Source organism: Tenrec ecaudatus, chromosome 17 (assembly GCF_050624435.1).
Source record: "Tenrec ecaudatus isolate mTenEca1 chromosome 17, mTenEca1.hap1, whole genome shotgun sequence".
NCBI classification, from domain to species: domain Eukaryota; kingdom Metazoa; phylum Chordata; class Mammalia; order Afrosoricida; family Tenrecidae; genus Tenrec; species Tenrec ecaudatus.
In genome coordinates, this window is record NC_134546.1 from 1,823,205 (window position 1) to 2,111,562 (window position 288,358).

The 288,358-nt window shown below is 44.3% G+C and overlaps 3 protein-coding genes across 8 annotated transcripts; 1 reads left to right on the forward strand and 2 right to left on the reverse strand.

Moving 5' to 3' along the window:
- The first annotated feature begins 33,150 nt into the window (after window positions 1–33,150).
- CFAP36 (cilia and flagella associated protein 36) lies at window positions 33,151–54,771 on the forward strand. Its single transcript, XM_075535327.1, has 10 exons — window positions 33,151–33,444; window positions 40,785–40,849; window positions 41,737–41,838; window positions 43,677–43,791; window positions 48,350–48,437; window positions 50,424–50,475; window positions 51,995–52,097; window positions 53,834–53,883; window positions 54,023–54,172; window positions 54,612–54,771. Exons 1-10 carry the CDS (start codon window positions 33,330–33,332, stop codon window positions 54,711–54,713), a joined length of 942 nt encoding a protein of 313 aa, XP_075391442.1. The 5' UTR covers window positions 33,151–33,329; the 3' UTR covers window positions 54,714–54,771.
- Window positions 54,772–55,726: 955 nt separating this feature from the next.
- On the reverse strand, window positions 55,727–126,284 carry PPP4R3B (protein phosphatase 4 regulatory subunit 3B). Of its 6 annotated transcripts, none has more exons than XM_075536097.1 (16): window positions 125,912–126,283; window positions 124,590–124,645; window positions 112,288–112,386; window positions 109,673–110,296; window positions 102,047–102,124; window positions 99,400–99,516; window positions 98,232–98,348; window positions 85,122–85,253; window positions 83,204–83,306; window positions 81,182–81,223; window positions 79,323–79,481; window positions 72,579–72,748; window positions 70,820–70,959; window positions 69,974–70,158; window positions 68,482–68,684; window positions 55,727–58,148 (listed from the first exon to the last, which is right to left on the reverse strand). In XM_075536097.1, exons 1-16 carry the CDS (start codon window positions 126,051–126,053, stop codon window positions 58,053–58,055), a joined length of 2,463 nt encoding a protein of 820 aa, XP_075392212.1. In that variant the 5' UTR covers window positions 126,054–126,283; the 3' UTR covers window positions 55,727–58,052. The 6 variants fall into 6 exon arrangements, with proteins under 6 accessions (XP_075392212.1, XP_075392213.1, XP_075392211.1 ...); XM_075536098.1 differs by having other exon boundaries at window positions 69,974–70,137; window positions 81,182–81,226; XM_075536096.1 differs by having other exon boundaries at window positions 81,182–81,226.
- A 5,598-nt stretch (window positions 126,285–131,882) lies between these two features.
- On the reverse strand, window positions 131,883–176,680 carry PNPT1 (polyribonucleotide nucleotidyltransferase 1). Its single transcript, XM_075535204.1, has 28 exons — window positions 176,515–176,680; window positions 172,518–172,578; window positions 171,852–171,926; window positions 170,502–170,607; window positions 167,343–167,392; window positions 166,096–166,159; window positions 165,955–166,002; window positions 163,886–163,999; window positions 162,017–162,203; window positions 160,532–160,583; window positions 160,148–160,205; window positions 153,649–153,745; window positions 153,065–153,167; window positions 150,100–150,170; window positions 148,597–148,633; window positions 147,721–147,787; window positions 147,549–147,638; window positions 146,601–146,654; window positions 144,217–144,323; window positions 143,752–143,823; window positions 143,598–143,661; window positions 143,178–143,261; window positions 142,676–142,759; window positions 141,436–141,542; window positions 141,299–141,354; window positions 140,165–140,243; window positions 137,720–137,767; window positions 131,883–132,288 (listed from the first exon to the last, which is right to left on the reverse strand). Exons 1-28 carry the CDS (start codon window positions 176,673–176,675, stop codon window positions 132,073–132,075), a joined length of 2,412 nt encoding a protein of 803 aa, XP_075391319.1. The 5' UTR covers window positions 176,676–176,680; the 3' UTR covers window positions 131,883–132,072.
- Window positions 176,681–288,358: the final 111,678 nt, after the last annotated feature.

The window sequence follows — 288,358 nt, forward strand, 5'->3', positions numbered from 1 at the left end:
CCTCTGCCAAGGCAAGACTGACTCTTGAGTTTTTATGCTTCCAATAAATTCAACCAATTTTATATTCTCCTATGATTGTTTTATCACAGTATCATCTCCTTCAGGGACAGCATCTTAGTCAACCTTGTATTTTCAAAGGTAAGTAATGTTCACAGATATATGACATAGCATAAGTGCTTAAAATGGTAGCTGATCGTGTGCAATTTGTAGCTATTTTATATATTTATATTTGGAGCCCTGGTGGTCCTGTTACATAAGGGTTGGGTTGCTAACTACAAGATCAGTGGTTCAAACCCACAGCTTTCTACTCTCATAAAGATTTACAACATTGGAAACTTGGTGAAGGTTGCTCAAGGCCATGAGTGGGTTTATATTCATATTGATCTTCTATGAGTGTCTGCTTGTGTGTTAGGTGGCTGGGGGGATTGTTTTTCTAAGTTTTCCATTGAAAAAATTTCGAAAAGATCTTACTCATTACAAAGACTTCTATTGATGGCAAGACTGAGTCCTTAAAGTAAATCATTTTGATGTGTACTCCAAACCAGGCACATCAAGTGAGCCTGTAGACCACCTTGCTTCATGACTGAACCACATCAGCATTTCATCAAAGCAAAGAGAACAGCACGTTTTCTGGATTCACATTAATTCAAGAGGTTAAGTAGCTTTGGGCCAGAAGCATTCAAGTTATTCCTAAATTAAATAAGAAGGAAAATTAAAGTATGGGTTCATAGTTTTTATAAAACCAGAAAGAAAAAAATAGGAAAACTTGGGTCATAACATTTCAGACTTAATGATATGACAGGTGGATCGAAAGAAAACATAAACACATGCTGTTACTTTCTGCTCTCAATACAGTAACTGCTTCTGGTCACACTGACCTAGTCTTGAGGACCCTGATGACTTGCTCCAGGCTTCCGGTGCTAATTTCATCTTCCGTTTCCTTCCCATTTTCTCTCTGGGGATTAGGCACAGAAGCCTCCTGGTTGCTCTCAAATCTGTTAAATTAATTTCATCTTGGCTGTTGACCTTACCATTCCTTCTGCCTGGAGGGCTTCACCCTTGCCCTTCACGACTCCCCTGATGAGTGAGGATGTCTCTAGCCATCCTATCAGAGAGCATCTTTGCCATCACTTCCTCTTCTCCAGAGCATCTGTTAATTCTTGGCAGTGCATTTCTATCTATTTATTGTTTCTCTGCAATGGTAGGATTTAAACTCCAAAGGGACAGGGACTTTGTCAATAAATGTCATTGAGAAAAGTGCACCCACTCTCCACTTATCAACAAGATTAGAGTCCAACGGCCAGATTCTTATGTGAAAATCAGCACTGTACCAGAGTGGAAGATTGCCCCATCAGATCACAAAATGGAGGATGAATACATCATTACAGAACTTCACGATTGCAGCCTGCCAAATTGCATCCTTTTATAACTCCCAAGCCACCGAGGATCAGACCTTAACTAAAATAGCCAGCATTACTCCCACCGTGTGCCTCGGTGTGGCTTACTGCCAGATACATGTCATTAGTGTGCAAAATAGTCAGATTTTTAAAGTTATCATTGTAAATGGGAAATATTGAATAAAAAACTGTCAGTAATTGAGGGGTAGCTGTGTTTATAGAATCCAACATTCAGATCAGAGACAATTCCTTAGTGACGTATGGAATATTACAACAAAATAGTTGAGGAGTGCGGAGGAAATGCACCTCGCTGTCAATTGAGCGGCGTCCTTGGGTGGCACAAGTGGTTAAGGGGTTGACTACTAACCCTAACGCGGTAGCGCACACTCACCTGGAGCTAGCCATGGGGGCCTTGGCAATTTGTTTACAAAAGATCAACCCTTGACACCGCTGGGTGCCACGGCTCCACTCTGCAGCATGTGGGGTCCCCAGAAGTCAGAAATGACTCAACAGTGGTTAGGGAAAAAAATCAACTGAGTAGATTATGTTGCTCTAAGAAATTCTGTGTTTGTCATTTTGTACTGTATTGTTGACCTCTTGGAGAGAGTTTACTACACTCAGAACTTTTCTCCCAGAACCATCTGCAGTCCTCAGGAGCTTACCCAGAGCAGCAGATTTCTCCCAACAGAAATACAGTGTGAGACACCTATCAAACTCACTGCTGTCGAATGCATGGTGACTCATAATGACCTCATGGGGTAGGGCAGAAGGGCCACGGTGAGACTGGCTGGTGGTTTGGAACTGGGCTGACCTTGTGGGTCTCAGCCCAACTTGTAACCATGACACACCAGGGCTTCTTGAGCCAATTCCATATCTTTAACTTTTCTAACAGGCCTAGTTTGGAAAGTAAATTGAGCAGGTGAAGCTAATTTTAGTGTTTTAGTTAATCTAACGTATCCAAAATACTATCATTTAAACATACTTGATATATTCATGAGGTATTTTCCATTCTTTTTTTGGTTTGTTTTTCTATGCAAAAACTTCAAAGTTCAAAGAGTGGTTTACACGTGTAGCATGTCTCAATTCCAGCAGCAAGTTTATGCAATTCAAGGGAACTATAGTTCTGTCTTAGGCTGGGTTCCAAGAAGGAAAACCAGGGACAGACACGTTTATATGAATTCCTCCAAAGACAATGGATCACATAGGGGTAGAGGCTAGTCCAAGGCCACGTAGGTCGCAGCGTGTGGCTCAGACGTGGAGCTGAGGTCGATGGCAGGAAGACCACCAGCCGGCGGCTCAGTGGCAGATGCACACAGCTTGCCAGATCAGATGGTAGGTCGCCATGACTCCCAGGACTGGCAGGCAATGTGACACAAGTTGGTGAGTACGCATGCGACAAGCAAGCAAGCTCTCCCCAAACATCCTCGGACAATGGGGGCAGGCCCACGGAAGGCTGGCATGGAGCTGTGGCATGCTCCCCCTGTCCGGGCTCCCCCTGTCCGGGCCGGGGCAGAGGCTTCCGTCGTGCTCCGGCAGCCCAGTGCGGTACTACACCACCGAGGAGCCTGCCCCAGCAAGTTGACACAAAGCCTCACCATCTCAGCTACCACCACGATGCCTCTCAAAAGCACTGCCCGGGGGGTCTGCTCCTGTCCACAGCGACCCTACGCAGGGTCCCCAAGCCGGCCATCCCTACAGGAGCCCCAGGCTCGCCTTTCTCCCCCCAAGCAGCTGCTGGTGCATCAGAGCTGGCAGCTAGCAATCCGATGGTTTCCCACAGCCCCCCAATCATCGGCTTGTATGCTTTATAGTTCCTGTATTTTTCATTTAAATCAATACATGAATATTTTAGTTCCTCAGGCATACTAGCTACGTGTAAACGTGAGATCTCCGTGGCCTGTGTAGACACAGCAACGGCAGTCTTCTGCCCACAGCTGAGCCAGTCGGTCTGTCTTTGGAATTTGATTTTGAACTCAGATACACAAAGACCTGGACAGTGTGGCGGGGAGTGAGGTTGGTGGCAGAATTCCAAAGGGAAGGTTTGTGAGCAGCTGCTGGTCCAGTCCCAAGAGCTTCCTCCCCGAGGCCTCAGTGGTGGTTGGAAAAGGAGCCTCTGACTCTTCCCATCTATTTCCCCCTCTCAGCCGGCTTACGCTGGTTCCTGTCACTTATACAGACTTCAGTTAAAAACTGAAAAAGAACCCTAGCAGCTAGCCTCTTTAAAAGGAGCTGTAAGCGAACATAATTATGCAGAAATGCATACATTTATGCAAAACTGCTTTCACTACCTCAGAAAATTCCTAATTGTCCCTGGTGTTATCACTTTCAACAGAATGGAGGAGAGGGTAGATAATGCAAAACAACACATGGATACACACACACACACACACAAGGCAGCTATTTGATTTTGGAATGCCTTTCTGTGAGATGGGGGTAGGGAAGAGTTGAAATAAGATAGGGCCTCCTAATTGTTTGACAGAGAATTTAATCAGTCTGAATTCTCTAAGAATGACGCTGATCACACAGCAGGTGCTTGATAAATGCATGTTGATTAATTGGTTTAGAATATACCAGCTGTCGGTGAAGGAATATGATCCACAATCAAACCGTTTGACAGAAGAATGCCAGGGTGGTGTTCAAAATTAGTAGCAACGTGGAGTTCTATATGCAAATAACTCAAAGACGGCACTGCTGGCCTCGGTTTCCTTCCTAGATGGGAATGAGCTCATCGCATTCTGCTTGGGGACAAGGTGACGAGGATGTAAGGCCTCGAGCCCAGCCAAACATGTCCCAACCACTTATTTCTTCCCAGTCCGGTGTATGGATTGGGAAGGCCCTGCACTGGAGTTGCTCTGAGCTGTCAAGTCCCTGTGTCAGCTGGAGGTGGGGAGAGGGAGCAGAAGGTGATGCCCCTTTGTGGTAGTTACATAATCGGGCGTCAACTTGCGAAGGGGTGGAGTCTAGCCTGTCAATCAGGTCGTAGCTTGATGACTTCATTTGGAGGTACCACAGAGATAAAAATAGCTCTCTAGAAGACAGACACCTCCCTGTGAGACATTCCTGTTGACAAGCCACACGGAGACACACTGATGGAGCCAGAGCCCTGGAGCTGGAGGAGCCACATGGAGACCCAGGCCAGCACTGACATGCTTCCACCACCACTGGATCCACAAGGCTTTCTACCCATTCCCTGTGATCTTCCTGCATTCGGTATTATTGCATGGTTCGGTGAGACTGAAGAGGAATTTTTGGAAAATAGTATCAGAGATACTATTAAATAGTATCAGAGATACTGGGTTAATATCGGACTTATAGACTTGATCTGGACTGGGCTGGGATGTTTCTCAATATACAATTGCTATTGTATGTAAAGTTCTCTGTAACACACACACACACACACACACACACACGCACGAGCGTCTCCCTGGATTTGTTTCTCTAGTCAATCCAGACGAACACACTCTTGATTGAAAGGAACTTCTGTGTTTCACACCTCAGAACATCACAGACCAAGATTTTAATTTCTTGTGACTGAGGAAGAACAGTTAAAAAAAGGATTTCAGGAAACCAGATTAAAATAGATGGTGGTCCTTACTTGCTCCAATTTCACCCCCAACCAACCTAAACCCACTGCCATTGGGTCTGCTCTTGCTCTCGGTGGCCCCGTGGAGGGTCCCAAGTCTCTACGGGAACAGACAGCCTCACCTTCCTCCCAAGGAGCAGTGTGTGGGGCTGAAGCACCAATCTCCTGTGTGCTTGTCCGATGCGTAGCCAGCAATGCCACCAGGGTTCCTCGGCACCAGCTTAAGGTGACCTGATATATGAGAATGGTGTGTTCCCGGCCGTGCCATACGCCCATGGGTGTGTTTTTTACCTGTTTGATCCCATTGTTGGTCAAGTATGATCTTTCCTGATCATGCAGGCCTTTCCCCATGATGTGTCCAAAGTCAGCGTGAGCAAGCCTCTCATCCAGTCTCCTGACTTTCAGTGGGAGATGCCGCGTCCTCTTCCTTGCACTTCAGCCTGGCGTCGCCAGATGCCTGCTCGTTTGTACAGAGCTCACGTTTACCAGGCTCACACACAAACTTCTGCTGACCTCCTCCTTCCATTCATCTGCACCCAGCTACTCCCACAGTCTTTAAAAATCTCAGTCCGGTATGACTCCATCCTCCCAGCTTCTCAAGCCAAACACCTGGGACTCACTCATGAGATGGACACATTTCAGACTCCATGTCCGTTCACCCATAAAACCTGCACTGTACACTCTAACTGATGAGATGTCCTCGCCGCACAAAGCAGGATGCAAATCAATTTTGATGCAACCTCACATCCAGTCTGTACTTGCAAGAGCAGCCTCAGGGCTCAGGTGTTCCCTTCGTTGACTTCCCTATGGCACAGGCAGAGGTCAGACACCCTCCATCCTCCATCCTCCATTATCCATTCTGACAGCAACGCTTTCTCCCGTGGCACTCTGCTGCTGCGCTGCATTTGAGGGACCTAATTCTGCGACCACACAGACCTCAGACAATCTCTGCAATTATGGGGCTTTATGCGGGGCATTGACAGGTCACCACAGGCCAGGTCAGAGAACATTATGGTTCCGGGCATTGATCCAAGGTCACGCTTCTCCTCAGCAAGCAGCCAGGTCTCTGGAGTCCCCGGCCTCGGCCTCCGCCGGTCAGGAGGCCAGTCTGCGGCTCAGCCTCCCAGCCTCATTCTGGGCGCTACTCTAATGCACCCTGGCCTTGGCCTCTGGTACCCCTTCAGACAGCTGTCAGACACGCTCCACTTGCGGTGGTCCTGGGAATTCTCGCTGCTCCTGCTTCATCTAGGGTGCCAACTTTTGTCCAGGGGGTGGTCACTAAAACTGACCAGTCCCTTGTCTTCTGCTACACACCCATTTTCGTAGTCTCACCCAGTCATTGGGCAGGAGTTAGAGAGACAGGGATAAAAGAACCGTGTAAGAAATTACACTTGAGCACGACACGCACATGCACCTAATTGTCCCTAAGATTTCTTTGAACAGTTGCTTTGTTCAAATGGTGAAAAAATGAGATGAGGCTGTGCACTCCCACCAAGAGTTGGTTCCGGAAACCCACAGGGGCAGCAGTTCCACCCTGTCCTCTGGGGTCGCTAGGAGTCTGGACGGGCTGGTTGGGATGGGGGTGAGGGGGTGTTATTCAAATGTGGGTTAAATAAGGAAGAACCAGTCAAACAAATAAATATAAAATCCGTCAAGTAGTAATCAATACTAGAGAGCAGAGGGGTGAAAGGGGCCATGGGACTATATATTTCAGTCGGAATGTTCAGGAAAGTCTTGTTCAATTAAGGGATCTGAATAAAAGCCTTCTTTCCAGGAGGCGTAACCAACTGCATCGAACCTAAAGTGAGGGCTGAGGCTTGAACTCTGGCTATGGCAGCATAAGCTCATTTGTTACCTTGTCTTTGTGGGGTGGGTGGATTAGTCCAGTTGGTGTGGCAGGGAAAGCTCTCAGACACTCACCATGCGGGTGGCAGTTTGAACCCACCAGAGGCTTTGTAGGAGAAAAGACCGATCTGTTCCCATAAGGAATCCCACTGCAGTCCAGCTGATTCCAATAATAGTCTAAGAAATCTGCTAGGTAGTGAGAACGGGGACCAGGGAGTCAGTCCATGGGGCATGCTCAGAGATTCAGACCTGAGACAGGAAGGGGTGGTGCACCTAGGTGGGCGGTACACCTGGATTGACCCCATCTAGGCCAGGTGAGCATCATTCAGCCAATGGGATCGACCAGTATCTTTGACCATTCCTCCCAACGGCAGATGGCGGGGGGGGGGGGGGGGGGAAAGGGAGGGGCTGAAAAACCAGAAAGTTTGAGAGCAGTTTCTCTCCCAGCGGCTTGCTGAGCTAGCTCTCTCTCTCTCTCTCTCTCTCTCTCTCTCTCTCTCTCTCTCTCTCTCTCTATCCTTACTGTAACACCTGAAACAGCTTCTATTCTTTGTAAGAAATCACAAACCAGCTCGGGGGTGAATTCTTTCTCGCACGCAGCCACGGACCCAGGTTTTCCCACGCGCGGAAACCTCATGAGCCCGTGGGGCAGGTCTACCCTGCTTGGCGAGATCTGTGTGGTCGGAGTCTAGGAGTGCGGCATACAACAACATAGACAAAAGCTGCATATGGGTTCAGGAGAACAGAAGCAGAAGTGGACACACGATCCTTTGGAAGAGACATAGAGCACTGAATCAGACTTTTCCCCACGTGGGTGCTTTTCCAGAACACTCTCTAGGATGGGACTAGTTTCATGGGGAGGAAATGCTGAGGGTGCAGGAGAAGGAATGATTCCTGGAGGGAGGTGAGATGGAAGGACACAGAGCACAACTGTGGGGATTGGCTGCAGCTACGAGCACGGAGCAAGGACAGGAGGAAGGGCAGAATATGTAGGTTCACCTGCTAAGCCAAAAGCAACATAATGATTGTTCATTGGCTTAGCAGGCTGAAACATAGAAAAGACAGAAGCTGTCAAAGATTTGATTGTCTTAGAATCCACAGTCTAGTCTACACTCTTGGAAGCAGCAGTCAAGAAATCAAGAGATGTATTACACAGGGCAGATCTGCTGTGTGAGACCTCTTTTATTTGTTTGTTTGTTTATTTGTTGTGTGTGTGTGTGACCTCTTTAAAGTGTTAAAGAGTAAAGATGTCTCTTGGAAGATTTAGGTGCACCCGACCCAGGTATGGGGTCTTTAAAAGCCTTGGGTGCGTTTTCCAACTGGACGTTGCATAGGAACTGCAGAAGAAGGGATGCAGTTGAGTTCTGGGGTTGGTGAAGAATGTGGAAAATGCCATGGCCTGCCGGGAGAAGGAGCCATTCAGCTCGGAATCAGGACAGCCTGGGAGAGAGCACAATGAGCCTTCATCTTCGGCATGAAGTGCGGATGAGGAGACTCACACCCGGGGCATCTTTATCAGCAGACTAGTCCCTAGATGGACATCATGCTTAGTCAATAAAGGGGCAGCCATCAAAAGGATTTATTTCAGACTTCATTATTAAATTAAATGTAATCATTTTTAGAAACCATTTTATTAGGACACAATCCAAGCATCATATGATTCAATAGTTCAGTCTTTCAAGAAGTCTTGTACAATCGCTACCACTATCAGTTTTAGGACATTTCCTTCTTGTACTCCTTGTTATTAACTCCCCATTTCCCCCAACCTCCCTTACTGTACCTACCAGGAACCCTGGATCCAATTAAAATCTCTATAGATTATCTCATCTAGGTTTCATGGATCAAAAAACATAGGAAAACATATAATGAAGAGTCAAGAAGTTTACCAAAAATAACAAAATACAACAGAGATAACCCCTAGTTCAAAAGAAAACAAATTATTAAAAACTAGAGCAAGCTTAAAATGCCTCCAAAAGGAGATAAAATGATAAGTTATAGGATTTTAACCTGATTACATCTGTCATAATCCACTTTCCAATGTGTTCTGTATAACAGCACGGCATTCACATCTCTGGTCTATAGTCCCCTTCACTTTATTTATTTTGAAAAGCTTTTAGTCCTTTTAGATGTGTCAAAAGGGGAGCAAATCAAATGTTACATTCCAAGCAGGTGTTTGATTTTAGTCTATTATAATTGTCTCTACAATAATCCCTGTCTGCCAACCGTGCTATTCCCATTCCTCGATTGTGGTCAGAGGGAAATCACTGGAGGGTTATTTCATGTGTACATCTTGCAAATGTATTTTGGGTTTCCATTGTCATCCAGAATTTCACAATTTAAGCTGTGACACTATTCTCTTCTTTGGATTTGGATTATATTATTAAGAATCCTTGAATCCCACAAGATGGTGCGCTTCTTCCATGTGGGCTTAGTTGACATCTCACTTTAATGGCTGCTGGTTTGAAAACAAACCTTTAACACTCCAGATGCTGTTCTTTCTGAGAGCCAGGCACCATCTAGTTTCTTCACCACACATTGCTGTAGGACTCATATCTTCTGTGTTCTTCTCATGAGGGTGCATATCGAGCAGGGCCATGTTGTAAGAACTAATTGTCATTAGATTGAGGCTAGGATTAAGTACAAGCCCAAAATCCATTCCTATATCGGTTTCATATATACCTCTGGTTCACCTCTGAGACATCTTTGTTATTTTGTTAGAGAACATTATCAATCATCTCCTTGGAGCATAAGGTCCTTCTGTTTATAGTATCATTGATTTAGCCCACGGGAATGTGTTTAAAACACAATTGAGACAAATTAAGCAAGTGTAGGCTGCTACACATCACAATATATGGATTATTGACTTTTACAGAGTAAATCCTCAAGAGGCTATTTAAGACACTAGACAAACAATGGGAGTTAGTGGTCAGTAAAAACTTACAATAATATTCAACGACAGTGGCAGACCCAGATCCACCAGATTGATACATATAGAAATGAAGCATGTACGGTATTAAAGTAGTAAGATCTATGGTAGTCTGCCTACCAGCAGTTCGATAATCTTGGTAGAGTTTGTTTTCTGCTTCTTCACATGCCGTGCAGTTTAAGCCTTAGTCCTCAGGCTACAGCTGTCTTTGAGGTAGAACCAGTTCATCTAGTGGGGTTTCCACATCAGGTCCCTCTGGTATGGCCTTTGAAGTATGATGTGCACCTTGAAAACACAAGGTCCAGTGTCCCTGTACCCTGTGGTACATGATCTGGCGCCCAGGGGCTGCACAGAAAGTGGGTCCGATGTGCCCTATTAGGGACATAGTCCCAGCATATCCTCCCCTTGGGGTCTGTCTAAGTATTGTTAGTCATGTTTGCCCCACTGGGAGGTTGGTCCTCCCATTTTTCTACCAACAGAAATGCATTTGTCTTCGCCAAGATGCATGTGGTCCCTGTGGAATACAGAAGGTCTTCCCTCCAGGTTGTTCCCCATTTAGCATGCCCAACCTAGGACACTGCTTGCCAGTGCATGGGAGGTCAGCTGCTTAGAAGTTAGCTACCTGAGAATATCAGCCATCTCGGGCAATCAGACCCTATTTCCTGCTCCACCATAGGTGGGGACCACTCCCTGCTGCTAAGGATAGTGATTGTTTCCATGAGGGAAAGCCCAGAGACAAGGTCAAGCCAACTCAAGAACCACCAAAGTTAGGCTGCCATGCTGAATCTAGGATCTGCCCATCTTGTCACATGTGTTCCCCTGGTCCCTCCCCTTCCGATTGCATGTACACCCCTAGCTCATCCCCTTCCTGGCTCGAGTATGCCTATTGGACAGCCCCTTCCTGTTATGGATGTGGGTACCTGTAATCAGGGGGGCTTGCGCACCCTGTGTATATATATATAAGCCTTGATTAGAAATAGACTCACTTTCTCTTCTCCCACCTCCACGTGGACCACCAAGAGGGGTTGAGTTGAGCATGCTATTATGAAATGTGTCGGACACCTTTTTTTATTTTAAAAATCATTTTACTGGGGGCTTGTACAACTCTTATCACAATCCATGCATTCGTCCATTGTGTCAAGCACATGACTCCTTTATTTTATTTTCTCCTATCTCTCCCCTCTCCTATGGCTTTACTATCACCTTTATGTATAATCACCCTGCAATTGTGCCTATGGGCCTGCAGTTGTCAGAGGCTAGTTCACTTTGACAGGTCCCCTTCCCAAATCTTGGCTTGATTTTCCCATAGGCATCATTTTTCACTCTGGTAGGAATGTCTGTTGGTTTGGGGACCATTTAGCACAGTTTTATACGGTAGCAACTGAATAGTCATCTTTCTTTCCTCGGCTCTGGAAAATCTGATCCCAGTTGTAGTGCGATCGGCTCCGTCAAAGGTTTCGAGATGTGCATGCAGAGAGGATGCTAGATGCCTGGTGGGCGCCAGCCAGGCTCTCGGTGGACTTTCTGGGCAGACTGCATCAGCAGATTGGAGGACCTGGAAGCACGAGTCTGCCTTTATCTCGGTGTTTAGCCCTATAGTAGTGGACTCATACAGTCTTAGTCCTGCTGTGATTGACCAGCGTCACTCAGCAGAACGAGTTCTACATCCCTCCATGCCGTGAGGTGTTTCAGGGTTTCATCCCTGTTTGTTAGGCAGGCATAGTGTTCCACTGTGTGCAGACACCAAACTTATTGTACGCCCTCTTCTACGGATGAGAATTTGGGCTGTTTCCAGCTTCTTGCTATTGTGAACTGTGCTGTAAGACACAAAACCACAATATTTTATTGGATACTTTGATAGCATAGATGTCATGATCTTGGCCAGTGTTTCTTTTTTAACATTTATTTAAATTTATTTACCATATTTAAATTTCTATCTTATCTTTTTTTTTAACGTTTTATTAGGGGCTCATACAACTCTTATCACAGTCCATACATATACATACATCAATTGTATAAAGCACATCTGTACATTCTTTGCCCTAATCATTTTCTTTTCTTTCTTTCTTTTTTCCCCCCCTTTTCTTTTTTTACATTTTATTAGGGACTCATACAACTCTTATCACAATCCATACATATACATACATCAATTGTATAAAGCACACCTGTACATTCTTTGCCCTAATCATTTTCTTTTCTTTCTTTCTTTTTTTTTCCTTTTCTTTTTTTTACATTTTATTAGGGACTCATACAACTCTCATCACAATCCATACATATACATACATCAATTGTATAAAGCACATCCATACATTCCCTGCCCCAATCATTCTCAAGGCATTTGCTCTCCACTTAAGCCCCTTGCATCAGGTCCTCTTTTTTTTTCCCCTCCCTACCCTTTCCCCCCTCCTTCATGTGCCCTTGGTAATTTATAAATCGTTATTTTGTCCTATCTTGCCCTATCCGGAGTCTCCCTTCCCCCCTTCTCTGCTGTCCCTCTCCCAGGGAAGAGGTCACATGTGGATCCTTGTAATCAGTTCCCCCTTTCCAACCCACTCACCCTCCACTCTCCCAGCATCGTCCCTCACACCCTTGGTCCTGAAGGTATCATCCACCCTGGATTCCCTGTACCTCCAGCCCTCATATGTACCAGTGTACAGCTTCTGTCCTATCCAGCCCTGCAAGGTAGAATTCGGATCATGGTAGTTGGGGGGAGGAAGCATCCAAGATCTGGGGGAAAGCTGTGTTCTTCATCGGTACTACCTCGCACCCTAATTAACCCATCTCCTCTCCTAAACCCCTCTATGAGGGGATCTCCATTGGCTGACACTTGGGCCTTGGGTCTCCACTCTGCACTTCCCCCTTCATTTAATATGGTATATGTATATACATATACACATATATACACATACATACACACACTTATATCTTTTTTTTTTTTTTTGCATGATGCCTTATACCTGGTACCTTGGCACCTCGTGATCGCACTGGCCGGTGTGCTTCTTCCATGTGGGCTTATTTGCTTCTGAGCTAGATGGCCGCTTGTTCACCTTCAAGCCTTTAAGACCCCAGACACTATCTCTTTTGATAGCCGGGCACCATCAGCTTTCTTCAATTGGGTGTCATTTTTAATGAGAAAAAAAAACCCAGAATAGAACAGAAAGGAAAAGAGCAATGTATGTAGTAAAGATAAGTAACATGTTATAAAACATAAATTTCAGGTGTACATGGGAGCTTCCAAAAGTTCATGCAAAATTTTAAATAAAAGATCATGGAATTTGCCCATGAACTTTTTCAAGCTCCCTCATATAGTGTGTGTGTGTATGTGTAAGCACATGCCTGTGTGTGTTCTGTGTTGAGATGAAAATGCTTATTTGATTGTGAATTAGAATAAAAAATGTTTGAAAATCACCAACCAAGGTTCAAAAATCAAAGGGGATAATTAAAAACACTGCACATCTGGTAAGGGCTGCGCATGACCCAGTCAGAACGAAAGCTGGCTGTACTGTTGGAGCCGGGACTGCACCCATGCCCAGGTTTCTCTCTTGTTGCAACGGAACGGTCAAGTTGGCCAGGGAAACAGAAATACTTGTTTAAAATCCAGATGTTTTCTGTATTTAACTTGTAGTCGTTCTTATTAAATACTATTATTTATTAATGTGCCAATCATTGAGACAATAGTTTTATAGGTTTATTAGATTTTTTTCTGACTGACATTACAGATTTCCACAAACTTAAGTGACTTAAAATAACACAAATAGATTAGCCTCTAGTTCTGTAGGCAAGACGTTGGATATGGATTTGTGGAGCCTTTCTGGCGACTAAGAATCTTCCCCACTGTACCCATACCTAGCAACCACTCGGGATCTTGTTAAAATGTAGATTCCGATGCTGTCTGTCTGAGATGGAAATGCAAATCCTCCCCAGAAGGTGGAATCTGAACACATGGGTTCAAAGCCCTGTGTCATACACCACTTGGACCTATGTCAAGGGAGAGAGGCCTAACAAATCATCACAGGTCCGGCAGGTTCAGTTGTATGGTTAAGAGATATATAAAGATTATAATAAAGTCATAGAGAGGAAGGAGAGATAGAAGAGAGATTGAAATCATGGTCAGACACATTTCATGGTAGTATGCTCGCCTCTGCCTCGCCTGGTGGTCCATCCACGTGGGGATGGGAGAGAAAGAGCCGGAGAGAGAGCTGTTGATTGTTAACCAAGGCTCATATCTACTGAGGGTCCTGGTTACAGGTGACCACACTCGGCACAGGAAGGGGCTGCACCGGAGGCAATACAAGCCATAGGAGGGGGATATACCACGGCATCAGCGTAACAGGGAGGGGATGAGCTAGGGTGTACACATGATAGGAAGGGGAGGGGCTATACGGGTATACATGTGACAAGAAGGGCAGACCCTAGATTCATGATGGCGGCCTAACCTTGGTCGCCCTTGAGTGGGCCTTGACCTGGGTTCTCCTTCAGGGAAACAATTTATTACTATCCTTATCAGAAGGGAAATGGGCCCTTCTAATTGTGGGATAAACAGTGGTGTCTGCTGGCTCTGGATTGCTGATAGCCCTTAGGGAGAATAACCCCTGACCTACTTCTGTTGACCTCCAAGTGGACAGTCATTCACCATGTGTAGCAAGCAGCTAGGGTTGGCATATATTTCAAGGAGACATCTTGGGAGAAATCTTTCTGTTTCCCAGAGAAGTACAGTCAATGCTCATGGAAGTAGCAGTCAAGAAATCAAACAATGTGTTGCCTTTGGGTAAATCTGCTGTCGAAGACCTTTTTAAAGAGTGGAAGAGCAAGGATGTCACTTTGAAGAGTAAGCTGCACCTCACCCAGGCCATGGCATCTCAGCCGACTCCTGTGCAGGTGAAGATTAGACACTTGTTGAGGCTTCCCAGTCCACACGGGCCCTGGTGGTGCAGCGAGTGAAGTGTCTGGCTGTTAACTGAAAGACAGCAGTACAATCCATCAGTCCCTCCTTGAGATCTATTTCCATGAAGACCACAGCCTTGGAAACCTACGGGTAGTCCTGCTACAAGTTGACTTGATCATAATGAACTTGATATTTTTCCGGTTTAGACACATAAGCATATTCCCTGGCAAGAGGCAGGTAGAGTTCATTTTAAAAGCTACTGTTTTAAGTGCATGAGATTTCTTCCCATTAACTGTGCTTGGCTGTGCAATTAAATTTTGAAAACAATGTTTGAGAGGCGTTGTGTCTGTCTGCTCACTGAGTCATCATCTTGCTCAGGATTATTGATCGAGTGCTTTGTATGCCGGCTGGCACACTAGTCATTCGCTCGTCTTTGAGTCAGATCATTCCACCCACAAAACCGCAGTGAACGCCACCAGAGCACATTTTGAACCAGACGGAAGGTACAGGACATGTAAGGAAGGCTAGAAAGAAAGAAAGAATGAAAGAAAACCCACAGAGGATATCGAGTGACAGTAAGAGGAGCTTTTTAACAAATGCCTGTGGCATATGCAGGAAGCCGATCTGGAGGCATGGCTGCAGGGTGCTGTTTCACTCATGTGTCTGATGACTTCGCAGGATGGGTATTTATGTAGCTTTTGTACATGTTGGTGACTCATTCTTCTAGCATTATTGTAAGAAGCGTTTCTATGTAATTAGTGAGCTAAAATGCTTTCTTCTTCCCAGTCTCTTGCTTCTTCCTCCCCAAGCAGACCTGAAGGGCTTTGTTGTGACTCCCCTACCACCAGTTTTTGGAGAAAGGATAATAATTAAGTGGAAAGATGGGGACTTATGGAAATGTATGCTAGCCTTTCTTCAAGTTATCCCCCAATGCCTGCTCCTGGCCCTGCTCCCCTGCACAGTCGGTCTTCCCCCTCCCCCCCTCTCCCCCGCACCCCCTCTCAGCATTGCGCTGCTACAATGTGACATTTCCTGACACTGTGAAAAAGAAAGTGCTTGCCCTTATCTAAGCATCCCAGCCGTTCAGGAAACAATCTAGGAGCAAGCGCGATTAGAACGTATGCAGCCTCCCCTGGCCGATCCACACTTCTGCTTCGGCACTCTCTTCTCGACTGCAGGGGTTGGCAGTCTGCACAGCACCGGTCTTCAGTGAAATGTGGGAGCTGCTGGCAGGAGAAAAGCCGGCCTTCGGGTCGAAGCCCGATGGTGGAGGTGTCTGGAGGGCCGTTTCCGTGCTAGCAGCAGCCGTTTCATACCTGGGCCGCGGCTCTTCCATTATCCCCCTTCCTCCCCTCGTCTTCCCAGCGTCTGTGTCCTTCCTGTAGGAACTGGAGAGCGGGCCGTTGTAGTGGAGCAAGTGATTCCACACGGCTACCTGAGCTCTGCAAAATCGGAACTATGGGAATGCACGCACGAGCAACGGAGTGTCACGCACCTGTGATTGCCACATCCTAGGCCGCATGACAGGAGACCCGAGGCAAAGCGGTCGGGTGCTGGACTGACTGCGAGCACTCCTGGTGGCTCCCACCCAACAGCAGCTCTGGGGATCCGCCCCGCAAAAGATGACGCGGAGCCCACTCTGCCCTGTGGGCCGCCAGGAGGGGACTCCCGGACAGCAGTAGGTTTGTGTTGTTCTGATTCTCTTAGTGAGTGCGAAGTGGTGTCAAAACAACTCATGTCCCTGAAGAGTAAGAATGAGTTGAACATTTTCAAGTGCTTCTAAGCCTTTGTGTATCATTGCCTTTGAGTGACGTTTAAGTGAGAGTGACGCGCGGGGACAGCAGAGAACACCCCGAAGGCTTTCAAGACGGCCACCGTCACCCATGGAAGAAGACGGAAGTTGTCAAGGACTTCGTTTTCCCTGTGTTCATCATCAGTGGCCACCTTATGTTAGGCAGATCTCCTGCCCAAGACGGCATCAGCTGCTCACGAGCAGAGGGCCTCCCTCTCTGAGGACACTTGAGCCTGCCGCGCGGTTCAGCATTCCCTGGGCGCGTGCCTGCTGTACCGCGAGGAGGTGCACTGGAGGGACGGTGCTCACAGGACTACTGACAGAGAGCGAGCAGCGAGCGCTAGGACGCACTTCAGCTGGAGGCCCCCCCCCCCCCCCGCTGGGGTGGTAGTACCTGCTGAGCCAAACCAACCAGCAGCTCCTCCGTAGGAGAACCATGAGGCTACTCCCATCAGTGACGCCGCGGCCTGGGCAGTGGGTGTGGGCTGCCAGGAGCACATCTCGGATGCTCCCTTGGAGTGAGGATGAAGAGGCGTAGTCTCACTTACTTTGGACATGTTATCAGAAGGGGCCAGTCCCTGGGAAGGAGATCATGCTTAAGTGGGGGGTCAGGGAGAAAGAGGAAGACGCTGGTAAGATAGATCGAGATGGGGCTCAACAATGGGCTCCGACAGGGGAGAGTGTGGCCGGGGCCCAGGACCGGCAGATTGGGTTCTGTTGGCCGTCAGGTCGCCATTAGCTAAGCGGACTCATCAGCAAACTGCCACAGAGCCCGCCCTCCCATGGGCGGTCGGTGGGTTTGGACAGCAGACTAGGTGAGTGTTTGACCTTTGTGAACCAGAGCTCTTTGGCCTCTGTGTGTCTGCTTTAAATAATTTTTTTTCTTTCTTCAAATCCTTGGTCCAGTTTTTACTTTTTAAAGAAAACTGAGTCATAGGTCTTTATGTCGTCTGTAGATTCGTATGTTTGCAAAAATGTTCTCCCACTTTGTGGACTGCCCTTTCGCTTTGCTGCTGCGGCCTTCTTACTTTTGGTCTAGAGAATTGGAGAAACCCTCCTGGGGGTCAACAGCACTCCGTTCAAAAGACATCATTACAAAGAGATCTTTTGAATCCCGTGACCATGCACCCACCAGCCTCACAGTTTCCCTGCTTCCTTGGCTGGCAGCCGTTTGAGTCGACAGGAACCTCCAACTAGCATCTGACCCAAGGACCCGAGTTCTTCTGGGTGAGACCGATTCCTTAATCTAAATTTATTTCTTAATATAAAGTTATTTCTCATACATAAAAAATAAACTCAGTGTAAATAGCAGCAAACATGAATGCATGTTATTGACCTGGAATGGAAAACAGAGCACCCCTGTGAAGAAAATTAGATTTCCTTGAAAGATTAATTAAACACAAGAAAACCCAAACCCAACCCACCGCAGTGGAGTTGACTCAGCCGTACAGCGACCCCTGCAGGACGTGTGAGGCTCAATGTTACAGGAGCACACAGCCTCCTCTGGGTCCTCGCCTCTCTGGAGATGTGGTGCCCGATGGAGGAGAGCGGCACTGTTTTCCTGGAAGACTGATGTTTTAGTAACACCCAGTCTCATGAATTAATTTATACCCTTAAAGACATTTGGCAACATCTCAATCAAAAATAATTTGACAGACTGTGTCAAAAATCACTCTGAAATTTATCTTTCAGAAACTTAAAATAATAAACAGATAAGAAAAGCTAAAAGAAAAAAATTCACAATGTGCTTGAGACATGTATATATGGATTGTGATAAGGGATGAAAGAGCCCCAATAAAATGATTTTAAAGAGAAGAAAGAACAATTTAAAGACCAACACCTAACAACCTTAGTCATTAAATTCTAACTAAAAAAACCCAACAAACTTAAAGCAAACTAGTTGCTATCGGGTCGACTGTGGGTCATGGCGAGCCCCTGTGTCCGTGTGAAAGGTTCTCCGCAGGGTTTCCAGTGACTGATTTGGGGGAAGTAGATCACCAGACATGGCTTCCGAGTTCCCTCTGGGTTGGTCTGAACCTGTAACCTTTCCATGAGTGAATCATTTGTACTCCCTGGGACTCCTGAAAACTAAGGCACCAGCCCATTAATATTAAGAGTGAGGCAATCTTACCAAAAAGGGACAAATAAAAACGACAACCACACGTCTTATGTTAGTTTGTCTTTATGTCATTGTTTTGTTAGAAAAAAATGTTTTTCTAGAAAACCGTCCAAATTTACAATTCATATTGTATTTTGTGAATCAGTGGGAATGAAATAAGACTGTACTTTATAGTAGTGTCGGACTAACCCTCTCAGTCACTGAGTTGAGGAGTGACTTTTCTTGCTTGCTCATTCCCGAAGAGCTTTGGTGCCACCCACTCTGGAAGACCCGCCCATCCCGGGGGCAAAGATAGGCAGCTTCTTCCTGCAAGGGGCCCTGGCTACACAAGAAATCCAACACCCAGCGAAGTCCTTGTCTGCTAACCTAAGGTCAAAGCTTGGAACCCATCAGCCATCCACTCTTCCACGGAAAAGGCGTAGCAGTGAGCTTTTGGAAAGACTTGGAAACCTTCTGGAAGAGTTGTCCTAGAAGGTCCCAGTCTGTGGGAGTCCACTCAGCGGTGATGGGTCTCCTCTTGTGGTCCACCATCTGGTGGCCTAAGTCAGCAACTTTCTTCTTGCTGCTCCAAGCCGGGGGCCACCTCTGCTGCTTCTTTGGGCTGGCTGGTCTTGCTAATTCTTTTGTTTGCAACTCTTGCTAGTTGGTCAAGAAGCCAGAGGGTGCTTGAGCCAAAGGGCAGGAAGTAGCATTTTCCAATCTTACTTCAACGTGCTCCTGTATATTTATGTTCATGGTGGCGGGATGATTTGGGAAAGGATATCAATAATGTTGCATAGCTCAACAAGTATAATCAAGGGCGCTGACTTATACATGTAGACGTTGTGGAATTGCAGAATGCCTTGTTGTGTCTATTTTGGCCACAAATTATAAAATAATTACACTAACACCAATAAGTATAAGAAAGAAGAAAATGTTCTACAATTGATATGGTGATGATTGTACAACTCTTCTTGATATGACTGAACTACTGAATTGTGTGTTATATGGATGAAGTGCCAGTAAAACTGTTTGCTTCGAGTGCGCCTATATAAGTAGTATCATGTCTGGGATGGGAAAGAATAGTCATTGTTGATGCACATGATACTTCTACTTTATGTATATTTCAGATTTCCATCATAAAAGGTTAAAAACAGAACCAAAACAAACTCATTGCTCTCACAAATACAAATGGCCAATTGACATATAAAAGAAACGGCCAGATCAGTAATTAAACAGAAGTGAATTAAAACAAGTGACTACTTTATCTTTCACACTGAAAAGTCACTGTGGTGGCAGAGTGGTTGAGTCTTGTGCTGGTAACCACAAGGTCAGCACGAGTCTCTCCACAGGAGAGAGCTGAGGCTCTCTGCTCCTGTCAGGGTTTAGAACCTTGGAAATCCTGCTCTATAGGGCTCGCTATGAGTCAGAATTTATTTGATGGCAGTGAGCTTAATTTTTGAATTTGGTTCAGATTTTTAAAAGCAACCGTTTTTAGTTCGGAAGCAGATGTGAGGAAAACAAACAAACACCCTAGTATTGTGGTAAGAGTATCAGTTAATGCATTCCTTGGGGGGCAACCCGGTAATGCCAACAAACATTGTACAGTTCCTGAAATGTTTCATATCCTAAACCCAGAGTCTGATCTAAATCTTGTGAGACTACTCAGGCAAAAATGCAAAATATACATGTTCCTGGATATTTACTGTAACATTATTTATAAGAGCAAATAGCTGAAATAAGCATGAGCAAGATGTTCATTAAATAGATTGAGCTGTATCTATGTAAGAGGGCTACTATGAGATGGCGTCTACTCGACGGCAGCGAGTTTGGTTTGGAGATCATGGAATACCACTATGTGCTGTTCACAAAACCTCTTTAGATCACACGCAGGGATACGTGTCCCCTTGTGGGTGTGGTCTCCTCATAAGGAGGACCTGGGAACCCCCCCCCACCCCCCATCTGCCTTCCCCTTCCTGCTGGCTGACTGTGTTGTGGCCCGAGCCCTGGGATGTTACCAGTGCCCTTGGAGCCACATGACTGTGCACCCATCAGCCCGTGACCTTCCTGCATTGGGCATCATTGCATGTGGCTGTGTGAGTCTGAAGAGGGACTGATGGACTAGCATCGGACTTATGGACTGGAGTTGGACGAGGCTGGGAGGCTTTGTTGATATATATAATGACTTCTTGATATAAAGCTCTTTATGAGCACCTCTGGATCTGTTTCTCCAGTCAACCTGGCCTAACACACAGGGCCCTGTGAGTTGGAATCAACTCAGTGGCAGTGAATTTGTGGTTGAGTTTTGAATATGTTCATGTAGGCATTTTTAAAAACATGGAAACTGAGTGTTTAGAAACTATTTGAAAAGTCAGTGTATTTACTTTATATTCCACTTTTAATTAAATGGCTGAATATTTTATCAATTATGAGGATTTAATAAATGATTATATTGGGGGCTTTTACAGCTTTAATAAAAATCCATACTTCAATCGTATCAAGCATATTTGTACACATGTTGCCCTGATCATTTTTAAACAGTTTCTTTCTGCTTGAGCACTTGGTATGAGGACTTTTTATAAAAGAAAAAATCGAAACGAGAATGAAAATTCTGTGGTGCTGGATTTGCAAAGGACCATTTGTAGATCTTAGGCAGGATCGGAGCATTTGAATATATGGCAGGTAATTATTTATTTGGGTATGTGCTCCACCCCCTTGTTGGTATAAAAACCAAACAGTCATGTGGGAATATTTGCAAAGAACCTCTAATTTAGAACTTTTAAAGTGTCTTTCTTTAGCTAGAATAAAGGCTATGACCTCCCCCTATCCTTTACTGAAAAGCTGAATTTATGTCACTTGAAGTAGCAATTACGCGGTTCATGGGTAAACTCTATGTTCTATAAATTACATTTGAAGATGACACTTCTTTTGCACTGAGTTCTTAAGCCTGTTGCTAATAATAACTTTTAACCATCTGATCTAGAATGTAAACATGTTTTCTCAGCGTTGAAAAAAGCAAAAGTCGGCTCAGCGTGTCATCACGCCTTTCCCATTGCCCTGGCAGGGCGGGTGGAAGACCCTCGGGAAAAATACCACGCCCTCATAGCAGCCCTGCTGGCACTGCCATCTCAGAATTGGGCTACTAAGGTCAAGTTTGGCAGTTCAGTCCACCAGCCCCTCCTCCAGAGAAGAATAGAGGCCTTCGACTCCCACAAAGATTTCCAGCCTAGAAAACCTGTGCGATCAATGTGTCAGAAACGGTTGGATGGTATTGGGTTTATATACTCAGAGCGTCATTTTTTATAGTTCCCAATCATTTATTGAGGGTCTCGTTCGGTGTGTTTACTGCCATCGAGTTGGTGCCACGTCACAGTGACCCTCTCCGGCAGGGTAGAACTGCTTCTTTAAGCTTACCAGACTGAAACTGTTTACAGGAGTAGAAAGCCCAGTCTTTCTCCCATGGAGAAAGCTGCTGGTGGTTTTGAACGGCTGACCAAGGGGGTTGAAACCCAATGCATAATCACTATGCCTGCAGGGCTCCTTCCTCTTGATTAGGCACCTAAATAAGCGAGAAACCCGGGTCTCTGTAGATCTCAGAGGAGGTCGGGTGGTGTCCTGGTCACGCACTGAGAGCTCACTGCAAAGGTGGCATCTGAGGGAGGGAAATGGGGCTTTGTACTCCTGTGAAGAGGTGCAGCCCGGGCACTCTCAGGGACAGTCCTATAGGGCGGCTGCGAGTCAGCGCAGACTAAGGCAGCGGAAGTGCCTTTTGTTGGGTGCCTGAGGTGAGGTGTCGTACCCCTTACAGAGTTACAGTCTCGGGCACGCACAGCAGTTGGTCCACCCGTCTGAGTCAGAACTGACTTGACGCCCCTGAGTTTGGGTTCTGTGCCTAGGTTCTAAGCCTGGTGCTCGAGTTGGGGAGTCATTAATGTGTCTACCTCATGGGACAGTCAAAATAATTTCTCTAGCTTTGCCCTGATTAAAATGACAATCTCCAAATAATCTGAGATATATTTGTTCCCGGGCATGGATGTGTATATTCATGGATATAAAACAATCTAAGAATAATTTATCGTTTAATTAGGATCATTTCAGGAAGCATAATGCAACTCTTTAAAAAAAGGCTCCAAATACAAGCATCCTTTAAAATCATGTTCCGTATGACTCAGCAACTTTACAGAAAGTTATCTTTGTGAAAATAATAAAGATTCGGTGTAAAGATTTCGTTTACACGCTAACTGTAAGAGTTTTGTTTAAAGACTGTAAGCAACATCGTAGATCAGCATGGAATTGCTGAAATAAATCGTGTTCGTCCTGGTAGCACAGTGGTTAAAGCGCTTCACTGGGTTCTGGGAGAAGGATGTGCAGTGTCCGCCCTTCAGACTCACAAGCTCGGGAAGCAAGGAGATTGTCTTTCCTAAGCCTAAAGGGTCGTTATCAGTCAGAATCGTCTCCACTGCTACTGGGTTTTGTTAACACAATGGAAAACCAGGTGACATTACGGAGACTCCTGTGTAGGAGTTGCCATGGAAAAACGTCCATGATATATTATAAAGTGAGACTTGGATGCTGCTTGGCTGTTTAAGTATCAGTTACAGGAAGTGGGGCTGGTCAAGAGACCCATGATAAGCCCCGACTTTGCTCAGGCCTTGGGCAAGCCCTGACCGCATAGAGCAGTGGTTCTCGACCTTCCTAATGCCGCTACCTTTTAATACAGTTCCTCGTGGTGTGGTGAGCCATAAAATTATTTTTGTTGCTACTTCATAAAATTATTTTTGGTGCTACTTCATCACTGTAATTTCGCCACTGTTGTGAATCAGGCGACTCCTGTGAAAGGATTCATTCGCCCCCCCCAAAGGGGTCGAGACCTACAGGTTGAGAACCGCTGCCATAGAGCCACGGTCCTCCCAATATATAATATGAAGGGAATGGTAATGCCTTCCTTCCTTATCTCAGGAGCTTGCATGAACATCCCTTTGTAAACCGTGAAGCATTGGACCCAGGTGAGTGGTCGCTCTTCAGGTGTTCTTTGCAGCAGTCACCTCGCTGAGACGGGACTTCATAACCTTTGAGGAAGGCAGAGGCCCCGTCGCAGGGAGCCAAGGCTGGACAGGAGGGGAGGAGTAGGAAATCCCAATGAGCCCTGCCACCATCGTGTCAGTTCTGACCATAGTGACCTTATCTTGCAAGGGTGGGGAGCCTTTTCCCGGCCCAGGGCCCGTTGGATATTTAAAGCTTCATTCACAGGCCACACAAAATCATCATCTTAAAAATTGGCCTGCTGTGTTTGGTCAAACATCTAAGGAACTCAGCCCGATCGAGATGGCCGGTGCTGCTTCCCTTGGGTGAGGCGGTGATGCTCGCTGGAATAGATGACTTCATGGGCCTCATATCGGAAGGAAGTGTGACTAGGTGGCACAGGGGAGGCTGAATAGGAAGTGGATTGTGGGTGCCAGGCTGCCCCCTGCCCTGCGGATGCTACCTCCTGATTGTGTGTATTCCTTCCTACAAGCCAGCGAGTGCCCCTGCTGGTGCAGCAGTACCCAGGGCAGAAGTGGAAGTGCCCTGGCAGGGGCTGCCTGTGGCTAGGGTGAAAGGTGAAGAGCCACTCTAGAGCAGGCAGGTTAGGGGGGAGGAGAAACAAACAGAGAGCTCTTTCCATGAAAACACAAACAAACAGCCAACCACAGAGATATATGCAGTCTGGCATGTGTTAGTCTGGGTAGGTTAGAGAAACAAATTCATGGGCAAGTAAATGTATATAGGAAAGAGCTTTATACACAAGAGCAATTGAATATTGAAAAAAGATCCCAGTCCAGATCAAGTCCATAAGTCCAATATCAGCCCATATGTCTGATACCAATCTATGCAATCCTCTTCAGACTCACAAAACACATGCAATGATGCCAAATGCAGGAAGATGACAGGCCAGTGGGTGGGAAGTCTTGTGGATCCAGTGGCACTGTAAGCATCTCAACACGTGGCTCCTCCAGCTTCCAGAGCACGGGCTCTATCAACGTAGCGTCATGTGTCTTGTCAGTAGAGGGACTCTCAGGTCGTGAGCGTGTATCCTGCCTCCAGTGAACTATCTGTCTCCTTCGTGCCTCCAAATGATGTCATCAAGCTACGGCCTGATGGTCAGGCTGGACTCCACCTTCACTCTGAATCCTCAAATTGACACCGATTATGAAATACCACAAGGCATTTCCCCAGTGAATGCTTTGTCACATGATGCACAGCAAGTTTATCATTAGGCCTTGGGTCCCCAGTGTGGATCAACAGAGTCAGCAAAGAAAGAGAAAGACTCTCCAGACTGGGTTGGCACAGTGGCCTGATTGTACGGATGGCACAGGGTGGGGCAGTGTTCTCTTCCTTGTACATGAACCAACTCCAAGGTGCCGAATGACAACTCCAGAACGACAGAACTCTATACCTGTGTGTGCACATGCACACACACAGTAGCTAGGGGCTGTCGAGTTGGTTCTGAAGCAGTCCGATATGTATGTGTCTTTAACATGCGAACCTGCTCATGGATGCTGGATGAAGAGGAGCCACACGAGGTCATGAGTTGTAAAGAGATGGTTCTGCTCTCTGGATGACGGAGAATCATGAAAACTGTCGGAAGACCGCGTGAAATGACCTGTGGTGAAAAGCGCACTCCCTCCCCTCCCTCCCGTGGTCTCAACCCAACACCCACAAGATTCCTCTCGGGAGTTCGTGTCAGTCTCAGGATGAAGGTGTTGCATGTACTTGCCCAAATACATGCAAGCATCCTGGGTGCAGAACCCCAAGTCGCAAATTTAAAAAAAGCCTTGCATTTGGAGACGACCGAAACCATAAAATGCGTTGGAAGGAACGAGGAAGCGTGCCCTCCAGAGATGCTGCATGGCTCATTAGCGGGAAGAGGGTCGAGGAAACAACAGAAAGAGGCTTCAGTGGAATGGGAAAGGTACCTGCAAGAGACTTAAAGACCAAGACTAATGCTCAGCAATGCCAAGTGCAGGCGGCTCGCACTTTGTAGCCTCTGTCTCGTCAGGAACAATGCGAGCAGCCTCCTGAAGGAGGAAAGTGTCAGGAAACTGAAATTGAATTTCTATTTTCAGCCTGCTTAGAAGACAGAACAACAGAACGAAAGCCACCGCAGTCACCCTCCTCTGCTGTCACAACATCTCAGCCTAGGAAGGATGACACCTTTTGTTCACTCCTACCTCTGCTCAGGATTAAAGAGGGCACGCACATCCATTTCCAGAAACGACCTGCCTATCCTCCAGCGCATTGCATCTGATATCTCCCTGTCTCAAGTTGATATGGCAAATATTAAAACCATATGGCGAAAGACATAGTGAATGGCATTGAAAACAAATGACAAACCTGTCACGCAACATGTGACAAAGGGTTAAAGTTCTGAGGATGTATAGGAAGCTTCCACCGATCAAGAGAGAGAAAACCAGAAACGAACATCCCAATAAAAACATGATCAGAGGTCTGAAGCAAACGGATGCTTTTCCTGAGCAAGAAACAATGTGACCGATATTGTCCCTGTAATGTATTGTTTCTTTCTTTCACTTGATCTTAGCCAAAAGGCCGAAAAGCGATGTTTCTTTCTTAGAAGGGGAAAGGAAAGGAGGAAATAAATAGAGGAGGACAGGTAGTAAAACAACAAAAATGTTCATAAATGTGAAAAGAAAATGCAGGAGGAAATCCCAGGGCTGATAAACACGAGGCAATGTTCCATTTCATTAATAAAGAATGCAAATGCAAATAATTGTATTGTGGGCTGTCAAGTTGAAGTGCCCGGTGATGGCTTCCCGGGTGCAGCTGTCACCAGAGCAGCGGGCCAGGGTTCTTATCCCCTGAGCCACTGCTGGGCCTAATCAGCAAGCACTTGACGACTGTACAAACCAACCCTCTGTGGCTGACCCGTGGAAGAAGCCCCGTGGAGGGGCTGGGGGGCTGGAGCCCTAGGTCCCTGAGCCAGCAGCCACTCGCTCTGACGCCAACACCACTGGGGCGCCCAGTGCACCGCCAGGGCCCTGCACATGCACACTGGCTATGATTTTTAACATAGATTAGCAAACACTTTTTTAAAGCTTACCCCAAAACTGGTCCAGTAATTTTTCCTTCAAGAGTGTATTTAAGGGACTTAATGGGAACTGGGTTCAAAAACTGTAACATTATGCTTATTACAAAGTTGCTTATGGACATAAAGCCTAGCAATGGAAGGTCTGCCGAATCAGACACGCATTCCTTCACTTAGCAACGTCACTCGTGTCTGTTAGTAAACACAGCCAGCGATTCCCAAAGACAAAAGGTGTTTATTTCAGCAGCTTGTAGAAGCAACAACAACAAAAGTTTGAATTATTTATGATATACCCACATGAGCGTATAGAGGGAATAAAGAAAAAAAGACTGTTCACCCAAACTTGTATCATACAATCACATGTTAAATACTATGTGCAGAAGTGTATGCCCACCTGTCTGTTGTACTGTGGTGGATTGCAGGCTGTTGTGACACTGGAAGCGATGTCACTGGTATTTCAAATATCAGCAGGGTCACCCACCGTGATCAGAGTTCAGTGGAGCTTCTGTGTTGGACCGGTTGACTAGAGAAACAAATCCAGGGCACTCATATCTGTATAAGAAAGAGCTTTAAATCAAAAGATGGAGTCTTAAAGGCTTGAAGATTAAAAAGCTGCCATCTAGCTGAGAAGCAACAAAGCCCACATGGAAGAAGCACACCAGCCTGTGTGATCATGAGGTGTTGATGGGATCAGGTTTCAGGCATCAAAGACTCCAAACAAAACCAAAAAAACCATATCGATGTGAATGAGTGGGAGGGCAGAGTGGAGACCCAGAGCCCATCTGTAGTCAATTGGACATCCCCTTACAGAAGGGTCACAAGGAAGAGATGAGCCAGTCAGGGTGCAGTGTAGCACCGACCAAACACACAACTTTCCTCTAGTTCTTTAATGCTTCCTCTACCCCCAAAATCATGACCCCAACTCTACCGTACAAATCTGGCTAGACCAGGGCATGTACACTGGTAGATAAGAGCTCACAACACAGGGAATCCCGGACAGATAAACCCCTCAGGACTAATAATGAGAGTAACAATACAAGGAGGGTAGCAATACAAGGAGAGAGGGGGAACCAATCACCATGACTGACATATAACCCCCTCCCTGGGGGATGGGCAACAGAAAAGTGGGTGAAGGGAGACAGTGGTCAGTGTAAGACATGAAAACAAAATTTATAATTATCAAGGGTTCATGAGGGAGAGAGGGTGGTGGAGGGAGGGGGAAAATGAGGAGCTGATACCAAGGGTTCAAGTAGAAAAAATGTTTTGAAAATGATGATGGCAACCTATGTACAAATGTGCTTGACACAACAGATGTATGTATGGATTGTGATAAGAGCTATACAAGCCCCCAATAAAATGACAAAAAAACAACAACAACAAAGAATGTGCATAAAAATTAAGAGCTTTATATCAAAAGAGCAATTGTATCTTAATAAACATTCCAGCCCTAAGTCTGATACTAGTCAGTAAATCCCTCTCAGACTCACACAGTTCCGTGCAATGGTGCCGAGTGCGGGAGAGCACAGGCCAGTGGGCGCAAGGCACAGGCCAGTGGCCACATCTCAGGGCTCTCCCAGGCCTCGGTGTGGCTCCAGCAGCTCTCGACTCACCCACAGGAAGGTGAAGTAGATGGAGAGGCTTTCACAGGCCTTAGCAAGCCTTCAGGTGGCTTGTGAACAGGAAGACAAAAGCAGGGCGAGAGGAAGTTCCCAGAATCCTCATGAGAAGGCCACGCCCACAAGGAGGCATCATCAGGCTGTGACCTGATTGACAGGCTAGACCCCACCCCTGCACTTATTTACCAAGTTGACATGAAATAGGTAACTACCACCACTTTGAAGCTAAGACCAAACTCCAAAGAGGGAATGAGCCGTTTCCTTCTGAGGGACCAGCCACTGAAGCCACATGGAAACGGTGGAACATCAGCAGATGCAGCGCAGGGGGATGAGCCCTCAGGCTGGAGGCAGAGCTGCCGCTTCAAGGTAGAGTGGTGTGGATAAAGTAACGCGTTTGGGACCTTTGTTTGCTGATGGGGCCGACTCAAACGAGGAGCAGTAGCTACAAACACCCATTAATAACTGGGAAGTGAAATGCCTGAGTCTAGGCAAATTGGAAGTAGTGAAAAAAGAAATGGAACACATAAATATCATAAATGATACTGGCCATTTGGAGTCGGAAATCATGTGGTTTACTATGCTGGAATTGACAAGCTCCAGAAGAAGGCACCCTATTCATTGTCGAACAGGAAACCAGAGCATTTCAAGGCCTATTTAAAATACAATGGCACTTGTGATAGGATAATAGATATATGCCCACAAGGAAAACGTTAATTCTACCTTTCTTCCCATTTGTGCACTGTGAAGAAGAAATGATCCTACCGACTCTCCGTCTGAGACTGACCAAACATGCAGTCATGATATGTCATTGGAGACTGGAGCACGAAAGTCGGGACAAAGAGGAAGGGACAGCAGATGGGAAGCATGCGCTGCTGATGGAAACAGAGCTAGAGGTCACATGACAGCATTTTGTAACATCAATGACTTCCTTATTGCAAATATCTGTTTTCAATAACATAAATGCCAATTATACGTGTGGACCTAACCAAATGGAATGCACAGGAATAAAAGTGACTCTACCTGTGGGAAGAGATCATGGAGAAACTAAATATCAGCAGTCAAGACAAGGCCAGGACTGTCAGTGGAACGGACCATAAATTGTTCATATGTAAGATCAGGTTGAAGGTGCGGAAAATGAAAACAAGTCCTCAAAAACCAAAATACAGTCTTGAGTATATACTACTTGAATTCAGAGAACATCTCAGGAACGGATTTGATACACTGCACACTGATAACAGAACTGTAAGACGGCATTAAGAACTTCACACATGAAGAAAGCAACAATCGTTAAAAACACAGGATGGAAAGGCCAAAGCCAATGTCATGAGACTGAGACTTGCTAAGGAACAGAGCATGGCTAAGGTAAGTGGAACACAAGGAAGTAAAGAAGCCTTTGAGAAGACAAAGCAGGGTCTTATGATCACGTGCACAGACACCTCGAGTTAGAAAACCAAGCCAGAAGGACATGCTCAACATATCACAACCTGAGTTTTAAAAATCAGGTCTCCGATTGCAATACTGAAAGATTACATGGGGAAAATATTGAATATGCAAATGTATGAAAAGATGGTGGAAAGACGACACAGAATCACTCCTCCAGGAAGAATTGGTCTCCCGGAAAGAAAGGCCACTTGTACAGGTAGACTTCACCAGGTGGGATACTTCCTTTGGTATCATTGGCTCTTTACCACATGCCACCTCTTCCACTGTTTCCAGAGGAAGCATGTGCTCAGGAGACAACGGTGCTGAAGGAAGAGGTCCACGCTGTGCTGAAGGCAGTGTTGAATAAGTCTCCGTTTGACATGTCTGTGCAGGCAGAGGAAGCCCTGGAAACACTCGGCTACGTCAGGACCTTTGGAAGACAGCTACCTGACCAACCAATTGGAAAAGATCAATATTTGTAGCCATTCCAAGGAAAGGTGGCCCAAGGGTATGCTCAAATGATCAAGCAATCTCATTAAGAATGGTGACCCTTTTGAATATGGTAGAAGTGTCCTTGTGGGTTTTTTAGGAGCAGCTGACGGTTTTGAACTGCTGACCTTGTGAATCGCAGCCCACCTCATTACCAATATGCCACCAGGGTCAATAAGAGTCAGTGTTGACTTGATGGCAGTAAGTTTGGTTTGGGTTATCATCAATATCACATGGAAGAAAAATATTGCTGAAGATCATTCAGTAGTAGTTGCAGCAATTCATTGACAGGGAGCTGCCAAAGGTTCAGGCTGGACTCCGAGGAGGATGCAGAACAAGAGACATCATTGCTGACGTTAGGTGGATCTGACTGAAGGCAGGGGATACCAGGAAGAACATGTCTACTTGTGCTTCACTGATTTACGCAAAAGCATTTGACTCTGTGGATCATTTGCCGTCGATAAGAATGGGCATTCCAGAAAGAACACTTCCCTGGGTGCATGTAGATCAAGAGGCAGTCGTTCAAGCAGAATAAGAGAATGCTGCATGGTTTAAAATGAGGGAAAGCGTGCGTCAGGAAGGCGTATCCTTTCACCATCCTTTCCCAATCTGTATGCTTAGCAAATAATACAAGCAGCTGGTCAAATGCAGGAGAAAATGGCATCAGGGTTGGAAAAGGGCTTACTTGCAACCTGTACTATGCAATGACACCAGCTTGTTGGCTCAAAAGCAAGGGGGGCTTGACATGCATGATGATTAAAATCAAGAACTTCCGCACGCGTTACAACTCAATGTGAAGAAAACCAAACCCTCACAACCGGCTCACATCAGGATAAATGGAGAAAAGATCCAAGTAGTCAAGGCTTCGTCAATGCTCATGGAAGCAGCAATCAGGAAATCAAATGATGTATCTTATCGGGCAAATCTGCTGCACAAGGCCTCTTTACAGTGCTCACGGGCAAGGAAGTCACTCGGAGGACTAAGGTGTGCCTGACCCACGTGATGGCATTTTCCATGGCCTCATATGCATGGGAAAGTTGGACCATGAATAAGGAAGACTGAAGATTAGCTGATCCATTTTAATTATAGTATTGGTAAAGAATATTTAAAGTACTATAACTACCAGAAGAACAAACGTTTTGGAAAAAGCCCGGCCAAGGCTTCATCTCTCATAATTTGGACACCTTGTCAAGAAAGAGGACTCCTTGGAGAAGGATTTGAGAGGGCGGAGGGGCCAAAAAAGAGGACGATCCTTGGTGAGATGGATCGGCCCGGTGCTGCAATGCTGGGCACGCCCGCTGGAATTACTGAGGTGCCGCAGGACCAGGCAGCATGCATTCTGTCTGAGTCTGTTGCAGATGGGGTTGCTATTAGTTGGAACCAGCTCAATGGCACCAGACCACGTGTGTGTCTGTATGTGTGTAAACATGCCATAGACACACACCTGAAGCAAAAATGGACTACATGCTGGCTTATGGAATACAAACATGTTATAAAGAAGCGATAGAGATGCCTTGATATGAAAAGATAATGTTAAATATTTTAAATTAGTTTTTTTTCTTACGTGTGTGCATTATATTTATGTGCACAGTTATCTGAAGATCTTTGGGACTCCAAGCACCTTCATTCCCGGAGATCTTATTTCACAGCTGATGGAACGTATTGTTACAAAGGGCTACAATCTAAAGGTTACGGTGGCATTATTTACTATGGAAGATTTGGTAATATTATTTATTTAAATGCATGTAAATACTCCCCCCTCAATTCAGTGTTTAATTAGTAGGTATACACAATCTTTACAAAGTTATACAAACTTGTAAGCAAAAGCCATCAAGCTAGAGCGATGTGACATAATTGCCAATAGGTTCACCATCAATCACCAAGTTCTCTGGATGGTACGTAGAATTTTTTTTAAAAGTTTTATTGGTGGTTTATTTTTAATAGTTTTCATTAAAAACGGTTTTATTGGGATGTAACATATACAATTCATTAGTTGAATGATTATCAAGAAGGGTTGTACAGTCATCGCCACAATCAACTCTAGGACTTCCCCTCCCTCCTTGGATCCATGTCCCCCTGACCCCGCCCTACATCAGTGCGCCCGGGTAATCGGTCACCCAGCTACTCTCTAAGTGAACCCACCCACGCCAGCTCCCCGGTACAGAAAAACACAAAGGACAAAACAAAAGCAAAAAGGACCTATAAATACAGAGAATACAAAACAGACCATATAAAAACAGACAAAGACCCCTATCTACGAGAAATCAGAAAATATTAAAATTTTAGAATAAATTCACAACGGGTCCCAAGGGAGCGCTAACGACAAGGTGTTGCCTCGGAGCCGACGAGCCCGTGCTAAGCCCACTTGACAGGCCTCTTTGTCTGCTATCAGGGCTGTTCCCGTTCCTAGGGGCAGTGGCGTCCCCGGGACTGGATGCACCCAGGGGTCTTGCAACGGTATTTCGGACGTCCACTATCCGCCATTGCGCCCCGCCGCATGGGACGTTCCCTCCGTCGGGTTTGGATCTTCCTCTCTACGGTCTTTGGATCACACAGGACATGAAGACTCATTTTTATGTGGTCCGTGTAAAGTCCCCAATCCCAGCGGTCTCCGTCTGTGCTTGGATGCGCTCTGTCCTTCCCAACAGCACGCTCCAGAAACGCTTCTGGGCCGGCAGGCCAGCGCGGGAGGCCCGGGGATTCGGAACCGTTCGAGCCCGAGCCCGAGCTCGGGTCTGCTGCGGCGGCCGCTTCCGCGAGCCCGGTCTCCACCGCCTCCCCGGAGAGGGGGCGCCGGGATGCACGGCCCGTGGCCGCCGGCCCGCGCAAACCACCCTCCCGGGCCCCGCGGGCCGAGGCCCCCCGGCGTCCGCGGCCGCTCCTCCCCAGCCAATCGGAAGCCCGGTTTCAACGCCCCCTCGGGGAGGCGCGCGCACTCCGGGGAACCTCCGCGGCTTCCGGGGCGGTGGGGGCGGGGGCGCGAAGGCTCCGCCCCGGGCGGCGACGCGGGTTGCCATAGCGACCGTTTTACGTTAACTGGCTGGCGGCGGCGGCCCGGGTCGGGGCGACCTCCCGGGTAGCGCTTCGCCCAGAGCCCCAGGCTCCTTCCCCGCTCGAGCGCCCGCGGCCCAGAGGCCTTGGCCGGCGCGGAGAGCCGGGCCCGTGCGCCCGTGGGCCCGGCCGCCGGAGCAGCATGGCCGCGGAGGACCCGGAGGAGGTGGAGTGGGTGGTGGAGAGCATCGCGGGCTTCCTGCGCTGCCCGGACTGGTGCGTCCCCATCCTGGACTTCGTGGAGCAGAAGTGTGAAGGTGAGACGGTGCCCCGCCTCCTGTGTGCCGCGACAGACCGCGCTGGGGACCCGGCGCCGGTCCTGCGCCATCCGGGCGCAGACGCGCTCCCGGGACGCACGGGGCGCGGCCTCTCCCGGGGCCCAGCTCCTTCCCGAGGGACTGGGAGCATCCGTGCGCCGCCCTGGTCCCTTCAGGACAGACGTGATCTGCCCCCAGGCCAGCAGCTGGTTGAGAAGCGGGACCTAGGATCTCCCCGAGCCGCAAGCCCAAAGTCGTGATCTTCCTTTTGCCGAGACCTTTGACAGTTGGCTATTAAAAATAAAAAGGCGAGTCCCTGCCATCAAAGAATTTGGAGTGGGGCGGAAAGAGCATCCCTGCGTGGTGTTCGCGGCCCGCTTTGACTTCGACATTGAGTTCCATGAGTCAGGCTGGACCATTCAAGGAGTGTTTAACCCCGCAGGACTTTGAGGGTCGTGATATGCACCTGCGTCTCCTTTTGTAAAGATCAGGCTTGTTTTGTAAGGTTCCTAGGATCAGAGGGCGTGTAAGCGGCGGGGAAACATTTCCATGGACGCATGCGTCATAACGGAACTCTTCGAAGGTGGAGTGGGCCGCCCCTCCCCCGGAGGGTCGTGAGTTCCGCAGGCCCTGGCTATGTCTGGGTGGATCTGACAGCCACCCGGAGGGATGCTATGGAGATGCGGCTTTCACACGGGGCGTTGTTCTGGATGCCCTTTCAACTGCACCATCCCATGAGTCTGGTCAAGATAAGATTTAGATCGACACAGTCGTTCTTCTTTTCTTTAAAAAATAAATCATCTTATTGGGGGCGCTCTTACAAATCTTATAACAATCCATCATTCAGTGGTATTAAGCACACGTGTACATATGCTGCCATCAACATTTCCAAAATAGTCTCTTTCTGCTTGAGCCCTTGGTAGCAGCTCCCCCACCACATGCACATGGGGACACGCCCTTCTTTGCAATCTCAGGGCCACATCAGCATTCCAGGAGTACTTAATAAGTCTTGTAAGTATTTGAACGGTAGACATGTCCGTTCGCTCTTGGAGTTGTCATGGAGCAGGTGCTTGTGAATGCATACAGTTTCTCATTCCCTCGCCCCTGCTTAGATTTGGAGGGGAAATGCAGCCCTACCCTCCAGTAGCTCACTGCTAGTGGAAGGGATGGCACCAGAGGAAGAGTCCCTGCCATCAAGTTCATTCCACCTCAGGGACATGGGACAGAGTAGAAGGGCCCCCTTGGGCTTCCTGGGCCTCTAAATCTTTAGGGAGCAGACTGTGGCATCTTGCCCCTGCAAAGTGACTGGTGGACCCCATCCCCATCGATTTTGGGATGAGTAGCTCAGTTTGCCACTCACTTTGACCCCAAGGATCCTTGATACAATGTTACCAGAATCTTAGTAATAACCAGATACTCAAGAAACCCTGCATTCAAGGTGAAAAGAGGATCTCCCTAAAATTTATGAGTTAAAAACATTAAAAAAATCATTTCGTTGGGGGCTCTTACAACTCTTATCACAATCCATACATCAATTTTATCAAGCACCTTTGTACATATGCTGCCATCATTTCCGAAACATTTTCTTTCTACTTGACCCCTTGGTATCAGCTCCTCCTTTTACCCTCCCTCCCCTATCTTCCCACCCTCACAGACCCTTGATACATTATCAATTGTTTTCATATCTTACATTGTCCGCTAGCTCCCTTCACCCTTGTTTCTGTTGTTTGTCCCCTGGGGAAGGGGGTGTTATACATCCATCATTGTGAACGGTTCCCCCGTTCGACCCCCACCTTCCTTCTACCCTTGTGATATTGCTACTCTCTTTATTGGTCCTGAGGAAGAGAGCTGTCCTGGATCCCGTGTGTCAAGAGCTCTTATTTGAACCAATATATATTCTCTGGTCCAGCTGGATTTGTAAGATAGAAATGGGGTCATGATAGTGGGGGGGAAGCATTACAGAACTAGAGCGGTGGCTCTCCACCTTCCTAATGCCGTGGCCCTTTAACACAGTTCCTCATTATGTGGTGACCCCCCAGCCATAAAATTATTTTTGTTGCTACTTCATCACTGTAATTTTGCTACTGTTATGAATTGGGCGACCCCTGTGAAAGGGTCATTCTACCCCCAAAGGGGTTGAGACCCACAAGTTGGGAAACGCTGAACTAGAGGAATGTTGTGTGTTTCGTTGGGGCTATACTTCACCCTGGCTGGCTTGTCCCTTCCTTGTGATCCTTCTGTGAGGGGACGGGGTTGGGTCTCCATTCTGACCCTTCTCGTTCGCTTTGAAATGGTTGTTTGCATGTAAGTATCTTTATAAAGTAATTTCCCTTTCCAAGTATGTATTTTTACTTATGGTGATTTTCCTTTCTTTTTAAAAAGATCTTATTAGGGGCTCATGCAACTCCTATCACCATGCATACATACATCAATTGTATAAAGCACATCTGTACATCCATTGTACATCATTCTCAAAACATTTGCTCTCCTCTTAAGCCCCTGGCATTAGGTCCTCATTTTTCCCGTCCCTCCCCACCTTCGCCCTCCCTCATGAACCCTTGATAATTTATAAATTATTATTTGGTCATCTCTTGCCCTGTCCGACGTCTCCCTTCACCCACTTTTCTGTTGTCCGTCCCCCAGGGAGGAGGTCACATGTAGATCCTTGTAATCGGTTCCCCCTTTCCAACCCACCCTCCCTCAACCCTCCCAGTATTGCCACTCACACCACTGGTCCTGAAGGTATCATCCGCTCTGGATTCCCTGTGTTTCCAGTTCCTATCTGTACCAGTGTACATCCTCTGGTCTAGTCAGACTTGCAAGGTAGAATTGGGATCATGATAGTGTGTGTGTGGGGTGTCGGGGGAGAGTAGGAAGCATTTAGGAACTAGAGGAAAGTTGTATTTTTCATCGTTACTACATTGCACCCTGACTGGCTCATTTCCTCCCCGGGACCCTTCTGTAAGGGGATCTCCAGTGGCCGACAAATGGGCTTTGGGTCTCTGCTCCGCACTCCCCCACTCATTTACTATGGTAAGAATTTTTATTCTGATGATGCCTGATACCTGATCCCTTTGACACCTCGTGATCGCACTGGCTGGTGTGTTTCTTCCATGTGGGCTTTGTTGCTTCTGAGCTAGATGGCCGCTTGTTTACCTTCAAGCCTTTAAGACCCCAGATGCTATATCTTTTGATAGCTGGGCACCATCAGCTTTCTTCACATTTGCTTATGCATTCATTTGTCTTTAGCGATCATATCATGGAGGTGAGCACACAATGATATGATTTTTTTCTTTGATGCCTGATAACGGATCCCTTCGGCACCTTGTGATCACACAGGCTGGTGTGCTTCTTCCATGTGGGCTTTGTTGCTTCTGAGCTAGATGGCCGCTTGTTTACCATCAACCCTTTAAGAACCCAGACGCTATCTCTTTTGATAGCCGGGCACCATCAGCTTTCTTCACCACATTTGCTTATGCACTCGCTTTGTCCTCAGCGGTTGTGTCGGGAAGGTGAGCATCATAGAATACCAATTTAATAGAAGAAAGTATTCTTGCATTGAGGGAGTACTTGAGTGGAGGCCCAATGTCCTGCTACCGTAATACTAAACCTTTAAATATATGCACATAGATCTATTTCCTCATCCTCATATATAAATATATTTGCATATATACATGCCTTTATCTAGACCTTTATAAATGCCCTTTGCCTCCTAGCTCTTTCCTCTATTTCCCTTGACTTTCCTCCTGTCCCATTATCATGCTCAGTCCTCTTTGTTACATTACCCTTGATCATGCCCTACCAGGCCCCCCACACCCTCCTCACCACCAATTTGGATCACTTGTTATTCCCTTGTCCCTGGGTTTGTTAACACCACTTTCTTTCACCCACCCTCCCCCTCTCCCATGTCCCCCCCAGAACTGTTGGTCCCGTTGTTTTTTCCTCCAGATTATTCCTCCAGCTTAAATGTCTCACCTGAATCTTGCCAGGATGAAGTAATTAAATGGTGCCCAGTTGGGTGGTCTCTTAAAAAATGTTGATGTCGAGCCAGTCAGGGTGCGATGTAGCAACGATGAAAAATACAACTTTCCTCTAGTTTCTAAATGCCCTCCCCCTCCCCCCCCGCCACTCTCATGATCCCAATTCTACCTTGCAAGTCTGGCTAGACCAGAGGATGGACACTGGTACAGATAGGAACTGGACACAGGGAATCCAGAGCAGATGATACTTCCTTCCAAGGACCAGTGCTGTGAGTGGCAATACTGGGAGGGTAGAGGGAGGGTGGGGGGACCCGATTACAAGGATCTACATGTGATCTCCTCCCTGGGGGACAGACAGCAGAAAAGTGGGTGAAGGGAGATGTCGGACAGTGTAAGATATGACAAAATAAGAATTTATGAATTATCAAGGGTTCATGAGGGAGCGGGAGTAGGGAGGGAGGGGAAAAATGAGGAGCTGATGCCAGGGGCTTAAGTGGAGAGCAAATGTTTTGAGACTGATGAGGGCAATGAATGTACAGATGTACTTTATACAATTGATGCATGTGTGGATTGTGTTAAAGAGTTGTATGAGCCCCTAATAAAAGCATTGAAAACATTAATATTATTAAATTGTATGCAGGCACCGTTCTCTCTTCGTTTCCTGTCGCACAGTGTAATCATTCAGTCATATTAAGAAGCGTTGCACAGCCACCATGGCATTCTATTTTAATTTAGAATGCTTCTTCTGTTCTCGTTGTTCTGAGCTCCCCATCTCCCCCAGCACCTCCCCGTGCCATGCCTCTAGGTAATTATTAACCCAGTTGCTTTCTCTATAGATTTACTTATCCTGGATTTTATAAACACAAAATCATACAAAACACCAACAGGAATGTCGGGGTACACTAACAGGTCCTCAGGGGCAACTTTGCGGTTGTGGAAACTAAGAGACAGGCAGACAAAGTGGGGCCCAGGGGCTCCTTGTCCCTATGCCAGGACTAGATGAGTGAGTGTATTTTCCAGTGGGTATATATAATGGACTTATAGCTCTTTAAAAAGGCATATCCGTCACACAGCTAATGCAGTACCTAATTAATGGGCAATATCATACACGGTAACAAAGTAAACAGACAATAGAATAACTCAATGTCGACCTAGTGCTAGCCTCTGAGTGCTCTCCAGGGGTTTGCTGCATTTTACAGAGGGCTCGCCTATAGCATCTGACTGCTCTTATCTACAGGTAACCTCCAGGCACAGGGAGCAGGCAGACCTGTGAAACATGAATGCTTCATCTCATTTGGTAGCTCCTTTCTGACAGGTCCTTGATGGGGGAGGCGTTCTTGGAGGGACTGTGTTGAGTCATGAGAATATATATTAAGATTTATTTGTATCTCACCATCATGAGAGCTTTCCCCGCCCAGAGTCGGCTTTCCAGACCCGTAATTATGAGCAAAGAGGATTTAGCGGCATGACATCCTCATCCAGTTCCTCAGTTTACCACTCGGGAAGTGAATTAAACACACACACACACACACACACACACACGACAAAATATAGAAAAAACCTCAATAGAAAGAAACCAGAAAACATTAAAAACGGAAACAATTTTGAAGTGGGTCAAAAGGGAGACCAAAGGACAAGAGATTACATCTAAACCTCACTTCATCCGCCATAGGGAACTGTACAGTTCTCTGTCTGATCGTGAGACTCTCCACTTCCCTGGGATACGGTCAGAAGGATCACCAGAGGTCTAATCCAGGGGACCCTGAAAATGGACTTTGGATTTCCACTGCCATCGCTAGCCTTCTGCAAAACAAGTCCTTAGAATTTAAGCTCGGATACCGTTCCCTCCTTTGTATTTGGATTACATTATTTACCGTCCTTGGATCACACAGGCTGGTTGCTTCTTCCATGTGGACTTAGTTAACACCTCACTTACATGGCTCCAAGCACCAAATCCATTCATGTATTGATGGTTTATATGTCTCTCTGCTTCACTTTTGGGACATCACAATTGTATGATAGAAAACACTATAAAGCCTCCTCCTGGGGGATAAGGTAATTCTGTTTGTTGTGTCATTAAGTTAGCCATTGGTATAGACTTTAAATCATTATTGAGAAAAGGAAATGATATAACTATAGACTGACCTCAGACTGTGATCATTTCCTCATGTGTTTGTTCGCATTCGAGTGTCGTCCCTTATGAATTGTCTATTCATGTCCTTTGCATATCTTTTAATTGGATTGTTTTTCCTAATTGAGGTATTGCAGAATTCTGTAGATCTCAGTAATTAGTTCTTTGTCTATTGTATAATCGCTAAAGATTTTTCCCCCAACCCCTGGGCTTTTGTTTTAAATTTTGACGAAGTTTTCATTTTTAATAGGTGCTATGTTTTGTCATTGACGGTGTGCTTCCTGTGTCACATTGGTAGTCTGTATGTCCTGAAGGATGTCCCGATTTCCTTATTGATGGCCCTTATAGATAACTCTGGGGTTAATATTTAGGTTTTTAATCTATCTTGAGTTTTTTTATGTATGTGGTGAGATATGAGTTCTGGTTCATTCTACTGCAGGTGGAGATTCAGTATTTCCAGCACGATTTGAGCCTTTCCCATTTAATGTATTTGGTCATTTGCCTGAAAGTCAGTTGCCTGGAAGTGGATGCTTTCGTTTCTGAGCTTTCTGCCCTGTTCTCTTGTTCTCTGTATCTCTCATTGTACCAGCCCCCCAGGATGCTTTGACTACTGTGGCTCTGGGATGGGATTTGATGTCCAATAGTGCAAGGCCTCCTACTTCTTTTTGAGAAGTTCTTTGTTTATCTTGGGCCTCTTCTTTCTCCGTGTTTGGTAGTTATTTTTCCATTTCTCTAAAGAATGAAGTTGGGATTGAGATTAGAATTGCATTCTATTTGGAGATCACTTTAGGTAGAATTGACGTCTTCACAATATTAAGTCTTCCTAAAAAGAAAAGTCTTCCTATTCATGCACATGTGTGTATGTATATATTATATATGTAATCTTTGATCTGTGTCAGGGTCTCTTGATTTCTTGTAATAATGTTCAGTTTTCTTTGTATAGGTCTTTTCTTTCTGTGCTTAGGTTTATGCCCACGTATTTCATCTTTCATCCTAAGCCCAAAGAGGCAATTTACTCTTTCCACAGGGTCACTATGAGTTGAAATCCACCTGATGGTGGTGTCATAGTTTCAGATGTCCTATTTAAGGGTATTAGGGGGAAAAACCCAATAGAACTCAAAGATCAAGAATTAAGCTATAAGAATATTAGTTCTATCTGTAGACTTTCATATTTGCATTGGTAAAATGATTGTTTTTAACATAGTGCACTATTTTTCTTTTAAATTTAGTTTTTGATGATGAAGAAGAAAGCAAATTGACTTATACAGAGATTCATCAGGAATACAAAGAACTGGTAAGTTTTTTTCCCCATTGATTAGAGTAACACTACTTTTAGCTTTTTTAAATAAAAAGGGACTTTTCCATGGAAAGTATTTAACTTTACAAAAATGAAATATACCATAATAATGTCCCCAGGTACCATATGCTTCTGATGGTATTCAGTGCATCCAAGTCTTATACCCTCTTTCTTCCACTCTAGAATTTAAGGACTTCATTTTAAAAAATTATTTATTGTCATTGTTGAGAATATACGCAGCAAACAGACATCACTTCAGTAAGAAAATTTTTTTGACAATGATTTTAAAGGATCTTGTACTTAATCTTTGCATTTTATTCTTAAATTTTTGTGGATGTATCCAGGGAATCAAGGTTAAATGGTATTCATTTAGCCTTGGTTGTGTTGTGCTTTTTAAAAGTGCTTGAGGATAGCTAACTAGACTTGTCATATTGACCTTTAAAATTCTCACTCATGTTTCCAGAAAAGGAAATAAAACTGTATGAAATTATTTTTAATTATCTGTATAGTATTTTAACTTTTACTTGCTTTTCTGTGAAACAGTGTCATCGCTGTGTACCATGTTGATTAGAAATCGCAAACAAGCATTTGATTGCACTTTCCTAAGCGAGATCCACACAGCCTTGGTGGCACAGAGGTTAAAGCACACAGCTGTTCACAGAAAAGGTTCAAAGGCTCATTGACACCAAAGGATGCAGTCGTTGCCGTCTGCTTCCCGGAAGACTTGTAGGACAGGACAGTTCTACTCTGCCCTGGAGGGCTGACGGAGAGTCAGAATGGACTCAATGATAATGGGTTTTGGGGTTGAAACTGATCAGTAATGTGAAAGCTGACATCTGCAATTTTTGTGTATTGATTATAAAAGGTAAACTCTCTCTTTGTAGGTTGAGAAACTGTTGGAAAGTTACCTCAAAGAGATTGGAATTAGTGAGGACCAGTTTCAGGAAGCATGCTCCTCTCCTCTGGCAAAGACGCGGACGTCTCAGGTAACTGCTAACATGCTGTAGTTTTGACAGTCACTCAACTGTGTATGTTTTCATCCACATGCTTAGCACTCGGGTATGTGGACAGTCCAAGCAGTGTGGGAGGTGAAGGAGCCATTCACCCCATGCGGATTCATTTTGGAACCATGGTGAGGAATGATAATGTGATGCATTGGCGGACTGGTGTGTAGTGTGTGTGCGTTGTCAGCTGTAGCTCATGACAGCACTCTGCAGAAGAGACGGACACTCCGCAGCCCTGTGCCGCCCTCGCAGTTGCTGCTGTAAGCCGCTGTATGTGCCCAGCGCTCAGTCGTCCTCCTTTTGCTGATCCTCTACCTTACCCGGCCCGATGCCCTTGCCACGACTCGGTTCCTCTGGTAACATGCCTCAGGTGCATCGAGTTGAAATCTCGCCTCCCAAGCAGATTTGTTTGCTCTTCTGGCAGGCCATGCACTTTCAGTATTGAAAATAAAGTCTCGTGGTGGGCGGGGGTGTAGAAAGGGGGAACCGATCACAAGGATCTACATATAACCTCCTCCCTGGGGGATGGGCAACAAACGTGGGTGAAGGGAGACGCCGGGCAGTGTAAGATAAGATAAAATAATAGTTTATAAATTATAAAGGGTTCATGAGGGCGGGGGAGGGAAAAAAGGAAAATGAGCTGATTCCAGGAACCCAAGCCGAAAGCGAGTTTTGAGAATGATGAGTGCAACGAATGTATAAGGGTGCTTTACACAATTGATGTATGTGTGGATTGTGATAAGAGTTGTATGAGCCCCAATGAAATGATTTAAAAAAAAAAGAAAGAAAAGATAGTCTCTGAACTCAAAATGACAGTGCGAGTACAGGGCTTATTCAGACTGCCATTCTCTTTTGCATAGGTCCCTGAGCACAGCCTCTAGCTACCCTGGAGTCTCTTTAGTGATGAGGGGCAGAAACACACAGCTTGCACTCCAAACCCGAGCAGTGACACACATACTTCTTTACTTACACGTTTATTAGGTGTTGAAAGCCTTATTTTTATTTGGATGGAGATTTGTGCTCACACGAATCTATTTCTTCTCAAACATGGACTAGCTATCATCTTTGCTTCAGGGCGCAGCAATGCTGGGTCAGTAGTGAACACAGACAGGAGTCGACCGTCCCGGGCTTTATTTCAGGGGTCCATAGGGCCTGTAGAGTTCCCTGTCAGAGTTCTTTGTGTCCTCACACGAAGCCGTCAGGTAAGTATGTCATTGCCGTCGTCCTATAAAGAGGCACCGAGCGTGGAGGCTTTAGGCAACTTGTTCTTTAGCATTGTTGGAAGCCGACCCTGGCTTTGTGGCTTGAGTCCTCATTCTGAAGCACGTCTGATCATTGTGCTACCTGGATTAGGTCCATCAGCGGATTCACTGGGCTCAGCATCAAATCAGTTTTCCCCTGTCGGTGACGTGAATAAATAGAGAACACTCTTAGGTCATATGTCTTATGAGCATGTGTGTATACATTCCACGAATCACGCGTGATTTTACTTCACTATTTCCAACTTCCTGGGGCTTCTGATCATCGCTATCCAGGGAAGACTCTGCATCTACAAAAAGTCCACCTGTCCACGTGATGGACAGCGTGTCATGGAGATTCCTCTTAGTCTCCTCCTCGAGTGAGCTGAGGGCCCTCAAGAATGGTCAGCCTAGGAGAGAGCCAGCTAGCCTATATGCCCCTTTGCTCGAGCAACAGATAGCAAATGCTCTGAGTCAATTGATCATACGTAATAAGCAGCAGCCCTGCACCGCACACGATCTTCCTGGCGGCAGTTTGTTTGTAGAATCGACTTCATCTGACCAACGGCTTTCATTCCCCAGGCCATCCTGCAGCCCGTGCTGGCCGCGGAGGATTTCACCATCTTTAAAGCAATGATGGTCCAGAAAAACATTGAAATGCAGCTGCAAGCCATCCGGATCATTCAAGAGAGAAACGGTAAAATGTTCCAGTTAGGAAATCAAGTGCTAACTGCGTGTTTTGCATATTTTGGTCTCTGCTCATCTGAATCTAGTCTTACTTGTGGCTGCCTGGGGTCATTTTATTTTGAGGTTGAAAGTCTCCGGCTGGCTCAGGAGGGGAGAGTACCAGCTGGGGATCAGCGGGTATCTGACACGGGCGGGAACGCAGACCCGAACAGGAGTGGGCAGTGCTGTAGGCTTGGGAGAACCTGAGCTCCTGACCGCTCCCGTGGGTGAAATGCAGCACTTTTGAGGGGCCCCGGCCCCACTCACAGTTCCTGTGGAGAGGGAGGGCTTCCCTTCTCCGGGGTGCTTACCGGGGTGGGAGCCTTGCTGGAGCACCCGTGGCCCGTGGAAGCACCCACTGCCCCGCCCATTCTCCATGCAGTGGACCTGCGCTGAGACCTTGCTAATTTGCATTCTGGACAAACTCCCAGGTGGTCCTGAGAGGCAGGTCTTGGTGCCCTCGTGACAAAGCACTGTTAGAAGGCAGTGACCTGATGCAGCAGTTGGGGGGAAAGCAGAACCCACGCTCCCAGTCACCTCCCTCCCGATCCCTTCCTGGGCTCCGATGCCTCGCAGTGTGTTCCGGCTCTCCTTCCACTGTGCCTGCCTCTAACCACGCCGCTGCCGATGGGACCACCGCCCTTCAACCAGGAGTCTCCTCTCGGTTTGAGTCCTGGCTCTGCGGACTCGACTGCAGTTCCTCCCTGCGTTTCTTAGCTCTGGAGATTGCCACTGCTGCTGCTTGCTAGGAGGGAACAGGTCTAACGGTGGGCAGCAAGACCTTCCCTTCAGTTGGCTTGTGCAGCTCCGGGAGCTATAATGCAGTGGTGCTATGTGCTCGTCAAGGTCTGGCACATGCGACAGCAGGGTGACAGGGCAAACGTTAGGGTGCTGTGGGGGGTGGGGGGTGCTTGCTGTAGACGGCGCTCCCATATTTCTGATGCTATCAATAACTCCACCCCTTCGCACCAAGCAATGGCATAGCAGCCCTCCAAAATATAAAAACTGCAGATGAAAGGGCACTGGTTGTGGGGAGAGCCAGCACTAGCCCCAAGAACGCGCCACACGCTGCTGCTGTGTTGTGCTGGTGTAGCGAGCCGTGCGTCGGTTTCTTCCTGGGCACAGCAGCCCTGCACACCACAGGGGCCCCGCCCCGCCCCAGCCACGCAATTGTCGCCTCACTCGAGCCCCCTGTTGCAGCTGCTGTGTCAGTCCATCTCTGAGGGCCGCCCTCTTTTTCGCTGTCGCTCCATTTTACCAAATACCACGTCCTTCCCCAGGGACTGGTCTCTCCTGACAACGTGTCCAACGCACATGGCACGAAGTCTCTCCCTCTACTTCCCAGGGGCACTCTGGCTGCACTTTCCCCAAAACGGATCTGTTTGCTTTTCTGACATTCTTTTGCATCAATTTGTCTCCCCTTCTCCCTGCTCCGGGCTCAGTCTTTAAATGTGCTTTGTTCTTGTGCGGCACTGCCAAGCGTTCCACCTCAGGCAGCCTTGTGAACGCCGCCACCCGCACAGCTGTTCTCATGGTGGGGCTCCGTGCTGCAGCCGCTGTGTCCCTGCCTCTTGTCCAGCGTATTCCCCCGTCCGCTGCCCCTCTACTGTACCAAGCACGATGTCCATCTCCAGGGACTGGTCCAAAGTACAAGAAAGTCTCACCATCTCTGCCTCTCAGGAGCATCCTGGCTGTACTTCTTCCAAGAAAGGGGATGCTGCTACTTTAAGGACTAAGGTGCACCTGACCACACCTCATATAAAGTGAAAGACTGGAGCAGCATGGATGCACTTGACCTAGGTGCCGGTGAAGAATATCGAAGGCACCACAGACACATGTATCTGAGGCCCGGGAGAATACCATGACCCGAGACAGCCTCCCCTGCTCCTCAATCCTTTACGGAGGTCTCGTGTAGCAGAGTTCTCCCATGCAACACATCGTGTCATTTCTTGACTGCTCCTTCTGTGACCATCCCAGCGACATGAACCGCTGCTAGTCCTTCTGTCATTCGTCTGTCTGTCCATGGCTTGCACTCTAAGACCCTTTCTTCTGAAACCACACTTTAGTCTTTCCCTTGAGATAGAGTTTGATTGAATTTCTTTTCAACAGTCTGACTTTGATGACACAGCGACGGTGCCATCGACACTTTGGACTTTAGCTGGAACACTCGTTTAGATTGACAAATGCAGACAGCCTGTCCCAGCTTCAAGCTGCCAATAACAGAGCTCCAGTAAGAATTGTATAAGCATTAGCTTATCACACAGAGCGGGAAGTCCCGAGAGGGTGAGAAGGAAGTAATTGTTATATCACGAAGGCTTGGCTTGCCAGGTCCAGGCTTGATTGCGCCAGAGGCTGGGTGATGGGATGAAGGACTCTGACACTCCCTGCCTCTCTGCTCCGTGGTTCGCAGCATCTTCTCACATGGCTGCATCTCAGCAGTGGCGCATGAAGAAAAGGGGTGTGGCCTCTTGTACATCTCTTATGGTTTGCAAGGGAACACTTTCATAGAGGCTCCCTGAGAGGTTTCCCTTCAGCTCTCCGTGGCCTTAGATTTTATGTCAACTTGCGTCCGTGGGAACGTGTCGTGTGGAGTCCAACCTGTCAATCAGGCCACAGCCTGCCTGCCTCCTTGGGGCTGTGGCCTGTTGAAAAGAGAGACTGGGGACTTCCCCTCGCTGACTGGGAGGAGTCACTGACTGCGCCCACCAACCTGTGAGCTTCCTGCTTCCAGAGGCGCCCGTCTGTGTGTCATCTGCCTTCAGCTCCCTGAGTCTGAAGAGGGCTGTGCCAAGCATCGGGCCCCTGGGCTGGAGTTGACCAGACTGGAATGCCATCTTGATGGAAAATTACCCCCCCCCACTATTGTATTGGGAGCGAATACAGATATCATATTGCTCCATAGTTCAGTCACAGCCAGCGGCATTGTACAGTTGCTATCAGTCAGTTTCAAAATATTCTCTCCCTTCTTGAATTCCTTGATATCAAGCCCTTTCTTATAAGTGTCGCTGATTTTGCTTCTCTAGACAACCCAAGCCAGCCCAGGCCCTACTGGCCAGGGTCAGGATGAGGGCCGCACATCGCCCTAAGCTACCTGGCAGGGGGTGGGCCTGCTATGCTTACTTTAAACCAATCTTGGGTCACTCCAGGGTTCAGGAATGCATCTCGTAAGCAATAGGCTACCTGCTAACTGCACAGAACCTGGCTTATATTGGCAAGGGAATCATGGGTAATGGCTGCTGTCAGACCACAGAGAGGGACAGGTTATGTACATTACAATGTAAGCTAACGATTAATTTTGGCCTCAGTTATTAATGTTTATATTTAAGAATGCGCCTGTTAGATTCAGGGAGAGTACCATTAGCGCTGCTGACTTCACTGATTCCCAATTAGCTTGGTGCTAAGAAAGAAAGCTCAGAGTTGCTTTGGAATCTTGAACTTCGAGTCTTACCAAAGAATTGTGGGCAGAGGCTTTGAGGCAGAGGCTTTGAAAGATTTCATCGTGTTTGGGTGGCTTTCATGCCAGTGAGATGAAATCCTTGATATACATTTTATAATTTAAATGAGTACCTTTAATTTCCCTAGAAAGGCTAGGAGGAGGATAGTAATTTTATAACTCTTGGACTGAGCAAGAACGCATTTAAGACGAGTGGATTGTAATAATATTTCCTGGCCGTTATGGTGTGCTGGCGTTCTGCAGGGTGTTACCATTGGGGGGACCTGGATGAGGGGTTTACAGGAGCTCGCAATTATTTTTTTACAGCCCCATCTGAATCTGTTACCTCGGAGAGAATAATTACAAAATGCATTGAGGTACCCAGGGGATGACCAGAGTAAAGCTACTTTAATTTGGAGCATATGTAAAACCCCAAAGCCATACAGTGGAGGGAGAAATGGAAGGCAAAAATTGACCGACTTGCTGCTAGTGTGGTGGCAATGTAATAGGGACAGATATGAGCAGAACATGTATTACTGGTCCATCTGCTTATCAGGAAGATCAAGTCAATTAAACTGGAACTTTAAATTCCTTGCCTCGGTCTGAGGGTTGTTACTGCCGTCGCTTGTCATTAGTAAGCTGATAACTGAACAGACCCTAGAGGAGCAGGGATTTTACTTACGGTTCTGCCTCCCAGAAGCCCCGAACCCCATGCTCTCTGCAGGCCGTCAGCCCTCTTGGGGAGCAGCTGCAGCACTGGTTCTCCGTCCAGGGTCCCTTGAGAGCCTCGTTTCACGTCAGCTCAGTTGCATTTCTGGGCAGCGGCAGCAGCTCTGTGGTTATGAGGAGCAGTAGTTTGTCTTACCTAATTTGTCACGCCACAGGTGATCCTGGCTACTTTATATAGGACAGTTGGGTACTAGAGACATGTCAGCTAGAATGGATGGTTTTGTTGTGGGAATGAGTCTTAAGACAAAAATAGGTTTAAGGACTGGAGCCAACAAGCGAATGGCAGTTCTCAGTGCTGTCTCCTTCTGGCTGACCAGAATGTCTGCTTGGATTGATGTTCTTCTGTGGGATCTTTGGGTTTGAACAGGTGTCCTGCCTGACTGTCTAACTGATGGCTCCGATGTTGTTAGTGACCTTGAACAGGAAGAAATGAAGATCCTGAGAGAAGTTCTGAGGTATCCTCCTATATATTTTATGGAGAAGCATTAAGAATATTTTAATATGATCTGTATATGCTTTTTAGCCCCAAAGTATTTTGAACTAGTGAGATAGCTAAGTAAGTGATTCACTGAAGACCAGACCGTGACTTGGGAATTTCATGGATATGTGCCTGTGTCTGTATTAGGCGCCCCTGGGGGGCTCAAATGGCCAAGTGCTAGGCTGAGAAGGAGACTCGAGTCTCCCCAGAAGCAAGGCCTGGGAGTGTTCCTGGATGGCCAGCCTACCGCAAACCCCTAGGGCACAGGCCTGCCCTGGAGGTGTGGGGCTGCCATGCATTGGAATCAACTCAGTGTGGTGGGTTTTATATAGAAGATTACTTAACAGAAGAAATCCTTTTCTGTTGGCTCATACAAATCAGCCCTCTTCCTCTCCCAGGGTGGAGAGCCAAAAACAACAACAAACAAAAAAACCACCTGGGCAGGGAGGGGGGATTAGATGAGAGTGGGAGGGCGAGTTGCAGCTGCAGCTGAGCCACCAGGATCCTGGGAAGGGCTGAATAGCAACCTGGGGCGAGCAGGGCACTCTGGTCCAGTACTTACTGGGAGGCTCATTCCGGGTGTCTCCCAGGTGAGCCGAGGGGTGGCAGGTAACCCACAGAGTAAGCAAGAGAGATTCCAGAGGGCTGTCTTGCGACTTTCTCACTCGTGACATGTCTCAGCCTTATCCAGAGCATGTAGCTGACGAGCTCTCAGAGCCGAGGATGGATGGTCAGTAGACATGTCCTTTTCCCTTGGGCCTGTTATTCCCAACCCTTGTAGGGGTCTTGGCAAGGAGTGGGAACCATAGCGCCCACTTTATCAATCTCCAGGTGACACTGGTTTTAAGACAAAGGGGTTTAGGCAGCTGCTGTCACAGACCCTTCATTTCCAATGTCTAGTGCACACGCCCCACAGGCTCCCTGCTCCCCCACCTGTTCTCCAGAAGAGAGGGGTGGGCCTAGTTGGGAATTTAGGAAGGATTTTGAGTGGTTGTGGGAGGCAGGCAGATGTGTGTTACACCCAGACCAGCCCATTCCTGTCAGAGCCAGGGAAGGTGGGGGCAGGCTGGAGCCAGAGCCAACACAGAATGTGTTGAGAGCACAGGCTGGCCGGGACAAACGTCTCTGAAAGTAAATTTCCAGTCCTGATAAAGTTTCGAATTAGATCGGTTGCATCTGGTGACTGACGTGGTGTTCGGAATATGGGATTTTTCGATTTTGGTTTCCAAGCGTTGTTGACGGGGTGCCGTCCTGTAGGGAAGGAAGTCCCCTGGTGGCAGGTGGTGCACACGATGAAGTGCTGGGCCCTCTCAGCCCACGCACAGACACTTCTGCAAACCCCTGCTGCTGTGTGCTGGCATAGGCTCCAAGCGCCAGCCAACCCTCAGCTGCGAACTCGTGTGAGAGCTGGTGGACAACTGTCCTACATCAGATTGTCCCGCCGAGCAGTTGTTAAAAGCGTGGTAGAGCGTCAGGGGCTTTGGGATGGCGCATAGGCCAGTGGCGAGGGGTGTAGAGAGCGGGGAGGGGAGCAGCGGCCGGATCCAGAGAGGTACAGCTGCTTTCTGTATGCAGGGAGCTCCAAGGGTGCCTTAATGGCGCTCCCCCCATTCACGTGTAAGACTGCAAATGTGTCGCTCTCTTCAGCCAAGGGTCAGTCACATTGCTGGAAGAAATGCTTCGATACGCCTGGGTTTTTTGTTACCAACTACACTGTGGTGTGTGGGGAGGCTTCAAAAAGCTCATGGCGAAATGGAATGGAAAGATAATGGAATTCTTGCCACAAAATAGTGACGCCTTCTCACGGGTGCCTTTAGTCCGCTTCCCCAGGGACGGAGAACAGTGGGCTTTGCTCTCTTCTCCTTGGCTGCAGCTGTGTCCCTTGCAGGTGGACCGGTGAATAGCTGTTCTTTGACTGAGAAAGGAAACCTACTTGTCTACTGTATTTTTTTGTATATTTCAGAAAATCCAAAGAGGAATATGACCAAGAGGAAGAAAGGAAGAGGAAAAAGCAGGTGCCTGCAGCGCATATTAATGCATCTCACTGTTGGGGCCTCTTTCTGAGCATGTGCCTCATTGTAGCTGTTCATGTTTACGTTGCCCTAGGAATATGTAGTTCCTCATTTGCATGTTTTCCGGGCAAGTCTAAACGTTTGCTTCATTTCCACTTAGGAAGGGTTTCCTGGTAGCTGGAGCAGACCTTGGAAGGACTAGCTCACTCAGCAGCCTGCTGCTTCAATTATGAGGACATTTTTAATTCTAAATGCTAATCCCACTCATATTTTGGGGAAAGTAGCTTTTATAAAAATTCCTTCACTTTATGAGCAAAAGAATAGGAAGAAAAATATTTCACTCCCCCACTCTCCTGGGCTTCCGTCCTGTTCTGAAACAGCGGAAGAGGTGCCCTGTGGGCAGCGCTGCACCGTACCTACCGCCACGTCAGGGCCCGCACGCTTGCTGCTGTTCTGTTGTAAGCGCCCGCTCCGGAACGAGCCTTACAGTTCCTGAGGGATCATTAAACTGAGGGTTGGGAAGCTAGTATTTATTTCTTCCTTTCTGCCTTGCTAACTACCCCTCTCCCCACATTTCCTCAGGCTCCCAGTGGGAAGGGAAACCTAATGGCACTGCTTTCTCAGTCACTGGAAAGTAATTTCCCTCATTACCACCTCACTCATTATAGTGTAATTTTTACACCATCAGCTTCTTTGAAAAACTTATTTTACTCCAAGGTACCTAGTGCAGAGCCGGAGAGAGACATTTTAGGACTAAGAGTGACTCTCTTTAGCAAGTAGAGACAAGGTTCTTAGCTGTTATTGAGGATTTTTCAATATTAGAACAGAAACCTGCTTAAGACTGCTCTGAGAAGACAGCAGGGATGTCTGAGCTATAAGAAACTACTGCAGCAGGTACAGCTGCAGGCTTCCTGCATAAGAAGAGCATATGATTGTTTCTTAGGCGCTTTCCCCCCCTTGACATTGTGTTATATTTTTCACACGTCAATAACAACTTAAATGCTTTAAGATACCCATAAATTACCCAGGAAACTGTGTGAACACGGGGTTTCTATTTCCTTCACTCCCTCCGACGTGAGTGATTTCTGTGGTTTCACCAAAGCAGAGACACCAGTTGTGCCAGCTGCAGGCATTTCAGAGCAGTGTTTTCTAGAGTAAGTGGAAAGCACCGGCTCATCCAGCAACTGCCTTTCCCCCAGCGTCAAGGGCAAGGTTACATGCCCAATATGGATGAAGCCTGGGTGTGAAGCCAGCTCCAGCCAGGTCTAGAGAGCTCACTGTAACAGTGAGCCCTAGCACTACGAGACTTGAAATACATGTTCACCTGCCTCGTAAAACAGGAGACGTATTCGGCCGGCAGCATCTTAAGAACTGGAAAAATTGAACCTTTTGCTTATTATGTTTTCATTAGGTAGGTGGGTTTGTTGTTGATTTCTAAACTAATGTCTCTGGTTCATTTAAGTAGTGAATTAGTTGAAAATAATCTAAATTTAAAACATGTTTTTATTCTGGATTTCTGAAGTTATCAGAGGCCAAGACAGAAGAGCTGCCGGTGCATGCTAGCGATGTTACCAAGTTGAATAATCCGCAAGGGGATGGTGAGCACTTTGCGCCGCCCCCCGCAGGTAAGGGTGCTGTGTGCCCAACCTTCCCAAGCAGTCCCTGACTTAGGCCGGGACGGGCATGATTGTTGCCTTTGGCAATTAGTATTCTTATAAATCTTTCTTTGCGTGTAATAATCTTTCTTTGTTGGAAATATTACACGCAAACGTCAGTAAATTATGTGCTGGAACCCTGTGCGTGGTAATGTCCAACTAGTGATAAGATGTACAAACCCCCAGCAGGTTCTGCGTGCAGTTAGGTCGCGGTCTACCTGAACATGCACACTGGTGTGACTTGCACAGACAGACTCTTTCAACCTTCCAAACTCCTGAGAGGGCTGCAGTGCTGCAGATGGGCACCATCTCTCCCGTCGGGGTCCTCGAGTCCTCTGTGAACTTAGCCACAGGGGGTGCAGTTGAGGGAGAGGATGTAGTCCCCTTTTCCCAGGGCAATGATTTGTTATTGTGCATTAGGTGATTACATTCTGCAGTTGAGACATTTTAGTTCCCCTCCCCCACCCCGATCCCCTCGATGCTGCCGGGCACCCCTTTCTTTCCCATCACAGGCTTCAAGCAGCTTCACCCTTTCTAGAAATTAGCGTGGCAAGTGCTTTGGCTTCAGGTACTTTTCTCTCTAGGTCTGCGATTGAGTACTATCTCTCAAACAAACTAAGGATGAGGACTATGCAGAGCCCCCGCCCCTTCTCCACCTCGAGGCTACCTATCGGGGCTCAGCCCCCACTTTGTGGTCTGGCACACCGGGAACTGGGGGTTTTCGTTCCATCAGGATGACCGACTTGGTCAAGCTGGCCTTTCTACGTAAGGGAGTTCTGCAGTGCCTGCCCCATCTTTTCCTTTGGGCTCCTTGCACGGCGCCGGCCCGAGGCTGGGCACGTGTTCAGGTGCTGGCCTCCTGGTGCTGCAGGTCTTTGCTGTCTCAGTCAGCTGTCTTCTGTAGCTCATGGCCTTGGAATGAAAACGGAACCACTTTATCTAATAACGAAAAGCGTGGCTCAGAGAAGTAACTCAGATCGTAATCCGCACTGCTCCTCCTCTCTTGCACAGCGGGAGAAAGACGAGGCTTTCTGGGTCTGTCAGGTTACGTCTGGGAAACCCACGGGCAATCCTGCCCTGGTCCTGTTGGCTGGCGGAGTGGGGGACTCGGCTGTTGCCGGGCAGTACTGAGCTCAGGGAGGGAGGGCATCCCATGCCTGCAGCATATAACCACGTACACAGATGGCAAAGCACTTCGTATTTCAGCACAGAACACGGTAGCTTCTACATGTTTTTGCAAATATAGGGTCACTTACTGTTTTCACAGAGAAGCAAGTGTTTTGGAACCAATCCCATTGGAGCGAGGATTCCGGTATTACTTGGTTTGGGTGGCACCGCATTACACCCGGGGTGGTTCTCGTCTCGCCTGCGGATAGTACCTTCTGAGTAGCAGGAGCTCAGTATTTGCTGACTTATCAGGAGTCATAAGAAACAAAACCACTCAGAAGTGTCTGGGGTCTTCGAGTTCCTTGAGGACAGGGCCCAGTGAGGCGAGTGCACTGGCTGGGATGATGTCCACCATTCCGAGGGGAACATCAGCTCAGCCTGGTGAGCCTAGCGGAGCATTTAACATTGCTTGTACTGTCCAATTGGTCTCAGTGTCTCATTGCTGCCAGAAGTTAAAGTACATTTTGCTAATCAGTCTGTACAACCCCTGACAAGAAAGCTGGAAATACTGCCTGAAACATCCTTCCTCCCACCCAAAGGTCTGAAGACAGCTGGCTCAGAACACCCGAGCATGGAAGGGCCCATAGCAGTAAGTAAGACCCCAGGGTCAGGTTCTGGGGAGGGGGCAGCGTGAACATCAGGCTGTACACAGAGCCGATTTACTGACCTCAGGTGCTAGCTCTTTACATAGACTTGAATGTCGACCTCTCCTCCTCTTCCTGATCCAGAATTTATCAGCACTGGGGACAGAAGAGCTGCGGCAACGAGAACACTATCTTAAGCAGAAGAGAGACAAGTTAATGTCCATGAAAAAGGACCTGAGGACTAAGCAGACACAAAGTCCTGAGCCAACAGGAAAACCTGCTGGGGAAGTCGAGGTATGCTCGCCCTGCAGCGTGTCAGACTTACAAAGCTCACCATCTCCACGTTTTGCTGACCTCATCCTGCTGGTACCGACAGCTGCCGAGTCTTTTCTGGGCAGTTAGGACACTGTGGTCAGGAGTCTGAGGCAGAAATGACCGCAGTTTCATGATACATCTTTGTTTCGTTCCTCGCCCTGCTCCGAGTGCTGCAAGGTCAGCAGTCTCCCTGGGCCTTGTGAAGGGCGAGAGAGGTCTTCAACATCAGACAGGGTCAGTACCCCAGCCACTTCCCCCGTAAGAGGCTTCCTCAGAACATGCCCAGAACTATGGAGAACCTGCTCTACACCTGGCTTATCTTCTGAAAGAAAATACCATCTTTATTAATTTGAGACAAGATACTGGGGATTTTCACAGGTGAGTTCATTTTATCCTAAAGCTATTTTTTTCGTTTAAGGAAATGACAGAGAAGCCAGAAATGACGGCAGAGGAGAAGCAAACATTACTTAAGAGGAGACTGCTTGCAGAGAAGCTTAAAGAAGAAGTTATTAATAAATAATTTTGTCAATTTAGCAAAATCAATCGATTTTCTTAAAAATAAATTATTTACTCCTTAAGCTGAGGCTGTTCCAAATCCTTGAGATTTTAAATGCCAGTTTACACATGGGAGATGCCGGGTGGCAGCGGGGCCAAGAAAACAAACCACCTGTGCCTGTCAAGTTGACTGACTTACAGAAACCTCCAAGGACCAAGGAGAGTTCCCCGCAGCTTCCAGTCTTTCCGGAAACGGTCTGCCCCATCTCTTTCCTGCCGAACAGCTGGTGGCTTCACACATCCAACCTTTTAACTCTCAGCCAAGTCCCTAACCACTGTGCTCCTTATCGCCAAGTCTAACACAAACCCGGGTGCGTTGTCTCCTGGAGAGGATGCACTAACTAGCTGACAGCACATTCAGTCATCCATGCTTGCTTACAACTTACTGCACCATGCTTCGTGTTCAGTACCGACCTCCTTGAAAAAGTGCAGGGAGGAAAGGGCATGGCTCAGGCCCTGTCACAGGAACAGGCAATGCCCACACTAAGGCTGGTGCATCTGCAGAGTGAGAGGTCAGAGGCAAGAGACAAAACAAGCCAGACAGGGTGCTGGTTATGCAGGGCCTTGCAGGGAGTGTAAGGATGTGAGATTTTTTTTTTTTTTTTAATAAAGGGAGGACACAATACTGTCAGTGAAAAGGGAAATCACAAGTTTCCCTTTAAAGCAAACAATGGAGATGGCACTCGGGTGCCCATGGTCTTGCATGCTAATAGGGCTCGAGACAGTTTTCCGTAGTTTACCTGCACAGAGAATTCATGGCCAGGAGACCTTTCCTTCCCAGACTTCCCAGTGCTGTGTCTGACCACCCACATGCAGTTTCCACCCCATTTTCTCTCCTGAAATCTACAATGACACTCAAATTATTCTCAACAGTTGGTCACATCATCTACCAACCTTCAACCTGCAGAAAAATCGGTACAAATTTGTTACTTTGAAATCACTGGACAGTGAAAATGCTAGTGATTAGCACACAAATGGTTCACGTGACTTATGTCTTTATTGGATACAATTTACAGATCTACTTTAAAAGGCCTCCGGCAATCGAGTGTCGCCTCAGTGAGGATGGAAAGATGGAAAACCCAGAGCAGCCTGCGGGTTGTCATCTGAAAGCAGCGAATGTGAGGGATCTCTGCGGAGATGGTCTGTCAAGGGCAATGTTAAGTCATATGATGGGCAAGCACGCTCGTGTACCACGTGCATGGTTCTCCCGCAATCTAAGCAGCACATTTCAGCCCCAAGAAATGGTTCCTATGATGCGATTGAACCGCTTCAGATTTACGGCAGTTCTTCAAAGGAAACTGAAGCACTTGAAAGACATAAACACTTCCCATTGAAACAGGAAGTTAGGAAAAGTCTAGAGTACTGAAGGACAGAAACATTTTAGACCTGGGTTTCTGAAATGACAAGAGAAGAGAGGGCTTGAGAGAAACAGTATCCACGCAATGACTAACCTCGGGTCCTTATGAAGTGGAAGGCCCTTTTCCTGGCAGGCACCTTCCCTCCCAGCTGTGAGGAACACAGGTGCCGTCTGTGACACGCGCAGGCCCACCTGCCACAAGCAGCCTGTGAGGTCGCATGTGCCAGGTGGGGGTGGGGTGGGGATTCACTGGGAACCCTTCCTCAGTTTGGTGTGTGAGCCAGTGGTTCATAATCATCATCTACAGATATGTTTGTGGGCTGTCAAAAGATCACGTGGAACGGGCAGATCTCAAAATGTAGTTCTTATATTTATAATAAACAAAAGCAACGATCATGGAATTACAGGGTCACATTTTAATTCCTGAATTTTACAGTTCAGCATTAATATCACCACATGTATACAAATGGTGTAAAACAAGTACAGTGGTATTTTTAATACAAAATAAACATCTGTTTTATGGAAAAACTATACTTCATATCTACACAGACAGCCCATCTTTTCCAAACAATAGCAACGTTACAATTAACTACAGAGTCTCCAGAAGAGAGGACGCTGCTTTAGGTCCAGCTCGTCCAGGAACAATGGAACCCTAACACATCACGAGGGTGAGCTAACGACTGGCTGGACTCGCTATTGGTAGCTCCTTTTTTTCTCTTCCCAATGCATTAAATTGTAGTTCGGGGACATTTTTCTCTCTCACTTCAGCATGATCTCAGATCATAGGTGAGCAAACTAACATTTAAAATATTTACAGTTAACTTGCTGTTCTAAAAATAAAACCTCTTAACTGTTTGCCTCCGTTTTAGCATTTGAAATTCACTTACGTATGGAATGTGCTTTCCCGCATTATAAACGCAGCTTTCCCATCACACCTGCTTGTGTTTATGGCAAACTCCACGCGACACATGCCGACTTGAGACTTCAGCAACTTCTTGGTCCAAAATGGCTTCTAGATCTTTAATGCCACTTTACCCAGTACTAATCTTTGCATGTTAGTCTTGATAAATTACACTTGAAAATTTGCCCGGCAGCTCAAGAGAGAGCTTTACTCACAAAGCAGAAGATGGCTTCAAGGTCTCCCAGAGTCCGGTACTGGTAGTCACAGTCAGAAACATACTGCCTGACCCACTACCTGGGATTCTAGGGGAATTCCTTTCGGAACACTACGGTTTCTTGGCATCTGTTCTCTCTGACAGTGCGGATTTGAAGCTTACAGAACAGAACACAGTCTGTTTTGAATCCAGCTTGCTTGTTTTCACCAAAAAGCACACTGAGCCTTTGTGGTGCACAAAACAACATGCACTGTCATCGAGCGTGGGCTTCTCTCCGAATACCTCTACGGTTGAAATTCGGTCAAATCTGTGACGTAATGGTCCCAATCGCTTCATGTCATTTTTTGATGATCGTTGAACTTGTTTTCCATAAATATTTCTTTTAAAAAGAGGAAACTGACTTGAAAGAACATGGCCAGCACCATTATACAAGTAATGTTATTGGGTTTGCAACTGAAGTTTTACAATGGTTTCTGGGTTGGATGCCCCTAGAGCAACCCCGCAGTAATAATGCTCTATCAACCTGTCCCCTCCCCCAAACCCGGGACATTCCTGCTTAGAAGCTCTCTCAGGTTCTGGTTACTACCTTTCCCCCCGTCTTCTGGTAGCCTGAAAGGCAAACCCCTCTTAATTACTAGCAAGCAATCAAGTTCCTGGAAAGCCTGGTTTGATACAGAACTAAACTCTCCTAGCTGATACAGGGAGTGTCGTTTGCTACTCCTTGTAGGTTTATAAGTTCCAGTGAGAAAGCTTTCTGATTCAGAGTCTCAGCTCAGTGAACAGCTGCAGCATTTCAGTAAGACCACATGTTGAGGGTCCCCAAGCCGAGATTTTATGAGCCAAGACGAGGTCTTTTCCTGGGAGATGTTTCTTCTTCTTCATCTTCCTCTTCATCATCTGGATAATCCACTAAGCCAACCAAACTTCCCTAATAAATAAACCAAAAGAGTTGTTAACGTATGTAACTTAAATAAGAAATAGTTAGTACCAACAGTTGCTTTAAAAGATAGTACAAATCACCCGAAATTAGAAGGTATATTTAAATTTGATAAAGGAAGCACTTAAAATTGCGAACATTTATTGAATACTAATAGTGGTACTCTTAGCTACCCTCAACTTTTCTGTTTGGCTGTTATATTTGTAATAACACCTCACAATTTGTTATCACTGGGGGAAATGACAATTACATTTCTTCAAACACTAAGACTCACAAGGAGAAAACGGCCTTGGAAATTAACAAGTTGACTTCTTTTATATAGTACAGGAGATAATAGCCAGTCAGTGGCAAAAAATTCCCTTGTTTAGCATACATATATATTTTTCATCATATGTACATTTTGCTTTTGAAAAAGAGTTTATATGCTTAAAGATAATAAACTCATCAAATGGTTTCTGAAAACGAGTACCTAAAGAACAAATTCAGGTTCATTCTTGGTCTCTTCCGAGTAATCGGAGCGCCCTGGTGGCTTAGTGGGGAAGTACTTGATTGCTCACAGGCGGGCACCTGACAGGCTGCTTCCAGGAAGCCGAGCACCTTGCAGACCCTGAGAGAGTTTTACTCTGTCTGACAGGGTCCCGGCGAGTTCACTCAATCCATGCCTATGGGTTTGGGCTTTATGAGTAAATAGAACCTTTAAAAATATCCTATTAAATGCTTTAGCACCTCTCCCCAGAAAATTATGTGTGTCCTCAAAACGTTTACAGATTTTGAACCAATTCTATAAAACCTATCCACATATCCTAGGGGGTACACTGTGAACAGTGTTCAGTAGGAACCTTTTAGACCTCGAGGGAATAAACAAGTGAAATGGAAGCAATGCATTATTTCATACCTAAGGAGCTTCTGGAAGACCAGGCATCTGGAGTGAACACTTTACTGGACTACCAATGCAACACTAAAAACAAGCAACTACAAACAGGAACCCAGAAAGCGTTCAAACTACACCGCACACACCGTGTGAAAATCTTTCTGCTCTTTTCTCAGCTTAGCACATGCATTTTATTAGGTCTAGCTGGGCATGGGTAACTTTGAAAGATTACACTGAAGTGCTTGCCTTCAAATGATAATGCCACTACAATGGAGTGGTGGTGATGTAACTTCCTGTGCCTCAGCCTGCGCGCTGTGAAATCCCAATAGGAACGGCGCCTCACTGAATGAGACTGGAGGGAATATATGCTTCACACTTGGTACAGAACTTACTAAACTAAGGTTCAAGGATTGCTGTTAGCTGCTATTGCTATCATTTTTAATGATCTGATTTATTTCTAAAGCAACTTGGAGAAACTAGATTGAAGAAAGAATTATAAAGAGGCACTAGGTTTGATGTTCACAAAGACAAGTTACACATCATACTGCATACAGATGTACACAAATGCTCAAGTAAAATGTTACCTTACTTATTTATGATGAAAAAATACACTAGCGATCTGGAAATTCCAATTACTGTATATACTCGAGTATAAGCCAGCCCGAATATCAGCTGAGGCACCTAATTTTACCATAAAAACTGCACTAAAAATGTGAAATGATGAAACACACAACCTTCCTGTAGTTCTTAAATGCCTCCTACCCACCCCACCTCCCACCTATCATGATCCCAATTCTACCTTACAAATCTGGCTAGACCAGAGCATGTACACGGGTACAGACAGGAACCGGAAACACAGGGAATCCAGGACAGATGATCCTTTCAGGACCAGTGGTGAGAGTGACGTACCGGGAGGGTGGGGGGGAGAAGGGGAACCAATTACAGGAACTACATATAACTTCCTCTCTGGGGGATGGACAACAGAAAAGTGGGTGAAGGGAGACATTGGACAGTGTAAGATATGACAAATAATAATAATTTACAAATTATGAACAAGGGTTCATGAGGGAGGGGGGAGTTGGGAGGGAGGGGAAAAATGAGGAGCTGATACTAAAGGCTCAAGTAGAAAGCAAATGTTTTGAGAATGATGATGGTAACAAATGTGCTGGACACAATAGATGTATGTATGGATTGTGATAAGAGCTGTATGAGCCCCTAATAAAATGATAAATTAAAAAAAGGGGGTGTGTGCTGACAAACTTGGCTTATATGCGGGTAGATACGGTACACAGTTTAATTTTGAACTTTATGTTATCTATCTACAACAAATGTGAGAGGGCTTCACAAAGTGTGTGCAATGGCGCTGGCACCAGAAGAACCGGGTGACACCCCACCAGCTCTGAAAGGGATAACATTAGAGAGTCGGAAAAAACAAAGCCACGAGAAAGACCCCAAAGACCGGCCAAAGAGAGAGTTGGGGCACCTCTGAGACCATGGCCCTGCAGGTCTAGAATTGAATCACTTCTATGGCTCATTTTTCAGGCAAACAACGGGCCTCAAAGGGGAATGAGAAAACCAGTGTGATATGCATTTCTTAGAATAAACAACCATTTGAGGTGAAGGGGGCAGCTTGTATCCAAGTACAAAGTCCAGAAAGGTTAGAAGTGGGAGTGGTGGTGGGAAACAGGAGGAGATGGGAGATGAGTGGTGTTACATTTATGCCACTGCAATGAATGAGATGGACCACAGTGTGTGTGAATCGCTGAATGTACTGATGGCTTGCTCTCCAAACCTTTACCAAATTCACAGCAAAATTATTTATTTTGTGGAAAAAATGGAATTAAAAGATAACGGAATTTCCCCACAACTTTAGGAAACCCTTTTGTACATACACCTATAAGCAAATTCACACACATTTAAGAAAGCATGCTAACTACAGAGACGATGCTCCCTGTCATTTTGATAAATTTTAGGGTAAATAGAAAAGTATTGCTACAAAATTATAGAAATCTTTATTATCAAAATGTGTACTATTGTTTCTCCACACAGCCTGGAGGCAGTATTTCTATGTCTCTACCCCTTCCGTGAAGAATGCTTTTGATTGACACCACGTGAAAACGATACCCTTTAAAAATTCTGAGATTGGGAACAAAAAGAAGTCTGGAGGGTGAAGAGCTGGGCTGGAGGTAGACGGGCGGGTTAGCACATATTTAAACCTCCAATTACGGATCCCCTGGCAGCCCTTGCGACTCTCGGACAAGGAGTGCACAGGTGTGTCATCAGATGGAAGAAAAGGCCGTGGTGAAGTTTTCAATTTTCTTAAAATTTCTTCATAGTAAGTCCCATGGTCACCCTGTGTCCTTCAAGGAAATGCAGCAAAATGACCCCTGTGGAGTCCCAGCCAGTTGCCACAGCTTCGGGAGCTGACTGCTCTGCCCTGCACAGAACTAGCCAGGTCCATCACCTGGGACAGCACAGTTCTCATCGGAGATTTGTCTTGAAGGCATCATGAAGAAACTATGACAAGAGTCTTACTGAGAGGACTTTACAGTCGCCCACTGATCACCAACACGATCAATCACTTTGTTTGGATAAACCTGTGCCATGTGTGAAGTCCCAGTAACAAGACTTTTTTTACTTACTCAGGTACATATGTAAATGTATTACTTTTTAATTGCAATTATAACCACCTTTGCACAACTATAGTCACTTAAAAATACATCAGAGAAAGCTTTCCATAAAAAGTACAAATTGGGAAGAGAGAGTGGAGCACAGCCTGGGCTCACCAGGCCATGAGGATGATGTTCCTGATTAGAGCAGCCAGTCCACAGAGAGGACAACATGGCTGGGCCCACTATGAGACATGATGCCCCTCAGTGACCAAGAGCGCTACAGGGGACAGCACTGGAGACATAGTGTGCGAATTGCACCTGACCTGATCCCACCACACCGAGGCAAAGCACTGAGGTAGTGCAGCAGAACAGCAAGGGAATGGAGTGGAAAGGTCCCCAGGGAATGCTGAAAGTGGACTTTGGTGCCAGGGCGTGGTGCCCCAACAGACTGGACTGGAAAACGCTCCTAAGGGTGAGCAAACGATCCTTGAATTAACTACAAGCTTTTCTTTTGTGAAGTGTTTTGTTTTGTTCTTTGTCAGTGGTTTGTTGTTGTTTTGTTGTGTGGTTGTATACTGTTGCTTTGTTTTCCTCTGTCTTGTTTTCATGCAATGTTATTGTCTCCACAGGTCTGTCTAAATAAGACAGGCTGGATGAACTATCTGGAGGAAACACAACGGGAACGACAGTTCCGGGGGGTCTTGGGATAGGGGGGAGGTAGGGGGGGTAAGGAAGTGGTGTTAACAAACACAGGGACAAGGGAACAACATGGGACCCAAATGGTAGTGAGGGGGGGGGAGTGGCAGGCCTGGTAGGGAATGATCAAGGGTAAGGTTACATAAAGAAGAGGTATAGCTGTAACCCAGGTGGGGACGGAGCATGGTAGTAGGGCAGGAGGAAAGTCAAGGGAGATGGAAGAAAGAGCTAGGAGTCAAAGGGCATTTATAGAGGTCTAGACAAAGACATGTACATGCAAATATATATATGAGGATGGGGAAATAGATCTATGTGTCTATATTTATAGGTTTAGTATTAAGGTGGCAGAAGAACCTTGGGCCTCTCTCTACTCAAGCACTCCCTCAATGCATGAATACTTTCTTTTATTAAATTGGCACTCTACGATGCTCACCCTCCCGACACAACTGCTGAAGCCAAAGTGGGTGAACAAGTAAATGTGGTGAAGAAAGCTGATGGTGCCTGGCTGTCAAAAGAGATAGTGACTGGGTCTTAAAGGCTTGAAGATAAACAAGCTGCCATCTATCTCAGAAGCAACAAAGCCCACATGGAAGAACACACCAGCCTGTGTAATCAAGTGGTCCCGAAGGGATCAGTTATCAGGCATCAAAGAACAAAAAATCATATCATTGGCTGCACACCTCCATGAAACGATCACCGAAGACAAACGGGTGCATAAGCAAATGTGGCGAAGAAAGCTGATGGTGCCTGGCTATCGAAAGAGATAGTGTCTGGGGTCTTAAAGGCTTGAAGGTGAACAAGCGGCCATCTAGCTCAGAAGCAGTAAAATCCACATGGAAGAAGCACACCAGCCTGTGCGATCCCGAGGTGCCAAAGGGACCAGGTGTAAGGCATCATGCAACACACACACACACACACACACACACACACACACACACACACTCACACACCCCATAGTGAATGAAGGGGGAAGTGCAGAGTGGAGACCCAAAGCCCATTTGTCGGCCACTGGAGATCCCCTCACAGAGGGGTTTAGGAGAGGAGATGGGTCAGTTAGGGTGCGAGGTAGTACTGATGAAGAACACAGCTTTCCCCCAGATCCTGGATGCTTCCTTCCCCCAACTACCATGATCCGAATTCTACCTTGTAGGACTGGATAAGGCAGAGGTTGTACACTGGTACATATGGGAGCTGGAGGCACAGGGAACCCAGGGTGGATGATACATTCAGGACCAGGGGTGTGAGGGGCGATACTGGGAGAGTAGAGGATGAGTGGGTTGGAAATGGGGAACCGATTACAAGGATCTCCATGTGACCTCCTCCCTGGGAGGCAGAGAAGGGGGGGAAGGGAGACTCCGGATAGGGCAAGATATGAAAAGTAACAATCTATAAATTATCAAGGGCTCATGAGGGAGGGGGCAGCGGGGAGGGAGAGGAAAAAAAAAAGAGGACCTGATGCAAAGGGCTTAAGTGGAGAGCAAATGCTTTGAAAATGATTAGGGCAAAGAATGTACGGATGTGCTTTATACAATTGATGTATGTATATGTATGGAGTGTGATAAGAGTTGTATGAGCCCCTAATAAAATGTAAAAAAAAAACACACACATTGATATATTTCAATGTTTTAAACTGTGGTATTGTATTCCATGGTATGACTATACTATCATCTACATAAAGAATTCTGTCTGTGCTGTTTCTTCCAGGTTTCATATATTGTCCTTTTATTTAAAATTATTTTTTTAAATTAATCATTGTATTGGCGGGCTCTTACAAATCTTATGAACAATCCATCATTCACTTTTATTAAGCACACTTATATATATATATGTTGCCATCAACTTTTAAAATTAATAAATCATTTTATTGGGGGCTCTTACAGCTCTTATAACAATTAATACATTAATTGAATCAAACAGATTTGTGCATGTTGCCATCATCATTTTGAAAACATTTTCTTTCTGCTTGAGCCCTTGGTATAAGCAATTTTTCCCCTTCCCTCCTAAACCCTTGATAATTAACACATTAATTTTATTTTTTTTTATCTTACACTGTCTCGCTTTACCCAAGTTTCTATTGTTCATTCCCCTGGAGGGTGGGGGGATGGTTATAGTTAATCACTGTGATCCATTCCCCCTTTCTTCCCGTACCTTCTCCCCTACCCTCATGGTATCACTACTCCCTTTACTGTTGCCGAGGGGTGTATCTGTCCTGGATTCCATGTGTGGAGAGCTCTTCTCTGTACCAGTGTACATGCTCTGGTCTAGCCTTATTTGTAAGGCAGAACCGGGGTCACGATAGTGAAGGGGAGGAAGCAGTACAGAACTAGAGGAATGGTGTGTATTTTGTCGGTGTTATATCGTACCCTGGCTGGTTTATCCCTTCCTTGTGATCCTTCTGTGAGGAGATGTCCAACTGGTTACAGATGGGCTTTGGGTCTCCACTCCCCATCAGCGTCCACATCAACATGGTTGTTTGTTTTGAGTCTTCTGATGCCTGATCACACTGGTTGGCGCGCTTCTTCCCTGTGGGCTTTGTTGCTTCCCTGCTAGATAGCCGCTAGTCTAACTTCAATTCTTTAAGACCTAAGACGCTTTATCTTTTATTCTTTCTACACCACATTGGCTTATGCACCCATCTTGTCTTCAGCAATTGCGTCAGGAAGGTGAGCATCACAGAATGCCAGTTTATTAAAACAAAGTGATCTTGCATCGAGGGAGGACTTGAGTAGAAGGCTCAGTGTCCGTCGGCTACCTTAATACAACATATAAATATGTGTGCTTAGATCTTTATTTCTATTGTTATATATTAATATATTTACATATGTACATGCCTATGTTTATACCTCTATAAATGTCCTTTGCCTCCTAGTTCTTAGCTCTATTTCCTTTTATTTTCTTCCTGTCCCACTATCGTATTTGACCTTCATTCTGTTTTCGGTCAATTCCTCTCTGCTACATTGTACATAATCAAAGCAGGCATTCTATGCCCTCCTTGCCAGTGAGTTGTCATCCCCCGTCCCTGGTTGAGAACTACTGCCAACCGCTCATGACCCTCATGACACCCCCTCACAGAAGGGCTGCAAGGAGAGGATGAGTCAAGCAGGGGAAGTTGAGGCTTCCTCATTCTCCACTCTCATGACCCCCGATCCTGCCTTTCACTGAGTAGCGATACCAGGAGGGGGAGAGGAAGAAACCCCAGAGGAAGGGAGACCGTGGTTGGTGTAAGACAGGAAATTGATAATAATTTATAATTTATCAAGGGGTTACATGGGTGGGATGGGAGAGGGTAAAAAGAGGAGCTGGCACTAAGGGTCCAGATAGAATGTCAACGGCTAGAAAATGATGATGGCACAGGATGTACAAGTGTGCTCGATACAATTGATGTGTGGATTGTTGTAAGAGCTCTAAGAGCCCCCAATGAAATGATCTTAAAAAAACATCCTCAAAGCAAAGAGAATACCCAAAGCATATCATCACAAAATTTCAAAACAGAGGAAAAAGAACCCCAAGAAATGTCAGGAAAAACTACTGCTACTTCTTAACAGTAATGATTTCAAATTTTTGAGATTTCCAATCTGATTGTACATTCAGTTCAACTGTCAATCGAGCCTGAGGATAAAATTAAATAGTCGTACAAGCAAGGTTTCAAATCTGACCTCTTCACCAGAAGATAATCTCAGCAGATATGTTTAATCTCAGCAGATATGTTCCACCAAAAGGTGAGCAAACATAAAGAAGGAGACAGAAGCATGGGACCCTAACACAGCACAACCTAAGGCAGTGGTTCTCAACCTGTGGGTCTCTACCCCTTTGGAGGTCTAAGGACCCTTCACAGGGGTCGCCTATGCCCATTGGAAAACACCTCTTTCTGATGGTCTTTGGAGACACCGCTCCTCTATCTGTCTCCAGGCAGGTCCACCCACATGCAGCTAAGCCACCTACGAGTACCTGGTGTGAAGACTGTTACCCATGCTCCAAGACAAAATTTCACTGATTTGTCATTAGAAATAACTATTTCACAATGTACAATTACATAGTGTTTTGTGATTAATCACTATGCTCAATTTTGAAACAATGAAAATACATCCTACATATCAGATATTTACATGATGATTGATAACAGTAGCAAAATTACAATTATGAAGTTGCAACGAAAATAACTTTATGGTTGGGGGGGGGTGTCAATACACATGGGGAAGTGTATTAAAGGGTCACGGCATTAGGAAGGTTGAGAACCACCGACCTAAGACAAGGAGAGAGATGAGTCAAGTCTGAGCACCCAGGCGAGGAGGCTGCTAGGGAAGAGCCGGGCAGGTCTAGAGCACAGCAGCCTAGGCCGAAGGTAGGTGGCAGACTGCTCCGAGATCAGAGGAAGAGTGCTCCAAAGGGAGACTGCAGAACTCACTGAAGAGGTTCTGCGAGAGGTTGCAGGAAGTACTTAACTATTGCAGTAAATGAGAAAACACAGGTATTTATCTTACAAAAAGCACAAAGGTATGGTGAGGAGAGCCTAGCTATAAAACGATAAACTAGTAACCAGAAAGCGTGCTGTGGGAAAGGCGAGGTGAAGGTGAGGATGTGCTATGCGCACACTGGGTGAAGCAGTGTCCGCAGGCGGCTAACCAAGAGGAACAGCTGCTTAAAGAGTTCGAAGCAGGCTCAGTGAAAAGCAGAGGACGACCTACCTACCGGTAACTATTTCCCTTCAATGTAGACTTCCAATACGATTTGATTTTGAAAGGGAAAATACTGTTCTTTAACATTTTAAAGAGGTGCTAAGCCGTTTTCTAAACTTCTTATATTTATTAAGCAATTTAATCTTCACAAGTCTAAAAATAAGTGTTATTTCATGCTCATTTAAAATGAGAAAACTAAGGCCCCGATAGATTCAATAACTTACTCAAGGTCAAACAGCTGGAAAGAGGCAGAGCCAAGATTTGACCCCAAACAATATAACTCCACAGCACACATTCGTAATACAGTGTCACGAATTACACTACATTGCCCTATCAAAAAATGAAAATTAATTTTAAAATTTGCTAGTTAAAAACATGTGTCAAACAACTGTACAGAAAATCCCCCTTAAAAATACTGTTTGTGATTTTTATTCAAGAGCCTTCCTAACTACATTATTGAATAAAGCTTTTACAGTCTGTGGAATACCAAGAGCAGACGGGTGTTTTGTGTTTACCACAAGCAGCTCTTCTGTGACTCAGCTTCCCACTACTACGGCATCTCCATACTCTTGCTCTTCTGCCCTGATTCTAAGAGTTGTTTTAGGTTTGGATCTTTTTATTTTTATTTCCCTCTTTTTGGGGGCAAAGGATGATTATATATAACCACAAAAAAAAAACAAAAACAACTGGAAACGAACAAGCAAAAACGCCCGCTTAAAATTTATACTTGTTTACGGGAAAAAAGTAACCAACGAGAAATATATATGATTTTAAAATGACAGAAAAGTCAATACTTTAACCAATATTTCTTTCACATTAAGAAAAACTTAAGGAGCAAACTTTAAAAAAGGCAAGACTGAACAGACAACTCACAGAAGAGCATATTCAAAAGACTAATAATCTTATTATTCAGGAAAAACCCACTATTGGGAATGAGATATTACACACTACGTCTTCTATCTAACTGGCATAAAACTTTAAATAATTTTAGTGACACTGGTAGAGCTGCCATGAGCCAAGCCCAGGCACCGGAGCGGGCAGAGGCTTCCTGGAGGGGATAGCAACATGTGTGAGGGCATTCCTCCACTGGCCTAAGACATGGACACAAATGCAGAACCATCATCATCATTCCCATCCATGAAAAACCAAGCAGATGGGGGTCACAGGGAATCTTTACAGATAGTGTCACTAAATAAAAAAAAGGGACATCTGAGGTCATCAGCGACGTTACAACACGACAGAACATTTTAAACAGTAAATAAATGCATGGTATAAAAGATTCTCTCACTCAATTATGAACCAGAGCAACAAACCCAAAGAGCTGAAGAAAATTCTTCAGAATGACGGTAGCAATGTGCAGGTTTTTTCATTTTTAAATACAGTTTTTCTTGACTCTCCCCACCCCCAATAAACAGTAATATTACAGGTTAAAAAACATCAAAGCTTGTTTGTAGTGCTATTTCACATACCTTGGTGGCGGTTACTGACGTGGCCAAGTTTGCCGTTTTGGAGGGAGAGCCATTGGAACTTGCTGGTGATGTCGGAGCCACCCCAGATTTACTGTTTGCACTGTTTGTTCCGTTAGCAGCACTGGCTGAGTGGGAGAACGTAAATTTGAAGCTACCAGAGGATGTCCTTTTGGGAAGGTTTTCTTTGTCTTCACTTTCCTTTGCTAAAGTGAAAGTAAAATTTTGCTAAGTGAACTCATCTAGAAAGGGCAATAACATTCAAATTTATTAAACAATGCTTTTGCTTTCTACCATCTAAAAATAGTGATCAATCTTCATGACTTGAAACCTTAGACATCATCTCAGGACTAGGAAGGACTGAAGGAATCACACAGCAAAATCAGGGGATACTTCCAGACTCACCAGTTGCCTGGCCTTTCCTCACAATGTCTTCCGACAGCTTCCACCATGCAGGCCCTAACTCTAGCACCCTCCCTGTAAGCGACCCTCCCTGCAGATGCCAACAGCGAAGGCCGCGGAGCATGCTTGGGCTACCCATCTCTCACTCCCCACACAGTGCAGGCTCCTTTCAGAGCACGTCTTTGGTGTCCAGTGCCCTTTATAAACGGATCATTGCAGCTTTTAACATTATCCTTTAAAAAGTGCGGCACCCAGCACTGCATGCAGTACTTCAAGGGGGACCCGGCTGCCGCCGGGCAGTGACTGTGAGGACTAAAATAAGGTCAGAGGCACCTTGTTCCTTAGACGATTACAAAAGACTTATTGCCCCCTTAGGCTCCGAGCACTTACAACTTACGGCATTAGTGACTGAAAAAAATGAATGAGGGGGGAAAACCAGTTCAGGGATAATGTAATAAATAAATGAAATGCTATTACTGAGATCTGCCTTTAGAAAATTACACACTCAAAATCATACTTATGTGTACTCCAGGAAATACTTTCATCTCTTCAAAACACATAAATTCAAAAATCTTTCATATGATATATACAGAGGAATATTCCAATGATGATAGTCAATCCACAGAATTAGACTAGTTCTTTTGAAAAATAACAGTAAGGTCTTAGTTTTACAGAACAAGTAAAGGCATGTTTGAAAGCCTAGAGGAGAAAATTTACTTTTACTTCCCTCTTCGTAATTTATCTTTCCGCAACTGTTCCAACACTCCGAATATTCAAAGTGCAGTTACTTCTCTGACATCTGTTTCCTCAGCTATAAAAGGCAGCAGCTCTCTGGCAGGTTTTTATGGACTAACAGGGTCTCTATTCTGACTGGCGATGTCAGTATAGAAAGCAAGCTTAGACTATTCATGGGAAATAAACTCTACGAAGACAGTGGGAATTTCTAAATTGCCAATAGCATCCCAAATTGCAGCACCTAGAAAACACATGGAAAACACGCAAAGAATTTCTAAGGAGATATGAAAAAATTCATAATTTCCCAAAGGCTGTAAGTCTAAGATTCATGGCTTTCATGTTTTACAAAAATTAATACCTTTTTTATTCTCCATAAATTTTTCGTAACTATCTGGAAAATCATCTTCTGGCTTAGACTTTTCCACTGGTGCCACGACTGCTTTTCCTTCCTCCTCTTCCTCTTCATTAAACCACATTTCTTCATCTTCTTCCAAGGCTTTGGCATCTCTGCGGAATCTGTTACTACGTAATATAGATGGTACACTGTAAGAAACATACCATAAATACTGAGTATTGCTTTACATACAGTTCGTGACCAGAGTAACCCGAGGGAAAACGATGCAACCAGACGCACTGGAGTCACTGTGATGGAGTCTCATTTATGTCGGAATCTTCTCAGTCAGGGTACTAAGGATGACCACCCAGGGCTCCAACGACTGGGGGGCAATACATTTTAATACCCGAGGGTGGTGGTGGTTTCTGCATGCAACTGTAAGGGCAAGGTGAGGTAGATGCTACATATGATCGCCTCTGCCATTTCTGTGAGCAAACATCATCACTGGTGAGGCTATGACGACAACTCCATTGGCCATCAGCCTCCTGGGTGTGGAGAGGCTGCAGCTATGCAGCCTCAAAGGCGTCGGAAGGTTTCCAGGGCATTCTGAATCTTTACAGGAGCAGATGACCTCATCTTTCGGCGTGTGGTGTGACTGGTGGGTGTGACTCTGATCCCCCACTCCCCTCCCCGCAGGTAGTAATTCATCACAGAAAGATGCAGGTGGCGGAGTGCACACGCACACACACCCCTCACCCGCCGCTCTTACACAATCCTCTGTTACCTAGTGATGAAAAAATGCCTGTAAGATCCAAATATAGCTCATTTGGAAAAACATTTTATAGTCAATAATTACAACATACTTAATACCTGTTGAGTTTCTGATTTTGTCTGTCTTTTTCTTGCTCATATTTGGTCTTCAATCCTTTGAATGTCTGAACATATTCAATCGATTCAAGGGCCTTGTAAAAGTTTTCCACTATATGTGCAGTAAGAGACTTGATGTCTTCCTGTGTAAGCACAAAATGTACACTTCAAATATAAGAAATTGCTTGTTAGGAGGAAAAAAGCAAAACAACTGTCTAATTCTAATACCAAAAGGGCCTCAAAGTACCTGTAAAAAAATCTTAGTTTCTTTATACATAGCCACGAATCCACAGAAACAGGAAGAATGGAGAATCAACTCAATGGAGCACTTTTGAGGAAATTAAAAAATTTGAAAAGTAAATGGGTTTTATCTTTTGTCTTCTATTTTTTGTACTTGTACTTTATAATCTAAAAAGCACTTTGAGGTGCATATTCACAGGATTTCCACACTAATTCTGTGAGAAAGGTTTCCTAACTCCCTTTTGTGGGGGAAGGGAGATTGAGGCTCCCTAACAAGCTGGACTCAGCCGGTCAGGCAGCAGGCCGGTGTGGCTCTACTTCAGCAATGTGTGGTGTTACAGGGCAAGCCTCCTTGGCACAAGCACAGGTGTCAGATAACCTGACACAAAGTCCGATAAACGATATGGTATTTTAGCGATAGGACCTAACTTCTCAACTCTTTAAACACTCTATGTGAACCAGTCTAGTCAATGCAAATCTATGAGTACAAAGCAGGCTCATTAAAAAAAAATTAAAACTGTAATGAAAGATTTTATAGATACTGTTAGTAACAAATACACAGAATACGTCTCTAAAAGATAGACATAGTCTGGTGAGATTTTAAAACTTTTTTTCTCACCCCCCACCAAACCTAACCCTTAGATTTTAAAATTTAGTAAATTTCCTTAGGCATCTCAAAAAAACAACAACAAAAGAAAGCAAAACATATGCAAAGATCATAGAAGCAGGTAAAGGGTTACGTTTACAAATTCAGTGTTCACTTATCAGTCAAGCAAGCTTATTTTAAGGAAAACAAACAGCCACGCAATAGGAACGGGGCTGTGACTGACAATCCACCCAGCTCATCAGTGTCTGACGAGCATTTTTAAAGGGAAAAGTTCACCTCTATTCACTGCATGGTACCCTGTGAGCCTAGGTTCAGATACTTGTGAGACAGTTAGCCATGTCCCCTTCTCTCACCTACGCATTTCAATCTTCTCTCCATCCTTTAAAGAGAAGCATGTCTTCAGTAGAAACCTAACCTGTAAGGACCCAAGCCTACAGAACAGGTTTCTAACTGACACTGCTTTTCACGCTTTCCGTCTTTGGCCCTTTCTCTTGAGGTTTGATTTTGGTGTCATGTGAAGAGGGTAATCGCTCTAAACCTATTAATATATCTTATCTGTATTCACAGTCTCTTCAGATCTTTTATGATTCATCTTTCGTTGCCTCAAGCTGAGTTATAACATACCTTCTAGCTCTATGCTACTAAATGGACCCTCTTGATGAAGTCACTTGATTTAATACTTGACTAAAATGTCCAACATAGTCCTGCAGTGTTTGGCCAATAAAAGCGGAACTAAAAATATAGAATATGGACTAAAAACCTAAAGTTTTTCACAATCTAATATGTTAATAACCACTTAAGCAGATAGTAAATAATTTTTTTAAACATTTCAGTTCACTGGTCATAGATTACAAAACATCAGAAATTATTTCAAAAGAAAAAGAGAAATTAAGAAACCATTTAATATAAACTTACCACTCTTATAAATTCAAACAATTCAACAACTGCTGAATTCAACAGATTGTACCGGGTTCCATTATCCAGGAGAGCATTTATAACTGGTTCAAAGAGATTCCCCTTGGTGATGTAACGGTTATAAAATTCATCTTTAAGGCCAATTATGCGCCTCATAAAGCGAAGAGCACCTAATTAACAAAAAAAGGCGGGGGGAGATAAAAACTCACATTCTTACTACATATTATTTATTATATAGTAAGTGTTTTGCCATAGGACAATAGGTAAGTATTAAGGTGGCGGAAGGACCTTGGGCCTCTACTCAAACACTCCCTTAATGCATGAATACTTTCTTTTTTTAAGTTGGAACTCTATGATGCTCACTCTCCCGACACAATTGCTGAAGCCAAAGTGGGTGAACAAGTAAATGTGGTGAAGAAAGCTGATGGTGCCCGGCTGTCAAAAGAGATAGTGACTGGGTCTTAAAGGCTTGAAGATAAACAAGCTGCCATCTATCTCAGAAGCAACAAAGCCCACATGGAAGAACACACCAGCCTGTGTAATCAAGTGGTCCCGAAGGGATCAGTTATCAGGCATCAAAGAACAAAAAATCGTATCATTGGCTGCACACCTCCATGATGGGATTGCTGAAGACAAATGGGTGCATAAGCAAATGTGGCGAAGAAAGCTGATGGTGCCCGGCTATCAAAAGAGATAGTGTCTGGGGTCTTAAAGGCTTGAAGGTGAACAAGCAGCCTTCTAGCTCAGAAGCAAAAAAGTCCACATGGAAGAAGCACACCAGCCTGTGCGATCACGAGGTGCCAAAGGGACCATGTATAAGGCATCATGCAAAAAAAAAAAAAAAAGATATATGTATGTGTATATATATGTGTGTATGTATACACACACACACACACACACACACACACACCATATTGAATGAAGTGCAGAGTGGAGACCCGAGGCCCAAGTGTCGACCACTGGAGATCCCCTCACAGAGGGGTTTAGGAGAGGAGACGGGTCAGTCAGGGTGCGAGGTAGTAACGATGAAGAACACAGCTTTCCCCCAGATCCTGGATGCTTCCTCCTTCCCAACTACCATGATGCGAATTCTACCTTGCAGGACTGGATAGGGCAGAGGTTGTACACTGGTACATATGGGAGCCGGAGGCACAGGGTATCCAGGGTGGACGATACCTTCAGGACCAAGGGTGTGAGGGGCGATGCTGGGAGAGTGGAGGGTGAGTGGGTTGCAAAGGGGGAACTGATTACAAGGCTCCACATGTGACCTCCTCCCTGGGAGATGGATGGCAGAGAAGGGGGGGGGGAAGGGAGACTCCAGATAGGGCAAGATATGACAAAATGACGATGTATAAATTACCAAGGGCACATGAGGGAGGGGGGAGTGGGGAGGGACGGGAAAATAAAAAGAGGGCCTGATGCAAAGGGCTTAAGTGGAGAGCAAATGCTTTGAGAATGATTGGGGCAGAGAATGTACGGATATGCTTTATACAATTGATATATGTATATGTATGGATTGTGATAAGAGTTGTATGAGCCCCTAATAAAATGTAAAAAAAGAAAAAAAAGAACAATAGATAAGCTCTTCTAAAATATAAAAAGAAAAACTTCAATACAAATAACTGGGCTTTGAGAAGAATAGTGTTTCCAGTAGTCTACTCAAAACCTGTGTCAACTTTGTAACCACAACTATGAACAAATAAATGACATCTGGGCCACAAAGACCCAGCAGACCACTTATGAAATTAAGTCAAACCACACACAAGAAATTCTGGCAGTGCTAAGGGGGGGCGGTGCTAGCACGTGCTGAGAAAGCCCAGGCAGGTGGCGCTCCCAGTCGGTGGGGCGGTCACGGATGTGAGCACGGGAGCGGCGCAACCTGCCCACACGGCCTGAGAGGCCCAGGGCAGAGACCTAGGAGCGTCTGTCTGCCTTTCTTACAGCTGAAGTACGCCCACTGCCAGTTAACAGGAAGATGAAGAGCTTACTTCTTTGATAGAAGTCCCAGTTCCACTACCACAAGCATGACAGTCCCACTGGTTTGGAACACGCATTTGTGAAGTAACACTACATTCAAAATACACTGACTTCATTCCACTGTTTACCAAGTGCATGTGAGCGATTTTGTCTTAGATCTGACTTTGTAAAAGAATGATAGGTGACCAATATACTTTGACTTTTCACAATTCGAAACACTCTAAAAAGCCTTTTAAAGCCTCTTGCCAAATAAAATAATATTTTTATAGAACACAAAACACTGTGATTTTAATGATTTATTTCTATGTTTCGAAATCCCTTACTTGGAGCCCCGGTGGTGTAGTGGTTACATGGTTGGGCTACTAACCACAAGGTCAGCAGTACCAAATCACCGACTCCTTTGGAGAAAGAAGAGGCTTTTTACTCCTGTAGAGAGTTAAAATCTCAGAAACCCACAGGGCAGTTCTGTCCTGTCCTATGTGCCATTATGAGTCATAATCAACTCAATGGCAGGGAGTGAGAGAGATCCCTTATTATAACCTTTCTCTTAAATTAGTGCATTTATTCTATAGGTAGCACTAGTCAAATAAAGTTTATAAACATAGGCTTCTGATTTTATACATCAGTCCCTCATTGCAACCCTGTTGACTGGAAAAGGAAACTATTAAATAAAGAAGCTTCAACCACACCAACAGTTCTGAAACCACATCTGAGACTAAAAAAGGCCACATAAGACGTAAATTAATGTTAACACTAAAGACATGTGTGGAGAAGTACTAGATTGATAGTATCATGGCTTTTGGAGGACATAAAGAAGTGTCAACAAAAGGCATCTAACATAATGCTGGTGAATAAACTGACATGTACACAAAGTTACAGACAGCATCTTCACACACAATCATGACTATCCTACAATACAAAATAGATGTTTAATAAGAGAGAGCTAGGTCAATTACGATATGCCGACATTAATGACAGTACTACTTTGTAGTCATCAAAATGGACAATGACAGAAAAGCCTAACATGGAACATCAATTCTTCCAATATTAATATAAAAAATTAACACCAGCCTGTATGATTGAGAAGGGTCAACAGGATCAGCTATCAGAAGAGCCAAACCAAGCAATGTTATCGATGCAAACAAGGAGGGTTGCAATTCTACCTCACAAATCCCGCTAGACCAGAGCATGTACACGGGTATAGATAGGACCTGGAAACACAGGGGATCCAGGATAGATGAACCCCTCAGGACCAGTGGTGAGAATGGCGATAGCAGGAGGGTAGAGGGAGGGTAGGGTAGAAAGAGGGAACCTATTATAAGGATCTACATATAACCCCCTTCATGGGGGATGGACAACAGAAAAGTGGGTGAAGGGAGATGTTGGACAGTGTAAGATACGACAAAATAATAAGTTATAAATTATCAAGGGGTCCTGAAGTAGGGTGAGGCGGGGAGGGAGTTGATACCAAGGGCTCAAGTAGAAAGAAAATGTTTTGAGAATGATGATGGCAACAAATGTACAAATGTGCTTGACACAATGGATGTATGTATGATTGTGATAAGAGTTGTACGAGCCCCCAATAAAATGATTAAACAAAAAAAATCACACACACAAAAAAACAAGGAGGGTTGGAGTGGAGACCCACAGCCATATGTAGACAACTGGACATCCTCTTATAGAAGGGATGAGTCAGCCAGTATAGCATTGGTGAAACACACAACATTCCTCTAGTTCTTTAATGCTCCCCCCACTCAATCCCCATCCTGACCCCAGTTAAACTTCACAAATCCTGCTAGACATTGGTATAGATAAGAGTTATCGACATGGAGTCCAGGACATATAAATTCCTCAGATTCAATAATGGGAGTAGAGATACCATGATAGTAGGGGGACTGTGGGGGAGAAAAGGGGAACCGGTAACAATGATGGATGTATAACCTTCCCAAAGGGGGACGAATAACAAACATGGATGAAGTGAGACAGCAGATGATGTAAAATATGAAAATACAAATAATTTGTAAATGATCAAGGGTCCCCAAAGGTGGGAGAGTGGGGGTTGGGGTGGAGAAGAGGAGCCAATACCAAGGGTTCAAATAGAAAGATGTTTTGAAAATGGCGATGGCAACATATATACACGTTTGCTTGATGTAACTGATGTATGGATTGTTGGAATATCTATAAGAGTCCCCAATAAGATTATTAAAAAATATTAACTTTATTGTGGTCAGAAAGAACTAGAGGAAATTATTTTGAGGTTATTGCTCAACAACTAAGGGAAAGGGAACTTGATAGATACAATAGCTTACAGTAAAGATACTAAAATGGCCTAAGATAATCCTTCTCATTTATTTCATCTAGTGAACAGACAGCCCAGAAGTAAACATACTACATAGGAACAAGCTAATTTCCATTAAAGATGGAAAATGTCATCTCATCCATACTGCTACTGGCACATAGGGTTAGTCACCCATAAGAGAACACAGCCCTCATGTCATAGCACATGCAAGAACCATCTCCACATGTATTACATATGGAAGAGTTAAGGGGGGAAATCAACAGTAAAAAACTACATGGAAGTTTAAAGGACATGGAATAGTAGGATATTCACCACTTGGCCGTCAGTTTGTCGTACTGTGTTGGCTTGTGATGCTGGAAGCTATGTCATTGCTATTTCAAGTAACAGTAAGGTCACTCACAGCCAATAGGTTTCAGCAGGGCTTCCAGACTAGGAAGAGACTATGAAGAAGAACTAAGCTTCCCACTACAGAGGAGTCAGCCACTGACAACCCTATGAACATGGAAATATTAGCAGAGACAATGGCAGAAGATGAGCCCCTCAGGCCAGAGGGACCCAAAACACGACTGAGGAAGAAGTGCTTTCTCAAAGTCGAGTCGACCATAATGCGCGGATTTGATGGAGTCAAGTCTGCAGTAGTAGAGCCTTTGGGACGTTCATTTGCTGATTGGGCACTAATCATAATGAGAACAGCAGCAAACAGCAATAATTAATCAGTGGAAGTTGGAGTGTTTGAAGTTTTGAACCTAGGATAATTGACGTTGTTAAAAATGAATTGGAGTGCATAACAAACGACAGTCTAGGTATTAATGAACTGTAAATGGACTGCCATTGGCCATTTTGAATCAGAGAATCATATGGTTTACTTTTCCAGAAAAGATACAATTCAAGAGGAATTGCTTTGCACAAGGCCTCTTTAAAGCATTGAACAGAAACTATCTAACTTTGAAGACTAAGGTGTAACAGTCCCAGGACACGGTCTTTTCAATGGTCTCACGTACATGAGAAAGTTGGATGTTAAATAAGGAAGACTGATGCACAACTATGGACTTGGTGAAGAATATTAAAAGTACTCTGTCCTGCCAAAGAACAAGCAGGTCTGTCTTGGAGGATGTTGTCTGTCAGTCAACATGCTCTGTAGTGGCATGGACGGCAAGACTTAAGTCTGAAAAATCCTGAACATGCGGAATGGAGTGGCAGCGGAAGGCCTTCGAAGAGATGGATTGACACAGTGGCTCAACGATGGGCTGCAGCATAAGAGCAATTGGGAGGATGGTGCAAGACTTGTGGGCATTTTGTCCTGTTGTGCAGGGGTTGCTATGACTCAGACCAGCACATTTCAACAGCACACGAGGATATGGAAGATTTTCCTAAGACAAAAAGCTCAAAAGCCATAAAAGAGAGAGACGTATTTGTTAGCGTAGAGAATTTTACTGTGCTATTAAGTTGAAACTTCTAAAGGTATATTGAAAGTGCATAAACATTTAGTCCTGGCAATCCCAAGATTGGTAATCCATCCTTTAGAAATAAACAAACCAGTACTTAAAGATTCATGTATTAGGTTATTAGTGTCATTTATAGTGGCAAAACACAGCAAACAATCTTGTAATTTATTCACTGGCCAATTGAAGAACAAATTATAGGAGAGCCATGTTAAGGAACATCACTTGTCTACGTTTATGAAAAACTACAGTGCATACCATACTGAGTGATCTACAACAACAAAAAGAGGCTGGGAGATGAGGTAGCATGATCTTATTTTGAAAAACAAAAGAATCCTATACCTGCTGTGGAAAAGGAGTGGCTATAAAGACATTAAAAAACCAAAGTAGAAAGGAGGTAATCTTTTGTCTACACATTAAATTATACATATGAACTTCAACTATCATCTTTGTGACCAGAAAAAATCTACAGGCCCCTTTCATCTGGAGGAAGGTTTCTTTTATCTTCTCTTGGAAGAAAGACTATGAAGACTAAGGAAAGTTTGTAGCTGGTCAAAAATCCACACTAGAACCAACAAGCACAGGGCTTAAGTTTAATTATTACTGGTCAAGTGGTTTCAGAGACTCCCCAGGGTATTTCGCTAGTTCAGTGACTAGCCTGAATTACAAAGAAAGATTTCAAGGCCCATACATGTAAGACATTTTAAGAGTAACTGCTAAATAAGAGTTTGATAAAGCAGCTTTAGAAGGCTTTCCTGATGGAATTATGTCACTGCACATGGTGTTATATGACAAATAAAATTATGACAATGGAATGTAAATGGGAACAAAATGTGGAATTGGAAACCCTAAATCCTAATACTTTTGAGTTTTAAATACAACAGAAAATTTTAGTACTTTCTCATAAGCCTTTTAAATAGCATACACATTGCTTAAAAAATACCCCGAGTAACTTTGGCTTTTATCTGAATTAAAAACATTGTTCTATAAACATTTTATAAGACAGTTCAATATATTGTTACTTACACAATGCCAGGAAAGTGTGCTTTGAATTCATCAAGACCAAGACTCTTCTCAGTAAATCTTTGTTCATAATATAGTTTTTTATGTGATATGTGTGATGTTCCACACAAAATGTGAGTAACTCTAAAATTAAGGCAAGTAGCTGTGCTGTTTGGTAATTATCTATAAGAGAAAGTTATCACATACAAATAAATATGATAATCCAGCTAAGTAGGCATGTGTATAAACAAAGGTTATATCCAACATTTTAGGCTAAAAGTACAACTTTTTTTTCCAGTTTCCCTATTCATTAGGAATACTATGCACTTCAAACTTTTCATTAGGTAGCCTTCTCTAAAAGAATGACAAATTATAATAAAAATAATATTCAAGACTCGTGTTTGTGTGAAATATTTAATAATTTTAAGTTAGAAAAATTCAATTGAAGTTTAATGACATGAAATAAAACCTAGTTGTATCGATCACATCAAGGTATTTTCTTTTTTTTTTTTCCTTTCATTTTTTAAATCATTTTATTGGGGGCCGGTACAACTCTCATCACAATCCATATATCCATCCATTGTGTCAAGCACATTTGTTGCCATCATCATTCTCAAAAACATTTTCTTTCTACTTGAACCCTTGGTATCAGCTCCTCATTTTCCCTTTCCCTTCCCACTCCCCTCCCTCAGGAACCCTTGATAATTTATAAATTATTATTATTTTGTCAGTATCACTGTCTGACGTCTCCCTTCACCCACTTTTCTGGTGTCCGTCCCCCAGGGAGGGGAGTTCTATTTAGATTCTTGTCATCGGCTCCTCTTCTACCCCACATCATGTTATTTTCAACGTCAGATTAGTATCATCCACAAGAAAAGCATACTGAACTCGATCTATGAACATCAGCCTTAAAGAATAGAAATAGTAACTGACACCACAGAGTTCCCTTCACTGTATTAAATCAACAGGAACACACATGGTGTAGATATTTTGTGGAATATGATGTTAGTGGGATTAAATTGGGCATTCTTTTAAATAACAGAATGATTACAGAATATATATGGTACAATTCTGATAATTTCAAAAATTTCAACTTTAAATACAAGTAGAGTTTTACTTGCTCTGGACCAGTTTGTAAAAAGTCAACAACATAGCCAATATTCGAACTAGGCTCTCACAATTGAGAACAATTTCTCTTATCAGCCCACAAATTTCATCTATAATTTTTTGTTTTACCTATTTATAAAACAATGATCTACAATGTTAATTAAATATATTGTTTTCACTGCCCAAAATTAATATACAACACTTGCCATTCTATCATTAACCAGCTCCATCTCTACATAGCCTCCTTGCTGTACAGCTGGTTGGCTGGGAGAAACGAGCTGTCTTAGATTTACGAAGGGCTCACAGAAACAGGATGCTAACTGAGCACAACACACACATTGTCAATATGTCCAGGACCACAATTGGTACGTATGCTCCAAAAAGAAACAAGAGTGTTTAGATCAGACTCTAAAACCTTATCTAAATTTAATATTGTCATTAGATTGGTTCCTAATGATCTTCGTCTTAGTTTACTATCGCTATCAATAAGAACAAGCTGTATCTGCAACTTTCAAATGTTTTTCCAACAGAGCATTAAGAAAACAGGGTAGAGATTTACAGAAAAACCAAAACCAAAATTCCAACTGGAATTTTTTTCTTTCCTATTAGAGAAAATGGAAAAATTTAAACAATAAAAATATAAATCTACTCTTGAATTTTGTTTTTATGTTGAAATTATGCTTTTCTTCGTCGTGTAAAAATGCACTATGCATTATACCGAGTAGTAAAAAAACTCATCATGTACTTTAATTCATAAGATATGAGCTGATACTTACCTGGACAAATTGTGTTGTTTCTGTTAGATCCCACTATATTATCTACTGGGAAAAAAAAAGTTTCATTAATAGTAGCTCACATTTCCCTGACATTTTACAATATAGAAAGCATATCTTCAATTACCCTCATAATGACCACGGAGAGTTAGTTGCTTCAATCATATATTTATCTGGAAACTGTTACCAAACTGAGTGTACATGTAGAATAATTGACAAGAATACAGCATAAAGATGCTAATATAAGTGAGACCACATCCAAAGATAAGGGCTGGAAGGAGAGAACGGTATCAGAGCTTAAAAGGGGAGCGCTCAATTTGCAGAAGAGAAGGCTGTGGATGACTGTGGAAGCCCCAGATCTAGTTGCAGGGTCCACAGAGGGCTGAATGCCTCCTGACTTCCTTCTGCAGAGTCCAGGGCTGCGAACAGCCTTGCTTCCGATGGAGAACACTGTCCAGTCGCTTACGGCAGATGTAGCGAGGTTAAAATGGAACACCTTATCAACTGATCTCCCTTTGACCCACTTTACAGCTGATTCAGTTTTGAATATCTTCTGCTTCTTTTTCAATTGGGCTTTATATATGTTTTGTCTGGTCATTGTTGTTTCTTTTGGTTTTGTTTGTGCTTTGTATGATTTTGTGTACATGAAATTCTGGATAAATAAATCTAGAGACAGGAACTGGATTAATAATTACCTAAGAGTACAGCATGGCTGGCAAGGTTGGGGAGAAAAGGGGCGGTAACAGCAATGACTACAAGAAGAACACGGTCTGAAACGGACTGTGATGGTGACGGCACAGCCTTTTTTAATATGGTTAACAATAAACTTGTATGGTATGTGAATTAAACACCAATCAACTTTAAAAAGAGATAAGGCTAATATATATTTGTGTTCTTATTTTCAAATAAAATACACGTAAGTTCTGATATCAAGGCACACGCCCACGAGCAAGTATAGGTATACTGGCACAGGAAAACAGTTCAAGAATATATATTGGAACATTGCTGGTAACAGTAAAACTCTACAAACAACTTAGATGTGCAATACAAAATAGCTAAACTCCAACAGACACAGACAAGAAAATATCATTCCGGAGTTAAAGTGACTAAAAATATAGGCAAAAGTATAAACAGTACCTCAAAAAACAGCTCTGCTCAAAATTACAACCAAGTACGGAGATGCCAGTGTGCCCCACCCACACATCTTTGACTTGACTAGTTTACTGACTGCTTCTCAGAGTCCTCTGTTTATACGAGTGAGCGTGGTAGCATGATCATGTGATTTACATAGCATAGACTAATGGAATTTAAGAGATCAGAAACATCTATGGTTAAGTTAAATATCACAGAATTCAAAACTGCCTAATTATACACATAACTCTGAAAACCTGAGGGGAATACTTAAAACCCTGATAGGATTCTTTATTCAGATTGTTTCAAAAATATTTTTTCAAAAAAATAAAACAGTATTTTTTCCAAAGTAATGCCAGAAAGTATAGCTGCACATTATAGGTTTAATGTGCACAGGAAAAATTACACAAAATGTAATCAACAAACATTAAAAAACAACAATTTTCCTGTGTATACAATATTGGCATAATGATTGTACATTTAGAATGGTTGAAAGAATTAAAAAAAAAACATTGTCTATTTTAACTTTAGCTAAACCAATCAACTTCAGAACCTGATGTGATGTGAAACAGTTTTTACTATATTGACAAATTATCCCATTACATGTTGGCTCCCTCCAAGATTCTAACGCAGTCAGATGCTGACAGTTTTGCCTCACCTCTACCCATTCTACTAATTTTGGAAGTCTCTTTCTTTCACCTTTTTGTCACACTTTCTGTATCATTTTTTTCAAAGGACACACACACACAGGCGGAAATCATGATTTTATATTGCAGCTGAAATTTTCAGTAGTAATTTCTCTGTCATAAAGGTAACAAACAGTCAGTTAAGTATATTGATATTTCACCCTTCTTTTAAAAGGAAAATCCTAAGGAGATAAAGATGAGACCTTACCTTTTTCACATTTGTCCTCTGAAGTGTTGGCCAAAAGTGGTGCTGTGAGGACATGCATACAATGGTTGTAGAAGAAGTTCAGAAATTCACTTTTTTCAGTTTTCTGCAATATACAGAATTGTAAAAATACTATTACCTTTGTAATTAACAATTTCAAAAACTAGCAGTATAGATCATACACAAACAACAGATGATTTAAGATACTGCCCAAGAATTTAAAAATTGGTTATATGCACCTCAATTTTATTTCTGTAGAATTGAAATATTTCAGGTTATAGATTAAACAAAAATTGAACAAGAAAAAGATCAAATTGTATTATAAAATATTTTCAAATAGTCGAAATAGTTTTCACATTTGTGATCTGAAATGCAACGAAGCAATCAAATAACAGAAAAAAACCACCACGCTACACAATGGCAATTTAAGTGCTCGAAATGTTTGCTCCAGGTTGCTGCTGTTGGCAGTGCCCTCAGGCCACTTCCGAACCACAGCAACGTATGCACAGCGAGCCGAGCGCTGGCTGCCCTGAGCCATTTCCACAACTGTCCCTGAGCTCGAGCCCACTGGTGCAGCCTTGACGGCCTTGCCTCTTCGGCTGTCCCTCTGCATCACCAAACATGACGTGCTTCTCAAGCAACTGGCCTCTTGACAACGTGTTCAAAGTATGTCAGAACCAGTCTCACCACCGCAGCCTCTGGGGGGACCCTGGCTGTCACTCTAAGACAGAGCCGCTAGTCGTTCTGGTAGTCCATGATACTTTCAATGTTTTTTTGGCAGCACAATTCAAATGTATTAATTCTTCTTCTGTTTTCTTTGTTCAGTTTCCAATTTTCCCATGCTTACAAGGCAGTTTAAAATACCATGGTATCGGTCAGGGGCACCTTAGTCCAGAAAGCACACTTCCTTGTTTCTCAACACTCCCAAAGAGCTCTTATGGAGATTGACCCGTAAAGAATACAAATAGGGATCTCTTCCAGTCAGTTGGACGGGTACCTGTCTTCCAAATTTCCAGGCGCAGACGAGCAAGTGCTGCCAGTGCTCCTTCAGCTGTCTGAAACATTTCGATGGGGATTTCATCACTTCCTGGAGTCTTGTTTTTGGTTAACGCTTTCAGGCTCTTGATTAGATGCTACCTCCTAAACGATGGAATCTTGACTAGTTCTTTTTGGTCCAGTGACCCTGTGTTTTCCTACATTCTTCGCTGAATACTTCCTGCATCACTCAAACGTTTACCCATAGAATTTTTCACTATTGGAAACTGAAGCTCATTTTTTCCTGGAGTTCGTTCAGTTTAAGATGTGGGAAAATGTTTCTCCCCTTTTGGTTTTTCATGCACAGGTCTTTGCATATTTCATTATAATATTTAGTTTGGTCTTCTCCAGCTGCCCTTTGAAATTTTCTATTCAGCTCTTTAATCATTTCTTCCATTTTCTTTAGCTACTCTACCATTAAGAGCAAGTTTTAGGGTCCCTTCTGACATCTACTTTAACCTTTTTTAGTCTCCTGTCTTTTTAATGACCTTTTGCTTTCTTGATGAATGGTGTTCTTCATGTCCTCCCACAGCTCATCAGGTCTTCTGTCGTTAGTGTTCAATGCATCCAATGTGTTCTTCAGATGTTCTTGAAATGCAGGTGGGGCAGACTCAAGGTCAAATTGGCTCTTGTGGACTTATTTTAATTTTCTTCAGCTTTAACCTGACGTTACGTATGAGCAATTGATGGTCTCTTCCAGCTTCTCCTTTGTTTACTCCCACAGGAGTAGGCATTTTGATTTCTGTGTGTTCCATCTGGAGGAAGTCCCTAAGTATAGTTGCTTTTTATGTTGTTGAAAAAAAGTATTCACTGTTTTTAAAAGTTCTACTACAAAATTATCTAAAACTGACTAAATAAAAATGTTTATCTCAGAGTAATTTCTTACATTATTAGTAGCCAGCATGTTCTCTGGATCAATTAGAGTTCGTAGAAGTCCCATTAATTGAACAGCACCTCCTAGCTCAGGATCAGTATCACAGATCATTTGTTCAATTATTACATTAATGAGGAGAATATCCTGAAAGAAAACATATGCCCGTTAGCTCTACTTCAGTTAACAGAATTCCCCCCGCCCGTCACAGTTTTTCAAAGTTCTATGAACACTAGAGTGGAAATCACCACCCTGCTAAAATGAGCCAAACAAAAAAAGCAGCGCACGAACAAGCTTACAATGCCATCCACACAGCAAAGCGGGAGACTTACCAGCAAGTCTTATTCTCGGGATGCCTGACAGATTTTGATTCTAAGCTTAAGCCTTAGGCACAAATCTAGAAGTTCACTAACAAGCCAGATCACACCCAAGTGCAGATTATCCTAGGCCCTAACTAGAAAATACTTCACAGCAAAAAACGAGAAAAATTACCTAGTATACAACTCTCCACAGGAGGTGAGTGGGAAAACACTGTGAAATATAATGATCTAATGTCAAATAAGGAGGCCTGGTGGTGCAGTGGTTGTGTGCCAGGCTATGATCCGCATGGTCGGCAGTTCGAAACGACCAGCAGCTCCTCGCGATAAAGACTGGGGTTCTACTCTTTTAAAGTTAGTCTCGGAAGCCCACAGGGTCTCGCTACGTGTCAGCACTGACTCCATGGCAGTGGGAGGTGGTGCTGTTGGGAAAGTGTTGGAAGTGCAAGGTTGGTGTTTCAAATCCACCAGCAACTCCAAGGGAAAAGGCGAGGCTATCTGCTTCCATAAAGATTTGAGTCCTGGGAAGCCTACATTGGTTCAGAACGACCTGAATTTGATTGGATGATAGTGAGTTTGGTTTTGGGTTGCGAAATGTCAAAGTATTACTTTAGTAAATGGTCTTGGATCTTGAAATAAAGTCCCACAGATAAAGAATTTGCCTACTACTTATATTGTTTAAATAGGAAAACTAAGCTTAAAATGTTAGAAAGTGACTGTCCACAAAGGAAAAAAAAAAACATTGACACCAACTCTGGATCTGAAAATGATTATTTTTGGCGACAGAAAAATGGCAGTGAAATGGAAATGAAATAAGGCACCGACTGCATGGCACGTTGGGAGAATGTCTTACGTTGGGAGAATTCTGCAGGAATAAAAAGCCTCTTTAGAAGGCGCTTTTGCAAATGTGTTGAAGAAAGCTGATGGTGCCCGGCTATCAAAAGAGATAGTGTCTGGGGTCTTAAAGGCTTGAAGGTGAACAAGCGGCCATCTAGCTCAGAAGCAAATAAGCCCACATGGAAGAAGCACACCGGCCAGTGCGATCACGAGGTGCCCAAGGGACCAGGTATAAGGCATCATGCAAAAAAAAAAAGATATAAGTGTGTGTATGTATGTGTATATATGTGTATATGTATATATGTAGGTGTATATATGTATATATATATCATATTAAATGAAGGGGGAAGTGCAGAGTGGAGACCCAAGGCCCAAGTGTCGGCCAATGGAGATCCCCTCATAGAGGGGTTTAGGAGAGGAGATGGGTTAATTAGGGTGTGAGGCAGTATCGATGAAGAACACAGCTTTCCCCCAGATCCTGGATGCTTCCTCCCCCCAACTACCATGATCCGAATTCTACCTTGCAGGGCTGGATAGGACAGAGGCTGTACACTGGTACATATGAGGGTTGGAGGTACAGGGAATCCAGGGTGGATGATACCTTCAGGACCAAGGGTGTGAGGGACGATGCTGGGAGAGTGGAGGGTGAGTGGGTTGGAAAGGGGGAACTGATTACAAGGATCCACATGTGACCTCTTCCCTGGGAGAGGGACAGCAGAGAAGGGGGGAAGGGAGACTCCAGATAGGGCAAGATATGACAAAATAACGATGTATAAATTACCAAGGGCATATGAGGGAGGGGGGAATGGGGAGGGAGGGGGGGAAAAAAAAGAGGACCTGATGCAAGGGGCTTAAGTGGAGAGCAAATGCCTTGAGAATGATTGGGGCAGGGAATGTATGGATGTGCTTTATACAATTGATGTATGTATATGTATGAACTGTGAAAAGAATTGTATCAGCCCCAATAAATTGTTAAAAAAAAAGAAGGCGCTTTTGTTACAGTTTATGTTGATCACTCCTAAACTTAATGTACTTCTTTCTCCACACACACCAATCTCCTGAGAAGCTTATTTAGGATCTGAAATGTAGTCACAGTTAACAATGCTGAGAGAAGGAACTGAGGCTTTTGAAGACAATGGATAATATTTGAACCAGTTAGGCTAATTAGGGCTATATGCCTTATGACGCTTTGGTGGCAGAGTGCAATACATATTGAATTGCTGGCTTCAAAATCAGTGGCTTGAACCCACCAGTCACTCCGAGGGATAAAAACGAGGCTATCTGCTTCCACAGAGATTTAAAGTCTCAGAAACCCAAAGGAGCAGTTCTACAGTCCTATCGGGCCGCTAGGAGTCTGAACTGCTTAGACGGCAGTGGGTTTGCTTTTGTGTGTCTGTCCCTATGCTCCTTCGAAACGAGTATGGAAAGACTTCGTCTCATACATGTTGGACATGTCCCTGGAGAAGTCTAGCTCTCATGCTTGGTGTACAGGAGCGGATCAGTGAAAAAGAGGTAGACTCTTGACTAGACAGACTGACAGACCCGCTACAACAACGGCTTGAATACACAGAGATTGTGAGCACAGCATAGGACGGGTAGCTTTTCATTCTGTTGCACATCCACAAGATGACTTGACTGTGCTAGAACCAATGACACGGCACCTGACGACACTTGGCAAGGAAGGAGTCCTGATGACACTGGTTAAGGCCGTTGGCTGCTAACCAAAAGGACAGCAGTTCAAACAGAGCAGGCCTTCCACATGAACAGACGGAGCAGACAGGTCAATAGAGATGACAACAGACCAGGCCTTCCACATGAACAGACGGGGCAGACAGGTCAATAAAGATGACAGCATTGTAAACTCTAGGGGAAGTTCCACTTTACGGAACAAGAGTTATAAGCTGGAATCTACTCGATGGCAATGTTTTGATATTTTTTGGCATCTTACTTGGTGAAACTACTGAGCTGGGCTTTCTGATGTATGCAGCCAAACCTCTCTTAAACAATACAGTCACTTCTATTTCCCTTTATTCCTTTCTTGTTTCTTACCAGGACACACTTCTCTTTCTCCATGCAGCACTTCTATTTTCCTAAAATAGAGACCTGATCAAGATATATTTTGCTACAAGGGTGAACAGGTATGAGATAGAAGGTCCAATCCTCAGATGGGTAATGTAAGTGTTCAATCCTCGAGGCCTGTGCTGCCTAATATGATAGCTGTTCATCACAGATGTTCAATTCAGGCAAATTGCCCACATTTTAAAGTGTTTAACTGCTGAAAGAAGCAACGAATGATTACCATCTTGGGCAAGAGGAAAAGAGTATTTGTTAAAATTCATAGAGAAGATGAAGTCTACCGAATGGCGCTGCTCTAGCTTATTATCATAGCTTCACTGTAGCAGAAAGGTACGGGAAAAGGAGTCATACAAACAAGAAAGGAACAAAACAGAAAAGGACAGTGATGAAAATGCACAATAATCGGCATGCCACCTGCCCCACGCACGATACACAGATGTCGGAGTATGTGGCTTCCAACCTCCACTTCTGTCTACTGACTTATAATGTTCTGAGTCTTTTGCTAATAAGACAGGAATAATGATGAAATATGTAAAATACATGAGTCCACAAAGTATCCACTCCCAAATCAGGACCTGTCACTGTCACAGTAAGATTTCCTTTAAAAATATATAGCAGGGGCAAGGAATGTATGGATGTGCTTTATACAATTGATGTATGTATATGTATGGATTGTGATAAGAGTTGTATGAGTCCCTAATAAAATGTAAAAAAAGAAAAGAGGAGAAAAAAATGATTAGGGCAAAGAATGTACAGATGTGCTTTATACAATTGATGGATGTATATGCATGGACTGTGATAAGAGTTGTATGAGCCCCTAATAAATTGTTTTAAAAAAATATAGCAAAGCTTCTTATGTACAACCAAGTATCTCATAAGATTTGGTTCCACAGATTGGAGTTTTAAAGGGCATGGTTTCATGGGACACTCCAGTTAACTGGCCTAATAAAAGTGCTTTGTGCATTTCTATGTCCTTGTTTGTTGTGTAGTGCTGGAGGTAAAAACAAACAAGCAAACAAACCACAAAACAACACCCCCAACACTTGTTTAGACCAGAGGAAAGAACTGAACTCAGGCCTAAACCCTAAGCGTCGTTTGCAGGTTATGTAGGACAGTGAAAGCCCATTGTCTATTTGCAAATGGCCCCCTGGGGTTTAGGCCTGCACAGGATTCCCTGGGACCTTTGACCATGGGTGCGGAAAGCCTTCTGCAAAGCCTTCTGCGTTATCAGAAAGTGAATGAACTAATCCAGATAGTTAGGTTAAATCTCAACACATGATCATTTCCCCCCCTTTTGGCCCACTTCTAACAATCTAGTTTTTATTTTCTGCTTTTGATGTTTTTCTGTGTTTTAGCTTGCTATCGATGCTGGGGTTTTGATCTGATTTTCTTTAATGAGTACAAAAATAAAGAAAACGTTCTAAAATTGATTGTGGTGTTGACTGCCCATCCCTTAATATATTCAAACCACTGAACTGCATCGTATGTGAACTACATGCCAATAAAACTGCTGAAAGCAAAACACAACACTTGGATGTGGCCACCCCAGGCACAACGACTGGTTTCTAGTCAGCACGAGCAACAGAGAGCAGAGGAGAGTGGGGAAGAGCAGGAAGCTGAACAGGGTGGGTCTCCTGGATCAAGTCGAAGCCACTCCTTTGCCAGGATGAGCAAAGACAATTGGATGATGCTTGGTTACCAGTACTGAACATTTTGATTAAAGATTTTATAAAGAATCAGATCCAATGTGGAAAATACATAATAGAATTTTAAATACTCATGGACCTATACTTTCTGGAGTCATAGAGGCTTGATGAAAACCCAAATCTATTGCCCTGAGATAATCTTTAAGCCCTAAAGCAAAAATCCTCCTGAAGCTCTAAAACCAAACAATAGTCCATAGATTAGTAAAGATTGTCTGCCTTGCCTGCTGTGCTCTTTTAAAAACTACAGGTGATCAACTCGATGAGGGCAACAGGCAGATCAGCGAGGAAACATAAACGCGTAGTGAGTTATAGCAATAAAGGGCTCACCAAGAGGGGTGGGGGCTGTACTGGGATATACAATTAACGCCGCTGAATCTCTACATGCGGAAAACTTTCATTTGTCTATGTTCTGCTGCGTATGTTCTCAACAACAAAAAATACATTAAAAAGACATAACCCATCAAGCCAGACTTCTAATTTTGGAAAGATGTTGTGACCAGAACTGGATTTACCCTTTTATCTGAAACAATCCCCAAATGAACAAAATATATGAGACTATGGCTGTCCAGGCACTGTACATCAGCCAAGTCAAGAAACAAAGAAGTCTCTGATGCATGCTAATTTCCACTCTTAAAGCAGCATGGAGCAGCAAGATAGTCTTACCTTGGAGGCACTCAGCTCAACACACAATTAAACATGGGTCTACTCAACGCATCATCAAATCTACTCAAAAGTAATGAGAACATGCTTTCAGAACAATGACCAAATAATTCCTAAGTAATATAATTGATAGTTGAGCATCATAACCAAGAAGTCAGCTGTTTACAAGACCTGCCGCGTCGAGGACTAACAAAACCAAAAGACCCAAGGGCTCCAATCACAGTTTTGCCAACAGCTAAGTGACCTTACGGATCTTCCACACCTACCCCGAGTTCTCCACAAGATCAGTAAGATGCAGACATTCTCCCAAATGTCAACCTACCTTACGGAAGTGTCCGCTGGTTTTCTTTTTTACTGGCACTGAACAAATGCACTCTAAGTACAAATCCACTCTTTCTTTCAACTTGCTTTTCTGACTTCACCCAGGCTACAAAACCCACGTGCAGTTTTAGCAGAACGACGAAGATCTACAGCTGAGTGTACTGGAAAGCACCTAGGCTGTTAAACATGGCTTGTTTGTAACCTTGGTTTATTTAGAACAAGGCTGAACATCACTGCTTTATAGAACGGCCACGTAAATTAATACTCTTAACAGGTCTTAATAACCTCCTTCTTTAACGTCTGTTTATTCCTGTGGTGTCCTATTTTGCTTTTTAAAATTGCCGCTGTAGGTTCTTTCAATTATCACCTTTGATTCAGAACTCGTTTTTAAATGTCACTGTTTACCTGCTCTGTGAACGAGTCTAAACCAGGGGTCAACAAACTACAAAACCACCTAGCTGACTGCTTACTATTATAAATAATGCTTTACAGTGAGTTTTATTGGACCACAGTCACATCATTCATTTCCAAACTATTTACGGCCAGCTCATGGTGCAATGGTTAAGAAGCTGTCTCCACAAAGCCATACTTATTATCTGTCCCAGTAAGAAATGCTGGTGTACCTTTCATCTAACTAGCGTCACTCAAGTGACTGCAGTCACAGAACTTGGGAGATGGTTGATGTAGTCTGAGTAGTCCTGATCCAAAGTTTTAGAGAAAATGATGCTCCTGTTTGGCTTCATCACACCCTAACCTCGTACCTTTAAGAAAAAATGCATGCATTTTTATTCTTATGGTACATTTAGGTAGATTGAAGAACTTTCTAATATTGCCCAAAATAATGCTACTTACTTGCATACTGTTTAAGAAGTTTTATGCACTTATAAATGAAACTCAGTATCAGCAAGTTCCATGAAACCAGACCAGGGGTTGACTGTGGAAAAGACCATCAATAGCTCATATTTAAGTTCAGGATGAAGCAGAAGAAAATTAAAACAAGTCCACAAAAGCTAAAATACAACCTTGATTTTCTCCCATCGGAATTTTGAGAACATGTCAGGTACAGACCTAATAAACTGGACACTAAGGACAGAAGCCCTGATGAGCTGTGGGAGGACAGCAAGACCATCACTCACAGGGAAAGCAAAAGGTCAGTAACGAGACGGGAAGGAAAGGCACTATCAAAGTGGATGTCCGAAGAGAACCTGAAACTCGTGGAAGAACTGATGAAGCCAAGGAGCTGAATAGACCATTTCAAAGGGCAGCTGGAGAAGACAAAGCCAAATATTATAATGAAATGTTCAAAAAAGAAATTAAAAAAAAGAAATGTTCAACGACCTACAACTAGAGAACCAAAAGGGAAGAAGATGCGGAGCACATCTGAAAGTCTAAGGACTCAATAAAAAAAATGCAAACATCTGGAATCCAGGATAGATAAACCCCTCAGGATCAATAATGGGAGTAGCAATACCATGAGGGTAGGGGCACTGGGGGGAGGAAGAGGCACCGAGCGCAATGACCAGCATATAACCACCACCACCACCACCACCCCCCCCCGACCCAAGGGAGATGAACAACAGAACATGGGTGAAAGCAAACAGTAGAAAGTATGATATGAAAATAATAATAATAATAATGTATCCAGGGGGTCACAAGAGTGGGAGGGTGGGGGGGGGGTAGGGAAAAAGAGAAGCTGATACTAAGGGTTCAAATAGAAAGAAAATGTTTGGAAATGATGATGGCAACATTTGTACAAATATGCTTGATACAATTGATAATGGATTATTATAAGAGGTGTAAGAGCCCCCCAATTAAAAAAAACAACAAAAAAAACCTCAAGCCACAAGTTGCAATCCTGAAAGATTCTGTAGGCAAAATACTGAAGGGATGGAGGACACATCAAGAGGATATGGAAGGAATACATAGAATCACTGTGCCAAGACGCTACCATTTCAGAAGGTAGTACATGAGCAAGAACCAATAGTGCTGAAGGAAGAAGTCTGAGCTGCACGAATGCATTAGCTGAAAACAGGCTCCAGGAATTGATGGACTACCCACTGATTGTTTCAAAAAGCTGAAGCAGCACTGGCAACACTCATTCATCTGTATCAGTACATCCGGAAGACAGCTGCTTGGCCAACCGACTCAACGAGATCCATATTTGTGTGCACTCCAGAGAAAGGTGATCCTACCGAATGCCCAAATCACAGGAGACCACTGATAGTGCACTCAAGTAAAATTGCAGTAGTATACTGACAGGGAACTGCCAGAGGTTAAGGCTGGATTCAGAAGAGGACATTGACCAAGGGATATCATTGCTGATGTCAGATGGATCTTGGTTCAAAGCAGAGACTACCAGAAAGATGTTTACTTGTGTTTCACTGACGATGCCAAGGCATTCAACCGTGTGGACCATCATCAACCGTGTGGACCATCATCAACCGTGTGGGCCATCATCAACCGTGTGGACCATCATCAACCATGGATGACCTTGGGAAGAATGAAAATTCCACAACACTTCATTGTGCTCATGTGGAACCTGTACATGGATCAAGGGACGATTGTGTAAAGAGAACAAGGAAATACTTCCTACGTGGTTTAAAATCAGGGAAAGTGTGTGTCAGGGTGGTATCTTCTCACCAGACTTGCTCAATCTGTATGCTGCGCAAAGCAGCAGGGAAGCTGGATTATATGAAGAGGATTGTAGCATCAGGATTGGAGGAGAGTTTATGCGTATGAAGATGATACCACTTTGCTTGTGGAAAGTGAGGAGGAACTGAAGCACTTGCTGATGAAGATCAAGGACTGTAGAATTAGGGGGGAAAGTTGATGTTTATGAAATTTGTTTTGCAGCAACATTAATGCTCACTACAAATTGACAATAGCAATACTTCCTTCAGCCCATTATGTTAGAGAAGAGCAATAATCGTTCCTTAAATCCATCGAAGAATTTAATGTAAAATGGCAGTGCAGTTGGAACATAGAAGGCTTGCGTTTATCTTTAAAAGCAGGGAGACTTTTAGACACATTAAAGTTAGGGAAACAAAAAGAGCCACTGTTGAGGTGACTCAGACTCCTGGTGATGCTCTGTGTAAAAGCAGAACTGGGCCCCCAGGGTTTCAATGGTTGAATTCTCACAAGGTGATGTACTGACGACAGTACAGTCATTCCCAGGCACCCATCACTTAACTTCATTAGGTATTTGCTTGTAGTCAATATTATTTAATCTCTTATTTCCAAACAAGCATTCCTAGCCTCTAAATAAACCAAATGCTATGATCATATATAAAAATTTAACATATCTATTTAAGTGAAAAATATCAACTAACATATGAACTTAGTAATAGCTGTAGTACTTATCTCCTTTCTAAAGTTTTAATGAATGTTTCAAAGGCCATTAAAACAAAAAATGCATATTGAATGTGGAATTAAGAAAATGAGCGGCCCTCTAGCTCAGAAGCAATAAAGCCCACATGGAAGAAGCACACCAGCCGGTGCGATCATGAGGTGCCAGAGGGATCAGGTATAAGGCACCATGTAAAAAAAATAAAATAAAAAAGGATATATGTATATGTGTGTGTGTGTGTGTGTATACCATAGTGAATGAAGGGGGAGGTGCAGTGTGGAGACCCGAGGCCCAAATGTCGACCACTGGAGATCCCCTCATAGAGGGGTTTAGGAGAGGAGATGGGTCAGTCAGGGTGCGGTGTAGTACCGATGAAGAACACAGCTTTACCCCAGATCCTGGATGCTTCCTCCCCCCAACTACCATGATCCGAATTCTACCTTGCAGGACTGGATAGGACAGAGGTTGTACACTGGTGCATATGGGAGCTGGAGGCACAGGGAACCCAGGGTGGATGACACCTTCAGGACCAAGGGTGTGAGGGGCGATGCTGGGAGAGTGGAGGGTGAGTGGGCTGGAAAGGGGGAACTGATTACAAGGATCCACATGTGACCTCCTCCCAGGGAGATGGATGACAGAGAAGGGGGGAAGGGAGACTCCGGATAGGGCAAGATATGACAAAATAACAATCTGTGGATTATCAAGGGCTCATGAAGGAGGGGGGAGCGGGGAGGGAGGGGAAAAAAAAGAGGACTTGATGCGGAGGGCTTAAGTGGAGAGCAAATGCTTTGAGAGTGATTAGGGCAAAGAATGTATGGATGTGCTTTATACAACTGATGTATGTATATGTGTGGATTGTGATAAGAGTTGTATGAGCCCCTAATAAAATGTTTAGAAAAGGAAAAAAAAAGAAAATGATACCAGTTACTGCTAAATCTACCCTTCTTACTTAGAGAGAACCAATGACTATAATTAAAAATGTCAATTATTTCCTTGTGCCTCAGTATACTTTGAATATTATAGTTGACACCCCCCAAATCAACTCTGCTCCATGATACTAGAAAGAAACTTTGAATGCCATGCATTCATTTCGACAGGACATTATATATTACCTACAAATGTGATGCTTATTTCCCTTTTGTCCTCTTAAAAGTACCACCACCAACTAAATATAGGAGAACTGAGCACGCAGATTCTCATTTATAAAAATGAATTTGTAACTTATTCGATGGCAGTGAATTTGGGCTAGGGGTTTATGGGAAAATTCTGGAGAAAGTAGTCTACTCATGTTAGTCTGATGTGTTAATATGACAGGCAAGGTTCGGCCCTTTGTGAATGAATGTTATTAGAAATTTTCCCCTCAATGTAGAGTACTCAGTAATTTCAGAATCTGAACAATTCAACAACTCATGGATTGTGGCTTGAAACTGGTCTATAGGTGTATAAATTCCATTTTCACAAGTTATGTTAAATTCTATACCACTTGGACAAATTAACGCTATCATCAATAGAATTACCTTTTATCCCAGGGAGAAAATTGACGAGGTTCTCTATCATGAAATGATAATTAGGGCTCTAAAGTGAACCAGAAAGGTACATACACCACAGACAAATGAATGGATTATGGGCTGGCACCTAACTCTAGCCCCAACCCATTAACAATTAGTTCTTATGACACGACCCTATTCAATGCCTGCCCTCATGAAGAAATCACTGAACTCATGGGTGTTGCAGTACCTATGGGTACTACAGCAAAGTGTGGTACAGAAAGAAGATGGTGCCTGTCTATCAAAAAGAATAGTGTCTAGGGTCTCAGAGGCATGTAGTCAAATAAGCAAACATCTAAGTGAGGCGTCAACTAAATCTACATAGAAGAAGAAACCGATTATGGCTTATCTTAATTAAACAATAATTGCTTCCCTAGGTCTTATCCATCAATTAAATAAAAACCAAAAAATGTGTTAATTTCAAAGTTACTTTTTTTGTCAAAGATGGCGCTAAGATAAAGCAATCAGTTGTGGGAGTATAAAATGATTAACAAAGTAGGTTGCTCATTTCTTTCTTTCAAACCATATTTAGCATCACTTGGGTTTTAAAATATCACTCAAAAATACAGTTTATATTTTATTATGTTAAAATACAATAAAGCATACTTCCTAAACTGTTGCATTGGACCCAATAATTCTAAAATAAAACTGCTTTAAAAATACTGGGAATACTTAAAGATAGAAAATGAAAATCTAAGAAAACATTACCAGATTAAATACAAAAACATAAATAACTGCACTTTAAAATTCAATAGGAACTCATGCATGGATCAAATTAAAACCAGGAAGGTGCATAATTGTAACTCCTTAAAGAAGAAACATTAGACTCATACTTAAATCTTCATTTCCAGACACATACACACAAAAATGAAAATTTGAACAACTTCTTAAATTATACAGTACTAGGTGAAGGACGAAGAGCCCTGGGGGGTAGTGGGTTACATGTTGGGCTGCTAATCACAAGGTCAGAAGCTCAAAACCACCAGCTGCTAATGCATGAAAAAGATGATGTTTTCTACTCCCATAAAGTTACAGCCTGCGATGAAACATACAACTTTCCTCTAAGTTTCTAAATGCTTCCTCCCACGCCACTATCACGATCCTAATTCTACTTTACAAATCTGACTAGACCAGAGGATGTACACTGGTACAGATAGGAACTGGAAACACAGGGAATCCAGGACGGATGATCCCTTCAGGACCAGTGCTGAGAGGGATGATTCCAGGAGGGTGGAGGGTGGGGTGCAAAGGGGGAACCGATTACAAGGCTCTACATATAACCTCCTCTCTGGAGGATGGATAACAAAAAAGTGGGTGAAGAGAGACGTCCAACAGTGTAAGATATGACAAAATAATAATAATTTATAAATTATCAAGGATTCATGAGGGAGGGGGAAAAATGAGGAGCTGATACCAAGAGCTCAAAGTACAAAGCAAATGTTTTGAGATGATGGCAACAAATGTACAAATGTGCTTGACCCAATGGATATATGCATGGATTGTGATACGAGTTGTACGAGCCCCCAATAAAATGATTAAAGAAAAACAAAGTTACAGCCTGGGACACTCATGGGGCTTGGGAGGCGACGGTATGACTGTTCTACCATGTCTAACAGGGATGAGTCAGAACTGACTAATGTCAGTGAGAGGTAAAAATCTCCTATGGGCTTGAAATTAATTTTATTGGTACTTTTAAAAAATTAAATCATTGTTATTAGGGGCTTATACAACTCTTATCACAATCCATACATATATCAATTGTGTCAAACACATTTGTACATTCTTTGCCTTCATCATTCTCAAAACATTTGCTCTCTACTAAGCCCCTGGCACCAGATCCTCATTTTCCCCCCTCCCCTCATGAACCCTTGATAATTTATAAATTATTATTTTGTCATATCTTACACTGTCTAACATCTCCCTTCACCCACTTTTCTGTTGTCCATCCCCCATGCAGGAGGTTATATGTAGATCTTTGTAATTGGTTCCCCCTTTCCATCCCACCCTCCCTCCAGCCTCCTGGTATTGCCACTCTCACCACTGCTTCTGAAGTTATTGATACTTTAAATCTGTTTTAAAATCCAAATATAAAAATCTGATCCAGTGATAATTTTTACTTCAACACTAGTGAAAATCAAAAACAATAATAATTAAAGTTAATTGGCAGATAATATAAACCTTTCAAAATTACATCCAACATGAAACCTATTTCTTTTTTTTAAGGAATAAAGTAGTTATTAATGCCTTTTCTTCCCATTAGTTTGCAAGCACTCTGCCAAAGGTAGCGCATAAATAGCTGCGGCCTGAAAACTTACGTCCTCACTCTGCGGGGCTTCTTGCATCACAAACTCTCGAACCATGGATGGACTAAATTCTACTAGATAAGAAAAGATATCTGTAGCTGCTGATCTGACTTGCAAATCATCCATACCCTAAGGAATGAAAAGGAACGATTAGGGTTCTTAGAGAATGGTCAAACAACACATAAAAAGAGCAAGTTACTCTTGTATTCCCACTTCCTTGCTCGAATCGACAGCCTTTTAAAGCTTCCCTTTCAGGAAGTACATGAAATTCAAATTATTTTCATAAAAACACTGAGCTGTATTTACCTTTTCCACCCCTCATTTTATCAATAGTACAGTGGGGATACTAACAGGGTAAATGACGCGTGACATGATAACCAGCTCAAAGTAAAAGTTGCTACAAGAATCTGGATACCATCTACTAAAGCAAATGTGAAAGAGAGATGGAAATGTAAACTTAAAAAAATTTAAATAGTTTTCATCAAATTTGTTTTGTAAAATTAGTTTTTCATAGAAGTGATCTTCTTTATGTTAACATATAATAGGTTTATTCTTAAAATTTTTCAATGAAGTTTTCGGTTTCAATTTTACATACAGTCAGTATCTATGGATAAAATTCATTTAAGTTTGAAAAGCACTCCCCTACCACTGCTTTGAACCTTGGTTAATCTGTTCTATGTATCTCTGGTCTCAGAAGTACAGACACTTCACTGGTTTCTGGTGGAGCACATTAACGCTCTACTGCTCCAGAAGAGGCAATCGTTTTGCAGAGACATGTAGTTTTTATTCACTTGAAGCTGTATTACATGCAGAATCCACTGCTGACACATCAAATCTGGCTCACAGCAACCTTTACACAAGAGAACTGCCCTACAGGGTTTCCAAGACCGTATGTCAACTTTTACTGAAGCGGAATGTGGCTGATCTTTGTTCCTCAGTGCAATTGGTAGGACCGAACCACTGCTCTTTTGGTTAGCAGCTGCACACTTCACCATCTGCACCACCAAAATTATAAATTGAAGCTAATGACTATGTAGAAACTAAAAACATTCTTATAGTAACTCACTATTAGATGAATAACCTGTATTTAAAATTTTAATACACGATACTAAAACATTGTCCTACCACCAAAATCTAAGTTTCACAAGTTCAAAAATGAGGAAAAAAAAAGTATAGTTACCATTACAATTTCAAGAGCTGGAAGAATTCCCAATTTTGCCAATGTTTTAAAAAATGCATCCCTGTTTTGAGGTTGTAATGTCTGAGAAAATGCACAGAATTCCTTGAAAAAATTTACCTGTAATGTTAGAATTTAGAGTGAGAAGTTGACAAGCAGAACATAAATAACCTCGGAGCACACTGTGGCATGAGATGTTCCACAGTGTGGAAATATGGTGAACGTAAGCAATGGTCAGCAAACTTTTGAGACAGAAGAGCCAATTCTGTCCCTCACAACAATTTAAAACTTGAAAGCCATAAACATATTGTTACAAACAAATGAAATCCCCATCATGTGAATAATTTCCTTTTAATTAAAGAACACACTAAAAGCCAGTGCCCCATTAAAGGTAAACTTCAGATTGTTCCTTAATCAATGACCAATTAACACACTATAGAAATTACACAGGGTAAAATAGGAAGAATTAAAATGTATTGCTACACAGGTGGGTGTATTCCTAAGAGAATCCACTTAAGCATGTCTTGTCTCAGTCTCTATGGTGCCTTCAAAAGTAAAAGGTGCAATAAAAACAGCAGCTTCAAAGGGTTTCTACTGAGTCTCTTAAATGTAAGGTAGAAAGGTTGGTTCAGGATGTTTTAGGATTCCAAAGGGGTAGCCATCATAGATGACCTCAAAGAACAATGGACTATGAAGGGAGCTTGCTAGGAACAAGTCTGAAGAAAATGGAACACTGTCTTGTTAAGAAAATGGCCAGGAAAGTTAAGTCAAGGAATTCTTTCCCAACACAACAATGTACCTGGCTCCTTCTTCAGGAGCAGCAAGGGGGCCCTAGGAGTTCGTCACTGGCAACCTTATCCCCATCTATCCTCCTGCCCTAAGCCTGGCCCTGCAAACTTGTTTCCCAAAACTTCAAGAAATTAAAAAAAGAGCACAATTTAAGTCCATTGAGGATGCCAAAATTGCCATTTTAAGGTGATGTATATCGAAGGGCAAAGAATTCTTTGGAGAAGGGTTGAAGACATGGAAGTAGAGGTGCCAACAGCTGGTGAAACAGTCTATAAAATTCATGTTCTACATCCTAGTATGGTAAGCAGCAACTGGGATCTTCAAAGTTGGTGTGTGGCCATCTTAGATACAAGTATTGATCTCTACTAGTCTGCATCAAAAGAGAAAGGAGGAACCAACCCAAAGATTCAAACCAGATAGTAGTCTAGAGGACAAGTGGCACATGGTCTTATGTATCCTGAGATTGGTAGAGCCAAATGGTGTCTGGCTACCACAGCTGCTCTAATTGGGGATCTGAGGATGTGGATCCTGACAGAAGGGCAGGAAATTGCAGAATATTATCTGCCCCCCCACCCCACATACACACAAAAAAAGAAAGCCTTATAGGGGCTGGTAGAAACTAGAGAACCCATGAGACTGACACCCTATTATCCTTTATATGTTGAACAGAAACTATTCCCAGAGGTCACTTTTCAGAAAATTAACCGATTGGCTCATAAAATATACATTATCATCTGTGAGTGCTATGCTCCTTAAAAATAAATAAAAGTATAAAGACTCAAGATGGAGGGTAGCTGAAGAAACCATAGTTTCACCATCTTATATTTTTGTTTAATAAGATTCTGACTGACTCTTGCCATGTTCATATGCATAGAGCATGTAATAAAACCACACATGGGACAGTTATGGAAACTTCCTATACATGCCCGACACCTGGAGAGTGGCGCTAAGGGTTTAAAAGCTTAACGCAGTCCTGCAATATAACTCAGTAAAATGACAGAACAGAGCTCGTGAAGTGAGTCTTTACAGCTTGTGAGTGGTCATCTACGAACCATTTATGTTCTCTACTCGTCCGATCTCAATGAGAAAGCTGAAAACCTAAGACTGAAAGAAGGCCGTCTACAGAAATAAAAGTCTACATGAACCACAGGCCCATCTACCCTGAGAGGGGAAGAATTTGATGATGCTCAGGCAATACCACCATTCATTCTGATGAGGCCTATGACTGGTGGATCCTGATAGCATGAGAGAAAATTGTAAACAGAACTCAAAATTATTAAAAAACAAACAAACATCTTGACTGGCTAAAACTAGAGGACTTCTCAAGGCGATTTTCTGACACATTCTTTAAACTCTTGATCAAAATCATTCCTGGAGGTCATCTTTTCACTAAATAACAGACTGGCTCATTAACAATACCACCTGTGGGTAATGAATTCCTTAAAAATCATCGACATAAAACCAATAGTTAAACATCACTTTAAGCATGTCCCCAAACTTATTTGGCCTCCCACTCCCTTTCCAGAAAATACACGTGCGTACGCGGGCACAAACACATCAGGGCCTTCCTGACAATTAACAATGTTTGTGCAATACCCTTTTATCTAGGATAAAGAGTAGGTATCGACTTTTGCAGCCCCACCTGAATTATTCCAGAACCCCAGGCAGTGTTTTCACACACTCTGGGAAGTACTTAGATGAAGAGGGAGAAGGACAAGGAAATTATAGTATCAGAACTATAGAAAGTGCTAAATAACCTAACTTGCTGTGTAAACTTTTACCACACACACACACACACACACACACACACGCACAGCTGTGCAGGTCAAAACTTTATTCTTAGCTTTCAAGAGTAACTTACCAATTCACGCCGTTTATCATCATCTGTAGCCTCATCTGTTAATTGTGCAAAAATTTCAGACAAAAACTTTTCATCTTCCTGCATGAAAAGAATATGAAACATTCATGAAAGCATAGATTGTGTTCCTTTACTAAATATACTGTACAAATTATGACATGCTAATTGTACAATTAATTAAACTCAATAGAATTTTAATTATTACAGCTAAGATTTCAGGGTATTTTTATCCCACTTAAATAAATCTCAACTATAAAATACTCTTTGAAAAGCAAGAACAGGCTAGAGGTCATGCATAAAAAGTAATTTACCGTAAGTCTGTGACATGACTACACTCTAGAGTTAAACAAAACGGAAACAAATTTGAATAACTCCTTGTTATTCAATTAGACAAACAGAAGAGTCACCAGAGGTGGTACAGTTCAGAATTAAAGGAAGCCAAACTCTAGCAACAGATTGCTCACAAAATGCAAGAACTCATGAATTAACCATATCTAGGGCCATTTGGAGCAGCATCTTACATGTTCCGTGGGACCCCCTGCACTTAAGTAAATGATCAGATATCCCAGTAACTGCTCTTCACGTATATGACTGAAGTATTGAGAGATCAAAAAAGCCTGTGAACTAGTTGCAGTTACGTGGACCCAGACTCCAGAGGGGAACCACAGGGTTTCCAAGACTTTATAGATGCAGATGCCACATCTTCCTCACACAGCGTCACAAGGCGACTCAAACAGCCGAACTTTTGGATAGCAGCTAAGTGTTTAATAAGTGTTAATTACCCAAAGCATTGTTTAAAAGAGACAGAAAATGCACACATATTCTTTTAATTTTTTAATGTAAATGGTGTGTGTCTAAAACCAGAGGGATCGACATTAAAATGTTAATTGTGGTTATCTCTGGGTAATGAATTAAGATTTTCATTGTTGCTTACCAAGTTTCTTAGTTTCTACAAAGAGCCTGGACTAGAAAAAGGATAAAACTGACAAAAATATTAAAATTCACTTTAAAATTTCCCTCAAAACCTATCAAAATTGTTAAGTGCATTAAAGCTTCATTACCATCAAAATTCACTTTTATCAACGACAATTTCCAATTCCAATTAAGGAAGCACAATCTATAAAGGCTTGTCTAGTAACATCTGTATGTTTGATAATAAAATCAACCCATAACATGTAATCACTTCCCAGTACCTATTCTTTTCCTCACTAGGCATCATCCATGAAGTGGTTCCAGTGCTTTAATTCCTTTTGGAAGTAAGAAAAAGACGAAGTGTCCATGAAAAAAGGCAGCTCTGGTGACGTCGTGGGTTTGTACTGGATTGCTAACCACCAGCCGCTCCAAGGCAGGCAAGGTTTTCTACTCCTGTCAAGATTACAGTCTAGGAAACCCACGGGCTGTTCTCTCCTGAACTCTAGGGTCGCCATGAGCCAGAACCAACTTGAAGGCAGCGAGTTTGGTTTTTCTGGTTTATACATCAGAAAGCAAATGGAGAGTGTAACATTCTCTTCCACTAAATAAAAAGTAATGGCAGTCAAAGAGAAAATACAGAGACAAGCCCTTTCTTTATGGATTGCAACTCAATGTAAAAACAAAACAAAACATCCCTTACCACTGTACCAGTAAAAAATTATCACGAAAAAAAGGAAGAAAAAAGACTAAGGTTGTGAAGGATTTCATTTTACTTGGAACCACAATCAATGTCCACGGAAGCAACAATCCAGAAATCAGATGATGTTTTGCACTGTGCAAATCTGCTGCACAAGATCTCAAGATTTGAAAAATTAAAAAAAGGGTGTCATTTTGAGAATAAAGTATACTTGGCCCACATCATGGTACGTTTCATCACCTCAAATGCATACGGCAATGTGGAAGTCTGATGAATTTATGTATGTGAATTATGATGTTGGCAAAGATATTGAAAGTAACAAACAGATATGTCTTGGAAGATGTACAGCCAGAATACTCCCTAGAAGTGAAAAAGTGAGACCTTATCTCATAAACTTTAGACATGTTATAAGGAGAGACCAGTCCCTGGAAAAGGGCATCATGCTTGGTAAGAGGATCAGCGAAAATGAGGAAGATCCTCAAGGAGAGGGCTTGGTTCCACAGCGGCGCACACAATGGGCTCAAACAAACACACTTGAGGATGGTGTGTGACAGACAGGCCAACACTCACCCTGCTGCACACGGGGTCGCCATGGGTCGGAAGTTAGCAGCCCCTAACAATCACAAAATCTTACGCAGGCTGGTGTTTGTTTTACTCATTTCATTACTTTCTTTGGGACCTTCTACCCGGCAGTCTGCAACATGCATCTTCTCGGGGACATCAAGGGCATATGTCATCTTTCACTTTACCCCTCCAATGAGCTTTTCCCAAATATGATTAGTATCTGTACTTTAGACCTTGGTAAGTCCACATGTACCTCCATTCCATTCACACCATTTACAACTGCTTCTTTCTCCCAATCACCACTTGTCTGTTTGTTGTACTGTGGTGGCTTGTGTGTTACTGTGATTCTGGAAGTTAAGTCACTGGTATTTCAAATATGTATAAGCAGGATCACCCCAAGTGAACAAGTTTCAGCAGAACTTTAAGACAGAGAACAGTCTACAAAGACAAAATACGCTGTCTACTTTTGAGGAATTAGCCACTGAAAACCCAAGCCATGATGTTTTCAATCTCCTCATATGTATGAGAAAGTTGGTCACTGAATAAAGGAAGCCTGAAGGAAAAGTGATGCATTTGAACAATGGTGCTGGCCAAGAGCAATGAAAGCACCACTGACAGCCAAAAGAATACATCTGGCTCAGAAGGAACACAACTACAATGGCTCCTTAGACGTAAGGATGGTAAGACTTTGTCTTACACACTGCGCGTGTGTTGTCAGGAGAGACCAATTCCTGGAGAAGGACATCCCGTTTGATGCGGAGGGCAGCGAAAGAGCAAAAGACCCTTAACGAGATGGACTGACACAGTGGAGTTGAGCAACAATGAGCTCAAACGTCAGTCACTGTGAGAATGGTGCAAGGACTGGCAGTGTGTCAATAGGGCCACTCGGAGTCCCATCAAACTATCTTCTTTTTTGCCTGGAGAGTTTAAACTTTATCAAAATACTTTTATGAGAAAAAAATTCCCATTGCTTGATAAATGTAATTTCTCATTTAAATTCTTCTATCGAATGTTAGTATCTGTAAATTGACAGACAGAACAGCATACAAATACTACTATTTGAGTTAATCTGTCAGGGAAATGCTTTGATTTGTTGTAGCTTTTTCTTAAAAATCTGATTTCTAACATTCTGTATCATATCTTTCAAGCTAAAAAGCAATTTGTTTTCTTCGACATATTGAGAAAAACCTGATTGACAACATGAAATCCATTATAAAAGTAATTGGAATGCTTCCTTCTTCATTCTCCAATAATTGAACTGATCTTTTTATATTATTTTAGTTTTTTCTTTTCCAGTTGGTTTTAGGCATTTTTAATTTTTTAAAAATGAGATATATGAAGTTGTGTATGGCTGCTTTTTGGGATACTACATAAAAAACTCCATAGAAAATGAACAGATTCTTCTAAAAACTAAATCATATTACTTTCTCTGCAATAATATAAAAACAAGACCAACCAACCAACCTGAGATGCCATGCATTTAAAAAAAACCATATAGACAGAAATTTCTATTTGATCAATATCAGATGTCAGGAAACTGTAACTCACAGACTTAACAGAGGTTACAGAGCTAGTTAGCAACAGAGATGGATTGACTAAGTTTCCAACATAAAAAACACTGGACCTCCCAACAAATTAACTACAGGATGGGTTTCTAAGTAGTTCAAACTCATGAACCAGACCATAGCAACACAGACGCAAATTAAAATGGACTAAATTTAATTATGCTAAAATGTAAATCTACATTTGAATCTACAGCAAAGGTCACCTATCACTGCAAAAAGGTGTTTTGTAATTTTTAAAGCACCTGAAATTTTCATGTACTTAGTAGGCCAGAAATTTCAATGCTAAAAACAATTCCAAAGGGAACTAAATCACGGACCTTACGGGACTTGTTTTAATCACAATTATCTATGGAACAGTGGGAAAAAAGTTAACGTGTTAGAGTGGTTATCATGTCCTCCATACTTTTAAGCAAACAGGAAAATAAACTTTCCATTCTGAAAAATATTTTGTAGCTGTTTACAGGAAAAACCTCATTTTATTAGCTTTCAGGGATGAAATGTAAAAAACATTTTTAGTGTATTTCTCAATTCTCAGCAAAAGCATTTCCCTGTTTTTAGAAAGAAAACTTATATGAACTAAAACCCCAAGACCCCGTCTGTTCCATTAGGTAAATTTTTATGTTTTCACTTGCCTTCTATAACTCAGGCTGTAGAAGGTTAATTTTAAGAAACCACTTACATGAATACGAGAGAATCTGAAGTATATCTGGCAATCGTATCTATTTAATCTGGTACCTATTTTAAAGATGTCACCTGGCAAACTCAGAAGTGGGCTTTACGTGGAAAAAAGCACTGAGAGGCCGCCTGCCATGGTTTAACCCTTACTTTCCCTCACACAGCTGAAAATATCATTCAGAATCACTGTTGGCACATTACGTGTTAAGGTCTAGAGGGAAAGTATATTTCTATATGATTTAAATAATGTAGTTCAACTTATCAGGATACTTCATAAAATGTACCTCACAGACCAGAATGAATCGGACTTTGTTTTTGCAAAGTCTGTAACTTCCACATATAATTAAATTATAATATTAATAATAACACTGAATCACAAAATATATAAAATGAAACACGATGTACAAATATTTATAGATACCCTTGTATAATTTAGGCGTCCTTGTAGCACAGTGGTTATGCTTTGGGATGTGATCCATAAGGTCTACAGTTTGAAACTACCAGCTGCTCCTCAGAAGAAAGATGGGGGTTTTTATTCCTGTAAACAGTTTCGAAACTCACAGGGCAGTTCTACCCTATCCTAGAGGGTCATAACTAGATGGCAGTAAGGTTGTTTTCTTTTTGAGCATAATTTATTTTCTAAATGTTAAAAACAGCAGTTGTGATTTAATATTACAGGCTTGAAAACCCCTTGAAGTCAAAAAAATCATCTGAAAACTCCACTATCGAGTGCAACCTCAGGTTCAAGCCCCAGCAATAAAACTTGCTTTTCTCTCAACAAGATGATACCCTGGCTGAATAGTGTAACTTTGAAAAAGATTCCACATTAAAAGAACTCTAATGTGTTGGTAAAACTTCTCTTAATTACAGGATGAGAAAAACGGCTAAGTTAAAAAATGATCTGAAGGGTCCATCCTACACAAGAAGTGCAATGATAGAAATAGGAAGGCAAACAGCAGTTGAGCTGTTATAAAATCAGGTCTCTTGCTAAGTACTCAGGCAGAGTTAATGTTTTGTGGGTCTCAGGATCCATTTAATTTCTCGTAAAATTACTGAAGATCCTTCAAAGGGTTTTATTATGTGAGTTATGTTTACTGAACTCTGTAATGAATGAAACAAAAACTGACATTTAAAAATACTCACTCTTTCGAAGAAGCACAGAGCCTAAGCGAATACAAGGTGTTGAACGGACCAGGTAGCAGACACCAAAGAACAAAAACCATCATTGCGTGAGCACCTTCCTCACATAAATGCTGAAGACGAATGTGTGCATAAGCAAGTGTGGTGAAGAAGGCTGATGGTGCCCGGCTATTGAGAGATACAGCGTCCGGGGACTTAAAGGTTTGAAAGTAAATAAGCGGCCATCTAGCCCAGAAGCAACAAAGCCCACACGGAAGCAGCACACCAACATGTGTGATCGTGAAGGGCAGAGGGGACCAGGTTTCAAACAACAAAGGCAGGGGGGGGAAAAATCACATCACCGTGAATGGGGAGGTACGTGATGGGGACCTAATGCCCATCTGTAGACAGCTGGACATCCCTTGCAGAGGGGTAGTGGGGAGATGAGTCACTCAGGGTTCAGTGTAGCAACAATGAAACTCAAAACCTTCCTCTAGTTCTTGAACGCTTCCCCCCCTCCCAATTATCATAACCCCAATTCTACCTTGCGGACCTGGTTAGGCCAGAGGATGCACAGCGGTGCAGTAGGGATCTGGAAACACAGGGAATCTAGGACGGATGAACCCTTCGGGACCAGCGGTGAGAGTGGCGAAACCGGGAGGGAAGGGGGTGTAGAAAGGGTGAACCGATCTTGGGGATATATGTGTAACCTCCTCTCTGGGGGATGGGCAATGGGAAGGTGGGTGAGGGGAGATGCCGGGCAGTGTAAGATAAGATAAAATAATAATTTATAAACTATTAAGGGTCCAAGGGGGAGGGGGAGCGGGGAGGGAGGTGGAGGGGGAAAAAAAAGGAAACCGAGCTGATTCCAGGAACCCAAGTGGAAGGCGAATTTTGAGAATGACAAGGGCAACGAATGTATAAGGGTGCTTTACTCAATGGATGTATGTGTGGATTGTGATAAGAGTTGCATGAGCCACCCCCAAAAGATTTATTAAATTAAAAAAAACCTTCACTCTTTCATTAAAGAAACCATTATACATTTATGAAAATAACTTTTTAAAAAAAGAAACACAACTGTGTTATCCAAAGTTAAGGGATTCATAAGAAAAGTGCAAGCCTCTTGCACGGCTGGCTTCACAGACCGCCAGATTCTTCCATCTTCCTCAGCATGTATGTCGTGGGCTGCAGCATGTTGTTTTAAGTGTATTCAGAAGTACATGACAGGCATGAGAGAAGTCTCACAAAGTCATGAAGCTGGATAGAGAATTCCAGACCCTCTGGCAGGACCTGGTGGTACAAGGGTCCCTGCTACAGTTTAGAATCACTATTGTAAGCCAACAGTGGCTGCTCAATTAACTGAATGATGATATGAAAATAACAAACACAGTTTGACAGGAAACTGGAAATACAGCATATCTCAAATACAGCTTCAAAATTATGCTCATTTTTGTCAGTGTAAAGGATTAACATAATCAACATGGTATATATCTCCTATTTCAAAGCTCAAGGAGACAGAATAAAGTCTACTTCACATAGCAAATAACCTAATTATCATTCCCTACAAATCATTGAGTATTTTTCATCCTGATTGCATATTTGAATTATTTGGGAACATTTAAACTCTGGCATGTACACACATGCATAAGTATACAACAAAACACTCCTAATACCCAGGTCTCACATGACAGAATAAAAGATACTTTTTAAAGCTGCATCATAGAAGTATTGTCAGAAAAGTCATAAAACTAAAACATAACACTTTGTTTCGATGGCTGCTGCAAACCAGACTCAATGATATCAAGCCGTTTCTGATGTAGAGAGACCCAACAGGACAGTCAAGAGCCACCTCGGAGGGCTTCCCAGGCTGTACAGCTTTCTGGAAGCATGCTGCCTCAATCACCAACCTTCTGGTTGGCAGACCAGCACTTATCCCAGTGCCCCACCAGGGCTCGTCCAATGCTTGTTGGTATATTTAAAGCAAACAAAACAAATCTTACACAAGGGAAAGGGGGAGGGGATTAATAGCAACTGGAACTATGAGAGCAATTAAATATCTCAAAACAGACGTTTAAGGAATACCTTCCATTTACTTACCTGTAACATGCTGACTATCTCAACTTTATTGAAGAAAATAAAGGAAGTAAGAGTAGAAAGAAAATTCTCTTCAAAAACAGATGGTGTAGGCAAAATGATGTCCTGAATATACTGTACCCTGTAAGTCTGATGTATTTTTTGCCTTAGTTCAGAATCGGTGATTGGTATAACTTCTTTGAACTTCGCAGTTTTGGTTAAGAATTCTCTGTGCCTTTTTGGCTGAGCCAAAGCAGGGTCGTACTCAAGGCACCCCACGACATCCATAATACACTCGTCAGAAAACATCACTTCAAACAGAGTTGCCTTATTTAGGAATAAGATTCCTCTAATAATCTCATACAAATGGTGCAAGCCTTCAGTGTTTTCCAGGTTCTCACAAGCTTGGAAAAGCTGCAGTAGTTTTTTAATGTAGCCTTCATTTTCCAAGGCCAGAGCCAACTTTTCTCTACGAATCGGTGAGGAGAGAACGGAGGTAACTAAGTCAGCAATCTCTTCAAGTTTATTGAGTTCACATGTGGGCAGGTCAATCAGGTGACTGGTTTCAGGCATTTCTTCAAATCGCTCTTCTTCTGATTCATCAATAAGGTCCTGTGTGACTTCCACTGATGGGTCCTTACCTTGAACCTAAAATTACAAAAGTGTTGCTGATGAGCCTAAAACACAGAAGAATGTTTGGAAATAAAACCAATGACTATTCAGTCACTGAATAGAAATAATATCTTGTAAAGAAACAATATTAGGAATATCAAAATACAAACGGAAGGAAACAAACAAACCCATGCCGACTGACTCATAGCAACCCTGGAGGGCAGAGTGGAGCTGCCTGCAACAGGGTTTCTCAGGTTGTCCATCTTCATGAGCGCACGCTGCCCCGTCTGCCGGGACGCATCCGACGGGCTTGCACTGCCAATCCTGTACTGAAAAGTAGAGCACTTAAACCCGGTGGGACCAGGGTTCCTATTAGGAATATAATCTGTGGCAATTACACGGGAAGTCTGGAGGAGGAAATACACCAAGTTCAGAGTCCCTTATTTGAGTCTGCGCTGTTGACTGCTGACCATCTCATCCACAAATTCCTCAATTTATCAGATGCAATGATGAAATGTGCAAGGAGCAAGTGCAGGTGTTTAACAGCGACAATCTACCTAGTAATTTTGACTCTTGCTCAAGATGACTCTTAAGAATCACCTGGGAGTGTTGTTAAACTAGATTCTCACTCAATATCTCTGAAGTGGAAATGCACATTCTCAGCAGGGAGGTCAAGCCAGAATGAATCATTTCAAAGTCCTACTTTTGTAGCTGGACAAGATTATGATAAGGGGTAAAGGTATTAAAAACTAAAGGGCAAGAAATGCAGAACAGAGAAAAGCAACAAAAGATGACTTTTGATCTTTAGTACTTGACCAAAAATACTCATAAGCACTAGGCAAATCACAAACTATACTGCCATCGAGTCAATTCAAACTTACAATGAACACCACAGATCAGAGTGAAACCGCCTCAGGGTTTCCAAGGCTGTAAACCTTCAAGGACGCAGGTTGAGTTAGAATTACCAACACTTTCATTTAACCACCGTGCCACTAAGGGTCTCCAACAGTAGCCATGTACAAGACACATGGTGTTAGACAGACAGGCAGACGGTTTTGCTGTTGTTAGCTGCTGTGAAGTAGGAGGCTCCTGCAGAACAAGATGGTGCCTCATCCTGTGTCGCTCCCATAATTAGCTGTTGTGCTAAATATCTTCACTGGCTCATCTTCAGAATGTGATTACCAGGCCTTTTTCTCTAGCCTGTCTTAATCTGGATGCTCCAGGAAAACCTCTTCAGCCTAGCAACATGCAAACCTCCACTGACAGACAGGTGATGACTGTATGAGACCTGGCCAGGATTCAAATCTGGTTCTTCTGCATGGAAGGCAAGAATGCTACCATTGGGCTTAAAGATCTTCCCATTTGGTACAGATAAGAGCTGGAAACACAGAGAATACAGGACAGGTGAACTCCTTGGGACCAATATTAAGAGCAGTCATACCAGGAGGGGAACGGAAGGTGTGGGGCCAAAGGGTGAACCGATTCACAATGACCCTACCTATACCCCCCTCCTGGAGGGATGGACAACAGACAAGGGGTTAAAGGGAGACATTGGACAGGGCAAGGCATGAAAAAATAGTAATTTATAAATCATCTAGGGTTCATGAGGGAAGGAGGGAGGTGAAATAAATGAGGAGCTGATACCAAGGGCTCAAGTAGAAAGAAAATGCTTTGACAACGATGATGGCAACATATGTACAAATGTGATCGACACAATGGATGGATGTATGGATTGTGATAAGAGTTGTATGAGCCCCCAATAAAATTATTAAAAAAAAATCTTCCCATTTTATAGGGTACTCATTATGAAGAGGTGCTATCAAAATCTAGAGTGGTAAAAAAAAATTAAGAGAAAGCCTTTTCTTCTTAAATTTTAAGAATGTGCAGTGGAATATACAAGGAATTTCCATGTTAGGTTACCAAAGTTCACAATAAAACATTCTCTCATGTTCTAATACTCACCCATTTTTGATATAAAAGAAATTGAAGAATGCATACAAATGTGCTGCACATTAAAAGAATCTCACCTGACAGATTTTCTCCCAAATCTCATCACAGCCAGCTTTTTCCTGAAAGCTCAGCGCCAGATCATAGTTCTCAGCTTCTGACCAAACAATTAATGTATCCTGTTTAAAAAATAACAAGTTCTATATCATCACAGAACAAAGAAATATGTACAAAGAATAATTATTGAGAGAACAGGAAACTAATTGTAAATTTCCTTTAACAGTCACAATCAATGGCAAAATCATATTACCTGTTCCAACGCTGGCAATATATTGGCAATTACACAGTAGTTTTAGTACTAAAAATGACACTCTAAGGTCCCAAAAGCTAAGACAAAAACTAGTAGCCTCTGGCTTAGATTATAAGATATTAACTAGAAGCTCCTTATTCTTGGCCCAAACCATAATGTAGATGCTTCAACCCTCTATCTTCTTGCTTCCAGAAGCCAGCTGTGACATTCTACTTCTACATACAGGCTGATACTTCCCTTCTCTGGCAGCTGGCTGTCAACAAGTTTTATGTAAAATAATAGCTGAAAATATCTTAAAGTTTAACCCTTTCTATTTTTACTTCCACTTTTTTTTAGTTGAAGAGCCTTCAGAATGTTCAAGAACGCAAAGCAATGGTGAAATAAAATGACCTGTTCTACCAACAAGTACTTCCAGCTTGAGCTATTCAGATAACTTCTCTTAGGATGTCTTCAATGATATCCCTACCAAAAGGTTAGCTATGATTTTAGAAAATACGTACCAACCATTGTATTAAAAACTTAGTTGTGAATTTAAATTAAAGCACACACATTCGCAAATGTTTTAGCACTGAATATGCACTGAAAATGCAACACTCATGAAATGGGCAAACTTTCCTCCCAGAACACTTAACCAAGCTTTGATATGACTAAAGTTATGGGTTTTCAAAAAAAAAAAAAAAATCTAACTTTACACTTTAATTAATGCTAAATTTTTTTTTAAAAAGCTATTCTATAAAACAGCTTGTATTTAACAGTTGTTCACCTAATACTTATGTTGAGACCTAATGCTAACAGAAAAGTGAGCCCGATTAAAGTCTTTAAACATTTCAACACTCCTTAATTCTAAGCAATAAATGAAAAATATCATTTATTAACATAGGTCTCAGATGAAAACTTTTTATTTGCTGTGTAATCAGGTAGGAAGAGTTCACTATATTTTTTTTGGAAAGGATATATGCCACAGGGTTATCATTCCAAAATTTTATCAGGTGACTTGGCTTAAAAATCTGTATAGTGGTTTTCCATGTCTATAAATGAGATTTAAAAATATATCTAGTTTTTCAATATCACTGAAGTTGGTTTTCCATGTCTATAAATGAGATTTAAAAAAATATCTAGTTTTTCAATATCACTGAAGTTCTATTTACAAACAAAATGGCAGAAACCTCCGTGTATACATAAAAAAGATGAAAACAGAGCTGTTCTATTTGTGCCTTGTTAAAGCTCTAGGGCACTCAAGCAGGTTCCCTCATCTACGGCAAGCCCCTCATCAAAAATGGTCTCTACAACTTAAAAAACAACAACATTTTGTTGTTGAGCATACAGCAGGATCTAAATCTTAATTTTTTTTGCTATGTACTTCAATTTACTTTTATACAGGAATACGCATTAGTATAGCAAGAGTATACATGAAAGTATAAAATAAAAAGATTATATTACAGATAAAGTAAGTACTACTTTTATGTTTGTACTGATATGGCTCCCTATGATTATAAACTGGCATCACAGGGCCCAACATACACGTACAAAACCCAAACCCACTGCCATTGAATAGATTCAACGCACAGCAACTCTGGAAGACACTGAAGACCTGGCCCATGAGCTTTCCAAGGTTGTATCCCACAGCAGAAAACTGTTCCCTGACCTTCTGGGCAACTACCAAGTGTCACTCAGGGCATAATATACTAAGTAAGATAGTATAAAAATCATATCTGAAGGATAGGATAAAAATCTAGCTCAGAAGCAACAAAGCCCACATGGAAGGAACACAGCAACCTGTGTGACCATGAACTGTCGAAGGGATCAGGTATCAAGCATCAAGGAACAAAAATTCATTTAATTGTAAATGTGGGTGAGTGCAGAGTGGAGAAGAGTCAAAGCCCATCGGCAGCCACCAGACACCCCCTTACTGAAGGGTTGTGTGGAGGAGATGAGCCAGTCAGGGTGCAGGGTAGCAACGATGAAACATATAATTTTGCTCTAGTTCTTAAATGCTTCCTCTTCCCCCCTCGCCTCCCCCCCACTATCATGATCCCAATTCTACCTTACAAATCTGGCTAGACCAGAGGATGTACACTGGTACAGAAAGCAACTGGAAACACAGGGAATCCTGGACAGATGACTTCTTCAGGACCAGTGGTGAGAGTGGTGATGCCTGGAGGGTGGAGGGAATGTGGGGTAGAAAGGGCGAACTGATTACAAGAATCTACGTATAGCCTTCTCCCTGGGGGATGGACAGCAGAGAAGAGGGCGGGGAGAAATGTCAGTGTAACATATTACAAAATAATAATTTATGAATTATGAAGGATTTATGAGGTAGGGGGGAGTGGGGAGGGAAGGGGAAAATGAGCAGCCGATATTAAGGGCTCAAGTAGAAGGCAAATGTTTTGAGAATGATGATGGCAACAAATGTACATATGTGCTTGACACAATGGATGTACGTATGGATTGTGATAAGAATTGTATGAGCTCCCAATAAAATGATTAAAAAAATTCTTATCTAAAACTACCTTTTTTAATTAGTTTTTTCCTGATGGGTCAATTTCTTGTCAAATCTATTACCATTGCTTCTGTTTTGTCAAAAGGTCATCAGAGCTTATACTAGGAGTACATGTCGGTTTGACCGTTTTTTGCTACTCGTTACTGTTAAGGAGCACTGGTAGCGTAATGGTAATGGGTAAGGAGCTGGGCTGCTCACTTCAAGGTGAGCATTTCAAAACCACCAACTGTTGTGAGAAAACGGAGGATGGGTAGTTCTACCCTGTCGCACAGGGCTGCCGTGAGTCAGAAGTGTTATGTTAACGGCCATCCAGTTGGGCCTGACACATGGTGGTGATCTTCTGTAGAAGAATAAAATGTTGCCTGGCCCAGCAGCATCTTCCTAACCTTTGAGCTGTTTGACTCCATTATGGTGGCTATCGTGTCACTAGATGTTCGAGGGCTTCCTTCCGCTTGGTTGTTCTCTATCTACCAAACACACTATCTTTTCCTACTGACTAATCCTTTCTGGTGATGCGCCATAAGTAAGCAAGCTGAAGTCTGACTTCTGCTAGCAACTGGAACAGGCAATGTACAAGGTTGTTCATTTGCACTTACATGACTGTTTTCAAACTTTTTAAAGCACTTGTCTATTTTGCTATGGGTTTGGTTTAAATTAGAATATACGAATGAAAATTTGCACACATGGGCTTCAATAGTACAAAATGGTTTTCCCCCCACAAAAATTCCTCTCTTCCCTCAGAAGACCATGCATACTTTAACTCTTGATTGTGCAATTGTATGTAAATATTAACAAAACTCATTAAAAAGTTTACACAACAGGCTTCTTCTCAAATCCCAATGCGTCACACCACACACTTCATTGTGGATATCACTGGCCCAACAGAACGAAATCCAAAACCCTTAGTCAGGCTCCAAAGTCCTTTGCATTTTGGCCACAATTCACTTTCTAAGAAGATCCTGTTAACACTAAAGTGTCAATGAAGGGAACTCCTCTTGACTCTCCTCCACATTCTCCCTGGTTCCTTCCTTCCCATCCTTGACCTATACGTTCCCCTAATCTAGTAAAAAGCCCCGAAAATAAGACCTATATTTAGAATCTTTGTCCATTGTAAAGGAGAGAAGCCACTAAGAGATGGCTTACAAATAACATATTTCTATGCTTCTTGCCCGGGGATGGGTGAAACCCAAGAATCCTTAAAGGTTCCGAGTAATTCAAATTTAAGAAATCCACCCAAGTGTGTTCCTCTTAAGTTCAGAGGTTTAGGGTGTTTTCATGGGAGTTCAGCCCTTGAAGCTCACTATTCCAAATGGATGACAATTCCCAGCCCACCTCTCATCTACAGAACATGGTCTCAGTGCAAAGAAAAAAAGAAGTACCCACAAGAGGCGCTGTTCAGGGTAAAGACTCTTCCGGACAGAGAGCAGGCACAAGCACTGCAGGATCTCCTGGGTAGCCCAGAAGCATCGCTGGAGCAAAGCGGCGTTTTCCATAGAAAGTGTGTCTCTCATCAATGTACCTTATGATATCATTATTTTTTGCTCATTTGTATGTGGTCAATGTTTTTACCTCTTTGGGACATCATTAATGCCTCTGTTAAAACCAGAGAAGTCTACGATTTTCCTCTACTAACCAAAACATTAAATTTTCCATGTCATTATAGAACCAAGATTTAAAATAAGCTTACAGGAAGAAGAAAAAAATTCAGGCTGTTTGACTTGGTTCTTCAAAACAGTAAGGTGTGGCAATGAATGTACAAATGTGCTTTACACAATTGATGTATGTATGGATTGTGATAAGAATTGTATGAGCCCCTAATAAAACCATTTTACAAAAATAGTTTAAAAAAAGGGTTTCTAGCCAATGAAGATAAACTCAGATGGAGCCCAGTCTAAAACTGATACTCTTTATGTTAAAATGCCAAAGCAGTTTAAAAACATTTCTCATGACAGGCCAAAAAAAACAAACAAAAAACAAAAAAAAACCCCAACCCAGTAATGTGACTATAACTCAAGCCCAGGATGAGAGCAAACATGGCCTGCGGAAGCTTGAGAATAATCTTTATTATACGAAGTTTTCATAGTGTGGTTTTACTATAATTCTTATTTTCAAACATTGTTTGAAAACGGTATTCCCAGAACCAAGTACTATTTAAATCAGTTAATTCAGAGTCTAAATGAGACCTTGAAATTGTATTTAAAGTAGGTATATATAACACCTGCTGGGGGAAATCGTCTGGTTGCTTTTTTTTCTTCCAGAGAGCTAACTGTAACACATTAGAAAAACCAGTTTATTCTGACTGATTATTCCCCTATATAAGGTTTCTGAGACTATATACCTCATGGGAGGAGACAGTCTCATTTTTCTTCCATAGAGTAAACTAGCAGGTTTGAACTGCAACCCTTGAAGTTAGCAACGCTAGCAGTCCAACACCTAACACTTAGTGCCATGAGGGCATCTTAATATATTACGAGGCTCATAAATGTGGTGCCATTTGTCCCCACTGTACTGCTCTCTACCTCATGAACATGAACAGTCATGAAATAATTGACATTCTACTGCTTGTCAGACTGTCTCTGCCTCATAACTAAATTCAGTATTTAAAAAATTTAAAATTATTTAATCCAAACCAAAGGTCAAATAAGAACAGACTCCTATGGACAAAGAACAAACGCAAGATTAAAACAGAACTAAGTGTCAAACAGAAGGCTTTCCTGTATATCCCCAAAGCCCAAATACAGCAAAGTTGAATTTTTTTTTTAAGTTGAATTTTTAAAAATAAAATAAAAATAAAGTGTTCCCCCCTTGTTACTGATGTAACACTTAGGTAACAAATGGGTAGGGGAACAAAGTGTAATAAATATTTGACATGCTGACAGAATTCGTAGACTCAACATCAATTTAAAATGGAAAAATTACTGAGAATTACCAGAAAAACAATGCAGCATCCAATCCTCTATTGGTTCTTTTCCTTGACCTCAACTGTTTCTGAGGTATATTGTAAAGACCATACACTCTAACTTAGTTACATACATGCAACATACATACAACCCTCACTTAGGAGTTCCTAGGTTGTATAGTGACTAATGAGCTTGGCTATTGAAAGTCCACAAAAAGGCATGTCGGAAGAAAGTCTTGCTGATTTACTTCTAAAAATCCTGCCACAGAAACCACTTAGGGGCATGGTTTTCTCTCTCTCTCTCTCACACACACACACACACACACACACAATCCTGCCACAGAAGCCACTTAGGGGCATGGTTTACACACACACACACACACACACACACACACACACACACACACACACGGGCAGCATGAATCGTACCACGGAAGAAAGTCTTGCTGATTTACTTCTAAAAATCCTGCCACAGAAACCACTTAGGGGCATGGTTTTCTCTCTCTCTCTCTCTCTCTCTCACACACACACACACACACACACACACACACACACACACAATCCTGCCACAGAAGCCACTTAGGGGCATGGTTTACACACACACACACACACACACACACACACACACACGGGCAGCATGAATCGTACCACGTGATGGCAATTGGTGCTGTTTCTACCGTCTAACTTGGAGAAGCCCTGGAGACAGGGTGGTTATGCACTGGACTGTTGACCACACAGAGCTCACCCCGCCATTGCACAAGAGCACCCTGGGCTTTCGCCTCCTGTAAACAAGGACTGTCTTGGAAACCCACAGGGCAGTTTCCCATTCTTCCCAACAGGGTTGCTATGAGCTGGAACTGACTCTATGGCCGGAAATAATAGCTTAAGTGTCCAAGGGAGTTTTAGGGTACCAATCCTCACAAAGAGCAGTATCCTCCCTAAGATACTGTATGTACGTACTCATGTCTAAGCCGAGTTTCCCAGCACATTTTTTAGTGCCGTTTTTGTGGTAAAATTAGGTGCCTCAGCTGATATTCGGGCCGGCTTATACTCGAGTGTCTGGGCATATGATAGTAAGATTAACCCTGGGTTAAAATTAAGTCCTTAATATTTCAGTGTTCCAGTGCTCTATGACCTTGAGCATATTATTCTATTTAACCTCTGACCATCTTTCCTCATTGAAAAGTGAGACGCTCTTGCCTCCAGTAGTTTTCTTGTAGGTTATGACTCTAATAGAGTTTTCATTGCAGTTACTATATGCCAGGTACTGTGCTCAGCACCTCCGACAGTAACTCAATTACCTGATGAAGACAGGTCAAGTCCTCACTAAAAAGGTAAGAGTCAGAGAAAATTTGCTCACTATCACATACCTAAAAGTAACGGAATTAAAAAAAATAAGAATGCTAACTTGAAAACTCACTCCTGATACTATGTGCCTCATTTGAAATAATAGTGTGAATAACTTTGAGAGGCAAGCAAGTTTTAGCAACCAGTTTCTCAAGCTAGGGCATTGTATTTCTCAAAGCAAAGATTCTTAAGAACGAGCGATTCCCATGCAATAATCCAAGATTCCCCCTTGGTACCCGCTCTAACCCCTCCCCCCACCCAAGAATGTTTGTCTATCATCCAACTTGCCTGGTTTTACACCTAATCATTCACTTTTCATGCACCTGAGGGTACAGTTCAAAGTTCAGAGCAGAATGTACTCTACAAATTGATGCCGTCACCTCAACACTAAAATTACAAAACTCTCCCGTACACACTCATTAGTCCACTCCCCACAATGGTCCTCAGGCTGTTTTCCCATCAAGTTCTCTAGCTGAATCCCAACACCCTCCTTTTTACTGTTCTCTTGTGGGTTGGAAACATTTTCCCAATTCTGTTTTTTTCAGTGGTTTCTTCTTTAACAGAGGCTGTAAGTAGGAACCAACATGATGGTAGAGTTTGGTTGTGAGTGTATAAGGAGCCCTGGTAGTGTAACGGTTATGAGTTCAGCTGCGATTGCACGGTTGCCAGTTCAAAACCACCAACCGCTCCCCAGGAGAAAGGTTCTACTCTTGGGAACAGTTACCGTCTCAGGAAATCACAGGGAGGTTTCTGAGTCAGCACTGACTCCATGCAGTGAGTTTACTTTTTGGTTTTTCTTCTTCCTGATTACTAACACGTGCATCAAACAGCATGCCTCAAAAACTCTATATTAAAAAAAAAACAATAAAAAAACAAAAAACTCTGTATTCAACATGTACCCACCTTCTTCCCATCTCCACAGCCACCATCCCTTTCCGTCACAACAATCCAACATTTGTCCAGACTATGCAGCCACCTCTACTTCCTTCATTGACTTTTTCAACTCTACACGTTAGTAAGTATACTGAGTGATGCAAACCTTTAGCTGAAAAAGCCACAAAGCTTTCAAATAAAGAATCCAAACTAAATAGCAGCACTCAAAACCAAACCATTGTATGAATAAAAATAATTATATCTAACCTCAATAAAGGAATTTCCTTGATGCAGGTAAAAAGACATTTGATGATCCTCAGACTCTCCTGCCCCAAACACCCGCCCCCGCCCCCGCCCCCAGCTCTAGGTCCAGATGTTCATTATAGGATGTTTTACTCTCACCTCAAAATCGCAATTAATCAGCACAAAACTGTAGTGTGTAGTATTCTCATGTATGCCAGGAGTACAGATGGTATAGTGTGTTAAGTTGGGTTGGTAACCACAAGGTCAGCAGTTCAAAACCACCAACTGCTCTACAAGAGAAGACAAAGCTTTCTATTCCAGTAGAGTTATCTCAGAAACCCAAAGGGGCAGTTTACCCTGTCATTGAAGGCCACTGAGTCGGAATCAGCTTGATGCTTGTGAGTATGAGAGGCCATGTATGCCAATAAAACTGAGTATGTGTAATTGTGTGCATTTATCTATAAAACTTTTGAGAAGATATACTTGAAACTGATAGCATGAGTGGCCTCAAGTGAATACAACTATAGTATATGCGTGGAATAGGGAGGAGATTGGACTAAATACCTTTCGATTTTTCATGATAGATAAGACAAACCGTTGCCTTAGCTAAGCGAGTCATTGTTTTCCTTTCACAACTTCCAAGGTTTTAGGGAACCATAATTTTTCTGGCCCCTAGACTACAAAACACTACCAATAAGCCATTTCTCTTCTATATTTAATCATTCACCAAATACTGTAGAACATTCTGAAACTATACAAGAACTCCATCTTCTTTCCAATTCTATTACGTATTTTCTTGTATCTGAATTATTGCAAAAGTTCCAAAGCACTTCAGCTCCACACCCTAACCCTCAATCCATACCAATCTATTATTATCAAAATGATTATCACCTTCATCATTAGGAGGCTACCTTAGAACCTCTAAGAGCTCCTTTGTTTAGCAAATCAGCTCTTGAATAAGAAAGCTCTGCTGCTAACAGGCTTCAGATCTTTTAAAATTTTAGTCAGGTGCTGAGGACAGAGGCCTGGATTCATAGTAAAACAACAAGCCACCGCCAGATCCTGTGGCCATCCTCGCATGTTGTTTGCTCCCATTGTTGCAGCCACTTTGTCCAGCCATCAGATCAAGAGATCCTTTTCCCACTGCCTGCTAGCCTTTGATAGGTGTACTATTTCCTTTCCTATCACATTCCTTCAACAAATCCCAGCCCAAACAACATTCTTTTAAAAATTTCTACAAGCCAATCTGTGACTTCAAGCTTGTTTAAATTTTGTGTTGGCATAACTACTATAAACTGTAGATTAAGAGATTTAATGTTTCTATGCTTAGTTGCCTGAACTGTGAAATGCTTTCCATAGGCTTTTGAGGACGAAGCTAAAACACAACTTTCCCAGCTACTTAATAATTCTGTCACTGTTTTGATTAGTTTGTCTTGTCTCTAAACAGAATCGAAGATTACCTTCCTTATCCTCTCATAATCTCAACAGCACAAAATTCTGTCAAACATAAAAGGCACACATCCTATGATTCTGCTTTTGACTTACTCAAGATCACTTGAACTGGTTTGAAGTAGCTTCAAATGTCAACATGTATCAGGATTTTTATGTCATGTTGCACTGCATATAATGAGCTTATTTAAATACTTAACAGTTTAGTGTCTCCTTTGGGGTAAGTACACATCTTCATATATATATATAAATTTTGTGCAAAATTAGCAAGAAAAGTGAATCAGTGATGACCTATTCAGTTTCCAGAAATTTGAAATCCCACTTAACTTAATCCGACTAACTTATTTGGGGCCCATGGCTCAGCAGTTTGGCGTTTCAAAAAAAAGATGTACCAGTATTTGTAATCCACAATTCAATATTCATTTTAAAACTGTTGAAGACATGTATGGTTAAATATTTTCCTAAATTCTACAAACATTTCACCCTAATTAAAAACTCGCTAACAATACATTCCATGTAGATTTGAAAGTGAATAGTTTTCTAGACCATTACATAATTTAAATGACAGAATAATAATGTGTCTGGATACCCTAATTTGTGTAATTAGATTATACCAAATCTAACATAACCCATAAATGACTATGGAATATCTATTAGAAAAGCACATTCAATTTGAGAAAAATAAAGGTTTTTCCATATGCTTCTCAATACCAAAGAGTTCTCATATATGGTACTTTAATATTAGTAAAACATTTAAATTAAAAACAAACAAAAACCAAAGAACAAAAGCCTTTTACTGGTGTACTATTTAAATTTGGTTAATACAGAAAACATTTTTGCCAAAAAACTATTTTTAAAATAAAGTATGCTTTTCTGTTGTTGTATTTAGTGTATTCAAATTGTCATGTATCTAAAACTGACTGAGTAGCATTACAACATAAAAGTATGCCCTATAATTAAAGTTTTCATTGCTTTGAGAGACTATTTTAACTGCAAATTTCCAGTTATGAGACTTTTCTGATGCTAACAAAAGCTAGAGGGCATTTATTCATTTAGAATGAATTTATATTGCAACTCACTTGTAAGTGATTTTTAAAATCATTTTATTAGGGGCGTTGTAGGTGATTTCTACCATTAAGTTCCATCTATGAATAGAATTCCTGAGACCTCATATTTATGCAAATTTTGGGGAAAGAAAATCTGCAGCAATACAAAACATTAGTATTTAACTTAAAAAAAGCCAAATAAACAGCTATGTGAGAAAATTCAGTGCAAAGCATTTGCTTGGTTACTTTAAACATCTACCTGAAAATGAACGATTAATAGGAAACATCTTCAGAGGTTCAGTTCTAGACAAATGTTTAATATGATTCTCCATAAAAAAACATTTTATAAGCAGAAAAAATTGATTTAAGAAATGATTAAGTATTGAAAATTATAAAATATTTCAAAGAACTAATTTAGAATGTTTTGCATGCACGAAACAACTGTGAAACAGCAATCACTTTACTATTAATGAACTGTGCAATAGACATAATTTTATTCCTCTAACTATGAAGTATTTGTTCTTGGGCATCCACATTTTCTTGAATATAGACCTTGAAGACAGTAGCACTTACAATGCAAATATAACTCTAAGATAATTTCCTTCCTTCAAAAATCTCTGCCATATTCACGTGATACATGACACACAAAAATACTAAAAATATTCTAGGTGTATATCACACATTAGAAACTACACAGCGGCTAAAGTGAAAAACAAAACAAAAGCAACCAGATCTATATCATTAACATGAATAAATCTACAAAATAAGGTTGAGTGGAAAATGCAAGGTGCAGAATACAGAAGTATATGATACCAATTATGTAAAGTTTTAAAACACAGAAACACTACATATTGTTCATGGATACATACATATGCAGAAAAGGTATAAAAGCACGTACAAAAATAATATACATCAATTTCATAATAGTGGTTACCTTTTGTGAGTGTGGAGAATGAATAGGATGAATACATAAGGGGCTTTGACTAAGCATAATGTTCAATATTACAAACTAATTTCAAACAAATGAAATATAATGTTAACACTTGTTAAATCCAGTGGTGGTCTTCTTAATTTAAATCTATTTCATAATAAAGATGAAAACAATCAGAGATTAAAGAAAAGGTTGAAGGCACCAATTTTCAGATTAAACATGTAAGCATACTAAAACATAACCAACACAAGTTTTCTTTTCCCAAAAGACAGTAAATATTGACAGAGAATGTTACATCAGCAATGTAAACTCTTTTAAAATATCCATTGGTTTTTATATTTAAAATATACAATAATTAAAGAACAGGATTTTAAATGTTTCTACTTCAAAAAGTCTGAGTCAAAGAATCTAATTTCATACCAGACAGGCTTTCTTTGCTTTAGAGTGTGCCTCTTTGAATTTTCTTTTATGCCATTTCCTTTAAATGTGATTCAGAATAAAAGGGTTCCTGTACAGGGTATAGGAGAAACCTGACTAACTGTAGATAAAGAAAACTAATGAATACATTGTAGCCCAATACAGACCAACAATAGTTTCATTCAAACATGATAATAAATTTCAGCTAGTATAAAAGCTTCCACTTTTCTGAAACTTAACACAAGCTGTGTAGCTTTGTTGACCAAACATGTTTTTTGTCTTGTCAGGAAAGCTTTCCCATCTTTGTCTGATTAATATTTCCTTGATCACAGATGAAGTCTTTCAAATAAGATAAATAACTACTTGCCTGCTGTTTCTGATATGCAGTATTTGGATTTATCTTTGATTCCAAGAGTAGGGATCCTGAAAGATAAAATATAAATTTCAGTAATGAAAAAGCTTGAAATAAAAAATAAGCACACATTAAAAATGCACACAAATTTTCCTGCTTCTCTACCCAGCTAGTTTAAATAATGAATTTAGTAGATACTTAAAATGCATTCTAATTCACATTTCTCTCTAGGTTTCGTTTTTAACTCAGAATATAGTAATCCTTCTCCCCCTCATTAAAAATAAATCAATAAAAAAGTTAAACTCAGAGAAACATCCATCAAAGAAAGCGAGGAATCTAGATGACTACTAAAGTTTTATTGAAATGAAAATATTACGAGCCCAATGACCACTTGGAGCCAAACTTTTAAAAACACGTTATTTTATTGCATTTCCAGTTTAACAAATAAATTACAAAGCACCCCGCAGGGATCTTAGACTTTGATTCACAAATTACAGCAGTCCGTTTATCCTTTCCTCTTTGAGAACAAAAACTAAGGGCAACTTCGGAAACAAATATCCACGGCTATTGAACATAAAAGGGGAGCGTGCACGGGTACAAAAAACATCCCACGAACAAATCTGGGGCGGTGGTGTTCCTATTGTCTGCACGTACCAATTGCTACACAGGCGTTCAGATTACCCCGTGGACGGTGCCTTCCCTTAGGGCTCTTCACACGGGACCACTTTAAAGGACGCCAGCCACACTGGACGCGGTCCGTCGGGAGGCCGCCCTGACAAGGCACCGCTGGTACCCTAGCTGGCTTCGGGCGCGCTTTCCACTTTCTCGCAGCACCCAGGCACGCAAGGTGTCCGTGGTTGTGCGTGCCCGTATCTTGGCAACAGCCCGCAGGAGCCCCAGGAAAGATGTCCTTTGGTTTCCCCAGTCCCTGCCGACTGTGGCAACTGGGGGGCCCTTAGCAACGTGCGCTTAACACCGAGGAGGGCAGGGGTGGGGGTCTCCGGGAGGGAAAGTTTCGCTACAGTGTTTGTGCGTGACACAGGGCCAACAGTAAAACCCACGGAGCCTCCGCTCCTCCGGGGACGCGGAGATCGATCCCGGTCCAGGAAACTTCCTTCCCGAGACCCGCGCTCCTTAAAGAAGGCGCGAGGAAGGGGGCCACAGCCCCCCGCGGGGGGCGCGGCATCCCACGGAGGGGAAACTCGGACAAAGCTGTCTCACGGGCAGAATCGCGCCGCGTCCCGGGAGCTGACAGCGGCGGGACCCGGACCGGACCCCGAGGCCTGGCCCGGGAGTGCCCACACCGGAGGCGCCGTCCCCAGTTCCAATAACCTTACCGTCCGACTCGGCCCGGACCAGCAGCGACATCCCCTTGAGCTCCTCCACGTACGTGGAGGAGACGTGCCCGGTGCCTCGGTCGTCCCATTGCCGGTCTTCGTTCAGAGTGTACACCTTCACTCGCCGCCGCGTATCCGACATCGTGGCCGCCGTCCCCACCGCGCCGGCCGCCGCCTCCCGACTCGCCTCGTCCGCACCCCTCACTCCAGGGACACGGAGACGGTGGCGGCGGCGGCTCCGGAGAGGCCCGAGTTCACCATGGCTCCAAGGGGGTTCAGCCGCGGGAAGGGGTGACGAGGGCCACCGAGATCCTTCGGCCTAGAATCTCCGCTACCACTCACTTCGCTCCGGCACACACCCACCCTCCCCACCGTTGCCCCTCCCCCCCTCCCCCGAGCTCGCTAGCTCTCCCGCCGCCGCCGCCGCCGCCGCGGTAACCACTACAGATCCGCCATCTTGTAACCCGATTCTCTCAGCCTTTCTCTTCCTCCTCCAGCGGTCCCGTACGGGCTGTACTAGCAGGGGCTACGGCGTCCGACAAGCCAGGGGGGCCGGATTTCCGCTCCTGCACGCGCTAGCGGAGCCAGTAATATCGAATGGGACTCTCGCGAGGCGAGATTTGGGAGCGAGGTGGGAAGGCCCAGGCGGGACTTCCTCCTCGCGGGGCCGGTCTGCAGGCGTTGATCTCGGCTTTGCGCGAGCTTCTCGCGATATCTCGTCCTTAGCGGTGCCGTACCGCTGCCCTAGCTGGAAGACCATGGGAACCCTGGGCCATTGGCTGGGGCGACTGTGCCCGCACCTTGCAATTCCACTCCTCGGCGAGCTATTAACTGTATTTGCGGGGCATGCAGTCTTGGACGAGACTAATTGGGCCCAAAAAAGATGGAAATTTGCTTGATGAAAATTAAGCAAATGAAAGCGCATCCTTTGGGATGAGTACGAGTAAACACACGTAAAGCTTTCTGTGAATACAAAATAACTGGACCCTTTATTTAAGCCGAACCGATAGCCAGTAAAGTTCGTTATGGAATCTTGTTATGATTGAGCGTCCGCTTAGAAACTCCTGGGATCCCCAGGCGACTTTAATATCTTCCTAAAGTTTGTTGACAATGTCTTACTTCCCACCAAAGCGTTTCTCGGTGGAGCTTTTAGGTCTGGCCATTGGAAAGGCTACTGTCCGTTTCAGAATGCAGGGCTAGTCCGGTGTGTGCCCGTGGGAAATACGTCGAGGTGAACCCGGGGAAGTGGCTGTGGCTTTGGATGTGGATGAGTTTCTCTTGTGGCGTTTGTTGTATTTTCTATGGACAAGTCATGGGTTACTGAAAAAGGCAGGATGTCACACGATGCTTGGTGGATACGAGTCGCGCACCGCGCAGTGATGCCATGGTTTTCATTTCCATGTTTATTAGCAGGATTCTTTTACTCGTTCATTAATGCCGTCCTTCAGCTGGTTCCGTTGCCTGAAGCCTGAATGGTAAAACCAGGTGAAGTACACAAGTTGATCTTGCAGTGCCTCTTGGGAGTTGTAGTCACGGCTTGTCAACACGTGCTTCTGTTTGAAGCAGACTACTTCTGTGTGGCACCATGCAGCAGTGCCCCGAGATTTGGGTGTAGTGCTTTACACAAACAAGCACTCGGCAGACCCTACCGACCCACTGCCACCAAGCCATTCTGACTCCAAGCTCCGGGGTCAGAGGACCTCGGAGCTCAGAAGACTCATCACCTGCCTAGTAGAAAGCTGTATGACTGAGAAGCAGACATGGGACTTAAGATGGGCAGAGCTCTAAAGTCATCTGAATCTTCAGCCTGCGGAGGTTGGTTACATGGATTTTGGATAAAGAGCTTGCAGAAATGCCTGCTTCCACACTTGTCTTTTTTGCCTATGGGGATCCTGTTTCTCCCCATGTCATCTATATAGTAAATGGCAGTGGGTTCAACATTGGGCTAACTGCAAGGCCAGCAGCTAGAATCTCCCAGTTACTCCATGGAGGCATTTTGCTCCTGTAAAGGTTTAGTCTGGGAAAGTCAACCCACAAGGGTGGTTCCATTGCGTGGCTAAGCATTGGAATTGTCTAGATGGTAAAGGGACTTTTTGACTCACCCTTGCATTCAAGTGCTAATTTACATTTTTCTTTCATAAATGTTGGTTTATATATTTTTGTTTTGTAGACATAATCTCTTCTAATTTATGAATTATTGGGGGCATACTAGATTTCATAACCACAATATAAAAATGAGCCAATTATTTGATTTTGATTAAATACTGGGTTTTCTTCAGTGCTTTTTAACACACCCAGAAAAGAACCAGTTTGAAAGCCTAAAGGTCTGTGCCAGGTTTGTATCCTCTCTCAATACTTGATTGCTGGGCCAATCATCTGAGAAACCAGACTGTATGAAGAACGAAGTATTAGGGTTGGAGAGTTATTCACAACTTTGGATATACAGATGACACAATCTTAAGCAAGGCAGGCTTGAATGCTCAGGATACATCACAACTAACGTCAACAAAACTAGAACCCTCATAACCCGACCAAAAGGCAGCTTGATAAACAGAGCAACAATTAAAGTTGTCAGTTTTCATCTTGCTTGGATCCACAATCCACACTCATGGAAGCAGCGTCACAAAAAAACTTCTTGTATTGGAAGCACACCGAATGAGACCGCTTTAAAGTACAAAGATCAAAGATGTCACTTGGAGGACTTAACGTTTTTATAAGCTAAGCAGTGGTATTTTTCAAATACCTCATATATATAAGAAAGCTGGACAATAAAAGACTTAAGAGAAAAATAGATACCTTTGAATTATAGTGTTGGTTAAGAATACTGAAGGTACCGAGTGCCAGAAAAGCAAACAAATCTCTGTGGGAAGTAGCCAGCTTGCTCCTTGGAAGCAAGGATATTTTGCTCCCCTCCTTTGGGCATCTGGCAAGAGACCAGGCCCTGGGGAAAGGACATCATGCCGGTAGAGGGTCAGTGAACAAAGGAAAGCCCTCAACTCGATGGGCTGGCAGCTGCAAAATGCCCTGACAATTGTGAGGGTGGCCCAGGATTGAGCAGCATTTCACTCTGTTGGGCACAGCGCTGCTACCAATTGGAACCAACTTGAAAGCATGGAATAACAGAAGGAAAAATGCCTTAGTTTCAGATGACATGAAAATCCTGGTTCTATACACAGCAGGGAGTGTGACTTGGTTTCTGTGATAACTGACACACGACACATGTGGAAGTGCACAACAGCAGTGGTGGTGGCAGTCAGCGTTGGCTGGTACCATACCACCTGATGTCTAACTAAAACTGCTGTTCTCATTGCCTACCATCCTGGTTTCAACTCTCATGAGCCTGGGATTTTACAGAAGAGCCTACTAACTTCCCGGGGATTCCAGTGTCTTTTTCTTTCCTGGAAAATAACTAAGCATCATGTTGCTTGATTAAATGTTTTCAAAATCTTATCTTGGACTGGCCACCTCCCACTGGGTACATTTGAAAATAAAAAGCTGCTCCCTAAGGTTGGTGAAGAACAGATACAATGTGATAGAGCAAAGGGCTAAGGGAGTTCTATACAATGGTACTGCGGTTCTCTATTGGAAACACACTAAGTAAAAATGAAGGTCTTAGTCCCTCTATCTGACACTTTCTCAGTATCTGTGTGCTTCCTCCCTCAGTTTGGCTAAAGTCTGCCCGAGGTGCTATCTGTACAGAGGATGATTATTTTATTTATCGATTTTTTAATCTAAAAAAGTAACTCTTCTTTGCTACTTTGCCTCCTTAGCTAACTTCCTGATCTGTGGACACTTGTTTGCCATCAGCTCCGCTCCACTGGAACGTAGGTTACGGATGGATTCTGTCTACAGAGCAGTGCCTCGCACACAATAAATACTGCATAGCTATCAATGGCTGAACTGAACTAATACAGATACTGATATTCATGCTTAGATCCGGAAACATGATACTCTAGAAATAAGGAAGTGACTATATAAAAGGCAAAATAATAATTTATGAGGCAGTTTGTCAGTAACAAAGCATTGGACGGAAAAAGTCTTGTAAGTTCCTGCACTGAATTAACCACCGTAGATAGGTGTTTAATTAGAGTTACCATTATTTAAATTTGAGCTTTTAACAGAGAACAGCATTCAGAGAAAATCTTCATTGGAGAGCAGGAAGGAAGACAAGCATAGTACAGTTCAGACTACATGTTGGACCTGAGTTTCAGAGGACCAGGGCAAAAGCAGCCTCTCGGTGACACAAAAGGCTCACAGGCTTGGCTGCTGTCTCAGAAGGTGACTACAAGGAGCCTGAAGATTTGGTGATGTAATCAGCTATGGGGCAAAATTCTAGTCTGACACGTGGGGTGCACAAGTCAGAGCTGACTCAACAGTAAATGGTGTTTGTTGGCTTGGTGGCCAATGAACTGTACTTTCCCTGGCAGCTCTGCCAGTCTCTACCAAAGTCCCTGTGTGGCCCCACTGATTAAGTGCTGGATTATTAATGGAAGCTTGGCGGTTCAGAGCTACCCAGAGACATCGTAGCTGTCAGCCCTGGTGATCTGCTTCGGAAAGGCCAGCGCCTTGAACACCCAAGAGCAGTCCTCACACTGCACACTTGGTGGCCATGAGTTGGGATGCCTTCCTGGCAATCACAACACGGGTCCCCACAGGCTGTGTCAGGACTGGCTTCATGTGCCATGAAGACTAGTAGCTGCGACTCTTTGAAACAGAAAGACTTGGGAGATGTATAAAGCACACCGTTTCAGTGAAACTACCTTTACAGAGATATCTTGAAAAGAAACCTAGAGTGAGATTTTTTCTTTCAGTGACTGTTATTAAATAGAACAACAATCTCTCACGTTCAAATTAGATGCAATTAAATATAATTACCTTCTATATTTCACAGTGTATTCAGGTTGCCTAATATGCTATCTAACTCCTAAGAGATAATCAATTCATGTTGTTATTAGATACAGGTGGTGGGGGGCAACCTTCAAACGGTTCATGGAAAACAGGAGAAAGGAATTTTTCTGAAGCTTTCTTGGACATATATTTTTAAATCTTGGGTCAGATTCCTGGTGATCTAGTGGATTTCACATGGGGCTGCTAATTCAAGGTCAACGGTTCAAACAGCAGCTTTGTGGGAGGAAGATGAGGTTTCGACCCCTTCAAGACCGACAATCTCAGAAATCCACAGGAGCCGTTCTACCCTGTCCTGCAGGGTCACTAGGAGCTGAAATTTAATTCATAGCAGTGAGTTTGGTTTTGGTTTGCTCAGACCAATATTTACCATCATGAATTAGTAAACTCCAAGTCTTGAATGTACAAACATAAGATTTGTAAGCAGGTTACACATTTTTAAATTATTGGCTTTTAGGTGCCATTTACTTTTCTGAACTTAATATATTTTAGATGGGAATAAGCATCATATAGATATTACTACTAGTTACAACAACAACTTTTGTGACTATTTTCAAAGATCTGTTAACTGAAAATCATAATTGCTCTCTCCTTTTGTAATATATATTTTACCTTTTGTAATATTTATACTCAGAAAATAACCCAGTTTTCGTCTGATGAATCAATTATTCACATATTTAGGCAAATTAAAAAATGTTTGCTACATCATTTTTACATAGGTTCTATTTTTAATATTTACTCCACTATGTTTATGCCTTTGCGATTAATTTGAAAGGTTTCATATTATTAAAAATGTGGTCAAACTAGCTCCCTCAATTCCTAATTATATATACTTCTTAAAAAATAAGTACTACCTTTGAAAATGGCAAGTTCCAGTTTGTAAGATATTTGTATGTAAGGAAAGTAGGTGGGCAAAGAAGTGAGCTACCAGACGCCAACAGGAAAGCTGCCATTGCTCCTGCAATGAGAGAGATCCCCTCCAGTAGCAAATGCAATCTATTGTTTGAAGTTTATCGGGTAGCTACTTAGTACTAAAGGGTATTCTTCCTTAAGATGTATTTAAATGTTTGACTTTTAATAATAAATATTTATTGATTTACCATGTATATGAAGATAATGAATTACTCTTTGAAGTAAGCAAAATGGCACACACGAATGAGTTTTTAGTACAAAGGAATTGGAGTAGTTATACTACATGTATCAGTATACTACATATAGTAAGTACAGATTACTATATATAGTATCTGTTTTGCACTCTATCCATCCACATTAGCAGATACTCCTGAACGTTTGCCGTCTAGGATTCCATCCGAGATCTCTCTGCAGGGGTCACGGAGAGGAGTTGGAGGCTCGCCCATGACAACGCTGCTTCTGTCATTCAGAGTTCTAACGACAGACGTAGCTGGAGACTGAAGCACTTTACGAGAAAGCCTCATTCTTCCGTCAGCCGGGTCACGCCCGAAGTACTTCACCTGTGCGACAGAAATAGAGTCACTTGTACAGTTACAGCACAGTGGTTAACACCTAAATCGAAAGGTGGCAATCTGCAAGAGAAAGATCCACGGCTCTTGAGCTGCTTCCGAATTCTTAGCGAGCAGTTCTACTGCACCCACAAGTTCCATGTGTCAGAACTGACTGACAATTGGTGTCTTGTTATATAAGGCAATGGTTTAGGTTTCTACTTGGTCACGGAAAATATAGCTCCATGGAATTATATGCTTAGTAACTATAATTTGGTCAAGTTAATAATTATGGGGAAAAAAAAGAACCGCCCGAGTGCCATTTCAGTCACCCCATTCTAATCTTGTGTGGACTCATCTTCACCACTTGGGGTGCTCCTCAGGCCTTGTGGCGCACAACCACCAACTGGAAACCTATCAAAGGTTACCTAAATGTGACCAGGAAACCCGTAAAGTTCTTAGAAGCAAATACAGGGTGAGGTCGTGGGGCCTAGTGTCCTTGTACTGGGAAAGCAAAGCCAGGGTGAGTGGTCTCAGACAAGGACTATCTAACTGTGCTTCAGCGACAACAGGATTGTGCTGTAGCTCACTCAGCGCTTCACTAACGCCTCAAAGCACCACGCTACCAGAGTTTATTTACCTTGACCTTGAAGAAAGAGAGAGGGAAAATGCAGGTATTATGTCCCTTCTGATATTGAAAACAAACTAACCTAACTAAAACAACCTTCCCCAGAGAGGTCTTACTTCCACCATTCCCCAAAGGCTACGTGAGTAAGAGGACTGTAGACTGGAAGTAAACTCGAGGTCCTAATTACTCAGGTCCTGGGGATTAGGTATAAAAATTACTCAGGTCCTGGGGATTAGGTATAAAAATTACTCAGGTCCTGGGGATTAGGTATAATCATTACTCAGGTCCTGGGGATTAGGTATAAAAATTACTCGGGTCCTGGGGATTAGGTATAATCATTACTCGGGTCCTGGGGATTAGGTATAATCATTACTCAGGTCCTGGGGATTAGGTATAAAAATTACTCGGGTCCTGGGGATTAGGTATAATCATTACTCAGGTCCTGGGGATTAGGTATAAAAATTACTCGGGTCCTGGGGATTAGGTATAATCATTACTCAGGTCCTGGGGATTAGGTATAATAATTACTCAGGTCCTGGGGATTAGGTATAAAAATTACTCAGGTCCTGGGGATTAGGTATAATCATTACTCAGGTCCTGGGGATTAGGTATAAAAATTACTCGGGTCCTGGGGATTAGGTATAATCATTACTCAGGTCCTGGGGATTAGGTATAATAATTACTCGGGTCCTGGGGATTAGGTATAATCATTACTCAGGTCCTGGGGATTAGGTATAATCATTACTCAGGTCCTGGGGATTAGGTATAATCATTACTCGGGTCCTGGGGATTAGGTATAATCATTACTCAGGTCCTGGGGATTAGGTATATTATTACTCAGGTCCTGGGGATTAGGTATAATCATTACTCAGGTCCTGGGGATTAGGTATAATATTACTCAGGTCCTGGGGATTAGGTATAATAATTACTCAGGTCCTGGGGATTAGGTATATTATTACTCAGTCCTGGGGATTAGGTATAATCATTACTCAGGTCCTGGGGATTAGGTATAATCATTACTCAGGTCCTGGGGATTAGGTATAATCATTACTCAGGTCCTGGGGATTAGGTATATTATTACTCAGGTCCTGGGGATTAGGTATAATCATTACTCAGGTCCTGGGGATTAGGTATAATATTACTCAGGTCCTGGGGATTAGGTATAATAATTACTCAGGTCCTGGGGATTAGGTATAATCATTACTCAGGTCCTGGGGATTAGGTATAATCATTACTCAGGTCCTGGGGATTAGGTATAATAATTACTCAGGTCCTGGGGATTAGGTATAATCATTACTCAGGTCCTGGGGATTAGGTATAAAAATTACTCGGGTCCTGGGGATTAGGTATAATCATTACTCAGGTCCTGGGGATTAGGTATAATCATTACTCGGGTCCTGGGGATTAGGTAATAATAATTACTCGGGTCCTGGGGATTAGGTATAAAAATTACTCGGGTCCTGGGGATTAGGTATAATCATTACTCAGGTCCTGGGGATTAGGTATAATAATTACTCGGGTCCTGGGGATTAGGTATACTCATTACTCAGGTCCTGGGGATTAGGTATAATAATTACTCGGGTCCTGGGGATTAGGTATACTCATTACTCAGGTCCTGGGGATTAGGTATAATATTACTCAGGTCCTGGGGATTAGGTATAATATTACTCAGGTCCTGAGGATTAGGTATAATAATTACTCAGGTCCTGGGGATTAGGTATAATATTACTCAGGTCCTGGGGATTAGGTATAATCATTACTCAGGTCCTGGGGATTAGGTATAATATTACTCAGGTCCTGGGGATTAGGTATAATCATTACTCAGGTCCTGGGGATTAGGTATAATCATTACTCAGGTCCTGGGGATTAGGTATAATAATTACTTGGGTCCTGGGGATTAGGTATAATCATTACTCGGGTCCTGGGGATTAGGTATAATCATTACTCAGGTCCTGGGGATTAGGTATAATCATTACTCAGGTCCTGGGGATTAGGTATAATATTACTCAGGTCCTGGGGATTAGGTATAATCATTACTTGGGTCCTGGGGATTAGGTATAATCATTACTCGGGTCCTGGGGATTAGGTATAATAATTACTCGGGTCCTGGGGATTAGGTATAATGGGAACAGAGTGATACAGCAACAAAACAAAGTGAAACAACAAAGCCCAGACTGGCAATGCCTTCTTTCATCCACGCAGAAGAAGATCAAATACTACCAGAATTCTAGACCCGAACAACATGGCTTTTATCAAGCTCAAAAACTTTGAGCGTCAAGTAGTGGAAAACAGTTAAGGCTCAACTCAAATATGACACTCAGGGTCTTCAACAAAGTTGGAAAAGAAGTTGAGGTTTCAAAAACAGAACAACTGACAGGCTTGTCCTCATGCAGAGCTCGCTGAACTTTTGGGTGCTATAGCAAAGTGTACTGAAGAAAGCAGATTGTCTTCGGCTATCACAAAGAATAGTGTCTGCGGTCTTAAAAGCTTGCCTTAAAACAAGCAGCATGTAATGAGTCAACTAAGTCCACATGAAGAAGCACATCAGTCTGCGTGACCCAAGGACTGTAAAGAATAAAATCCAAATCTGAAGGAAGGAATGGTAGCAGAGCTTAAATTCTGAACAACCAGTTTGCAGGAGGCTGTGGGTGACGGTGGAAATCCAAAATCTATTGGCAGGGAGCCACACAGATTAAACCTCTGGTGAATCCCCCCTGACCATAGGCTAGGATTGCGAATGTCTTTGCTACCAGAAAGCGTTGTGAAATCGATTAGAGCAGATGTACCTTATCATTTGATCTCCCTACTGGCCCATTAAAAAAATCGTTTTATTAGGGGCTCATTCACAATCCACACATACATCAATTGTGTAAAGCACATTTGTACATTCATTGCCCTCATCATTCTCAAAACCTTTGCTCTCCACCTAAGCCCCTGGCATCAGTTCAATTTTTCCCCTCTCTCCCCGCTCCCCCACGAACCCTTTATAATTTATAAATTATTATTTTGTCATATCTTGCCCTGTCGATGTCTCTCTTCACCCCCTTTTCTGCTGTCTGTCCCCCAGGGCGGTCACATGCAGATCCTTGTAGTCGGTTCCCCCTTTCCAACCCACTCTCTCTCCACCCTCCCAGTATGGCCACTCACACCACTGGTCCCGAAGTATCATCCACCCTGGATTCCCTGTTTCCAGTTCCTATCTGTACCAATGTACATCCTCTGGTCTAGCCAGACTTGCAAAGTAGAATTGGGATCATGATAGTGGGGGTGGGGGGTGGGGGTAGAGGAAGCATTTAGGAACTAGAGGAAAGTTGTATTTTTCATCGTTGCTACATCGCACCCTGACTAGCTCATAAAGTTGATTCAGTGTTTAATATTTTCATCTTGTGTAGTCATTGTTTTTATCTTTTCTTCCTGTGTATGTTTGCATGCTTTTTGTATATGACAAACAGGACTGGTACATCTGCAGAGACAGTACTAGACTGATAATTGTCTAGGGGAGTGGCAGAGGAGGATGGGGTACTGAGGCACTGACAACAAGTAGTACAAGAGGTTCTGAAATTGCACAAATCTTAATATGATTGAATGACTAAATTGTTTGACATGTGAAGTATGTAAAACAAAACTTTAAAAAAAGCAAATAACTGTATCACCATTCTTATGTATTATCTCCAATCACCGTCTCTATGTAACTATCACTGGCCTGTATATATTACTGATTTATTTTAATAGTTCTATTGGCATTATCATTCACATATCATACAACTTAATAGTTCAATTGTATTAAAAATAGCTGTACAGTCATCACCAAAATCAATCTCACATTTTCTTCTTTCTTGTGGCAGTTACATAATTTCCTGTCAACTTGAAATGTAGGGGTAGGTTTAGCCTATCAATCAGGTGGCAGGTTGATGACCTCATTTGGAAGTACCACTGAAGTAAATGGCTCTCTGGAGGTGGGCCACTGTCTTTGCCTTCACCTGCATGTCTACAGCCACTGAGACCTGCACAAGCCCTGTGATGTGTCCACCACCATTGGATCCAGAAGACTTAGCACCCATCGCCTGCATTCTGCACCACTGCATGTGGCTGCGTGAGTCTGAAGAGGGACTTACGGACTAATATTGGGTGTATCGATTTGATCTGGACTGGGCTGGGCTGCTTACCTGATACATAATTACTTCTTGATATAAAGCATTTCCTTCCACATGTATGAGTGTCTCTGAGTTTGTTTCTTTCACCACCCTGGCCTAACACACTCAGACTCATTGTTGTTAGCTCTCCATTTCCCCTCAACCTCCCCTCCCATGCGCCTAGGGAATTAATTATTCATCCTGTTACTGTCTCCTTGCTTTACCTAACCTGGCTTTTATATCTAGAAACTCATACAAAACAAAAACAATAAAAAACCCCAACAATGATAAAACAGAGAAAAACCTCTCAATCACAAAGAAAGCAGAAAATAGTAAAAATACATGCGTATTTTTAAGAGTTCTAAAGTTAATTACTGGTTCTAACTAACCTGCAAGCTCCCTGAGGAAAATAATTGTCTTAACTCACAAATGAGTCTGCATAAGCCACCTTAGGCCCTATGGCTTAGGGCGAAACAAACACGCAAACAACCAAATGCCTCAAACTCACTGCCACTGAGGCAATGCTGCTGAGAGGGGCCTGTAGGGGAGAATGCCTGGTGGTCCGTCCCACTGCTGACCATGTAGCCTGCTCGAAGGCTAACGGAAGCACCGCATGTGAACACCACTCTGTTCCTGCAGGTCAGCGTTTACGACACTCAGGTGACAGGGTAAGCACAGGTACCTGAATCTCCTGGCCAACTTCTAGTCCCAGAGCAGTGGGATGTCGAATCTGAAAGAGAACGTGCCCTGCATTAGTAATGGCAAGGACACAGCAAATACTCACGACAGCCTTGACTTTTCTGATGAGGACATCTGTTCGTTGTGAAGATGTAAACAATACAGAAGTATTTACAAGTAAATATAATCTATACCCACTACATTTTTAGAAAACTGCTCACCACCCCAGTGAGCAACCCTTGCAGAGTGTCTCGTGTGTGTTCCATTGAAGAAGGCAGACCTCATTGTGCCTGCTCTTTTGTAATGTGCGGATCTGTCACTCACTATTCTGTTCCAGAGGCCCCCTGGGGGCACTGGGGCATAAGGGGTGAACAATCAACAGCAAGGTTGGAGGTTCAAACCTACCAGCTATTCTGGGGGAAAGCCGAGGCGCTCAGTTCCCTTGAAGATGCACACACAGCTTCAGAAACCTGATCGAAAGAAGCTGGGACGTACTGCTGGGCAAATGGTGGACCGCTGACAGCCAGGCTGAAGGCTGAAACCCACGACCCCCTCCTTGGGAGCAAGGTGAGGGTATCAGCCTCCATTGAGCCTTGAGAACCAAGAGGAGGGCACGTGGGGCTTCCAGACGTCAGCACTGCCTGAGGCAGTGGGTTTGGTTTCATGGCTTATTAAATTGCAGTCATGTTTTAATCTAAAATAATGAAGCACTATAGGTGATATTCAAATTGGGTAATTTGTTTAGCCAGCACCCCAGGTGGTCATTTCATTAGTTCTACAAACATTAATGAGTGGTGAGTCTGCAAGAAACTTTATGGCTGCTCACGACAGTATTTACACCAGGGTTGTGGTAGGGGCACTGGTCTTCCCAAGAAAAAGCTGAGAAAAATGAATTGCAATGTTCTTCTGTCCATTCTAATTAATTCTAATTCTTCTCTTACAGCACAGCCTGCTGGATGGCATTTCTAGGTCTAAATATAATCAAATAAATGTCCTCCAAAAACTTTATTCTAACTTATACTCCCCTCAACTGTGATGAGAATATCTAACGCCACTCCCACCTATTTCTTAACCACACTGGGAATTTTTGAGGATCTGAAAGTTGAGGGGAAAAAAAAGTATTTTGTTTTATTTGCTTTTATATAAACGGTTGGTGATAGTGCGTATTATTGTTTCTTGGTTGGCTTTTTTTAAAAAAAGGGCTTGCGAACTCATGTTCTTTGCTGATCCTCTTTCTTCATATTGCTTTATAGGAGGGTAAGCAAAATAGCATGGCTACTAGGATGCCCGTCCGTACATGTGCAACTTCATCCCCAACAGACCACATGGACACGTGTCTCTGCGCAGCGCATGGCGGCACTTAATTCTCTCAGCAAAACACGTCGCAGTCTTCTTAGGGCGCCTTCCAGAACCATGTCCAACCGAGAGTGGCTTCCAAGGAGCTCTCTCTGCTGTCAGGGCAGCCGGAAGGTACTGGTGACTGCTTTTTTGATCTCAAAGGGATTAACCATGACAGACTTTTCTCAAAAGGGCAAGCATGATCACGGGGCTCATTGTGAAGGCGCCTGTAGAAAACTGCGAGCCACCTCGGGGAGCAAAGGCAGGGGCGTCGCCCCCAGGACTCCTTGGTGAAGGTAGCCGGGCTGTCCTTGGGGAACCCGGGCCCACCACCTGATCCTGCCTTGCTGATGCCAGAGTGTCATGTGCACACGGCACAAATGCGCGGCAGGCAAAAGAGGGGAGCACACACAGCTCGATGCAGGGAATGGCAGGAAAGCACAGCCACACCGACATTTTGGTTTCACAAGGGCTTCTGTGATTGTGCAGCAGCCCCTTATAACTCTCCCTAGTTCATGTAATAAACCCAGTGCCTCACTGTGAGTTACTGAGTGCTCGTCTCTTACGGCTCAACTTACTGCATGTGTCAATCTCCATGTAAAGAACCCGTCCGTTTCTAGTTCCTTCCGGCCCTGCGTGGCATGCACTGCTTTACTCCTGGGCCAGAAAGTACTACTGATCTATTCTGTAAGGCTTTCTACTGCATTCTCAGAGATGGTGTAGACTCCGTCTCATACAATTTTCTTACATAGTCTTATGTGCTTCGTCTTTGAAATGTATAAACTGCAACAAAGAGTAAAAACACCCAAAACATTCTGAGAATTATCTGGCGAATGACTGAAGGAAATTGGGAGAGGGCTAGAGCAGGACACTTACCAACGCTATGTAGTTCCCGCTGAAAACACTTATTTCTTTTTAGTCCACAACTGCCGCGGTGAAAACGTAGCTGCTTCTGCTGGCAGCGTCCCTGACACTTGCGACTTTCTGTGTAGCCCCACTACCCTAGGTGATGTCAGTGTGGTGACTTTAAAGCAGTTACAAACAGAATTCAATGTGCCCTTTTCTTTCTTTTGCTTCCTTTCCTCCCTTCCCCTCGAATGTTTCTTTTTACCTTTCGCTGATCAAGTTGTGTGTTATGGAGTAAAACGGCAGTCATATTTGGATACAGTTTTACCATCACCCCAGAATCTCTACAAAGAGGAAATAAAGAAGCCTGGTTAAAACATTAAGCAGTTGCACCTGCACTGAAAATCAAACACGTTTTCTGAGAAGAAAAAAACCCCTTCTTATCAGTATGTTTTTAACTATAAACTCTATGATCTACCCCCACCACGTGAATACTTGTGGATCAAAGAACAAAGGAACGGAAAAGGCTTTCAGGATAACATTCCTCCACTGTGATCTCACCCTCACATTTCCCCAAGTGATGGAGATTTTCCTGTTTTCTAATTAACACCACCCCCCCTTACAGGTGGCCTCGCAGGGCGGCCTGTCACTCAGCTGCAGGATCTGGTAACCCGCGGTGTTGGGCCAGATCACAGCAGCCTTTTCTCCAACGGGACCCGCTCGCATCATGTCTGTGACACGTGTTAGTTAAGCCTCACAAGATTTCTGGCTTTGTCATGATGCTGAATTCCCTGGAATGGCCCCCAGCCCTGACGTGATAAAGCCTCGTCCTGGATGCCACGTGCTTGCGGCCACAGGCCCATTTTGGAGGGCGGTCTCTGCTAAAGCACAGGTAAGAGCGTGAGACTGACTTCGGACCCTGGGGGAGGGGTGACTCAGGCACGCTCGGTTGAATGGTTACCTTGGTTACTGTCACTTGTAAGGAATTATATGCTCCATATGGGAAACCTGTTTCTGGGGAGACCTGGAGAAAGCTGGCCGAGGAACATTAGCAGGAGGCAGTATGCATACAAATCGGACACAGCCGGGGTGGAGAAAGGATGATATCCTTGGGCGTTGTTAAAAGGTGAAGGGTCACATGTCAACGTGATTGCTTGGCTGATACCGAAGGACCGTCGTTCTGGGGATGGGTCTGGTAAGCAGGTGGGGGAAGGCACCGAGAGGGCTCACCTGTGAGCCACTGGGAACAGAATTCCCTGCCATGCCACCCTGCTTTCTACAAAAAGAGGCCCCTGAGAAGCAGGGGTGTGAGCTCGTTACTGGAAAGAGCGAGGAGTGGCGCAGTCTTCGAGCCCCGGCATCTGCCTGACCAACAAAACAAGTGATTATGCCTGATTACCTGATTTCCGTTATTGTGGCCGTATACACCGCTCCAAATTCTAACTGCTGCTCCTGCTGCAGGCGGAAAACACAGCATAAGATTCACAAAGAAAAGAGCCGCCGGAGGAAGGTAGGGGCCCTGAGCTCGGTACTTACGTCATCCTTGCAGATTTCCGTGATGTAGTCTCTTGCTTCATGCATGGCACCAGGTGTTGGTGCAAATACAGAAAACGTTTCTTCATCCACCTGACTAATAGTTACTCCTTGAACAAACATAAATGCAGCACTTTAAAGTTAAACGACCACTCCTTTGGAGATGAATCTGAAGCGCGGAGGTGGGAGCGGGGCGGACCTGAGAGCAGCAGGCACAGTCGTGCTGCGTCCCGTCAGTGTTGGCAGCAGGGACAGAGGATTCTGTTAAGCAGCAAGTGCACTCTGTATGTGACCTTGCTCTAGGCCCTCCCGGGGATGCACCAGGGAACCAATGTTCCCGAGGCCCACAGTCAACACTAATGCCGGAGCGTCTGGAATGATGGCTGAAGTATGAGCAAAACCTGGTCTAGAACCTCCTGCCCCTCCCCTTCGCCCTCTCATGCATTAGCCTGGCAAACAGACGGCAGGGAAGGGGATCCCGTGGGCTTCCTTCCCCATCCTGTCTTAGGAACTGTCCAGAGCCACCCTGCTTCTCACCGTAACTCCATGACAGTGCCAGGTAACTCACCGATCGCTTCCAGAAAAGACAAACATATCCTTTCTAATATACTCTAAAGAAAAGTCTAAATAGACCTAACTCAAAGTAGCAAAGGAAACTAAAAGATAATTAAGCATAATCCTTCCAAACTGAAAATTACTCTAGATAATTTCAGTTTGGCTAAAAAAAAGCAAGAAAGATGAATTCTTGAGCACCCTGCTTGAATATGGCTAAAGGTAACCATCTGCTGATTTATTAAAAGGAGACCTGGAGGTGCAACGGCTAACCCCGAGGGTGCAGGTCCACGCCCACTCTGGCAGCCCCACGCGCCTGCTCCGTGAAGACTACAGCGTGGGGCAGCCTGCGGGCAGCACTTGAGGCAGGCAGACAAGGTGCCGGAAAGCCATGTCCCATCCCCTTCATTTCTCAGATACAGTTTTGAAGCAATACAAGAAACTCAGTGCCATAGAGCTGATCCCAACTAATAGACGAGGCCCCGCAGGACAGAAGAGATCAGTCCCTATGAGGTCCTGAGCCTGGAGAAGCCTCCTCTTTCTGCCACAGAGCAACTAACGGGTGCTTTCAAACTGCTGGCCCTGTGGTTACCAGCCCAATGTGGAACCACGGTGCCACCAGCACGCTTGCATGGAACAGCTTTAACAATCAAACACAAAAGTCGACACCTAAAATTCATGTAACTTTTACCTGTTTCTGCCTGAAGTTTTTTTAAATGATAGCCACCTGGTCCAACAAACTTTGATCGTTTGGATAAGGGAACTTGAACAGTTTCTGAAACATAGCGCAGACAAAGCATCAATAATCCAGATACGTTTATGACTCTAAACATGTGCTCCAGATTGTTTCATTTCAGCAGACATAAGCATAAATATTTCAATATGAAAAACAAAAACCAACCAAACAGGTGGTTTAAAATCTCTAAAATCCAATAATAACCTCTCAAATGTAAAGTTTTTATTGATATAATATTCAAAATATTTTCACGTGCAATCTGGAATAAAACTTTTTTTAATACAGTATTTTAAAACCAGTCGGTTTTCCTGTATTCATATTTATAGCATCACAACATTAGTAATGCTTTTAGAAAGCAGTTTTATTGATATACAATTCTGCACGCTGTAACTCAGCGGTCTGAAAGCATACGAGCTGTGGTCATCCCACCATCCCTCTTAGACACAATCCGTATTACCTACAACAGGTCCGTTTTCTTTTCTAGATGCCCGGGGTTTGGAAATAGTTTTGTTCATTATCTGCAGGATTTCCTTCTTTGCAACTAGAACAGATAAAAAACAACACATATAACCACAGAAATTAAGTGACCTGCATTCCTCGTTTTCATGGAATAAACTGAACCCGTGAGCCAAGGCAAGCTCTACAAACACCAGTGACCGTGACAGCTTGCCGCACTTGTCCTGTACAAGTTTGTTTGTTGAGGTCAGCTTTGCACTGATCTCCCGTCATGGTGGTCAGTCAGTGTGCATTAACTTAAGTTCTCTGACCGACGGGAAGGTCCATGAGATCCCGTGTCCACAGCACTGCTTCACAGTCACCCTCACGTGCAACAGGCCGCGGCTAGCAAACACACGCAGAGCTGCGCACACGGCCTTACCTGATGCTAGCTGAATGGCCTCCATGACAATTTTTATCGGTATTCCAGGCAATTTAATATCAGCCTAATTGGAAAAGGCAAAGGAAGATATAAATAGTTGTGTGTGACATGACTTAAAGGTTGCAAAACAAAATAAAACAGGCTTTAAACGTACCTGCAGCGCGGTTATCCCCTTGTTTGTGCCGGCTATTTTGAAATCCATGTCACCATTGTAATCTTCGATTCCCTTCAGGAATTTAAAAGATTAAGATACAGTTTTGAGCAAAAACAGAATTACTCATAGTCACTCTAAAGGAAAACCAAGTGACATCTACACAACTCTCCCAGATCTCGGATGTCTTCCAGTCCGAGACTTTCTAAGCTGCAGCTCTCACCAGAAACAGTAATACTAGATGACGGTTCCGCTCAAGAATGCATAACCACTAACGTAGGATCATCGGAGAGTGAGCCACGTTGCATCTTTACAGTGTAAGATCATAAAAAACACGGCAAACATGCAGGGAGGACGGGATAAGGACCTGTGTCCCCGGAGTGACACTAGCGTTCTTTGACACATAGGATGCGTGTAACGGACGTCTAAGCTTCAGCACGGAATGTCTGGTAAAACGACTGCACTTGCCAGGATATCTGTCAGCAAGCGATAATCTTCTATTTCACTCTTCTCAGCAGTGGTCTTGGTGACCAATCCCACGGCTACCCCCGCAACAGCAGATGAAATTGGAACCCCTGTAATTAAGAACAACTCTGCATGTAATGTGCACATTCACCCAACACACATGAACACCCTTCTTTTGACCATCTGTGCTCTCTAGATCGACAACCAGTGGTGGAGTCAGAAAAGCCTTAGGAGATGATCTGACTAGTTAATTTCTTTTTTAATGTGGATGCATTGGGAAGTACTGCAAACAATCCATGAAGCGGCCCGCGGGACGGAGCTCTCACAGGAAGCGGTGTTCCTGCTGGTGAGCATGGTACAACTAGCTCTGCCAGCCTATGCCCTGTGACTTGACCCCAAACTCATGAGCAAGGCTGGACATTCATAAGGTTCATGCACCATCAGTCCACCATTCAATTTCGTCTGTCAGCGTGCTGTACGACGGCAGCGTGCAGGCTGCTGGGATACTGGGAGCTGGGATTGGAAGGTCTGCAGTTCGAAACCCCAGTCACCACTCGGGAATAAATACACCCAGCTTACACTTACTCTAGAAGAAAACTGTTATTTTATAAAGTTTGTTAACACTTCATCCACATGCCACACAATTCAGTACGTCAGTCACATCCAGAAGATCTGTACAACTGTCCCCACACTCAATTCCAGAACATTTTCTTCTTCCTTGTAGTCATGGCTATTCATGTAATTATTATCTTAAAAAATTTGAATTGGGGCAAAATATACACAACAGAACATCCTCCAATTCCACAATGTCTCCTTGTATAATTCAGCGTCACTGTGGTCTTCTTGGCATTGTACAACCATGATTGATATCCTTTTCCAAAGTATTCCACCACCACTGACATAAACTCCAACCCCCGTAAGCAACAACTTGTTCACCCAGGCTAACGATTGGTCAAATACGGTTTCTCTTCTTTTTCTCTCTCGTGGTTTTCTTGGTACAGTTAGTATTCACATGTCCTATTCGTTAGATCGCTTTTAAAATGTGCTGTCTGTACATAACACAATCAGCTCTAGTGCTCCCTCCCCACTCCTGCACTCGTTCTTTGCTCCCCAAGCCCCTCCCCTTCTCTACCCCCCCCCCCCAATAAGCCATCGCACCAGCCATTACTTCTTTGCACCACAAACTGGGAGTTGACTCAGACGTTGTAGCCCTATGTGCGTGCGTCTTCTGGCTTCCTTTGTGGTGGACAGCCTCGTCTTTCACCTGGGGAGCAGCTGGTGGGTCAGAACCTTAGAACTGGTAGTTGACACCCTGCATAACTTAAGGAAGGCAGACTACAAATGCCTGGGTCTAAAACAGCAAAGGGCGCACCAGCATGTCGGCTTACCCCACAGTGCCACCAGGGCTCCTTAGCATTCTACCACCCCCAGACACCAGGCGCACTGCCAACAAGGTGATGCCGGGTCCCAGGCACCCTACAGCACGGGGCAGAACTGCTCCTGTGAGTATCAGGACCGGAACTCTTTCCAGGAGTAGAAAGCCCCGTCTTTCTCCGTGGGTGGTTTCCAATGGCTGACCTGGCAGTTAGCAAGCTCAAGATGTAACCCTACACCACCAGGTACCTTAACCATAAGACGACATTTTCCTTCCATTGAACGCAACAGAAAAATACCCTTAGCTTCTTTTGCTTTCACCTGTTCCAAGTGTTAGTCGCTGCTGAGAGCATATGTTGACCTCATTCTCTCTCGGCATTCCTGGCTATGCCCCCTCTCCATCTTTCATACCAGTATTTTTAATGGATGAGCTTATTGGAGAACTTCCAGGGTGACTTCTTCAGTGTATTAGGCTTCTTAGCTTTCGTTCACTAGTAGCTGATGACTGCTTGGTAGAGACTGGTTTGGAGGCCCTCCTACGGTGCTGGCTCTCCCATTTGCTGTTGCGGTCCCTGGCATTGCCCCCAACCACTTGTAGCCAAGTCTTCCGTGAGTTCTGAAGTCTACCCCCTTGGGTTAGCAGAATTATTCAGCTCATGGTTCACCATCAGTTGGTTGCTTTCACTAGGGTTCTTAATATTCTGGTTACCAACAAAACCTCCCTGGTGAGTGGAATCCAACCCAGAGCTCTTCATCTTTTGAAAGGCAAGGCAGTTCATTGGGTCACTGAGGCGAGAAAATAATTTTCAAATGTATATTGACTTTGGCAAAAGCGAAGAATTCCAGAGGTAAGGGAATGGGTGAAGGTCCTTCACAACCATTTGTGATGCTGCTCAGGTTAGGTAATCTAGCCTCTCTAAGCCCACTAAAATCCAACTTAAAAAATCTCATCTTTACACCTCACAAGTTCATATAAAGCGCTCGCCAGTAGACGGGAGACATGATTCTTTTACCTGCATCCATCAGTGCTAAGCTTCCACCACATGCGGATGCCATCGAGGACGACCCTGTGACAAAGAGATAGTGACTTTAAAGGGCACCCGCTTGTTTGATGGAGAGCATCTTTAATGCTGACCACTCAACTTTCTTTCCCTCCGCTTGTTTGATGGAGAGCACCTTTAATGCTGACCACTCAACTTTCTTTCCCTTCGTGTAAAAGCACACGAGGCCCAAGTAAACCAAACACAGAGCTGCAGGGTCCAACACACTTGGCTACTTGCCTGGAAATGAATGAAAACTTCTAAGCTTGAGTCCCTCCGCTGCGCTAGTCACAACAGCTACTGAACTGGACACAGGCAGAGCCTGCCTATCACCACAGTGCGCTATTAAACAGGGCTGTGACGAGATTGTGGCCCTAAGGGACCTCTGAGAGGGACAAACACACCTCTCCTGTCAACTTAACCGTATGAAAAAGGACATAGGGCACTGGCTCTCTCAGGTGGCCCAGATCACATTAGCCCGCTCACACCCAGTTGAGAATGTAGGTTTTCGTTTACATCAGGAGCTTCTCCAGTGTTTCTTCTTTAAAACCTGTGGCTCTTGGGCTTTCTGTATCTGCTGGACCTTTGGGAACACATGCCCTTCCTGCTTCGGTGACTCTATTCTGTTTCGATTCATGGGCCGACTTTGAGTTAGGTCAGATGTTTCCGCCCCACATCCCCCGTGGTGGTGTCCCACTCCTTCGTTACACCTCTCTGCAGTCGGGACAGCCTTGCTCTGAGATTCGTTTGTAAAAACGAACCAAACAATCAACCTCAGATTATATTAGTGATACTTGAAGAGAAATAGCTGTTATATACTGCTTTTAGAACAACTTATTCATTCAGGCCAGAGAATGTGACATGCTTCTGATGGTAACACAGAATGGGTTTTTTACACCAAGGATGAAAAGCCGCCGGTACCGTTTGACTCGAGTACTTCCGAGGTGACTCTAATCGTGAACGGGAAATCCTTGGGGATGACAGGAAACAGAGCTTTCTCCGCCAGGGCACCTGGAGGCAGAGAGACAGCCGTGAGCGCACACGCCTGCTGCCGTGCTTGGCGCAGCACGTCAGGTGGCACGTCTCCACTCACCGTGCCCGAGCTCTCTCCTGTTGACACCAGTCACTTTGCCAGTCTCATTCGTTGCATAAGGAGGAAACTGAACAAAACAAACCACAACTCAGCACAAAGAACAACACGCTACACAATGGGACAAGCCCATTTTTGTTTAAAAAAAATATACACACTAACACCTATGCAAAAAATGGTTGATCATCAAAAATATATACTGAAATTGGCCCCAAATAGCCATTCCTGGTGCCGATGACTCAGGAGGAGGGGAGAGGATTACGAGGAGTTACACCACACATTCCCCCAATGTCTGTGGTGGTGAGAACAAGTGTGCTTTCAGACAAAAAACGCATACTGAGAAAATGTAGACCTTTCCGATACAGGTGTGCATCTTTTCTGTTCTTAGCAAAGAAATTATTTAACGTAGAAAAAGATCTATTTCAGCCAGAGCATGCGACCAATGCATTGTTAAAAGGAAATAAGACCAACATGATTCAGGTGCAACCATTTAAAAATTGGAAGGTGCCCCAGAAAGATCCGCTATTCTGGTTTCTGAACCCCAAGACGATCACAGGAGAAACGGAAATAGCTGCCAGTGTGCAGGCAGGAGGCTGGGACTGCTGCAGGTCAGGTTGCGCATCCCTGGGGTGAAGCACATACAACACAGACTCTGAAATGGGCCGGCTGAAGGAGAGTATCTAAGGATGTGCTGAGACATGCAAGGAGGTGATCACTGCCAAAGCTTGTGATGAGCACGGCAGTGCTGGGACCCAGCAGAGGCGCCCGGGCATTCACGAAGGAGCACATGGACCTTACAAGCTAGTCATGAACACGGCAGTGCTGGGGCCCAGCAGAGGCGCCCGGGCATTCACTGTGGAAGGAGCACACGGGCCTTACCTCATAGTGAAGCATGAAATTTTTATCTTTCACTCCGCTACAAAGGAAAGCATGCATAGTAAGATATCAGATAAATGCAAACAAATTGATTTCAACAAACAAACAAACAAAAGCTATAAGGAATTTAAACAGTACAATTGGTTATTACTGGAGTTGGTTTAAAAAGATAATCAGAGATATTATAAAATGAATGCCATAGTTTTTTTAAAAGTTAAATGATTTCACTGGGGACTCTTACAGCTCTTACAACATTCTGCACATCAATTGCACCAAGCGTATTTGTACATGCGTTGGCATCATCATTTTGTACACATTCACTTTCTATTTGAGCCCTTGGAATCTGCTCCTTTTGTTTCCTTCCTCCCCCTAGAGTAGTTTAAAAAAAGCTTATGCATGAATTCTATATTGATTCAGAAGGAAAAAAAAGCTTCAAAGTCAAACCCTTAAATATCTAGATTTGGGTAGCAGGACGGTAGGCAGTCCACTGCAGGAATCCTGAGTGTTGTACCACACTAATCAAGCCTTCCTTTCGACAGCGAGACCAGTAACTGAGATGACACTGGGGAGGATAATCAGAAAATCTGAGAGGCAGACATCTTTGGGGATTGAAAAGAGAACAGCTGTGAATCTATCTAGAACAATGGGGAAGAATAAGGATGAGAAAGACCTAATTCTTGGAAGCAGGACAACAGATTTACTCACAATGGGGGAAAGCAGGGACCCGGTACAAGTGGAAATCAGAGCCCTGGGGGTAGGCTGCTGCAAGGCTGGAAGTTCAAAAGCACCAGCCGCTCTGTGGGAGAAAGACAGGACTTTCCACTCAGGCCAAGACTCGCAGACACTCAACTGAGCAGTCCCACCCTGTCTTGTAGGGTCACTACGAGTCAGGTTCGAATAGGAAGCCCAGTCTTCCTCCCTCAGAGATTATGGAAAAAGGGCAGCTGAGAAAGCAGATGCCCACACTTTATCCTGGATCACAAGATAGAGTACAAAAGCTTTTCATGGTTAGGGGGGGGCACTGTATAAATTTTTTTCTGGAAAGGGGGTGACAGGTCGAATAGGTTTGGGAGCTTAGGTGCAGCAGGATCAGAGAAGTCCCCAGTCAGGTCACAATCTGCAGGCCTGAGGAAGAAACCTGAAACCCACACTCCTTCAGATTAAAGGGCTTAGAGAGGACCGGCAGTCAAGTGTCGGCATCTTATAAGAAAAGGACACCAAAGGCTTCAGAGAGAAAGGCCCTGGAAGAGCCCCTTCCGGGCTCTGCGCTGTGATTAGTCCCCGCCGTCCTCCCCCCCCCCCCCACCCACGGTTTACAGGTTCGGGTCTGTTCCAATTTCACTGTGCTGCCCATGACTGGCCGGGGAGGTATCAGCTCAAAGTCTGGCTTAAAATCTCCATGATGCAAACAGCAGGGTGCAGCACGGAGATGAATGTCGCTGCGAGATGCAGCACTATGCAAATGTAAGTGACTGAGCACGCCGTCATCTAAAATCGCAAGCTTACTTTATAGCTGTTATAATTCTGTCGGATTTAAGACTGGATTCCAGCGAATCAAACGTAACAGTACAAAGCACCTGGAAAGGAAGAGAAGAAAAAGTCCTCAGAGTCTTTACTGTACTTATAGTAAAGATAAAGACCCCAAGTAGCTCCTGAAAAGCAGGGCGTGAGCACCTCCTCTACAGGCATGGCCCGGCGAGCGCTCCGGCTACGGACAGGGGCATTACGTGCACACCTCACTGTTCGCCAGGTGGTGTGCGGGCAGAGCTGGGGAGGGCGATCCAAAGATAGCGGAACAGGGCAAAGGACATGAACTTGAAATTTCTCCAGGATCACTTCACTTTTATTAGGAACTGAAGAATAGGCTGTTCCAACTTGTTGCCTTAAAAAGGGGCCAGAAATAGGACAACTGTACAGTGACACAGGAGCCCTGCTGGCGGGGGCGTGGGTCCGTTCCACTGCTACCCACCATGGAAGCTCTTTGAGCCCCCACTGCTCTGCAGGAGAACGAGACTTCTCTCACAAAGAGCCACGGCCCCTGCAGACACAGGACAAGCCACGCTTTCCTACGAGGTTGCTGTGAGCCAACATCACCAGACTGGTAGTGAGTTTGGCACAATAGAGATTCAAATGTTCCGAAGCCCAGATAGGTCTTCAGACTTCAGACTCCTTTATCGAAACGAAAATGTTCCAGGCTTGTTAGAAAACGACACAACTTCGCCACTCGTTCACAGAAAGTCTTAAAAGAAGTTACATTTTTATCTTATACAGAAGCTTGGAGTCAACTTCACCTATGAAATATTTAACATGAATTATCTATTGACTTCTATATATTAAAATGTATTCTGCAATGTTTACTGCCCAATTTGAAGAGGAAAATTTAGATCTTCAAAATATTCACAAGAACACCACGAAAGTCCGGCGGCGTCGACACCCTAAATCGCCCTCACGCTTCCCACCTACATGCTTTTCAGTTGATCTTTATTTCTTTTATTTTCTACTCGAAACTTTCGCGTGGTCATACTGGCCCAGGAAACACAAAAAGATGGCAGAGAACTGAGTTCAGAAACACGTTTATAAACTTTGCACGTGACAGAGATGGCCCCCAAGTCAAGGCGCACAAGCAGATTACTGGCACATGTCAGCGTGGACTTGGCCTGCTGCGGAGGCTTTCCCTCAGGCCGGGCAGAGGAGTGGACTCCGGGTCACCAAGGACTTAGTAGGACAGCGAAGCCTGGGAGCTGAGGAAGGGAAGTGAGTGCACAGGGCTTTGACCTGAGGGCAGCAGGGTTTCTTAAGCAGCTCTCTACACATACACACCACAGCCGAGGAGAGGGACAGAGGACTACACTGACGCTAGGAGCTCAGCTGTACTCTGGACAGACAGCAGGCCATCCTAGACAAAGCTAAAAACGAAGGAAACTGCAAATCTGGGTTCCTTCAAACAAAGAATGAATAATTAAACATTAAAAAAATTACCACCAAGACACACACAGTAAATGTCAAGGTTCGAAAACCAACCAAGAGGGCTCGGGGATGTGACAGGCAAGGGGGCCCAGAGGAAAGCCGCAGCAGGGTGGCACTGCTGTCTAAGGGGCGGCATCTCTGCAGAGGCCTCCCCGGAGGGTGCAGCACCCCAGGGTGACAGGGAAAGGTGTTTGGCCAGGTCCCCAAGGGGAACAGCAACACCTGTGAAGTGTGCAGACATCATCAGCTGTGTGAGACCCAGGGGGTGTTCTTTACTTACAGGCAAAGCTCAGAAAGGGGGACTGGAAACAGGGAGCACCGACCGGGAGGAGGCAGGATAAGTGGCTACAGCGAGGGGATCGCAATGAATGAGATGAAGCAAAACGGGTGTCAGTCTTTAGATGTGAAACTAATGATGCGCTCTGTCACCTTTCAACCAGTACACAGTGACAATTTAATGAAAAAGCAACAACGACAAAGTTTAGCCTTGCTGGTAATCAGGGAAATAGAAATTCTCTCCCCATTTTGTATCCATCTGATTGGCAAAATTGGCAAGAGCAGCGGCAACGAGTGGATAAACCCACACAGAACAGAGGCTGTGCCTGAAGGTGAAGATCCAGAGGGGTGCCTGTGCCAGGGAAGGCGACTCAGACTACAGAGGCGACCAACGACCACATACGCGGCGGCACCCTGAGGAGCGTGGGCGATTCCATTCTGTGTGGTTGAGGTTAAAAAGAAAGTTCTAGGGAGACTCCGGATAGGGCAAGATATGACAAAATAACGATGTATAAATTACAAAGGGCACATGAGGGAGGGGGTAGCGGGGAGGGAGGGGAAAAAAAAGAGAGGACCTGATGCAAAGGGCTTAAGTGGAGAGCAAATGCTTTGAGAATGATTGGGGCAGGGAATGTACAGATGTGCTTTATACAATTGATGTATGTATATGTGTGGATTGTGATAAGAGTTGTATGAGTCCCTAATAAAATGTAAAAAAAGAGGAGAAAAAAAAAAGAAAATGATTAGGGCAAAGAATGTACAGATGTGCTTTATACAATTGATGTATGTATATGTACGGACTGTGATAAGAGTTGTATGAGCCCCTAATAAATTGTTTAAAAAAAAAAAAAGAAAGTTCTACCAGCTCATTCTCTGAAATGCAAACTAATCTACACTGACAAGGGCAGGTCAGGGGTTGCCTGAGGACGAGCGAGAGAAGCCAGGGGAGGCATTTCAAGTGGGAGCGTGAGAGGTTCACAATCATGATGACTGCAAGTCTCCAGTTTGTGGTTATCAAGCACATACTTCATAGATGCAGAGAGCTACACCGCAACTATACCTCAGTGAAGTAGGTGAAAGCATTTGTCAGGTGTCTAGGTATAAGATGAGCAGATATTCCATTTCCTGTGAGACAAAACTAGAGCAACTATATTATGTAATTCTGCTTTACAACTAATTACAGCATTCTAAATTGGTAAATAATTGTAGTTTTTTTAAACATAATTACCTGTGTTTGCCCCCTCTGAAATAATGCTGATCCATGAAGAGTTTTAAACACATCTACCTCACAACTTATATCCCTGAGTGTAGTCAAATCACGACCATCACACCTATAGGAAGAGGAAATGAAGTATATGAAGCAGTGCTGGAAATCAAGGGGGGGGGGGCACAAACCAAATATCACACCCTGTCTCTTTATTGCCACCAGGAAGTTCTCCTCTCCAACTGGGTAGCATAATCACCCGTGGGGCTTCTTAAAAACACTAGATGCCTGAGCCTGACCCTAAAACCCGTGAAGGAGACTCTCAGTGCTTAGGACCCCGCCACCTGCAGTAAGAAAAACGAGCGATGAATCACTCCAGTGCCCAGCTGAGGCTGTGCACACACCTGACACACGGTCCGGTGCATCCACGCCGCCTGCACAAGCCCTGTCACGGGTGCAATTTGAGAAACAAATATCACCATCCTTCACTGTTCACTTGTTAAGCAACAACAACTCCAAAGTGCAAGCTTCGTGCTGCAGCACTTGGGCTACAATCAGCTTGCAGAGCAAGCACATATGCTTCAAACCCGTCAGCAAAGCGCATGTACCTTTTGTATTCGTTCAAAACAATACTCCGAAAGACCTCCTTTGCAACCACATTGAAGGAGTCGATGATGTCATATGCATCAGCCTCTGGAAACTTTTCTATAGAAAGAAGACAAAGTAAAGGGTTTTCTCTTTTTGGAAAACAAGCATCCAGGGAATGAGAATCCCTAAGGAAATCGGCCGAGCACTGTCTTCAGGCACACAGCAGGGATGAGCCACACGCAGGCACCGTTAGCATCAGTACGGGAACCCACAGCTCCTGAGCACGCGCCTGCTGTGGCAGGAGCACCCACTGATGCCCACAGCAGGCCCGGGCAGCGTGGGGGAAAAGGCCCGGCAGGTTGAAGGAGTCACCCTTGTTCCTGTTTCGGGAACTTTCACCTTTGCCTGTCAACTCTTTTACTTTAAGATCGTATCTCGGTGAGTATTTGCTGAAATTGGACACAGCAAACTAGGTTTCTACTTGACAATCTCCACACGAACTGTCAGGTGAGGTGCCGCTGGTTGTGTTTTCACAGCGTGTCAACAGTCTTAGTTGTTGTTTGCTCTCTTTGGGCTCCCTTCTTAGTACCCAGGTTCTCTTGTCCCCGTATCATTTCACTCTGCTCCCTTTGCTTTGAGGAATTGACTTTTTGGTCTTACCCTGATTGTTTTAGAGCACTGTTTATACAGACATACAAACACACACATTTTTATTTATTATTATTATTTTTGCTACACATTTTTAAAAGAACTTGAGTTCTCCCTATTTTTCTCCCATTCAATCTGGGACTAACTATCGCGACCCCCAGGCAGTAACGACTTTGTCTGCTCTCTGGGTGGATGAGGTTGTATCTCGGGCGGACGCCCTTTTCCTCTGCACTTTGTTGTCCTCTGCTTGTTCCCGGAGAGCAGACGCCCGCTTGTGTCTTGGGTAGCTGCTCACAAGCGTGCAGGACTCCAGACCCTACTCACTCTACCGTATCGCGGAAGATGATGTTCGCGACTGCTACTGAGACCAAGGCTCTGGGTCTTCAAACACAGAACACCAGGGTTAGAAGGTGTTTGGCTATCTAGAGTACCAATAGATTTCAGTAAATATATACGCTTGCCCACTCGTGTGCTGTTGTTAATAACAAAACGAAAGAAGACAAACATCCAAGGACCTGTTGGCGCAGTCAGGTAAGCATTGTCCTGCGAACCACGAGGTCGCTGGCTGAAATCTATCGGCAGTCCTTGGACAAAGATACTGCTGCTCTCTGCTCTGGTGAAGGTTCACAGCCCCGTCAACATTAGACTGGGGGGGGGGGGACTGAGTAGGAATTGGCCCCGTGGTAGTGGCTTTGTTTTTTAAAAGTTTAATGTATATACTCGTGTATAAGCCGTTTTCCAGCACATCTTTAATGCAGTTTTTGTGGGAACTGGCTACCCCGGGTGATATTCGGGTTGGCTTATACTCGAGTATATACGGTATGTTGTTAAAGGAGCCACAGGCTGGGCATCGAGACCCACCGGCCAGGCAGGGGGGAAGATACTGCTGCTTGCTCCAGGGAGTGAGCCTCCGAAACGCAGTACAGCTCACAGGGCTGCCAGGAGCCCGAGACCTTGTTAGGTGCAGCTCACTCGTCTAGGCAACAATGGAAGGAGAAAGGAGACACCGTGAGGTCCTGCAACACCCTCGCCAGTGACATTATGTCTGAAGCCACCTGGCCACTCCGTCCCCATGAGGGTGCTCCTCCTTACTCTGACTCTTTACCACGCATGGTGTCCTTTTCCAGGGACTGGGCCCTCCTGGTAACTTATCCAAGTGCGACGAAGCCTCACCCATGGTCACGGCTAAGGAGCGTCTGGCTACAGTTCTTCCAGAGACCGGCTCTTTGGCAGTGGGTATAACAACCAACACTGCACGTGTACCTACCATTACTTTTGTTACCTGTGCATGCACCTGTTCCTACCGATATACCAGTTTGTCTATGTGAAACCCACACCACGTTTTCACTGCGGCTGTGCTGTCGTGACGGCACGCAGTAATTGACTTCCCACGCCCCTCTTTAATTAGTCTACCTCCCTAATTTTCCTATTTCTTTATTCAGTGGTTTGCTACTTTCTTGTGATGAGACTTTTTGCTGTTTTTTTTTAATGCTCCTCTATGGTGGTTGCCATATTTCATTACACAATTTACAACTGGAACAACAGCTGACACACAACGTTCCCATAGGGAGTCTATTTCAGATATGCCCTCCTCCTCCCCCCATTTCTGGCGGCCCGTCTGTATTCACAGGAGCCATCGAGTCAACGCTGACCCTGCACCATCCTCACATGGTTCCTTGCCTGAGCCCAGAGATGCAGCCCCCGTGTCAATCCTTCCTCTTCGAGGCTGCCCCTCCACTTTACCAAGCAAACTGTCCTCCTGCAGCCCGTCTCCTGACAATATGACCATCCTTCCCTCGAAGGAGCACTCTGGACGTACTGCCTCTAATACATATCGGTTTGTCCATTCGGCACTCCATGGTCCTTTCAGGATTCTTCCCCAGCAGCACAATTCACATGCATGTCTTCTTCCACCGTCTTCTGTATTCCGTAGACAAATCCCATGGGATGGGTCAGGTGCACTGTAGTCCTCAAGAGTAACATTCTTGCTCTTCAGTACTCTAAAGAGGTCTTGTACAACAGGTTTACCTACTGCAACACGGCTTCTTATCTCCTGACTGTTGCTTCCATGAACATTACTTATAGATCCAAGCAAGACAAAATCCTGCACAACCATTTCTCCATTTATCACGATGTTACCTATTTTGTCCAGTTATGAGGATTGTGGTTGAAATTCACACTGAAGGCTACAATCCTCGATTTTCACCAGCAAGTGCTTCAAGTCTTCCTCAGTGCCAGCAAGCAGGGTGCCATCACCTGCATACTGCAGGGGGCTAATAGGCCTTCCTCCGATCTTGATGCGTGTTCTGCATCACATAACCCAGCTTCTCGGAGGAATTCTCGGCATATAGAGGGAACAAATATGGTGAGAGGCTACAACTTCGACACACACTCTTTGCCTGAGTTTAAACCATGCAGCCAGTATTCCTTGTTTGGTTTGCACCCCTGCCTTTTGAGTTATGTACAAGTTCCTCATGAACACAATGAAGTACTCCGGATTGCCCATTCTTCTCAAGGTTATCCAGTTTATTAAGGTCCACATAGCCAAATGCTTTTGCACAGTCAGCGAAACACACGTAAACATCTTTCTGGTGTCCCTGCTTTGAGCCAAGACCCATCTGACGCCAGCAGTCATATTCTCAGTTACACGTCCTCTTCTGAATCCAGCCTTAACGCCTGGCATTTTTGTCAGTGTGCTGCTGCAACAGTTGTTGGATGATCTTCAGTCACATTTTACTAGGGTGCGAGATCAATGGTATTGTTGTATAATTTGAACATTCCGTGGGGTCACTCTTCTTTGGAATGGGCACAAATATGGATCTCTTCCAGTCGGGTGGCCAAGTAGCTGTCTTCTGGATTTCCTGGCACGGACAAGTGAGTGCTTCATGTTTCTTCAGCTTTTGGAAACATTTCCGCTTTACACAACTGTCATTTCATGTTAGCTTTGTAATTCTTTCTTAAAAACGTGATGTTTGTTGTATAGTTGGAAGGACTTAATTATTGAGCCTATTTCTTCAAACTCTACGCTTAGTCCTTTAAAAATAAATTTTATTGGGGGCTTGTACAACTCTTATCACAATCCATACATCCATCGTGTCAAGCATATTTGTTACCATCATTTTCAAAACATTTTCTTTCTACTTGAGCCCTTGGTATCAGCTCATTATTCCCCTCCCTTCCCCATCCTCACAAACCCTTGATAACTTACAAATTATTATGCTGTCATGTCCTCCACTGTCTGATGTCTCCCTTCACCCACTTTTCTGTTGTCTGTCCCCCAGGCCAGGGGTTATATATAGATCATTATGATCAGTTCCCCTTTTCCCTGCCACCTTCTCCTTACCCTCCTGGTATCGCTACTCTCAATATTGGTCCCGAGGGGTTTATCTGTCCTGGATTCCCTGTTTCCAGCTCTTATCCGTACCAGTGTACCCACTCTGGTCTAGCTGGAGCTTAGTCCTTCTAATTGCTAGCGTTTTTGGGACACCCTTCTTTTTTCCGATGTAAAGAAATGAGTATTTACTTAATGTTACTGCCACTCCCTTTGGAGTGATCCCTTGAACCACACTTGCAGAGTTGGTTGGGCTGTGGCGAATTCTCAGAGCTTGTTTACGGGGTGTGACAGTTAGGGCTTATTGTGCCAACCTGGCCGATGAACACACGTGGGATTCATTGAAAGGTAGTTTAACTGAAAGGCGAGAGATAAATGGCTCAGTGTGCAGCTGCCTTAGCTAGTTCTGTGCCTCAGTTGGCAAGGTTCACTTCCTGCGAGACTCCCTGAGAAGTCCCATGGCCCTACCCTGATGCAGCCCTGGGTGCTGGAGCAGCCACGTGGAGACCCCTGCCAGTGCTGAGAAGCCCCCATGCTGATTCAGCTTTCCTTCTGCATTTGGCATCATTGCATGTGTTTTGTGAGATTGAGGACTTTATAGACTGGTGTCAGACATATGGGCTAATGTCGGACTTATGGGCTTGGACTGGACTAGGTTGGGATGCTTTCTTAATGCACGCTTACCCTTTATATAAAACTCTCTTATAAAATATGTGTCTATGAATTTTGTTTCTCTAGTGTACCCATACTAACACACTGGGGAATATCTAAGTTTCCCTCATTTTTGAATAACAACTTTCTTGGAAAAATAACTCCTGGTTGCGATTGTTGTCGTTCAGTTTTTTAGTACCTATCACTCCAATATCTTCTGGCTTCCAGAGCTGCTGGGGAGAAATGGATGATGGCATGCCTCCTGGCACGAGACCTGTGGGACTGTGCTTTATCTTGCACCTTTCAGAACTCCACCCTTGTCTTTGGTTTCAAGAATTCTATTAGGTTCTGACCTTTTAGTGTATCTTTGAATCGAGGTCCATGTCGCGTCCTGTATTTACTAGACAATGCTGAATACCTTTGGGAAAATCCTTTCTATGCCTTTGTTGCTGTTATGCTGCTCTGGGATTCCAATAATTGTTAAGATTCCATAACAAAATTTCATATTTTCTTTTGGGTGTGCTGTCTTTTTGTTGCTCTTTCTTGTGAGACTTGATGGTATTGTCTTCTAGTTCAACCATCCTGCTGTTCAATCAATCTCTGCTCTGTTGCTGCTGAGCATTTCTCTTGCTCTTTCTACTTCTTTTGTCTTACTAGTTCTGAAATTTTTTTGGTTTTATTTAATTCTGACATTGAGACTCTGGTTTTGTCCCTGCATTTGTCTCCTGATCTCTGCTAAGTTGTTGGTGATACTTGTCTAAAAATGATAAATTTGTGACTCTGGACTCTATAAGAAATTTTACCCCATGTTTTATTTTTGACCATTCTGTCTCTTGATTGTGACCATCCATCTGATTGAGTTTCTCTTGTTTTTGCTGAGCCCTTATTTTATGAAATAGAATATCCTTTCTCAGCAATTGGTCTTTCCTAAGTCGCAAGACAAAATCTTCCCATCCTTTCTTATAAGGAATGTTCTGCTTATATTTCTTCTAAGAGTGACTTGTGTGTTCATCTGTCAGTGCATGATATATTCAATGTATCAAATCTTTTTCATTGACCTACAGGGCCCAGCTTTCATGGGTATGCAGTGACCTAAAAGATTCTAGTCAGTTACACCTTACTCATTGAAGTGACAGGTTTGCTCTTTAAAAGGCTCTGGCAGCAGAATTACCCAATGCCATTCATCCTTTACTTTCTTAACTCCTTGTAGATTTTTGAAATGGTTGCCAAGTTAAATTTTCTTACCGGTATCACATGATAGTCAGTTGTGAGAATTTTCATTTCCCTTTGTTCAGTTGTAATTCACACTGTATTCTTTAATCTTCATCAGTAAATACTTCAACTCACCTTCATTAAGAGCAAGCAAGCTTGTGCTATCTGACATCAGTCTGTCGGAGTCTTCCTGAGTTCTTCAGCTAGTCAGCATCTCGGACATTTACTCTGCTCACAAATAACACCCTTTCCAATGCTGAACCATGAACAAGCACTTCTTGTTCCGTGTATAGGGTCTGCATGGGCACAGCGACGTGTCTGAGAATCCCACCAGCTGCCAGTCTGTTGTTGTACGGTGCTTGCTGGCTTACATGTTGCAAGCTATACCCAAAGTAAGAGTCTGATTCAGAGACGCTCATGTATACTTCACATTCACATGCGTGGTGCTCAGTGCATGCATGTTCAGTACAGTGTTAGGCATGTTCTTATACGTTAACAGTAATCCTGTTAGAGATCATGACTGTAAGCTTACTAAAGACCAGACTGAGGAGCGATGGAGAAAGTGTAGCAGTGAAAAGAAAAAGGTTTTGATAAGGTCTGAGAGTCAATATAAAAAACTCTCTACTTCCTTTAAATAGGTTTTTAACTTTAAAAACTATTTATTTATTTATTTTTACCTTTTAGTTGTTCCTCAGTTTCTAAGCGTATCTTGTTCACAGCTTCGTCCCTGGAAATCTAGAAGAAAGCTCGAGTTCAGCTGTTATGGCATGGCAACATTCAATCACAGGTTCTAAGTTGGTGGCATTCTTTGAAAAATTAGAACTGGTTGTTGATTCAGAAGCAATTTTGCTCGTATAATTCACTGATATATATTTACATATTTCCCTAAAACTTCTATTAATAAACATAGGGAGAATGGAGACACAACTGTTTTTTACCCCATAAGCTTGGTTTAGAGATGTTTCAAAAAACAGCCTAATGTTTACAAGCAAAATAAGGTGAGATATGACAAAATGAGACTCTCAGAGTAATTATGAAGACAAAAATCCAGTTATACCTACTTTGTCATGTTCATAATCTGTAAAAACAGCATAAAGTCGTTCCGTGGCAAGTCTATTTTAAACATAAAACAAATGTTAGTACAACAATGTTTGGGAACATGAAGCAGTTCCTGTCGCAAACAAAACTGGAATTAAAAAAAAAGAGTTAATATATTCCATAAATAATTAACATATACTCTATTTGCAAATCTGTTTGTTACATATTATATGATGGAGATCAGAAATTTTAATAAACAGAATAGCAAATTCAAATAGTTACAGGAATAAGCATATTCCCTCAAAAGCAACAGCCACCTGGATAAGTAGACCATTTCCACATTTTAATCACGTTAGTGAGGGGAAACAACATCTTAGGAACCAGTGCTATGGGTAAATGCTTAGTCATTTGGAGGGAAAATTAAAAAGCATAGCAACACAAAACCATGAAGAACTGAAACCTTATTCTTACTTCTTAGATAGAACACAAAAAATGTAAATGTATAAAATGAAAATAAAGAAGTTCCGTAATAAAACATGTATGGCTATCTTTATAATCTTAGAGAAGGTACAGATATATCTTTAAAGCCCGGACCCCCAGATACATCACCTGACACATTGTATATACTAATATATAACATGAAAATAAAACATTTGTAAAGCAGAGAAAAAACAGATTTTTAAAACTTTACAACAAATCCACCAACAAGATTAGAAGTATTAAAAAAACATCTCCCCAACACTTTTAAATCTCTTGCTTTTCTCAGTTCGATCCATTTTTGCTCAGTTATTGTAGGAAGCTTTTTTTTTTGGGGGGGTGGGGTGTCAACTTGAATAAATCTGACTGCTGGCCAAGAAGACTGATCCAAACTGCACTCACTGGCATCGCGTTGATTCGGATTCATCGCGATCCCACAGGACAGGGAAACCCCTGTGGGTTTCCAAGGTCTCGAGGGGGTAGAAAGCCTCATGTGTCGCCTGAGGAGCGGTTGGTGTTTTTGAACTGCTGACCTTGGAGTTAGCGGTCAACATAGAACCCACTAAGCCACCATGGCTTCTTAAGGGACTGATGCGAAGGGCACACACAGGAACTTTTCACATTATTTCAAGGAATAGGAAAGAATGTTCTGGTGATGCACGTGTACTTACTGAGCGCTTGTCCATGTGCTGGGCAGGTATGTAAGACTTCTTCTGAAAAGTTCACCAGACAGTCAAGCACCCTATGCTGTGTTCTCTTCTCCCTGACGACACCTCCACCAGGACTGTCTGTATCTTAAATAGCCAGCGTATTCTTCCCGTTTTTTGAGAGTCAATCTTAGGGTCAGGCGGGGAAGAGGCACGTGAGCTCATCCTTGCTTGAGCGGCAGAGCTGGCACGTATGGCAATGACTCATAAATAGTACAGTGCTACTTACGAAGCAACACACGGGCAGAGATTCTATGGGCATTTTTTCCTAGGAGGGCGGGTGGTGACAATTTCAATGTGTACGGAATAAGGAGAGGTTCTTACTTTTGGACGTGTCTCACAATCTCTGGTGAGGGAGTAAATAGCTTCTGAGGTGTCCGCTTGGTAACTCCACTTTCTCGGACCAGCTGCTGGATGCCCTGGATGATCTGTTGGGTATGCTTCACGCCCACTTTGATAGCATGGCAAAAGTCCTGCTGCAAGACGTTCTCCGCAGAGGCTTCCAACATGACTGTGACGGGAGAACAGACGGGCATTGCTGTTGGGCCTGTCTCAGCACAGCATCTTTACACACCACGCTGGCACATCAACACGACGAGTTCAAACTACTCTTTCGGTATCTTTCCTCGGAATCAACAAACTTCCGAAATACAAAATAGCAGTAACTGAAGAGGCGGGTCCTGCTAGCTGCATCTCTTGTATTTAACGAGGCATTTCTCATAAAATAATGAAAGATACTATGCATATACTTACATTTTCATAACAGCTTTATTAAGAAATAATTCACATATCACGAGATTCACCCTTTAAAGGTGTACAATCGCATGTACTAATTTAAGGATTTTTTGGTTGTGATTTAAGTGAGGGTTTACACCTTATTTTAACACAAGGGGGCTTTAAATGGTTTGTGAAGAAGTTGAATGAAAAGACAGTGGAATTTTCCCACAAACTTTGTGAAGCCCCTTTGTATTTTAAGTGAACTTTAGAAATATCCAACACAGCAAGGGTATCACAAATGTTTTCTTTTTTGATAACTAATTTGACTCCCACTTAATTCGGACCCATTGCCACTTTGTCTAATTCTGGCGCAGATGGTGGGGATTCCTGGCAGGGACTCTTTCTCGCAGACCCTGCCAGGGTTTGCTTACGCTTTTACAAAGCTCAACTCCTGTGCAAAGTTAACTGGGGAAGCCCTGTAGTGGCTTTTTGTGGGAAACAGAAAGATTTCTCCCAAGTTGTCCCCCCAAATAGATCCCAACCTAGGTGCTTGCTACATGTGGCGAATGACTACACTTGGAGGTCAACATAAGTAGGTCAGGGGTTCTTCTCCCCGAGTTATCAGCCATGCAGAGCAAGCAGACATCCGTTTCTCCCACAGTAAGTAGGGCCCACTCCCTTCTCACAAGGATAGTAGATTGTTTCCCTGAGAGTGCAGAGAGGTCAAGCCCTTTCAAGGGTGACCAAGGTTAGGCCGCCATCATGAATCTAGGGTCTGCCCTTCTTGTTTTATGTACATCCCTCGCCCCTCCCCTTCCTATCATGTGCACACCCTAGCTCATCCCCTCCCTGTTATGCTGATGCCGTGGTATATCCCCCTCCTATGGCTTGTATTGCCTCCTGTGCAGCCCCTTCCTGTGCCGAGTGTGGTCACCTGTAATCATGCCCCATAAGCAGTTATAAGCCTCGGTTAGCAATAAACCGGGGGACCCCAGCTCTCCCTGGCTGGTAAGGTCATGGCCGCCAGGAGGTGAGCGTGCTGCCATGTGTCTGACTTTCCATTTTACTCTCTCTCCTCCCTCTCATGCTCTATGCCTTTATTGTAATCTTTACATATCTCAACTGTACAATTGCGCTTACTGAGCCCGTGATTGGTTGGGGGGCTGGCCCTTCCTTTCTTGCCTGCCCCCTCAGCTTTTCTCAGGGTATTTTGCCCAAATTTGCTCTCCAGCTTCTGGAAGACGAGAAAGCCATTTGACTAAGTGTTATCTAAGTATATAAAGGAAGCAAAGTACACAGAGGAAAGGCAGCATGATACGGCGAAACAAAAATCTTTCAGGCTATCGACCCACACACACACCCACCCACATGCCCCTGCGCGAGCATGAGAATTCGAATGTGTTTTTAAGAAGTCACAACTTGTGAGTGGATTCCAGAGAGAAAGACTAGAACACAGCTAGCCCCGACACAACTTACCAATCTGACTTCTGGGCGCCCCAGCAACCACTAAGTTTAGATCACTGGAAGACATTTCTTTCCGTGTGGGGTTAACAACACACTCGCCATCGATTATTCCCACTCGCACAGCCCCTAAAGCAGAGCAAAATGTTGGTGATTATTTAATAAAACTCGTTTCCAAGACATCTCTCGAGTGATGGCTTCAATCCTTCGTCTTTGATGATGACCAGGAGTAAGGTCCATGCTTCCACCAGTTACTGAAGGACTCACCTCTGGCCTCTGTGGAGCACTCCGGCTCGCTCCGCTTCCTGTGGTTGCTCTTCTGCACATGCCCTGGGCTTCCTCCAAGGACGTGCACAGCTCGGGGTCCTCCTGCAATACCTCCTCGACGACTTCACAAAACTAAACACGCTCCTCTCATTTGTCCTAGTACCTTGTATCTTCCAATTACACTGCTTATACATAATTATTTGAGTTTCTGATTTACTCTTTTAAAAAAAGTTGCTGAAAATACACACAGCTGATCATACACCCAAACCATCCGTCGTTTCCGTATATACAGATCAGTGGCATTGGACACATTAATTGCGGCATCACTTCCGCTCCTTGTCCCATATTATCCACGAATCCCGTGCTATTGTGCCTTCCCCAGAAGCTACTCATCTGTGCTCTCCAGTTACTGATGTCAATTTGATCCAGAACAGGTTATCTTTCAAGAGCACAATATTCACGGCAAACATACTTTACTGATTCAGCTACACTGTTGTTTAGTTCGAAGACAAGTTCAAGGTTCCTTAAGGTTGAAAGGTTTTTTCTGGGCTCTAGCCTAGCTAGGTCTGGCAAGCCTGGATACTATAGGAAACCTGAGATTCAGTTTCCTACTTTCCCTCCTTTTAATCAGGACTCATCTACTGAATCCTGGACCTAAATACTCAGCCAAGAGTGACAGTGAATGTGGTAGTTAGTCTGTTGTGAATTTGAGACTATTAAGAATGAAGGGGCGGAGTTTAGCCTGTCACAGCTTGAGGACCTCATTTGGAGGCGCTATGGAGATCAGTAGCTCGCTGGAGGCAGGACACACACTCACTCCCTGCGAGACATTCCTGTTGACAAACCACATGGAGCTATGCTAGTACCCTGGAGGTGGAGGAGCCACATGGAGACCCTGCCAGCGCTGAGATGCTCACAACGCCATGGGATCCACAAGATTTTCTACCCACTGGCCTGTGATCTATCTTCCTGCATTTGGTGTCACTGCATGTGTTTCATGAGTCTGAAGAGGACTTTATAGATTGGTATCAGACATATGGGCTAATATCGGACTTATGGACTTGATCTGGCCTGGGCTGTTTTCTCAATATTCAATTGCTCTTGTCTATAAGCTCTTTCTCAAACACACTCAAGTCTATGAATTTGTTTTTCCAGTCCACGCAGGCACCATTTCCCTTACGGAGCCCTGAAAGCACAGCCTCCTTCCTGCTTGTAGAGCCAGTGCTCGGCTTGCTGCGGCCTCCAGGGCATAGCGCGTACTGAGGACACGCGATACGGGCTCACTAGAGGAATCGTTTCTATATCGTGTGATGACAACGTAAATGAACTCGAAGCTACCGGCATACTGGGTTTGTATCCTGAGAAGAGTGTTTACTCATTTTTGCAGTTAATAAGTCCTGTTGGGGGAGTGGGGAGGGAGGGGGAAAACGAGCAGTCAATATTAAGGGTTCAAGTAGAAGGCAAATGTTTTGAGAATGATGATGGCAACAAATGTACATATGCGCTTGACACAATGGATGTATGTATGGATAGTGATAAGAATTGTACGAGCCCCCAATAAAATGATTAAAAAAGAAAATAAGTCCAGTCAACAGAAAGACAGAAGAAGTCCAAGTACCTGGTGACCTGGTAACATTGTAACATACTGTTATCAGAAATAAAACCTAAGGCAAAGAGCAAGTGTCTAAAGGAGCTGAAAAGAGTCTCAGAATGCCATCTTGGTCAATCCTGTAAGCGATAATTGGAGTCAAGGCACAAATATGCACTGGAAAGTGAAAATCACTAATAATGTCTTTTTTCCTCAAATTCCAACTTACCAATAGGTCCATTCCAAGGAATGTCTGATAAGGAGAGGGCTACCGATGCTTAAAAAAAAGAAAAAATAAGAGACGAAATTAAAGGACTTCATTGCTTCCTGCATTCACAATGCTAATTTTATCCTAAAATTTTATACTTACCGCCATTAATTGCTAGGACATCAGGCTCATTAATACCATCCACTGCTAACAGGTTACAGAGGATCTAGTATATGGAAAAAGATTTGAAACATTAAGTATTATCTACCTTGGTTCAAGAAGGACATTGAAGTATCACATGGGTGTACGAGCCCCTAGGGGCGTAACTGGTTAATGGGCTGGGATGCTGACTGAAAGGTTAGATGTTACGAATCTAGTCCAAGGCACCTTGGAACAAAGGCCTGGCAATCCCTTTCCAAAAATAAGTATGCCCTGAAAAGGCCCAGGTGCACAGTTCTGCTCTGACCCACCAGGGTTCCCATAGCCTCAGCCGACCCGAGAGCAGCAGGTGCCCAACGGTCACAGCGTGGGCACTGCAGTCAAGCCCATCATGACTGGATTTAACCAAGTGTGTGACCTTGAGTGAAGTATTTATATTTTAAAGGGAAAAGTAATAGCATCTTCCTTAAACGGTTCCTGGAAGGATTATAAAACACACTGAGAACAAGTGCAAATACTTAGTAAGTGTTACCCATTTCTATTAGCAAGAATAACGTTGTCTCCTGTTTAAAACCCCAAGTGAAACACACCAGTATATCACGTGATACTGTACCAAGGCGCCTAGGTTGGGTCCTGAGGAAAACTACCTTCCTTGGGGGCTGTGGTATCCTTGCACAGACGGTACTAGGCGGGGAGCTGTCGCAGGGACACGTGCGTGCAGCAAATACATCACGTGGTACTTGAATAAGACATACGGGTGGCTATGAGATTTAGAAGAGCCAACCACAAAGACCAGTGTGCTGACCGCTGTAGTCCCTGAGGCTAACATGAGCTAGAAGGTGCGTGGGCAGGGGCCTCCCCGTCACATTTCACCAGCTCGGTCTCCAGGCTTTCCCGCTGGCCATCTCATTGGCCTGGAACGTGTCCCCTCCTCGGTTTGTTTAATACCGAGTCATAATTCTAGGGTCAGATTCCAGTGACACAGAATTAATTTTAGCTTTTTAAAAAATCGTTTTATTAGGGGGCTCATACAACTCTTATCACAATCCATCCATACATCAATTGTGTAAGGCACATTAATTTTAGCGTTTTAACCCTCTCATCATTCTTTAACAAGCTTTAACGTAAAATGCAACAGTGTCATCAAGAATTTTCATGTATTCTTTGTGTTTCACCTGGGGTGTCTTAAAGAGAACTACTAAGCAATATTTTATTGAGTTGGTACCAAATAAACCTAAATTAGAACCTACCTGGGTATCATAAAAGTAACCAGCTGGAAAGAGAGGCCTAATTGAACGATCTGCCAAAACAAAACAAAACAATTAGATCAGTGGTTCTCAACCTTCCAATGCCACGGCCCTGTATACACTTCATGTTGTGCTGACCCCAGGCATAAAACTATTCTCGTTGCTACTTCATCTCTGTCATTTGCTACTGTTACACTGGGTGAGCCCTGTGAAAGGGTCGTTGGACCCACAGGTTGAGAACCGCTGGATTAGCTACTACTGGCAGGAACTGCCTTTCCTTTCAAAGCTTCCCCATTACATAAACACTTGTCTACAAAATACAGTCCAATATGTCCTAAGAACCAACCAACCAATGGACACGAATAACTATCAGTGCTTCAATTAATACATACCAATTAACATATACCATGCCCCGAACCACAAAACACTAGCCAGGCAGAGTCCACTGGGCTAGAGATGGGGGTAAGAGTTTTTCAGTTCTACAAGCATCAGTTGCAGATACAAGGACAAGTCAAACAGGATGCTAGGAGGCTGTCGGTTCATACGTTTCAGCTCAAGTTCATTCAAAACACGTGTCTTTGATCAGTAAATGGCTACAGACACATTCAGTAACACACGTGTCTGAGGCTCATTAGTGTGATTAAAAAAAAAAAAAAAAGAACAGGTCCCATGAAAGCAGCGGCTGCAGGTCAACAAGCAGCCATCTAGCTCAGAAGCAACAAAGTCCACGTGGAAGAAGCACACCAGCCTATGTGACCACGAGATGCCGAAGGGATAAGGTACTAGGCATCATCAGAATAAAAACTCAGATCATTGTCAATGAGGGGGAGTGCAGATTGGGGACCCAAAGCCCATCTTTAGGCAATTGGACATCACCTTATAAAAAGGGCTATGGGGAGGAGACGAGCCAGTCAGGGTGCAGTATAGCAACAATGAAACATACAACTTTCCTCTAGTTCCTAAATGCTTCCTCCCTCCCACTATCATGATTCCAGTTCTACCTTACAAATCTGGTTAGACCAGAGGATGTACACTGGTACAGATAGGAACTGGAAACACAGGGAATCCAGGACGGATGATCCCTTCAGAACCAGAGGTGACAGTGGCGATACTGGGAGGGTGGGGTAGAGAGGGGGAACTGATTATAAGGATCTACATATAACCTCCTCCCTGGGGGACGAACAACAGAAAAGTGGGTGAAGGGAGACATCGGACAGTAATAAAATATGATAAAATAATAAATTTTAAATTATCAAGGGTTCATGAGGGAGTGGGAAGTCAGGAGGGAGGGGGAAAATGAGGAGCTGATGCCAGGGGCTTACGCTGAGAGCAAATGTTTTGAGAATGATGAGGGCAATGAATGTACAAATGTGCTTTACACAATGGATGTATGTATGGATTTTGATAAGAGTTATAAGAGCCCCCAATAAAATGATTAGAAAAAAAGAGAAAACAGTGGCTCCAGAGGGGTCCTGGAGAGCAGTTAAAGAAAATAGTGGCCAGGGGTCAGCTGGGAAAGATGGTGACTGGCTGTGGGAGCAGGAGGGGTCGTCTTGACAGATGCTCTCCGAGGGCACAGGATGATCCAGGGGCTTATTGGGAAGAAATTTTATGAAAACAGAAAACTGCACAGGTCAGAAAAGGGCCAGGAAAGTGCAGCTGAGCCATCTTCCCACCTGGACAGAGCGCCGCTCGTCCCGAGAGGAGCAGGGCCGCATCCTGCAGGCCTGTCACTGAGCAGCCTGACTCCATGACAGCCTGGCTGACCCTGTCTCCCAAGGCTTCAACAAACACATTTCAGAGGAACGAAGTCTGAGCCCCTCAGGGTGGCCCAACCTGGTGTAAATGGCAGAGCACAGAATTCTTTGGAGAAGAGTTAGAATGATAGAACCCCGTTCCCCCCCCCCCCCCAGTGGTTGGTACGCTGAGAAACAAAGCATCGTAGTTTGTGTAATAAAGGTTTCTATGTGTTCTAGTGATGCTTCTGACTTTCATACAAACAGGAAAGAGAGTCAAGACCAACAGCACACCAACGGGATAATCTTCTATGGTATTTTGTGTCTGAGAAATGTGTACACAACAATTTTTGAGGCTATACTACCAGAGTCCAAGTCAATATTCTGCCCAAAGAAGATCATCTCACAAACTTAGGTTACAAATAATTGAACTCCAAATAAGTACAAACTCCATAGTGTTTGGAGATGTCAAAGATTCGAGCAATTACAAACCTCTTTTGTAGCTGATGAATAGAATGCTTTTAGGAATGACTTATGTTGAACGCAGAGATGCCCTGCTGGCCTAGTGGTTGTGCTTTGGACAGCGATACACAAGGCCAGCAGTTTCAAAACCACCAGCTGCTCCACAACAGAAAGACTGTTAACAGTGAGTCTTGGAAACTCACAGGGCAGTGCTACCCTTCCCTACAGGGTCACTGTGCATCGCATCGAACCAAAGGCAGTGAGCGTGAGCGTTTCTGATGTTGAACGCAGGGAGCCTTGGAGACAGTGGTCACGCATTGGGCTGCTAACCAACAAGGTCAGCGGTTCGAAGTCAAGCCATTTCGTGGGAGAAGCACGAAGTTTTCTATTCCCGTAAAGGGTTACAGTCTCGGACCCCCACAGGGGCAGCCCCCCCGTGCCATATATAGTCACTGTGAGTCAGAGTGGACTCCCTGGTGGAGAGTTTGTTCATTTGTTTGAAAGTAGAACATAAAAAAGAAAAAGCACAGAGGGCAGAGTCAACAGACTCGGATCGCTCACGAAGTCACTAGATACTTACTAAATGCCTACTCTGTGTCAGGCAGCATGCAAGATGTAGGGTCAGTAGTGAACAGAGTTGGGGCTATGGTAATGATGCCGTGAAGGCCAACTTAGGAACTAATGTGGGTCACCCCAGGAGCCCTGGTGGTGCAGTGAGGTAAGCACTGGGCAGCCAACCACGAGGACATCAGTGCAAACCTACCCCTGCCTCCGTGGGAGAGAGACGGAAGCATCTTCTCCCGTAAAGATCTGTCGTCTATGAAAGTGCAGTCGTTGTGCTCTGTGTTTCATGGGTACTATGAGCTGTCGCCTATCCAGGGCCAGTAGGTGAGGAAGCCATGGTGGAAGAGAAGAGATGTGAACACAGGGCTAGCCGAGAGGGTTAATGCTTTTCTTATCTTACCTATTATTCGACTTGTAAGAATTTCTTTATCAGAAGAACCAATTTCTCTTCTAAGATAGTTTGTGGGAATTCTACCAGCTGCAGCAGCTTTCTGTTTATAGTCAACCTAAAGTAGCAATGAGAAAACATCAAGCTCATGGGATTCATTTTTAAAACAGCCTTTTATTGTGAGCGAGCTGTGAGTTTATACATCAGATCATCGCCCTGCATTCAACAACCTAAGCGACCCGGCAGCCCTCGCTGGGGCTTGTCCTCTGCCACCCCACCTTCCTCCCCGCCCCGCTCTTTCAGGACACATCCTTCCTTCACATTACCCCCACTACTCTCTAGCTGGTTACTGTCCCTTCCCACTTCCCCGATACCTGTGGGAGCCATCCATGCTTGTCGCTACGGCATTAAACTGTTTCTTAAATGTTCTGTGTGTCAACGGTCTCATACAACCCTTGTCCTTCTGTGCCTGACTGACTTCACTTAGCCTAAGGCCCTCCAAATTCACATGACTCCTTGTTACAGTAACAAGCTATACTTCAGGAACTACTGTACAAACACAACCTACTAACAACACGGGGCAGCTCAAGAATCGAGAACATTTCATTTACTTTAGCTCTTCTGTATTTCTTGGGGGAGAGCTAATAAAAAGGTTTCAGAAAGTCAATAATAAAAAAAAATCTGTAGGATTAATTATCAACCTCATAAACCCCACAACTGATGGCTAGATGTCATTTGGCAACCATGGTGGCTCGTTCTCCTCCATCAAAGGTTGCCATCTGTGCGAGACTCTGACTAACATCATGACATCCTTTTTAATAAAGGAAGATAGCCATGAAACCCCACGGAGCTGACTCTTCCCAACTGTGGAGGTACCTGTGGACGCATGACGAGGCCCAGGGCCGTGGGAGCCCAACAAGAGGCTCCTAAGAGGGCAGACCTGGAGACCTGACCATGAGAGGCCACAGACGTGAAAACCCCGCAGCAGAGCCCACCTCCACCACGGTCAGTGGCAATGAACAAAGAAGAACAGACTCCAGTCAGAGAGTGAAAACGCTGTAGCCCAGCCCACCCTTTCCCATGGGTCTCTAAGCCAGCATCCACTCGATGAGAACATTGAGAGCAATGTTCTGATTAACTTAGACATCTGGGCACGCCAAAGTTTACTTATTAGAAGTACTCCAATCAGTGGGAGCAATCAGTCTATATTTGTTTAATGGCACAAACTTTTCTACCGAGTCAAACTACTAAAAAACTTGTGTTGTGCCAAGTTCCTACTTTACGCTCCCTACATACTGGACAAAGACACTCCGAGCTCCACACCGAAGCTCCACTGTGGTGAGGGGCATCCTCAGTACTCACCACCAAGGGCATGAACTGGGAGGGCGAGGGCTTCACCTTACTCACTGCTGTGACCATCACCGCGGTGTCACCTGACTTGGGAGACAAACAACAACGTTAGCAAGTCCCCTCAAGATCGTCTATGGACACTTAAGTAGCCACCGAAGGAGCCCTTACTCCAATAAACTGGAGGAGCCATTAGTCCTCTGTGATTGGATAATTATCCACGAATGGCCAATCTCAAGCCCTTCTCTAGGGCCCCGGTCAGTATCAGGCAGCCACGAGGCTTCTCTGGAGCAATGGGACCGGAAGGCTCACCAACGGCTCAGCCACACCTACTCTATCGATTCACCCCTACTTCTTAGGAAGAAATTTAGGCTGTGATTAAGGAACAATTTCCCAAGTATCACTACTGAAGAAAATAGTCAAAATTATTGTCCCCAGACAATCATAGAACACCTAATAACGCCAACAGGATAAATCAGAGCCCCAAATTTGTAAGCAATCTTCAAGGCCATTTAATATACCCAGCCTTCTGCCATCTGGACTGTTTGACCCGGACATGACCTTACTTACATCTAAATCATTTTCCAGTACTACAATGTTATGAAGTTCTATGATATTAAAAAAAATCTCCAGTTTCTGTAACCATTTAGTGATGAGATTTATAAAAGCTCAACTGTTTACCTGCACTACAGCAGAGCCATCTGCAAATCTCGCCAGTTTTCCAGAGGATATCTCTAGTTTTCTGTTTAAAAAAAAAAAAGCAACACAAAAGGACTTAGGTCATCAATACAATTCCAGCTTAGTACTGACTAAGAAAAAGAATGAGATTCTAACGGAACTAAAGGTGCCACACATACAGCCCTGCATCCAAGGGGTGAGATTCTAACGGAACTAAAGGTGCCACACATACAGCCCTGCATCCAAGGGGTGAGATTCTAACGGAACTAAAGGTGCCACACATACAGCCCTGCATCCAAGGGGTGAGATTCTAACGGAACTAAAGGTGCCACACATACAGCCCTGCATCCAAGGGGTGAGATTCTAACGGAACTAAAGGTGCCACACATACAGCCCTGCATCCAAGGGGTGAGATTCTAACGGAACTAAAGGTGCCACACATACAGCCCTGCATCCAAGGGGTGAGATTCTAACGGAACTAAAGGTGCCACACATACAGCCCTGCATCCAAGGGGTGAGATTCTAACGGAACTAAAGGTGCCACACATACAGCCCTGCATCCAAGGGGTGAGATTCTAACGGAACTAAAGGTGCCACACATACAGCCCTGCATCCAGGGGGTGAGATTCTAACGGAACTAAAGGTGCCACACATACAGCCCTGCATCCAGGGGGTGAGATTCTAACGGAACTAAAGGGTGCCACACATACAGCCCTGCATCCAAGGGGGAAGGGATAGCGTTTAAATTCATCAACAAAAATCCAAGGGGCGAAAGAGATGACGGGGAGGCAATATAGAATGAGGACCCCAGTAAACAATGATGTGCAAAAATCCACAGGAATGGTGTCTGAGATGCTTAAGGAAGAACCTCAAAGCCAATGGCACAGGATAGACTCTAAGTAAGAGAGAGGCATTTCAGGGAGTGCAGAGCATTCAGGATAGGTCTTAAAGCAGTTACCTATGAGATAGAACAGATTAGGAATCCAGGCAAAGAGGCCTGGGGCGGGCAGGCAGACCCCACATAACACACAGGTCAGGGCTGCCCCACCCCTCAGAGCCAGTGCACCTCTTGAACACTGAGAAAACCAACTTCTGAACAGTCGTTCAGAAGCTCACAGGATTCCTCTGACAGCAGCACTGAGATACTGGAGAGCCCATAAAGAGAGGCTCCGCAAGGCTAGTCATGCAAGAAAAGCAACTCCAAACCACAAGGAGATATGACTCTGCATCTGTTTTAGAAAACACTTGCAGAATGAAGTGAAGTATATTTGTAGTTACATAGTTTCATGTCAACTTGATAGTATTAAGAGCGAAGGGATGGAGTTCAGCCTGTCAATCAGGTCACAGACTGATGATGCTTCCTTGTGGGTGTGGCCTTCTCATGAGGATTTTGGGAATGTCCCCTCTTTGTCTTCTTGTTGACAAGCCACTTGCAGACTTGCTGAGACCTGTTAGGAGCCGCTCTGTTTTCACCTCGGGTTGGGGCGAGCCACTCTGAGACATGCGAGAGCCTGGGAGATGCATCCTCCACCACTGAATCCACGGGACATTACACCTGTGAGCTTCATGCGTTCTGCATCATTGCATGTGACTGCCTGAGTCTGAACAAAGATTTTTGGGCTTGTATTGGGCCTATGGGCTTGATCTGGACTGGGCCGGCTGCTTTCCTAATACATAATTACTCTTTGCTATAAAGCTCTCTCACACACATGAGTGTCTCTGCATTTGTTTCTCTAGTCAACCCAGACTAACAGATAATCCAACAACTTTCACCAAGAAGTATTTTTTTAAAACCCTAGACTATCATGATTTGGCATCTGCAGACATCACTAAACTCACAGCTCACCTTTTGCTTCATCCTAGCGAGCTTCTCACAGCTACCTTTTGCTTCATCCTAGCGAGCTTCTCACAGCTACCTTTTGCTTCATCCGAGCGAGCTTCTCACAGCTCACCTTTTGCTTCATCCTAGCGAGCTTCTCACAGTTCACCTTTTGCTTCATCCGAGCGAGCTTCTCACAGCTCACCTTTTGCTTCATCCGAGCGAGCTTCTCCCAGCTCACCTTTTGCTTCATCCGAGCGAGCTTCTCACAGCTACCTTTTGCTTCATCCTAGCGAGCTTCTCACAGCTACCTTTTGCTTCATCCGAGCGAGCTTCTCCCAGCTACCTTTTGCTTCATCCGAGCGAGCTTCTCAGAGCTCACCTTTTGCTTCATCCGAGCGAGCTTCTCAGAGCTCACCTTTTGCTTCATCCGAGCGAGCTTCTCCCAGCTACCCTTTCCATGTTCCTTTCTTCCTGCTTTCTTTTTGCTCATTCCTCCTCTTCCTTCAAAGCCTCATCCCAGGGAGTGACAAGCTTCCCCAAAATAAAACAAACACCCCTCCTTTTTTTAACTTTCTGCTCTGAGTCAATGTCAACCTCTAGGGGCCTTGGAAGGTGGAGCAGAACTCCCTTCCGCCCCCTCCCACAGGGTTTCCAAGGCCAGGATCCTCACAAAAGCTGAAGGCCATGCTGTCTCCCATGGATCCGCTGGTGGGCTTATCTCACGGACCCTTTAGCTCGCAGACAAGCACTTTATCTACTGCGCCACCACTGCTTCTAATTGCAAGCTTCAGGTGTGAAAAACGTTGTTGTGCTGCCTGAGTGCCCTGTGCATACTTCTCTTATCATGATTCCCCCACCCCAAACCTGAGTTTACCTGGATCCCTATCAAACATTGCCTCTCCAAAGCCCTGTTCAGAGATGCTGAAAAATGCTTATTGAAGTGATAAAGAAACCCTGGCTTGAAAAGTTCAGGTGAACATTAAGTACCCACATGAAAAACACCAACCAGAGCAGGCTTCTTCCTTTCTTTCTCCAGCTACCCTTTGCCCTCTGTCAACCCAAACCAAGGCCAAATGCTCCGCCATCGAGGCCAGTCCGGCTCAGAGACTTTACTTAGGGTTCCAGGTCTCGATGAATCTCTGCGGGTGCAGCCGGCCTCGTCGATCTCTCACAGAGCAGCTCGTGATTTGAACCAATGACCTTCCGGGTTGCAGGTCCAAAGTCCAAACCTACCTGGAGGGTGTTGGTAAGAACACACAGAACAAATATAACTTGCTTGGATCCTAGCTGCTACTCACTCAGTATGTGCGAAAAAGGACAAAGACCACCATAAACGGCTGTATCCAGTACTTACGGCAAGTATTTCAACACATGACACAGCTACAGAAAAGGTACAGGTAGATTACTAATGAACAATTCTGAAACCATTATGTCGGGCAACTCTGGAGGAAGCTGGGGCCATCATCCTGTTGCTTTGGGTCGCCGGTGCCTAGCACATACTCATCTGCGGAATCCAATGCTCTGGGTGATTGCTTCAAGACGCCCCGGTGCCATGTTGGACTGCTAACCGCAAGGCCAGCAGTTTGAACCCACAGGCCACTCAGAGGGAGAAAGTTGAGGCGTTCTCCTTGCATAAAGATTTAGAGCTTTGGGAACCCACGGGGGCAGTTCTACTCTGTCCTACAGGGTCGATATGAGTCGGCAAGGACTCAATGGCAGTGGGTTCGTTTTCTTCGGGGGAAGGACTTCGTCGAACCGGGCTCAGCAGGCTTTCCAAGGGTTGACGTTTTGCAAGTCGATCACCACACCTTTCTTCTGAGAGTCCTCAGGGTGGTCCCGAACGTTCCACCTCGGGGCCTGGAGCAGCCAAGTGCACCACCCAAGAGCTTCCTCGGAAAATCTAGGGGACGGGAGACGACTGTGGAGGAGAAGGGATGCCCGGGCCGGGGCAAAAGCAAGCAGCAGCAACCCACAGGGCACGCGGCTAGACGCACGGAAAGGCGAGGAGAGGTTCGAGGAGGGAGACTGCAGATCCGGGAAGGGGGTGGCGGGCTGCCGGTCTGGGCCAGGAGGCGGGCAGAGCAGCGGCCTGCGCGGTGCCTCCACCGGGAGATGGAGCCGCCCGGACTGGCCGGCCGGGCCGCCTCGTGGAAGGGCAGGGAGGCACGTCGGGCTTACCTGCTGCCCAAGTCCACGGTCACAGCTCGGGACCCCGAGCCACTCCATCGCGCCCGCGCTTGCAGCGGGGTGACCGCCCGAGGCCGCCCAGGCAGGCCGAGGGGACCCCAGCCCGGCGGCCCGAGCCGGACGCACCCGCAACAGCGCCTGCACGCCGCCATGACACCGGACACGCGCCCAGCCCGGGCTGCGCCGCGATTGGCTCACCCGCGGGCCGCGGGGCGGGGCCTGGCCCGTTTCGTTTCCGTGGTGCCGGGGAGGACGCAGGGAATCGGAAACCTTGGACAAACGTCTTACGGGGACCCCGGAGGGCCAAACTTCTCCGAGCGCGATTGCTATGGGCCCTAGCTTGCCCTTTCCTAATAAAGACACCCAGAAAAAGAAGGGCTTGTGTGTTTGCTTTTGCTGCCTTGCTCGAAAGAATGGCCCACGATGACGTAAACCCACAGAGGCAGTTAATGTAAGTGCATAATACTTAACCTCAAGTCGATTCCAGCTCCTGGCGACTCAGGAGGGCAGCTTAGAACTGCCCCTCCGGTTTACATTAGGGTTACATTAGAGCCCGGGAATCCTCCCACGTGCAAGAAGCCTCCCCTTCCCCTCAAAGTGGCTGGTGGCTCCACCGGCGACCTTGCATAGCCCACTAGACCCCAGACCCCTCAGTGTCAAATACACGTGGGTCAGCTATAGTAAAAATAGGAGTCATCGGACAGCACACCCTTATTACTTGTCTTCTGTGAGCGGAGTCTTTCTGTGGAGGACCTCAAAAACCAAGGCCACCTCCCAGGAGCCCATTCTGACTCCGCGGAGCTAGGAGAGGGTAGGATGCCCGTCCGAGAGGCGGAGGCGGTGGCTCTTTGCGGCTGTGTGCTCACGGATACATTCCCTTTTCACGGGCAGAGCTCACCCGCGCATCTCTGCAGGGTCTCCTCCGGTCGCCCGCCTTCTGCCTGACTGACGAGCATCACGATCTTTTCCAGGGACCATTCCAGCTGCGATTCTTTCAAAACAATGTGTTCTCAACAAAAACTAATGGACAGTCAGCCATTTAAGAGGTAGCATGTGATCAAGAACCAAGGGTCCTGAAGAAAGCAGACCAAGCTACACGGGTAGCATTAGCCAAAAGCAAGGGTCCAGGAATTGATGGAATACCAGTTTGTGACAGTTACATCATCTCCTGTCAACTTGGGCGAAGGGGTGGAGTCTAGCCTGTCAATCAGATCGCAGCTTGATGACCTCATTTGGAGGCATGGATGGAGATAAATAGCTCACTGGAGGCAGACCCAGTTTCTCTGCCTTTCCTTTCCAGCTGATGAGACACTGAGAGCTGCAGGAAACCCGTGGAGACCTGTGCCAGTGTTGAGATGCTTCCACTGCCACTGGATCCACAAGACCTTCTACCCACTGGCCTGTGATCTTCCTGCCTTCAGCATCATTGCGTGTACTATGTTAAGTCAAAAGAGGAATTTATGGACTAGTATTGGACATATATGCTAATATGGGATTTATGGACTTGATCTGGGCTGGGCTGAGATGTTTTCTCATATACAATTGCTCTTTTATATAAAGCTCTTTCTTACACACATGCGTCTGTGAATTTGTTTCTTTAGTCAACCCGGACTAACACACAGTTGAAATGTTTCAACAAGCAGATAAAGGACTAGAGGCACCCATTTGTCTATGCCAAGAAATTTGGAAGACAACTACTTGGCCGACTGGAAGAGATCCACATTACTATCCATTCCAAAGAGAAATTCAAACTCATTGCCATCTAATCAATGCTGACTCGCAGTGATTCTAGAGGTCAGGGCAGAATTGTCACTGTGGATTTCTGAGACTCTAACTCGTTGCAGGAGAAGAAAACCCCGTCTTTCTCCCATGGAGTGACTAGTGGTTTTGAGAACTTTGGGCCTTGTAGTTAATTCTAAAGAAAGGTAACCCAATAGAACATGCAAATTATAGAAGTCTATCATTAATATCACATGCAAATAAAATTTTACTGATGATGATCCTACCGTGGTTGCAGCAGAACACTGACAGGGAACTGCCAGAAATCCATAGCTCTGGCTCAATGCCATCCTGGAAGGACAGCAAGGAGTTTGTCCTTGGAATTCCCGAGTAGTGTGAATGGTCAGCACACTGAAGTCCAAGACTGAATGAAGCTTTACAGAAACCAAAGGCTGGATTTGTGAGGAAGATGTAGCTGGGGATGTCCTGCTGTCATGTTGTGGGAACATTTCCTCCATCCAGCCTGCGTCCCTGGCCGCCTCCTTGCACAGTGCTCTGTGGTCTCCAATTACGTTGGAAAGGAACGTGATTTGGGTCCCTTGAATGCCAAAACAGACATGGCACCATTTCAAAATATGTGGGAATCTTCAGGGAAGGGTGAAAGAGATGGAGACACGGCCTTCTGAGGAGTTCGGATCTCGATGGAGGGTAGACGGAGAAACGAACGCTGTACTTGCCCATGCATTGACTTATCCAGTGTTTCCAGCGTTTTGTGGTACTGCTTCTTGACTTCCTCTCTAGCATTAGATGTGGGCCGTGCCTCCATGGCAACTCCTTTCAGCAGATGGCCTGCTCATATCGTATAAGAAAGCAGAGGATGGTTACATGGTATCTGCTGCACCACTGAGAATGGTGGCCTAGCCAAGTTGACACAGAGCCTTCACCATCACCTCCTCCCTTTCCTCTTCATCATTGCATTTCTTCTTTAGCATTTCTTTTCTCTTCAAAACCCATGAAGTCCTGACCTGTCAATTACAACCTCTTTATGATCTCTGAGCTGTTTCGCACCGGCAATCTCAACTTGTAAATTCAGAATCTGTCATGTCATGACGCAGTCACCGTAACTCTGCAGGTCACATGTGAGGGTGTCAGCTTGTGGCTGACCTATGAAGTGTAGAGCCATGATCTGTTGTGTCTTCAAGAGCTAGTACATGTTGCGGTGGTTGAGTTCCACTGTGGGTCCTGACTCATGGTCACCCTGGAGGACAGGGTAGACCTGCCTCATGGCGTTCCCAGCAGCTGTAATCTTTACGGAGCAGATTGTCTGCTCTTTTAGCTTAAGGAAAGGCTGGTGGGTTTGAAATGCATCCCAACCAAACCAAACCAAACCCTGCCGTTCACTGTCCTCAAGCCGATTCTCATTCACAGCGACATAGAAGGTGCTATGTTTAAAAGAAGATGCAGTAGATGAATGAATAAAACATTAAAAAGTTCTGATCACAGAAAAGAAGCACCAATATGGATGGCATCTATGGTTTCATAAGTGGGGCATTACTGAATTTGGGGCAGAACAATTCTGTTTTCAGGACGGTTTGACACACCGCAGTCTGCTTAGCATCCTGGGTTCAAGCCTGCTAAAGCCAGGAGCACCTCCACCCCTCCACCACCGTCTCAGCTATCCTGCCTTGGTTGTTTTGACAAGGCGAAGGTGATTTGCATGTTTCCAAACCATCTTCTACTCCCTGAGACCTGAGTGACACATGGAAAAACCAGGGCCCGCTGGCTCTCGGAAGGTGTTTAAAATTTTGGATATGGGACGGATGTGAAGGCCTGACCCATCGAGGAGAAATTGTGAAAGGCGGCTGAGTGTCCAGAGTCAGTAGCCGGGGCACGAGAGATGGTCACGCTGGTGCTGGCTGTTGCTTCTGTGGACGTGACTGAGGGAGAATGGATTTGACAGTATTTCTTCCCGTCTGCGAGGTTCGTTGATATTTTTATAGCATTTGTCTGCTCGTGGGGTCTGTTTATTCTCCTCTGCTTGAATTGTTGGGGCCAGGGAATCAATGTGAGCCTTCAGGGCCCCCACATGGCTGCGTAGCACTGCCTCACAGGCAGTCATCTTCATGGGAGTAGAGAGCCCGTCTTTCCTCCTCGGAGCTCCGGGGCGGTGCGGAATCCCAACGTGGAGGCTGCCTTACCTGTTGTGCCATCGGCACTTCTTGCTGCTGATCCGCTAAAACCTGACGGTGGGAGGGCTCTGTAGGGGCACAGGGACAGCATGTCGTCGTGGTTCGGCGTGGTCCGGTTGGCTCTGACCCAGGAGACCCTGTGCACAACAGAGAGAAACACTGCACAGCCCCGCACCGTCCTCACCGTTGCTCCTGTGCCCAGCCCGTTGTTGCAGCCAGTGTGTCAGGCCACTTCCTTGACGCCTTCTTCTCCTTGGCCGCCCTTCCACGCTACCCAGCATGCCACGCTTCTCCAGATACGGGCACTCCTGCCAACATGCCCAACGTATGTCAGACGAAGTGCCGTCATCCAGGGACACTCTGATCATACCTCTTCCAGTACAGGTCGGTTTGTCCTTTTAGCAGACCCTGGCACTTTCAGTAGTTTTCTCCGGCACCACCGTTCGTATGCATCGATTCTTCTTTGGTCTCCCTTATTCAGTGTCCAACTTCCACATTGGATGAGGCAATGGGAAGTACCATGGCTCGAGGCAGGCACACCTTAGTCCTCAAAGTAACGTCCCCGATCCTCGACCCTCGAAGAAGGGCCTGTGCAGAAGGTTTACCTAATGCAGCGTGTCTTTTGATCTCTTGACTGCTGTTTCCATCAGCACTGATTGTGGGTCGCAGCAAGAAAGCGTTCTTGACAAATACAACCTTTTCTCCAACATGGATGGGTTTGGTGATGGAGTTGTGGAAGTATGGCTGTCTGCAGAGCGGTCCCTGGCTGGGATGCAGAGATGAGGGTTGATTGGGTAAAGGGAGACCAAAGAGTAGAGCGTGAAAAAAATAACATTGAAGTAACTTGGACAAAACCTTATCTGCCCATGGTTTATAAAATAATGAATATCCAGTAAATGCTTGGGCGAGTACTGTGGGTTCTCATGTGGTGAGCTGCATTGGAATCATCGGTGAGCTTTCAATTAATTAATTTATATATTGTTACACATTATATATTTATCTGTAATGAAAATGTTTCATTGTGCTTTTGGTGAAGGTTTACACAGCAAACGAGACTCCCATTTAAGAACCCCTCCACCAATTATTCGGAGACCAGGTTACATTTCCCACAATGTGTCAGTCCAACGTCTCATTATTTCTTCTGTGTTAGTCCGCATTGAAGACTCTAACGCGCCTGGGCCCCGTCACCTACTCGTTTTTGTTTTAAGGTGAATGTTGACTGGTGCCATTCAAAAGATTTTCAGAGGGGGCACAACACTCATGGGCTAGATGGTGTATTTTATGAGCCAGTCCGTTAGCTAGCTGAGGCATGACCTCGCAGTGTGGCTTCAAGTTTATACAGTGTGAAGATTTCAGACACAGGTGTCTCTACCGGTCCAGTAACTCTGGTCTTTCAAATAGCATGGTTTGTTGTACGCTGGTTCCTGCCTTTCTGTCTGGGACCAGCGATGGCCTCTCTGGCCAGAGTGGTTGGCAGTGGTCGTTTGGTGCCATTTAGTGCTTGCGGTGTCGGGGTAGCTGAGGCCATGGGGCATGTTGGCTGCCAGACCAGTTTCTTCTTGCTTTCCTGTGAGCGCCTGATGAGTAGTAGAGCCCAGCAGCTGTGTCTTATGTGGCTTCTTACTGTAAGTTTTTAAGGTTTCCAACACTGCTTGTCAAACAACAATGTGGAACATGAAGTTTATGAGCTATCTTATGCCACTTAACCAACTTATCCCATCAGGTTATGGCCCTAAAACTTCAAATCCAGTAAGCCATTCCCACACTTTTTTGGGTAATCTCTAGATGTATCTGTAATTGCTCCTTATACATGTAATCAGTGCACACCCCCCCCCACACACACCTCAATATGCCTGTACATGTACCTGTATGTGCACACATATCACAACTGGACCAAAATTCACAATTTTGTTGTGAATCCACAGATGCATGTACAGGCATATCTGAGTGTGTGTGCATGTTAATACTCATACCATCATATTAATGAAAATGCATATCTGGCATACTGATTTTAAGTGCTAGCTAACCCCCTGCCCATGGAGGAAAGACGGAAGTGGGTGAGGCTTTCTTCTTGCTTGGGCCCACAGTCAATGCTCATGGAAGAAGTGGCTCGTTTTGTCTTTGGTAAATCTGCCGCCCCAGACCTCTGTACAGTGTTGGAGAGCGAGGGTGAGGCTCTGAGGACTAAGGTGCACCTGACGCAAGCCAAGGTGTTTTCAATGTCCCCCTAGGCATGTAGAAGTGGGGCATGGAATAAGGACAACCGAAGAACATGGATGCATTTGTGCGATGGCGTTGGAAGCACATTGAAAGCACCATGGCTGGTAAAAGAACAAACTGGAGGAAGGACAGCCAGACTGCGCCGCGGAGGCAGAGATGACGGGACTTCCTCTCCAGTACTGTGGACATATTGTTGGGAGAGACCCTGGGGAGGGACATCATGCTTGGTGAAGGGGAGGGCAGCGGGCTCAGGGAGGTGGCCGGACACAGTGGCTGTGACAGTGAGTTCAAACAGCAATCAATCATTTGGAGGTGGCAGTCCCAGGACTGGATGGCGCTGCGTTCTGTTGTACATAGGGTCACAGTGAGTGGACATCGACTCGATGCCCCCTAGCAACTACAGCCGTGTACACACGTGTAAAGTCCAGTGCCTACAGATGCTTACATATCTACGCACGGAACCTCACACGTCTCTGGTTGTGAGAGTGGCGGCTGCAGAATTGTGCATGTCACCAAAAAGCACCTCCTATTCTGTGTACTTCGCAGGGCCTTCATGATCTCGGTCAAATTTTGCCTTCCTCCCACACATTTCGATTACCCATCACCCCACGGGCAGATGTCCTCTCGCTAGAGAGTGATTTCTCTACCCTGCTAGCGTCATCCCTGCTAACCACCAATGAATGTTGACTTCTGTCTACCTTTTGTGATCAAAACACAGTCACACGATATTTTCTCTTTTGTGATCGACTTATTTTACTCAGTATACATCCTCTAGATCCATCCATATTATAATTTTATCGTTGTAATTTTGAGAATTCATCATTGTTCTGTGTAGCTGTGTGGTACATCATTGCAAACCTAGGTTCCACATTCTGTTCATCCATGCCATCCACGAGGGTGGCGGTTCTCAACCTGTGGGGCGCGACCCCTTTGGGGGGCCTCAGGGGTTGCCCGATTCATAACAGTAGCAAAATTACAGTTATGAAGTAGCAACAGAGATCAGGGAGGTTGAGAACCACTGCACTAGGGGGATGTCTCCATTTTCTGATATTATAAATGCTATCGCTCTTAGAAATACATGTAGGAGAGGAATTGTTCATCAAATACATTGGTCTCCAGGGAGTCGCCCTTGATTTAGATAATTCTTTGGTGGATTCAATTCTAGCAGGCTCTTCCAGTGAGTTGTTTGTTTCTGATATTTCATTATCAAACTTCTGAGATTTAGTATTGTTCCTATTTCTCTATTGAGTTTGTCATTTTGTCTTTATACTGCTTCCTGAATGCCTCTGTGAGTGCCTGTGCGTCTCTCTGTGTGTGTCTGTGTGTCCCTGTGTGTGTGTGTGTGTGTGTAATCTCCCCGAGGGCTTCTCACCGTTAGCCTGTGACGTCCTCCGCGACTCCTCAGAAAGGCCTTCAGTCCCTTTGGCTCGAGCCGTCTGTGCCTGCGTCCCAGTACGATGGAAAACTGTTGGCTTTGAGACATTAAGGCGCGTTGCTGCTCATATATTTCTTTGATAGCACATTTGTTTGCTTTTCTCTCATCTTACGTTGCTTGGGGTTGGTTTAGAGTTTCCCTTCCTCTGCCCTTCCTTTGCCTGCTGCCCGGATGTGACTCTGCAGCCTTGACCTGTGAACAGCCATGAATGAGGTGCTGGCTGCTTGGGAGCACTCATGAGTCACCCCTCCATCTCACACAGGGGTTTTGATAATAAAACTTTAAAAGTAACAGAAATGTACGCCAATTTGATACAGTGCATTGAAACTGGACAAAGTAAACTTAACTGCTCCACTTTCGTCAGGATTCACTCACTTGCGAATCCCAGTCTCCGCTTTAGCCCGGGGCTCACAAGGTGACGCGAAGGGCAAACGGAGGCCCAGCATAAGCAGGGAGCGGCAGCCATCTCAGCACAGCAGCCTCTTTCCACCTGCGTCACCTGTGTCTCCTCTCCTCATTCAGCATCAGCCCCCACCCGAATGATCGGATTACTAGTTACATTGTGTCATGTGTCTTTTAGGACAATGATCGCTTTTTATTCTATTGTTAAAGAATCATTTTATCGGGGGGCTCTTACAGCTCTCATAACATTCTATACACCAACTGTATCAGGCATGTTTGTACATATTTCTTCCTCATCATTTTCTAAAGAAAAACAATTCTATCCATTTCCCCCAGTGATATGAAGTGCCACCTTTGTTATATATTAAACTCCAGGAAAACTGCATGATCTCTCTGAGATTCTGATGTCCAGCTGGCTTTGTGTACCATGGTGACGGACAATGTAACGTTGTATCCCATAAGCCCAGATCCCCCTCTCAGCAAAATACAGTCTTGAAAGCAGGTTGGCATGAATATAATACTTCAATATGATACAGAGTTACCGAGTGCACAGACTTTGACTTTCAATGTCATACAAAGTTACTGACTCTACAGGCTTTGACTTTCAATGTGATGCGGAGTTACTGACTGTATGAGGTTCTGAATTTCAATGTGTTACAAAGTTACTGACTGTTTGGGCCTGCGAGCTAAGAGTAGCACTTGGACTTTGCTGCCCTCAGGTCTATTAATGGGAGAGAGAAATACGTGGGCAGCTCCTTTTTAAGTTAACTTTTATGTCACTCATTCTGTGGTGGCGGGTGTATTGCTATGGTGCCAGAAGCGAGACCACTGGCACTTCAAATCCCACAGGGTTTCAGTAGGGCTTCCAGACTAAGACAGACTGGGACAGATGGTCTTGAAAATCTGCTTCTGAACAGAACGTTCTCCAATACGGAGCTGGGAGCTGTAAGCATTCTAAGGAGCATGCAGACGGTGCTGAGTCCCAGGCAAGGCTTCTTTCCTTTACACAGAAGGTTGTGCTCAGTGATATGAAGCTTCTGGGGAGAAGCTTCTAGGGGAAAAAACAAAACGCCGAGTAATGTGTATGCCTTTGCCAGTTGGAAGCACCAGTCTGAGGGTCTCAGGGACACCTGTGGACACAGCTGATCCTGGGTGAGTGATACTCAGAGGGAATGAATACAACAGAGGGAGCCTGGTGTGTGTGTGTGTGTGTGTGTGTGTGTGTGTGTGTGTGAAACAGGGAACCCAGGTGGAGGGGGCCTCAAGAGCAGCATGTGTTCAGGGAACATTAAATGGTGAAATGAAGGTGAAGGGTGGTTGGGTGCAAGTCTAGATGCGGCGGTGGACACTTTGCCAGGACCTTGGTCTGTGCCCTTTGTAGGGGGAGCTCTAATTGGGATTAAGCAGGGGAGTGGGAGGGAGACTTGAACTTCAACAAGTCCTTCCTATGAGAGTGTGGAGGATGAACTTGAGAGGGTAACGTCAGGGGACAAGGGTTCCGAGACGAATGGCCATCACTAGTGATTGGAATGATAGAGTGGTTTTGGGGGAGTGGGTGCTAGAGATGTCGGAGCACAGGGTTAGGTTCCTCATTGTAGAGAGGCCCTAGAGTGCTGCAGGAGGAGTTTTGGGTGATGCTCAGGTCCCTGGGAGGTTTGGAGAGTGCGAGAAAATGGAGTCAGCTTTGATCTACAGACTTTGGGGGGAGGGACGGGTCCTAGAGGATGTGGTTCATCCTGTTGCAGAGTTGAAAGCTGTTTGCTCTGTAACGCAAGGCTGACAACAACGAGGGAGCAGCCCAAAGGAAGTCAACGGGCGCGCAGGGGAGCAGCACTCACGCAGCGGGCAGTTAGGACAGCGAGAAGGCCTGTTTGGTCTTGGCTTAGGAGAAGGAATATGATGCAAATGCAGGAGAGAAATGTCCAATCAAGGCCGACTCGCTCAGGCTTATCCCATGATGCTGTGCCACGCTGTCGTTAGGTGCCATCGAGGCGGCTATAGCCCGTAGCGCCCCTACGTACAGGGAAAGACACCTGCCAGCCATGCCACTGACGCAGCCCTCTGCCAGTCCATCTTGTCGAAGATCTTCCTCATTCCTGCTGCCCTGTTACTTTACCGACCATGATGCCCTTCTCCAGGGACTGGTCTCCCTGATAGAAGTCCGATGTCCATGAGACGAGGACTCCCCATCCTTGCTTCTAAGGAGAATTCGGGCTGCACCTCTTCCAAGGCAGAGCTTGTCTATCCTTGCAGTCCTCTTCGTGAGCTCCAGCCTTCAGATGCACGCCCCGGTGTTTCAGATGCCGGCAGAGTCGTCTGCAGTGACCGGGTTTTATCATAGCTTCCAGACTAGAGGCAGATGAGGACGATGGAATAGGCTGTCCACATGGGAGGCATTAATCACCAGAAATTTTATGGAAACACTGTGCTCCAGGTGTGGAAAGGTGTTCAGATCTGTGCAGGCCTGAGATGCCTTGTGTGTGAAGTGGGGACCATGGCATCTACTTTGTGGTCTTTTGTGAACTAGCTGTCCCTGTAGATAGATCTCTCAGCAAGATCCCTGACACCTGGTCGCCCAGTGGATGCTTGCTAAGGTTGTTCACTGTATACCCAGCTTCCATGGAGCTGATTCGGGTTCGTGGGAGCCCAGAATGCGTTAGAAGACCTGGTCTCATAGCGTGTCCAGTGGATGGCTTTTCTGGAAGTAGACCAGCAGGCCTCTCCCTCCCTGTGCCTCCAGGGGACTCACACCCCTAGCCTGCGGTTAGGAGCCACACCTGTCCACTGCTTGCACCACTGCGGGCGCCGCCCTGTAACCGCGCTTCCTTTGATTGTCATAAGAACCTTGGGCAGAAGCCCTGGCCTCCTGTCATTTCACTGTGCAGCACATCCTGAGAGCTCAAGCCTGTGCCAGGCAGGACCCTGGCAGAGAAAGAAAATGCAAATCGCTTCCCTCGGAGAGAGTGGCAGAGAAGGGGCAGCTGCATCCTGTCCACGGCTCCCCTGACGCCTGCGTTTGCCGCCAGGTGCTTGCCAACTTCAGAAGGTTCTCCAAGGATGGAAATCGTCCTTCCAGCCTGTGGACAATGGAGCCCTCAGCGTCCACCAGAGGGCGCTCGGCTGCCACTTAATTTAAAAGGAGGTTGGAATCTAAAAAACCAGAGGAGAGTGAGGGTGGGGGTGGGGGGGTGTGGTGTGTGCGTGTGTATTACACCCTCCTCTAGTGTATGAATATAACATATCTATTAGATAAAAATCAGAAGTTTTTGGGTGCTAGATCTCTAAAAATTTAAGGTTTGGGTGTATCTTACGGTTTTCTTTCCCAATTAAAAATAGTTACCAAGTTACTTAATAATCAACACCCCTTCCAACCTCCTCCCACTCCCAATAACAACCCCAACCATTCAGATGTCAATCACTCCAGACTTTCTCTCTTTTTAATTTCTAAAATTCCCATCCTGGTTCGTGGCAGGTGTGAGAGGTGAGAGTCCACGGCCGACTTCAGCACCGAATGGGAGGGCCCGAGGGTGAGAGGTTTTGGTCATCCAGTCACCAAGTGGGGTGGGGCCTGGGTGAGAGCAACTTCCATTTCAGGGTTTTAGCCCACCTGGTTGACATTCTCACAAGTCCTGCTTCCCAGGGTCTTGACTTTGACTGGACAAGGCCAATGGCTCCTGAAGTGTAACACACACACACACACACACACACACACACACACACACCGCCCCTCCCCCCTAACCCCCCCGCTCCACCCAGGGACATGTTATTGTGGATATTCTTGGGTTCCACTCTGGATCTGCTCGATCAGAGCCTTTGGGGTTAGATAAAACTGGATTCTAACAAGGCTTCCAGGTGAGTCTGATGCAGGTGAACGTTTGAGAGCCACCAGGCGAGGTAACTGGTTCTCACACGTCAAATTGCTTTGGGTCCTCAGAGCCCCAGTATTATTGGTTAGGCTAACCTCTAAGCATCTGCACCTGGGCTGGGCCTAGCTGAGCAAAAGCAGGGCTCCTTTTGGGAGAGGTCAGCCGCAGCTGTTCAGGCCAACAGCAGAGTGAAGGTGACTTTCACTAGCTTTAACTTCTGAAGGAGCCCTGGAAGCACTGCGGGCCAGGTGCGGGGCTGCTATCAGAGAGCAGTTTACAGGTCTGGGAAACCCTGTATTGGCCGCTATGAGTGAGAATTGACTCCAAAAGGAAGGTTGTCTTCCACCATCCCGAGCAGGGACTTCAGCACACAGAACGGTGTCTTGGCATGAGCTCTCTCTTGTGCAGAGAGGAGGAAGAACATCCATTAACCATTGGGGGAAGCATGGTTTGGTGGTCGGGCACATTGATTTTGCAGATCACATTGCTGCGTGATGCTGGGCAAGTTCCTTAACCTCTCTCTAATTCTGTTTTCTGCTCTGCAAACTAGGGGTAGGTCCACCTGTTTCACAGGGTTGTGAACCCAAACCCACATCACCCCATTGATCCGGACTCCTAGCCACCCTTTAGGGCCGAGCAGAATGGCTCCGTGGAGCAGCCAGCCTCGTCTGTCTCTGTGGGAGCAGCTGGTGGGCTTGAACTTCCAACCTGGTGGTTAGTTGTCCAATCCCTAACCCACAGCGTTGCCAGGTCTCCTTCGTAGGGTTCATAAGAGGATCAAATTCAACAAAGCGACTCTGGACTAGAAATGTCCCTGGCTTTACGTATGTGTTCACATAAAACTCCACCCAGCCCCATTTCTGGACTTTTCTCCAGCCTGTGATCTTCCTGCATTCGGCATCATTGCCAGTGGCTATGCGAGTCTGAAGGGGATCTATGGACGAGTCTGGAACTTAAAGGCTAAATATTGGACTTGTGGACTTGATCTGGACTGGGCTGGAATGTCTGCTTAATATACACTTACTCTGATATAAAGCTCTTTCTTACACATATATGAGTATCACTGGATTTGTTCTCTAGTCAATTTGGCTGGACGCATACATAGATAATCCATTTTTTCTCATATCTTGTCCTTCAAGTTTTTTTTGGTAAACTATAACAGCATTTACTAATTTTTTCCATCTTAAGGTGTACAATTCAGTGATGTTCACTACACTGTAACACCGCTACTTTTATGTATTTTTATCAGCGTCTCTGCAAGTTGGCTTAGTTACATGCCTGGAAGTGTGTCCCAGGCTTACAAGTTCTGTGTGCCTGCCTGTTGACATGTTGCTCCACGTGGTCACACTAATGCTCACCGCCACATGTCTTGTGAGAGAGAATCCAGGCGTACTTTATTAGTATTATTTTTTATGTTCTGTCCCTGGCAGCCTTTCTTATTCTGTCTGGATGCTAATTGTCATTGAGTCATCGCTCTGACTCCTGGTGAGTATGTATACATGCATGTATATGACATGTGTGTGTGTGTATACATATATGATGAGGCTCTCTGCTCCTGTAAAGAGCTACAGTCCTGGAAACACTATCGGGATGCTAAGAGTCGGCATGAATTAAATGCAGGTGAATTAAATGCAGTGTGTGTCAGGAGAACTGGCTCCACCAGGGTTTCCCTGGTCGGATTTTCACCAGTGTTTCTGGGCGGACTTGAACTCCCAACCTTTGGCTAGCAGTGTGTGCATTAACCATTTGCAACTCCTTCAAACTGTAGAGACTTCATTGCTATCATTTCAACTCAGTGTTCTTTATCTGTCAAGAATATGTGGTGTGTAACTTTGAAAAGATAATTCCCTTGGCTGATGGGTAGAGTCACCTACAACTTTGTCCCATCTTGGGTTTTCAGATCTGAGTTTGATTCTCTTCCCAAGATGGTTTCCTCTTTCTAGGTTGAAGGATTTGAAATAATTGTGAATTGGGAATTAGGCGAAAGTACATGAATGACTGTTTTATTCTTTAAAGGTGGGTCTAGGCTGCTTTGTTTAAGAAATCTGTACTTAAAAGTGTAATAGATAGTTCTGACTGCAGTGACAATAGACACTGAGGTTTGAGTTTTTTCAAATGTCAATTAGCAGAGACATGCACGATATGCCCAACAGACTTCCCAGTGAGTGTAAATTAAATAAAGTCTTTTTAAAAATCACCTTTTAAATATACTTTCTATCTTATTCAACACTCCAGGAATATGGAAAGACTTGGAACTTTTGAAATGGAGCTAATATTTCTGTGATCCCATTAGTGTTCATGTTGAAAGGCAGGATGGGAGATACAAACTTCCCACCCATATGTTAGATGTCAGGAACTGGAAGAAGTAACTCCCATACGCACCTTTATTGGCTGCTTTTGGGGTACATTTCCCGTGCAGTGTAAGTCATTTCCTTTCCGTTTTAAGTTATGTGAAGATGATGGAAATGTGCATGTTGAGGAGACAGACACATTCTGAGAACAGATAAGAAGTGAGAGCTTGATAGGAGGAAAGAACAGTCTTCTCCAATCTGTGGAAATTGTGAGTTCATGGATAGGATGAGGTAGTGCTTACTGATTTTATTTATTAATGACTCCAACACACCCTGCTGAAAGTGGAACACATTTCATTTCTTTTTGGAAATAATACCAGCTAGTAAATGCATAGCTTTTGGGAAGAGGAACACACTTTAAAGACTCAGTTTCTTTGGTGAACAGGTAACAATATCTAACATTTACAAAGCAATTTAATTTCAATTCCAGATAACATGGTTTCATAAATTTTCAGAGCTCTTAATATTCTTCTTCCCAGGGAGGAAATGGAGCCTCAGAAGTGGGCGGCTAGGGCCCCACGGCAGGTAACCGGACACGAAGGTTCCCCTCAAAAGATTGGGGCAGGGGAGAACCAGAGAGAGCAAGCCCATGGAGTGGAACAGAGACCCCTTCCCCCGAGGACGGGGACACTTAGTCCCCCAGAAGTTCTGGGAGGCCCCAAGGCAGAGGTCGGCCAGGGCCACAACTCAGGAGAAGGCGTGGCTTCTCCTGCCCCTTCTCACGCGCTCCAACGACGACAGCAAAGGGAGCCCTAGGAAAGGACCCTTCTCCACTGCCGGCGCAGGAAGGGAGCAGCCCAGGGAAAGGTTTAAATCAGACCGACCGACTAATTGTTCAGTGGTCTCAGCGCTTCGCCCGCTGCCCCCAGAGATGGGAAGGAAGGGGGCAAGGCGGTTTCAGAAGAGTAGGGGGGAGGTCACGACTCCCGTGCATAAGGACGCTTTCTGTCTATGCCCCTTGGAACGGAGGGGATAGAAATGTGCTGAAATGCAGCGCCAGCCCTACACGGGTGACCCCAGCGAGCCTCCAGATAGTAATGTTGTATGGAGGTGCCATGAAGTCGGTCCTGACCTGCCGTGACCCGAGGCACTGCAGAAGGAAACACAGCCGTCCGGCAGCATCCTCAGAATTGTTGCTAAGCTGGAGCCCATCGCTGCAGCATCTAAGACAGTCCGTCTTGTTGAAGGCCTTCGTCTCCTTCGCTGCCCTTCACTGTACCAAGCATGATGCTTTCCTACCCGGACGGGGTCCATGTATCACATGTATGCATCTCTCCATTGTACCACAAGATTGATATTTATAGATATACACGGTGCAGTGAGTTACTTGATAGTCTTTCTACTTCTTATCAAAGGACTGGGTGAGACCACATAAATAGGTACATGGGACTGTGATGACGGGATCAGTCAGTGTTGTGACTGATTAAAACGAGCCATTTCAGAAGCTGGCATGGGGATCTCATGACCGCCAAGAAAGAAGAACCAAGAGTGGAGCATGCCCTGTGAAGCCCGAGATCCTTTTAAGGGAGCCTCCTCCATCCCACTTACAGAAAGCTGTGCCAGGACACAAGGCAGAGTGGTGGCCTTCCTAACCCACAGAACAAGGAAAGTTGAATGTCTTTGGGTAGAGATTCGCTTATGAAATGGGGAGTGCCTAGGCAGCATCACAGGGGAGCTACACTTGCTGACCCCCAGAGCTGGAGCTGAGCACCTTTGGGCGGAGGCTTCTGTGAGAGTAGTGTGTCCTTTGGACTGCTATTGGCAGCACTGAAAGAGCTCTGTGATATTGCTCCTCCAGGCAAAGACCATAGATAGGGCCACGGGGCTGGGAGAAAGATGTACACCTGTGGGCATAACCGAGAAGACCTACTCTGGACGGGAAGGGCGAGCATTGCTGATCCCGCACTGAACCTGCTGACCCCCTACTGTGCACCGTAATTGTGCGTCCTGTCTGTGGTTCTGTGTGGCTCTGGCAATGAGTGACCAGAGCCAGCAGAGAAGCAGAGAGTGCGGTGGGGAGAAGCCGGGGTCACAGGTGACAAAGCAGTGGAGGGTGGTGGAGGCAGGTCTGGGCTCATCCTCAGGGAATCAGACGGGGCGGAGGAGCTCGACTCTCCTTCCTCCTGGTGAAGTCAGGTGCTGCTTCCGCCAAATTCTGGCAGAGGGGCTGCTTTGAAAAGGTGGCCGAACATTTTCTTTTTTTTTTTTTTTATCATTTTTTAAAAAAAAAACGTTTTATTAGGGGCTCATACAACTCTTATCACAGTCCATACATATACATACATCAATTGTATAAAGCACATCCATACATTCCCCGCCCCAATCATTCTCAAAGCATTTGCTCTCCACTTAAGCCCTTTGCATCAGGTCCTCTTTTTTTCCCCTCCCTCCCCGCTCCCCCCTCCCTCATGTTCCCCTTGTAATTTATACATCGTTATTTTGTCATATCTTGCTCTATCCGGAGTCTCCCTTCCCCTCCTTCTCCGCCGTCCCTCTCCCAGGGAGGAGGTCACACGCGGATCCCCGTAATCAGTTCCCCCTTTCCAACCCACTCACCCTACACTCTCCCAGCATCGCCCCTCACACCCTTGGTCCTGAAGGTATCATCCACCCTGGATTCCTTGTGCCTCCAGCCCTCATATGTACCAGTGTACAACCTCTGCCCTATCCAGCCCTGCAAGGTAGAATTCGGATCATGGTAGCTGGGGGGAGGAAGCATCCAGGATCTGGGGGAAAGCTGTGCTCTTCGTCGGTACTACCTTGCACCCTGACTGACCCATCTCCTCTCCTAAACCCCTCTATGAGGGGATCTCCAGTGGCCGACACTTGGGCCTTGGGTCTCCACTCTGCACCTCCCCCTTCATTCAATGTGGTATATATATATATATATATATATATATACATATACACACATATTCTTTTTTTTTTTTTTGCATGATGCCTTATACCTGGTCCCTTTGGCACCTTGTGATCGCACTGGCTGGTGTGCTTCTTCCATGTGGACTTTTTTGCTTCTGAGCTAGATGGCAGCTTGTTTATCTTCAAGCCTTTAAGACCCCAGACACTATCTCTTTTGATAGCCGGGCACCATCAGCTTTCTTCGGCACATTTGCTTATGCACCCGTTTGTCTTCAGCGATCCCATCATGGAGGTGTGGTGGCCGAACATTTTCATTCTCTTTTTGTTGTGGTCTCTAAGACGGGTTTTAACCCCCATCTCCTATACATGAATGTATAAATAGGTAAAGTAGCTCATCTGGATAGTTCATGTATGATGCAAAGATCCTGTCTCTCGCGGGTCTGATGGCTGAGATTTGGAGGGCTGTGCCAATGTTGCGAGTCTGAGTGACGGACAGAGAACACACGGGGTGGCTCCCCACGCGGCCCCTCTTTGTCCGCTGTCCTCTCTTTGCCACAGCATGGGCCTTGGCAGGAGGCTCGGTGATTTCACATCAGGTTGTTTAGGACACAAACGAAGTCCTGGCGGACAGAACGGAACAGTCCACGTGGGATGAGTGCCCTCCGTGTAAATACCATAGGCTCACAAAGCATGGGAACCCTGTGAAACCAGGGCTTCAAACAGACTCATTCTCCTTTGAACACCTGCTGAGAGGAGAATTCGCATATATGGAATGAGACTCTACATTTTAACTGGATTACAAGATCTTTTAGAATCCCCGGGTGATCTACAAGAATCACCTGGGGGATCTTGTTAGAGTCTGGCTGAGGTGTAAATAGAAGTTCTCAGCATGGGGTCATTCTGGCAGGAACCGCTCCAAGTCCTGGGGAGCAGGGAGGCTCCTTAGAATGAGGGACCCCCTCAGGGAGATGGCTGGGTGGATGTGATAACTGCAGCCGTAAGCTCACACAGACAACAAACGGATGAGGCCACCTGAGCTGACTTGACAGCAACTTGTGAGGAGCTCATCATCCAGGTAAATACATTGTCATCAAAGAGAGGGCAGCATGTGGCAAGTGCCAGGTGAATGGAAGTGGCAGTACAAGTATTGGATGGATGCACTAGCGATTGGGATGCACTTGAACCGAACCTCTTGCCCTAGTCACCAAGGCCAGAGAAAGCGAGCAGTGCCCAGAGACGGAGGGAGGGGTGGGAGTTAAATGGGCAGAGAGGGGAAGGCCATTGGGTGTGCAGAAAGGACGAGCTGAGGGTACTTTGGAAGTCTCACTTGGGGGCAATCAATCTTCCAAGACAAATTTTGCATCAGATTATGTTTCCTTTTTAATCAGTTTTATTCAGATATAGTTCACATCTCATACTACTCATTGGTTTAATCATATTCTTAAGGTTGTGCAATCACCCCCATGATCAATTTTAAGCATTTTCTTCTACCATTTAAAAATGATTTTATTGGCATACAATTCACAATGATACAATTTAATCATCTAATCTTATGAAGAAGTGTAGTATAATCATCACCATAGTAATTTCAGAACATTTCTTCTTTCTTGTTCTCATAGTTGTTAACTCCCCATTTCCTCCTAACCTCCCCTGCCATGACCCTAGGTTATTATTAATCTAGCTACTGTCTCTATTAAATTACCTATCTGGATTTAATATACAGAAAGCCATACAAAAACAGAAACAAGAAACAAATAAAAGAATCTCAAACAAACACAAAAACACCGACACAAACAAAAATCCCAAATAAATAAATAAAACTGACAAAATAAAACAGCAAAACTGCAAAAGAAAAGAAATCAGAAACTACTTAAAACTGAGACAACTTTAAAATGGGTCAAAAGGGTGATCAAAGAATAAGATATTACATTAAAATCTAAGAACATCTGCTACCATCAAATTAAAATGTCTGTTGAATAGCAAGGCTGTTCACACCCCTGGATAATCTGTGTGGGGATCCTGCAAATGGATTTTGGGTTTTCACTGTCATTCATAGGCTTCTGCAAACTCACAATTTGGCAAACTCTGATTCCATTCCCTCCTTCGGATTTGGGTTTTATTATTTACAATCCTCGGATCATACAGGCTGGTTTGCTTCCTCCATGTGGAAGCTGACACCTCATTTAGGTGGCTGCTTGTTTTAAGATAAGCCTTTCAAACCCCAGAAACAATTCTTTCTGATATCTGGGCACTATCTGGGTTCTTCACCACACTTTGCTATAACATCTATATATTCAGTGATTTCTTCATGTTGGTGAGTATCAAGCAGGGCCATGCCATAAGAAACAATTGTTCTTGGATGGGGCTGGAATTAAGTATGAGGCCCAAATTCATCATTATCTATCTATCTATCTATCTATCTATCTATCTATCTATCTATCTATCTATCTATCTATCTATCATCTAATCCAACTTTAGCGACATCATTATCATTTTATAACAGGGAGTATTATAAATCATCTTCTTGGGACATAAGATAATTCTGTTGATCATATAATTAATTTAGCCAGTGGTGCGGAATTTTAAACATTGTTGAGAAAAGAATATTATACATACACAGGCCTGCTAGACTACACCATCCGTTTCTTTGCCAGCACTAGAAACCTAATTCAGACTGGCTTAAAACTAGGGCACTTTTGGTGGGGCTCATCGAGTTGAAGGCAGTAGAGGTGAGTTGACCTGCGTGGTTGTTCCATTTCCCTGTGACCCCACAGCTCTATTGGATCTGCAGCCTGGGGTTGCTTTTGATTGCAAGTTGGTTCTCATGTTGTGTAAGTAATTTACTGCTATGTAATAAATCACCCCAAAATTTTGCAATAAATTTTAAACAATAAAATTGAATCAGGAATTTAGGTTTCACTGAATGGCTCCGAACCTGAGGATGCAATAAAGATGCTAACCTGGCTGCGGTCATCTCAGGCTTGATTGAGGCTGGATCCACGGCCACACTCACTCATGTGGTTGTTGCCTGAAAGCTTCAATTCCTTGTCCTCTGGTTCCCCATACAGTTTCCCATGGTATGGCAATTGGTTTCCTCCACAGCAAGTGGTGTGCGTGTGTGTGCGTGTGTGTGTGTGTGTGAGTAGAGAGAGAGAACCCTTTATGTTATAACAATCTCACAAGTGACATTCCATTAGTTCAGCCCTATTGGTCGTTCCTACCATGCTGGCACACTGTTCTTTCTCTCATGGCCATCAAGTCAAATCTGGCTCGCAGTGACCCAATAAAATAAGTAGAACTGCTCCTGTGGGTTTCTGAGCAGTACATCCTGATGGGATCCTCATTTTATTTTCCTTTGAGGGGTGACTTGTGGTTTTGAACCAATGACCTTGTGGTTAGCAGCCCAATGTGCAATCCACTACACCACCAGGGCTCTTTGGCACATTGTGAGGAGGGAGTACTGCAAAGTGGTGAATATGAGGAGGCCGGACTCCTTGGGGGCTACCTTGGAATGAATCCTACACCTGGCCTACATGATTCCTTACACACATATTCAGAAGACAGTCCTTTCGTTTCGTCATTGAGCCAAGTACTCAGCTATTGCTCTTCGTGGACCATGCTTATGGAAGAATAACAGGTACTGATGGGTTATGTCTACGTGACTGAGCTAATGTGTGCCTTAAGTGGGGCAGGATGATAAGGATCGACTTAAACAAGTGAAGGTCTAGCTGGAGTTGGAGATGGTCGTGGCTGCACTTCAACAGTATGCATCCCCATAGAAACTAACAGATCATATGTTGCTAGGTAACAACAGAGTCCTCTGAAGTCTTTCTCTGGTTACTTAGCATTTGTAATACTTTCCTTTCTCCTCATACATTAACACGCATTTATAGTCACTCTCAAAAGGGAGGCAATTCAAAATCGAATTCATACTCTGAGAGCAGGGCTCCTTTCTTTTCCATCAAGCCTGGGTACAGCTCTTCACAGTCCAACAGTGGTAGGGGTCCACTCTCAACACAACCAATATGAAACTGCAGAGAAAGAACAGCATGAACTTGAATAAAAGGTCCACTGAAGCAAGGCATGCTAGGATGCACCCAATACCAACCCCTGCTGTGGAGTGAATCGTGGCACAGAGGCCTCCCGGGGCAGAGTGAAACTGCCCACAGAGTTTCCAAGGTGATGCATTTTATGGAGTATCTCCCAAGGTAGGTGCAAATCACCACGGGCAAGCGCTTTAACCACTGCACCACCAGGGTGTCTCCTAATCCACAGTCCATGTCATACCCTAATGAACAGAAGTTTGAGATCCTACCTGCCCTTGTTGGAAAAGAAGATCTTGGTGGAGAGCATTAGAAAGTAAGGCGGCAGACAGGCGTGGCTTCCATCTCGAGGAAGACCTGGGGCTTTGACCTGTAGGCAATGGAGAATGACAGAGCATCACTGAAGGTTTGAGTAGGGCGGTGGCAAGATAGAAATTGGTTTGGTGAAATTAATTTGGGGGCAGTATGCAGTATAAATCCACCAATCTACATAAAATAATGCCCTGGGCACACGTTTCTTCACGAGAACTTAGGGTGATGCTTGGAAAGGAAACGCTGACAGATTCCACGGGACAAACCCAAGTGCAATCCAGGTTTGTCTCCTTCCACATAGAAATTAGACACTGTTTCCAGGCACCAAACAGACAAGGAGCATACTTTGTGTTATGTTACTCTCCTGGCATGGAGAAAGAATGAGGTCCTCAGACTTGTGTGAAAAGATTTGTAATAACAGGTAGACTTAGTAGGTAGAGGGGACTAAGTTTACCTTGAAAAGGTTACGAAAAAGTCTATAGAGAAAGCTTTTGTTTCTTTTTTTACATTTTATAAGGGGCTCATACAACTCTTATCACACTCCACACATATACATACATCAATTGTATAAAGCACATCTGTACATTCTTTGCCCTAATCACTCTCAAAGCATTTGCTCTCCACTTAAGCCCTCCGCATCAGGTCCTCTTTTTTCCCCCTCCCTCCCTGCTCTCCCCTCCCTCATGAGCCCTTGATAATCCACAGATTGTTATTTTGTCATATCTTTCCCTATCTGGAGTCTCCCTCCCCCCCCTTCTCTGCCGTCCATCTCCCAGGGAGGAGGTCACATGTGGATCCTTGTAATCAGTTCCCCCTTTCCAACCCACTCACCCTCCACTCTCCCAGGATCGCCCCTCACACCCCTGGCCCTGAAGGTATCATCCACCCTGGATTCCCTGTGCCTCCAGCTCCCATATGCAGCAGTGTACAACCTCTGCCCTATCCAGTCCTGCAAGGTAGAATTCAGATCATGGTAGTTGGTGGGAGGAAGCATCCAGGATCTGGGGGAAAGCTGTGTTCTTCATCGGTACTACCTCGCACCCTGACTGACCCATCTCCTCTCCTAAACCCCTCTATGAGGGGATCTCCAGTGGTCGACACTTGGGCCTTGCGTCTCCACTCTGCACTTCCCCCTTCATTCACTATGGTATATACATGTATACACACACACACACACACTTTTTTTTTTGCATGATGCCTTATACCTGGTCCCTTTGGCACCTTGTGATCGCACCGGCTGGTGTGCTTTTTCCATGTGGGCTTTATTGCTTCTGAGCTAGATGGCCGCTTGTTCACCTTCAAGCCTTTAAGACCCCAGACACTATCTCTTTCGATAGCCAGGCACCATCAGCTTTCTTCGCCACATTTGCTTATGTACCCGTTTGTCTTCGGCGATCGTATCATGGAGGTGTGCAGCCAATGATATGATTTTTTGTTCTTTGATGCCTGATAACTGATCCCTTCGGAACCACGCGATCACACAGGTTGGTGTGTTCTTCCATGTGGGCTTTGTTGCTTCTGAGCTAGATGGTCGCTTGTTTATCTTCAAGCCTTTAAGACCCCGGACGCTATAACTTTTGATAGCCGGGCACCATCAGCTGAGAAAGCTTTTAAAAGTAACAGTAGCCCGCTACTTACCTGTGGACGGTGAAGGAAAAATAAAAAATGGCTTTAACATTGTTCGAAAGCTGTACCTTCTGTACACGTCAGCTGATGAAGAATCTATGTGGGCGGAGCCACTGCCCTTTAGAAAGAACCGTGCTGGGGATTCAGTGAAGCCGTGAGCCTGTCGTGACACCTGCGATCGTGGGGGCTGGTCTGCTGGTTCAGGAGATGAAGGCGGTGACTCGCCAGAGTGGTCAGGCCTCCGGGAGTTCTCTGCAGATGGCCTGGAAGAAATACAAGATGGAAAATGATAGAAGAGATTGATTATTCCCAGTATTAGGACTGAATTCACACTGGATTTATTTCGGAGAGATGTAGGACTCAAACACCACCCCACCTTCACCTCAATAAAACCGTCTTATTTTTTTCAGGTCAGTAAATATGTGTGAGTGAAATGTGTGTTTTATTATTTTTTTAAACAAACCAAAAAACTTTTTCTTTCTTTCTTTTTTTTTTTTTGAGGTAGGAATAGATTCATCATTGAGTTTCCCTGCCAAATTCAGAATTAGATAGTGGAAAAATTCTATTTATTTTGACTTTGTGAATTTGCCAGCAAACTGTTGGGAAAAATAAAGACAAGCCAGATGGGGACTTGGGTTATGGAAGGAACCATAAATGACATATAAGTGAACTTTTAAAGAGAAGAATATATTTTTTCCTTCTTTTATGTTCCATATTTAGTTAAGAGTCCACAGTAACTGTGACTTGCAGCATGCGTTCCTATTTTGCTAAACTATAGCAGCTGAATGGAAAACGCAGCACGTTGCCCCATATAAATCAACCTCTGAGTCATGAAATGAAAAATATCAAGCTTCTCCAGTAACACTAATTTAGTCAGATCACACACGTTGCATCTAGTCATTTGTTTACTTTTATGATGCTAAGAGAATGTAATATTTACTCTGTATGGTAGCTGAGTTATTGTTACAATGCAAAGCAATGTCATATTTTACTCATGTGCACTTTAAAATCTTTTGTTATGGTAGGATTGACATTTAACTGTTTGTACAATTTTGGGACAAATGAAAATGTTGCAAAAATCTTTAAACAGTCTCTGAGGACAATTAAACAGGAAATCACGAACATGTCACAACTTAACAAAATTATAAGATGAAGATGAACTGGCTTTTGTGAGAATCTTTGCACCAGAATCAGACTGGCTTCCTGAAAAAGCATTTGGTTTCTCAAATGTGTGTAGCTTTGATGTAATCTACTTTCCCCCAAGGTTATCACATTCTGTCTAGTATACCTGTAGTATCCACAAGGGATTCATCCTAATTCATTTCTGAATACCCCAATTTATGAATATTATTCTGCCTCTGGTTTTTGACTGATGTTTTATACGTACTTTTCTTCTTTCTTAAAGAAGCTCCCCACTCCATCAACCTCACATGCATGATGACAGAGGGGGGGCCAACTGAAAGGGAGCCTGGTTCCCTGTGGGTCCTCTCCTGTGCGCACGGAAGCACACTCACTCCCCAGTCTCACGTGGTGTGTGTGGGCTTTCGATGGATTCCGTGATAAAACAAAGAGCTACATGGTCATATTTTTAAAAATTAACAGTTTTATGGACATATAATTTATATGTCATACATTCCAGTAGCCCAATCATACTCAAAAGAGTGCTTTAATCATCACCACACTCGATTTGAGGACATTTCTTCTTCCTTGTGCTCACTGCTGTTAGTTCTACATTTCCCACAAACCTCCATTGCCAACCCCCTAGGAAACTATTAATCCACTTCCGATATCTATAGATTTTCCTACCCTGCATATCATATACAGAAAAGCATACAAAATCAAACAAACAAACAAACAAACAAAAAAACAACAACCTGAAAACAATGACAGAATAAAATGGAAAAATCTTAGCAGAAAATACTAAAAACTGGAACAGACATACATTGGATCAAAAGGGAAACACAATGTCACATTTTAAGATAACTACAACTGCAATAATCCACCCTACAAGACACTCTGTTTTATAACAAGGCCACGACCACTACTGGACCATGGTCAGAGGGGAGTCACCAGAAGCTTAACCATTTGGGGGCCCTTCAAAAGGGCTTTGGGCTTTCACTGTCAGCCTTCTTTAAACTGAGTGTTCCGAACTTCAGCTCTAATATGGTTCCCTCCTTTGGATTTGTATTTTATTATTTACAGACCTTAGCTCACAGAGGTCGGTGCACATAACCGATACTTCACTTCGACAGCTTCTTGTTTTAAGACAAGTTTGAAACCCCCGATGCTATTCTTTCTCTTTGCCGGGCACCATCTGATGTCCTCACCTCACTTTGTTCACAGCATCCCTAGCTGCAGGGGTCTCTTCAGGAGGGTGTGCACAGAGCGGGCCCATGTCGTAAGAAGCAATTGTTCTTATAGTGTGGCTAGAATTAAGTGTGAGTCCCAAATCCATTCATAAATCTATGTTTTATATATGTTGACATCAACATTATTTAATTGGAGAATGCTATCAATCATCTTCAAGCAGCATATGATAGTTTATTATAAACTGAACGAATGGCATAGAATTTGAAATATTGTTGAGAAAAGGAGAGTGTACATCTATAGGACAGTTTTTTAGACTAAAATACATGGATTGCTGATATGTACAGATTTAGGTGTACAGATTTTGGGTGGACAATCCGTTTTTTTAAGTTTAATATGATCTCATTTATTGTATTTAAACCCTGTTTATTCCTTAGTCCAGAAAATAAATATATCCATCCCTGTGACAACTTAAAGTGAATATACCCCAGTATTTTTGCTTACTTATTTAGAAAATATGTTGGAGAAAAGCACAATTTATATATGAACGCTTTGTTTACCTGGATTGCTCTTTAATATAAAAGCTCAGTTAGGTAACCAAATCTTCATTGTCTAATTACTCCATCTCCCTATTCTCTTGATCCTGTGTCAACATGATTCTCTGGATTCCTTGGAGCGGGTTAAATTCCCACCTTGCTTTCATTATTAAGTGCCTTCAGTTTTCACATTACACAGGAAGGCATGGGAGAAGATCAATAAAAACAGTGATAGTAGAAGACTATGTGATAGTAGAAGACTATACTTTGGTTGAATGCTAGAAGGCAGCGATGGATCCAGGAAGTACCAACTGATGTGTATGGGCCTGGGGATTGTAGTGCCAAGTGAAGTTAGTCAATCACAAGAGGACAAATACTGTACGAGCCCACTGCTATAAGAATGAAAAACAAGACAAGATGAAGATGATCATACCGAAGGGAGCAGACTCGCGGTTACCAAGGGGGAAGAGCGCAAGGGATGGAAGATGAATCCACGGATTACAGGGTTGAACTGAGCAGTGGACCAACAAGCGGAGGATGGAGAGCCACACGAAAGAGAAGGGAAATCCTGTGAGGGAGGCTGGGATAGATTACGAGGATGGGGTGGGGGCTGATGACGTGGTTTGAACGGTTGAATGCAGGTTTGATGGGCTGAGAGTTGATGGTCTGAAACTTCCCCACCCAATTCATGATAGAAATGAATGAATGAAGATAGGAAGAAAAGATTAAAACACGCAGGGTAAAGTTTAACATATTTTAGACACATCTTTTGTGTAGAAATAGCTTTTCCGTGGTTAAAAAAAAAGCTATGATATTCTGGGGAGAGATGGCAGAACTCTAGATACTGAGACAGGGGGAGAGAAGTGTCACTAGACTGAGGCACGTGAAAATGACAAAGTTAAGGTGGGCCGGCTACTGTCCTTTCACTGAGAGCCATCTCCAGACTTAAATGGGCTCAGGGAAGGTGGTCAATGACTTTTAAAAAAAATCAACTTGCTTTTTCCAAGCAAGGAATCATTCAATATTTCCTTTCTTTTTCCGATCCAATGACTTGTACAGAAAGGCTTCTAACAATAGATAAGGGAACTGGGCTCAATTTTCTTCTGAAGTAAAATAAATACCAATGTAAATAAAATCTTTTGTGTGTGTGTGTGTGTGATAGACACTCAATGTGGAAAGCTCAGTGAAAGATGGCTGAATACTTAAAAGCCAGGCAATTTTTTTTAAAGGAAAAAAGTATCTTAAAGAAAGAAAGGCCAGCACAAACCAAGTATGACACAAGACTGATACCCACCCAGTGGCCAGATATGTTTTCCTGAGGGATTTCCTTGTGTTTATTCCTCAGCATTTTTTCATTCCTGACTTTTGGGGTGGCCCTTCCGTGAAGAGTTTCCTCATCCCAGCTGTTAGGATGTTTAATCTAGAGCTGCCAACTTCTGATCTGGCGAGTTCAGGACACAGGGTGAGGAAAACAAAGTCTTCCAGTATTTCTGAATCCATTCCCCCACCCGCTGGAGAAGGCGTGCTTTCATCTGTGTTCAGCGTTGAATCCTTTTCAACCCTCGCTCCATCTAGCCTCTCCCCCGGGATAGCAGAGCAATTACTGATGGTGAAGACCCATGCCCATGCCCAGAGTTCACATCCCGGAGGTGCCACACAAACTCCGTGTGTCTCTCTCTCTTCTTTCTATTCTTCCCTTTCTCTGCACCCAAGTACAGCATGATTGTTTCTTTCTCTTTTGGTGTGTGTGTGAAATGCTGTAGAGTTGTTTATTTTTCAATATAAAAGATAGGTTTGTAAGCTAACTGGCGTGATTCCATTCTTTCTTTTTCATGAGGAAAAACAGAGTAATCTTTAAACAGTATTTTCATCTGGTTTTGATCCTAATGTTAGTTCATGGGATGATTGGACATTTCCAATAAAGGAAGTTATGCATTTATTTCTCTTTAGAAATATACCTGGATAACAAGGAGAGCTACTTTCCCGTTCACTGCTTCCAGACTGACATGCTGAGTGTTGAGGTGGCCTGATTTTGACTGTCTGTGGTTTGGACCTGGCCTGTTGCAGAATTAGGCAGATAGGAATCAGGGGTGACCAGAATTCACACTCACAGTGAGAAAGCAAGGCACAGACTTATGGGAAGAAATGGCCCCCTTTTTCAAGTGTGGGAAGGTGTAAGTCTTACAACACTGGAGTGCACTGCTTTCTTCTGGCATGTTTGACAGAAGGATTACACTGTGAGTGAGTCTTCCTTACCCAGAAGTGGAAACTGTTCAGGAGGTCCCATGGTGAAGTAAAAAAAAAATAAAATAAAAAATGTGGTTCTTTGATCCCTGCCCTCTCAGTGTTGGATCCCACACGACTTCATTAAAAAACCCCACCCTCAGACCTCCATAGTTTTATCTTTAGGCAATAGCCCATGCTGCGGATTTTTTCTGGACCCTTCTTATCTGTGGGAAAGGTGACTAGCCAGAGGTTTCAAATAATTAGTGTCTTCTTCCCTTGTGTATCTGTTCTCTGCCAGGCACAGCTAGCATGCTTATTCAGAAAGTATTTAGTATTAATGTAACATTTTGCATTTTAACAATAGGAACCTTTTAGATACATTAAAGAAATATACATCAAATATATATATATCCTATTTATATTTAATTTTACAGTATATTCACCTTTCTGATTTTTTTCTCTATCAAAACAGAAGTTTAAGTAATAGAATGATTCAGAAAGAGGTAAAAACAGAGGACACATGAGAATTAGCTGTCAAACATTCAAAAGACCTAGAGTAATATAGTATAAACACTACCATCCTTATCGTCAAAGAAACTCTGCCAATATAAGAAATGAGGGTCACTTCAGGTGATGTCAGAGTCATCAGAGAGGTGTCTTGGGACGCAGGCCTTCTGATGTTCAATGGGGTTGTTTGATGGGATCAGAAGCCCAAGGTCAAAGCTGCCTTTAAAGTCTCACTTCTTTCCTGTTGAGAAAAATTCCCATTACTTTGGTGAAAGTGTCAAAGAAAAACAAAGACTTGCATGTGGAAGCATGAATCACTTCTTAAAAGACATTTTAGCCAAAATATATAACAAAGTTACCTACTATCTCCAATACAACATTCCACAGCAGTCCAGATGAGAAAATTCCACATTCCTGTAATGTTTATGCCATATTTTTCTAGGTCTTTTGATTGTTCGACTGCTAATCCTCTTGTTTATGCTTTCTCGACCTTTTCTTCTCTCTGTATCATTTAAACTTTTGTTCTGATAAAGGAAAAAACCATCATAAACTAAATCACCTATAAATTAAAACTATTTATGAAATGTTTATTTATTTATTTACAGAATAGGGTGGTAGGCTACTTTGGGCATAACGGGAAGTACTGAGATCTGAGTTTCATTTTAGCAATATTGGTTTGGGCTTGTCCTATTTTGCCTCATGCTCTGGAGAGCAGCTATGGAGGACCTTGTTTATGGAGAATGTAGATCCTAATAGTTTGCTTCCATCGTAGACATGACCTCTTTGGATTCTGTGTGTGTGTCTTTTAATGTTTGAAATGAACTTGTATGTCATTAAAGATTCCAAGTGCACTTCAATTATACTTTTCCTCCTTTTCAGACCAATATTTACATCTGAGGGGTAAGGACTCTGTAAGGTTTTTTCCCCCCTCTCCATGAAGCAATTAATATTTATTTATTTATTTTTATTTCAAATCCCCCCCTCTTTGGTTCCCCACTCCATTCCTCAGCTCTTCCTGTACCCACCCCCATCCCTCGCCTCTTTGTAGTCTTGTCGATTGGTATATAAACCCCATTTCTGATGCTTTGTTTTTCCTTATAAATATGGTTTGATAATGTTCTCTAGTTTTGTCTATGTCTTGCATCTTTAAGGGAGTGATTGTTTTTTTATTGATGTATGAATATGTATAGTATGTGTGTGTCTTCATATTGAAGAACATATATTTTGTATACTATTTATATAAATTTCTGTACCAACAGGCTTCTGTAAGTCTACAAAGACATTTCTTTCTATTTAAGCATTAAAATTTGCTTCTTAAATTTTACACCTATATAGGGCTTAATTACCCTGTCAAATATTGTGGAGTTACATTGGTCAAAACATTAAACTATTTTTGCTTTGTTTGCTCATTTTAGTTGTCAAAATAAGTTTAATTGGAAACAGCTGTCTTCAGTGTTTTTTTTTTTTTTTTTTACAACTTTTAACATTCAAATTAAAACCGGATAACTCTGAGGAAATGGGCCTTATGTATGTATGATTTTTCCCGGAGTATGTATTCAGGTTGCTGTTATGTGCATCAGAAGGGAATGAAAAGCAGGCTGACCATTTTAAAATTGGTACCAAAGTTCATACAAAGCCACTTCTCATGGCCTCCTGATTTTGTATCTGTGGGTTTGTTTAGTTTGGCCATTTGATACATATTAACCGATTGACCGTTCTTTGGGATGGTTACAGTGGAGTAGAGGCAAAATGGATGTTTCTCTCTCCTATTATGCTTGTCTTTTAAGCTTTCTTTAATTTTTAAAGAGAGTTTAATAGGGTGATTTGGTGTTAGCTAGATATTTTAGAACATGTCCATACTTTAATAACTTTGTGATCAGACAAATACAGTTATTTTAAAAAATTGATAGGATTCATATTCCAAATGAGCTCTCGATTAACTTTAGAAAATGGGAAACTGTTGGAAACATATTTTTAAATCATTTTATTGGAGGCTCGTACAATTCTTATCACTATAAAATGCAAGTTTAATATGAACTTATATATATACTTCGGGGTACACTTTTATTCCAGATTCATCCTTCCTTGGTTTCAATCTTTTATAAGAGTTGTAGAAAGAAACACTCTGCGCCTTCAGCTTCTCTCCCCCACCCCCTACCCCGTGCCCGGAGCAGGGAATCCGGTCAGGACCGGACTAAAGAAAATGAAAATATACCTACCAGAAATCGGAAAGCCGGGAGCTGTTTATTTTACTCCTCCTGCTCGGGTCTCGTTCCCGTTCCCGCACTGCACAACGCCCAGAGAAAGAAAGCATTCGGCTCCAGAGGGTTTCGACTTTTCTCGCACAGCAAGAAGAGCTCTAGATGACCGGTCGGTAGCCCTGTCTTCCAGGTTGGCCGGCTCCTCAGCCACTTCTCCCAGCCTCCTTGCCCCTCACCTGCACGGTGACGAGCTTGGGCTGGGCTGCCGCTCTCTTGGCCTCTCTGAGTTTGGGGCCCCAGCAGGAGTTGAGTCCGCAGCTGACCCCTCTCACACTTGCTGCACCGGCCCCTCCCGCCCTGCGCATCTTCCTCGAAGGTGTGCTCAGTGGGGACGCACGTGTCCCGAGGGGGTCAGCCAGCGCAGCCAGCCAACACTTGTTTGATTCGAGACGCTGGGAAACCTGACTTGTGCAAGTTTCCCAGATCCTTGCGGATCCACGACCTTGGGAGGAGAGGGCAGTGTTTGCCCGCCAGACACAAATCCACCATCACCTTAGGAATGGTCGGGAGTCTTCCCTTTGAAGTACCCGCTGTCTGCCTTCTCCAGGCGGCGATTGTTTTAAAGACGAGCCTCTACTACAAGGGAGGAGGGGGCGAAGGAGAACTTTTCTTGTCTTAACGCTTTTAATAAAAGCAGAATTTTAATTTTACACCACACACTTTCACACCCACCAATTTCCCTCCGGGCTGGCTCGTCAAGAGCGGGCACTCCCTGCCTTCAAAGACCTGCGGCGGCATCTGTGTTCTGGCTCACAAGGTCATCTGGCATTTATTATTATTATTACTTAAAATTCATTATCTATACCTTTTCATTCCATAGCTCAGTCTCGTCATGCAGAATTGCACCATTGCGACCATCATCGGTTTCCAACCGTTATTTTCCACCTGGACTCCTTGACAGGAGACGTCTCCCCTTCGCCCCGCCCGCTCCACCGCTGTATGTTCACTGTTTCTTCATGGGACCCCCTATCTGCCCGGAGCCGGCGCAGCCCCAGCCCTCTGAGAACACACGGCGCCTTGCTTTCCATTTTCGGACGTCGCTAGCGTGTTGCTACCCTGCGAACAGCGCAGGTGGGCTTGTTGCAGCCCCAGGAAGCCTCAGCTGTCAAGTTCACCACCAGGTGCAGCGGGACTCCAGCCCACAGTGTTCTCCTGAACGCACTCTTTGGAGATGACAGATTTTACTCCGTCCCCGAGCGTACCTGCTTTCTCTCAGACCTCTGCTTTACTGTTGGCTAAATGCTGAAACCCTTTCCTTTCTTCTCCTGCGGCTTCTTTATGTTTTATTCTCCTGCCTTTCGGTACCTCACCTGCCATTCTTTCTGTTTCTCCGTCTCCTTCCATAACTTTAGTAGTTCCTCAAGGAGATGACCTTAGACCCTTCCCACTAACTTTCATCCCACTTACATGTTGACCCAGGCTCCACCTGTATGCGGCTGGGGTCTGGATCGAGACACACAGCCCTCTCTGCTGAGTGAGCGTCTCTCTCCTCGCTCACTCCGTTCTGGATTTATTGAGGACATAACGGGCCCACAGTTTCAATGACCAGCTGAATATCAGCCATGGGAGCCCTTCTGGTCTTGCAGCGTCACATCCACAGGAGGAAATGGTCACCTGGATGCTCAAATCTGACTCGGCCTGGAGAGCTGATGATGGAACCATGTGTAAAGTTAGCTGGAACAAGATCTCAGAGCCACATTGGACTTTCTCCCTGCCTTAGTGTTCGCTCTGCTAACTTCTCCCTCCCTGCGATGCGCTCTCACACTCGCCTTCCTCATTCTGTTCCATCAGATGCAATTCCAGGGTGAACGGTCACGTGTTCCCCGCATTCTTTGGACTTCAGACTGCTTTCCACGCTGCTGGCATTGAACACGAAGCACATGGCCGACTGTGCCCTCTCCCACTCAGCAGTGTCCAGGGCCGTGCCTGCTGAGTGCGCCCAGGACCACGGGGCTCTTCACAGCCATCCACTCGCTGCTCGCCCGTGGACTGATCTCGCCCGTGGACTGATCCCCAATCCCTACACCTATTTCTTCTTCTTCTTCCAACTATGTGGACTTCCGAAACAATGATGGACAGCCTTCAGGAAAGGGTATGAGACACACAGGAGGGTTAAGTAAAAAGTATTTTTACAGAATCATGAAGATCTTTCCTGAACAGAGATATAAAAAGTGCAGGCACTGTTTGATGACTTACTTCCATCTAGGCCTGTGCACGTCCAAAGGGGCGTTCCCGTCTCTTAACCCTTCACGGAGCTTTCCCTCCGTTCAGGCCACAGAAGCTGGCAGCTTTGGCATCCTTGAGGGACTAAAACCAGGCTCCTTTTGAATGCTCTTTTGAGGTTTGGGAACAAATGGAAAGTGGAAAGGTACAAAATTGGCACTGCAGGTGAATGGTGTAAGGTTTCTTAGTTAAATTCTGACAGGACATCCCTTGCTACTCACTTTTAAAACTTTTTAAAAAAATTTGCTTTCTACTCTCAAAGACCTGATTGGAAACAAACAATCCTTGGTGCAAATTTCCTGGTGTTTCTCTCACCGATGAGCAGTTTTCAGGGTTTTTTTAAAGTTCTTCTGAACAAATTTTGTGCAGAAAAAAAAATATATGATACTATAATTAGGGTTCCTGGTGTGTGTAGAGCCAGGGAGTTGGGGGTGGGGGGGGAATCAAGAAGAGCTGATATCAAGGAGTTCAAGAAGAAAGGAAATGTTATGAAACTGATGGTGGCAGCAATTGTACAATTATGCTAATCTTATTGAAGTATGAATTGTTGCGATATCTGTAAGAGCTCCCATTAAAATGATTAATTAAAAAAATCTCCCTTCTATCTTTTGAGAAAAACTGATCAAGGTGACTATTTGGAACCCCCCCTACCCCCCACCGAAATACTCATCATAACCTCTGAGCTGACCTCTGCTGCCTCGCATTGAAAGTAGGTCCTTTCAGAAGCCCCTGTATAGGTCTCCTGGGCCAGCTGGAAAATGTTCCCAAAGATGACATCACCAGGTGATAATCCCTAGGACCGATACATGCTATGGAAAATAGACTGTTGATGTGATTAGGTTAAGCGCTTAAACACGAAGATATTGTCCTGGAATAACTGAGTGGCACCTCAATGTAATGACACGTGTCTTTTTAAGGACACAAACAACAGGATATTTCAAACAGAAGAGGAGAAGGCAGTGAACCTTAGAGGCAGATGCTGGAGGGATACAGACACAAGTCAAGAACACCACGAGCCATAGAAACTGAAAGAGGCATACACAGACTTGTCTCTAGAGTCTCTCTCTCTCTCTCTTTTTCTGTAGGTCCCTGCAGTTACATTGATTTGGCTCGGTGAAGCTGATTGTGGATGTCTGGCTTTCAGAACTGCGAGGTCATTATTTTCTGTTGTTCTAGACACCAGACGTAGGCAATTTGTACAGTCGCCACAGGAAACTACCGTTGTTCTTATTCGATGACATGGAGTCAGTGCCAACCCACAGTGACCCAATACGCCACAGGAAGAGACGCAGCCTGGGCGGTGCCGCCCTCAAACTCGCTGCTTGAGTCCGCTGTTGCAGCCACTGTCTCAGTTCATCTCCTTGACAGTCTTCCTCTTTTACTTCAGGCCGACCCTCTCTTGTGCCAAGCATGATGTCATTTTCCAGGGCCTGGCTTCTACTGATTACCTGTGCAGAGCACGTGACAGGAAGTCCTGCCACCCTTGCTTCCAAGGAGCATTTTAGTTGGACTTTTCTAACCAGATTTGCTAGTTCTTCTGGAAATCTCTGGTAGTTTTCAGAGATTTTTGCCAACGTCATAATTTAAATGGATTGATTCTTTTTAGGTTTTCTTCTTCATCTTCCAACTTCCACATGCAGATAAGGCAACTGAAAATACAACGGCTTGGGTCAGGTGCACCCTAGTCCTCAAAGTGACCGCCTCACTCTTCACTACTTTAGAGGCCTTGTGCAGCAGATTTGCCCATTTTGACCTGCCATTTGATTTCTTGACGGTTATGTTGCGAAGGTTGGTATTTGACTCAAATACAATGAAATCCCTGATAACTTCAATCTTTCTTCCATTTATCATGATGTTGGCTATTGGTGTGATCAGGATTTTGGTTTTGTTTATAGTGAACTGTAACTTATACACTGATGTCTGCAGTCTTTGATTTTTATCAGTCCATACTGCAAGTCCTCTTCACTTTCATCAGCAAAATTGTATTATCTGCATATCAAATTTTGCTAGTGAGTCTTCTACCTGTCCTGAAGCCGTGATCTTCTTTATATAGTTCAGCTTCTCAAATTATTTACTCAGCATGCCGATTGTATAAATATGGCGAAAGGCTAGAAGCGTCCCACACACTCTTCCTGATTTTCAACCGTACACTCAGTATCCCTGTGCTCTGATTGAACAACTGCCTCTCGGTCCATGTACAAGTTCCATCTGAGCACAATGAACTGTTTTGGAAGTCCTTTTTTTCCATTGTTACCCAGAGTTGGTTATGATCCATGTAGTTGAATGCGTTTGCATAGTCCATAAAACCCAAGTAAACATCTTTTTGGTAGTCTCTGCTTTCATCAAGATCCCTATGATATCAGCAATGATATCTTTTGTTCCATACCATCTTCTGCATCTCTGGCAGCGTCGTGTCAATGTACTGTTGTGACTCTTTCTGGAGGATCCTTATCACAATTGGACTTGCAGGTGATATCAATGATCCCATTGTCTAGATTGAGCGTTCTGTGGAGTCGCCTTTCTTTGGAATGGCACAACTATGGATCTCTTTCAGTCAGCTGGCCAGATAGCTGTTTTCAGATTTCTTGGAAAAGACTTGAGTGTTTCATCAGCTGTTGAAACATTTCGAGCGACATTTTGCAGATTCCCGGAGCACTGTATTTTTGCTAATGCCTCTAGTGCTTGTTGGATTCTTCCTTGAGTACCACTGATTTTTGGTCATATGCTACTGTTTGAAATGGCTGAACATTGGCCAGTTCTTTGGGGACAGTAACTCGGTGCAGTCCTCCCATGTTCTTTGGATGCTTCCTGCATCATTCAACCCCGTGCTTACCGAGTCCTTCAGCGCTGGACCTTGGGATACGCTGACCATGGTTTTCCTTTTGGACTTTCTAATCCCAGGTCTTTGCACACGTCATTGCAATACTCTCCCTTGTGGGGCTGCCCTTTGAAAATCTCTGTTCAGTTGTTTTAGTTTATTTCTTCCATTTGCTTCATACACTATGTTCACGAGCAAGTTTCAGAGCCTCTTCTTATATCTACTTTCATCTTTCTTTTTGTCTTTTTTTTTTAGTAACTGTTAGCTTTCTTCATGCATATTGTTCTTGATGTCATCTCACGACCCCTTATGTACCCTGTCATTCAATGTGTCCCATCTGTTCTTGAGATGTTCTCTAAATTTAAGCATCTCTAAAATTAAGCATCATAGGTGGTATTTTGATATTCATGACTTTGTTTTAAATTCCTTCAATTTCAGTCTTTATTTACCTATGAGAAATTAATGATTTGTTCCACAGTCATCCCCTAGACTTTTTTGGTTGGTAATATTAATATTGAGCTTCTCCATCATATTGTCCCAGAGATGTATCAACATGATTTTTGTGTATTCTATTGGCAAACACCACATGGACAGTCACCATTTTTGGTAAAAGTATATTTGCAATGCAGAAGTCTTTGATATCTCAAAATTCTATCAACTTTATTTTGAGCACCAAGGCTATATTTTCCAAACACTGTTCCTTCTTCTTTGTTTCCAACTTTTGTGTCCTGATCTCCAATGGTTATCAATGCATCTCAATTGCATGTTTGATCAATTTTAGGGTGAAGAAGTTGGTAGAATTTTTCAACTTCTTCATCACTAACTTCAGTGGCTGATGTGTAAGCTTGAATAATGATTGTATCAACTGGACTGACTTGTAGGATTATAAATCGTGGCTTCCCTATACAGAAAAACATGTGAAACAAGAACAGGAGAAAAAAAAAGAGACCCAGCAATGATGATCATATAAAACAGTGAAAACCTCAACCTAAGAAAAGCAAACGATATTATAAATTTAGGATAAATTGAGTGGGCCCAAAGGGAGATTAATGGCAAGGTGTTACACTCCAGGGTAAGTACAGTTGTTAAGAACTTCTTTACAATGCTCTGTGTCTGATAGCAGAGTGTTGGCATGCCTTGTTGTGGGCAGTGGGGATTCACCAGGGCCTCAGTCTACACAGGGACCCTGCAAATGGATTTTGAACTTCACCGTCATCCACAGTGATCTCCAAACCAGTGTTTAGAATTTAGACACTGGTGCCACTTCCTTTTCCAGGTCTGGATCTTATTGTTTACAATCCTTGGATCACACAGGCTGCTGTGCTTCTTCTGTGTGTACTTAGCTGACTCCGCCTATAGATGGCTGCTTGCTTTGAGACAAGCCTGTAAGACCCCAGATGATATTTTTCCCGGTAGCTGGGTACCAGTTGAGTTCTTTGTCACGCTTAGCTATGACATCCGTATCTTCAGTGATCTCGTGAGGGCAAGTACCAGGTAGGGCTATGTCACTAGAACTATTTGTTACTTATATTAAGGGCATGCCCAGGTGAGAACTCCAAATCCGTTCACCTCGCTCTGGTTTCTAAATGTTCCTGGTTCGCTTTTGGAGACATCTTGATCACTTTGCTGTAGTAAGTCATAGGCCATCCCCATGCAGCTTGACCCAATTCTCTTGATGGTTACATTATTAAAGTCAATGGTGAAGCGCTGTCGTGCAAAGGATTTGGTACATGTGCAGCACAGCTTGCTTGTTCCTAACACATGAATTATTAACTTGCACATCTGGATAACTTTGGTGATTGGACCCTAATCACACAAGCTGTGAGAGCTGGAGATAGGGTGATCTTTTCAGTTACCGCCTAGAGTTCAAGGGACTGTTTTAGTGCCTTAATTCGGTTACAAGTGAGTTCAAGGCAGAGTCCAGTGTTCCCAGTGGGATTTCTAGTTTGGATCCTTGTAGTGTGAATTTACTTTGTCTTGTTGTTTCTCCCTTGTAGATGACTTTTTAAAATCCCCAAGCTGTCCTCAAGATCTTTTCCTTGTCTTTAGTTCTGGAAAGGAGACCTGGAGGTGTAGTGGTTACGTGTTGGGCTGCTAACTGCAAGGACAACGGTTGGAAACCACCAGTATCTTTTCAGGAGAAAGATGAGGTTTTCTACTCCTGTCAAGAGTCACCGTCTTGGAAACCCAATCGGGCAGTTCTACCCTATTCTGTAGGGTCGTGATGAGTTGTGCGATCCATTGTGTGTCTATACCAAAGGTTGTTTATTTTAAAATTCATTTTTCTACTGATTGGCATTTAAGCTGTTTCCAACTTGTTGCTATTGTGAGCTGTGCTCAACGAGCATGAAAAGCATGTCTGTTCGTGACCTGTTTCTCTTTACTTTGGGGTGTATGCCCAGCAATGGTATTGCTAGGTCATATGGTATTTCTCTTGCCATCTGGTTTAGCAATCATCACTTTCCACAGTGGGTGTACGTATTACACGCCTCCCCCCTCCCCCCCTAGCAGTGAACAGGAGCTCCAACCTCTCCATTCCTCTCCAGCATTTGTTGTTCTTTTTTTAAAAAAAAATTTTTAATTCGGCTACAGTTGTGAGTCTTAGATGGTATCTAATTGTTGTGCTGGTTTGCAGTTCCCGGATGGATAGTGAACAAGAGCATTTTCTCATGTGCTTGTTGGCCATTCAGGTGTCATCCTTTGTAAATGGTCTATTCAAGTCTTTGCCCACGTCTGAGAGGGTTATTTCTTTTCCTCCTTGTTGTAGGATTGTGGTAATCTGTAGATTTTAGTATTAGTTCTTTATCTGTTATTGCTAACTATCTGTTCCCCATCTGTGGGCTCTCATTTTGCTCTTTTGATGAACTCTTTTGATGTCCACAGGGTTTTATTTTTAATAGGCCCCCTTCATCTATCTTGGCTTCCACGGTGTGTGCTTCCTTTGTTCTATCTGTAGCCTGTGCATGCCCTGCACCAGGGCTCTCCGATTTCCCCACTTTTCTCATTGATGATCCTGATAACTTTGGGTTTTACATGTGGGTCTTTGTTTTTGCACCTGGGATGAGGTATAAGTCTTGTTTCACTCTTCTGTACATGATGTCCAGCTTTTCCAGCACCATTTCTTGGGGGGCATTCCCTTCCCAGTTAATGCTTATTGGGCCTTTATCAAAATCAGTTGTCTGTATGAGGATGTTTTATTTCTTGGTTTTCTGTCCCGAGACATTGGTGTATGTATCCATCATTATACCAGTGCCAGGTTGTTTTGACAACTAACTCACAGTGACCACTTGTAGGGTTTCTGAGGCTATCAATCTTTGCAGGAGTGGGTAAGCTCTTCTCTCAGCAGTGAGTTAGTATCGGTGACCTGGTCAGCAATCCAATGCGTATTCCAGTTAACATGTGATTGTTGTTGGTGCCATCTAGTCGGCTCCATCCCCTAGCAACTTGATGCACAACAGAACGAAGCACTGCCTGGCCCTGCAGCATGCTCCCAATTGTTCTTGTGCCCGAGCCCACTGTTGCAGCCAGTGCCAGTCCAGCTCCTTGAGAGCCCTCCTTTACCCACTGCCCCTCTACTTTACCAAACAGGATTGGTTTCTCCTGACAACATTTCCAAAGTACGTGCGACAAAATCTGACCATGTAGGTGCTAAATAAAATCTTGTTAAATGAATGAATAAATAAATGCCTTGTTTCTGATCCACAGAGATATTTATGTCTTATAAAATAGGTCAAATATCTTCAAAATGTCCACGTTTTATCTTTCACTGCTATGGGCTTATGTGGGAGTGAGGCGTGGCTCAAAGCATACGTTGAAAACACAATATGATCTCCAGTTGTGGGCAAATGTGTCTGAGTGAAGTTAGCGATTTACATGACAGCAATGCTTTGGTACTTCTTATACCTCATGCAACCTTAACACATTTTCGTTCCATAAACTCATTCTACTTTCTCAAGCACACCTTGACTTAGTTTTCCTCCATGCTCTAATGGTAGATAACATCAGACATTTCACATTACATTTAGCTTGGTAGAAAACTCTTTAAAATAGTCACCCAAGCTAAACCAATCTAATTAGCATTTTCTGTGTGATTATAATTGTGAAGGTTCTTCAGAGTATCCTATGTTCAGAGAATTACCTAGAAACACGTCACTAACGACCATTTGCATGTGTATTTGTTTCCTATTGTCGCTGTAACTAGTTGCTACTTTGGCGGCTGAGATAATAGAGAAGACTGGCACGGAGTGTCTGGCTGGCTCCTCTGCGCGGTGCCTCCCAGAGGTATCGCAGGGCCCCCTCTCTTTTTGGAGGTGCTGGGAAAGAATCTGTTTGGAGCTTATTCAGGTTGCAGACTGAGTCCTGTTCTTTCTTCTACCTCCACGGGTCCTTTCATCTTTAAGCCAACACTGGCACACGGAGCCCTCCGCAGCCTGGAATGCCCTTGACCTTCACTGTTGCACCTTTCTGTCTCCGTCTTCTGCTCTTAAGGGCTCATGCGATCTCACTGGGCCCACTTAGATCATCCAGAAGTCTCCCCATTTTAAACTCAGCTGAGTAGTAACCCTCACTGCATCTCTAGCATCTCTTTTGCCGTGAAATGTAAGAGAGCTATGTGAATGACATCAGGGTACGCAGATCACAGGGGCCCCTACGCTGTCTTCCAAAGAATCTGAAAAGTTAAACAAGCAAAGAAAGATCGGCTTCACAAGGTGCCCTGGGAAAACATCAGGCGAAGTTGTCATAGCTTCTTATCTGTTCAAATTGCTGACTGCAGTCTCAGAGGTTTTCTCTGCGAGTTTCCCCAGCTAAGACAGGCTTAGATCATAGTATGACGGAGAGGACTGCTCTGTAAGGAGTGGCCAGGTTAGGTCTGAGTTTCATTTCTAGTTCTCTTCCTTTCCTACATCAGAGCAAGATATTAAGCGTGGTTGGTACTTATAAGGGCTGTGATCCTTCTCTGTTAAAATTCTGTATTTTCTTTCTCAAAAAGATCTTAGATGCCCATGACTTGGTCCATAACACCCATCCTATTTGTCCATTATAATATGTTTAGATGAGTTTATCTATACAACACACACACTCACACACATACACACTTGCTGGGAAAAGTAATAAAGAAGTAAAATTTATGGTGATAATTGGCAACGTAGGCCGGCAATTAGATGTAAGGCTCCACTCACTCACAAGAATTAATTCCGTTTTTTGAAGTCATATCGTTAGGTTTCTAACTCCAGAATATTACAGATTAGAAATGACATGATGAGAACAGATAGCCACCCAAATAGTATGTGTTTTTCGACGCTTGCCAAAACAGGAGGGCACGGCAGCTTTATGAGGCAGCTCACCTTCACAGGCCTGCTTCCGGTGCCTTCCTAAAAGAAGCTGAGCGGCGCTCCCGCGCTGACATCTCACCTGCCAAGAGGTCTGCCTTGACCCCTGTAGGGTGCACTGTGGTTCCAACAGTGTGTGCTCAATGAGTTACTGTTTGGGGATAAAGCTTGGCTCTGAACTCTTTCAACTCTGAACTCTCATCAGATCCCCCCTGTAGGTAAGATCCACCATCACCTTGCCATTGTGTGGTGTCTGCTGCTGCTGATGCTGTTGCTTTAATTCCTAAAAGATGGCTGAAGGAATTTCAACACGATCAAATGTGAGAGATTTGCAAGGTCATTTTGCTTTTAAGAAACCAGGCTTGGGCTCTGAAAATGATTAGGATCCTTTTCTGTCTTTTAGAAAAGTGTTTTGTGAGAATCATGTCTAGTTTTGTTTTTAACTTGCAACCATCACGGGAGACAGGCAAATGAATCAAGTCCCCGTGTTTCCAAAACCATAGCAGTGCCATTCACCAGGCAGCTGGGCAGCCTTTTGTCTTTTACCATCCTCTCATCACCTTTTTCCTGCTCCACACATTTGAAAAAGGAGAAAGTGTTTCTGAACATGACAAATTATTTGGGTTGCCTCTCTTTGTTGCTCTGTTATTCCGAGTCTAATCTCTTTGCTGAGGTCGAAATGGGCTGCTCCCTGTTGATCCATGATAGTTAGTTGGGATAATGGTACAATGCGCCAAACCCAAACCCAACCCACCTCTTTCACATTGATTTAGACTCACAGTGACCCTGAAAGACAAGAGTAGACCTCCCTAGAGGCTCTCAAAGATTGCAATCTGTAAGGAATCAAATGGCCACATCTGCTTCCAGTGTGGGTCCTAACTTCCCAGTCAGAAGCTGAGCGCTTTAACTGCTGTGTCACCAGGGCTGCAGATGATACAGGGTGTCTTCCCGTAAGTGGGGGATTTGAGAGACACTTTTCTGTTACATATATAGTTACACAGTAACCACATTGTCTGCACGAGGAAAACGAGCAGCACCTGTAGCAGGATGTAGGATCTAGTAGCACTTCCTCCTTTCCCAGTCTAAAAGGTATGGTATTTTTTAGGTGCTGATGGTTACCTCTGTATGCTCACTGGCTTTGAGTTGATTCTGACTAGCAGCGACTCTATAGGGCAAAGTCGAATTGTCCTATAGGGTCACTTAGGCTTAAATCTTTGTCTGTTTGAGATGAACTTGTTTGTCATAAAGACCCCAAGTCCATTTTAATTTTACTTTCTTCCTCTTTTTTTTAAAGCCACTCAAACCATTATTTAGGTAAATCTTTGTGGAAGAATCTTTGTGCCTCACCTTTCTTTTGCAGAACAGGTGGTAGGTTCAAACCACCAACCTTGTGATTAGCAGTTTATATATGAAAACCAAAAACCCATATGTGCTGCTGTTGAGTTGGTCTAGTTTATGGTGACCCTATGTGCTGCAGAGTAGAACTGAGCTTCACAGGGTTTCTTTTGCTATGATCTTTACGGCAGTGGATCAGAATCTTTGTTGAATGTGTTTGAACAGCTGACCTTTTGGTTAGCAGATGAATACAAATCGTTGTGTAACCCAGAGACGTTACTTAAAGATTTCCATATCTAAATATCTCTTTAGCCCCCTTTATCTATCTATCTATCTATCTATCTATCTATCTATCTATCTATCTATCTATCTATCTATCTATCTATCTATCTTCCCTCCATAGTGAGAGAATAGATAAAAAGTAGCAGGTAAGATTTAAGGTAAAAATAACAAAAAATTCTTGAATACTGATGTTGTTCAGGGATTTAGCACTCATTGAGAGTCTGCTCTATGCATGTGCACATATATGTAGATTGTCCAGTTTAATTTTTCTAACTAGCATGTGAAGGAGATATTGTACTCTTCATGAAAAAGCTTTTATAAATCATTTTATTGGGGACTCTTACAGCTCTTATAACTATATAAATATCAATTGTATTAAGCACATTTGTACATATGGGCCATCATTTTATACTATTCATTTTATAGATACAAACAAACTAGAGGAGCTGACGTACGTGTCCTGACTCTAGCTGTTGCAGGGGCTGATGAACCCAAGCTTATCGGACAATAGGCTCTGGCTGCACAGGTGAAGGAATGCCAGGCCTATAGGCACATTGGCAGCTTGCTGAGGACTCCCAGGATCAGCAAGCATAATGGCAGGCTGCTGGATTAAGCCTAAAGAATGACGTCAACGAGACAGATGCAGGATTGAGAGCCAGCTAAAAGAGTCAGCAGGCTTTTCTATAGCAGTCACTTACACTGGAGCAGGTCATACCCTAGTGGAGCTCCCATCGTGGGGAATTACGAGGTCTTAGCAGCTAACCCACTGAGAATCATTGCCTGGACCAGCACCATCCTCACAATGGTTACATTTGAACCCATCGTTGCAGACACGGTATCAATCCATCTCACTGAAGGTCTTCCTCTTTGTGGCTACCTTTTCCCGTTACTAGGCATGATGTCCCTTTCCAGGCACTGGTCTCTCTTACACATATGTCCAAAGTATGTAAGAAGAAATCTTGCCCTTTTAAGGGGCATTCTGGATGTATTTTCTTCAAGACAGGTTTGTTTGTTCTTCTGACAGTCCACAGTACTTTAAATATTCTTGGCCAATACTGTAATTTAAATGCATTAGTTTTTCTTGGACTTCTATATTCATGGAATAACTTTCACATGCCTATGAGGCCACTGAAGATCTCCTGGCTGGGGCTAGGCAGTTCTCCATCCTCAAAGTGGTGTCCTAGCTCTTCAGCCTTTGAAAGGGATCCTTCTGCAGCAGAAGCCTACAACAATAAGCTATTGTTCATTCACCTATGCAGCCAGAAGCCTATAACAATATCCTGTCCCAAACAAGAAGGAAAACACAAATTCCAAAAGCAATGCTCAGAGGAAAATTTACAGCAATAAACAAATATTTAAATCAAGAGGGAGACCCCAAATCAATATTTTAAACCAACATTTCAAAAAATTAGAAAAAGAACAGCAAAAATGTTTTAAGTTAGCTGAAGATAGGAAATAAAGATTTGAGAAGAAATGAAACAGAAAAAATCAGAAAGAATCAATAAGACTAGAAGTTGGTTCTTTGAAAGGATTAATAAAACTGAAAAATATTAATAAAGGAAAAGAGAATATTAAAAAAGTACCCAATAGGTCATATCACAACAGACCATACTAAAGTAAAAATGGTCATAACAGAATATGAAGCACTATATTCCTAAATATTATAAAACATAGAAGAAATGTACACACACTTAGAGACATGATACCTATGTAATTGAACACAACCTGAGGGAGAGAATCTGAACAACACATTCCAACAGATGAAAAAACAAAACAAAACAAAGCAAAATTTACCCCAGTAAAAAATCCTGACCTGGATGGCTTCCTCTAAATTCTATGAAACATTCTGAGAAGAACTGACACTGAATTTGATAAAGAGCTGGAACCCATTACGTGGGGGAAGAGGTAGTCTTTTTAACAAATAGTGTGGGAAAAACTGAATACACATTTGCAGAAAAATGAAACACGACCCCTATTTCTCAACCTACACCCAAACTAACATTATATGAATCAAAGGCCTAAGTGCAAAACCTAAATCCATAAAGACAATCAAAGAAAAGGTAGGGATAGATTGTTGGGTCCTAATCCATGCCAAGATATACTATCAAACACAACTAAATATTCACAAACAGCAGAACACAAACTAGACAACTGGGACCTCCTAAAAATTCAACACTTGTGCAGATCAAATGATTTTGCCAGAAAAAGTAGATAAAAGAGAACCCACAGACTGGGAAAAAGTTTTGGCAGTGGCATATCAGACATATGGTAATCTATAAAATTTATAGACAACTTCAGCACATCAACAACAAAAAGACAAAAATCCAATTTAGAAATTGCAGACAACATTGTCAGACATTTCACAAAGGATAATATCCAGGCAGCTAATAAACACATGAAGAAATTCTATTATTAGCCATTAGAAATGCCAATAAAAATAACAATGAAATATCACCACATCCCAGCTTATTTAACCATGAAGGGAATAGAATGTGCAGGAGGCAAAGTTATGAAACCTTTTTACCCATAGCCAACACCTTGAAGCCAGGAGTCACTGGGCCTGAGGGCTTAGGACCATGGTCTGGACGGACACCCAGCACGACTGGCATAACATGGCTCACAAGAACAATGTTCTAGATTCTACTTCGGGGAATAGCCACGGGGTCTAACAAGCTCCATCTAAGTCAGATGCAACTGTTTTGCTCTTCCTTTTTGCAGCAAAGAATGATGAAAAGCCAAGATAAAAGGATGAAAGGGCCACACGAACTGCAAGGTCTAGCAGCCTGAGACCAGAGCTAGAAGGTGCTCAGTGTGATGGTTAGGTTTATTGTGCCAACATGACTAATAAGAACATGTGGGATTAATCAGGTCACAGTTTGATTGGAGGGAAAAGAGATAAATGGCTCTGCAAGACCCGCCCCTTTTTCTCTTGCTTTCTGGTGATTGGACCATCCTGCTGCTGCTTTAACTAGTTCTATGTGAGCTAAAGCACCTGTGGGCCAAGGCACAAGCTTGAGGCTCCCTTGAGACCTGCTTTGCCACGTTGCTGGTGCATACATTGATTGAGCTTGCTGCTGGTGGATCCTGTCATCTTGCATTGCGTGAGTTCGATATCCCATCCCAGCCTGGTTCTCTAAGCTTCTGAGCTACTGACTGTTGCTGACCCAACCTGCTGTTTGCTGCCTGTGGGCAGACTCTGCCTGCCTTGCCTGAGGGAAGACTCAGCTGTTTGCTTCCTTGACCTTAGACCCAGCAGCTCACATGAGTTGAAGGACTTACAGTATCTTAACTGTTCCAGGAAAGTGAGTTGAACCTGGCCCTCTGTACTGCTGTGTAGACAAATTAGCTATTGTATTCCTTCATGCTGTATAAATCTATCTATCTATCTATCTATCTATCTATCTATCTATCTATCTATCTATCTATCTATCTATCTATCTGTCTAATCTATCCATCTGTCTAATCTATCTAGTCATAATGTCCTGGTTTTGTTTCTCTAGAGAACCCTGCCTAACACACCCAGCTATTAATACTTACAGACCCATCACCAAGGAAGATATTCAGGCAGCCAATAAATGCACAAAGAAACGCTTGCTATGAAGTCTTGGGTAGAGTGGGGGGGAAATGTGAAATAAACTCAAAATCACAAAACCCCAAGCTTAAGAGCTTGACAGAGCGTGGTAGAACCCCAGAGATTATAACTATTAGACCCCTTCAAATGTGAACTGAATTCACATTGTAGCTCAACTTTCAGCCAAGTGATATGCCTAACAGACGAACGACATCCCCGTGAAGTTTGTAGTCTTTAGAACAAACAATCCTATCCGATCAAAAGAGCAGCATTTGCACGGCGAAAAGCACAGAAGGAAGGGATAGAAAAGAGGATGAAGGAAAACAGGAAACACGTGGACGATGGGGGAGGAATACGATTACAATGGAACAATCAAAACAAATTGTATATGAGCTGTTGAAACAGAAATCATTTCCTTCTGTGAATTTTTACCAAAATCGTTATACATAGGTGGTATATATGTATTTCTCAACCAAAACAGAAATAAATTTAGAAAGCACAAAGAGAAGTGGTTTCAGGTGAGTGAAAGTGAGGAAACCTGGATTGGGTCCCTCTTTCTCCATTGATGCTGTTTTCAGTCCCACGGAGGCCGAGTTGTTTTTGAGATTCCCTCCTGCAAAGGTTCTTAAGTTCTTATTCGTGGTCGTTCAAACAACAGCAACGAACCCAGATTCACGGCCAAACTCTCTGACGGTGCAACAGAACGACCTCTTGGGGACTCTGCGCTTTGAAGGGGCCTCCCCTTCCTCTTGTGGAAGGGCTCCTGGGTTTGACCCTCTGACCTTGTGGTTAGCAGCTGCCACCGTGTCTCCAGGGCTCCTCTCGCTGCCTCTCGCGAGTTTTCGTTGAAGTGCGAGTTTAACGTAGGGAACGAGAGCTCCACTAGCTGTGAGAGGGGTCTGGGTTTCAGAGCTGGTTGTCTCATTCCTCATTTCATCACGGAAGAGAAGAGACATTGTTGCCGACTTTGTCCATTGTGAAGCACCATTTATAGGTAAAGTCTTAAAGAATTATTTGTATTTATTTACTTTTAATCATTTTATTGGGGGCTTATACAACTTCTTCCTTTCTTTTAAAAATTACTTTATTGGGGGTTCATACAACTCTTACCATAATCCATACATACATTCATTGTGTCAAGCACATTTGTACATTTGCTGCCCTCATCATTCTCAAACCATTTGCTTTCTACTTGAGCCCCTGACATCAGCTCCTCATTTTCCCCCTCCCTCCCTGCTTCCCACTCCCTCATGAACCCCTGATAATTGATAAATTATTATTATTTTGTCATATCTTACCCTGTCCTACATCTCCCTTCACCCACTTTTCTGTTGTCCGTCCCCTAGGGAGGAGGTTATATGTAGATCCTTGTAATCGATTCCCCCTCTCTACCCCACCCTCCCTCCACCCTCCCACTCTTACCACTGGTCCTGAAGGGTTCATCTGTTCTGGATTCCCTGTGTTTCCGGTTCCTATCGATACCAGTGTACATCCTCTGGTCTAGCTGGATTTATGAGGTAGAATTGGGACCATGATAGTGGGGGGTGAGGGGTGGGGAGGAAGCATTTAATAACTAGAGGAAAGTTGTATGTTTCATCGTTGCTACACTGCACCCTGACTGGCTCATCTCCTCCGTAACTCTTTTTGTAAGGTGATGTCCGGTTGCCTACAGATGGGCTTTGGGTCCCCAATCTGCACTCCCCCTCATTCACAATGATATGATTTTTTTTGTTCTTTGATGCCTGGTACGTCATCCCTTTGTGGTCACACAGGCTGGTGTGCTTCTTCCATGTGGGCTTTGTTGCTTCTGAACTAGATGGCCGCTTGTTTACCTTCAAGCTTTTAAGACCCCAGGCACTATATCTTTTGATAGCTGGGCACCATTAGTTTTCTTCACCACATTTGCTTATGCACCCATTTGTCTTCAGTGATCTGTAGGGAAGCTGAGTATCATGGAATGCTAGTTTAATAGAACAAAGTGTTCTTGCATTGAGGGAGTATTTGACCAGAGGTCCAATGTCCATCTGCTATATAGGTAAAATCTTATTGTTGAATATGAAAATGTCACCTTCGCTTTCTTGTGAGGTAAACAGACACAAGTTAGTTTTTTTTTTTTACCCCCAGTACCATTCACTTTACTCCATCTCTTCCTAGTCATGGAGTGGTTACTATGAAAACTCCCAAATTCATGAAGCAGAAGTCATGAATTGTCAGCTTGACTCCTACCTCCTGCCCTGCGTCGGGTTTTAGTTAGCTAGTAGAGCAAGGAAAGAAAATACATGGCTCCTGAGTTGTGATGAAAAGCAAGCAAGTCTTAACTTTTGGTTTCAACTCAGAATCATGGCCTTTATTGGCAGGCTGGGTCTGTTAGTCCCAGTTTTGGGGGGAGGTAAGGCTTCATCCCTACTTTGCAGATAAAACAACAGATATCTGAGAGGTTGTATGACTTGCCCAATTTTTTAGAGTGGTCTCATGGAGAAGGACTAGCAAGTACAATTATTTTCAAGCTCTTCCTGCTACAAAATGTTCTTTCTACCGGAAACATCCAAGCAAGTCCCTGCCTTGAAGATGCCTCTTTGTCCATGTTGCCTTTCAATTGTGCTCTCCAGCCTGGGGATGACCTCTTTCTTCCCTTCCCAGGTCAAGCATATTTAACCCACAAATAATAAAGAAGACTTTCTGAAGGAGAAGGGCTAGTATCATTTCAACCCTAAGACAGTTGCATTGCTTCAGCTGCCCCTCCGTCACCGCATCCACAGCGCTTGGATGAGTCCTCTGGTTTCAGAACCGGATCACACGTCACTTCTCTCTGAAGCGGGCAGCCACGGCTTTCACGGCAGGGTGTCCTGTTTGGATTCTGCAAGAGTCATACAAGAGACTGCATGAGCAGCTCTGCAAGTCTCCAATCATACCTGGTTAGATCCATGCACCGTTAAACACCTACTGATGTGGTCTTTATCCACGCAAACTCTTGACAGTCTCTTGTTAGGGAAGGTGTTAAAAAAGGGTCCATGCATCAGATCAAGAATCACACTCGATGAATTCCTGTACTATCTCAATTCTATCAGACTATGATTTTGTGCACTTGAACTATGGTGTAGGCAAGGAGTATTCAAAGTACCCCAGCCAGCCAGAAGAACAAAGAGATCTGCCTTGGAAAAAGAGCGCCCAGAATGTTCCTTAGAGGCAAGGATGGTGGGACTTTGTCTCATGGACTTGGACATGTTATCTTGAGAGAGCAGAACCTGGAGCAGAGCATCGTGCTTGGTAGCGTGGGGCAGCAGCAATAGAGAGGAAGGCCCTTGACAGCATAGATCGACCCAGTGGCTGCGACGATGAGCTCACACCCAAGAATAATGGTGAGGGTGGTGCAGGCCTGGGTGGGGTCTAGTGCTGTGGAGCCTGGGGTTGCTACGAACTGGACCTGACTCACCGGCACCTCACAGCAACAACAACATCATGATTTTGTGATACCAACATTACTCAAATGAGATCATTAGAAAACCACTCCCCCCTAATTGTGACCAGTCTAGACAACCACCCTTAAGGTGTGTGTGTTTTAAACAGGACTTATGAGAAATTCTCAAAACATTTGCTTTCCACCTAAGCCCCTGGCATCAGCTCCTCATTTTTCCCCTCCCTCCCTACTCTCCCCTCCCTCATGAACTCTTGATAATTTATAAATTATTATTTTGTCATATCTTGCCCTGTGTGACATCTCCCTTCACCCACTTTTCTGTTGTCCATCCAGATCCTTGTAATCGGTTCCACCTTTCCAACCCAGCCTTCCTCTACCCTCCCAGTATGGCCACTCACACCATTGGTCCTGAAGAGGTCATCCATCCTGGATTCCCTGTGTTTCCAGTTCTTATCTGTACCAGTGTACATCCTCTGGTCTAGTCAGATTTGTAAGGTAGAATTGGGATCATGATAGTGGGGGAGGAGGAAGCATTTAGAATCTAGAAGAAAGTTGTATGTTTTATCATTGGTACATCGCACCCTGACTGGCTCATCTCCTCCCTGTGACCCTTCTGTAAAGGGATGTCCAGTGGCCTACAAATGGGCTTTGGGTCTCCACTCTACACTCCTGCCCCTCATTCACTATGGTAAGATTTTTTGTTCTGATGATGCCCGATACCTGATCCCTTCGACAACTTGTGATCACACAGGCTGGTGTGCTTCTTCCATGTGGGCTTTGTTGCTTCTGAGCTAGATGGCCGCTTGTTTACCTTCAAGTCTTTAAACCCCAAGACGCTATATCTTTTGATAGCCTGGCACCATCAGTCTTCTTCATCACACTTGCTTATGCATCCATTTGTCTTCAGTGGTTGCGTCGGGAAGGTGAGCATCATAGAATACCAATTTAATAGAAGAAAGTATTCTTGCATTCAGGGAGTACTTGAGTGGAGGCCCAGTGTTATGGACATAATTTTCATATAGGTATTGTTACTGGGAGGTGACTCAAGGTTTTGAACTTCTCTTTTGGTTCTTGTTCTGCTCACAAGAAAGAATCTAGTTGAGGGACAGCATTCAGACCAGAATCAGAGAAAAGGTTTGAATGTCCTGAGCACATTGACTGAGGAACTACTTTGGCGTAGAACTCCAAATGCCTCTCGTACTTCAAGGGCCACACTTTTTATCTTGCTAATGGTAGATCTTCTACCATTGGCTAGATTTCTAGCAGATCTTTGCCTATTGGCTAGCTTTCTGCAACGTACCTCCCCTTTCCAGTTCCCTGTAGCCCCATTCATGCTGTGTCCTTGTCACCAGGCACCCCAAACAGAAGGTCGTGTCAGGCATGGTCGGGGTGATGAGAACACACTGTCTTTTATCGCCCACATGCTGTCACTGTCTGTGTCTCTTTCACTGATGAAAGGAATATGTCACATCTGCTCTTCCCCTGTCTCCCTGCCCGGCAGGAAGGGGGGAGTGTGCCTCCACCTTCCTCTTTGTGTAGGATTCTCTTTTCCCTGGTAGCCAGGTTCTGCGTGGCTAACATTGTCATGGCATCTCTTGAACTTTAAAATCAATTAGTTTAAAATTTTTTATTTTAGAATGAATATTATAAACATATCTCGTGTTGCTGTACATCTTGATTTTAATGGATTTTAATCATTTATAGAGTTACTGAATCAATTTAATTTCGTATATCAAGTGGTTAGATTGTATGTTAATCAGACTCATGTAAAGATCAGAAATCTGCTCAAACGAGTTTAAATCATAGAAGAGGATATTGAGTGTAGACACTGGCTGACCAGACACCCCCCTTAGTCTTTCTTCACTTGGTTTACATTAAAATATAATTTATAAGGTAGACGCATATTACATTATTACAGTAATAACCACTATTTCCTGACCTAAGGTTATAGGATTTATAAAATCCAGGTCTTTGATTTGAACTTTATTATTCTGTTTGTAAGAAAGAAAAAAATAGTTTAGCTATAACTTGTGAGGCAACAAGAAAAATACTTGTTTGGGGTTATGCCTTAGGCTTGAAAACATGCCGTGCATGGTTGTAAAAACGGAAACTCATAATCACATGAAGAGCAGGCAGACTTGGAAAGCAAAGTTGTCTCCAAGTCAGCCATCTGGGAAAGGTTTGATCTCTGTCCTCCTCTTTCTTTTCTAACGCTGCCTTCTCCAGAACCATTGACATAAATTACACATGGATACATTTTTATGTACATTTCTATTTATGACAATATAAGCCCTTTGTGTCCCTTCTGCCCCACCATCCTCAAGTAACCACTAATCTGTGTCACTGTAGATCCAGGTGCATTTTCTAGAGCTTCAGATAAGTAGGATTATACGCTATGAGCTCTTTTTTGGTTTGGCCTCTTCCGGCATAATTATTTTGAGAGTTGTCAATGGAATTACATTACCCCCAGTTCAGTTCAGTGTTCAGTTTCATTGTACAGCTACACCACGATTTGTAAACCCATTCAGCTCTTCACAAACACCTCTTTTTCTTTGAGATATACACATTTCTGGGTTAAAGTTAATTTTCAAAGCAGATGTGAGTGCATGGTGGAGGGGCTGGGAGGTCACCAGTCTGATTCTGGAGTAGTCCAGATTACGTGTAGATCACTGACTACCCAAGAAAACCTTGGCGAGGAGTGCTGCTTCAAGTGGTGTTTTGAAGAAGCTGTGTAAGTATACTGTGCATGTGGGCACACACCCACACACGTCTTCTCAGGATGCTGTTTTCTGAACTATTCCCTTGAGAGGCTTTAGGCTTAATCTTTAAGATTAATAATGAGTGCAGACGAAGGGCACAGTTGTCCAAGACATAGCTCTTCTATGGTGATTTGTGAAAATATATTTTTGAAGTTTGTGGTCTTTCCCTCACCCCCACCCACTGTTCGTGCTGGGACTCTCCATGAAGAAATGACAAAACTCTCGTAATTAAAATGTTCGATCTACATTTCCCACCATCTCCAAGTGTTAGGTTTTATTTGTGATGTCTCAATTATCTCCAGCTTGAGCAGAGGATGGACCTTCAACAAGTCTCTGTTTCTACTTTCACAGAGCATGCATTCTTCCTCCTTGATGTAGCTCAAACAAGGAAGCATATTAAAATTTTTCAAAGGTATCTCATTTTTACCATATAGTCTTTCAAATAACTGTTAGGTCTTTACATTTAACCTCCTGTAAATTTCCTGGTCATTTGCCTTTTTCTTTTAGTTATCAATTAGTAGGAGGTCATAATATTTCTTTCTGTTTTGCATTTGTAAATATCTCCAATCTGTCACGTCTTTGTTTACCCTGCCTGGAGTTTTGTGTTTTTGCTTTAGGTAAGCCTCAGGGGTGAGCTCACCATGAGTTGAAATCAACTCTATGAAAAGAGACTTGGTTTATTAATTCAGTGACATTTTTATCTGTTGTCTCTGGGAACTTTTGCGTTGGGGGCCCCTGTGATCTCGGGATTGTAAGGCTACGCTTTTCAATAGTAGATTTTGGCTAATTTCAATCAGAAATCAATGTAAGGAAAATCTTGGTTTCTGTCTAGAGCAACTTCTTTGCTTTTACTGGGAAACTCATTTGAATCCCTGGTTCTAATGTCCTCTTTCAGGTAATGCAGGGGTGTGAAGTCACCAATAGCTATGGCAGATATAAACAGGGATGCACTGTGGGGTACCAGTCCCCACAATCGAATGGGTCCAAGTGGGCAGTTGTGTCATTGAGGGGTAAAATTCAGGAGACATCAGACAAGATAAAGCATGCGGTGGCTTGCCTCTGGGATCATCATGACGTCAGCAACCAGATCCGTGCAGAGAGAGAGAATATATTTCTAACCAAGGCTTCTATACACACTCAGGGCGCATGCCAACCCTCTAACTACAGGTAACCATATGCGTGCTTAACCCTAAAGGGCCCGGAGTATATTGGAGGAGTAACCTAACACCAGTGTCTGGGGTGCGGCTGTCCTCTCAGCCTAGAGAGCAATAGCACGCGTCTGCTCCTGTTGATAAACCCGCCAGCGGCCCAACCATTAGCATGCGCTTGTAAGATGCATCTGGAAGGTAGCACCATTACGGGAGGATATAGTGGGGAGCAATCTTAATTATGAGAATGTGATTGGGACTCAAGGGCGAAGGCCTCCCTCCACCCCAGAAACCCAGCCTGCTGAGCTCCTTAATATGTGAGACAAAGGATTCATCCACATACACTCACTTCCTGTTCTGTAGCCCCACAATGCACAGGCGGGGCCTAAGCTGTGTAAGTGTGAACACCCAGCCCCTGAAAATCAATCCACAGCAGAAAAACAGGTCTGTGTGAGACTTCAAGTATGAATGGGACTCAGCTCCGAGGCTCAGCCTGCAAGAGGGCTGACAGGAACCCCAGTCTGGGAATCGGGATGGAGGCCTGTGCTCGGGGGAGTCTGTAGCACACTCCCAGGACCCACAAGTGCACAACCCTTTGTCCTCAGTTCTGAAACCCCCAACGTTGTAAAGACCAAGACTTTAAAAGAAAGATGGCAAAATCTGGTCCAACTGCATGCGTGACTGGGTAAAGTTTCTGTTCCACTTGACTTGCTTCCTAGATCAGCAGGTGGTTGATTCAAACTGCTGTTCTACCCCCAGCAAGTGGTTGTGTCATGGAGGCTCCTCTCCGTCTTTCTAAAATCCAAAAGAATCCCAAGTTCTGAAATATGTCTAGTCCCAAGGTTTTCTGTTACGAGACAGCGAACTTATAATACACATCTTTCCCCCAAGTCCAGACAGAATTAACTCCCTCCTTGCCTCTTTATGGTATCTGATTCCAATTTCTAATTTTATTTTTCATAATCCTGTGTATTTTCAGAGTAAATACTTAATTTGGGGGGGCACTAGGCACGTACTCACTAGTGTTCATGAGCACCCCAGTGAGTCTTGTCCTTGTGCCATTATTGCTATTGTTAACTGCCATTAAGTGATTTTGAATCATAAGAAAAACCCCACTGCCATTAAACAAACAAACACAAACTCACTGCCACGAGTCGGTCAATTCTGACTCACAGTAACCCTAGAGGAAAAGGTAGAACTGCCCCTGTGGGTTTTTGAGACTGTGACTCTTTGTGGAAATAGAAAGCCTCATCTTTCTCCCTCCGAGTGGCTAGTGGTTTCGAGCTGCTCACCTTGTGGTTAGCAGTTTGAGTGTAACCACTATGCCACCAGGGCCCCTCCCTTACCTCCATTGCCACTGAAGGAACCGACACAGTCCCGTGGGCCCAAGACGGGAATGCCCCGGTGAGAAGCAGCTGATGATGCTATCCCAGAGCTATGGACTTTGGGCTTTGCATCAAAATTCATGCCGTGAGGATGCCTAATACATGACAACCCAAGACTACCACATACATGCGATTTCCATGCTCGACTTGCCTTTGTATGTTCTACCTTTATTTATTTATTTTTAAAATGTCATCAGTTTATCATGGGCTTGTACTACTCTTATCACAATCCATCCATCCATGTGTTAAGCACATTTGTTGCTATCCTCATTCTCAAAACATTGGCTTTCTACTTGAGCCCTTGGTATCAGCTCCTCATATTTTCCCCCTCCTTCCCTGTTCCCCCCTCTCTCATGACATGAACATTATTGAAAGCTTTGCCTAACCCTCATTGTTTGTGCAGTAGTGTCACCTAAATGGGCCATTCATACAAATCAATAATCCATGTATTTTTGTTTAAAATACAGTCCTATCAACGTATTCTTTGCTTTTCTTGACAGTGTTTAAAATTCTATGCCACTGGCTAAATTAATGGTCATATTAATATTATACCAGATGCCCCATGGGGATAATTTATAATGTCTTTCAAACAATAATGCCTTTAAAGTGAACCAGAGACATATATAAACCATTGATACAGGAATGGATTTGGAGCTCGCATTTAATTGTAGCCTTAGCTTAAGAATAATTAATTCTTAAGATATGGCTCTGCTCAATGCCTGCCCCCATGACCTGATAACTGAAAATATGGGTACTTTAGCAAAGTGTGGTGAAGAAAGCGGATGATACTTGGCTATTACAATAATCTCTGGGGATTTAAAGGTTAACCAAAAGAGCAGCCATCTGATTGAGGTGTCAGGTCAGTCCACCTGAAAGAACACATTAGCGTAGAACACGGTGATCCAAGAACTGTAAGTAACAAACATCAAACCCAGAGGAGGGAATGGTATTAGAGTCTAACTTGCAGAAGCCTGTGGCTGACAGTGAACGCTCAACACCCGTTCCCAGGGCCCCTCACGCAGACTAAGTGCCAGGGGAGCCCCTCTGCCGACAGCCCTGGGAGGGGAAGGGCCTTGTCACCAGACAGAGTACAGTGTGGGTTGATGGCTGCTGCTGTAGGGGGGGGCAAAATGCGACGTCTTGTCATTCGATCGTCCGCCTGACCCTGAGAGTACTTGCTTCAGTGTTGAAGATTTTCTGCTTTGTTTCCTATTGAGGCTTTTCTCTGCTAGTCAGTATTTTGTTTGACTTTGTCTGTTTTTCTGTATATGCAACTCGGGACAGGTAAGCCCAGCGAGAGAGCAACTGGATGAAGAGTTTCAAAGAAAAATGGTAGGAGGAGAGGGCAGGAGATGGAAAGCTAACAGTGAGTATAAGGAAGAAGAAAGGTCCTGGAATGGGTCGTGGTGATGGTTGCCTTCATTATCTTACAGATGGGATTGAACTAGTGAATTGCACATGTGAACTGTATATGGGTGAAGCTGTCAAAAATACACACACTAATTAAACAAACAAACAAACAAACAAACTCCTCCCCCCTCCAGGCAACCTCTGAACAGAAGGACAACGTAGAACTTTCCTTTGGGGTTTCCAAGGCTTTAAATCTCAGGGCAGCAGAAAGCCTTCTCTTTTAGCAGCCCAACATTTCATGTCTCTGTCATCATGGATCCTGATTTTGGCTCCTGATTTTGGATCACAGATGCCAATAGCATTCTCCCATATCTAATCAGAAGGACAGGGTTTGACTTTTGAGGTAGCGTGGCTTCTGTCTCGGTCCCTTGGGTCTCTAGTCCTACATGAAGTCAGCAACCAGGCTGCCTGGGCATTTTCAAGTGTGGGAAACAGAAAGATTTCTCCCAAGTCTTCTCCCCCAAATAGATGTTAGACTTCGGACACTGCAACTAAAGACTCCGGCCACCAGAGCAAGCCGACACCACTGCTTCTCCCACAAGAGGCAGGGCTCGCTCCCTGCTGTTAGAGTCAGTGGACTGCTTCCCCCCAAAGCTCAGGCCAAATAGTCTCCAGCTCTAAGGCAATCAAGGTCAGGCTGCCATGGTGAATCTAGGGTCCGCCCTTGTCACATGAATACCCTTAATCCCTCCTCTTCCTATAGCGCGTGTACCCTTAGATCACCCACCTCCCATTACCGTATTACCTATAGCACAACCCTTTCCTGTGACGTATGTCTTGACCTGTAATTATGGGGCTTGCATGTCCCCAGAGAATATACAAGCCTTGGGGTTAGCAATAAATCTCTCTCGTTCTCTCCCTGTGGACCAACAAGTGAGGCTGAGGTGAGCATGCTACCATGAAATGTGTCTGACTCCATTATTTCATTCTCTCTTCTATCTCTCCTTACTCTCTATGACTTTATTGTAACCTTTATATATATTATAACTGTACAGTTGCTCCTATTGAACCGCGATTAGTTGTGGGAGCTGGCCTTTCCCCCACATTCTAGGATAGGCCCAAGTGGAGGGGATCCAACCTCTGAGACAGGTCAGCAAGCAAGCCCCTTGGGAGAGGAGCCTTCAACTCCAATCAAGCCTTCAGACCTGTTCCACACCTTGACCGCAACTTCAGGTGAGATCCTGAGCCAATCCACCTAAACCAAGCCCTTTCTGAAGTTGGATCCACAGAAACGGTGAGTATCAGACTGCTCTGGGGCGTCAAGCCTGACCCTTTGGAACACAAGAGAAGAGAGAGAATAGAAATAACAGAGCAGATTTGCCCTGCGTGCCTTTGACGGGTTCAAATGGTTGACCTTTGGGTGAGCTCTGAATGCTTACTGTGTTGTCCCCAGCGCTCCTTGAAGAACGAGACTGTCCTTCTCTCAACCCCTCACGTTTTAGGTGATTTGCCATGCGGAAGTAGATAGCGAATACAAGGAGTTATAACTAATGAGTGATTAACTAAACCATTGACTTTATCTCAATTTAATGTTCGTTTTGGAAACTCTTTCTGCCGGGCCCAACCCCAAGGATTAAATTTACAGTATTTCTAATATCTGTCCTGCATTTCCTGTGGACGTTTGTCTGTTGAGTAAACCTGATACTTTATTACTTCTTACAAAGAGTATTTCATAAATGTCTTCATTCTTTCCCTTTTGCCCTCTCACAGAACTACTGATATCATCCTATCTTGTGAAACTCCCACACAGGTGCCCTCCGATTCCGGCCAACAAACAGCCTGGCCTTAACTCTATATTGATGTGTAACAAACCACCTCAAAAGGTGGGCTTTTAAAACACCGACAGCGTGTTATTTCTGTGGCTCTATGGGCTGACTGGTCAGTTCTTCTCTTGCTGTTACTCAGACTCACTTACATAGCGCTGTCCCTGAGTTGGGGGGTTTATTGGAGCTGGAAAGCACCCCAGGACTTCCCTCAGCTGTGTGACACCTGGAGAAACTCAGCTATGTGACACCTGGAGAAAGGCCTGGAAACCAAAATTGAGATCTCGCACAGGGTTTCCCCCAGGTTTGGCAGCTGGCTTTTCAGGAGAGGAAAGGTGGACGCTCTCAGGAGTCGTGGGCTCTAGGCTCTGACACCTGCAGGCTGCATTTTCTCTCACAGCCTGTGCGTCAGAGCTAGCCCCGCCTCTGTGCTGGGAGAGCAGCAACCTGTCGCAGCCAAAGGACAGGGCTGAAAGGAGAGGCGGCATGTCGGGGAGATTATTGCGACACACACAGGGCTCACTGGCAGACATTGTAAAGATTAATCTATACCGTGTCCACAGCCAGGATTCTCGAGCACAGGGTGAAAACGCCCAGCGTGGTTCACTTATCAAATATATGGGGGGGGGGTGGTGTTACAAAAAAGTTTGTGGGAAATTTCTATGTTCTTTTAATTCGATTTATCCACAAATTTTTGAAGCCCCCTTAGCACATACATTGAGAACCTGTCATGTGTTAGCTCTCAGGAAATAAAATGTATAGTCGCTTACTTGAAGCAAAACCCCTAGTTACTCGTTTTCTTTCTGCAATTCACTCGTTTAGGACTAAGAAATGAGAGCTCTGCACAAATAAAGAACTCCCCAGCTCCTCCTGGAATGCCTGCTGGGCTCAGAATTTGCTCTTTATCGCTGGAGTGCTTTGCAGGAGCGCTCAGCTCCCTCTGTGAGTCCCTGATGCTCTCTGCAGATGGGTCTGGGCCTACGGGTGGAGCCCCAGCACCTGCCCTCAGGGGGGTTGATAGGGCATCTGAGCCCCATTTGGCTCCACCTGCCTTTCCTGTTACACACTCTACCATATGGCAGAGATGCCAGGAGTGAACTCTTGTGGTTTAAAATAATTGGAGTAGGTGTCAGAGGGGGGCTACGGTACTCTGTGCTTCATGTGCAGAGCAACATACTGAGCATTAGTTACAGAGAGCTGAATAAGACATAAGGTGTGGAATCACAGACTTTACACAAACAACCTGGTCAGCTCTCCCAGCTAGAAGGTAAGACACTGGAGACCCCAGGACACTAAGTGGGAGGCTCACAGAAAGATTTGTTTAGCAACAGATCTGAAACCTTAACTTCAGTAATTTTGACCCCTTTGTCTGGGTTCCTTTCCACTGGTGTCTATTCTCCAAAGACCTTAAATCTCCAAGGAAGAGAAATACAAAGAGTTAGAATTTGTTGAGAGTCCACTTACTGTGTGCTAAGCAGGGTGCTAAGCTTGGAGTTTCCCACTGAATCCTGAAGGCTCCAGCAATTTAAGGTGCTGGCATTGTTGGGCTCCCTTCATAGGGAAGGAACTCCCTATAAAGGAATGTCCCCAAGTTCATAGACAAGCATTTCAGAGGCAAGGGCTCACCCAGGCAGTCCCACCTTGGAGATCTGGCTCTTATAATCACGGCGTGCAGTCACCCTGGGCAGACAAGGATCCTCATACTGAAATGTCACACACGGTGAGGGATCCACCGGGCTCCACGAAGAGCCTTCAGGTTCTAAAGGAAGAGCTATGGCAGAGACAGAGGGGGCTCATCGCCAGTGGGCAGAACACGAAGCCTGGCGCACGGGAGATGCCAATAGGGAGGAGAGTTAGCTGCAAATACACCCACACGTTGCAGGCTGAGCCAGTGGAGAGAGAACTCGTCTGTTACATGTGGAGACTCATGAAAATCTCCCCGGGTTATGTCTCCCATTTCAGAAAACGTTCTCCCATTCCAGTCCTTATCCCAAATCTATCCCAAGAGGCATTTATTCCTGGTGATTCTGAGCCCCTGGAATATTTCCAAACACTGGCATCCTGTCCTGCATTCAGCCTCAATCAGAAGACGCTGGTTCTCAACAGAGGGAGGTGTTTGCTGATAGCACATCTACTTGATTTAAGGTGTTCCATGTTCCTGTTTTCCGTAAACGTTTCTTGAACCTTCTTTAATTACTCTAGTACAAAACAGCCTTGGATTAGCTAACTGTGCCATCTAAAGGCTATAGCGAGAACCTCTTTGACCAAAAAAAAAAAAATCATTAAAATATAATTACGCTAGTTTTTTTACAAAAAGAATCCAGAAAATTGTTCTGCTATAAAGCAAATAATAAGATATTGGGAAGGCAATGTTCTTCTTTTTATGTGTGCACATTTAGATCAGGGAGAAATCCGGGCAATCTGTCAGCTCTCTATCTTGGTTCTGCGGCAGACTAGCCATGGGATTGTAAGTCAAACCAACAGCCACAGCCATGAAGTCCATTCTGACACACGATGGCCCTGCCTAGGATCTCTGAGCCTGTAACCATTTACAGAAGCAGACAACCTCATCTTTATAGGCCACAGAACAGCTGGATTTAAGATTCATTCAGGACCATCAGCAGTATCTGTCAGGGTAAGAGACACATTTGAACTATAATGTGGACTGTATTGTCTCATCAATTGACACACACACACACCACACATGGGATAATTGGACATGTAAACAGGGTAAGCCCAGAGGAAGCATGGGTCTACTAGTAGCTCGCCATCATTGCGGGATATAACCGTAATTACTTCTGTTACCTTGAACTCTTGTGTCTTCTCCAGTCTCCATAATTTTTGGCGGAATCTCTCTGATTGGAAATCACCTTTCCTTTACTGCAGGTTAACACGTGTCGTTGCTCTAGGCCTCCCGTTCCCTCTCATCTCTGAGAACCATAAAATAAATTTTTGTTCAGTGTGAAAATCTCATCTTGATGTTTTCCAATAGCGACCGCATACAGTATTTAACCTTTTGTCATTGACTGACTTCACTCGGCATAACGCCCTCCAGGCTCATCTATGCTCTAGAAGAGATGGACGCTTGCTCTTTGATGCTACTCAGTATTCCATCATGTGCATGTACCGCAGCATTGCGTTCTTCTATTGATGGGCATTTAGGTTATTTCCATCATTTTGGCTCTTGCGACCGGTGCTGTGATGGCCATGGCTGTACAGATGGGTCTTTGTGTTGCTTTTATTATTGGTCTATGACACATGCCAAGTAAAGGGATTGCTGAGTCATATTGTATGTATGCTGCTGACCTTTAGGAAGTCCGCACTGCTCTCTGGAATGGTTGCACCATTTCACTATGTACGGGGGTTCTAGTCTCTCCATACCCTCACCAGCATTTGTCGACTTTTAGGCGTGTTTTCCAGTCGAGTCTGATGGGGTGTCACGATCTGCCCCCAAAGTCTATTTTTGGTGTTCCCCAGGGCCTTCATTGATGTGATCCGCTCGCTGCTTGCTGCACACCCTTCGTGTTTCACCCAGGTGTGGTGGGGTCAGATGGGGCACGGTTTCTGCACTGTGTCTCCACTGTTGTGTGGTGGTGCTATGGGTCATGGGTCTCCACATGTAACAGACGAGTTATCTCTCCATTGGCTCAGCCTGCAAGGTGCAGGTGTATTTGCAGCTAACTCTTCTCCTCATTGGTGGGGTCAGATCGGGTGCAATTCCGACACTGTGTTTCTAGTGCTGTTCCGGTAGGGCTATGGGTCAGTGAGGGATGCAATGTCTCATGGTGGGGCCGGCCATTGTGCATTGGGTGCTCTCAGTAGGACTATTGTCCTTGGGGCTTGGTGAGCCAGGTTTGTTCCACTCTCTCTCTCCTTCCTTCTTTTTGCTCCTGTGTACTCTGCTCAGACATGCCCCTCTCCCTGAGCTGTAGCTCCAGTGCTGTCCTCTGAAGTGCATGCTTCTGGGGGTGGGGGTGTACATGTATGTAGTTGGGATTGGGGCCAACCTCGCAGATCTCTCTATTGGTTCACTGCTTCATGCCAGTATGTTGCATTCATGTCTCAGTGCACTGGGTTGAAGACTGGTCCCTCTCTCCTTCCCCCGTAGAGATAGAAACAATACCCTCCCCTTGGGTGGGTTAGTGCCCTGTTCCCCACCTACCCATGTCTTTTTTCCCTCTCTCTCTCTTTTAACCTCCTTTTGAGTTGGCTGCCATATGTATCCCTGGATTGGGTCTGGCCCCTGCCATACTACCTGTACCTCACCACAGGAATGTATGTACACAGTAGCGTTTCCTCGATGCCCCTTTTGCATTTTTAAGCTTCCCCCAGTGAACTCATGTTGTACATGTCCTTTTGTGCTTGGCTTACTTTGCTTAGCATAATTCCTCCAATTCTTCCCACTTGGTGATGTGCTTCATGCATTCATTGAAGCTTTTTAGGGATGCGTACTACTCCATTGTATGTATGTACCACAGTTTTTTAATCCATTTGTCTATTGATAGAAATTTGGGTTGTTTTCAACTCCTTCCAATTGTGAACTGTGCCGCGATGAACACTGGAGCACAGATGTCTGGCCATGGTTTGTTTCGTGCCTCTTCTGGGTATATGCCCAGTAGCGTGATTGCTAGGTTTTATGGTAGCTCAATTTCTATCTGCTTTAGATATTGCCAAATTGATTTCCATAGTGGCTGTACATACCTACAGGTTCACCAGCAGTGGAAGAGAGTTCCTATCTCCCAACAGCCCCTCCAACACTTGTTGCTTTCTGATTTTTTGAATTGGGCTATCTTTGTGGGTGTTAGGTGGTATCTCATAGTTGTTTTAATTTGCATTTCTTTATGGTTAGTGATTGAGAACATTTTCTCATATGTTTATTGGCCATTTAGATTTCAGGTCTTGTGAAACTTCTGTTCAGGTCCTTTGCCCACTCCCTCAGTGGGCAATTAGTTTTGTTCTTACTGGAAGCTGGCAGAGCACTGTAGGCTTTAGTAACAAGGCCTTTGTCTGATACGTCACTGCTAAAGATGCTTCCAGTCCACGGCTCTCTTATTACTCTCTTGGTGAATTCTTTTGATGTACACAGGTGTTTAATCTTCAGTAGATCCCACTTGTCAAAATGTGACTCATCTGTGTTTGTGTCCTTCCCTTTTACCGATAGCCTATGTATTCCCTGGGCCAAAGTTCTCAGGTTTATCCCAGTTCCCTCACTGATGGCCCTAATAGTTTGGGGTTTTACCTCGAGGTCTGTGATCCACCTTGAGTCTATTCCTGTGCGTGGAGTGAGGTAAGGGTCTTGCTTTATTTTCATGCAGGTAGATATCCATTTTTTATAACACCACTTGTTGAAGAGGGCACCTGCTTCCCATTGATATTTTTTAGGCCCTTATTAAAGATCAGTTGTCTGAATGTTGATGATTTTATCTCTGGGTTTTCAGTTCTTTTCCATTGGTCTGAGTATCTGTCATTGTACATTACACAGTTTTGACATCGTGGCTGTATAATAGATGCTAAAGCCAGGTAAAGCAGACTCCCAACTTCGTCCTTCTCCTTGAGGAGTTCTCTGCTAATTCTCGGCTTCTTCCCTCTCCATATGAAGTTTGTAATCAGTTTTTTTCTATTTTTGAAGAAAAATGATGGTATTTGTATCAGGAAAGAATTAAACTTATATAGTGCCTTGGGCAGAACAGACACTGTGATATATTGAGTCTTTGGATCCATGAGCATGGGATATTCTTCCATTTGTTGAGGTCACTCTTGGTTTGTTGTAGTGGCTTTCTGTAGTTTTCCTCGTACAAATCTTTTGTTTTTTTCAGTCAGGTATTGTGTGAGTCTGGGTCGACTAGAGGGACAAATCCAGAGACACTCATATGTGTATAAGAAAGAGCTGTATATAAAGAGCAGCTGTATAGTGAGAAAGCATCCCAGCCCCGTCCAGATCCAGTCCATACGTCCGATATTAGTCCATATGTCTGATACCAATCTTCAGGCTCCTGAAGCACATGCAATGATGCCGAATGTAGGAACATCGCAGGCCAGAGGGTGGGAAGTCTTATGGATGCAGTGGCAGTGGAAGCGTCTCAGCACTGGCAGTGGTGTCCACGTGGCTTCTCCACCTCAGAGCACTAGTGTAGTACCATGTGTCTTGTCAGCTGCAGGGAGTGACCCTGCGGCATCCCACTTCAAGTGAACTATTTATCTTCTTAGAGCTTCCAAATGAGGTCATGAAGCTGCAATCTGATTGACAGGCCAAACTCCACCCCTTCATTCTTAATCCTCTCAAATTGCTAACAGATTATGTAACTGCCACAGGTATATTCCTAGATATTCCGATTTGTGCTTGGCTATTGTGGAGGATACTACCTTTTTGGTCCCCTCTTCTGTGGTCTGGTCTGACATATATAGCAGTCTGATAGTCTTCTGTTTGCTGATTGTATCCTGTCACTCCTCCATATTCCTCTATCACTTCCAGCACTCCCCTTGTGCAGCTTTTGGGAGTTTCCATATATAAAATCATAACATCTGCGAATGACAATGGTTTTGCCTCTTCCTTCCCCAGGTGAATACCTTTGATGTCTTTTCTTTTTCCTGTGCTGTTAGCTAGGCCCTCCAGCACAATGTTAAATACGAGTGGGGAAAGGGGCATCCTGTCCGGCCCCCCTTTTCCCTGGGATTATTTTCACCTTTTCTCCATTGACTACCTCATGGCTGGTGGTTTCTCATATGCAGCTTGCATTATATTGAGGAATTTTCTTTCCATTGCTATCTTCTCGAGTGTCTTAAGCAGGAACGGGTGTTGGATGTTGTCAAATGCTTTTCCATCTCTATCAGTATTATCCTGCGAATGATATGTTGAACCATTCCTGCATCCCTGGTATGAATCCCACTTGATCATAGTGAATTATTTGTTTTGTATACTATTAGCCAGTATTTTGTTAAGGATTTTTGAATCAATGTTCATTAGGCATATTGGCCAGTAGTTCTCAATTCTTGTGGGACCCTTGGCCAGTTTAGCTTCATCAAAAGAGTTTGGGAGTTTTCCATCTTTTTCTATGTTTTGGAAGAGTTTATGTAGGATTGGTATCAGTTCTTCCCCGAGTGTTTGATAGAATTCTCCTGTGAAACCATCTGGCCCAGTGAATTTTTTGTTGGTAATCCCTTGATAAACTTGTCTATTTCTTTGATTGCTATGTGTCTGTTGAGATTCTTGACATCCATCTGGGATAGCCTGGGGGGGGTTGTTTTTCCAAGTATTTGAATTCATTGGCGTACAGGCCCTCATAGTACTGTGCAATTATCCCTTTGATTTCATTAGGGTCTGTTGTACTGTCCCCGTTTTCATACCTCATCCTTGCTATTGAAATTTGCTCCTTCCTTTCTTTGGTGAGGTTTGCCAGCGATCTGTCAAGGTGACTGCCATGCCCAGATCAATATCGGTCATTAACGAAGACCTGTATTTTGGTCTCCACTGTGGGGAAATGCAGGTAATTTCACAGGCAGTACCAGCTGTAGTCTCCAACCGAAGACTTCTGGGTGTGAGTTGGAAACAAGTGAAGGTGGTCTTCAAATTCCAGGTACCCAGACCAAGTTTCCTGGGAAGTTCTTCTGAAGTCTTTAATTATTTGACTTATGGGGAGGGAGCATATAAATAGTCTTTCCAAAGAAGTTCTTATTAGCATTTCATCATTCTCTTCTTTAGGTTCACAGTGGGTGACAGGCTACCTCTATGCTCTTGGTATTGTTGTTGCACTTTTGGCTAGTCCTCTAAACGATTAGCTTTTGTTTCTTCCAGCCTGCCCTGTGGATGTAAGAATCAGCTTGCTTTCTGACAATAGTGTAAACAAATACCTTGTAGCACATCTCTTGACATTTCTCTTCTGCTCGTTCTGCTTCCCTGATATCCTAACTGCTACAACTCCTCAGAGCATTAGTGTGCTGAAATGCGGCTCATGAAACCTGCTCCTGTAATTATGTATGATTTCTCGTGGCCCTGATGCACATAATTGTCCTGTTAGCGTTCTGCAAGCTCTTCAATAAGGACTTAATGAGTGAATCTGTTATCTGCCCAGTGGCCAGCCACTTGCCAGGAAGAATTAAGCTGACTGACTCTTGTCCTTTGCTTCATTCTTGTGGAACGGTAAAGGTGGCATAATTCTTCAATCACATCTAGATGGACTAAATAAATGAACTAAATAATATAAAATGAACAAAATTGAGCTAAATAAACGAAACAGCATAAAATCTAAGGAACATCTAAACGTGACTCACCACGGCAGGCTAGAATAGTGTGGACACATCTGTTGTTGACTTGGGGTTCCGTCCAGCTAGCTCCTCCAGCTGGTCGGCCAGGTAGCTTTCTTCTACACATCGAGTGAGCACTTTCAGATTTTTATCCAGTTATTGAAACACCTCAGTTTATATTCTGACAGTTTCTGAAGACTTAGTTTTTCACCACTGCCTTCAGCACAGCTTAGACTTCTTGGCTAAGATGGGATTCTATGGAATACTCTATATGTGACACTGATTTGGGGGAGAATTTTTTTTTGGAATAGGGATTTCTCACAAGCTAAGCAATTAGCTAATTAATGGTGTTTCAGACCACCTCAGATATTGTCAGAATTATGAGAAGGCACTAAAAATTCACTGCCATCCAATTGAATCTGACTAACAGGAAGAAGAGACGGTAGGTTTAAATTCCTGCTCCGTAATTTACTCTTTTTGCGGATGTCAGGAATTTTGCCTTTGAAAAAGTGAGGGTGACAATGAAAGCACTTCTATCAAAGATGGTTGTGATGATTAATTGAGGTCATTTATCTGTTCAGAGATTCAGTGAGCTTTTTAATGAGTTCAGTGCTTAATATGTAGAAAGTAGGCAATGAATGTCATAATTATTATTTATTATTCTTATCCTTAATTGCTATTAAATATCATTAAACATGAACTCTTGTCTTAAGGAAATTTAAAGCTTGGGTGAATTAATATCCACCTGATTGCAGGTATATTGATATCCATATGATCACACATAATCAAGAGTTATAGATTATGATGTTGGAAATAAGAGTTCTAAATAAAGAGGAGTCGATGGGGAATGCAGGGACTGAACTCAGTGTTGAAAGTTGGGTAAAGTTTAGGTGTGAAAAGCAGGAAACAAACATCTGTATTTAGGCAATATGTGTCAAAGTTCATTTTCCTTGAGTTCCAAGATACTTAGAAACCTCCCACCTTCTATAGACAAGCTGCTTCTAGAAAACGGTTCTGGCAGAACCAGGGCTACTCTTGCTTGAGGGCATCAGGATTCAATAAATATATCCATGGTAAATAATAGAGAAGCTGAGTAAGTTACCGACATGGTAACTGAGCACTATGATTGGACAGACTGTGGACAGTCAGGACCACGGTTCATGGGATGCTTCCGGTGAGCACCAAGGCACGAAGCAGAGCTCAGAGCTCTTGGTGACCATTAATCTGCATGACCGCATGCTTGAGAGTGCTTTACTGAAATTATAACATAGCTGCTTAAGATAACATTAAGCACGCACAACAGATTCTAGTGAATTGCTATGCCAGAACAAACTCTAATCTTGAGGACTGTCCCCCAAGATAAGGAGGGGTGGGAAACAGCTGTGCTCCTTAGTGCAGAAAGTAGCCCACTGACAGCGTGCCCTGCCCACTTCACTTGCTTAAAGCTGTTCTTTTCATTGGAAACCAGAATAGCGACCAGTAAAAACAGAAACGAAAACTTGGCAGTGCTTCTTCCTGCCTCATGTGCCTTATAATGTTACCCAAACTCTCAGCCAAGACTTGCTATTTCTTCCACATGGGATCGCCAGGGACTATGTCAAGGAAGGAGTTCTGGACAATGCCCAAGGATCTGGTGAATTCGGGGTCATCTACTACACTCACCTCAAAGGGTTGTGTAGTTCGCGTGGCGATTTCCAGTAGAAAGGACTAGGTCTTCCCCCATGAGCTGCTGTGGTGTGTTTGACCCAGGGAGGGTGCAGTTCAGCACCAGTCACTCTCAATCAAGTTGTTAGACAAGAAGTCAGGGTTGAGTGTCAGGAGAGGGTTGCTAGCTGTGTGCTTTTCATCTAGAGAAGAGCTTTAGGACCAGAGAAGCCCTTCCTAAGTTGAGTTTGGAGGCAGGAGGGCCAGGCAAAACACTGTAGGGCAGGACTGGTGCATTTGATGCCGACCCCCAAAGAGTTAACTGGGGGCCTAGAATGCCCGGAAAGTTCGCCACCAGAGAAACCCACTTCCAAGGCTAGCCTGCTTCCCACCCAGAACCCCAACACAGGGTTAATTAAGTAACTTGACACTTCACCCCTTAGTTTCTATTCAAGGAAAAAACCCGCACATTAAACTAAAATAAAACAACACCTCTCCCCAAACAGACATCGTTTTATCATACTGATCCAGGCTGGTAATTTGGAATTGCGCATAAAAAATACAAAACAAAATCTTGAATTTTGCTTGGACCTTGTTGAGCTTGCCTTGAGGAGCTATTTGAGTTAAAGGAGTTCAGAAACTTGTAACTTGCTGACTTTCCTGTCAGTGAGGAACAGCTATGGTATGGTCACCAGAAGCGTGGGCCTGGAGGCTGGGTCTCGAGGTCAAGCGAGTGGAGCGCTGTGTTGTGGGCACATCATGTTGTGGCAGGACCACACTGTGGCATGGGTCCGTGCGTAGAGTGGGAGGAAGCTTTCTCTTCTGCAACCCATGCCAGCCAGCTTAGTATGGTAACTGCCAACGTAGACAGAAAAGTTTAAATATTTTGCGGAATCACTTCAATACTAGCTTAAGACACAATTTTTGTCATCTAATGGAAGGACAGATGACCATAGCTAACCATAGGCAAGTGCCCTGAGCTCCAACTTCATCAGATTGTTTTTGAAAATGTGCGATGCACATTCAAGGTCTTTGTCCCCCTCAGCTGACATGCTGGGACTTGCTTTCATGCGGCATAGTAGATGTCATTTGACTTGATTTACTCTGCTGTCAGGTTCCCCTCAATTGAAGCATAAAGACCCAGACTTGCAAAATAAATAAGAAGGATGATTTGCTACCCAAAGGATGACATAATAGTTCCTTCATTCACTCAGCAAATATTTCTTGAGGATCGGTGTGCCAACACTGTTCTAGGAACTGGGGCCACAGTCGGGAGTGAGGCAAAGTGCTTGCCTTCTGCACCCACCTTCCCCTCTGGGGGCAGAGGTAGACCCCGAAGAGATAAGCAAACGATTATACAAATCAGTACACAGAAATAGTGCCTCACACAACCAGCATCAAACACAACCCTTCATGACGGTTGGATGCCTTGTGGGTGTGCCTGAGGGACGTTGAGCGGATCAGGGAAGGTGAGGATTCTCCCACGGAATCGCACTGCCAACTCTGACTGTTCGCATCATTGCCCAAATAGGAGATGCCGAGATCGCTCTGCAGTGCAGCCTGGAGCAGCAGGCCCCAGCTCCGAGCTCTCCTGCTACCAACAGCCTTGCATGTAGAGCTGACTTTGTTTCGTATTCCTTCCACAGTGAGGACTCTCAGTGTCTGCTCGTGCTGTTGAGGGAAGAGATGTCCACAAGACCAGTGCCTCTTTCTTAGGTGAAGCAAAAATTAGAAATTTCCTTTGCTAGCTACCCAGAGTGTGCCGGTGCTGGGGGCTCAAACATGTGTGACAATGTCCCTGCCTTGTGGGGCCCCACAGTGTGGTGTGCTGGTAGCTCGACCAACGCTCCACTTTGTTTCCATGATTTTGTGAGCTGATCTAGAAACCTAATAGCCCTTTAACAGGGGGAAATGCAACCAGAGAGCCAGGAAGAAACTTCAAAGGAAACTTCAGAACTTAATTCACCCAGAAGTTTTAAAAAGCATCAAGATCAACTTGGACTACGCTTTTTCTCTTCTTTGGGTACTGTCTATCAGGGAACAATTTTTTTTGGAGTCACTGGGCCAATCTCCGTATGTAACCAGGAGCACTGTGACTGCTCATATTTTCTATAGTGCATATGGACTTTTAAAGAGGGAAGCCAAATGACATAAGTGACGTAAAGGGTATGTGAGGTAGAAAATCACCTTTTAGAAATCTCCTGACCTTTAGTCTAGCTTATTTTGGGCCCTTCCAATACCCAGGCTAAAGCATGGACGTTGACCAGAACAAGAGGGGCATCTGAGAATGGAGGGTGATGGCTAAGCTTTGTGAAGGGTGTTGTGATCTACATGGCCCTGCAGGGAGTTCGATAAAAGCCCTGAGCTCCAATGTTAGGGGGCTTCCTGGTGGGGGACCTGAATTAGAGAGGATATCATGTTTCCCTTTGGAAACTCCATACTGGGGTCACTTCTAGCCTCTACCCTACACACACCGTCATTTAAAAACCCTTACAAATTTAAAAGTTTTTGTTGTGGAGAATACACACAGCAAAATATATATGGATTCAGTAATTTCTACATGCTCCATTTAGTGGCGCTGATCATGGTCATCAGTGTCATGCAACTACTTTCACTTTCCTTCATGAATTGTTCCTTTCCCCACTTCCCATGTTTAGCTTTCTACGTAAACGTTGATCCCAGATAGGTAGATATTAAAAGGGGCTAATTTTCCAGGCAGAACTTCTTTACTAGCTCAGCTAAACAATTGTTTGTTATTAAAACAACATGAGGTTTTGAGTTAGAGTTTAAACATTGTCTTAGGGAGACAGTTTCAGGGGCTCATCTGGGCTCCGTGGCTCCAGAAGGTTGGGTTCCATGGTCATTTGAAATTATATTCTGCACTTTCCACTTTTCGCTTGAGAGTCTTCTACAGACTCTTTAATCAAAATGTGTAGTAATGCTAACTGGTTACCATGCAGCTCTCCGGGTCTTATGGCAGAGGGCACTTGTATTACTTTTTATTGTAGTAAAGTTGTAGCTGTGAGTATGGTGTACTCTCTCTGAGACTCCAGATCCTGCCAGCAAATTAACCAACCCAGAGGAGCAGTGAGAGTCAGTAAGAAGAAAGGTTAACAGGAGAACTTGCTTAAACGAGGTCATTGATACAGCGCCTTCACAGACAGGTGGTAGTCATAATCATCCCCATTTGTAGCTAAATAATTGAATAATGGCCTAATAATTAAAAACACAGAATTAACAAATGACAAATGAGAACCTGAATTGTGGTTTTTTTGTTTTGTTATTTATTTATTTAACTTTCAAATAACATTTATTGAACACCTCTCATTTTCCCAGTCATTTTTCCAATGCTTTCACAAACATGATCTCCTTTTATTCTTTTTATAAAATTTTAAATCATTTTATTGAGGGGCTCTTATGAATCTTATAACAATTCATCATTCATTAGTATTAAGCACACTTGTACATATGTTGCCATCAACATTTCCCAAACAATTTCTTTCTACTTGACCTCTTGGTATCAGCTCTTCTTTGTTTTCCATTTTCTACCCTCATGAATCCTTGATCGATTATATATTGCTGGGGTTAATTTTAAGCCCAATATTCTTTCCATTGTACCAATCAACCAAGAATTAACCAAATCTTGGCTCAACACCAAAACAGAGAGTATGTACGAATCCAGATTGTAGGCTAGCAATTTTGTACTTTGACTTCCGAGTCAGGAGCTTGCAAAATTCTTATTAGCCTTGATCTCAAGGTGTGCGGTGAGCCCAGAGAGCAGGAGGGCGTGTGGGGCAGGTAGAGGAAAGGGGATGAGCTTCTCAGAGGACTGCAGCAGGCCGAGTGCTGTCCATGGGGGCATTGGAGGCCCATGGGGAACTTCGTTTGGGAGATTGCGTGGGAGCTGATTTTAAGTGGCAAGACCGCATTGGGGAAGGCAACAGAGAAGTCATGACTCTCACCTGTTTTAAGCTAGGAAGGGGGAGAGGTTAGGCTCTACACCAGCAGTTCTCAACCTGTGAGTCGCGACCCTTTTTAGGGGGTCGACTGACCCTTTCACAGGGGTCCCCCAATTCATTAACGTAGTGATGAATTATAGTGAGGTAGCAATGAAAATTATTTTATGGTTGGTGGGTCACCACAACATGAGGAACTGTATTAAAGGGTCATGGCACTAGGAAGGTTGAGAACCACTTTGTCTAGACCCATGATTAGATATTTGGGGCATAAGGCAGGATTCTCTCTCCACTCCTTCCCTTTTATTTTATTTACTAATAGTAATAGCATCCTTTTTAAAGATAATTTTATTTAGGGCTCTTATGAGTCTTGTTACAATCCATGCATCAATTGTATGTGACATATTTGTGCATATATTGCCACCGTTTTCTTCTAGACATTTATTTCCCATTGAGCCCTTGGGACAGAAGAAGATATGGCTTGGGTAAATCCTGTCAGGTGAGCTATGTACTTCTCTATTGCATTTCAACTCCCCCCAACCCACACACCATATTTCATCAGCATGAACAAAATTCCCTTTCTCTTCTGAATTACTACCCTCTTCTCCACTGGTACCTTTCGTGGGGTGGGGTTATAAACATGTTTAATCTCTCATGTAACTAAAGATAAACCTCTCACCTCGAGCTCTCAGTTTTGTTTCTCTTTCTAGTCACGGTTCCTCATTTTGGCCTCCCACCACATCCCAAGCTGCTCTGTCACCTCTACTTGCCAGTTCCATGCCCTCCCCGCTCAGCCTCACCTTAGTCCACAACAGCTGGCTTCTGGCAATTTCTGTCCGCTGGAACCTCGATTGATGATGCCACAAACTTCTCCACAAGCTCAGGTCTGGTGCTTCTTCCCTCTTCTTCTGCAGACAGTGGCCGTGTCTGTGTCCCCTGCCGAAGCTCCACTGCGGGGACTGCAGGCGCAGTGCATGGTGGGCACTCAGTACATCACTGGTCAATGGGATTGGCCTTTCCCTCACTCTGACACTCCCTCCTTTTGGCACTTCAGGACTTGTGGTACTTCTTCCTCAGTTGGTTTTCTCAGTCTGCCCTCTGACTCTTCTTTTTCTCCCTCAATCGACTTTCTCTGGGCCATCTAATTGAAACCCCTGGCTCCAGTCTTCTACTATGAGACAATGACTTCCAAATCAACGCCTGCAGCCCAGATACTGCCTTCTTGCAGCCTGCTACAAATCTCCAGTCGAATGGCTTCATGGACCTCAGAATCAACATGTGTCTCAAAACCCACATATTCAGAAACAAAGGCTCCCATCTCCTTGCTCCACCCCTCCCGTGGGCCTCAGTTCAGTGAATGGCAGGCACTGTCCGAAACTTGGGGTTGTGTTTCATCCTTCCTTCTCTCTCATTTCTCTCATCTAACAAGTCATGAAATCCTACCAATTCTGCCTCCTTGGTGGCCCTCTCTATCCCCTCTGCTCTTTTCTAACTCCACTGTCCTCACTTCATCCCAGGACATCCCCTGGCGACTGCAGGGCCCTCTACGCGCTTCCTTTCAGGTCTGAAGCTGTTTTCCTGCCACACTGATGGGGGTTTATTAGAGAAGGTGACAAGTTACCACAAGTCAGGATCAGCAAATGGTAAGGATACAATCACTGGTCTCAGCCAGCAGCCAGTCTCTTTCTCTGGCCCTCAGTCTTTCGGCCACATGGTTACTTGGTGCGGTAGTTACATAATCTGTTGTCAATTCGAGAAACTTGTCAATCAGGTCACAGCTCGATGACCTCATTTGGAGGCACTAAGGACATAAATAGCCCACTGGAGAGGCAGGACACAGAGATACTCCCTGTGAGACACTCCTATTGAGAAGACACATGGAGCTATGCTAGAGCCCTGGAGCTGGAGGAGCCACGTGGAGACCCCTGTCAGGGCTGAGATGCTTCCACTGCCTCTGGATCCACAAGACTTTCCACCCACTGCTTGTGATCTTCATGCATTTGGCACTGTTGCTTGTGTGGCATGAGTCTCAAGAGGAATTTATAGATTGGTATCAGACATATGGGCTAATATCATAGTTGGCTGGGATGTTTTCTTAAAATGCAATTGCTCTTGTATATACAGCTCTTTATTGTACACATATGAGTGTCTATGAATTTGCTTCTCTAGTCTACCCAGACTAACACACTTAGTCTTTGCCTCTGTGGGCCAGGAACTCAGCCCACCTGTGGCTCTGTCCCACAGTTCCAGGCAAGGAGAAGTTACCCCATAGTTCCGGTGTCATTGCATCTGGTCTTGGGGGCTTCTACCACTTCAGAGATCATCGATGTGCTCCTCCAGGGTCCTGAGGTTTCTCCCTCTCCTCTCTGGAGCTTTCTTCAGTGTCTCTGCTTCATCTCCATGCCCACTCTACTGCTTCCTGGTCTGGGTAGCTCTAGCTTACCCTTCTGGATTCGCTGAAAGTCAGTGCACCCAGGAAGCTGTCCTTGACCAAGCCCTTGCAATCTCTCAGTGACAGGATATGATCAGTTGCTTCTGCTCTGTGGACCCCAACTACTTAACTCAGTTTACTCTAATTGCTTACATAATTGCCCATATGCCTAACTACCCCATTCAATGGTAAGGTCTTCTGCTTTATTTCTATCAACTAGCATAGACCCATCGTACATAGTAGATACTTACAAAAAATATATTTGTTGGGTGAAATCAATAGGGAAAAGCCTATAAACCGAAGAGCCACTGTTTTGCAGTTCATCTAAAAATAAATAACATCAGTGGTTTCGCAAATAAATCTGGTGTGTGTGCAACCTTCCTCTCTCAGTTTATGTGGTTGATAAACCTCAACTATGTGAGTGGACGCTGATTTTCCAGGCGCACATGTTCAGTGTGAACAGCAGTGTCACAACGTTTGGTGCTTATGGCAACAAGCAGTTGCAAGAAAAACAAAATTAACGGAGAAATAAAGGTAACAAAAAAAACACCCCATTTATTTGTCCAACTGTTTTCTGTTTAACTCTGCAGTCTTAGTAGTTCAGTGATTCATCTGCTAAGATCCATTGCTTTCCGGCTCTGTCTCACACACAGGCCCGCTTGTTGTCTCTTTCTGCTGGGAAATGTTCTGGAGGTGGAGTGGCCCAGAAAACAGTTTTTTTCCTCATGTTAATTACTCAAAATGTAAGAAAGACAAAATATGAGTTATGTAACCGAAAATTCCCTTTGCTCTTGGGTCTTGTTTGGCAATGAGCACATGAACTTACCCTTGGGACTGTTTACGATGATGCAGTTTTTATGAATGAGATGCTTTCTCCTTGTAACCTTATAAATCAAATAGTAATGGCCATCCTATCCTTTCGTCCAAACCTTCCTGAACAAAGAAATCAATAAAGGGTGATACTAAGAGTTAAGTGTTTGCCCATCAGCCAAAAACTTGGCTGTTCCAACCCGTTGGTGGGTGCTTAGGAAGGCAGGCCTGGCAATCTCTTTCTGAAGGGTCACTGTCTCAAGAACCTTATGAAGCATTTTTACTTCTCAGACATGGGAGCCATGAGGAGGAGCGAGACACCCCAATAAATGATGAATGAAAAAAATAAAAAGAATATTTCAAGATTGCTAAAAAAAAAAAAGAGTAGAAGGCTTTCTATGAGTAATGTTTCGTGTGAAGTGTTACTTTGGGAATGCCAAAACTACAGTGTATCTGGAAAATAATTAGCACCACTCAGCTTGATTGTCTTATATCCATATGAATGAGACCTTCTGGACCTATAAAGTGAATGATGCCTCAAACTGACATTATCTAAATAATAAATTCCCTATTTTCTCTAAAAAAGAAAAGAGGAAACCACCAAGGTGAACAGAGAATCCCAAGCATTCAGGGACCAGGTCTACATCCCCATTCCCTTTCGGGCCACGTGATGCAAACTCTCGTAAAAGACGTAGTGTATGTGAGCAAGTTGTTAGAATGAAAGTCTTGCAGACCGTAGTTCTTTCTCACTAATTATCAACCAGTGTTCCCAGACTCAGTAGGACCACATGGATTGAAATTGAACTTGAAACACCCAACTCTAAGGAGCAGTGTTTTAGAAGCTGAAAAGTTGAGGCAGTTGTTTTCCTCCAGGGTTGTAGAGTCTAGAACTACCACTGGGCAGTTGCTTTTCTTACTATGCATGTAGACAAACACATTTGAAAGAGAGTAACTTAATTTTCTCCCTGTACCTCCCTCCTTTCTTTCCTTTTATTAATTCATCCCTTTATCAGAGTAATATGAACACAACTTAAAAATTCTAAGTGCTAAATGCTAAGAGGCTTGCAGCAAAAACCTGTTTCCTCCACTGTACATGGCCTCTTGCATTTTTGACTCACCTAGCTTTCCGAGCTCGTGGCCTTCACAAGCTTTAGCTTTTTAGTCTGCCACTCAGTGCTAACATCAGAAGACTCCAGGAATCAACAGGCTGCCAAACGAGCTGTTTCAACAAACGGTTGCAACACTGGAAATGCTCACTTGTGTACGCCAACAAATTTGGATGGGAAGGCTCATCTTTGTGTGCGCCCATCCCAAAGAGAAGTTATCCAATAGAATGTGGGGTTATCAAACACTATCATTAAGATCACACTCAAGAAAAGTTTTTCTGGAGATAATTTTAAAAACAAACAAACAAACGAACCCACACTATTGTAGCAGTACATTAACAGGGACCTGCTAGAAATTCGAGCTAGATTCAGAAGAGCATGTAGAATGAGGGGTATCATTACTAATGTCACATAGACCCTGGCTGAAAGCATCCTGACTGCCACAGCCCAGGTAAAAGGCACCAGAAAATCACACCTGCTGGAGAGGCTGCGGAGATACTGGGGAGAGCAATTGGCACGACCTCAAACAGCTGTGAATAGACATTCCTGCGATCCTGCAATCCCTCTGCTGGATATCGAGCCTGAAGAATTAAGAGTCATGACATGAACAAGCCTATGCACACTCATGCTCATCCCAGCACAGTTCAGACGAGCAAGAAGCTGGGAGCAGCCTCAGTGCCCATCTGCAGAAGGGTGTTTAAAGACACGTTGATACAGACAGACAATGAAAAACTATGAAGCCACAGTAATGCCACCATGAAGCACCTTATGCTGAGTGCAGCTAGCCAATCACAAAGGAACAAATATTATACAAGACCACTGTTAAAAGGGACAAATCCACCCCCAACCCAGCCAGAAAACAAGATAAAGACGCAGAGGATGGATCCACAAGGAGGAGAAGAGAAATCCAGGTGTGAGGAGCAGGGAAGCTATAAACTTTTGGAGGGCTTGATTGGTTCAATTATTGAACATAAATTGTCGATCTAAAATGTAACCCCCTGGTAGTGTAAAAGCTTAAAAATTGATTAAAATTTTAAAAGCGAGGCCCTCACTCTCAAGAGCATTGATCCCGGGGCTCGCTGATGACGGCCTCATTTGAAGGCTGAGGATGCCCGGGGACTCTCCAGCTCACTCTCCATAGGTCTTTCTCCTCAACTGGTTTGGTTTCCGAGGGATTTCCTTTTTCTTTTGTATTGTACCTTTTTTCCTTATTAAAACTTTTTATTGATCGTTTTATTAGGTGGCTTGTACAGATATTATAACAAGCCATAAATCAATTATGTCAAGCCAACTCATACAGATGCTGCCATCATCAGTTTAAAAACATTTTCTTTCTACTTGAGCCCCTTGATATTGGCTCCTCTTTATGGCCTCCCTCCGCCACCTTACCACCTTCATGAACCCCTCATAAATTCTATATTTTAAAATTAATTTTTTCAGCTCTTATGCCATCCGGTGTATCCCTTTACCCACAGTTCTGTTTGTGGTACCTTCTCTTGGTGGTTAAATTTCATCAGATGCTTGGCCCTGCTGTCATAACTATGAAATGCTTATAAAAGATCAAAATCCTGGAATATTTTAAATTGTTTTACTTAAGAGTCTGATCTGGGAATTTCCTGAGTCATGCTATCATTGTGTAATCTAAGCACTTTCTAATGCGTCCAGGAATCATCTTGGAATAATATTGCTTGTATTCCCATCTTAGGGCAGGTTTTATAATCTTTAAAAGAAAGAAAAAATTCTATTATGAAGTCTCAATTAAATGCAGAAAAAAAGTTATCTAATGCAATGTCGTTACTTAAAAAAGAAAAAGAAACAAAATTAAAGCCCAACTTGTCATGCTACTGCAAATAAATGTGCGGATCCCTAACTCCTGGCCCAGGGTCTCTGATGACAACGTGGAACTAGCCTTGGCTCGGTAGCTCAGGGCGCCTTTACACGGAGGAGGCCAGAGCCATGGTTTGGATAGGAAGGCCAGCTAAACTGCGGATGCCTTATCACTCACATGTGAGAAATAAATGTCTACACTACTTAAAAGTGTTAATCAGTTGCTGTCAAGTCGACTCCAAGTCACCGTGTCTCCAGGTGTGTTAGAGCAAGACTACTGCACATGGGTTCAGTGGCTGATCGACAGAAGGAGATTGTTGATTGGAGACAAGCCTCAAGACCCCAGACACTATGTTTCCTGATAGCCAGGCACCATCTGATTTCCTCACCACACCCGTAGCTGCAGTGATCTCATGAGGGCAAGGACCAGGCAGGGCCATGACACCAGGGTGCATGGTGGTTTCGAACTGCTGACCTGTGGTTAGCAGCCCAGACTGATGCCCACTACACCACTCGGCTCCTTTCTGTAGGCTTGATCGTAAACATAATAACGTTTGAGTTAGAGACACAGAGCACAGCAGGGGAAGACAGACGCCATCTCAAGGTCATCTACAAACAAAGGGACCCCCAGGAACTCAGGCATGCCTATGACTGCTGACAAGGAAGGAACCGACATGACCAAGGTTCTTCTGTGGACCTCCCGTTGCTGCAATTTTGAGAAAATTGATTTCCCTTCTTTATAGCATGCTTGTGTGCTATTTGTATGACAGCAGCAATGGGTAAGTGGACACAGTGGACACCTTTTGTTTTTGGCACTAAGTTTTATTTTGAGTTTTCTTTTTAATCGTTTTGTTAGGGGCTCATACAACTCTTATCACAATCCATACATACATCAATTGTGTAAAGCACATTTGTACATTAATTGCCCTCATCATTCTGAAAACATTTGTTCTCCACCTAAGTCCCTGGCATCAGCTCCTCATTTTCCCCCTCCCTTCCTGCTCCCCCCTCCTGCATGAACCCTTGATAATTTATAAATTATTATTTTGTCATATCTTGCCCTGTCCGATGGCTCCCTTCACCTACTTTTCTGTTGTCTGTCCCCCAGGCGGTCACATGTAGATCCTTTTAATTCCTTCTCCCTTTCCAACCCACCCTCCCAGTATCGCCACTCACACCACTGGTCCTGAAGGTATCATCACCCTGGATTCCCTTTGCTTCCAGTTCCTATCTATACATCCTCTGTTCTAGCCAGATTTGTAAGGTAGAAATGGGATCATGATAGCGGGGGAGGAGGAAGCATTTAGGAACTAGAGGAAAGTTGTATGTTTCATTGTTGTTACACTATACCCTGACTGGCTCGTCTCCTCCCTGTGACCCTTCTGCAAGGGGATGTCCAGTGGTCTACAAATGGGCTTTGGGTCTCCACTCCGCACTCCCCACTTCATTCACTATAATATGAGTTTTTGTTCTGATTATGTCTGATACCTGATCCCTTTGACACCTCGTGATTGCACAGGCAGGTGTGCTTGTTTCATGTGGGCTTTGTTGCTGCTGAGCTAGATGGCCACTTGTTTACCTTCAAGCTTTTAAGATCCCAGACACTATATCTTTTCATAGTCAGGCACCATCAGCTTTCTTCACCACATTTGTTTATTCACCCGCTTTGTCTTCAGCGGTTGTGGCGGGAAGGTGAGCATCAGAGAATGCCAATTTAATAGAAGAAAGTGTTCTTGCATTGAGGGAATACTTGAGTGGAGGCACAATATCCTTCTGCTACCTTAATACTAAACCTATAAATATATGCACATAGATCTATTTCCCCATCCTCATACATAAATATATTTGCATATGTACATATCTGTATCTACACCTCTATAAATACCCTTTGCCTCCCAGATCTTTCCTCTATTTCCCTTGACCTTCCTCTTGGTTACATTATCCTTGGTCACATCCTACCAGGCCTCACAAACCCTCCTCACCACCAATTTGGATCACTTGTTGTTCCCTTGTCCCTGGGTTTGTTAACACCACTTCTTTCCCCCCCACCTCCCTATCTTCCATGGCCCCCCGGAACTGTTGGTCCCGTTGTTTACTTCTCCAGATTGTTTATTCAACCTATCTTATTTAGAAAGACCTGTAGAGATAATAAGATGCACAAAAACAAGACAGAGCAAAACCAAGCAACAATATACAACAAAACAACAAACCAATGACAAAAAAAAACCCAAAACAAAACACAGTAAGAAAGAAAAGCTTGTAGTTAGTTCAAGGACTGTTTGTTGGCCTTTAGGAGTGTTGTCCAGTCCAGTCTGTTGGGAAACCATGCCCTGGCCCCAAAGTCCACCTTCAACATTCCCTGGGGACCTCGCCGCTCTGTTCCCTTGCTGTTCTGTTACACCCCCTTAGTGTTTTGCCTCGGTGTAGAGGGTCAGATTGGGCACAATTCCCACACTGTGTCTCCAGTGTTGTCCCCTGTAAGGCTATGGAACACCCTGTTTTTAATGCCTTGTCTCAACCTTTCTTTGATAAGACTTTGTTTCTCCAGTCATGGAATTTTTTTTAGGATTCTGTCACTGAGCTTATAAATGGGCCTGGTTTTCACTGGCTGCGATAGTTTATTGTGCCAGCCTGATATGTCTGGAATCCAGGAGATCGCATAGGCCGACTCTTAGTGCTACCGTGACCTGTGATTAAAGTAAATGGTAAGTTACAGCAACCCAATCCTGACAGGACTTATAATGACCCAGACCCCTCAGGAATGAAGGTCTGGGTCACCCCGCCAGGCCAAAAACCACAGCCAGCTGAGGTGCTTGCTGAGGGCAAAGGTACTATGGAATAGGTAGCAGTAGAAGGTAGTTCTACCTATCAATTATGACCACGTGATCAATTGCAAAACGAGGCTTGTAATTGTCAATGCATTTTCTTTGCGTGTGATTATTGCATATATTTCCTTTGTTCAAGTATGATATATCAGATATAATTTGACTCAGTGTGTTTTCATTTATATGTATGATAGATGATTGATGATAAGTATAAGTGTGATTTCATTAATATCTGGAAATTATATAAGTATGTATGGGTAAAGAATTGTGTACAGGTGCCAGGTTGGCAAGGGGTGGATTGCAATAATTTATTGTGCCAGCCTGGCCGATAAACACAAGTAGGATTAACTGAAGGGCAGAGGGATAAATGGCTCGGTGAGCCTCACCTTGCTTGTTCTGTGCCTCAGTTTAAAGGGGTACACCACCTGTGGGATGCCTAGCCTGTGGACTGTGTCACTGTAAGTTGAGGTCCCTTTAAGCCCACACGATTGGAATGTTCATCTCTGGAGCTGGGGACCAACAGTTGATGACAGTTGGGGACCTGCCTTGCTGTTTGCTGCCTGGATATATATAGCCCAGCTCTCTCTAGAGAGGGGACTGGCAACTGGCAGCTCTCAAACCTTAAAGGACTGCTAGTGTCTCACTGCTATATAATTTAACTGTTAATTTCTTGTATTATCTATCTGTATATAATTTAACGTTTCATTTCTTGTATTATATATCTAGCTTTATAAATATACTTATATATAATCACTAGAAATCTGGTTTGTCTCTTTAGAGAACCCTGTCTAATACACCGACTTTCTGGGGACACGAGTCCTCCTTCCACTCTGCAAAGTCCTTTATCTTAGCTCCTGCTTCCCAGCCTCTCACATATTTTGCTTTGAAGTAACTGATGGTTGACAACTTCTATATTCATGAATTATATTTGTGTTTGTGGAAAGTTTTCTTTATTTCCTTATATTTTTGCTTTTTCTTTTCCTTTGAATAATTAATACGGGGGTAATTTTAAGACACATTGTTTCTCATTTAACAAGTTTTGTACACTTTGTTGCATGGCATTAATTGTGACCTCTTAAAGCGACAGCACCGTTTTCATTTCTTCCCCGGCTTCTCATTTCCATTAGTCCATCTTTTTTGACCCTTTTTGTCTTCTAAGTTTATGTGCGTGGGGGGTCGGGGGGGAGGCAAAGGTTGTCTTTGATCTTTCCCGTTTCATGGTTCTAAGGAACGCATGTCTCACATTTCTGGGTACTCACTTTATAGGCACGGCTGTTGTTTGGCTGAGAGGTGATCTCCAGGAGTGGGTTTAATTCCGGAGTTGGAGGGCGTCTGTCAGTCACTGTCTCCCGGTTCTCAGTCTATCAGTAAGTCACGTCTTTCTGATTTTGAATTTGTTTCTTAATTTGCCCACTCTGTCCAGGACCTTCTGTGGTGACCCTGGTCAGAACGTTTGGTAGTGGTCTCTGGGCACCATCTAATCCTTCTGGTCTTGGGATCATGGAGGTTGAGGTTGAAGTGGCCCACGAGTCTTTGGAGTAATGATTTCCAGGCAAGTTTGATTTCCTTCATTCTTATTTGCTCTGGACACATGAAGCCTATAGTTTGGATGACTGCTCATGACTTTCTAAAGTCCCCGTTTCCACTCCCAAGGAGGACAGTTGGAGGTAGACCATTGTTTTTATGGACAACACTGTGCCAATTGACCTAGCTGAACCCTGGGACTGGTGGCTGAGTCCCTCAAGATGTGGCTATTATTAAGAAATGTACATAACTTTCACCCCCGTATGCTCTATTACATACCCGAATATACTTGTAACACATGCAAATGTGCCTGTAGAAATACGCTCTGCTAAACCGATAGATGCCATTCCACACCTCTGCAGCCCACATGCTTCCCCACGCGTCCACTCATAGATTACTCTGTGCGGTTACCGGTATTGACGACGCAGTGGGACTTCCTGTGCCGGACTTTTCCTCTTGTGTGTCACCCAGTGTCTTCCTTTGCCTTGGTCATGTCATGCTGAGCACCCACCCGCCTTGCCTGAAAAAACGACTTTTTAGAGAAAAGAATGGAAGCACTTTTCCACGGGCAATTTGTAACTCTAAGTGTGTTTTGTTAAAAACTTGAGAAAATTTTTCTTAGTAAGGTTAAGAAAAAGATCTTTAATAACTGTGTTGGTAAGTATTTTCACTAAAATTGAATTTTTTCAATATAATTTTGACATCTATGGAAATAATTTTGTTAGCCTTATTTATTTATTTAAGCAAAAGGGAAGAAATTTATTGGAGCCCATACAGGAAACCCTAGCAGGGCCCAGCATACCCTACTGTGTAGGCATGCCCAGCAAAGGGTCATACCATTCACTGTACCCCCCATGTCCCTGAGGGACTCCCCTTCAGCTAAGCCCCAAAGCCCCAGGACTGGCTGGGGGTTGTTAGCCTTGTTTTAAACATTTTAATATTTTAACTTTATTTTTAGCTTTCCCATGTCATAGTAGTCTCACATTCCTAGTATAAGAAACATTTGCAGAATAAAGCTTATTAGGTTATAGTGGCTAATTTTTACAAAGGTATTTTTCTGTTTGTTGAAATTTAATAAAAATTTAAAAATACATCTGATTATCATTTACTAATACAGTAAAAAGTTGATTTGGAAATTTATTTGCTAAATATTGATAAATAATGGTAAATAAATAATATTGATAAATAATACCGGTATTACTGTATACACTTAAAATTGAAACCATTTTTGTCTTATATTACCAAGTTAGGTTAGGAATAATGTCCCTAATTATATTTTGGGATGGTAGTTCTATCTAGGAAAGACAGGAGTTTTGAGGGGCAACTCTTTTTGAAGTACTTCTTTCATTGTTATGTCACTCCTATGTTCATATGTTCAGTGTCTTGTTTAATCCATCCCAGTGTTACAATGTTACACTGGAGCTGTGTTTCGTAGTGGGAACACAGACATGAATAAACATGACTGACTTATTACAGTTAAAGCAATAAAAAGATACAAAGTATTTATAGATACTCAGTGGAAGAAAAATTATTTCTTCATTAATCAAGATATACTCTGACGGAGGCAAAATCTGAGTTCGGTTCTGTAGAATAAGAGTAGATAGTAAGATAGGGTTGGGATCGATTTATTATCAGTGGCTTTGGTATTGCTAAATTGGAGGCAATTTCTTGTGGAGAAAAGTGTCCATCAGGAGAACGATAATGCAAACCTATGGTATGTGAATTATCATGCTTTGAGAAACACCAACATTAGTATGAAAGCCTACTACTTGACTTACCTAAAATAATTTTGGTAAAAATGACATTATGTTGAAGCAAATATTCCCTGATACTGTTCTTCTTCTTCTTGATCTTTTAAAAGAATATCCAACTCATTTTCAATCAGTTATTTCCACAGGACTGTTAAGCTTTGAGGTTTATCTTAATAACCCAAAGTTCCAATAATAGGGCATATTTGTTGCAGAAATTTAAAATATAGACGTACAAGAGGATGTTATAAAGAATATCCATAACGCCACCTACCCAGAGAAAATCAAAGTTAATATAGTATATCTTTTTATACTGTTAACCAAGCATATTTACAAATACATGCCTTCCTCTCAGTTATCAACTATCTTGTTCCCTTACCGTCACATTTATAAAAAATGTTTAAAAACCATTGCCTGACTCTCATATTAACAACATACGTCTGGCAGTAGTGAATGCTGAGGCGTGAGGGAGAATAAGGCTGGTTGTTATGGTTGAAATTGTGTGTCAACGTAGCTGGGCTATAATTCCTCGTGGCTTAGCAGTTAGGTAATGATGTAGTTATCTTCCAGTTTGTGATCTGTTGTGGTTCTCCTCTATTTTCATGTAATGCCAATTTTCACACAATGACCTGGTCTTTGGAAGCTAACCATGCTGGTGAGTGAGGAAAGGGTGCATTCTTCTGTACAAAAAATGTGGTCTTAGTGTTTATTTTGTTTTACACTTGTAGCAGCCTTTACCCATCATTTTAAATATGTAATATTTAGAGACTAGCCCCCAGTTATTCAACATTGATAGCTATAACTTTTCACTTTAAAAAAGGCCTGAAAATAAATTAGAAATGAAGAAAACAACTAAGAAATAGGAACTCTTAAATACCGAAAACAGGCTAAAATGCTTCAAACTGTAACAAAAGGTCCTTCTGTGGTCCAACGAATAATCGAACAAGTGAGCAAAGCCACAAACTCTGTGGATCATAACAATCTATGGATGCCTTGAGAAGAATGGGGAGTCCAGAGCACTTCCTTGCGCTCTGGCAGAAGGTGGCCATGGACCAAGAGGCAGTTGTGGGAAACAGAACAAGGGAAGAGAGCAAGGTTTAAAACCGGGAAAGGTGTGCCACAGGGCTGTATCCTGTCTCCATCCTTATTCAGTCTGCGTGCTGCGCACGTCATCAGAGAAGCTGGAAGGTATGAAGGAGACTGCGGCATCAGGATTGGAGGAAGGCTTTGCTGTAACAGCCTGCGGTGTGCAGATGACAGACCGTGCCTGTTGAAAGCGAGCGGGACTTGACGCACTTGCTGACGAAGCTCAGGGGAGGACTGCAGCCTTCCACGTGGATTACAACTCCATGTAGAGAAAACCCCAATCCTGCCAACTGGGCCCGCAGCCGCTTCATGATCAATGGAGGAAAGGTTGGACTTGCAAAGGATCTTGTCTTGCTTGGATCCACAGTCAATGCTCGTGGCAGTAGCAGGCAAGGGATCAAAGGATGGATTGCATTAGGAAAAGCTGTGACAGGAACCTCTCTAAAGTATTGAAAAGCAAGGATATTTCTTTGGGGCCTATGGTGCACCCGGCCCAAGCCACGCTGTTTTCAGTAGTTTTCTATGCGTGTGCAATTTGGGCACCGAATAAGGAAGACAGAGAAGAATTGAGGAAGTTGATTGTGGTGTGGAGGAATATTGAAATGTTGGGAGAAGCATGGCCTACTCAAAGGAGAAGCAAACATCTCCTGGAAGAACCATGGCCAGGGTGCCCCTATGGGCAAGGATGAGGAGACTGAGTCTCACAGATGGTGAGCTCTCGAGTGGGTCAGACCTTGGTGCTTGGCTTCCTAAGATGGCAGAATTCCCGGGGAAGCCCGTTTTGTCATCCAAGTGGGTTTTTAGGAAACACAGGACAATTTCAAGTGGTACATCTCAAAGGGTACCCACTATCCCGGGAAGTATGCCACGGCGCACAGAAGCGGAGCGGAAGGTCACAACTGGGCATGAACAACCATGTGGGAAAGAGTACCCTACGTGCTGAATGGGGCCAGAGAGGCTGTGGGCCCTGAGTCTGGAGCATGCCGGAGCGGGTGCATGTGGGTCCCAGCCATCTCTGATAGGGCTCTGAGGGGCCTGCCCAGGCGGGCCTGTGTGCACCTCCAACCTCAGACCTGCCTCTGACCAGAAGCAGGGCAGAAGAGAGCGACCTTCCCACAGCCAGGGTATTTCAAACACCTGGCTGGGGAGGCCTGGTTAATGGGATTGGTTGACCCCATTGGCTGGGTGATGTCATGAGCCTGGGCCAACTTTGGACTGCCCAGGTGTATCTCCCACCTGGCCTGGGGGCTTGATTAGGAATATGCTCAATTAGGGGTCTTCAGAGGTCGTCTGACTTCCTTCCAACCTCCTCTATGGGGCCTTTGCAGGCAAGGGAGGGGCAGCCCCCGCTTGTTCCTGAATCTAGCAACCTAGCAGTACTTGGGCCATTGTCAGGAAAGACAGGTCCCTGGAGAAGGACATCATGCTTGGCAGAGCAGAGGGTATTGAAAGAGGAGCAGCCCACACCATGATTGTAATATCATGACCTTCTTCATCTCTCATAACGGCCTTCACCCTGCCATCTGTCTTGTCAGAAATTAATCCTACCACCCATGCTTTCTGACTACTATCCTGAGTCAGGGGACCTACCCCTCCCCCTCCACCAGCGCACCAGGGGGTGGGGAGGGGAGGAGAACCCTGGCATCCCATCAGGGCGGCCAAAACTCCACACTGTGTTTTTGTTTTTCAGTCCCTGGCCCTGGCTTCCTCCCTCTGAATCACCAGGCTGTATGTGGTAGGTTTTTATTCCCCTGGAGAGGTTTACAACTCAGGGTTTTGAATCTTCTCAGTTTTTCCCCAAAGGTTTTTGTTGTGCATGTGACAGAACCTCTGGGCTATGTAGCTATGTTTTTCAGCTTCAGCCTGATGTTCGCTTGTTTATTTATTTGGTTTTATGTTTTGCAATTTCATTGTTAAGAATTTTGCTGACACAGTTTGTTCTATGTTTGCAATGGTTTGAGATTTTTCTCTTTCTGTATTCAAGAGAAACATGCACTTGGGTCGACACGGCACATGTCATAAGAAATCCAGTTCCCTCAGAGAGGAAGCTGAAATGAATTGATTGTTGTTCCCATGGAAGGCCTGGTGGCACAATGGTTAATTGCTTGGCTCCCAACAGAAAGGTTGGTCATTCAAAACTAACAGCTTTTCTGAAGGAGAAAGATGGGGCAGTCTGCTTCCTTGAAGATTTCCAACCCTGGAAGCCCGGTAGGGCGGTTCCCCTCTGTCCTATAGGCTGGGTCCAAGTCAGAGGTTTGCTTTTGGCTGTTTCTAGTACATTCTGTCTTGCATGGCAACAGTGCGCAGAGGTTAGGGTGTTCTACTCATTTTGCCTAGGGTGGAGCTGAGTCATATAGGTCCGACCAAAAGAGTGAACTCAATTCTTTTCAACTCCCCAATATTTGCTTTTCCAAACACAATTGGATATTTCAGCTGAACTTTGAGGATTTTTCACATAATTCTTATTTACAGATGAAGATGAATTCTCTAAAATCATTCTTACCACCGCACTCTGAAATGCTCCTTTAACTTACTGAAGAACACGAGGACACCTGATGTGTTTCTAGGAGCCATGGAGCTGGCTCTGATCCATTGCAACCCTGTGCCCACCAGGATGGAGCACTGCCAGCCTATGCCATCCTCACAACTGTTGCTGTGCTTGAGCCCGATGTTGCAGCCACTGCGTCAACCTGTCTCCGTGAGGGTCTTCTTTGATCCTGCCCCTCCCCTTTACCAAGCATGATGTCCTTCTCCAGGGACTGGTCTCTCCTGACAACACATCCAAAGTATGTGAGACAAAGTCTCGTCATCCTTGCTTCTAAGGAGCACTCTGACCATGCTTCTCCCAAGACAGATCGGTTTGTCCTTTTAGCAGTCTGTGGTGATTCTACATTATACTATTTTTAATAAAAATATGTCTTGAGTACCTTTGCGGCTCGGTGTGCGGAGAGCGGAGTAATGTGCCAAACTGTATTCTTCACATCGAAGATGCACATGTAAGAATATACATGGATTTCTAATGTGCACTGAGTACTTGGTAGTTTGTCAGATGTGATCCTTTGCAGCAGGGAGCGCGTGTGCAGCTCTGGGATCAGTGCTGGGCAGCTACCCGCAGGGATGTTGGTCAGTCAAGACCCCCAGGCGGACCTCAAGAGGAGAGAGGAGGCCGCCTGCTCACTTTAGCCTTGAGAAGGGCTGACCCCCAGGCGGCAGGTAGCGGTGAGATGAGCAACACCTGTCAAGCACAATTGACGGGGGCGAGAAGAGACTGTCATTTTTCACAGATTGCTTCTGAGTAAAACTGGTTAGTTTTCTCCATCCAGACTGACGTTTAAAAACATCTAGGAAAGGAATTTTTGAAGCATTCCAGCAATGCTGACTGTCTTCCTCCTCTCTCTCTGGCAAGTGGGGACTCGTGTTTCCGCTCTCAGGTGCGTTCTCCCTGTGCAGGTTCCCAGGAGTTTGCTAAGCTGACTGTCCTGCGAGTGAACCCCCCCCTTTGGCAGCACTGCTTCTTTGCTGGACATTTTCAAAATAGCCGTTTTAAGAGCTTTCACTTAAAAATGTTTCTCTAGCTAGGCCCATGTTTCTCAACTGGGGGGAGATTTTGCTCTCTAAGGAACATGTACCATATATACTCATGTATAAGCCGAGTTTTCCAACACATTTTTAAAACATTTTATTAGGGGCTCATATAACTCTTATCACAGTCCATGCATATACATACATCAATTGTATAAAGCACATCTGTACATTCTTTGCCCTAATCATTTTCTTTTTTTACATTTTATTAGGGGCTCATACAACTCTTATCACAATCCACACATATACATACATCAATTGTATAAAGCACATCCATACATTCTTTGCCCTAATCACTCTCAAAGCATTTGCTCTCTCTCCACTTAAGCCCTCTGCATCAGGTCCTCTTTTTTTCCCCCTCCCTCCCCACTCCCCCCTCCCTCATGAGCCCTTGATAATTCACAGATTGTTATTTTGTCATATCTTGCCCTATCCGGAGTCTCCCTTCCCCCCTTCTCTGTCGTCCATCTCCCAGGGAGGAGGTCACATGTTTCCAGCACATTTTTAATGCAATTTTTGTGGGAAAATTAAGTGCCTCGGCTGATATTCGAGTATATGCGGTAGTTAGGTTGGCAAACATATTTGACCGTCACAACCAGGGGACAGCTGTTATGAGCATCCAGTGAGTAGGGCAGGGATGCTGCTTAAAACCCTGTGATGTATGGGACCACCTCTCCCCAGGAGAGAATGCTCCAACCCACCTGCAGGGTGCTGAGGATGGGAGCCCCATGGAGACTATTAACAAGGTTGTCCCTCACAGAACTGTGGGAGCCCTAGTTGTGTAGGGGTTAAGTGCTGGGCTGCTAACCAAGGTCAGTGGTTTGGAATCACCAGTGGCTCAGTTGGGGGGTGGGGTGGGGGAGACAAAGCTTGCCACTTCTCTAAGGAGTCAGCATCTCAGAAACCCACAGGGCAGTTGTACCCTGTCTTGTAGGTTCGCTGTGAGTCGGCATTGATTTGAGAGCAGTGAATTTGAGTTTTTAATGGAATCATAATAATTAAAAGGACAATCTGAGAAAAAGTCGTTCTATTACTGTGCTTCTCATTCACGTCTATTCTCCCCCTTCAGGGGAAGAATACTATTTCCAGCATCCCGTATGTCACTCATAGATTCCTATTTACATACCCTCCGTCCCCTTTTTCTCTAGAGCCTCAAAGTGGCTGGGGTTTGCGGTTTGGTTGCTTCTGACCCTTGCAATGCATTAAGACCGAGAACTGGCCTTGACGCAATACTGCTTCCTTGAGGACAGGGTCGGACGTTCCCTGTGTTTCCAAGACTAACTTTTTACGGGAGTAGAAAACCCCACCTTTCTCCTGGAACTGCCTCTTAGGGGCTGTCATATTTATGGGAACAGCCTGTCAGGGGCTTGCTCTTGCCCAGCCCTGGGGGACTGTGGTTGTTATCATAACCACATTCCACCAGAACACCTTTCTCCAAACTTACAGGCAGCTTCTGGGTTACAGTGAGACCTGTGCCTAACTGTGCCTCTGAGGTGAATTTGTAGGTCAGTCAACTAAGTGCACTTGAATTTGAAGGTCAGTTGGAACAGGTGCACACAGTTATCACTTAGCTTGACCTTTCGTGGAAGAAATGGGTGCAAAGCCCTTCTGTGGTTTAAAAACTGCTCACACAGGAAAGGATGAAGAGTTTGCTGTCAGGAGGGCTTGATCCAATCATTTCAGAGGGAGGGCAGATTGATTTAACACGTAAGGATAAGTCAGAGTTGTTTATAAGTGGGTCATTTGCCACCTGGGGATTTGCTAGGCACCTGTTTAAGTCATACTACTTTTTAAGATATGGAAAGAAAATACCGTAGCCCCTTTTTGTTTTAGCAGATGTTCACTTTGGCACTAAAAACAAGGTTTTCACTTGAGCATTCTTTGTCCGTCTTAGCTATTGCTTTTTTTTTTTAACTGTTTACCCGAGGGACTTCATCAATCTGTTAATAAAGAAAAGTGATTGCATGCATAAATCTATCATAACGGCTTTCCTTATAATTCAAATTTTGCTTCATGCTATTGACTGAAAAATGCATTCTTTTTTAGCAAAGTCTTTGACAATATTAAGGGGGTTCGCACCACGAACCTGTGCCGGAGCAGTGATTCAATATATGTGCTGGAAACTCTCAATTTGAGAGTTGGATAACTAGATCAACTTTTCATCCCCTCCGAATGACCATCCAGTTCTAATCATTGCTCTGGCAAGAAAACAGGTAGATCTTTGAGGTCTGGGGCTTGTCTGCTCTCTTGGCGAATGGTGGTTTGTTTTATTTTCTCTTTGTGCTTAAAATTCCAACTGAGATGCAAAAGGAGGTAATAGGTGAGTGGATGCTTCATTCTGGAGTTTTTGAAAAAGGAAAGGAAAAAAACCCACAAACAAATGATGATTTGTGTACACTCTTTAGCCACTGGTTTTTTTTGTTTTGGTTTTTGCCATTGAGTTGGCCCCTACTTGTGGTGACCCCTCATGAATGTATCTCAAACTCCCCAGACAGATGGCCTCACGAGGGTCTCAAACTCCCCCAGACAGATGGCAGACCTACTTCTGAACAACTCTCCATTGGAAACCAGATGGAGCACACTTCCGATCTGACACATGCACAAAGTTGGTGAGAGTTGGAATCCACTCAGTAGCAACTATATTTGTAAAACTTCTGAGAGAATGCTGCCAGCACAGTTCCTACAATGCCCTTGTCCTTTCACCCGCGGCTAGCTCTTCCTTGAGGTAGCTGGGCTGGAAAGTCTTCGCTCCTCGGGCTTTATTTGCTTCTGGTATGCTGGATCCCCTGGCTGTTGGACCTCCATATTTACAAAACAAGAGTTTTGTGTCTTCTGCTTGGTTTGATGATGGATTGTGACCACCTCTCCTCGTTAATGGCCACAGTGCGCTGCTGGCCTCTTCCATCTGTAGCTTGTCTTGGCTTTGCTCCTTGGCAGCTCCTCAGGGAGCACCTCTGCAGAGCATTCCTCCTGCTGAGGAAGATGCCAGACTTCATGGAGATGAAGATTCAGCTAAACTGTGTAGGAAACTATGATAGAAAAAAGATCAATCTGGGATCTTGTATCCGGCCACTCTACCATATTCCTTTATTGCTTGCAGCACTCTTATTGTGGAGCTTTGAAGGTTTTCAATATATAGAATGATATCATCTGCAAAAAAAAATATCAATCTGAAAATGATCTACTCATTGAAGTGAAGATGGGAGACTTCATGGGAGTTTTACAATCATCCAGGATCACAGGATAAAGATCTGTGGTGGTGGCAATTAAGGGTGAGGGGGAGAGTGAGAGTGAGAGTGAGAGCAAGAGAAAGCAAGAGAGCAAGTGAGAGAGAGAGAGAGAGAAAGAGAGAGAGAGAGAGAGAGAGAGAGAGAGAGAGAGAGAGAGAGAGAGAGAGAGAGAGAGAGAGAGAGAGAGAGAGGAGATTGGTATTAGAAACGCTACTAAGGAAAGGCTAGCCGGAATGACAGGGCCGAGGGGGACTAGGAGGAGTCTGGATTTTCAGAAATGTTGTAAAAGGGTTTTGCTTGGAAGAGAGAAGTGAAGACTTAGGGGACACCCACGAGGTCTTTGAGGACTAGGAGGAGTCTGGATTTTCAGAAATGTTGTAAAAGGGTTTTGCTTGGAAGAGAGAAGTGAAGACTTAGGGGACACCCACGAGGTCTTTGAGGCCTCCTCACAAAGCTCCCAGCTGCCTTGATTGCACAAGACTGAGCGAGTTCTTGGGGTTTTCATTTTAAAATCAAGACAGTCCATGCAAACAAGGGCAAGTGGCCACCCTGTCCCCAACCGACGCCGGCATCATGTGGCATGTAGATGTAGAAGAGCTTGGGGGGCTTGTTTGACATTGAAAGTCAACTTTTCCTGGCAGACAGGCATTTCAAATGGTTATTGAGATTTTAACAAAAGAGGTTAATGAATAAAGAACTTAACTGGGAGCAATTGCCACGTGTGTCATTCACCTTCATGCTTTCATTTGGATGGGAATCGAGTTTAAAAAGTCAAGGGCTTCAATTAGCTATAATTTCGATCTGGTTTTATCCTCCCTGTTCAAGATGAACACATCTTGCTCTTCCCTTTGTGGTTGTGTTCTAGGTAGTGGACGACCTTGTGCTTCTTGAACTGAGTCACAGGGCAAGAAGAAGACAAGCATAAAGAAGCTAGGAGGAAGCTAACAAGAGCAAGCAGAGTGATCGCTGATTGTTGAAATCTCACTCAGCAACACTCGGAGGACAAGTGCCTAGTTTGGGGGTCTGCTCGACTGGTGACTCTGGAGGGTACCAGCGAAGAGCTGGAATCGAGTCCCCAGGGGCCTTTGAGCAAGCAGAGCCCCGGCAACATGCTCGGGTGCATAGGCATTCACATCTGAGGGAGAACCTTGGAATACCATTCAGAATGGGTATCCTTTTAATGAGGATGTTAAAACAAACATGCTTATTTCAGTTTCCAGCCCAAAAGTTTTTGGAAAATGACTGCTGATAGTTTACTAGTATGGGATAAATCACACACACACACACACACACACACACACACACACACACACACACTTTCTCTCTATATACACACAAATAGACATGAATTCATATATGTATATAAATAATGTGACCTCAAAAAGTTTATGGAAAAATGGAATGAAAAGAAGACGACCCCTCCCCCACACACAGTTTTTGAACTATGTATTTATGAATGTATCCAAAAAGCATAGTGGTTTGAGACAACTTTGTGGGGGAACAAATAATCCTATGCACTTCTTATTGCTTTGATCCCTAATATAGTAATGCAGTGGTTCCCCACCTGTGGGTCATGACCCCTTTGGTCGAATGACCCTTTCATAGGGGTTGCCCGATTCATAACAGTAGAAAAATTACAGTTATGAACGAGCAGTGGAAATAGTTTTATGGTTGGGGGTCACCACAACATGAGGGTCGCAGCATGAGGAAGGTTGAGAAGTGCTGTAGTAACTGAGGGGCTGAGAATGACCTCGGATAATCAGGTGAAGGTCAACTCTATCTAACATACCTTGTTTGAAACACAGAACTGAGGATTAATCAGCATTTAGAGTTTCCCCATACGCTAACATTTAACAAGTCTTTAGCTCTCTGAAAACGTAGACCTTGTGGGATATTTTATTCTATAAGCTCTCAAAGGGGGTGGGGGAGGTACTATGGCCTGCTCAAAACTAGCAAAACGAAGAAATCGAATTATGACCCAGGGTGCAAAGTTAGCATAGCAGGGACCTTCCATTTCTGAGAACAGTCTTGCAACCTCCCTAACTGGCTGGGTCTCCACCAATGTCACCACCTGCAGGACAAAGCAGGGTCTGTTGCCCTGGCTGCAGGCAGGGAGCCTGGCAGCGAGCTTCACGGCCGGCTGCCCCAGGGGATGCAGACGTTAAAGCACAAACGAGAGCCAGCCTCCGAGTGGCTTACTGGAAACGCACAGGCAGAGCCCAGTAGAGGAATACCCCACTGGGTGACAGGTGCTTGCTCTGGAGCTAAGTAGCTTGGGATTGCATCCAACATCAGAAGTCAGAATGTGGCTCCGAGTGAAGAAAACGGTTGCTTTTCCTCTGAGGCGCTAGCCTGGCACTTCAGAACGCAGTAGACAGCAGCCCAGGACACTCAGCCAATCAGAAGAAATCACAGAACAGCAAGAAAAGTCCACGGCTGATTGCGAAGGGGCTCCAGACACATAATCTGGGCCAGATGTGTGATAAGAGGCAGCTTTGCCTAGGTGGGTGACAGCCTCTTTGTAATAAGATATTGGCTCTGTTGTCTTTTTTTTTTTTCAAAAAGAAATGAATAATACAGAATCCGGTGGAACTGTAAATAATACGTTCCCACCACTTTTGAAACATGATTCCTACCTAGCATTGATCGCCTATGATTTTCTTTCAAATCTCTTCTCTTGTTTTCTAAGCTGGGAGATTTGTGGGAAAGTCATACATAAAAGCAGGGAGCCAAGACATTTTTCTTTTGTTGTACTTGTGAACCTTTCCAAAAAGGGTAGAACTTATAATAATTCCCCCCTCCCCCGATGGCATCCCTATCTGAATACAAGCCTTTGACGGAACCTGTCTGCATATTACAAGATCTTACTTCTAACAGGTCTGTGCTAGATTCAAATGTTTTTCATGCTTAATTAGCTGTGTAAACCAACATGGAATTTAGGGAATGTTCTATGTCACCGGGAGTCAAGGCTTATTACTTCTACTTAGTAAGTAGGGTTGCCCCCAACTTAGAAGTGGCTCCACTCTTTTAGGAGTCCCTGGATTGTGCAAATGTACAAGCTCACTGCTAACTGAAAGCTGGGGGATTTGAGTCCACCCAGAGACCCCTTGGGAGAAAGGGCCAGCGGCCTACTTCCAAAGAACCCCAGCCGTTGGAAATCTCACGGAGCCCTTGGAATCTACTCTGTCACGTGTGGTGTCACTGCAAGTTGACACCTGCCAAAAAGACAAAGCAAACCAACCCAAAGCCCCTCTCTCACACGGTGAGTTCGCGGTTGACTCTTGGATTCTGTTTCTGCGTCTGGATTCAGAAGTCTTCCAAGCCAGCAGCCAGCCCAGCCAGTCTCAGAGGGCACGGTCCTGCCCGCAAAGGGCAGGGACACCCTTCAGCCAGAGCACCCGGCCCTTCAGGCCCTGCCCTGCCAACACCCAACTGTTATGTAACTTTCCAGTGCCTAGATGCTCTGCCAAACCTGGGGATTCTGTGAATTTCTCATTAATCCACAGTGGCATGAAACACAAGGCAGGCGGAGGCTGGGCCAAACCGGCGGTTCAGAAAGAAATGGACCAATTGGACGTGAGTCCCATCTTCAGAGAGCTCACCTGAGCTCCCCCCTTCAGGGATCCACAGAGAAGCCGGGGCCAGGCTGCAGGTCACCCATAGGCAGCTTCAGCTCCTCTATTTGGGGTTTGCCAGATTCGCCACTGGGGGTTTCTAATGGTGTGTTTTATTCAATGTTTTCATTGTACTTGGGCCCAGCGGCTGTGTCAACAGACCTGCATATATTTAGAAGTCTCTGAATAAATAAATGTAAAACAAGGGCAAACGGGCCCTGATGAGAGTAGTTGTTGCTAAAAAGACAGACGCAGGCTCCCTATTCTGCTGCTGCTTGAAACCGAGCCTGGCCAGGGTCACAGGCTGTCACCAAGCACTGCCTGTGGGTGTCAGAGGATGGCACCAGGATCTAGCCCAGGGTCCATCCTTAGAAGTTCGTGCCCTGGGTCTTGGGTAGCTGGGGAAACTGTAGCACTTACTGGATCCATTTTGAGTTTTAAAAAACATTTAATAAAGACAGAGTAGGGATGTCGGTTTGATAGCAGTACCAAGTTTCAGAAGCAATGTCTCGTGGATCCATGTAGATCTCTTCCTACTGCCCGAGAAGGAAGGGGGTTGGAATGTGCTTGCCCCTTGTCTCTTACTGTTCTCTCCTGAAAGTTCTTCTTTAAAGGGAGCTTATCTCTCATCCCCATCCAGTGTTAGTCAGGAGCACTTTTAGAAGGAGTGCCTGGTGGTGAAAATGGTACAATGTTGGACTATTAGCATCAAAGTTGGCAATTCCAGCCAACTCAGAGTCAGTGACTTGACAGCCACTTTTGGAGACGGCACAGCTTGGAAAATCCCACAGAGCAGCGGCAGCCATGGAGTTGCGGGGATTTGGAATTGATGGCTTGACAACTAAGCACTGCAGCACTTTCAGAGAGTGGCTCACATCGACATAGGAAATACTTTTTTTGAGGCAGGAACTAAGGTGTGAGAATGAGGTATATTTATAAGTGGTAGGGACTGTGTTGGAAAGCCACACCTTGCTTTGGAGCATGTATTCAGTTTGCAGTAAGAGGGAGAGACTTCCGTTCCTCTGGGCCAGGGTCCATTCGGAGTGAAGGGCCCCCAGTGTGGGAGTCTCTGGGCCCGAGGGGCAGCTGTGGAAGTGCGTCAGCCTGCAGGCCAAGGTGCTAGCAAATGCGAGGCTACGGTAACCAGGCCTGGCCCTGGACAGGAGGGAGAGGCCCTGAAGTCTGTCTGGTGATCTGCCATTACTTTTAGTTTATCTTACATCCCAGTGGCTCCGCCATTCTTCCTCTTGGTCCGTCTCCTGGGCTTCCAGATTCTTCAAGGCACCCGGGGTTAGTGGTTCTTGATCCTGGTGTCAAGGAGCACTGAGATGGAAATGCACCGCCCCTGTCCCCCCCCCCCCTCAAAACAGTGGAGAGCCTCCGGTGGCTCTACAGTGCAGTCCAATGAAGAACAAGCCATGCGGACCCCACCATGACCACACCTCCCGATTGGCTGACTTGCTGTCCGTCGTTAAGTTGTTCCATGCCGTCAAGTCTGGACTCATTGGACCCAATGTGACAAAGTAGAAACAGAAACGCAGTAGTAAAGGAGGGTTTCTTAGGCTGTAGTCTAGTGGCTCTCAACCTTCCTAATGCCGTGACCCTTTGCTACAGTTCCTCATGTGGTGGTGACCCCCAACCATAAAATTATTTTCATTGCTACATCATAACTGTCATTTGGCTACTGTGATGAATTGTCATGTAAATATCTGATATGCAGGATGTATTTTCATTGTTATAAATTGAACATAATCAAAGCATAGTGATTAATCACAAACAATATGTAATTCTATATTGTGAACTATTATTTCTAATGACAAATAAAAGACATTTTGTCTTGAAGCATGGGTAGCAGTCTTCACGCAGGGTAGGTGGCCGTATCTGCATGTGGAGATGGATAGAGGAGAGGTATCTTGGTTCCTAAGACCAAAGATGTGTTTTCTGATGGTCTTAGGTGACCCCTGTTAAAGGGTCGTTCCATCCCCAAAGGGGTCACAACCCACAGGTCGAGAACCGCTGCTGTAGACTCTATGCAAGCAGATCCACCTGCCAGATCTCCTGAGGAGCTGGGGCCGTGTGTGTGTGTGTGTGTGTGTGCGCGCGCGAGCGCGACACGCTGACTTTTGCTTCTTCCTCAGGCACATACCTGTCAAACTTACCTTAGGTCCTTCATTCCAAGATGCCACCCATTTTAAGATATCCTCTAGACTTAATGACAACTTTTGACATAAGAAAATAGATCGCTACACAGAAGAACCCTACTTAATTGTGCGCCAGAAATATTATAAAGTGAAAATCATGGAAGTCTTAGAATAGATTTGATGCCAGGTTGGCTGAAAGCCAGACTTTATCTGTTAAATTCTTTGAGGGCTGTTTGTGTGGTAAAAGAGGATGACTTCCAAGCACACGTGTTGTAAGTATTTTATTAATCGACTTATTTTTAAGAGTAGATTTAGGTTTACAGAAAAATGGTGCAGAAAGGGCTGAGTTCCCATCTACCACATTCTTCTTGCTCATTCTTTCAGGCAAACATCCTGCATCCATTTGTTCTAATTGACGAACAAAAATGGAGAGACTGTTATTAAGCAGGGTTCACAGTAGATAAGGAGGGCCACTCTCATTCTGACAATGCGTGACGTCACGTGCCCATTGGCGGATCAAACAGCAGCGTTGCACCGCCCTCAACGAAACACAGCCAGACACGGCTCAGAAGGGAGGAGGCGAGACTCGGTCGCCGATACGCTGGACGTGTCATCAGGAGGGAATGACGTCATGCTTGGTCAGCAGGAAAGGGGAGAACCTGTGAGGACAGGTCCTGAAACGGTGACTCCCACGAGAGGCTGGAGGAATGGCACAGACGGTCCACGACAGGGTTCATTCTGAGCGGATGTCATGCATGGCACACACCAACAACAGCAACAGCTGCCCTCTGCCCCACCCACACAGCCTCTCTTCCTGCATGAGCTCCTGGTAAATTTCTCCCCACTGACCCCACAAGAAACAACACCAGAAACATTTTACTGGGAGGTAATACAGATATGTCATTCCATAGTGCAATCACAGTATTGTACAATTGCTACCACAATCATTTCCAAAACATTCTCTTCCTTCTTGAACTCCTTGATATCAGTTCCCCTTAACTGCTCCTTTCGCCCCCTCCAGCCACTGTACCCCTTCGGAACCGTTCTTTAATGACACATTAAAAAAAGCCTGGGCTACGGATGGGTTAGGAGCCCCTGGTGCACGCGCGTATGTGTGTGTGTGTGTGTGTGTGCGGTTTTATGAGCACAATTTTAAGTGCTAGACTAGTAATTGAATGGTTTTTGATACAAACACGGCCAGGAGACCTGGAGGTAAGGCCTGGTGATTTATTTCCAAAGGGTCATAGCCGCGACAACTCAGTGGGGTGTGCTGTGGCCTGTAGGGGTGGCCATGAGTAGGGACGAGTGGACAGCCGCTCACAGCAGTAACAGCAGCAGTAACACAGCCGGAATGGGTTTCTCTGCCTAAGGACCGCGGGCGCACCAGCTTGTGGAGATCTTTGTCGTGTGAGCTCTCCCGTGCCTTGTAAAGTGTTCAGCACCAGTCCTGACCCCGACTCATTAGATAATAGTAGCACTTTCATCCCACGTGACAAAACATTTTCTTCAAATGTCCCCTGGGCAGGAGGGAAAAGCAACCTCTGGCTGAAAGCCACCAGGCTAGTGGAGTCAGTCTTTCATGGCGGTGGCTGTGTCAGTTCATGCTTGGTTGCAGAGACAGACTCCCTGCGAGCCAGCCAGCAGCGGCTGAACATCTCACTGGTCTATAGAAGGAGCTTTCAGACTGAACCAACAGACTCTAGGCTGGTGAGCAGCCGGAACAAATCCCAGAGCGATACCACTACATCAGAGACTGCCGCTCTTGCCTTGATCTTGAGGTTGCCTGTCAAATGGAGGCGCTAGTGTCGTAAAACCTCCCCCTCAACCAAACTTACTGCCACCAAGTCAGTTCTAGCTCATGCAGACACTATATAGGTTTTCCAAAGCTGTAAATCTGTATAGTGAGCAGAGAGTCTTGTCTTTTTCCCTAGGACCCACTGGTGGGTTTGAACTGATGATCTTAGGGTTCTCAACAGTGCTATCCACTTCTGCTGAATAGCCCCCTTGCACCAGCAGAACAATACCTCCATCACTCTCTCTTCCCATTTCTCTCAGGTCTGAATCTTTTCCTACCTCTTCACACTCCCTGTCCAAAACTCTGGTTTTCTATTTCCTGGAGAATATGGAAGTTTGACTGGGCTTTGCCAGTGTACGAGCCCTGTGGAATGTCTTTGTTGATAACATGAGAACTCACCTCTCCGTACCTGTGTCTCTAGTCCCCTGAAGTCACTGTGAAGACAGGCACCTTGGAGGGGGTGGAGCAGGAACTTGTGTCTGAGTTGCTTCCTCTGTCCTGGAGCACCAGCTCACTTGGAACAATCACATTCCCTGATTTGACATGAACTAGTCTGTGGATTTCAGTCCATGCAGGTGCGAATCAAACAATGCTTTCTGTCTTTGAGTACAGGCTATAAATTATATATGTAATTTAGTTTGTTGCACAAATCTCCCAATACTTACTTTGGTTTAAGCCATAGGTTCTCAACTTTATTTGGCCCAAGGCCCCCTTTTCAGAGCAAAAGTAGTCAGCATCCCTTGGTGATTAAACATAATCCAGGATGAAGTGCAGGCATCAGATTTTGCAGCCCCACCCCCACCCCCGCCTTGCGCCCCAGGGGCAGTGTCTCCCACTGTGGGAAGCACTGGTTCAACCTATGGGGACTTTGACCCTAAAGGAAAGGTCAGTGAGCATCCTGGGAGATGTGAACACATCCTCAGAAATGCCCGATTTCTCAACAGGGTGCCAGGCCAAATGTAAAACACCAGTTAAACCGGATTTCAAATAAACACTAACTAATTTGACCATAAATGAGATTTTTGTAGAAGTATGTCCCAAATGTTATTTGGGACACACTTGTATTAAAAAGTGATTTGCCACTTATCCAAATAGACTGAGCTTCCTGTCTTTGCGTGTGTGAAACTGGGTGTGAAGTAGTAGCTGAGTTATGTTCTTGAGGTGACCTTCGGGGAGGGCCAGGGGCGATGAGAAATCTGAGGGCAGCGGAGCCCACGACAGCCAGCAAGCTGGGCTCCGTGTAGAAAGGAATCAGGGAGCTGAGAGTCCTCAGTCACCAAGTGGCCCTGGGATTGAATGACATGTCAATCAAGTCCTAATGTGAAGACACACTTTCTTCTTTGCAAATGTAGCCATTTCGATGCTGATTATACAACTCTTCTTAATATGATTGAACTATTAAATTATATGATATGTGGATTATGTCCCAATAAAATGTTTTTTTTAATGTAGCTATTTTTTATAGATAGGACCATAGGGCCAGCCCCATCATGAGACACAACATCCTCTTACTGACCACAGTGCTATGGGGGATAGCACTGGAGACAGTGCAAGAATGGTGCCCGATCTGAACCCCCCCGTACCGGGGCAAAACACAAAGGGAGCACAAAAGAGGAGCAACAAGGGGAGCAAAGCAATGAAACCCCCGAGGAATTCCCCCAAACAGACTTCAGACTCGTGGGGTGCTGGGCTTGGCACCTCATCAGACTCAATCAGAAAACATTCATAAGGGTCAGCAGATAGACCTAGGATTATTTATAGGTTTCTTTCTCTTCCTCCTCCTCCCCTTCTTCTCCTTTCCTATGTCTATCTATACAAGATAGGCAAGATTAGCAATCCTGAGGAGAAAACAACGGGACCGATGGTTATGGGGAGACATGGGAGAGGAGGAGGAGGCGGGGGAGCGGGAGGGGGGAGCCAATAAACGTAGGGACAAGGGAACAACAAGAGATCTAAAATAGATGATGAGGGTTTGATCAAGTGCAATGTAGCCAACAGGAACTATGGAGAGTCGAATGAAGGTCGAGCATGATTGTGGGACAGGAGGAAAGTAAAAGGATATAGAGGAAAGAACTAGGAGGCAAAAGACATTTATAGAGTTATAAATATAGGCATGTACATATGCAAAACATTAATATATAATGATAGGGATATAGGTCTATGTATATATATATACTTATATGTTACGTATTAAGGTAGTAGATGAACATTGGGCCTCTACTCAAGCCCTTCCTTAATGCAAAATCACTTTGTTCTAATAACCTGGCATTCTGTGGTGCTCACCTTCCTGACACAATCGCTGAAGACAAAATGGGTGCATAAGCAAATGTGGAGAAGACAGCCAATGGTGCCTGACTATTAGATGCCATAGCCTTTGGGGGGAGAGGGAACTGATTTCAACGATAAACATATAACAGCCCCACCCCCCACCCCTCATACAGGGGGATGAACAACAGAATCATGGGGAAAGGGAGACAGCAGACAGTGTAAAATATGAAAATAAAAATTATTTATAAATGTTTAAGAGTTCATGAGGTTGGAAGGGTAAGGGCCGGAGGGAAAAAAAGAGGAGCTGATTTCCAAGGGCTCATGTAGAAAGAAAATGCTTTGAAAATGAAATGATGATGGCAACATATGCACAAATGTGATGGATACAATTGATGTCTGGATTGTTATAAAAGTTGTAAGAGCCTCCAGAAAATGATTTTAAAAAAATGTAGCCATTTCACACAGCATTTGAATCCAGTTCCAGTGTAGCATCTGGCTGCCTAGGCTGGACAAGCCAAGCTTCAAGGTGAGGAGGAGGCCGGAGCAGTGCAGCCACTGGATGGACACCTTGGAGCCTTGAAACCGTGCGTGCCCAGCCGCCAGAGTGCTTGCTTCTTGGCTTCCGCGTGGCTGGGCACCGGTTCAAGGCACATCTATGGAGACCATGTCACAACAACAAAACAAACCAGCGTAGCTACAGGTTGCACTAACAGCTCGAGGAAACAGGTCAACAGACTTGAAGCTGCTCTGGGAGCCCCTCCCAGGGAATCCGCCTCGGCAGAAAGGGCGTTGTGGTGCCTCTTCCCGGAGGTGTTTTTCTATAAGAGGATTCTATACGACCCACAGCTGGGTCCTTTCAGATTCCCACCCCCCCTGAGAGGACCCACTCGAACTGTGTTGTTATGTGCTGGAGCAGCACTAGCTCTTGCTGAGGGGCCCGGGAGCCTGTGTCACATCCTGAGAGATGGTACTTGTGCCTCGGACCTCCCGCCGAAGTCTCGGCGTGTCCTGGCCACGCCCTGCTCCTCACAGGTATAGTCAACCAAGAAGTCCAAATCTTCTAGTGCTTCCGTTCCTGCCCGGCTGCAAATGTGTAGCCAGGGAGAGTTTAGCCATCTGGCCGCAGTACCTCACATGACAATTCCAAAGAAATTTGTTAGAGAATCTACCTTGCTCCTTACCGAGAGTGAGTTGTTGGCTCTTACGGAGTCATCCTTCCCCCATGGCAGCCCCAGGCACGCTGGACAGACTGACTGCTACTTAGTCTGCATGGTCCCTGCAGGGCTGGCTACAGACCACACTGTTGTGATTCCCTGGGCTCTCATTGGCTGGTTTTCAGAGGTAGATTGCTAAACTTTTCTTCCTAGTCTGTCTCAGTCTGGAAGCTCTTCTGAAACCCCTGGAGCTGATGCTGAGAGCAACATGAAGCCTCTATTGACAGACAATAGAGTGCCTGCCAATGAGGTGTACTGACCTGGAGTCAAACCCGGGTCTCCTGCATGGAAGGTGGGAATTGTACCACTGAACCCTCGCTGCTGCCTTCTTGAGACTACTGTATCATGACAAACACTAACAAACAAAACCCACTGCTGTGGAATCAATGACAACTCCTCATGGCCCTACAGGATAGACAGGGTAGAACTTAGCCCACAGGGTTTCCAAGGCTGTCAGTCTTTATGGGAGCAGACTGCCGTAGCTTTTTCGTGGTGGGCTCAGACTGTGAAGACTTTTGGTTAGAAGCAGTCACACTCTTAACCACTGCACCAGCAGGACTCCTTAGAAAGCACAGGGAATACACGTAAAGGAAGACTGGCAGTACTTTGCGCATCACTGAACTACAAACACATGTGCTTCTTAAAGTAGGTGAACGGATCAGGTCCAGAAATCTATGTGTATTGGAATTTTGCCACCATCAGAGAACGTATGTACTAATATGGATTTATTTCTGTTATTTGTGGAAGCATTTTCAATGCGTTTTCATCTGGTTTGGAGCCACAGTCAGTGCTCAGGGGAGCAGCAGTCAAGAGGTGGAAATGAGTTGCATTGGGGAGCTCTGCTGCATAAGACCTCTCTGGGGTATCGGAAAGCAAGGCTGTTCCTTTAACGACTAAGGTGTGCCTGCCTCAAGGCAGGTAATTTCAATGGCCTCCTATGCATGTGAACGGTGAACATCGAATAAGGCAGACCAGAGCAGAAAGGATGCATTTGAGCTGGAGAAGCAGGTGGAAAGCGCCACGACTGCCAGGAGAACAAACAGGTCTACTTCGAAAGAAGTACTGCCAGCGTGCTCCCGAAGGCAAGAGTGGCAGAGCTTATCTTACATACTTGGAACATGTTACCAGGGGAAGACCAGTCCCTGGAGATGGACACCATACTTGGGAAAGCAGCGGGGCAGCAGAAAAGGGGAAGGCCCTCAACGAGATGGATGGACAGAGTGGCGGCATCAATGAACTCAAGCCTAGGAGTGACTGAGCATGGTGCGGGACCTGGCAGTGTGTTTCATGGTTGTGCTATGGGTTGGAGCCAACTCAGTGGAACCTCACACCAGCATTTTCAATGCCCTCCTCTGCAAGCCACAATAGACAGTGACTAAGGAAGACCAAGGAAGAAAGGGTGCCTTTACATGATGGTGCTGGCATATCACTGACTGCCAGCAGAGGCAGCGCATTCGCTGGAGGAACTATGGCCGAGCACAACTCTCATGTACTTTGAGCAGGTGATCACGAGAGTCATTCTTAGAGAGGGGAACCGATTACAATGATTGACATGTAACTTCTTCCCCCCACACCCCCAGGGCGATGAACAACAAACGTGGGTGAAGGCAGACAGTGGGTGGCATAAGATATGAAAATAATAATAATTTATGAATTTTAAGGGGTCATGAGGGTGCGAAGGAGGGGTAGGGAGGGAAAAAAGAGGAGCTGATGCAAAGGGCTTAAGTGGAGGGAAAATGCTTTGAAAATGATTAGGGCAAGGAATGTACAGATGTGCTTGATACAATTGATGTATGTATATGTATGGATTATGATAAGAGTTGTATGAGCCCTAATAAATTATTAAAAAAATAAAATAAAATAAAGAGCTGTAAGAGTCTCCAATAAAATGATTTATACAAAATAAAACTAACAAGCCAACAAAAAAATCACCATCTTTCTGGTATTCTCTGCTTTCAGCCAAGCTTTATCTGATATCAACAACGGTATCCCTTGTTCCACGTTCTCTTCTGAATCCAACCTGAACCTCTGACAGCTCCCTGTCAATGTACTGCTACAACCGTTTGAATGATTTCCAACAACATTTGATTCGCATGTGATCTCAGTGTTCTATAATTTGAGCGTTCTGTAGGGTCACCTCTCTTTGGAGTGGGCACAGTCATCTTGCTAAGTAGCAGTCTTCCACATTTCCTGGCCCAGAGCAGTGAGTGTTACCAGCGCTTCGTCAGCTTCTTGAAACATTTCGGTGGGTATCCATCCATTCCTGGAGCCTTGATTTCGGCTGATGCGTTCAGCGTAGCTCGAACCTCTTTCTTCAGTCCCCTTGACTCTTGGTCATGTAACTCCCTGAAAAAGCCGAATAGTGACTACTTCTTTTTGGTCGTGACTGTGTATTCTGTCCACCTTTGTTCGATGCTTCTTGCATCATTCAATATTTCCCTGCCCCCCAAATCTTTCCGTATTTTAATTCAAGATGTGAATTTTTTTTCTTGAGTTCTTTCAGTTTAATGCAGGCTGCATGTGTTTCTTTTTTGGTTTTCTAACTCTGGGTCTTTGCACATTTCATAATAACATTTTACTTTGTCTTCTTGAGCTGCCCTTTGGCATTTTCTGTTCATCTCATTGACTTCATTATTCTGTCCGTTTGCTTTAGTTGGCTACTCTACAATGGAGAGTGAGTTTCAGGGTCTCTTCGGACATCCACTTTGATCTTTTCTCTATTTCCTGTCTTATAAATGACCTCTTGCTTTCTTCATGTATGATGTTCTTGATGTCCTCGCACAATCCAGCAGGTCTTCTGTTACTACTGTCGATGTATCAAATCTGTTCTTGAGATGTCCTCATATTTCAGGTGGGCTATGCTGAAGGTTTCATTTTGGCTCTTGTGGGCTTATTTTAATTTTCTTCAGCTTCAGCCTGAACTTGTATATGAACACTTGCTGCTGCATTCTACAGCCAGCCTCTGGTCTGGTTCTAGCTGCTGGCATTGAACTTCTCCATCATCTCTTCCCACAGATACAGTCAATGTGATTCCTGTGTATTTCATTTGGAGGAGTCCTGAGCATGGTAGCCCATTGTGTTGTTGGAAAAAGGTGTTTGCTTTGAGCAAGCTGTTGGTTTTGTTCAATTCGATCACATGATCGCTAGCTTTGTTTCGATCACCAAGTCCATATTTTCCAGATACTGTTCCTTCCTCTTTGTCTCCAACGTTTGCGTTCCAATCACCAATGATTGTCAATGCGTCCTGATTACATGTTTGACCAATTTCCAACTGAAGACACTGGTAGAATCCTTCAATTTCTTCATCACTAGCTTTTGTGGTTCGTGCGTACATTTGGATAACAGTTTTATTGACTGCATTTCCCTGAAGGTGGATAGTTATAATCCTGCCACAGCATCCGTTTACTCCGAGACTGATTTTGCAGTGTCCTTTTTGACTGTGACTGCCACGCCAGCCCTCGTGATTGTGTTGTCCCGGCCTCGCCAATCATGCCATTCTCTGATTCCAGTGGCCAATGCGCATGCATTCCAGCTCACTAATACCTAGCACACCCATCTTTAGGCATTCCATTTCGTTTTGACTACTTATAACTTTTCTAGATCCATTCTTTGCCCGTTTCAAGTTCCAGTCATTCGCAGGGTTTTCCAGCTTTTTCTTCTCACGTTTTGAGTCATACCCGATCAGCGAATGAAAGGCTGGAAGGTTTTGCTCCATCTAAGTCATGATGGCCCGCTCTACATTGAGACGGCAGCTTTTGCTCAGTCACAGTTTGAGTGCTTTCTGGCCAGAGGGCTCATCCCCTGCCACTAACTCTGACAGCGTGCTGCTTCTGTCCACGAGGCTCGCCCTATCTGACAATGGTTCCAGTCTGGTCCAGAAGGTTTTCAGTGGCTAATTCTTCTGACGTGGATAGCCTATTCCTTCTTCCTAGTCCATTCTTTTCGGGAAGCTCCGCTGAAACCTGCTCAGTTTGGGTGACCCTGCCGGTATTTGAAATAGCAGTGACAGAGCTTTCAGCCTCACAGCAGCCATGACCCACCGAGGTGTGACTGACCAACAGCCAGGGGGCAAGCACAGCGGGCAGAGATGGAAGAGTCAGCAGTTTGAAAACCTCTCCCGGCCGCTCAATCTGATTCAAGAAGACAAAAGAAAAACAAATGTTAGGTATGCTTTTCATTGCATTTGAGTCTTTTTGTCTGATTTACACATACCTAGGACTTTCATCTCTTACCTCAGAAATTTGTCTCTCTAGAAATAGAGTACTTTATAACAAACCTAATTTCCCCTTACTGTTGTAACTCTGTTGCAAGAGAAAAACAATAGAACCAGCAAATCAAACCTCATTTTCCTTATTTATTTAATCAGTTTTTTTTCCCTACCAAATGTTTTCTGACTCATTTCCTGGACTATCTTAATTTGCTCTTGTTTTCAAAATTAGTTTCTCATTTCTCCCCATTTTTGTTATTTTTCCTAATTATCCTTTTCCTCTTTATCTATTTTGCTTTGTCTGTTTTCTCATGCCCTTCCTTTCCTCCACCATCGCTTCCTATTTGTCTAGGATTCGTGGAGAGGCGCAACCGTCTGTGTTCTTTGTTCTATTTTATTTTGTTTTACTCACAGGACACCCATGAGCTTCTGCTCTAAGTTCCCTGGATGCATTTGAAACAGTGGGACACTTGGAGTTCTTCTCAATTGTAGGTGACAGTGAAGATGGGCGAGGCATTCCACACATAAGGGGTCATCATTCTTGGGGTTGGTTAATTAGGTTAGATTAATTTATTCTCTTTTGGTGTATTTTGGTTTTCAAACTCAAATATTAATGTTTAAAGTTAACAAGCTAAACTGAACTGGGGAATGGAAAAATTCCCAAGCAATAAAAAAACATTTGGCTTTTTGCTAGGAAGCCAAAAGGTCAAGATTGTCAGGTGACCAGAAATATTTATATTATCTGAGAAGAGATTAATTCTCAGAAGGGAAATGAACTGTGGCAGGATTAACTCCTAATGAATCCAACAGGGGTTGAGGCTTTCTCTGGTACACTCTGTCCCCTCCACTACATGGTACCTGGAAGGAGGCTTGGTGGTGAAGGTGGTTAACATGCTCCACAGCTAACCACAAGGTTGTAGGCTCCAGTCCACCGAGGGGCTTCTTAGAAAAATGCCTGACAGTCTGCTCCTAAAAAAAGCAGCCTCTGTAAGCCCCTTGGGACAGTTCTACTTTCCCACCCAGAAGGTCGTTGTGAGTCAGAACCATGTCTATTGGACAATGGTTTGGCTTGTTCTTTTTTAATGGTAACTTAAAACTTTCCCAGTGGGGCTAGAGGTCTTTGATATGTGTGCCCATTCATGCTGACTCCGGGATTCCTGTGGCCAGGGCTAGACTCAGGGTGAAAAAGCTTCCTTTCCATGGAACCATGCCCAACATGGGAGCCATTGCACAGCGAGGCTCCCAGTGGGGTGTTACACATACGTTTACAGCCAAATATGCATATGGCTTCTTAGGCCAAGTATGTGCATCCATTAATTCCCCGCCCCCCTGTAGTCCACTTTAGGAGCTTTCCTCCTCAAGCTCAGTCCACAGCTCACCCCAGGAACCTACCCTTTGGAGATGAGATATTGCCACAGCATATTGGAATAAGTACCTCATACTTTGCTAACCTGTACTTTCCTTCTTGATAACCTCTCTTCCTTGACCAACTCTCCTCCAGGGAAAATATCCCAACAGAGCAAGTGAGGACTGGTTTTGACCTGCCCTGACCTATGGAACACGTGCAAAAAGGACAGTCACCACCTCCCGGTATACAAGTACCTTGGTCAAGGAACCAAAAGCTGTTACCAGAAAGCCGTCACTTGAAAGACATCACAGACCGACTCAGAAGACATTTGAAAGGAAGGCGTCCAGTCAGCAATATCCTGTTCAGAACCTACCCTGCCCTACTGCATATACATGACCAGTCTTAGGAAATCGGTTACATAGTCATAATCCCCTCAATTTCCTTCCTGGTTGTAAACCTCTTGGCTTTTTTTGGAAGCTTGCCATGGTGACTCTTGTCCTTGATTGCTCCTTGCTTGATCAACTGTGTTAGACAGGGTTGTCTAGAGAAACAAATCCAGAGACACTCATGTGTATATAAGAAAGAACTTTATGCAGGTGAACAAGTAAATGTGGTGAAGAAAGCTGATGGTGCCCGGCTATCAAAAGAGATAGTGTCTGGGGTCTTAAAGGCTTGAAGGTGAACAAGCGGCCATCTAGCTCAGAAGCAATAAAGCCCACATGGAAGAACACACCGGCCTGTGTGAGCGAGTGGTCCCAAAGGGCTCAGTTATCAGGCATCAAAGAACAAAAAATCATATCATTGGCTGCACACCTCCATGATATGATCGCCGAAGACAAACGGGTGCATAAGTAAATATGGCGAAGAAAGCTGATGGTGCCCGGCTATTGAAAGAGATAGTGTCTGAGGTCTTAAAGGCTTGAAGGTGACAAGCGGCCATCTAGCTCAGAAGCAATAAAGCCCACATGGAAGAAGCACACCAACTTGTGTGATCACGAGGTGCCAAAGGGACCCAGGTATAAGGCATCATGCAAAAAAAAATATGTGTGTGTGTATGTATATATATATATATATGTATATGTGTGTGTGTGTATATATACCATAGTGAATGAAGGGGGAAGTGCAGAGTGGAGACCCAAGGCCCATTTGTCAGCCACTGGAGATCCCCTCACAGAGGGGTTTAGGAGAGGAGATGGGTCAGTCAGGGTGCGAGGTAGTACCGATGAAGAACACAGCTTTCCCCCAGATCCTGGATGCTTCCTCCCGCCAACTACCATGATCCGAATTCTGCCTTGCAGGACTGGATAGGGCAGAGGTTGTACACTGGTGCATATGGGAGCAGGAGGCACAGGGAATCAGGTTGAATGATACCTTCAGGACCAAGGGTGTGAGGGGCAATGCTGGGAGAGTGTAGGGTGAGTGGGTTGGAAAGGGGGAACTGATTACAAGGATCCACATATGACCTCCTCCCTGGGAGAGGGACGGCAGAGATGTGGGGGAAGGGAGACTCCAGATAGGGCAAGATATGACAAAATAACAATGTATAAATTATCAAGGGCTCATGAGGGAGAGGGGAGCGGGGAGGGAGGGGGAAAAAAAGAGGACCTGATGTAAAGGGCTTAAGTGGAGAGCAAATGCTTTGAAAATGATTAGGGCAAAGAATGTACGGATGTGCTTTATACAATTGATGTATGTATATGTATGGATTGTGTTGTATGAGCCCCTAATAAAATGTTAAAAAAAAGCTTTATATGAAAGAGCAATTGAATACTGAGAAAACATCCTGTCCCAGTCCAGATCAATTCCGTAAATCCGATATTAGCCCATAAATTCCTCTTCAGACTCACGCAGCATATGCAACTGTGCCGAATGCAGGACGATCACAGGCTGGTGGGTGAGAAGTCTTGTGGATCCAGTGGCAGTGGCAGCGTCTCAGCGCTGGAGGGGCCCTCCGTGGGGTAGAGTGTGTCCCTCCTCTACGCTGCGATCTGATTGACAGACTAGACTCCACCCCTCACTCTATTTATCAAATTGACATGAAATTGTGTAACTACCACATCAACCAGAGTCACGGTTTCCTCTTTCACTTTCCCCCGTCTCTGCCTTCGTCTCTCAGCCACGCTGAGGGAGACCTGTGTCCCAAGAACTTATGTTCCAGGAACGCTCATAGACACTGGAGAGCACCGGTGAGCAAAACCACACGTGGGACCCCTGCTCTCGTGGCCGCCATGAACCCCTGGGAGAAAGTCATGGAGATGCATTTAACATGGCAGCTGCCCTGTGAACTCACAAGGGAAGGTACCTGTTGCCGTCAGGGCGTATGGTAGGCGGGCCTGGTGTTTAGTGAGATGTGAGGAGGCCGGGAGGAAGAAGAGCAGTTATGTAATGTAGTCTAGGGATGGGGAAAGCAGTTACCTAAGGGTAACCAAGTGGCAAAACTTTTTGGTCGTTGGGGGTGGGGGGGTGAGGGGGAGGCTTGAGAACCAGTGTGGCTGCTGCAGCAGAAGGGCCCCGAGGCAGCATTGATCCTTTTTATTGCCTGACTTTCGCCTGCATGGGAGCTGACTGGAAAAGTGGCATCTCTTCTGCCTGGCGATTTCAGGAAGGTATTTCAGATCTTCGTTTCTTGCCTGCTGCTTGCACAGGCCTTGATTGGTGCCGCCAGTTGGGTGCCATCTTAGACGACGTCAGTGGGGACGGGGAGCACGGTGTCAGACACCATTCTGCTGTGGTTCGTTGGCTCATCTTTGAAGGAAGTTGTCAGGCCTTTCTTCCCAGGCTGCTAACTCCACTACACCTGTCCGACTTGGACGACCCTCTGGTATTTGAAGTCCCGCTAACATCCTTCAGCGCCAGAGCATTAGGCGAGCCAGCGCTGGGTGGTGGGCTCTAGAAGGCGAGGAGCTCAAATGTGTTAAATGGAGATATGTTTTCAAA

What these genes read in the sequence shown, in the direction of transcription:
- CFAP36 (XM_075535327.1), top strand. Translation starts at nt 33,330, where the DNA reads ATGGCCGCGGAGGACCCGGAGGAGGTGGAGTGGGTGGTGGAGAGCATC. An exon ending in CTTTGCGCCGCCCCCCGCAG is followed by an intron (nt 52,098 to 53,833) that starts GTAAGGGTGCTG and finishes TCCCACCCAAAG; the next exon opens with GTCTGAAGACAGCTGGCTCA. An exon ending in GCATGGAAGGGCCCATAGCA is followed by an intron (nt 53,884 to 54,022) that starts GTAAGTAAGACC and finishes TTCCTGATCCAG; the next exon opens with AATTTATCAGCACTGGGGAC.
- PPP4R3B (XM_075536096.1), bottom strand. Translation starts at nt 126,053, where the DNA reads ATGTCGGATACGCGGCGGCGAGTGAAGGTGTACACTCTGAACGAAGAC. An exon ending in GCACACTTTCCTGGCATTGT is followed by an intron (nt 72,749 to 79,322) that starts GTAAGTAACAAT and finishes TTTGTTAATTAG; the next exon opens with GTGCTCTTCGCTTTATGAGG. An exon ending in ATTTATGGAGAATAAAAAAG is followed by an intron (nt 68,685 to 69,973) that starts GTATTAATTTTT and finishes CTTTCACTTTAG; the next exon opens with CAAAGGAAAGTGAAGACAAA.
- PNPT1 (XM_075535204.1), bottom strand. Translation starts at nt 176,675, where the DNA reads ATGGCGGCGTGCAGGCGCTGTTGCGGGTGCGTCCGGCTCGGGCCGCCG. An exon ending in TTCAGAGGGGGCAAACACAG is followed by an intron (nt 150,171 to 153,064) that starts GTAATTATGTTT and finishes CTTCCTTTCCAG; the next exon opens with GTGCTTTGTACTGTTACGTT. An exon ending in GGCCATTCAGCTAGCATCAG is followed by an intron (nt 143,262 to 143,597) that starts GTAAGGCCGTGT and finishes TATCTGTTCTAG; the next exon opens with TTGCAAAGAAGGAAATCCTG.